The sequence below is a fragment of the Antechinus flavipes genome, chromosome 3 (assembly GCF_016432865.1).
Source record: "Antechinus flavipes isolate AdamAnt ecotype Samford, QLD, Australia chromosome 3, AdamAnt_v2, whole genome shotgun sequence".
Classification (NCBI taxonomy): domain Eukaryota; kingdom Metazoa; phylum Chordata; class Mammalia; order Dasyuromorphia; family Dasyuridae; genus Antechinus; species Antechinus flavipes.
The window spans coordinates 394,591,544-394,879,901 of record NC_067400.1 but is presented as its reverse complement, the minus strand read 5'-3'; the positions used below and the strand labels follow the sequence as shown (position 1 = coordinate 394,879,901).

Below are 288,358 nucleotides of genomic sequence, written 5' to 3'. Positions count from 1 at the left end.
AAAATATACAAGAAGTTTTAATATATCATATGTTGGCATAAGAGATCAAACAGGAATTTAGGAGGAGTTCTGTAGAAGCCACATAACACACAGAGGTCAGCAGAGGATGCAGAAAAGGTTCAGAAATTCAGAAATGCCTAAAACATGTGATATTAATTGAAATTTTGTAATAAGGTACTGGAAGCACTCCATAAAAGAAAACAAAATCAGACTTCTCTACTACCAAGAGAGGATCAAAAAACTTTACATGCATTTTCCAAATCATACATGTGTATGGAGTAGTGATCAGGGCATTCCCCTAACCCTTGAAATTTGATAATTGTATATATGCGTATTATATATGCATATATGTATTGATTTTAGTTTATTATATGAATATATGCACACATATATGTGTTTGTTTATATATATATATATGTGTGTGTGTGTGTGTGTGTGTGTGTGTATGTATGTGTATACTTTCTCTATCACATCCAATATTAGTTCAGCCTTATAGAATAGAAAGCACTATGTTGAATTATTTGAAGAACCCTGAAAACATCCCCAGTACAGGCTTTCTTCCCTTATCCATGTAAACCTCCCTTAGTAGACTCCCTGTTATTTCTGCTACATACTGAGCCCAATGCTGAAAATTCCTATATTACTTAACTCTTTGGGTTACAGTTCTGAAGCCAGTACTCCTTAAATTTAATTCCTTTCTTCTGATTCTATCTCTAATTTATTCTTTATGTCTTGATTTTACATAGCTGTTTGCATGCTATCTCCCCCATTAATCTGTGAGCATTTTGAGAGCAGGAATTATTTTGTGGGAGTTTTCTATGTATTTTCAGTACTTATACAAAACCTGATCATAATCAATGCTTAGTAAATGTTTGCTGACTGACTGACTAAAATTAGAATGTTGTTAGGAAGAGATAAAATATCTGACCTATATTCAGACATTTGTAGCCATTTCAAATTAGCTTGAGGCAACACCCACCTAGCAAGAAGATGGAACTGAAAATCATAAAGCTAATATGATTTGATGGCAATAGAAAGAAGATATAGAAAGGCATAAGTAATATGCTGCTTTCCCTGAAGAAGAAGAAGAAGAAGAAGAAGAAGAAGAAGAAGAAGAAGAAGAAGAAGAAGAATAGTGTGCGATATTGAATGTGGAAGGATTCTGCACTACCTATCCTAGGCAATTGGAATTTAGGGGATAGGGAAAGATGAAGGACATTAAAAACAAGTTTCCTCATGCCCCCACTTGTCTGTGACATTCATACTGTTGCTGTATAATAGTAAAAATAATGATGATGATCATAAGTGGCAAATATTTATCAACTTAAAGTGCTCAAAGCATTAAGAATATTGTCTCACATGTATACATATATTGTATTTAACTTATATTTTAACATATTTAACATGTATTGGTCAACGTGCCATCAGGGGAAGGGAATGGGGGGAAGGAGGGGGAAAAATTGGAACAAAAGGTTTGGCAATTGTCAATGCTGAAAAACTATCCATGCATATATCTTGTAACTAAAAAGCTATGCTTAAAAAAAAAAAAGAAAAACAAAGAATATTGTCTCATTCTATGCTTACAACAAACCTGGGAGGTACCTGATATTATTATGCTTATTAAACAGATGATCAGACTAAGGCAAACAGAAGTTAAGTGTCTATTAAGTATCTGAGGCAGATTTTGAATTCAGGTTTCACTGATTCCAAGTCTATTACTCTAGCCCCTTTTGAGTACAAACTCTGATGCACTTCTTTTCTTTTCTATTTAATGTTCAATCTGTATTCAGACACAATCAATTCTTTCTCTGGATATGGATATCATTTTTCATTATAAGTCTTTCACAATAGTCATGGGTCATTTTATTGCTAAGAATAGCAGTGATTCACAAATAATCATCCCAGAATATTGCTATTACTTTTACACAGTACATTTCATTTTGCTTGACTTCATGGAGAACTTTCCAGGTTTTTCTGAAAATATTCTGCTCATTATTTCCCATAGAACAATAATATCCCATCATAATCACATACCATAATTTATTCAGCCATTCTCCAATTGATGGGTATCTCCTTGGTTTCCAATTTTTTGCTCTGAGCAGAGAGCTACTATATTTATGTACATATAATTCCTTTTCCTTTTTAAAAAAATCTCTTTTGGGACTCATGCCTAGTAGTGGTATTGTTAGATTGAAGGATATGCCTGATTTTATAGTCCTTTGGGCATAGTTCATATCTCTTGATCATTTATCAATTGGTACACGGCTCTTATTTTTTATAAATTTGACTCAATCCTCCTTATGTTTGAGAAATGGAGACTTATCAGAAAAACTTTTGTTTTCAATGAGAACAGTCTGCACAGTTTTCTACCACTGTGTTACCTTAAAAATTAACATTCCACTAAAGTGATCAGAAAGACTTGGAGAACTTCAGACAACTGATGAATTTTTTTTTGTCATTTTGTCTGCTATCTGAAAGAAATACTGTATAATGTATTATTCCTAAGAATTTGTTTAGAAATTATCCTAATATTTTGACTCATGTTAATTGATGTCTAGAAATTCTATTTAACAAAAATGTTTACAAAAAAGCGAGAAAGAATTCTGGCATAAAATACATGACTGACATAGCACCATATGCCAAGATAAGCTCCAAATATGTATGACATATAAAGAGTTCTATAATTTAAAAAAGTATAAAAACAAGGAGAAGATTATCTTTCAGGGCAGCTACATGGCATGGTAAATAGAGCATTAGCCTGAAGTCAGGACCTTAGTTCAAATCCAACCTATGACACTTGTGTAACTCTGAGCAAGTCATCCCCACTTACCTAACCAAAAAAAAGAAAGAAAGAAAGAAAGAAATTACTGTTCAGATGTATGGGTAGGATAAGAGTTTATGATCAAAGGATAGAAAAGATTTTGGAAAACAAAATAGATAATGTCGATTACATACAATTCAAATATATATTTGAACTAATGCAGAAATAATTAGAAGAAAAGCAGGGAACAAAAGAAAAATCTTTGTAGCAAACTTTTTGAATAAAGATTTCATTTCTTTTTTTTAATAGCTTTTATTTTTCAACATAGTTTTCAATATTCATTTTTGTAAGATTTCGAGTTCCAAAATTTTTCCCCTCTTTTCCTTACCTCCCTTCTACCCAAGATATCAAACAATCTGATTTAGGGATTTTAAATATTTTAAATATATATCCACATTTTAAATATTTTAAATATATATCCACATTACTCATGTTGTAAAAGAAAATTTAGAGATTTTAAATATATATCCATATTACTCATGTTGTAAAAGAAAAATCATAACAAAAGGAAAAAAAGAGGAGAAAGAAAAGCAAACAACAACAAAAAAAGGTGAAAATAATATGTTTGATTCATATTCAGTCTCCCTAGTTTTCTTACAGATACAGATGCAGATGGCATTTTCTATCCCAAGTCTTTTGGAATTATCTGAGATCAATATGTTGTTGAGAAGAGCTAAGTCTATCATGGCTGATCATCACACAGTTTTTTTGTATTTATGTACAATGTTCTACAGGTTCTGCTCACTCTACTCAGCATTAGTTAATATAAGTCTTTCCAGGCTTTTCTGAAATTAGCCTGCTCATCATTTCTTATAGAACAATAATATTGCATTACATTCATATAACATAATTTTTCATTCATTTCCCAATTGAGTGATATCCACTTAATTTCCAATTCCTTGATCATAGAAAGAACTGCTATAAACATTTCTGCATATGTAGATCTTTCTCCTTCTTTTATGGTCTCTATGGAATATAGATTCACTGATGGATCAAAGGATTTGCAGAGTTTTATAATTCTTTGGGCATAATTCCAAATTGCTCTCCAGAATGGCTGGATCAGTTCACAACTCTATCAACAATGTATTAATGTTCCAGTATTCCCATATCCTCTCCCTCATTAATTGATCTCTTTTCCTGTCATCTTAGCCAATATGACAGATGTGAGGTGATATCTCAGAATTGTTTTAATTTTCATTTCTCTAATCAATGGTGATTTAGAGCATTTTTATATGATTATAGATGGCTTTAATTTTTTTAATTTGAAAATGGTCTGTTTATATCCTTTGACCATGTATCAATTGGGAAATGACTTGCATTCTCATAAATTTGATTCAATTTTCTATATAGTTTAGAAATTAGGTCTACACACTGGCTATAAAAATTGTTTTCTAGCTTTCTGCTTCCCTTTTAATTTAAGCTGCACTGGTTTTTATTCATGCAAAACCTTTTTAATTTGATGCAATCAAAATTATCCATTTTGAATTTTATAATATTCTCTAGTTCTTCTTTGGCCATAAAATCCTCCCTTCTCCAAACATCTGACAGGTAGATTATCCTTTGCTCTCCTAATTTGCTTATAGTATCACTCTTTATGTCTAAATCATGAACATATTTTGATCTTTTCTTGTTATAGGGTGTGAAATATTGGTCAAAGTCTAATTTCTACAATACTTTTCCATTGTTCCCAGAAATTTTTGTCAAATATTGAGTTCTTATTTCAGAAACTAGAATCTTTGGGTTTGCCAAACACTAGATTATTATAGTCATTGACTGTTGTGTCTTGTGTACCTAACTTACTCCACTGATCCTAAAGGTCTTATTTTTAAATATATTTTTATTATGACATTCTTTTATTAAAGCTTTTTATTTTTCAAAATATATACATGGACAATTCTTCAACATTAGTCCTTGCAAAACCTTGTGTTCCAATTTCTCCCCTTCCCCCACGCTCTCTTCTAGATGACAAGTAGTCCAATATATGTTAAACATGTAGAAATATATATTAAATCCAATATATGCATACATATTTATACAATTATTGTGCTGCACAAGAAAAATCAAATCAAACCAGTAAAAAAAAGAAAAAGTGAAGCAAAATAAAATGCAAGCAAACAGCAAAAAGAATGAGAATGCTATGTTGCATTCAGTTCCCACTGCCCTCTCTCTGGATATAGTTGGCTCTCTTCATCATTGAACAATTGGAACTGGTTTGAATCATCTCATTGTTGAAGAGAGCCATATTAAAAGTTTCATTTCTAAACTGTATTGGGAACTGATTCATATTTGTAAGAATAAGAGTCATTCCTCAAATGAGAGAGGGTCAAAGGATTTGAACACACTGTTTTTAGAAGAAAAATACCCAAGTTATCAGAACAATATGAAAAATATGCATCAAATCACTAAAAATTAGAGAATTATAAATTAATACAACTCTGAGATTCTACTTCAAACCCATCAGATTGACAAATTTGACTAAAACAGAAAATGACAAACTTTGGAAAGGACTGGGACTTAGTCTCACTATTCTGGAAAGCAATTTGAAACTCTTCCTAAAAAGTTAACTAAACTGTGCATAGCCTTTTGAGTCATTTAAATTGCTAATAGGTCTATACCTATAAAAAGCTCAAAGAAATGTATAAATATTCAATATAACATTATACTTATTCACATATCAGCTCTTTATGATAATGAACTATAAACTAAAAGATACTCATTCATTGGGCAATGGCTAAACAAATCATGGAATATGAATGTGATGAAATATTATTGTACTATAAGAGATGATGAAGGGAATGATTTCAGAGAATATTGGAAGACTTGCATGAACTAAGTAAAGAGGGCAGAAGCCAGAGAACATTTTTTTCTTTTTACTACAGAAACAACATTGTAAAAACAAAACTTGGAAAGATTTAAAAACACTTTTCTTCACTTAATAGTATTTTTTCTAATTACACATAAAGATAGTTTCAACTTTCATTTTTGTAAGATTTTGAGTTTCATTTTTTTTTTCTCCCTCTCTCCCTTAACTTCTTACTTCCCAAGACAGCAAGCAATCCAATATAGGCTATACATGTACAATCATGTTAAACATTAAAAGAATCAGAACAAAAGCAAAAAAAAAAAAAAAAAAAAAAAACATGAGAAAGAAAAGGTAAAAAACAAGTTTTTAAAAAGTGAAAATAATATGCTTCAATTTGCACTCATACTACATAGTTTTTCCTCTGGGTGGAGACAGCATTAAGGACTTAAAAACTCTGATCAACATAATGACCAACCCACAATTCCAGAAGACACAGGATCAAAATGCTACCCACCTCCTGACAGAGAGATGAGATAATGGACCTCTTAGATTGAAATGTATTCTTGAAGTCCTGGGCAATGTGAGAATTTGTTATGCTTGATGAATACTTTTTACAAGAGTTTTGTTTTTCTTCTTTTTTTTTTTTCTAGTGATGGGAGGTGAAAAGGAGATAAAAATATATCTATCTAATAAATAAAATAAAATAGCGAATAAAAAATTAGCTTTTGAAAAGTAAGTGCACGTGAAAATAGAGACTGAATGTTTTCTATCTTCATATCTTGTCATTGAGGGAAGATAATTATTTTTAATTGAATACATATAGATTAATTTGGATAATATATAGTTTCTAAATTACTGTTTCATTTTTGATTTAGTAGTCCCTGAGTATCCTGAAGCCTGCATTATTCCTTTAAAGACAAAATTACAAAAACGAGCTTGTTGCATTAGTAGCCCAGAATTTAGCTTGTGGTCTTCTATACTTTCTTGGTATTTTGCTCTTCATATTCACACCTAGCCAGGTATCCTCTTCTTTTCCCCTGGTTCATTCTCCAATCTCCTCCCCCTACCCCAGCACATTTACATTATTTTCCAAAAAGAATTTAAGTGCTCTTTAGAAGTTGGCCTCCCACACCATCACTCATGTTCAGGCCAGTGTTGGAAAGTCTCACTTATTGGGGTCATATTGCAAATTGAAACTAATTAAGAGTGAACATGCTTCTAGAGCTCTCCTTAAAATTAGAGGCAGAATTAGCAGTTGTGTTCAGACTAGAGGAATGAACTTTAAAAACTCAAAGTTGGCTCCCAAGTCCCCACCCACTGCCAGAGGTTGGTTGCTTCCTGACAGTCCCTGAGTTGACCTGGATGGGTAATTTGAGCATTGAACAGACAGATTTCTTGGGAAGGCAACCTCTCCAGCCAGGATGTCATTCATGCTATACAGATTAGAGTTGTAAACTGGTTTAACTAGCTGGATCAGAAACCAACCTTAGGGCAAGAGTTTCACAAATGCAAATGAGCAATTGCGCAAATCCAGGAGAGAATGTAGAAATTACCATCTTAACATAAACTACTTTTGGAGAGTTGACTGGTCTTAATGTCTCTTCTCCATTTATAATTGGGCAATTCATGATCTATAGTCTACAAATAAAATTATGAGGGGTTTTGTTCTAATTTGAACTCAGCCAAATTGCTTGACAGATGAGATATCTGACAGACAAGGAAACTGAGTCATTGAAAGATTAAAAATCTCTACCTGATTAATTCTGCAGTCATTTATTGAGCAAGATCAATGCTTCTGATGAAATTTCTTGAGTTTGGGTCAATAATCCTAAACTATGACAGTCACCTAATGAGCAGGATGATTTAGCAAAATCTTGGTTAATTTAGAGCAGATGTCTCCAACTTTTATGTAAGAAGGTAGACCCATTTTTATATCCCTTACACCCTGACATCATGATCATAGAAGAAAAGGCAAAGGGAAAGGAGAAAGGGAGTGGGGTGGGGAGAAGGGGTTTTTGAGGGCAGAGGAAGTTTTCCTTAACTTGGTCCATGGAGTAATGAAAAGATACTGATGACTAACTGTGATTTCAGTGAATTGACAGTAAACTACATCTCCTCCTCTTAGCAGGAAAATGGTGGACTATAAGTGTGGAATCCAGCATATGCTGTCAGACATGACTAATGTGATGATTTACTAGCTATACTTTCTTTGTTTCAAGGGAGGGTTGGTTTGAGGCATGAGAATCATTGAAAAGTAAGAATTGTGATGAATAGTAAGACATTTAAAAATATATACTCATGTTTAGAATCAAAGGAACCTTGGTTTAAATTTTAGTTATTCTACTGTTTATCTTAGAAAAGTCATTTCAATTCTAAAGCCTCAGTTTTCTCATATGCAAAATGAAGAGTTTTTGTTTTGTTTTACACTATCTGAAGTGAATTGGGCTACCTGGGATTTGCTCTAATAGCAGGATCAAAGGTTGGATGACCACTTGTGAGGTCTGTTGCAGAGAGCATTCTGTTTCAGGTATGAGAAGGTCCCTTCCTCTTCTGGAAATCTGTGATTCTATGATAGGGTGGCCAGATTACTTCTAAGATCCCTCTTTCCTCTTGGATCAAATATAAACTCCTTTGGTCTTTCAGTATCTGACTTCAGTCTACCTTTTCAAATTCATTACATCTTATTCCCCTGTAATAATCATGGTTGACATTTTAAGATTTACAAAGCATTTTGCACTTTACTGCCCTATTGCTCATCTATGATTCAGTCAAATTTGCTAGCTTTTGCTGTTTGCGTAAAACATTCCACTGCCCATCACTGTGCTTTTGTATAGATTGTACCCTATCCCTATAATGCCCTCGTCTCCATCTCTTAGAATTCTGGCTTCCTTCAAACTGAAGCACTTCACTTTATTTCTCCCATCTGTGAGTGCTTCCTCTACTATCCCTCCAAAAAATTACCTTTTATTTACATTGGATATATTTTACATCTAATTATATGCTTCCATATTCTTTCCTCTGAGAGAGGACAGAGACTGTTTTTATCTTTGCTTCATCTCTAGCACTTAACATAATGCCTGGCATGTAGTCAGTGCTTAGTAAATGTTAATTGATTGTTTTGATTTAAGATGCCATGGATAAGCTCTCTGTCCATTCAAATTTTCATTTAAAATGCATTGGTCCCACTGGCTTTGTGACTCTGGGTTCTTTGGACAAGAAGCTTTCCTTTTCTGTAGTAGCTTCTTGTTTTTAAGTAATTCTTTTCCATTTAACAAAGATTGATTAAGTCCTTATTATGTCCAAGAATTTTTCTCTTTTAGCTTCATATGAATGAACCTTTCTACCCTGGACTGCTGTCCTCACTGCAGAGAGACATGGATTAGAGAGGGGAGATTTTTGTTTCCTGATGATCACTGGTGGGCCGGAAGGTAACCAGGACACAGAAGAGCTTCCTAAAACAATATGATCAGAATCCTGCCAGAACGCCTTTAATGATTCATACGGAATAGAATGTTATTTTGTAAGTTGTGCTCTATTAACGGAATGGAAGAATAATGTCAGAAATAATTATACCATTTTGATTCTGTACATAAGCTAGACACTAGCTCCTCCAACATGTCAGGCAGGACTAACTCATGGAGGCAGCTGAGCCTATACAAACCATAATGTTACTGTTGGCTTAATCAGTCATTGTTATCATCAAGCTATTTGGTCCCAATATACATTCAAAGTGAGTCCAAAATTTCATTTTCTCTCTAGCTGTAATTTTCTGTGGCATCAAAGAATAGGACTCAGCAGAAGAATACAGTTATTGATGATCATATCTGGTGTACTTTACTTTAGCAATGATTTTACAACCTAGAGATATCACTAATAGATCTTTAGTCCAAAGAGATCAAAGAAAGAGGAAAAGGTCCCACGTACATAAAAACATTTATAGCAGCTCTTTTGTTCATGGCAAAGAACTGGAAATGAGAAGGATGCCCAATAATTGGAGAGAAGCCAAATAAATTAGGGCATAAGAATGTGATAGATCAGTATTTATAGGAAACAATAAAGGAGATAGTGTAGAGACACCTGGGAGGATTTGTATAAACCAATGCAGGTTGAAGTGAGAACTAGGAGAATAAAATAATAAGTATAATATTATTTTGTAGTTTTTCTGTTGTTTTCAGTCATGTTTGACCCTATGACCCTGTTTGGGGTTTTCTTGGAAAATGTATTAGCGTGGTTTGCCATTTCCTTCTCCAACTCATTTTATAGCCAAGGAACTTGGGGCAAACAGAATTAAGTACCCAGAGTTGAACAGCTAGTAAGTATATGAGACCAGATTTGAACTCTGGAAGATGAGTCTTCTGATTCCAGGCCCAGCACTTTATCCACTGTGCCCATCTAGCTGCTGAAAAGCAATATTATAGAGACAAACAATTTGAAAGACTTAGGAACTTTTTTCAGACAATGACTAACCACAACCCCATATAACAATGGAATCCCAATCATAAAATTCCTATAAGTAGGCAACATGCCTCCTATTATAGCACTCTATTGAGGGAAAACCCACCATTGGGCACAGCCTCTCATTCTACTTTTGGACAAGTGCCACTAGTTACAATTTTTCTGGACATCAGTCTAAATGTTCCTCTTTGCATTTTTTTTTTACACATTGCTTCTGATTCAGCCCTCTGGGATAAAATAGAATAGGTCCTTTTTCCACAGGATAATCCTTAAATATTTGATATTTTTTTGTACCCACATGTAAGAATTTACATTTTTCCCTTTTGAAGTTCATTTTTATTGGATTCATTCTCATGCTCCAGGTTGTTTTGGATCTTATCAACCATTGTGTTATTTATTCCTACCAAATTTGGGCCATCTGTAAATTCCATGAATATACCATTTATGTTGTTAGTGGCACAGTGGATGGAGAGCTGGGTCTACAATCTGGAATATCTGAGTTCAAATCTGGCCTCAGTCACCTTCTAGTAGCTCATGTGACTCTGGGCAATCATGTAATCTCTGTTTGCCTCAATTTGTAAAATGAATATAATAATTATATTCCTTGGAAGAATTGTTATGAAGATCAAATGAGCTATTTCTAAAAAATGCTTAACACAGTACCTGACATAACTCTGTCTTTAAACAAGACATTCATAAAAAAGATAAATAGCACAATCCAACTCCATATCTTTAAGATTGTCATCGAACTACTAACAGTTACTCTTTGACTCTGGCTCCAGCTAATTCTGAATCCATCAGATTATATTATCATTTAATCCATATCTCTCAAATCTTCTCCATAATAACAGTATGAAATAACTTTAAGTTCTGTTAAAATATGGCAAACTATATCTTCCACATTCCCCTTATCAACCAGTTTAGCTATCCTGTCAAAAAAGGAAATGAGATTAGCCTGATTTGACCTATTTTGATGAAGCCATGAAAGCTTTTTGCAATTACTTATTCCCTTTCTAGATATTTGGCAGTCATCTCTTTAATGATCTGTTCTATTATTTTTCCCAGAATCAAGCCAAGTCCACTACGATATAAGATGAAGACTCTGTTCTCTTTCCTTTTTGAAAATTGGGACATTTTCCTTTCTCTAATTTTGCATTTTCTCCATATCCCTGGATTAATGACTGATCTTTAATAAACCATACTTATAATTATTTTGGAGCCTAAGCACATAGTTCCTATGAGCTAGGTAACTTGAATTCATCAATGTTCTGCCTTTTTTTTTTTATTTTTTATTCATTTTGAACTTAAATACAAAAAGAAAAAAATATTCTCATGTATACAGTACAACACACAAAAAAAGATTATCATGAATTTCTGTTTCACATTATCTAATTTTTTTTTAATTTAAAAACTATGTAATAAATATTACACATCATCTTTAAAGCTAACTTGCTTTTCTGGGCTTCCTTCTGGGTTTTTTTCCTTTTCTCCTGTGCATTTAAAATTTTTTTTTCTCCCCCATACTCCTTCTCACAACACAGTACCCATATGTTTATACCCACATGTATATGTGTGTGTGTGTGTACTATACATATAAGTGTATATATGTGTATCACAATATCCTACTATACATATTTCTATTCACATGTTCTTTGAAAGTGAATAGCATCTTTCTTCATAGATCCTTTGTAGTTGATTTGAATATTTATAACACTTAAAATAACTTAATCATACCTTCTGTCTTACTATCTTATTACTTATCCATAATATCAGTTGCCCATTAGTAATTTTTATTCTGTCATTTCTAGTATTAAGTTCATTCTTCTTTAAAGTAACAACAAATAGGTGAAGAATTAGCTCTTCCTCCCTTTTGTTATTAGTTAGTATCATCTCATCCATCATAAACAGAAGACTCATTTCTTCTTTGTTCATCCTTTTTCTCTCAATAAAGCCTAAAAACCCCTCTTTTTTTGTCCTTAATTTCCCTTACCAGAGTCAGTTCATTCTGAGTTTTAGTATTCTAGTATGCTCTTATATACATTCATCTTCTGTGACCTGTCCTTGCTTCCAAATTTTTGTACATTTCTTTTAAAAACATAAGTTGGGAGGCAGCTAGGTAGTGCAGTAGATAGAACACCAGCCCTGAAGTTCGGAGGATCTGAATTCAAATGTGACCTCAGACATTAAACGTCCTAGCTGTGTGACCCTGGGCAAGTCACTTAACCCCAATTGCCCCGGGGGGTGGGGGGTGGGGAGACATAAGTTGGTTGGTGAGTTCCTTATGAATCCATTTTGGTCTTCTTCAGTTAAATTACATTTTATTTCCCCAATGGAATTGTTTCCCTTTAAAGGTTTCAGAATTTCATTCCTAAGCATCTCCTCCTGTTCCTCTTAAACTAACTAACCCTACGGTATTTTAGTCCATGGGACCTACTAATCTTTGAGAGATGAAAGAGGAAAGTTAAAGGAATTCCAGCTTATGTTTTTGATCTTCTCTTTGAAGTAAAAGGTTAGCATTCCATTAAAATATCATTATACAATTTTAGAAGCAGGTTCACCAAGCTTCTACTCAGGTTGCCAATAGATGAAGCAAATTGTACATGCTCTAAGGAAAGCTACAAACTATACATTCTTATTTTTGCTACATGATAGGACCACCTCATTTTCCCATTATATCAGTCATTAATTATATTTTTTAAAATTTTATATCTGATGTGCAAATCATAGTACTTTGTTTCTATCTATTTTTATCCACAACACATCTTTCCATTGTCTTTTGGAAAAGTTGATTCTTGATGGATTGTTATGTTCCAGAATTTAAATCAGCACCTTTTAATATAGCATCTTTTGGAGAATACTAAGGTTAAAAACATGGGTTTCAATAACACAGAAACCTGTGGCACTGTTAAAAGCACTTTTCTAAATATCCAGCTAAATATGTCCTCTTATTCAACTATAGTTCCAAGTCATCCTTTGTCTACTGTGCCTATGCAGAAAATATCTATATGAATATATTTATATAGCGAGAATTAGAGATAGATAGATGTAGATATATAATGAATCAACCAATCAACAAACATTTATTAAGTGCCTTCTATTTGCCAAGTACTATACCAAATGCTGGAGATGCAAAAAGAGGAAAAATACAAACAAACCTTACTCTCAAGGACCTGACATTCTAATGAGGAGAAAGAATGCAAACAAATACACACAAAACAAACTATATATAGGATTAACAGAGGGAAGGCTTATCAGAAGGGTTGGGAAAAGCTTCCTGCAGAAGATGAGGTTTTATATAGATATAGATATTCATTTTTTCCTCCCTGATACAGTCAGGAAGCCAGTGTCATTGCATCAAAGATTACATTATGGGAGTAAAATGTGGGAAAATTAGAAAGGTTAGAGCAGGGTAGGTTATAAAGGGCTTTGAATACCAAATAGAACATTTTACATTTTATCCTGGAAGTCAGAGAATCACTGTCATTTACTGAAGAGGGAGTAAGGTGACATGATCAAACCTATGCTATAAGAAAATCAATTTAATGACTAAATGGAGGATGGATTGGAGTGGAGAGAGATTTGAGGCAGGCAGAGCTGCCAGCAACTATTGTAATAGTCCAAGTGTAATGTGATAAGGGCCTGCACTAAAGTTAGTGGCCGTGGGAGAGGCAAGAAAGGGGGATATTTGAAATATTTTGCCAGCATGAAATCAATAGGCCTTGCCAACAAATCAGATACGGAGGATGAGAGACAGTGAGTCAGGATGATTCCTAGGTTTCACTCCTGAGGGTCTTGGAGGATCATGTTGGCCTCTAAAACAAAAAAGAAGGTGGAAGTAGGGAAGGCTTGGGGAAAAAATAATGACTTCTGTTTTGGAAAATGTCTTCTGAATATTCAATTTGAGTAGTCTGAAAGGCAGTGATGCAAGATTGGGGCTGGCAGAAAGTTTTTAATTACCATAGAAATGGTAATAAAATCCTAAGAGCCAAGGAGATTACTAAGTAAAGTAATAGAGAAGTCGGCTCTAGACTAAATACTGAGAGACAACCATAGTCTGGAAGAGGACATAGCAAAGGAAACAGAGAAGGAGTGGTCATATAGGTAGGAGAAGAACCTGGAGAGAATGGAGCCCTGAAAACCTAAAAGGAAAAGAGTATCAGGGAGGAAAAAGTGAATATCTATATCTATATAAATATAAACAAATGCTTTTATGTAAAGATATCTATTGATATATTTATAGATATATATCTATATCTATCTGTCTCTATGTCTATAAAGAGATATATAGTTAGATAAATGACTATATATGTAGATTTAGATACTGGTAGAGTAACTCAATAGCCATGCCTTCAATTATATATCCTAATCTGAGACAACATGAATTTTTAATCTCTTCAGTTTTTCTTATGTGGATTGCTAGGCCAATTTTCCTTTCTGTATATCTCATTCTGCAGTATTTCCAGGTTTAATGTCATCTCCAAAAGAAACATTTGGAGGTTATTAACTTTGTTTAAATGGATCCCTTTGGCAGTGTGATGAATCCTATGAATCCCCTTTTAAAGACTAATGTTTCAAATGTAAAAGAAAATATAGTGGATTATAAAATAAAAATAATACAGCTATCAAAATGTTTCAGAAAACAAGTTCATGGACCTCAGTTAGTTAAGCACTTCTGTCCCTTAGAGAACGGATTTTCTGTGAATAATTCTGCATGACACTTCTGGTGAGCTTAAAGTCATCCCATTTTATGCCTAGCTTTATATTTAGTTAGTGATAAAGAGGTTACTCCCTCTTAAGTTGCTACTTTATTAAGAAATATTGGATGCTCTTTTTAAAAATTCCAAATTTCAATTATAAAAAATTTTAATATTTAATATTAATAATTTAATACTAAAATATAAATTTACAATTTTCTAGATGGAATAGAGGAAAGAGGAAAAAGCAGACCAATAATAAAGAACTTCCAGTGAGCAAAACTTTAACAATAATGTAGAATCATCAGCTGCTCTGAAATAAACAGTCTTAGAAGAGCTTTGAGAACAGTTCTCTACTCACTAACCCATGAAGGGTATTAGGTATATCAATGTGGGAAAGGTGTCTTCCATGTTAGCATAGGAAATCATTATTTGGTGTCTAACATCATAACTTTTTTTTATTAAACACTCGGATATAGATGGTTGATTAATACAAAAATTAATTTATGAAAGATTCAGGAAGTCACATAGAATCTATCCACTGGGTGGCACTGTACACTCTGAGGGAGGGACATCCATCCAAAGCCACTGCACTGATGGTGTTTGCAACAAGATCATTGTCAATCCATGGTTTTCTAGGCCTTTTCAGTTACTGTTCCCAGAAAGGCACATTCCCGGGTGTTAGAGAGCCACTGAGAATTATGAAAAGGTAAGGAAATAGCTCTTCAACTGTCCTAGTGTTGATGAATATGTCCTTCCAAAAGATACTTGTCATTCACATGAGATTCTTGCTTTTTAGATATAGAACAGGAAGAAAAAACTTGGAGCAGATGTTGTAATGCAGAAAAATCTCTTATTTTTCAGAACTACTCTTTGCCAAGCAAATTGTTATTCCCCTGCCACACCCTTTCTTTCTTTTTCTATATCCCTTTCTCTTTTACAGAAGCCCCTTCACAGACTTGGAACTTGCCAAACCAGAAATGTCCAGGCTACTAGTTAACTTGTGTCAGAGGTGGAAAATCAATTGGAATTACCTAAGTGGAACTGTGCCCCTTCCTGGAAAAGACACGGCCTTTCTCTACTTCCTGGAACTGTGAAAATACTTGTAGTATACAGGAGTAGCAAGATCTTGATTTGCCATTCTAGAGATAGCATTGTCCATCGTGGTCTTTCTCTCCTTCCTTCTTTGGCTTTCGATGATCGTGACTGAGGCTGTTTGGCAAAATCTCTGGATCTCCTCCCTGTCTTCCTTTCTATGTCCCAGATGCTGGCTCCTGCTTGAATTTGGAGATAAGGGCAGTCTAAGTAGTGTGAGCAACCAGGGAAGTATGAAGGATGAATTTTAATCTATGTTGTTAACATTTTCTCCATTCCTTTCTTAAGTCTAGACAATCAAAAACAATAAATTAGTCAATAAATTATTGACTTCCTAAGTGTTAATGCTCTCATTGAAAACTTAATAATTGGCTTTCCCAATTTTGAGCTGGGTTCAACACACCCCAATTTTGCCCTCATTTTGGAGCCATAAGCTGTTCCTCCACTTTAGGGGTGGAGGTGAATGCTGCCTCAGGATCCTTCAGTGGGTGCTCTTGCCTCTCTGTGCTTTGGATTTAAATCAAGTGGTCAACCTAGAAAGATATCAAACAAGAGGGCCTATTCCTGTCAGCAGTAACATGCTTGACTATCTCTTTGTTACAAGGAAAAATTAGTGGGGAATGTGCAGGAACAAAGCAGGAAATGATCTTTTTTAAAAAATTAATTTTTTAAAAGAATTCATGTAAACTAAAGGTCTTCTTATCTTTCTTGTAATGGCAATTATAAAAGTAGATATGGGACATTTATGATAAATGGCTTATGAATCTAAGAGAAAGAGAGACACAGTTCATATTCACAAGAAACTTAACTAATTATAATTTACTGCTAATAAAATAACAAATAGCAAGAATATTATAACAATTTTTAAATTTTGAGGTTTATTATGTAAAAAAGGGATTTAATTTGTCCTTTTTGGTGTCAGAAATCAGAGTGAGGAGCAATGATTGGGAGCAAAAAAATATAAATTTAGGTTTAACGTAAGGGGAAAAAACTCCTTAACAATGAAAGAGAATCAAAAGTGGAAAGGTATGCATTGGGAAATAAAGGGCTCCCACTCTCTGGAGATCTGTCAGCAAAGACTGGATGACAATGAGTCTATCATGTTGTAAGTCAGATTCCTGTTCTCCTGTGATTTGAACTATAGGAGATGACTTTTTAGGCTCCTTCCTTCTCTGAGATTCTGTATCTCAACAACATGCCAGTTTATGATATAAGCACTTGGATTCCTCTTTTCCTGAGTGAGGGCCTGGCATATAGTAGCCCTGACTTTTATCTTGCCACTGGACTCTGATAATTCCGGAGGAAAAAATAAGGCTAATGACTTTGTACAGGTTCTGACCCATTTAAATCTAATTCACATGCAAGTCAAAACATCATATCCTGTAATGTTTTGATGTCTCTGTGAACAAACAATAACAACATAAGATTCTGCATAAGGCTTCTACAAAGAAAGAAAAGGACTTCCAAAGCTGATGTTGTAAATTAAACCTTTGTTGGAGATGATCCTTACAAGTGTATCTCTCTACTATTGTTTCCTCTCATGGATGCTGTGTATATTTATAGGAAGGATGAAACCCCATATTTAGAAGAATATTTTGTATTAACTGTCTTTATATGTTATCTGTGAGTAGTAGTAGCTGCCTCTGGGGACCCAATGTGCTGATTTGAGTTGAGGAATGCTGCTATTTCTCCTCCTCTCTCCCCCTTCAAGACATCACCCTCATGATATCACCTCTTTGACCACAAAAAAATGAACTACCACAATAGAATATACCACAGCAATCCGGCCCAATCAAGAACTGGTCATCTCTGGCATTACTATAGACAGAGCTGAGTATTTTATACCGAGGAATAAACCAAAGGGCTTACAAATGCAACTACACAGAATAATCTGACCTCTGACTCCTTGGAATATAATCATGAATGATTTTGATAAAGAGGCACACAAAGCTTAAATGTCTTTGCTGCTCTGTGGTAATGTTTCTATAATTATCAATAAGGCTCTTTTTTTGCTGATATGTTCCACTTTCCCTTATGGGAAAAAAAGATCTATTCTAATGAAACCATCTTATAGTTCCAGGCCAAATGTTTCTTTCCAGGAGCAGTACACAATTGTATTTTCCATTGGAAGTGCAGCAATACTCTAGCTATGATGGTCACCTTTTCTTCAGGAAGCTGTGTGTTTCTTCTCAGGTAATTAGGGTATAAAAAGATCCAGAGATTTCTGATATGTTGCCAGGATTACTCTAGTCAGTGGTTTTCAAACTTTTGTTCTCAGTATCTTCATGTTGTTAAAAAAACTATCGTGGATCTGTTCAAAGAGTTTTTGTTCACATGGGTTATATTTATAGCTATTTACTATATTATAAATAAAAAATATTTTTGAATTTGTAGACCCTCGGAAAGGATTTCAGATTCCCCAACAATTCTTTGGACTACACTTTGAGGACCACTGCCTAAATCAATCTAGTCACTTTCTGCAAAATTTTAGAAAAATCCTATAACTCTACTATTTCTTAATTGCAATTATTTGTTGGAGGTCAGGGTAGTAGATGGTACTGGAGCATATTTTTCTCCTTTCAGTAAAATGCTGTGTGTGTCATTTAGCAGTTAATCTCTTTTCTTTGTTCTGGAAAAAAATTTACCCAATTCATGATTTCATTCTTCTTGGAGGCACCAGATGAGTGCTAGGCTTGGATTTCTCCCCTGTAGACTGCTATTAAAGAAAGGTCATACAACAAACACACTGCTGAGAAATAGGAAATGCCCCAGCAAGCTATTATATTTATAAAGAAAAGATAAGACTGTCTTTCAAATAGTTTTCAAAAGCTATCTAGCCCACAAGAATTATTTTTGCCCTGCTAAAACTATTCAAATCAAATATGAAATAATAAACCTCTGGAGTTCTTAATAAAGTAAACAATGAATTACTTTGAAATAGTTATCAATATATATTTTTATATTCATGGATCCTCTGAAATGTATCCACAATATCCTTAATGAATCTATTAATACCTGGTCTATAGACTAAGTAGGATGGGGACTTAAGAACGTTAAGAAAAGATTCTGTTATCAAGGGAAACATAATGTTTATTTTTAAAAATATACATGTCCTAAATAATACAAATTATCTGTTAGCTGAATTGGCTTAATGATTTTTTAATTCTCCCTTTCACTTTGCCTGAGTTAGTGAAAAGTAGATTTAAAGAAGACAGAACTCTTTAAGAAAGCTACTTGGAATTTTTCCAGATTTCACATTTGTGAAATCATAATGAATAGAACAGAAGCTTTCTTACTTGGGAAAATATTTTTTCTATTTCCCACCCCTCCTCTCTTTTAAAAAAATTCCAACAAAGACCTGTATTAGAGTGGGAAATATTTTCCCAGTCCCAAAGGAGCCTTCCATTCTTCCTGAAAGATAGCTGAACTGAATTGTTGTTAGGGCCATTCAAGAAAATAAAGACTCTAACTGAGATTAACTTTTAAAAGCACTTTAAGCATATTTTCTTCATTCATAAGAACATTTGTCATATGACTTAGTACAAATGCAACACTAGAAACTTTTATTACTCTGTTTTGTTTGTACACCTCCTCTTACATTACTAGCCACTTCTCTAAAAAGATAGGTCATGCAGGATGACCTTTGGATTTGATCCTGTAGTCCATTTAGTCTTTGGGAGGTTTCTTTCTAATTCTTATTATGGAGTTTTTCTCTAAATAGACAAAGCAGTGGAGATAGTTAAAGTAGGAAGCTAGATGTCACAGTGGATAGAAGAGCACTGGGCTTGGAATCAGGAAGACCCATTTTCCTGAGTTCAAATCTGGCCTTAGACACTTTTGTTCTTATGACCCTGGACAAGTCACATAACCCTGCTTGCCTCAGTTTTCTCATCTATAAAATGAGCTGGAGAAGGAACTGGCAAACTACTCTGGCATCTTTGCCAAGAAAATCCCAAATAGGGTCATGTTGGAAACTAGTCAGCAGCAAAAGTAGAAGTAAGGTCTAGGAGGAGAATTCTGAGAAGATGGAGGAGTAGGTCAATAAATTTCAAACTTTCCAAATTGTCCCCCACAAATAGAACAAATTTGTATCTCAGAGCAAAACACAGATTGATGAAAGATCAAGAAAATTCGAGAACAGGTTCTCCTGGCACAGCTAAAGACCTAAAGTAAGCCCCCAGGCCAGGGATTAACTTGTGTGACAATCAATCACTTCTCTGCCCAAACAGCAAATAGGTGCCCTGGGGCAAGCTGGATTTGGCTGGAGCCTAGGCAGGAACCAAAGAGACTTTCACTTTGAGGACTGGGGAGGAGTCAGAAGAGTCTGATTCCCCCAGGGAAGACTAAGGGAACTTTGGCTGATTAGGAATGCCAGCCAGGCCCAGTTGTGCTGCTGAGATGTGGTCCTGAGTGGTTAAGAAGCAGTACATCTTGTGAGTGCAGAAGTAGTGGTTAAGGACACTGCAGGCTACTCACACTTGCAGGACTGGGGAGCTTTTGATTTAGGGTTCCAGATTAGAGGGGAGTATTGAAGTGAAGCTAGAGGCACTGTCCCCCCCCCTCACCCCATCATTGGAGGTTCTTACACTAACACTTCTCACTAATCTCACTAAATAAATAAATAAAAAATTTAAAAATCATGAACTGGCAGGGAAGAGGGGGCCCAGCCACAGAAACTTGCTGTGGGAATGGGGAAGACCGAGTTTCATCTTCTAAGGAGGAACACTGAAGTAAGGGGAACTTAAATGGCTCTCTGCCTAAAGAAAATTTATAGAAGAGCTCAAAAGAAATTAAAAAAAAAAAAATCAAATGACAGACATTGAAAAAAAAATAAAAACCAAAAACTATCCGAGAAAAACAAATTTATGAAAAAAAAAGTTAACCAACTAGAAAAAGAGATATAGAATCTTCGAATAACTCTTTAAAATTAGAATCGGGCAAGGGGAATTCAGTGAAGCTATAAGAGACTAAGAAATAACAAAACAGAATATAAAGAATGAAAAAACATAATAGAATGTGAAACTTTTTATAAGAATAATCACAGTAGAACAGATTAAGAAGAGAAAATATAAAAATAATTGGACAACTTAAATGCTATCACTGATATGGGGTTGCAGATTCAAACCCACCCTTGCTTACCTATATTGTGATACTCTTGTCCATATTTTCTATAAATTTCCACTGGACATCTATCTGACATGCTGAGGGCTTTTTAAACTTTTTCTCATATCATAATAATACCAATGAAGAACATGGGCTGTCCATCAATTATCTTTTGCTTTCATCACGTATTCAACACATATTCTTTTCACCCTTGCAATATTTTGATGACATCTTTTATTCATATTTGCCTTTGTATTTCTTTCTCTCCCCCCCCTCACCCAATTATTTCACAGCCTGCATGCACTACCATGCACATACTTCATTGCTCTTTGGTTGATCCTCATTTTCAATTCTTTTACCTTACACAGACAAAATAATTTTCATACAGCTCTATTAAATCCAATATTACTACTGAGTTTGTGACACATGAGCTAAAAATAAGAGTTTCCTCTTTAGACTTGTGGAGATATTTTCAGAGTAGGGACCATGAAAATGTACATATAAAATGAAAATAAGAGTTGGGATTATCAACAGAGTATATCGCTTCCAGTGAATGCTACCATCTTGGCCAACAGAGAGAACTTGCCTTGTTCCAGTGAGCAGAAATAAGAGAGAATGGACAAATATGTGAAGAGATGACTACTGCTGAGAAGTACAAAGTGGTGTATACCCATTGTTTCTGCTATCAAAAATAAACCATTTCATACAATTGAATGTTGTGTAATTGAGTATGAATAGATACACATAATGAATTTAACATTTGGATAAGATTGATAAAATATAATTATGAATTTTTTTTTTTAGGAGTAGGGAAGGACAACCAGTTGTTTTTTATTCTCATTAAATGAATTAGATGACCAAAATATTCTTCATCTGATAACCAAACTTCTGGTGAATGTCTATTCCTGAAGGGCAACAACTGGTTTTCATCATTGTCTTTGTATCTCCAGTACCATAATATATTGCATAAAGGAAGTAGACTTTTAATAAAATTTTATTGAATTATTATTGAATAATAGCTTTAAAGTTGGAAAGGATTTTAGAGATCACTTAGCTCAACTCCCTATTTTATAACTAAAAGAGCTGAGATCCAGAGAGGTTATACACCTTGCTTAAGAATACACAGGTATTACATGACAGAGATAAAACTCAAATCCAGTTATTTTTAGATCCAATGTAAACAAAGAGATAGGCTCACTCTGATGTGACAACCAGGATAGCATGAAATTATTAATCTGCTAATGAGGAAATATAACTTAGGACAAGGTTGCCATCACTAACATGGGGGAAGGAAAAGATATCACTTGGGGGTTGGCAATGCCCTCCAAATTCTCTACCATGAAACAAAATTCCAGTAACTCCTTCTTAGTTATACTCTGATTTGGCAAAACTGTAGAATCATGGGAAGCAATAATAATAGCAAAATTATCTATCAAAAGTGGAACAGCTATTTTCAGATATCTTCTGAATAAAAAAGGCAATGCCTCTGTAATGGCACTGAAAAATAGCAGTCATGTTACAAATATGTACAGTAAGGGAAAAATAACTCACTGAACTGAAACCATTGAGTGGTTCAAGGGATTGTGTTAAAAATTCTTTAGTGATATCTTAAGCAGTAAATAATTGTTCAATTATATCACAAATATGTTTTTCCTCTGTGATAACAAGCATTTGCATGTTTCAAGTATTGAAAGTCTGTTTCTGAAATGTTTTTAAATCATTATAATTTAAACCATTGCACAACTGTTTTGGTATTTGTGTAGTTATTACATCAAACACTGATCACTTTTGATCCAAGCACAAAGTGATCTTGTAGTTTTTCAATTTGTCATCAAATTGTTTCCAAATGGTGACAAGGGTTTGACATTTGAGCATAAACTTATTCTTGACAGATGGTCAGATGTATGTGAATACCTTTATTTGTGTTCTATACTTTCTACAGAATAACTTCTTTATTCCCTTTTGTTACCAGTAGTTGTATTTCATCATTTCGTGTGATCAAGATATCATTAACATTTTCATTCTTGAAATACAAATATTAAGCTATTTGAAAACCATGACTGCTCAGCTTGTACATCATAATACATCTTAAAAACTTAGGGATCATCACAAATATTCTGCAGAAACAAACCTTACACTGTCACACATTGTAGAATTAAGGCTGTTTTCTAATTTACATTTAATCTCTGTTATCTTATCTTCCATCTGGCAAATTTTCAAATGATTTGACTGGCAATACTAGTCATTATTAGTAGAGTTTTTATGTGCTAATGGTAGAATGAGAGGAAAAATCATGTCTGAAGAGATTATTTCCTTACAAAGGTTAGTTTATATATAAATATTGTCTTAAAAAGAAAGCAACATGTACTTAAGCAATAAGTACATTAATCATTTAACGCAGTGCTTGTCATTAGTCAGTAGAAAAATAAAGATTTTTATATCCTAAGTACTGTTCCTTTTCATTAAGTGACTAAGAAAAATTAGTTTCCATCTCTCAGTAAGAAAGATTGTAAAAGTCTCCTACCATTTTTCAACATATATTTGTGTAAGTGAGCATTTTTATTTTATTCTTTCTTCAAATCAAAATATAGGAATACATTTGCTGTAGAATCAGATTTAAGTGTTTGATTTGAAATCAAAAATACAAACCTTAAAATTTTGCTGATGTGATTATTGAATTATATTTAACATCTTCCAAGTAATAACTTATTTTATTAAAATATTTATCTTCAAAAATTTGTAAAATGAATAAATTTAACATGAATTCTTGCAGTTAATATTATGCATATAGGGTCTATTTAATTTATATAGATTATTCCAAATAAAATATCTGTAATTATTTTATCATTTGAATTTTTTAAAATTTACATTTTGAGTTCTCATAATTATAGGCAGAATAAAATTTTATAATTATAATTGTATAATATAAATTTTAATTTGAGGCAATCATATTTGCAGTTATTTTAATTATTTAATGAATACATGAAAAATATGAATCAAATATTGAATTACACATTTCATAACACATTTAATTTTATTGAAAGAGGTTCATGAAACAAAAAAACACTGGGAACTACTGGAATGAGAGTCAGAAACTAATCCTAATTTATTCACTTATTTTTGTAACCTCCAAAAAAATCACTTACCCTTCTTGAGCCTCAATTTCCTCATCTGTAAAATGAAGGACTCAAAAAACACAAATTCGAGGGTCCATTCCAGTTCTCACATTATGTGATTCTCTGATTCTAAAGGACAGTCTCTCTCTTCTGTGTGTGTGTATATGTGTGTGTGTGTGTGTGAGATGTATGTATGTATACATATGTGTGTATGATGTATGTATACATATGTATATACACACACACATGCACTGTGGAAATAATTCAGTTGTGTCAAATCTTGGTATATTTTTATCACAATTATTCTTATATTCTCCTCTTAAATTCCAAGATTATATGTTAATCATCTGGAGTTGTTAACTTGTTAAGATCTTGTTAAGATCTATCCTTTTCTAAGAAAATAAGGAGTGGTAAATGGTTGTTAATTTTTTCTAGTTCTCAAGTTTGTTGAGAAGAACTATGCCCATGATAATTTTAAAGCCCTGAAATACAGCAGGATGTTACACATATTAAACAGTGAATGAATGTTTGTTAAAAAATGAAGATGATAGGGAGAAGGGGAAGTATACAAAAAGAGGATGAAAAATAAAATCTCAACAAAGGCACAGTGTTGCTGGCTAACAAGCCAGGATAATTAATAGAGCTGTATTCTTGGCATAGAACACATAAAAGAGAACTTTTAAACAAAGGGAAATTTTTAGTATACTGAGAGGTGGGACCAAAATGCTTATAAAAGAATTTCCTTGGTGGAAAATAGCTAGTCTTGATCAAGGTTGAAACTTGTATCTGGCTTTCATGGATGTCCAGGGCTTAGGTTTCTGTGAATGAATGATTTTAGTGGTCCATGTGACAAGACTAAGGATTAAATGGACCTTCCCAGAACCAAAGTTTTGTTTTGAGATTCAAAAAACGATTCTTGACCAATTCATCCTCTCTGGCCAATTTTGGCTGAAAACATCTTCCCTGCTTTCATCTAATTTAAATTCAGTCTATTGACAGCAGACAGCTGTCAGTCAGTCACGAAGAGTTTGCATAATTGTACTAGCCAAGCTGAAGGGGTCTCTAAAGGCTGAAGCTCCAATTATCCAGCTGCAGTGCCTCTACTTTACGCTAAACAGCTGTCTCTGATCAAAAAGCACTTCAGCTATGATTCAACAGACCATCCTCTGCTGAGTTTTAACTCAGACTTATTGTTCAGCCAAGTCAATTTTGTTCCACAGACATAACCCATGGTTGGTACATGACCTCATGGAAAAAAGAGTAAAATGGTAGTATGAAAGCCATAGTTGGAGTTCATTGAATAATGTCGAAAAAGTTAATGCAGCTTCTCAAATTGCTCAAGCTGACTCTCATAAAGGGATGCACTGAAGCAAGCTTGATTCTTAAATTTTCATTGTCAACATTCATACAAATCAGAGGAGTAGCTAGGTACTGCAATGGACAGAGTGCTGGGTCTGGAGTCAGAAAGATTCATCTTATTGAATTCAAATCTGGCCTCAGATACTAACTAGTTTTTGTCTCATTTTCCTCATTTTAAAAATTCACTGGAGAAGCAAATGACAAATCATTCATTCCAGTATCTTTGTAGGAAAAAAACCTAAATAGGATTACAGAGAATTGGACTTGACTAAACAACAAAAATACAAATCAGGTTTAGTTTACTGTCTTGTTGATTGTCTAGATTTAATAAAGTGATAAAGAAAATGTTAATTCAGATTAAACTTAAAGGGTGTTTAGAGAATTTTTTTTTTGGACAGTCAATTATTAAAACATTTAACTGTATACCTCTGCTCTTATAGTTCCAAAAGATTTGTCTTGTCAAGTCATAGTGAAAGAAACTGAGTTCAAAACTCTGGGTAAATCCTTTAACCTCCCAGACCCCAGTTTCTTTCTCTGGGAAAATGGAAATAATAATAGCTTCCATCTCAAACAGTTGTTGTTAAAGATAAAATGAAATAATGTGTACACACACACACACACACACACACACACACACACACACAAGCACTTTGCAAATATTAAAACTCCTAATACAGGAATTTGTTTTGATTGACCACACATGTTTAGAACAAGGCTTTTGTTTTTCTGGCTTTCTCAGTGGGGAGGGAGAGAAGGTAGGAGGGAAAAAGGGCAAAATCTTCTTTTGAAAATAAAATAAAATTTCATTAAAAAACCTTAAAAGGCTACATAAATGTTGGTTGTTATAATTACTATAATTGAACCTCTTGAGCCTTAGTTTCCTCATCTGTAAAATGAGAGAATTGGATTAGATCATCTCTAATGTTTCTTTCAGCTCTAAATCTGTAGGTGTCTAAGTACCTAAATAACTTGGTGTATGGGGGAGACAGGAACAAAGTATTTATTTATTTAACTGCTTTGATAAATAGGGAATATCCACTCCTGCGTTAGGCTTTGGTTTCTCTTCACAGACACATTTATACTATAAAAAATAAACATGTCTGGGAGAAGTATGTATAGAAACTTTTTTTTTTAATTAAAATTTAATTTTTTTGCCCTTAACAACAGGAGGTGGTGTGCTCTTGCCATAATTTCTTTCTCAAGGAATGCTTTTCTTTATCCCTCAGTCCAAAATTAGTTCTCTAATTTGAAGCAGTTATGAACACAGTACAAAAATTATCCCTTGGGTTTTATTCTTTCATCCTATCCCCATCCCACCCCACTCCCATACTTACTGTTTATTCTGAATTGTTTTTTTCTCTAGACTTCATACACAAGGAGCTAGAGTAACTGGGCTTTCCCAAATCCCTTTGTTACTCTCTTCAAAGATACCTAAATTCCATCTTGAAAGAATGGAATGAAATCTGCATTAATTTCAATCAACTCCAAGTTAAATTCAAACATCAAATTCTCTCATGTTTGGTGAGATCTTAGGACCCTGTTGATTTTGAAAATTCTTCTAGGTTGAAAATTCTGTGATTCTGTGTTTCTATATACAGTGAGTAAGAGTGTAAGAATTATTGGAATAAGTAGGACAAAGAAGCAGGGAAAGGTCAGAGGTAGGGGGCTGGGGATTGTGAGAGCAGTTAAAAGAGCACGTGAACCTCCCTTTCCTCTCTCCATAGGTACATGCTACAACACAACAGTATGATACTTTGTGTATATCCTAACAGCCTCATAGCCATGGAAAGGGGAGAAGCCAATAGCTCACATGAGCATTTCTTTTATAACTTGCATATCTAGCAGTCAATTTGAATGAAAAATCTAGGAACAAAAAAGAGACTTTTCTCCTCTTTGTGGCTAAGAAGACTGGAGAATGAAGGAGAAGGTTGTATTATCTCACTTGGACCAGAATAGATATTAGAACCAAAAAAAAAAACCTGAGTTTTATTGAGTTTTAAATTTATGCCAATTTTCTTGCATCTTCCATCTGTTACGCGCCATTAAAGCACTGATAAAGCAGATCCATAACTTAAGTGGGGCAGTAAAGGATTTAATCCAGAATACCTGCTATGTAGGAAATGTGTTTCTTTCCCTGACAATACCCCAGTCCTTGTGAAGATTAGCCCTATTTCTGCCTCCCATATCCACAAGTAGATCATTTTTTGTTCCTTAATATAGCTCCAGGTCACAACTCCTCACCATTATATCCTTCTTCCGAGGCCCTGAAATTCACTTATCACTCAGTGGATTAATATTAAGTGGCTATTAAGTGCCAGGCACAGTATTAAGCACTTGAGATGCAAAGAAAGGAAAGAATTGTTCCTCTCTCAGAGCTCACCCTCAATGAAAGGGACAACATTGTTAACCTATTATTAACATAATGACTATGTACAAACAAGTTACACATGAGATACATTGGGAAATAGTCACAGAGGAAAGTGTCTAGAATTCAGAGGAATCAGGAAAAGCTTCCTATAGAATGTGGAGTTATAGCTGGAACTTGAAGGAAGCTACAGAAGCCAGCAGATGGAGATGAGGAAGGAATGTGTTCCTGGTACAGGGGATAAACCAGTCAAAATACTTAGAATGGGGATATGGAATGTCCTGTATGTGTGTAACAGCAAAGTGGTTCCTGTGTAATCGGCTCAGACTTCTTACACTGAAAATACATTTTTGCCATATCCCAGGGAAGCAATCTCTGCAGCCTTCTCCCATATTCATAGATTTCCTTGATTCCATCTTCTTAGTTTTCAGAGGTCAGGGATCAAAGCACTATGTTTTAGGGAAGGACGATAGTCTCTGGAGGACGTCATACTCACTTTGGTTTGACTGCATCAAAATTTAGATGAATGACTCTCATGAAAGCTATCAGTAGGATAAAGAATGGGAAGGCTAGAGGATTTTGGTTAAGTTGGAATCTCTTGTCCTTTCTGCATAACAAATGATGTTCTTCTAACTACACCTTCCCCTATTCCCATCCCCAACAATGTTTTGGGCTATGTTGGAATTTTCCTTTTGAAGATCCCCACCCACAAGCCTTGTCCATGGATATCTCCTCCTTTCCTAGACCTTTGTGCTCAAGTTTCTCCTTAAGATCTTCTTTTTCTCCACTCCACCCCTTATTTGTCCCAGGAGCTCATCTTAGCTTTGTAGTGAATCAGGAGTTCTAAACATGTAGATGATCCACTAGCAAATCAATTTTTTTAAAATTTTATAATAACTTTTTATTGACAGAATCCATGCCAGGGTAATTTTTTTTACAACATTATCCCTTGCACTCACTTCTGTTCCGATTTTCCCCTTCCCTCCCTCCACCTCTTCCCCTAGATGGCAAGCAGTCCTATATATGTTAAATATGTTGCAGTATATCCTAGATACAATATATGTTTGCATAACTGAACAGTTCTCTTGTTAGCAAATCAATTTCACACAGTCCTCATGAAGAAATATTTGCTGCTAAGTCTTTTCTCATTTTTTATTGAGCTTTCTGTTTCTGGGTGGTGAGTCATTATGTTATTAGCAAAATCTTTATAAATTATTCCCTATGCTTGCATTGGTCAGACTGATTTTTCAAATTAAGACAGCCAGATCTTATTTGGAGTAAATCTTTGTTATTTTGGACTTAAGAATATCAGTAATCATAGATTTAGAACTGGAAGGGATCTTAAAATAGAACCTCTTTCTTTTACAGACAAGGAAACTGAGTCTTAAAGAAAAACGTAAATAATTTTGAACGAGATAAAATGAGATCTTTCAAGACAGTTGTGAAAATCGAGTAAGGCTTCATCTATTTCAAAGTTTGAGTAGGCCTGAAGGACTTTAAGGTCAAGGGCATACTTAGTGTCCCCTCCCTGCAAAGTGTCTCCTTCCTGCTATCTTAAGGACATACTTAAAGTCTTCTTGCTATCCCCTCCCTGTTAGCCCCCTAAGGGCATAGTTAAGTCCCCTTCTTATCCTCCCTATTTCAGCCAAATATGGGCAACTATGTACTTGTTGGCCAAGTTCAATTTCTTGGGTAGTTCCCGCGTTTAGAATGTAAGATCCTCAGCCAATAAGGATGAGGGTCAGTGGTGGGAGGGGGAATTTGCGTTAGGGATAAAAGCGCTGACCCTACTCCCTACGGTGCCTCCTCCCTTCGATTGTCTGCTCGAATGTTGGGATGCCCGTTCTCGAGAACGTAAATAAACTTTGCTTTGCTTCTAGAGATCTATCCAGTTGTTTTATTAATGGTTTCTGACCCACACAATTTGACCAGGATCATGTAGCTGGGTAAGTGTCTAAGGCAAAATTCAACCATAGGACTTTCAGATCCAGGGCCTGCTTCTATCCAATATGTCATAGTGTCTCTCAATGTCTTATTCTTTTGACAAACAACTTTTATTTACATCATGAGTTTAGACAAGTCATAACTACAGGTGATTCAAAGAGCAATGGAAAGCCCCTTGATAGACATAAGAAAGTTGCTGCATAATGTCAATTATGACATAAATGAAAGATAGCATAGGAACTTCAAACAAAAGTTACTGAAAAAGGAATTGCGCTGATCATATGGTAAGAATGATGTATAACATCCTAACAACATGAATTTTGACTGATATCCTTGAAGATTAAAAGACCTAGAATAGGAGTTTTTAATCTTTTTTTTGGTCATGGATTCCTTTGGCAGTCTAATGAAACCTACAGGTCCCTTCTCAAAATAATATTTGTGATCTACATTCATGATTGAAGGAAAGATAAAGTTTAGAAGAGGTTAGTTAAAATTAAGATGTAATTATTTTCCCCTCCAAGATCGCAGAAGCCCTAAAATCTATCCATAGACTTTTGGAATTCTTAACTCCAGCTTAAGAACCGTTAGCCTAATATGAATGTAAAGAAATACTATTATTCTATAGGAAAAGCTGCTATGGTCTATAAATGTTATGACACATTATTGTTCTATAAAACAATCAGCAGGATCACTTCAGAATAGCCTACAGAGACTTATATGAACTGATGTTAAGTGAAGTGAGTAGAACCAAGAAAACATTATACACAGCAATAACAAGATTATGTGATGATCAGTTCTGATGGAAGTGGCTCTTTTCAACAATGAGGTGATTTCAGGTCAATTCCAATAGACTTGTGATGCAGAGAGCCATCTGCATCCAGAAAGAGGACTATGGGAATTGAATGTAGATCACAACATAGTCTTTTCACCTTTTTGTTGTGGTTTGCTTGTGTTTTTTTTCTTTCTCATTTTTTTCCCTTTTTGATCTGGTTTTTCCTATGCAGTATGATAAATGTGGAAATATGGATAAAAGAATTACACATATTTAACATATGTTAGATCATTTGCTATCTAGGGGAAAAGGTAGGAGGAAGGAAGGGAGGAAAATTTGGAACACAAGGTTTTGCAAGAGTAAATATCGAAAACTATCTTTGCATATATTTTCAAAATAAAAAGCTTATTATTTAAAAGAAAAGAAAAGAAAAGCTGAGCGAGGTGATTTCAGAAAAGCCTGGAAAGACTTACATGAATTGACGCTAAATGATATGAGCAAAACCAATAAAGCATTGTACATAGCAACAACAAGATACTGTGATAATCAACTGTGATGGACTTGGCTCTTTTCAACCATGAGGTGATTCAAGGCAATTTCAATTGACTTTTGATGGAAAGTGCCATCTGTATCCAGAGAGAGAGAGAGAGAGAGAGAGAAAGCACATGCGAGCGCACTATGGAGACTAAATGTAGATCAAAGCACAGTATTTTCACCTTTTTGTGTTCGTTTGTTTCCCTTTCCTGTATTGTTTTCTCTTTTGATCTAATTTTTCTTGTGCAGCATGAGGAATAGAGCATTAGAAGAATTGTACATGTTTAACCTAAATTAAATTGCTCGTTATCTTGGGAAAAGAGGAGGGGGGAAGACAGGGAGAAAAATTTGGAACACAAGGTTTTGCAAAGGTGAATGTTGAAAACTATCTTTGTATATATTTGGGAAAATGCTATAACAATAAAATTAAAAAGTTCACCCATGAGTTGAATAAATCTACATGGTCTAGGTTACTGATCTCTCTTGAGTTTCAGGCTCCTAATTTATAAAATGTAAATGAGAACACAGCAGTTCTTAATTCATGGAATTGTTGTAAAGCTCAAATGATGCAATATAGATAAAACACTTTGCAAACCTTAAAGTACCATATAGTAATCAATTATTTTTATTAGTCAAAATTGCTAGACTTAGGAGAAACCTGGGCTCAGACCTAGACTCCGATACCTTATAATCCTAACTAAATCACATAACTTCTTTCCATCTCATTTTCTCATCCATAACATAGGGAAAATAGTACATGTAGAACCTGCTTCAAAAAGTTGTGATGAAGAATGAAGAAAATAATGTGGTGAAAAAATGCTTTGTAAACTCTAAACTGCTGTACAACTCTCTTCTAAGTGATGTGGACAGTTAAAATTCTACTTCAGACATTTAATAGTAATGTGATTTCTGACAAGTCATTTAACTTGTTTTCAGCCTTAGTTTCCTCATCTATAAAATGAGAATCATAATATAATCTAGAGCTCATTAGATTATTGTAAGGATCAAGTGAGGTTTTTGTAAAGCACTTTGCAAATGTTAAATTGCTATGTAAATATAGTTATATAAGGCTATAAATTACAGCGATCAAAGACCAATTTTCTAGGATTTCAAATTAAGGATTGGTCTGAGGTATTTATAAAAGGTATGCAATAGTCAGTCATGTTGCAGCTGTTGATCTCAGTACCAGGATGGATCTTTTTTTGCTCATTCTTGCTTGGTCTTGCCAAGGCTTGTCAGTGACTAGATTCGTGGTCATATTTCTTGGAATCGCCCAGCTGAGAAAGAAGTATTAAAGAACATTATGCATTATGTGTCACTGTGATCTTTCAATTCTAGGCATACAGGAAATAGGTGTTTAAAGTGAACCAATAAATTCCCTTTTCTAGATTCAAAATGATATATTGGCTTGTTCATGAAGATTAAGGAAGGAAATGCTTTATTTGGACTCAATAAGAGAAATCACAACTATTACTACTAAGTTTTGTGTGTGTATATATATATATATGTACATATCTATATACATACATACATATGTACGCATACATACATATATATTTAGTAGCTGGAAATTAAGTTGGTGTTTATGTTGGAGGTATAAAAGGGTCTAGTTAGAGAATTGAGGAAATTGGACCAAATGCTTTCCAGAAAACAAACATACAAAAATTATCTTTACTCCTGAGTGTTTATGGATGTTAACTATAGTCTGGCATATTAGGGAACAATAAGCATTTCACAAATTTCCTGAGAACTTTGATAGCAAATAGTGAGTTGAGGCAATTTTTCCAAATATGAGACAGGAAATATATAATGGGAACCAATAAGAGTGGAATGAAAGCCTTGTCCTTCTGCCCCATCATATGAAATTCTAACTCACCCACTATGAAATATAGCATAGGGTAGTGAAAAATGTTGGCATGGAAGAGCTATGGGTTAGGATGTTACCACTACATTAAATTAGGTATGTGACTTTAATGTTTCTCCTTGAGTAAAATGATAAAAATAGTTAAGTACCTAACTTAGAGTGCGTTGTAAAAATCAAGGGAGTAATGTTATTATGTAAAGAGTTTTGAAATCTTGAAATGGTTTTAAAAAAGTTCAGCTATGAATATAACATGTTACCCCACTTCTTTCCCATTACAGAGAGAAAAATTTGAACTGGTGATGGTGGTGGTGGTAGATAGGTGATACAATGGATTAAGTGCCAGATTTGGAAGTCATCTTCCTGATTTCAAATCTGGCCTCACCAATAGCTGTGTGATTCCTGGAACTTCAAAGAGGAATTTGGACTAGAAGATATAATTAAAGGGATGAGTATAAAAATCAGTAGTCTCATAAAGATTAAAGATCCCAAGTCAGGGAAAGAATATAGACACTGCTGCTAAAGCCATGAGACTAAGAAAGCAACTGGTGGGGAATTTAAAGATGTTCTACATAGTGTTTACATATGTAGCCAGAGCAAATAGCCACAGACATAGTTGGATGGAAGGGATATAAGAAATATCTTCTCAAACAGCATTGCTTGAAATTTTCACATTACCCTTACTTTGGATTAAGATATGGCTCCCCAACTGACCAAGGGCTTCCACGACTTCTCTTTTCCCAAAGTTAAAAAAGAGTCATTGTTCCCAATTCCTCTTTTGGTGACCTATATTTCTGTCTGCCTACCACTGATGAGCCTCTTTTATTAGTATTTACTTCCCTACTTTATATCAGCTAACCTGACAGATAATCATAAATTCTGAGGAAATTAAAATTAGATCCCCCTCTGAAAAAATGCTTATAGCCCTCTCTTTAAATTACTAAATTGCTATATCTTCAAATTTTATGTGATACATTCTCATCATCAGTTATTAACAATTTAGACCAATTAATTTATTGTATTGTTGAGCCTGTTTGGGGAAGTAGGTCCTGAATTAATAGGTCAAAGGTCTGGTAAATTTTGGTGGGCAGAGTGAAGAGCATTCAGGAAAAATGAGTCACTTATAGGAAATATACAGTATTGGATAGAATACAGTAGCAAGAAAGCATTGGATGCCTTAGGGTGGGGAGTGGGAAAGAGATGAGGAATCACTCAGAAAAAGATGTGGGAGGACACTGAAGGTAAACTTTACTTTATAATTTTACCCTAGTCTGTCCTTGCCTTAAATATATGGGCTCTAGGCTTTTGTTACCTTTATATAAAGTTTCTTTGGCACCTATTACAGATGCCATCAGGTATAAAAGTAAACAGACTACTGAGTAGTACCAAGTTCTAAAGTCACAGCTCAAGATGTGCTGAGAAGAAGCACATAAGACAAAAGAAATGAAAACAGGAAGAAATCAGGCTGACTAATACACCAAGGAGGTCTGTGCTCCCGTTGACACAATTCTGAGGGCATTCATGGATCAGTTCTTAATATAGCTGACAGAGGGAAAGATCAAATAACTGGAAAAAAATTATGGATGTGATCACTACTGAAAATAGACATTCAAGGAGGTATCAAAGAAAACTGTATTTAGCCTTTGACCCAATGATACACCTACTGAATCTGTATCTAAAAGATACTAAAGAAAAAGAAGAAAAAAAAACCCTATATGGATAAAAAATACCCAGAGCAATTCTTTTTCTTGTGACAAAGAATTGGAAGCTGAGGGGAGGCCCATTGGTTGGAGAAATGACTGAGCAATTAATGGTATATGCATGTTATAGAATGCTATGATAGTGTAAGAAATGTAAAGGGGATGGTTTCAGAAAAACTTGGGAAGAATTATATGAACTAAAGTTGACTAAAGGAGTATCACTAGGAACAAACTTTATACAATGATAACAATATTTTTTAAAAAAAACAAACTATTTTGAGAGGCTGAGGAATTCTGAAAATTCCAAAGGACTCATGATGAAAAATGCTTCCCAACTCCAGATAGAGAGGTAATGGACTCAAAGTGCGAATAAGGACTTTTAAAAAAGACCAATTCTAGAGTTTGTCTTGTTTTACTATACATTCTTGTAACAGGAGTTTTAATTTTCTTGCTTTCTCATTGGGGATAAGGGGCAGAAGAAAGAAAAGTTTGGTCTTCATGAATATAAAATAAAATTTAATTTAAAAATATCAATAGCTACCAATTCTTTTATCTACTTTTCAATTTTTATAAAATCTTCTGGCAATAATTTATAGATATATTAGGGTATCTTTTGTGAAAACATAAAAAGGGAACAGATAAGATTTTACAAATAATATTCTGTAGTATTCCATATTCTTTATAGTCATACAACTGAGAAAAGGTTGTGTTTTTAATTCTAAACAAAATTGACACAATAGAGCAAAATGCCACTTTAAATGTTCTCCTCTAATCTGATGTCTTTCAAAAATATATAACAGGACAATCGCTAATGGGGTCTCAATCCTGAGAGCATATGTATTTAATGAACCTTCTTTGGAAGGTTCCTAATGATATAGAACTAGTTATCTACTTCAGAGTAAGCCCAATTCTATGGCTTTCCTATTCAGTTACTGCATAGTAAAGAAAAACTTTTCCATTGTTTTCTGAGCTGGAAATAAATATGTTTATAATAGATCCTCAAAATTTGTGCATATAATGACTCAACCTACCCTGTCTTCTCTTTACCTACCTTTTAGGTGATAAAGATGGACTATGGTGGTCCTCCAGGGAGGGGAGGAAGGGCCTCCATATGGTGATGCTCCATTTTTATGTGAAATTGAAGGAGATTTGCCACCAATATTTTAAGTTTGAGGCTACTCTCCCCAGGGATCAATATAAGGGATAGTGTATCTCCTGTTTATAAAATGTTTATGTTTCTGTTCTTGCTGTCTCTTCAGCAAATATTCAGTTAAATGTCAAGAAAGTTTATAGCATTCATTTGTCCGTGGTTGATCACCATACAATGTTGCTGATACTGTGTACAGTGTTTTCATGGTTCTGCTCATTTCACTTTGCATCAGTTTGTACAAGTAAAAGTATGTGTATATTAACTGGTTAAATGCTTCTGAACAACTAATCACTGCATGTATTGATCAACCAAGGGAAATTTTAGCTCTAACTGCTGATTGATATTTGGGAGAATACATTGAAATGGAAACTTGGGCTGACAGTACTAAAAAGACTGATTTTTCTCTGATTGTTAATATCAATAAAACAGGGAGAGATTTGTACACCAAAGTTGCTGATCACCATGGTAGAGAATGCTCAATGTTGAGTCAAAGTGGAAGAGAGATTCCCCATAGATGGTAATAAACACTAATAGCTCCCATTTATGTATGACATTGTGCTTATTATATCAAATCTTATAATATTGAACTACCTCTTGAACGAGATTCAGAAAAACTAAAAAGAATTTGGTCTAACTACTCACATAAGAGAAACCAAGTGGGTGAAGAATACCTGTAATACAGACTATTGACATGCAGTTGAATGGATAGTCCATAGAGTAAGTCCATCAGTGTATGTATCTTGAATTTATATTGCAGATGGAAAAAAATGCTGCATCCAAAATTGACTAAGAAGGAGACAGTGGTTCATATGAAAAAACAAAAGGTCAAGAATTTCAAAGGAATTAATGAAAAAAAAAATCAAATGAAGGTGGTCTAGCTATACCAGATCTAAAATTATATTATAAATCAGCAATTACCAAAACCATTTGGTATTGGCTAAGAAATAGATTAGTTGATCAGTGGAATAGGTTAGGTTCAAAGGACAAAACAGTCAATAACTTTGATACTCTAGTGTTTGGCAAACCCAAAGACCCCAGCTTTTGGGATAAGAATTCACTGTTTGACAAAAATTGCTGGGAAAATTGGAAACTAGTTTGGCAGAAACTAAGCATTGACCCACACTTACCACCGCACACCAAGATAAGATCAAAATGGGATCATGACCTAGGCATAGAGAATGAGATTATAAATAAATTAGAGGAACATAGGATAGTTTACCTCTCAGATCTGTGGAAGAGGAAGGGATTTATGACCAAAGAAGAACTAGAGATCATTACTGATCACAAAATAGAAAATTTTGATTATATCAAATTGAAAAGTTTTTGTACAAACAAAATTAATGCAGACAAGATTAGAAGGAAAGCAATAAATTGGGAAAACATTTTTACAGTCAGAGATTGTGATAAAGACCTCATTTCCAAAATATATAGAGATTTGACTCTAATTTATAAGAAATCAAGCTATCCTCCAATTGAAAAATGGTCGAAAGATATGAACAGACAATTCTCAGATGAAGAAATTGAAACTCTTTCTAACCATATGAAAAGATGCTCCAAGTCATTATTAATCAGAGAAATGCAAATTAAGACATCTCTGAGATACCACTACACACCTGTCAGATTGGCTAGAATGACAGGGAAAGATAATGCATAATGTTGGAGGGGATGTGGGAAAACACAGACACTGATACATTGCTGGTGGAATTGTGAATACATCCAGCCATTCTGGAGAGCAATTTGGAACTATGCTCAAAAAGTTATTAAACTGTGCATACCCTTTGATCCAGCAGTATTACTACTGGGCTTATATCCCAAAGAGATTTAAAGCTGGGAAAAAGATCTGTATGTGCCAAAATGTTTGTGGCAATCCTCTTTGTAGTGGCCAGAAACTGAAACTGAGTGGGTGCCCATCAATTGGAGAATGGCTGAATAAATTGTGGCATATGAATATTATGGAATATTATTGTTCAGTAAGAAATGACCAACAGGATGATTTCAGAAAGGCCTGGAGAGACTTACATAAACTGATGCTGAGTGAAATGAGCAGGACCAGGAGATCATTATATACTTCATCAACAATACTATATGATGATCAATTCTTATGGACCTGGACATCTTCAGCAATGAGATGAACCAAATCAGTTCCAATGGAGCAGTAATGAATTGAATCAGCTACACCCAGCGAAAGAACTTTGGGAGATACTATGAACCACTATATAGAATTCCTAATCCCTCTATTTTTGTCCACCTGCATTTTTGATTTCCTTCATAGGCTAATTTTACACTATTTCAGAGTCCAGTTCTTTTTGTACAGCAAAATAACTGTTTGGATATGTATATTTATTTTGTATTTAATTTATACTTTAACATATTTAACATGTATTGGTCAACCTGCCATCTGGGGGAGGGGGTAGGGAGAAGGAGGGGAAAAATTGGAACAAAAGGTTTTGCAATTGTCAATGCTGTAAAATTACCCATGCATATATCTTATAAATAAAAAGCTATAATAAAAAAAAAGGAGACAGTGGGCTTTGAAAAATAGGAAAGTGCTTTTAAGATCTAAAATTACTCCTATCTTTTTAATACTAATATTCTTCTGGTGATATTTTATGGCTCCAAATCATAGAGTACCACAATTTTGGGGAAATCAAAATTGCAGATCATTCAAAGAGCACTGAAAAGATTCCTGATAGACATAAATATATGTAGTATGTTAAGAAAAATGAATTACATGCAAAAAACTGAGTTAAAATAAATTAAATGATTCAGACTTCCCAAGATCCAAACATGGGAAGACAGGGTTCCTTCTGGCAAGGGACTTCGAGAGAAACTCGTCAATGCTTTCAATGTGGTAAAGTAGGGCATCTGAAAGCTCAATGTTGGCATAGAGAAAGAGTGACAAAACAGAGTGGGAGAACAAGACCCAATACCCCATGTCCAAAATGCAACAGAGGCTTCCATTGGGCATCAGAATGTAGACTGATTCAGGGAAACGGGATGAGGGGCCCAGCCCCAGGGCCCAAGGCAAAAAACACGTGGGGCATGATAGCAGCCAATGCTACACTCAGAGAGTGCCTAGAAGTTCAGTACCCAGATATGACCAATCAGCCAGGAAGCCATCAGATGGAAGAAGAGGATTACAATTGGGGAGAATAGAGCTGTATGCAGCTGGGACAACTGAGATACCCCCTGGAGAGGTGAAATCTGTTCCTCTCCAGCCTATGGATCCCTTGCCTCTAGGCACAATAGGCTTGACCATTTCACCTCCTAAGAGTATGTACAAAACAGTGTCCATCCATACACTGATGTGGGAAACTGGGGAATGTGTAGATAATATCCCAGTCACTGATACAGGTAGACAATATGTGACTTATCAAAGTAGTAGCATCAAGTTTACTCATACAGATTCCTAATAAGCCATCTGGTGATAGTCGCCCAGATTCTGACTCCAAGCCACAAAATCCAGGAATGTACTGGACAGCAGCTGTGACAGCTGACTGACCCATGCTCACTATCTATATAAATGGCCTACCATTAGAAGGATTGGTAAACACTGGTGCAGATTGTAGTCATTAGAGCTGCCAACTGGCCCACTCACTGGCCAAAGATTAAGGCAGACACCTACATGTCTGGCATAGGAGAATCAATAGCAGCTGAAGTTAGTGCTGCCCCTATGACTTTTGAAGGTGAAAAAGGAGTTTTTACTCCTTTTATAGTTGAAAAACCCCCATCAACCTGTGGGGAAGAGACATTTTATAACAATTAGGATTAAAAATAAGTACTTTGGTTTTTTTAGACAGGGCTGCTATTGAAGGCCTGCCAGCACTTTCACCTGTTCCTATTCAATAGAAAACTGATACACCAGTGTGGATAGAACAGTGGCCCTTAGGTAGCGATGAAATTCAGGCCTTATTAGATATAGTACAGGAGCAACTTGACCAAGGACACTTACAACCTTCTCTAAGTCCTTGGAATTCCCCAGTATTTGTTGTAAGAAAGAAATCTGGAAAATGGAGTATGTTGACTGATTTAAGAAAGGTAAATGAACAGATGGAAACTATGCGAACTCTTCAGCCTGGACTTCTATCTCCTATTCAATTGCCTAGAGAATGGCCTCTTTGGATTATAGACATTAAACCAAATTGCTTCTATTCTATCCCTCTAGATAAGGAGGATATGAAAAGATTTGCCTTTTCAGTGCCCAGTGTTAACTTAGCTAAACCCTATAAAAGATATGAATGGACAGTTTTGCCACAGGGAATGAAAAACAGTCCTACTATGTGTCAAATGTATGTTGCTGCTGCTCTTACTCCAGTAAGAAAAGTATTTCCAAAAGTTATGTTATTACATTACATGGATGATATATTGGGATGTGCACCTGAGGAACAAATGTTAGAAGCATGTCTACAAAAGAGCATAGAAACACTAAGGAACTACCAATTGCACATAGCTTCAGAAAAAATTCAAAGACATCCTCCTTTTCAATATTTAGAATATGAAGTATACTCTAAGGTGTGTATAGTACAAAAACTTTCCTTAAGAACAGAGAAGCTAAACACCTTAAATGACTTTCAGAAATTGATAGGAGATATCCAATGGATGTGTCCAGTGTTAGGCTTGACTACCTATCAATTGCAACCATTATATGACATTTTAAAGGGAGACAGTGCTTTAAACTCACCATGTCAGCTTACAAAAAAAGCTCAAGAGATTTTGAGAGAAGTTGAACTGGCTTTATCCAATGTGGTTGAAAGAGTCACTCAAAAACTCTTGGAAATATCAGTTTTTGCTACACAAGAGGCATCCACAGCGGTCCTTCATCAAGGAGACTATGTGATAGAGTAGGTAAACCTCCTAGCACAACCAGACCAAAGCCTTACTCCTTACTCAGTGCTTGTGGCTAGATTAAGTGAGTAGTACAATTATCTGGCATAAGACCTGACAAGATATATACTTTTTATACCAATGCACAAATTAATGTGTGCTGTGAAACCATCCCAGAGTGGCAAATTTTATTGGCCACAGCTCCAAATTTTATACACAGGTCTCCATTAAAAATAACCTGGCTATTACATAATTGGCAATGGATTCTTGAAGAAAAAGTTTCTAAAGTTCCTCTTAAAAGACCAACTGTCTTTACAGATTCATCAAAACATAATATTTGTGTTGTATACTCTTGTGATTTAACTATAAAGAGAGTAGTCAGAACTCCTTTTCAGTCTACTCAGCAGAATGAATTGTATGTAATCATTCTAGCTCTTACTTATTACCCAGGAAACATAAATATAATATCTGATTTGGCCTATTCAGTAGGTGTGGTACAAAGAATTGCCACAGCCCAAATAAAATTTGTAGCCTCTAATATATATCAGCTCTTTAAGGAACTTCAAGAGCAAGTGAGGAAGCATCCAGGTAAGATTTATATCTTGCTTGTCCATTCTCATAGTGGACTTCCAGGTCCTATTTTTGATGGTAATTCAAAGGCAGATATCCTTCTAACTATGCTGGCCAATATTCCTTTATTTCAAGGAGCCCAAGAATCTCATTCTAAATATCATCAGGCTTCTCAAGCTTTACATTTACAATTTGGAATAACAAGAGAGGAAGCTAGGAGCATAGTAAAAGCCTGTGCAGCTTGCCTTCCTTTCCACACACGTACACTGCGTCCAGGGAAGAATCCTCGTGGTTTGAGACCCAATGAAATTTGGCAAATGGATGTGACCCATTATAAATCTTTTAGTTGTCTGTCTTTTATCTATGTTGTGGTAGACACCTTTTCAGGATTCACTTTTGCAATACCAGCAGCAAAAGAGACAGCCCGAGTGGTCACTGAATTCCTTATACAAGCATTTGCAATTATGAGTGTGCCACAAGCAATAAAAACAGATAATGGACCTGCATATACTTCTAAACATTTTGCCCACTTTTGTGTACCATACAAGATTTTACACACCACTGGCATACCCTTTAATCCTCAAAGACAATCAATAGTAGAGAGGAGAAACAGAGACATTAAGAGGCTCCTCCAAAAACAAAAGAAAGGGGGTAACCCTAGAGAACTTCTAAATCTAGCTCTTTATACTATTAACTTCTTGATTTTTGACAAAGATGCACTGGCTCTGACAGACAGGTTTTATAACCCACTGGAAGGGCAATGTCCAATGCGAGCAGCTCCACTATCTTTAGATAATTGCCAGGTGATGTGGAGAGACTGAGAAAGTGGTGAATGGAAGGGACCAGCTAGGTTAACTGCTTGAGGGAGAGGACTTGCTTGTAACTCTACAGATGGAGAAGGAATCAGATGGGTGCCAACAAGACATATTTACCTTGTCCATCAGAGAGAAACAGAGCAGATACTTGAAACAAAGGAGAAGACCCCAGAAATATCGGGTGGTTCCATCACTGACTGTGCCCACCACTGAAAGAGCATGGCAGTTATGGAGTTTGACTCATGGACATCAAAAGTTGTTGGACTTGAAAACCCGCGGAATCATTGGAATCCCTGAGACATAAAAAGATTGTTGTAGGACTTCAAAACCCTCAGGAATCTTTGGATTCTCTGAGATATGTTAAGATTATTGTAGGACTTGAAAACCCTCAGGAATCATTGGATTCTCTGAGATATGATAAGACTGTTGTAGGACTTGAAAACCCTCAGGAATCTTTGGGTTTTCTGAGAAATGATGAGACTGTTGCAGAAATTCAAAATGCAGGAATCATTAGATTCCTGACATGTGAAGCAATGGACAATAGGTTGGTTTTGGACTATCTCTTGCCTGCTGAAGAAGGTGTATGTGTGACTGTTGTTTACATACTTTCCTCCTAGGACTTCTGGAAATCTTTTACAATACCATCTTGATTTATATTGTTTGTTATACCACTACTTGCAAGTGCAATTCATGTTTGTTACACCACATAGAGCCTGCACTGACTGTGGGGAGAGTCACCACTAATAGCCTCTGCATTATTGGTATGTGCTTGTGTAATACCTCCCATGATGGGTTTGTGCATACCTGTTTCTAATAAGACCCTTCAGCCCAGAAACCCACTAGCAATCCCCACTTTCCTTTGGTGCTTTTCATCTCCCTTTCTGAGATGTTGGGGAGGGTGTGATCATATCCTTTTTAGTGCTTTCACCTCCCTTCCTGAGAAGTCAGGGGGGGCGTGATCACCTCCTTTTTGGGGTTCTCACCTCCCTGAGAAGTCAGGGAGGGTGTGAGCATCTGTGTTCTAAAACAAAAGAAAGTGGGAAATGTAAAGGGCTAAAATTCTGAATATGTGGTCAAACAACCAAACACTTAAGGCTAACTAACAATTGGACAATACTCTATTAGCATATGCTTGGAAAATGGCCCTTCCAACCATTCTGTGCTGGTTCAATCTTTTGGTGTATACAGAGAATTGTGGGAAGGATTAGGGGGTTCAGTAAGACTAGCCACAGTCACTTGAGCGGTGGAGGTGGAAAAGGAAGGTCACAGAGATCCTGTGTCCATTCCCTTCACTTCCCCTAAAGACCAAGAATAAAGACCAAGGACTTTTGCTTATCCTGATTCTGGCTGATTCTAAGGTATCCAGGGTGCTAACTCGGTCTTCATAGATGGATAGTATATAAATTATCTTATTCATATTTGGAGCAGCTAATGAATGGTACAGTAGATAGAGTGCCAAGCCTGGAACTAATCTTCCTGAGTTCAAATTGATCTTAAGACACTTATTAGCCCTGAGATGTTGTTCAAGTCACTTAACCCTGTTTGCCTCAGTTTCCTCATCTTAAAATCAACTGGAGAAGGAAATAGTAAACCATTGGGGTCACCAAAAGTGAAATGACTGAAAGTAACTGAACAATACATAAGCACAGTGCCTAGCACACGATAAGCATTTAATAAATATTTATTATTTGATTGATTTCTTAAATTCCAATGCTAACTAATGCTGGTTAAAGCTCATAGCAAAGAAACCAATTAACGACTGTATTTTTTCTCTTCTGTTTATACTCCAAACAAACACACACTCATTTATTTGTTTAACAAACAGATCTAGAATCTTTCCTGGGGGCCTAATAGCCTTAAAGAATTAAAATCCCTTTTTATTTTACTTCTGGAAAGTTGCTCGGTATGTTTGGATTCCATGAAAGATCTAAACTACTTCAACATTGCTAACATCTACAATTAAGGAATAAAATATGCCAAAAATGTAATATCTATAACTTAGAATCAAATTATATACTAAAGAATAATTTGTGTAACCAGTAGTTCTTTATTGTATTAATTGGCTTTATCTTCAGTGATAACTAGTCTCTCTCTTTTATATTTCTCTTTAGGTCTGGGGGGGAGGGGAAGCTCCTACATAAGAAACTGAATTAGAAAAAAATAAGATTACTCCAAACAACAGCAGCAACTCCAGTAAAACAACTTGGTTGATTTATGGTTTAATGGTAAAAATTTTGCCATAAGGGAAACAACTTGTTACTGCTGCTAAAATGGAATTTTAAAAAATAAAATAATTATTTTACTAGTGGAAATAACAAAAAACCTAAATTACCAGATATCACAGGGGGAAAACATTCTGGGCAATTGAATTTCACTGACAATCATTCTATAATTGTTTGAGATGCCCACAAGCATTTAAATTGCAAATAAATGGCATTTCTATAAGGACAAAAATGTTATACTTGAGACTTCTATTATATAATTTTAATGTTTTATTTTATTATAATATTTTAAAAGCAACATTGGTTTTGATCTCTAAATTATAGTGCTTATAAATGATAATGAATAACTTACATATAAAAAAAACTCTGTTATTCTTTCTTCAAATCCTTCTATCCTCAAAAATTCTAATTTTGCAGTCTTTGGGAATTTTAGTAATTTTTATTTTGCCTTCTGTAACTTAGATACAAGATTCTTGTAGCAAAAGAATGCTAAAATGTTTACAATTTTTATAATACTTTATGATTTTATAAATATAAAAAATTTATAATATTTCATCTGAGTTTCTAGGGACATAAAAAAAGTATTTATTTTGCAAATAGTTTTCAAAAGAATAGTTGCAAACTAAAAATACTCTATATGACTAATGACAAAAATAAATGCAAATTAAAATAACTGCAGTTTCACTTCACACCTTGAAATTTAGCAAAGATGACAAATAAAGGGAATGAGTCAATGCTGGAAAAACAGGCATACTACAGAGAACAGTGTGGTGTAATAAGAAAGAATATGGGGTCTAGAGGCAGAGGATTGGTTTCAAATCTTTTCCTACATGTGTGACTTTGGGTAAATAATCTGGCTGAACCTTAGTTATTCATCTGCCAAACAAGTGAATTGGACTAGATTGTCTCTATAATCCCTTTCAACTCATATATATTTTTTAATATGTTGGTAGAATTGTGACTTGATCAAATTCTTCTAGATGTCAGTTTGGAATTATAAAAGAAAAATAACTAAACTGTATTGGGTATCTATCCTAATGATGTTAAAGCCACCTACCTCTGTCTTTTTTCTAGGGGTGGTTTACTCTCTAATGCCAACTCTTTCCTTGGTACCAGCTTTTTCTGCTGAATTCCTTGCCTGTCATTGGACTCTAAGTGCCTGATGTAGGTGCTTTTCCTTGCCATCAGCCACTGCTGATCCAGGGGACACCATGGCATCCACTGACTAAAGGTTCTGACCCCAAAAAAGGAGACATAAGATGGAGGTGGCCCCATCCAAGATACCAGCTTATTTAGGCAGGAAATGTGTGGTGGAGCCCCTGCCACAAGACTTTTCAGACACTTTAGAGTCGAACTGCTCACTGTTAAGAAGCCAGGCTTAGTTGGAAGAAGCACCCTCCTACTTCCAGTCTTCTTTCACTTAGGTAGTGCAATGGATAGAGTGCCAGGCTTGGAGTCAAGATTCTCCTCTTTCTGAGTTCAAAGCCAATATCAGACACTAACTAGTTGCATGACTCTGGAGTCATTTTAATCTCATTTGCCTCAGTTTCCTTATTTGGAAAATGAGCTTCAGAAGGAAATGGCCAATCACCCCAGTATCTTTGCCAAAAAAAAAAAAAAATACAAAACTCCAAAGGTGGTTACAGAGATTGAACATAACTGAAAAACAACTAAACAATAACAAACACCATTGCTCTGTCTACATACAGAGGAAATAAGTCATGAATCCAGCCTTTGAGAGTGTTCCTGCAGGATGATGGGACAGAAAACATGCATACAGAAGACTAATGATCAACCTTCATTTTAATAATTGCAAAATGATGGACCAGAGATTGAATTCTTGAATGTTAAGGGAATGGAAAGATATGATCAGAAGGCATTTTAGTTAATCATTGATGGATGTATTCAGGAAAAGCTTGCTTAGAATCTGGTCTCCAAAGAAGAAAATTCACACAAATTGGTAGTAAGGATGTGGAGAGGATTTTTCAGGTGAGTGGAATAGTACCAGCAGAGAACAAATCCTTAGAATAGGAAGGAATCTTGTTATTCATTGTTTTAGTCATGTTCCCTTTTAGGGTTTTTTTTGGGGGGGGAGGGCAAAGATATTGGAGTGGTTAGCATTTCCTTTTCCAGCTCATTTTGTAAATAAGTTAAGAGTCTTGCTTAGTCACACAGCCAAGAAGTATCTGAGGCTGAATTTGAATTCAGGTCTTTTTGACTCCCATGCCTGACATTAGGCGTCTCCTAGCTGCTCAAAAGAGACTTTAAAAATTCCAAAATACAACATCTATATTTTATGAACTAGAATGGTGGAGTCTTGACCTCTTATTCAGTGTCCTTTCTTCTATCTCAGCTTAAAACAAGATGAAATCTTTGTTCCATTTCAAGGCCTTCTTTGCCTCTATTTCTCATGCTAAGCTATTTTAGAAGTTACACTGTATAACAGAAAGAGTAGGAGTCAGGAAGTTCAGGTTGTTGGGAAATGAGAGAAAATCTGTGTACATTATCGAGCATACAGTAGGTGCTTAATTCCTTCCTCCTCTTCTTCTAATACTTACTTTGTGATCATGGACAAGGCATTTAATATCTCTGGCCTGCCATGACAATTTTGATAATAACCATCACCTAATAATCATAAGCATATTCACATCCATAAGATTAGAAGATATTTATACCTCTACTACCTCTACGGATTAGACTTGTAGTTAGAAGGGTCACTGAGGTAGACCATGATTATAGTAATTATTATACGTTTGATTTTTAACCACTTGCCTCTGAGGTATGAGATCTTTCCTTTTTTAGATCTGGTGGCTTAGCAAAAAAAAAAAAAAAACACAAAAAAACCAAACAAACAATATTTTCTTCCCTAAATCTTTATCACTCATCTCCTCCATTGCCTTCAAAATGACTGTAAGATTTCAATCTTCTGTTGAATCAGCCTATTCAACTATGACTTAGTTTCCTCAGATTTTCATCTTACCTTCATTAACCTATACCTTGTTTTTTGAGTGATTGTTAATTGAACTGCAAAATGGGAATGATAATTCCTGTAAGACCTATTCATAGGGTTTGTAGGATCTTAGATTAATAGTCAGCATAGGTGTTGGAAGTCATGTAGTTCAGCTCTTTTATTTAGAAAAAACTGAAGTCTCGGGAGTATGTGACTTGTCCCCTCAGAAAGACCTAAGTCATAAAAGTTAGTGGCAGGATATGAACCCCGATCCTTCAACTGCAATGACCTTTGCACTGTACAGTGCTTTAAAGAACAAATATGATAACTTAACTAAAGTAGTATTTAAGTGTTTACCATTTTGGGAGATTATTATAGATGCATAGATGTAAGAATCCTCCTTCTGTAAAAGACTGGCAAAGTTTCACTTGTTTTAATCTAAATTATTTCATATTTCCAACCTAGGGAGTAAGACTCCTACTTATCTTTCACTCAGGTTTTTAGATAGATACTTTATATTTCTCACCCCCAGATCTTAATAATAACCTTTCTGCGTCAAGGTGTATATGAGTAATTCTTTTTCAGAAGACTGACTCAGTGAAAAGTGATCCATTCTAAGTGATGACTTTATTGTCATCAGCCATTCTTGACAATACTAGAAAACATTTTATCTTCTTCTTTGTCATCAGAGTATCATGGATGGAGGATTGTAGAGGACCTCAGAGATAATCTTCTCTAATTTTTTCTTCATAAATGAAACTGATTGAAGGAAGCTAAGTGATTAACCATTCATTCAGTGTCAGAGTTAGAAGTAAATCCAAGTCCTTAGGCTTCAATTAGCCTCTTCCTGAAGTACCTCAGAGGAAAGTTGACCCTATTCAACCTTTTGAAATGCAAAGGAAGGATGGTTTTGTTTGTTCTGTGTTTTTTTTTTTTTTTTCAGTCTGTCTCACTGCTTGTGGGCTTTTCTTGGGAAAGATTCTGTAGTGTTTTGCCATTTCTTTCTTCTGCTCATTTTACAGATAAGGAAATTTAGGCCAACAAGTTTAAGTGCCTTTATCTGGGTCACATATCTAGTAAGTATCTTAGATCAGATTTGAACTCAGGAAGGCCAGCATTCTATCCACTGTACCATCTAATAAAAGGAGCTTAAAATATGCTAAATCGGTGATAGAGTGAATTCTAGAATCAAGATCTTGATATCATTACTTTGGGTCATGAGATTTATGAAAAATGGTCAGTTTCCTTATCTGTAATGATGATAATGACTTTTATTTATATGCCACATTTGCGTTTATGAAACAGATTGGATTACATAATCTCCATCTAGGGTCCCTTCCAGCTCTAACAATCTATGAATCTATTTCATATTAGTGACACTTTCTAAAAGAAAATTACTGGTTGTTTTTTGTTCTTAGTAGTTTGTTAATACATAACCAGGTATTTTATCTTTGAAGTGCAATGTTCTTTGATTTTTCTTTTTCAGAGGAAGGAGAAGAGGAAGAAGGAGAAGAAGAAGGAGAAGAAGGAGAAGAGAGAAAAAGAAAGAAGAAGAAGAACCAGAATTAGGGATGTAGGAAAGGGAGGGAGGTTAGGAATAATATGCCCAAAGGACCTGGAGTCAGGATGATCCATCTTGCTGAGTTCAATTCCTGTCTCAGGCACTTATTACTTGTGTAACCCTAGGCAAATCACTTAACCCTGTTTGTCTCAGTTTCCTCATCTGTAATAACAGCTGAAGAAGGAAACGGCAAACCCTTCCAGTAACTCTGCCAAGAAAATCCCAAATGGGGTCACAGAGAGTAGGAAATGACTGAACAATACATAGAGTTGGAAAAGGAATGAACATGATACATATGGAGCATATGTAAACTGGTTTGTTCGGTTTACAATGCAGTTGTTGGAGCACAAGGAATAAATTGGAGGTGGGGCCAAATTATGGAAGACCTTGATTTCTAGAAGAAGCTCACTCTATCTATCTATCTATCATTTATCATTTTTATACTTGATTCAGGATGCCCAGTGGGAGCCAATATAGGGTCTGAAAATACCCTATTTATTACCCTATAAATACCCTATCAATATTTTATTTTTTTGCTGAGGCAATTGGGGTTAAGTGACTTGCCCAGGGTCACATAGCTAAAAGTATTAAGTGCCTGAGGTCAAATTTGAACTCAGGTCCTTCAGACTTCAGGGCAGGTATTCTATCCACTGCGCCCCTAGTTGCCCCACCTATCAATATTTTTTAATCAAATTTTAAATCAAATTTTATCAATCTATCAATATTTTGAGCAGGAAAATAGCATAATAAGAGATCAGCTAGAATGATCTGGATATGAAGTACCTGACTCAGGAGGTCACAATAGAAATAAGAGAATAGCATATCTTAGAGAAATTTTGGACATTTATTGACAAATTTGATTTTGGGAATAAGGAGATGGAAGAGGAGTAAATTTTATCTAGTCCCTGGGGATAAAGTTGGGACCAACAGAACTTGCAGAATTGTAGATTTTGGGCTTGATATGAAAATAGAAATGCTTGCCTTAAAAGGATAGTGAGTTCTCACTTGTTTGAAGTATTCAAGTAGAGGATGTATCACCACATGTTGGGGAATTTTAGAGATTTCTGCTCAAGTAAAGAGCAGTACCAGATGGCTTCAGGTCCCTTCTAACTTTGTACTATATAGCAACTTCCTTTGTGGCCATTCTTTCTATGCCAGCTAACACCTTGCCAACTTTTTGCATCCACTCAAGGAAGGCTGAGAGCCTCATTAAACTCAATTCCTGCTCTAAAATGCCTTCTTCTGTGTCTTAAGTCATTCACAAGCAGCAGCATTCAGTTTCCTTCCTGTTCAGTTCAGTTCTGCTCTGTCTTTCATGACTTCTGCTAAAAGAGCAGTCTTAATATTGTCTTATCTTTTAGGCTGTCATCCCAGAAATGATCCAGCTTGATACAGTTTTCCATCCTCCTCTCAGGGAAGAAATTTCCTAAAGCTCACTCCTAAGAGTTCTCTCAATATCTTTCTCCCACTGAACAAACAGACCCAAATCTGTCTTTTACTAAAACTTGGCCCATTTCCAAGATCAAAAGGTTATAGAATTTTCCCATTCTTCAGACCATTTGTTTATATTTTGGTATTTGTGAACCTGCCATGTGAATTTGTGCTATTTAGAAAGGTTGAACAGCGAGGTCAAGGCTTAATACAGGTCAGAGACCTAAAATCAGATGGACAGGAAAGTGAGTCTGAAAAGTTTTATCATTAGATGGAAGTCTAATTGTCCATTAAAAAGGTTAAGTCTTCATTAAAATTCTAGTTGAATGTCTCTTCATGGTCTAGACGTGATCCTGAATTCATAGAATCATAGATGTAGAGCAAAAGGGGTCTCAAAGGTATCCTAGCTCAACTTCTTCATTTTACAGATGAAACTGAGGTCCAGAGAAATAGAAAGTAGCAGGATCTGATTTGTATCCTGGATACACTGATTCTAAATGCTTGATTATGTCACTGAATCAAAACCTCTGACAAGCTTCTTCCAAGTACAAACTATAGAGTTAAAGGAATGGGCTACTTACATTTAGGGAGATTCATCATCAGGTTGGTTACCAGAAGATGATGTTTTTTGGTCATAACCACCATGAAATGTAGTGAAATATAGAAGTTATGATCCATGGATCTGTGTCAGTGAAAGGAATCACAAAAGAGAAAGAAATCTTAGCTTTTTATGTGTGCAGAAGACTGAACTCTCTAGGGATGTCATAATGCCTCCCACAAATATTAATTGAAGATAATGGTGATTAGAACTGTGATTACCTATTCAGCAGATACCCTTTGGGGTAGGTGTTGGCTTTCAAAACTCCTCAGAAGTCAGGACTCTCCTTTAAGGGTTTTGAGAAATGACTGTGCTTCTTATTCCTCAGAGAGACAACACATATTGCTATACAAGATTTGAAAGTTTCTAGTTAACCTCATTTTGACAATTTCTAAATCTAGGGCAGCCCATTTAAGCCCGTCCCCATAAATGGGGACGACAATTTATATTATTAAAGGATAAAATAGATAGTATCATGAGTAACACCTATTATTACTACAAAGCTTTTCTTTTTAACACCTTAGTTAAGTAATTCTCACCTCACCCCGATGGATTAAGTCAGCATCCTCACCTTTTGCATTGATGAGGAAACTGGGGCACAGGTTATATGACTTATTAAAATGAGTCAATAGCAGAACAAAAATAAAAATCTGGAAATCCTGATTCTCAGCATGGGGCAACGGAGGCTGAGCCCATATTGTAGCTAGGAAGATCTAAGTTCCAGACAATAGATATAACGTGTTTGTACCTGTATGCACGTGTGTGTATAAATGTGTGTCTATATACATATATATGTGTGTGTGTATAATACATTTATCCATATGTATTTATATATCTACACTTAAATCTATATACCAACATTTACTTTATTGACTAGTATATGACGTCAATTACATGAAGATTTTTAAAGTGTTAAATGGTTAAAGAATGTAGTTGTCTATATTCAGGTAGTATAGCCATTTGTAGAATCTACTTTTATTTAAAAAAAAAATCTGTAAAAAGATATACTACTTATCTGTTTCTTTCTGCCATATTATACAAAATAAAACAAAACCTTTAGGATTGAAAATTGTGTAAGTGTACAATTTAGTATGGTATCCTTTGGTAGCCCAATCAATAGGACTAAATAATCATTTTCTATTTTCCTATTCTTGAAACTTGGTCCTTCCAGTAAAAGAGAGAAAAGTATTGCCTGTAATGCTCACTTTCTTACTCTGCATACTTTAAAGGGTCCTGGAATCAGTTGTACATCAGTAGTACATATCTGCCTCTGAACCATAATCCCAAGATCCCATCTATATCACAGTCTATCCTCCACTTATCTGTCAAAGTGATCTTAATACAAGCCAGTTCACATCTTCTCTCCCTCTCAATAAACTTCAGTGACTCCCTGACCACCAGGATCAAATATAAATCTTGTTTGGCATTTAGAATCCTTCATAACTTGATTCTTTCCTACTTTTACAGTCTATTTACACCTGACTCACCCTTAGGTTCTGTTTGACCAGGTGATACTAATCTCCTTGATATTCCGGGAAGAAGATATCCCATTTCCCATGTTTGGGCTTTTTCATGGATTTTCTTCCATGACTGAGATGCTCTACCTTTTCATCTCTACTTCTTCTCTCTGATTCTTTCAGTTTCAGCTAAAATCCCACCTTCTAGAAGTCTTTCCTGGAGCCCTTTCATACTATTGTCTTCTTCCGGTTGATTATCTCCAATTTATCATATACATTACATATCACATATAAACACTTATGTGCATATATATGCACGGATATTTGTATATACACATATATAATTTTCATTATTAAATTTGAAACAGGGACTGTTTCTTGCCTTTCTTTTAATATGAATACATTGTCAACACATAATAAATGTTTATTGATTAAACAAACTGACTGACTAGGCCAGTGCCTTTGGCAAGGAGTGGGATCCAAAAGGCATGCTGGAGCCAGCCCACCTTGCTAGCTCATTAATTTTTCAGCTCATCAAATTTTCAGTGTGAACATTCACATCTTGAAAACAAGCAAACTATTTTTGTTGTTCAGTTGATTCATATCTGACCAATTCTTCATGACCCTTTTGTGGGTTTTCTTGGCAAATATAATTGGAGAGATTTGCCATTTCCTTCTCTAGCTCATTTTATCATGAGGAAACTGAGGCAATAGATTACACAGCTAGTAAAAATCTGAGAACAGATTTGAATTTAGAGAGAGGAATGTTCCTCAATCTAAGCCTCCACTCTATTCACTTTAACACTATATGCCCTATATTCTTATGTACACATATTCCTTTAGTAGAATATAGGTATTCTGAGAAAAGAAATGCTTTCATAATTGTCTTCATATGTGCAACAGCTAGCATAACACAACACAAAACTAGGCACACATTCTATTGAATTTGATTGGAATAATATGGAAACTGATTTTGTACCTTACAATGGTACCTATTTTACCATTTAGAGGTTAGTTTTCAGTGACATATTGGAAGTACTATTATTGATTTGTTAAATATACATATATAATTGACATATATATTATATATATTTTTATAGTTTACATCTATTTAAAATGTCACTTATTTTATTTACTTGTTCAAATCAATAATATGGAATTACCATACTGCATGTTTGTCCATAAATGATTACATCCATGGTGGATACATTCAGAAAACTACTATTTACGAAATCTAAATATGTATTTCATATATGACATTAATAACTAATTTAGTCTCCCAAGTTATTAAATAGGTTCATTATAGGGGTCCTCAAACTACCGCCCGTGGGCCAGATGCAGCAGCTGAGGACGTTTATCCCCCTCACCCAGGGCTATGAAGTTTCTTTATTTAAAGGCCCACAAAACAAAGTTTTTGTTTTTACTATAGTCCGGCCCTCCAACAGTCTGAGGGACAGTGAACTGGCCCCATATTTAAAAAGTTTGAGGACCTTATGTGCTAGGCACTGTGCTAAGTGCTGAGGATACAAAAAGAGGCAAAAAACTGTCCCTGCCTTCAAGGAGCTTACAATCCAATGGGATCAGGGAAACAACATGCAAACAAATATATACAAAGTAAGCTATATAGTATACATAGCATAAATACACTATGTAGGGCGTAAAATATAAATAGGAAGTAATTAACAGAGGGAAGGCAGTAAAATTGAAATGATTGGGAGAGGCTTTCTATAGGATCTCACTTGTCTTGCTCATTTTTTAAAAGAACTGTCCTGGAAAGTCCTAGAGCTTATACTCTAGGATAAGGAGTAGGATGCGGGCTCTATCGATCCCGTTGTGCTTGGTACACAAAAAGCACTAAATAAATGCTTGTCTACCCCGAATGCTTCAGGGTTAGTTTGAATGGGGAGGATGGGCGTGGGAGCAGAATTTGGATGGGAGGTTCTTGAGGGAGTGAGTATCTTTTTTCCTCCCTCAGCGCTTAGCACGATGCTCGGCACAGAGCAGGCGCTTAATAAGTGTTGAACGTATGACTGGCTGGCTGGCCAGTTGCAGAACCACTGCATGCGGTGGAGCCCGTCTGCGCTCCGCGTTCACCTGGGGGCGCTGTGAAGCCGAGCCGCGCCTCGGCAGATGCGAGCGAGGGAGGCTAGCTGCCTCCGCCTCCTCCGCCTCCTTCTCCACCTCTTCCACCGCGGCTCTCTCCGCAGCTCTCCTCCCAGCGGAGGGGCGACTCTCGGGGAGCGAGGTCGCCGCCCCCGCCTCCGCCTCCGCCCCTACCGACTCCCCTTTCTGCAGCCGGCGAGGGGAGTGGCCGCTGGCGCTGAATGACTGCCTCCTGAGAGCTCGGGAGAGCCTGCCTGCGTTCCCTTTGCGCACGGGGCAGACGGACGGACTGAGCGCTCGCTCCTCGGCTCGCGCTCGCGCTCGGCTCGGTTTGCCGGGGACTTGGGCTTCGGAACCGCTGGCGGCGGCGGCTGCGGGAGCGACAGCAGCAGCAGTGTGTGCCCGCGTCTTGCGGGGAGAGCGGAGGTGTGTGTCGCGGAGAGGTAGGCAGCCCGTCCTTTCTCCCCAGTCCTTCCTCTGCGCTTCCCGCTGCGCCCCGGAGCTGGAGCCGGGAATGGAGACCCGGGCTCCTGGGAGCGCCAGGGAGACAACCTTCGCCGCCTGCTGCTGCTGGGGATCCCTTTGAGGGCAAGAACGAGAGCCAGAGATTGGGAAGAAGGAGGACTCTAAATATGTTTTGGATTGCTCTTTTTGGGAGGGGGGAGGAGGGAGAGTGTCGTGGAAAGAACAGAGAGATGGAAGAATTAAGTTATGCTTAGTTTGTACGTGTCTCCTTGTCCACTGGGAAATAGAAGTCCGAATCCTCACTCTCTCCTTGTGGACCCTCCCACCCGCTGGGATCCCCCAAACAAAACCTGATTGCTTTTAGTTGTCCCTGTTTTATGAACATAAACGTGTTTCATTCAGTGTGGGAATTAAATTGAAGAATAAAGCCGGGTGCTGGTGGTGGGTGAGTGGGGGGCGTGTTCGGGGCAAGGGCATTAGGGGTCCAGGTGAAGTGGCGTTGGGTGGGAGGGTAAGAGAGCAAGATGGGGTTTCCTTTGCATGCAGCTGCTCCTTCCTCCTTTGTTCCAGGCACTGTGGCGGGGGTTGCCCTGGGTCCTGTTTCCTTGCTGGGATGGGATTGATTCATTATGGGGATGGGGGTGGGGGCGGCGGTGGGGGGAGGGAGACCGATTGAAACCAGATTAGGAAGTGGAGAAAATTTACATTTGAGCCACTTGTGGGGGAGGGCTGGAGATTGATGGTGTATGTATGCCTTACGGGGGACAGAGGGATTGGGGAGGGCTGATGAGAGGATGGAAAGGGATGTGTGTGGGGGGGTGTTTGCACCATCCGGCAAACATTTTATTTAAGGGGCTGTGGGTCTTTAGAGCTGGCTTAAAAAAAAATGCTTTGTTGAGGAGGTTTTAACCATATGTTTATTGCTGCAACAAGTTGTGTGCTTGTGGTACCTCTGAGAGTTTCTTCAGTAGTTTGTTAAAATCTAAGCTTGCCAGGTATCTTGGAAAGAGGGGTGCCTTTGGTGTGAACTCAGAGGTTTCTTTTGTATTCTTGGAACTAGAAAAGACCAAGGTACATTATCCAAAATACATTACGGAAAGCAAATGTAATGCAGACAGATTCGCATATGGTTAATTTAATACATCATGACAGAAGATGGTATAAAAAAATATCTCTCAGGAATGTCTAGGGGAAAACCACCAAAGAAAGGGACAGACATTGCTAAATGTTTGAATCAGATTACCCAATTCAAGGACTTTCCCAGAAAATAATAAATATTATTTATTAAAAATCATTCAAAAATAGTTGAGAGGAAGTTTAGTTTTCATTAGAGAATAATTTTTTTTCTTGAATTCCTCACTTGTGTTTTCTACTGTAAGAATAATGAAAGTCTGGATAAATGAAGAAATATAGCATATCAATTATTAGTTAAATTAGCCTTATTCAGGTTGAAAGCATTGACACAAGGGAAACTGATGAAGAAACAACGATGTTTTGGAGGAAAAGAAGTGATTGAATGATCAGTATTTTTAAATGGAGTGTTTCAAGCAAAACTGTGTCTGGTAGGAGCCTGAAATTTCCAGGCATTTTCATGATCTGGGCCCATGGGACACTGGTGGAAGAGGCCCAAAATTTTACTGAATATGTGAGAACTGTTGTAGTGATAGATAGAGACACAGTAATACTCTGATTACAGTATTCCTGGATAGACTATTTACAGAAAATTAAATTGATGTTTGGCCTGGGACAGCCCTTAACTGGAAGGGGGCATTATGTGTTCTTTGAGAGAGAGAGTGGTACCCTGTTTTTTACGTCAGTCCAACTCTTTAAGATGAACCAAGTTTAATAGTTGACTTTAGAAGGGGAATTGGGAGCTTGCTCTGGAAAAATGTTTTCTACCCACTAACTGGTAATGGAAAAGCATTGTACATACTGCTGAGTGTGTGCCTTTTTACGTGGGGATGTGGTCAGCTTTTCAGGGCCTGCCTGCTAAGCAATGGGACATGTCCTCAGAAGCTATTGTGAGTTTTAAATTGAAGTGGGAATTTTTCCAACCAGGCAAGCTGTTTGTTATTATAACACAAAGCTGGGCAAAACATTCTGCCTTCTACAGTTAACAAAGAGTAACTTTTTCAAAAAGTTTCATCATTTTTAACTTATACAGAATAATTCACATCATTAACGGGAAAACCACATTTGATTATCTGACTTCCCAAATAACAATTGAAATATTCTTTAATGAAATATACACCACAATAGAAAATGTTGCTACAAAGGAAACACATGGGGGGATGGAGGGTAGTTTGCTGAGGGAGAAGTTGATTTTCCAGCATCCGGCTATCCTATTGTGTGATTGTGTACAGTATTAAGGCCTGCAACAAGCTTTACCCATTCTCAATGAATCATCATTTTGCTAGTATCTAAGACAAGCTTTCCCCAGCTGTGAAGTGGGACCTCTGAAAGGGAAATGGGATGGGAAAATTGGGCCAGAGAGGGGGATCTTAGAAGAGACTTCTGTTAATTATTTCCTATTAATCTTGTACATAGCTTGCTCTGTGTATATTTGATTCCTTGTTGTCTTAGTCATTAGATTGTAACCTCTTTGAGGGAAGTGGCTCTATTTTGCTTCCTTTTTTGTACCCTTAGGGCTTAACACAGTACCTGGAATTGATGTTAATAATTTATAAATTGACATTAATATTGGTTATTGATTTGTTGAGTCTATCAAAATGAAGACTTATGATTTAGCATCACTTCTCTTTGATTTCTACTCTTCTCTACTACTTATAACAAGAGGTGTGAATTTTAATTTCTCACAATCTGTCTGGTCTTCAGGAAGACATTAGTGAAATTTGGAAGTCCTGATTTGAGATTATTTATGTTTAGAATCATGGTTCTATGATATATAGGAACCCCAAACAATTCTTTTTTCCCCTGGGGCAATTGGGATTAAATGACTTGCCCAGGGTCACACAGCTAGGAAGTGTTGTGTGTGAGGCAGGATTTGAACTCAGATCCTCCTGGCTTCAGGGCTGGTGCTCTATCCACTGTGCCATCTAGCTTCCACCCTCCCAAACAATTCTTAAGGCTACAAGTGAGTTATCTACATTGATCAAAAAGACTAGCTCTGGAGTCAGGTTGACCTGAATTCAAATTAGTCCTCAGATATTTGACACTTACTGGCTGTATGAACCCCAGACAAATCACTTAATTCCTATTACTTCACAAACCCCTAAAAAACCCACAAAAAAAGTGACAACTTACTACTATTACTATAACTTCTACTACATGTTTTCAGTACTTACTTTTCTATGAAGCCTTTCGTGATCCTTCCAGTTGTTCATGTTCACCTTCTTGAACTACCTTATATTTAACTACAAATTATATTTAATTTGTGCATATATGAGCATAAATGCATATTATGTATGTGTATATATTTGTATGTAGAAAATAGATACATATCCAACACTTCCCACCTACTAGAATGTCGTTTTTTTGTGAGTAGGCATTGTCTGATTTGTTTTATTTCCCCACTGTCTAGCATAATGCACAGCATGTAGTAGGTATCTAATAAATCTTTATTAATTGAATAATATGACTAAGATGAAAGAAAAATAAACTTTTATTAAAAAGAGTCTGTTAGGTTGCCAGTATTGAAAAATACACCATTCCCTTTCAGTAAGCATATATAAGAAAGGAGAGGTGTATAAAAACAACAGAAAAAAAGCATTTACTTATATAAAATTTTTTTTTAAAAATTTCAATTAGCAAAAATAATTTTTCTCTCTCTTACTCCCTCATCTCATTGGGGAAAAATGAAATAAAAGCAAAAACCTTGGAACATTTATGCAAAGTCAAGAAAAACCAATTTCTGACTTGGCCATCTCCTTGCCCCCCCAAAATATGTTATACACACAACACACACACACACACACACACACACACACACACACACACATACACACACACCCCCCATTTGCCGATGCAGTAAAACTATTTACCAGAGAATCCCTATGTTCCCTAACCTCCTCCATTTCAATATTCATCCTTGTCCCTATATATATATATATATATATATATATATATATATATATGTTCAGTTTGCCCTGAGTCCTTCACCTCCCTGGAATGCTTTATCATTCCTCTGAACATATATATATATATATATATATATATATATATATATATATATATATATATATATATATATATATATATATATTGCTGTTGATCATTGCATCTGTCACAGCTCTTAAGCTTTAAGATTTGCTTGTTTGTTACAGTAAAAGCATCTGTTTTCAGGTTTCTCTGCAAAGATGAAAGACAGCAAGTAACTCTTGGATGGCATTTCCTAGACATCGAAATTTGCTCCTTGATGGGGGGAAATTTCTGTCTTGAGTTTTTTCTTAGTACACAGATATTTTTAAAAAGAAGGAACAGCAAAGGAGAGAAGGCAAGCAGTTAATAAAAGGAGGAAGTGGTTCAGTGGAATTGGAAACATATGAAGTGGTAGTCCTTAGTTTTTTTTTCCCAGCACATGCTTTTTAAAAGTCCTGGCAGCAGCTCTTTTTTTTTTTTTTTAGAAGACATTTTTCCTTTGGAAAGTGTCAAGGGTCTCTCTTTACAAGATCCTCTGAGATCATAACATTTCTGGGCTCTGTGGGAACGAAATCCCACAGGATGATTTCTGTACTCATCTTTCCCCTACAGAGGAAATGAGCCCACTTAGGAAGCGGCAAGAAGGAAGAACAGAAGTGGAATTGTTAGAATTCACATGGGGGTAGATTGGAGAGTTAAGGATAGGTAGTAGACACTTCAACTAGCTTTGGGAAAACTGTTCTGAGAATAGACACCGATGCAAACACAGAAAAGATTTTAACATTGGACACCCTGAATTGTTTGTCTTTATCCGAGGGATGGGTTCAAGAGAAAACAATCAATATTGTTTGTTAATGCACCCAAGATAAAGCTTCAAGTCCAGAAAGTTTGTCTTTATTTTATTATTATTATTTATTCCGTTCTTTATTTATTATTCCATGTTAGAAAAAGTTCATTCAGTGTCCCTGAGTTCTTTGTAGGTGGCATAAGTCAGTATCTTATATTTTTCAGCATCAGAAAATCCTCTTTTGTTTACTTTAAAATTCAGCTTGTTGGGGGGAAGGCAGATATGAGGTTTCACAAACAGTTATGAATAGGTCAGGATTTTCTTTATTCAACTAGGTATGAAACAATGAAGACTGAAAAGGTGATTTGAAGGTATTGTGGGCAGAAGTTAATGAAGGGAACTAACTGCTGCTTTACAATTCTTATCTCAGTTAATCTTCACAACAACTTTGGGATGTAGGTGCTATTATCATTTTATATATGAGGAAACTTTAGGTAGACATCATTTAAGTGCCCAGGGTGAGTGAGTGTCTGAGGCTGGATTTGAATTCTTCCTGACTCCAGATCCAGACCAGTATCCATAGCATCACTTAGCTGCTTTCTAAGAGACAGAGATGGAGAGAGAGAGCATTCCCTGTATGGGAGACGAGAGATAGAATGTCTTTTTTGGAGAAACAGAAGTAGGCTTGCATAGGTAGTTTGTAGAATTTGTGGAGGGGTGACTGAAGTGTAAGAAATTTGGAAAGGTAGGGAGAGAGCAGGCCATTGTTCTCTAAGCTGCACTATGAACTTCTTCATCCAGAAGCCTCAGACTAAGCTGGAAATTCACTCTTTGGAAGTACTCTCCAATCCTCTGGCCTTTTCTGATTGGATGGCTCCTCCTCCCAGAAATTCCCTTTAAACGGGGCCCAGGCCAGCCATGTCTCATTGTTTGATTCCTCTCCAGGCTGTACTCTCAACTTCTTCTGAAACTTAGTTTTTCATTCCTGGGGCTCCCCCCATCCCATCTTGGACCAGCCGTGTAAAAAAAAAGACAACCAGTAGTGGAAATTCCCCTCCACCAATGCAGATCTGCAACTCATCAGGAACTAATACTCTCTTACTATTCTAGATAGTGTTTTAAGACTGACTTGGTCATGGTCATTCATATAGCTAGTATATGCCAGAAGCAAGATCTTAAAAGCTCATCAGTGTTCTAATGTTTCCCCTCTATCTACTCTGCTTCTCACTGAACTTCTTATATATTGTTTTTTTCACCTGTCAGTATATCGTTCCTCTTTGTCAATTCATAATCTCATGAAACATAAAATTTAGTGCAGGACCCTGGCCTAGGTATGAAGCAGTCTGGAAAAAAATGGAAGCAATGAAAGAAGTCTGCTGTCCCTGAAAAGGCACAAGTGTAGGTACCTGCTGAGTGGATGATGGTGAATTCAGCACATGAGGCTTTGGTGAAATGGATTTTATTTCAAGGCATCATATGCCACAAAGAAAGTAACAACAACAGAACAGCATCAGATCTGGAATTAGGGATTTTTTCCAGTTTTAATAGGTTCACTAGCAAAAGATGAACAAGATAGTTGCATACAAGTGTTTTGAGAAAAAGGAATACTTGTTTTAATACAAAATTTTCATTATTGTGTAACTTTGGGAAAGTCCTTTTACCTCTATATTGCATTAACTCATTTTTAAAATTGGAAATGATTGGAAATGGCTTTAAGTCTGTGTTCTGTGTTTCTAAATTATGTAAAGGAACAACTGTTTTTTCTTTATCACAAAGGTCAGTTTTGTTCATCTTTCTTATTTTCTCATCCCCTCACTAATCTTTGGTAAGTACCCTTTCCTCCCCAGGAGTGACTTAGATCTTGGAAAGGTGTTAACCAATAATATAATAAATATATATTATAGTTCAGTCCTGTCCAACTCTTTTCATGGACTGTAATGCACCACTCCCTCCTATTTCACTTTATCTCTTGAAATCTGTTTATACTCATATTTGTTGTTTCCATGACATTATCTATCCATCTCCTCTTCTGTTCCTCCCATCTCCTTTTGTCTTCAATCTTTCCCAAAGTTAAGGTCTTTTCCATTGAATACTGTCTTTTCATTATGTAGTCAAAGTATTTAATTTGTTCATCGCCATTTGTTTGGAAAGACAAATGAATATATTAGTGATAACCAACTCTGGCCCTTTTCACCAGGATATTTGAATTTTAAAAGAATATTCTGGAAGACGTAAAAAATCTTCCAAACTTAAGGTGAGAAATTAGGTGAGAAGGGAAGGGATGAAGCTGTTATAGTTGGATAATAAACAGTAAGGTTGGTGTTTGCATTTAGTGGGCTGCCCAGTTTTAAGACCATCTCTAGAAATCATACACAGTAGTAATTCAATGTTTCTGCCTGGGGAGAGAAGTCAGTCAATCATCTCTAATTATTTGTCTTGATTGCTGAAAATTCAAGACTTGGAAACCCTGCCACCAAGATAGTGGCTAGGTGACATAGTAGATAGCCCTCTAATTGAAGGTGTCCCTCAAGGCTCTGTCCTGGGATCCCTTCTTTTCTTCCTATACTATTTCACTTGGTGATCACATCAGCTCCTGTGGATTGTCTATGCTGATGATTCTCAAATCTACCTATACTGCTTCAATAATTTTGTTGAGCTCTGATTTTGAATTTCCAATTGTCTTTCAGATATTTCAAGCTGGATGTTCAGTAGACATCTTAAGGTTAACATGTCCATACTTTCCCCTTAGCTCTTTCTCCACCCCTTCTCTTTCCTATTACTGTAGAGAACACTATCATTCTCTCAGTCCCCCTCTTACTCCATTCCTCCACCCTCCTACACCCAAGCTGTTGTGAAGGCCTGCTTTGATCTTGGATCAAATATAAACCCCTCATTTTGGCCTTCAGAATTCTTCATAACCTATTCCCTTCTAACTTTCTAGTCTTCTTATTCCTTATTCATCAACACATACTTTTTGACCCACTGACCATGAAGAAGACATTCCATTTATGGGCTGTGGACATTTTCTCTGGCAGCCCCCATGCCTAGAATGCTCCTTCTTCTGCTCTGACTGTTGCCTTTTCTAGTTTTAAGTCCCAATTAAAATCCCAACTTCTACATTAAGCCTTTCTAAACTCTCTTAATCTTGCTTCCATTTCTCTGTTAATTATTTTCTATTTATTCCGTGCATAGGTTGGTTTATATATGTTTGATTGCATGTTTCTTGAAGTCAGTCTGTCTTGTGATTTTTTTTTTTTTTGTATTCCCAGAATTTACCATTGTGCCTGGCATATGGTAGACACTTAATAAATGTTGATTCATGGAAAGATTGATAAAATGCTTGACTAGATTCCAGAAGACCTGACCTCAAATCCTCAGTAATTTGGTTGTTTTACTTTGGGCAAATCAGCCTCAGTTTTCTGATCTGTAAAATGAAAAATTTGGGCTCCACAGTTTCTAAGGATCCTACTAGTCTTAAAGTTTTGATCCAATGGCCTCACTATAATATTGGCAGAGTTGATTGGGCCAGTTTTTCATGGCATGTCCTTCAAGAGGCTGGCACATTCCCCTACACACGTCACACACTCTTCCTTTTTCAAATAAAGGAGAGCTTCCAGGGACTAGAAAGACTGACTGCTAACTCTGCCAGGTTGCTGACCATTGCCATATGGTATTTATTGTTCTCCTATGGTGGTATGTTTCAAATATACCTCTCAGCAGGAATCAGATTGCCTTCAAGTAGTTTTCAGAGAGTGTGGGCTGGTCTCTCTTTCAAAGCCAACATATGAGTGTCTTGACATTCTTCCAATGGGCCCCAAAATATTTGACTGGGATAAATGAAATTAATAAATGAGGGTGCTGTCCCTGCTCTTTGGTCATGGGAATAAAGATCCTAGAACAGAGGTAGAGAAGTGATCCTGGAAAGTCTGAATAAGGGATAAATGAGAGGAGATGTATCAGAGAAAAAGCATAATTATGTGTCAAGTCCTAGTTTTCATACTTATTAGCTATGTGACCCTGGGGAAGACCCTTGACCTCTGAACTTCATTTTCCTTATCCAAAAAAGATGATTGCACTACTGCATTAAAACAATACTTTGTTTTGATCTTCCTGGATAATCCATACCCTTTATCCCTTCCTGATTGGTGTGGTCCTTAATAGAGCACCAAAATGATTGCTATTTGGAGTCAGTGTACCTTATTTCTGACCATGGTTGATCAGACCAATATGAGGTTTGAAGGTTCTACTACAGGTTGGTCACAAATAGTTCGTATAAATATTTGGAATGGAAATGTCTCTAGTCAGTATAGTAAAGCTATGTTAGCCAGTAGAAAGGGATAGTAAAAAGGAATAATATAGCAAAGGGGAACCTAGAAGTCATCTATAAACTGTTCCAGCGATCAAAGGATCATCAGTTATAAATTGTATCATATATTAACCAAAATTCACATCCTGGTAGCATGCTGAATCAGCTGAAGCCGTCCCTGTGCTGCTCTCAGAGTCTTTTGACAATATGACATGTAAATCTCAGACAAATCTGCTACAAAAACCAGCAGGTCACCAAATGATATTGATAACATTGAGATTATATTAACATGTTAACTCAAGTTTTACTTGAGATGATCTGATATGTAATGAACCAATCCCAAGGTGACACAGATAAGAATTAGTCTGACCCTCCCCAATCCTATAAAATGAAACTTCGAACTCCTGCCCCACTAATACTCTTCTGCCTCCTCAGGGTCTCTAGAGCTCCCAACTCCAATCCGGGCTTATATGCACTCTGCCTCTCCTTTCCCAGCCACCTGCCGCCTTTCACCATTCCAACACCGCATCCCAAGCCATCTGCTTCTGTCCCCTTTGATGCACTTATCTCTACCCTCTGTGCCTTATTAAAGTGTGATCGAAGCCCCACTGTGGGCTTTAACCAGAGACTAACCGAAGAATTGAACATAAGTCCATAAATTAATTATCAGTTCAGTCATTTGTCTCAAAGCCTGTTGCAGGGAAAATGCTTTGTAGGTTTGAGAAATGTTATAGAAACTGGAATGGTTACTCTTAATAGAGTGATAGTGACTGGTATGGTGGTAGTGATTTAGTAGTAATTGGCATAATGCCCTTGCCCAGTGTGTACAGGAACCTCCCTCTACCAGCTCAGCTCCCTTGCAAGTTTTCTGTGGTTTATAGTCCGTTGCCCTGGGGCTCCCTCAGAAGTTCATTGCCTTCATCAAGGTCACAAAGTCACTACCCCTGGAGTGGAACTTCCACTCAAGTTTTTTCCCCCCCTGGTTCTTTGTACTGCCATGCTGACATTATTACACGTGTAGAAATCAAATAGCAGTTTTGGAGGTGCAAAAATTGGAGGTTCCAGTGAGAATGCTCATTAAATACCAATTAGAAACTGGTTATTTGAAAAAACAAACAAAGAAACAACTCCCATCCCTCAAGAACCTGGCCATTGGGCAAAGACTATCTTTTGCCTCTTTTTGGATCCCTGGGGCTTCGTATAGTGCTTGGCAAATAGTAGGCTCTCAAAAAATGTTTGTTGGCTGTCTGGCTGTAAGTTACTGACTGAGTGATGATAATGAATAGTGTGTTTAGAAAATCACTTAATTTATCTATATTTTTGATAAACCAGGTGAATTTCTTTTAGATGCAAAAATTTGTGGGCAGCATTTTGACTGGCTCTAGCCTTTATTTCCAGAAACTCACCCTTTCTGCCATTCTTGGATTTTTCCCCCACTCATAATATTAGGTGGTGAAAATTTCATGTGGCTGATAGTCATAGTTCCCTAATCGGTCATGTGAAAATTTAACAAAAGGAGATTAGTAATTTCTTCCTTTTATACTAGTGATTGTAGGTTGTATTAGGAAAATGCATAGTAGTGAGGAAGAAGGAGATACTGATCCCCTTGGTCTGATTGTTCTTGTAATATGGTGTTCAGTTTTGAGCATTACATTTTAGGAAGGATCTTTATAAGCTGGAGAGCATCCAAAGAAGGGCAAAAAGGATGTGAAGGACCTTGAGGACATAGCATTTGAAGGCAGCTCAAAGAACTAGGGATATATAGGCTGAATGAAAGAGGGAAGAACATAAAAAAGGGATTTGACTTCTCATCCCAACTCTCTTATTTTTTGCAGATGGGAAACTGAGGCTCAGAGAAATGATTTATAGGAAGTCACACAGTTACTGAGTAGCAGAGAGAGAATCTGAACCGAGATTTTCCTATTCCAAATCTAGCACTCTATATTATAGAATGCTTCTTCCTTTCCTCTTGCCAAATTCTTATTCTTTAGTGACAAAGTCTTGGAGTAAATTGGCCTTGCAAATTCATGTGTCTGTTTAATTTTGCAATCTTATTTAATATATGGAGGTAAATCAGTTTTCGTGAATGACGGCTTAAATCTAGGCAGAAGTTACCACTGGAGTCAGTGTATATAAATTGATACTGATCTATTTGCTTAGGAATATGGTCTGTTTAGTACATGGCATTGAGTTATGTCCCAATCTTGGCTTTGTCACTAATTTTCTGTGTGAATTTGGGTAAGTCTTCATTTCATTTGGGGTTCAATTTCCCTATCTGTAAAGATGTTTGACTACATTAGCACTTCTTATACTTTTTCCACTTATCCCTTTTTGCTCAAGAACTTTTCCATAATCTTGGGTATATAGGAATGTAAAATAAGCATACAAATCAAACATTTAAATGATAATAAATTTCTTGATCCCCACATTCAGTTGTGAGACTCCCATGTAGGGTATCAAATTTAAGAGGTTAGGAAATCATAGGCATGTATTTTTAGAGCTGGAGACAGAACTTAGAGGTCAAGCTAGTTTGCCTCCTTCCTATTTCAGATGAATAAACTGAAGTTCAGAGATTTAAGAGAACGTAAGGGATTTATCCAGGTTCATGCAGCTAGTAAGTGGCAAAGTCACTACTTGGACTTAGATTGTCCTATTAAAATCTACATTCTTTCCATGATACCATGCTGAAAATATCTTAAATATCTTACCTTGATATATTATGAGTTTTCTATCCATGAATCCGCTTAAACTTCATAATCTGGGGAGGAGGGGACGGTATGTAAACTTGTTTTTTTGGTATATTTCATATGTTTCAGTAATTTCATTATAATCGTATTCCCTTGATAATACTATATATTTTATTTTAGGTATTTAAAAACATTAGTTTAAGAAGAGGTCCGCCCATAATTACCTCAGACTGCCAAAAGGTTCTATGACATAAAAATCTTAAGAAGACTTGATCTAAACTTTCTTTGAAACTTTCTATTTGGTGACTTACTGAAGATAACTGCTGCTTTCTGGGTTGTATTCCTATTATATTTACTTGGTTTTCTATTTGGATATTCCACCATAATTTAAGTCTAGTTTGCTTAAAGCCAAAATGAACATTATCTTCAGCTTTACTTCTCTTCTTTATTTCTCCATTTACATTGATAGTATATTAATTTTCCCAGTTTCCCCAAGTTGAATGCCTTGGAATCTTTGATTATTCATTTTCCACAGTCAGTCACTTAATTCTCCTTTCTCACTACCAGATCTTCCATTGAAGGCTTAAAGTAACATCTGATTCTTAGACTACAGGAAAGACTAACATCTTTCCTGACCCATTTTTCCAGAATTCTATCCTGTTCTTCAGTGTCAATCCTATGCTACATTCAAGTTTTCCTCCTCACATCCCATAAACACATTTTGTGCTTCTTTTTTTTTCTTTTGGCCTCAGAATGCCCTTCTCTCTCCCCTATCCATGGATATCCTGTCCATCCTTCAACATTTAGTTCCCAACCCACAAACTTGCAAAGCTTTCCCAAACCATTTGAGCCCATGGTGATCTCACTATCTTCTGAGTTCATGGGGCTTATTATCTATGTTGCTTATTTAGCAATCAATCATTTGTTGGAGTAGGATGTTCAGGAACCACACACAGAGGCCCCTAATAAAATATCTGTTGATTGATTAGATTCTTCTGTTGACCCACGTTTGGTATTTAGAACTGGAGGCCCTACTGTTTCCTAATAAAGGATGATGTTATCATTGTTATGAAAGAAGTGGACTCTGGATAAAAGAGGCTTCACCCAGTTTCTCTTGAGATTGGTGAGGTAAATGGAACTGGTTGTCATTATTTAGCCTCTTTGTCTCTTATTTAGAAACCACTTTATAGTGTTTTGCTTATTAGATCAGTGATTTACAACCTTGTTTTCTCAGAATCCTCTAGGATATCTTCCATGTTATCAACAGAGGTTGTAAAATTCTTAAATTAAATTTTAAGTCAACTTAATAAAAGAAATTCCATATAGACATTCTAGAGAAAACTGGGGGAAATTACTTCCACTCAAGTAAAAATAAACATTTGAAAATGCATAAAAAGACATTGATAATTGAGATTCACTTAAAATATGGAATCAGGAAGTAGAAGCTTCTTCATCTAGGACTGTTTAGTTTTTGTCCGTTTATCTCCAATACTTGGCATAATTCCTGCAGCACCTAATGCATACATTTTGATTGGTTAGAGATCATCTAAAGGATAATGTGATCTATTTCCTTCATTTGATAAATGTGAAAATTGAGGCCCAGAGAGATGGGGAAAAAAGTGGCAGCTAAAGTCACGGGGAGGAGAGAGAGGGAGGAAGTGATGGGTTTGTTTTTGGGACATGTTCAGTTTGACTATCAGGTGAAGTTATCAGGTTATCAGGTAGGCAGATGGAAATGCTTGTCTTCTCTCTACTTCGTAGTTTTGCCTGGGGCTGGGCATGTGGCTGCAAATTTGAAGTGATAACATTTCTTTCTTTAAAAAAAAAAAAAATGATTTTCTCCCCTAAAGTAGAACTATTATATGAAAGAAAATATTCTGGAAAATTACCAGGTTTTTTTTTTTTTTTTTTAAAGGCACAGCAGACTTGGCAAATTTCCCATTGATAAGGAGCCCCATATTAAGCACTCGACTTCATGGGTTTTTATAAAAGTTCCGTGTGGTTTCATGCTTCCTTTTCTTACAAATGTTACTAGAGTCATTAAAGGAGGTTTGACGCTTTGTGTAAAGATGTAATTCATTTTCTATAGAAATCTTTTCTGGCACAGTAGAACTCTATACATATCATTATTGTATAATTATAACATTGTATCTAAGTAATGATGTATAAGGTTGTATATTACAATGCAAGTTACACCATGTGAGCTATATATTTCATTTTGCACGTGAGGAAATAGAGACCGAGGGGACAAATGATTCTCTCCCCCCTTCCCCAAGATCACATAGCTAGTTAATGACAAAAGTTGGAACTAGAACCTGTATGTCTTTACTTCTGGTTTAGGGCCCTTCCCACCATCCTCAGCCAGCTCCCCGATATTGTTGGCTTTGATTTTTAGCATGATAATAGCTGTTGGCAACTGCTGAACAGGGATTTGAGGGGCCATTATCACAGGTTCCAGGAGCAGACTTAATCATGGTGTGGCCCCGGCTTAAACCCTTTGCCAAGGCTTATTTGTTTGTCTTTGGTATTATGTTATTGAAGTGGTGGTATTCTTTCTCATTCTTTGTTTTCAAGGTGACCTGTTAAGATATTTTATAGCAGCTAGACTTAAGAAATGCCCTCTGCCTCTCCTTAATCAATTAGATGATGACCTACTCAGCAATAGTTGAATATTTATTAATTTAATTTATTTATTAATACATTCAGTAATCCTAGCAGATGTTGAGATTCCAGTTGTATATCCATGCAGCTATTTATATGTCCAGTTGGATTTATTAAAAGAAGTAATCTGCGGTATACAGTTTCATTTGTGGGTTACACTTATGTTCTTTTTAGAGGGTAGAATTATTTTTTAGGATTTGGTATTTGCCCATTTTAGGACAGATAGAATGTAAAATGAATTACAGGTAGAAGAAAAAGGAATATGCTACAGGAAATTTGCATTTGTCTCAAAGTCAAGCAGTTAAAAAAGTCACATGATTAGAACTCCTTCACCCCAAGTTTTCCACTTCATATTAGAACACAGGTCTTATACCCTCAGTACTACCTCACTCAATAAATTGTAGTGACTTCCTGTTGCCTCTAGGATCTACTAGAAAATTCTCTGTTTGGTGTTTATGTCCCTTCCAAATATGTTTCCTTCCTATTTTTATAGTATTCTTAGATTTTTGCTCCCTTCGTCCCATTCTGCCATCTAGCCATATTGACATGTGGTGCTTCTTATAGCTTCTATCTCTTTTCATTTGTTTTCCTCCCTTTTTGGAATGTTCTCTCTCTTCACCTCCTCCTAACTTCCCCAGTTTCCTTCAAGAAGAGCTGAAATTCTGCCATTTTGCAGGAGGCCTTTCCCAATCCCTTCTCCTCCACTCCAGCTGCTATTGTCTTCTCTCTGAGATTACCTCCCACTTAAATGGAACATATCTTAAATATACATTTTTTGGCATGTTGTTTTTACCCATTAGATTGTGCTTCATGGAGCTCCATGAGGGTGAAGGGTCATTTAAAAAATTATGGACATCCATTCATACACATTAGAATTATAGATTTTAAGAGTTTGGAGAGACTAGAAAACTTTCATCCTTGCTGTCAATGAAGGAATCCTTTTTGCATCATTCTAGGATGGTAATTATCTCAACCAACTGTGCAAGAATATTTCCAGTGATGGGATGCTTACTATTTAACAAAGAAGCATGTTCCCTTGTTGAATGGCTTTATTTTCTGGAAAATTCTCTTCTGCTTTTAAGTTGTTGTGTTATACTACTGGTTCATGTTGATCTTGGGTGTGAGAGGAAGCTCCCAGGCCTTTTTCAAATGAAAAGCAAAGGATTAAGAGATTGAAAAAATGGGAAAATTATTTAGAGTGGTTGACCCCCTACTGTTTTAATTATCACATACTTTAAAACTTGGTAAATTCAGTGCTTAAAATCTCCATAGAGTTATAATGAAAATCCAATTTAGGATCAAGAAATGAAAGTGGCAGATTACAAATAAGTCTCTTGCCTCTGTAATATGAATATTGATTCAAGAAGAGAGTTGGGAGGTAGAGTACCTGAACAAAAAGAATGTGAAACTGATCAAATTCATATGATGCCAGGAAATGATTGGTTGCTGATTTGAAAATTAATTCTTAATCTATCATCTGTAGTCAGACCATTCCATCCAATAGGAAAAACATTTATTAAGTGTGAGGCATTGCATTAGGCAGTAGAATATGAAATAAGTGGAATATGAGTCTTGCCCTCAGGGAGCTTCTATCATACTATTAGTGCAAAGATCAAAGTTAACACCAAATTAAAATAATGAAAATGAGAAGACATAGTCTGCTATTAAGATTTATTTAATTTGACTTAAGTAGGGAAAATTAATGTGACAGATATAAATATGGAGTGTAGTACTTTTTGCAAAGTAAGTTTAGCCGTTGATGACTTTGTGTAACTGTGCCTCACTTAAATCCTTCTCACAAGAAATATTAAATCTACTTCAGAAGGAAGTCAAGATTTATTTGTGGTGGCATCGATCCTCTTTGAAAACAAAAGATGAACAAAAACAATAGTTACTCCAAGGAAGCCAAAGAAGCTCAGAAATTGCCAAGCCAGTGCACATGTTTTTTTTGTTCATTAGAACCATTTAGCAAAGAGTAACATCAGGTTAGAATTATTATTGCATATGTGATATTTTATGGGGGAATGGTGAAATGTAATGAGTAATTGTAAAACATAAAGAAGTGGTGAAATAATAAATGAAAGTTTAGTGTCAGACCCAATTCAGATCATCCTTAGAGTACTTAAAGATGAAGTTGGAAGGATGACAAAAGGACCAAAAAATAGAAAAGATCTGCCAGTATTTTTATTGCATACTATTTCCCCCCATCAGTAATAGAACAATCAGAGTTGGACTCTTAAAATCACAGTCCTTAAGGATACTGCATAATAAAGTGTAAATGGTACTTCAGAAAACAGAATAGATCAGATAAGTATACTCAGAAGTCTATTTAGGAGGTCCTGCAGGATTGATTTTCAAGATATCGGAAAAGGGAAGAAAATAAATAGTTGGGGAAAAGTCATGCACGTTATTACTACAAAAAAGTGATTATGATATCAACCACAAATATTTGTTGTATTATAAACTCTAAAAAAATTCAGATTTTTTTTTTCTAAAAGAACAACCTTGGCATTTTAAAATTGATTTTCAGTAGCAGACCACACATCTTTATAGTCACACAGCCAACTGGAAAGTACAGAGAGCACAAGCTCCCATCATACTTATTTATTAACTATAAAAAAGCATTTAACTGGATAGAGCAAAATTCTGATGTTCTGCTCTACAAGATATCTTTCGTGCATTTATTGAAATCATACAAGATTCCTTGGTAGCATATTTGTAGATAGCTAACATAGGAAATGGTAAAAGTGGAAGGGAGTTTGAGGTTTGGAGTAGGTGAAATGAGGATGTATTATTTTTCTCTGCTAGTGACTGGTATATCAATAATGCTTTTAGCTTTACATGTGCTTTCTGAACTTTATAACTATCCTGGGTAGTGGGTACTACAAGTTTCATTGTCCGCCCTTTTATAGAGAAAAAACTGAAGTTCCGAGCAAGTTAGTGATTAAATGTTTGGTCACACAGCTAGCAAGATTTATAAGTGGGATTTGAATGCTATTTTCCTGAAAGTCTAGCCATTATGCCATAGGACTTTCTCATAGGTCCTTCAATATGCATGTTCTACATCAGATAGGTTACAAGGAGACCACTGTTAATAGGATTTTTATCTTTTTCCATAAGGTTAGTATTTATGGGTTTCACTTTCCTTTCAGTCTAGCTCATTTCAAGAGGATTTGATTCAGTAGGGTAAGAGTAGTACTGTTTGTAGCCATTCCATGAATTTCTTGCTTATCTCTAATTAATATACAGCAAAACAAAGTTTAGAGGTCAAAAAATAATGTGGCAGATAAATTTTATTGTAACATTTTAAACTGTTTCTGCTAAGTTCCAGTTTGTGGTTTTAATGGGAATGATTTACCATACTTGAGATTTAGTAGCATATTTTAAAAAATTTGGCTGCAGTTTATGGTTTAGCCAATTTAGTCTGATTTTGGCTCATGGTTTAGGATTGTTCAAACCTTAAGCCTTGGTTAAAAATAACTCTTTAAGAAATCATCAGTCTCTGTAGAGCGTAGGGCTAGAGTTATATTGTAGAAAATTTTTGTTTCTCCTCCAAAATGTAATTCCATATAGAATTGAAGTGGTGAGGGAGCTGATCTCTTTAAAGAATCATTGGAGGCTTTAAAGCAAAGTGGGTAGAGTCTGGACTTGGAATTCCCTGGGATTCCCTGATCTTAATGAAGTCAACTTAATCTTTCTAAACTCGGAATTTCCTAATCTATAAAATGAAGAGATTTGACTCAGTGACCTCTAAGTTCCCGTCCAACTTTAAATCAAGGATTCTGTGACTTTATTGACAATTAAGTAGCACAGTGGTTAGAGTGGGAGTAGTGAGTGATTCCTATAGTCAGGAAAATGTGAGTTCAAATCCAGTTTTGGACTTTTAATAATTTAATAGCGTTGTTTGCTTTACTTTCCTCAGCTGTAAAATGAGTTGGAGAAGGAAATGGTAAACCACTCCCCTATCTTTGCCAAGAAAATCCCAAATGGAATCATGAAGTATTAGATATAACTGAAAATAACTGAACAACCACATCACCATATTGAGTATTACTGAGGAGATTCTTGTTCAAGAATTAATTTATGCTAAATGTTTTCATATATCTCTTGTAGTTCTGAAATTTTATGATTCTATGACTTGGATATTATTAATGGTTTTGGAAAGTTATAGGTTGTTAGATGGGAATTTATGTTAAGATATTTTCATATATTGCTGTTCCTGGATCTCTAAATTTTTTGTGTCCATATCGTCCTGTATAATGATCTATGTATACCATAAAGTCTTTATGTATATCATTTATTGTCATCAGCATATTCAATGAGTCAGTGACCTCTGGCAGTGACACTGCCTTCCATGGGGTATACCTTACATCTCATCTGTAGGTTCCCTCATTTTTCCATTCTTGCTCATGTCCTCCTCCCATAAATCTTCCACTATATCTTTGCAAAGCACTGCAATGTTAATTTATGTAAACATTTTAAAAACCTTGATGTGCTTTATAAGTAATGAATTATTCTGTCCATATGTCATACTTTGTTTTTGCTACATAACTGCTTCACCTTCTATTTAAAGGATTGCATGTTTTCTGGATAAATCAGAAATTACCAACTCATATACCTATTTTTTCATTGCAGTAACATTTTTTAATGAGACTCAGGTAAACATGTATTAGAGCATCATTGAGGAAGATATTAGGAGGGAACAGGTATGCTTTCACAAATGATACTGTACAGCTGACCACTTCTTTATAGTCATAAAATTGACTAAAAGGTACAGAGAATGAAAGATTTTCCTTATGCTTATTTTTGTTGACTTTCAAATAAAAGACATTGATTTTGTAGGGCAAAGTACTTGCTTTAAAGGGTAGGTTCTTCACATCCAGCCAATCTGGAGAGCAATTTGGAACTATGCTCAAAAAGTTATCAAACTCTGCATACCCTTTGATCCAGCAGTGTTACTACTGGGCTTATACCCCACAGAGATACTAAAGAAGGGAAAGGAACCTGTATGTGCCAAAATGTTTGTGGCAGCCCTGTTTGTAGTGGCTAGAAGCTGGAAATGAATGGATGTCCATCAATTGGAGAATGGTTGAGTAAATTGTGGTATATGAACTTTATGGAATGTTATTGTTCTGTAAGAAATGACCAGCAGGATGAATACAGAGAGGACTGGCGAGACTTAACATGAACTGATGCTAAGTGAAATGAGCAGAACCAGGAGATCATTATATACCTCAACAATGATACTGTTTGAGGATGTATTCTGATGGAAGTGGATCTCTTCGATAAAGAGAGCTAATTCAGTTTCAGTTGATCAAGGATGGACAAAAGCAGCTACACCCAAAGAAAGAACACTAGGAAATAAATATAAACTATTTGCATTTTTGTTTTTCTTCCCGGGTTATTTTTACCTTCTGAATCAATCCTCCCTGTGCAACAAGAGAACAAGAGAAGTGAGTGCAAGGGATAATGTAGTAAAAAATTACCCTGGCATGCGTTCTGTCAATAAAAGGTTATTTTAAAAAAAAGATAGGTTCTTAATCTTTTTTGGATCTTAGATCTCTTTAGAAGTAGGTAAACCCTTTTTATCAGAGTGTTTTTGAATAATTTAAGGAAAATTCAGTCAGAGATTTAAGAAAATCAGGATGTATTTTTTTCCTATCCAAGTTCACAGACTCTCTGAAATCTGTCCCAGGGATTTGTCCAAGGATCCAAGATAAAAATCCCTGGCTTTTCTTTCAGCAAGGCAAAAATAAGTCACGTAACAACAGAGATAACTTATTTGAACTTCTAATAAAATCTTCTGAGTTTTAGAGCAGGAAGATGTAAACTATCACTGTCAAGAGAAAATATCTGGCACAGAGTATAGATGGATAAGTAATTCCTTATAGTTGAGAAATTCCTTTATATCTCGTGGGCTAGGTACTGTCTTAGAAAACCACATATCAACATTATCTATGTTTAATTGTATTTTTGTTTAACTTCTAAATTATTTCTTATTATTTTGCTATGATTTCAGGTTGCACTCAGGAGTTTTACTGGCCTTAAGTTTGACACGCTACTATAGATAATGGATAGGATCTAGAATATAATAGAAAAGTAGACTAGACTGCATTTAGAAAATTGAACACTTCTTTTAATGAATTCTGATGCTTTCCTGAAATAAGTGCCCACTTTTTTTAGAATCAGTAGATTTCTTGTGATCTATACTTCCCAGTTATAGAAAATAATAGTTTCTGAATAATCAAAGTAAATAACACAAAAGGACAGTGGCAATGCAGCTATAGGCAGGTGTAGGCTACATGCTTATTATTAATAAAAAAAAATTGTTGCACAAGGGCATTGTAAAAGATATGATCAGAGGAAGACATGTCCAATAAAAAGAGGCTGGCTGTCATGTAGTGAGAATTTACAATGAACCTCCAGTATCCATGCAGTAGCTAGAGATCTAGAAATAAACCCAAACACAATGAATTAGGTCTATATCCACTCCTTTATGATGAAAAGTCTTCTCTTTCTGGAAGCCTGGGTTAGACACACATAGGATGAGAAGGTGTAAATGAATCTCTCCTTCTGGAGGGAGTTATCTCTGTCATTAAGACTGTATATTCATCAGAATATCTTTTACAAAGACAATGACAAGGGGTTGTGATAAAATTGGGACACTAATGAATGCTTTGTTGGTGAAGTTGTGAATTGATCTAATCATTCAGGAAAGTAACTTGGAACTACACATAAAAGGCAATAAAACTATGCATTCTCTTTGACTTAGCATATACCACTACTGGGTCTGTATTCCAAAGAAATCAAAGGAAAAAGAAGGGATATTATTTGTACAAAAATATTCATAGCAATTCTCTGTGTGGTGGCAAAGAATTGGAAATTGAAGGGCTGCCTATTAGTTAGGGAATAGTTGAGTTAATTGTGGTATATGATTGGGATAGAAATCTGTTTTAAGAAATGACCAGTAGGATGGTTTCAGAAAAGCCTGGAAAAGTTCTATGAACTCATTCAGAGTGAAATGAGCAGAATTAGGAAAATATTGTACATAGTAACAGCAATATTGTAAGGATGATCAATTGTTTTTAAAAAATGTCTAGCTACTCTTTTCTATACAGTGATCTAGGACAATTCTGAACAACTCATGATGAAAAATTCTATCCCCTCCAAAGAGAATTTATGAACTCTGAATGAAGACTGAAGCATTTTTTTTTTACTTTCTTGTGTATGTGTGTATGTTTATGTATGTGTGTGTGTGTTTTCTTTTGCAACATGGCTAAAATGGAAATGTGTTTTGCATGATTTCACTTATATCTTATTGCCTGTCTTCTCAAAGGATGGGGAGGGTTAGAAAGAGAGGGAGAAAGAGAATTTGCAACTCGAAATAAAAAAAAAATTAAAAGTTTTAAAATATGTAATTGAGAATTATTTAACAAGATAAATAAAAAACACATATCTTAAAAAATGCCTCATTTTCCCTTTGTTCTTTGCATAGTATGTTGTTTCTTAAGTTTTTAATGCACTTATCTTGTAATATTATGTGTTATGAGTCTATGTAATATTATAGTTCTCTATTAGGTTGTAAATGCCTAGGTCCAATTCCTTAGAAACTTATTATCTAAGTTTTGTATATCTTTCAAGGTGTAGCTCAGTGCCTTTTATCATGTAGCAGCTGACTAAATTAAAAATAAATCTTAAAAATGTATTTACATATCAGCATGGGTTAACTTCATGTATATTTAAGTTGATTTTTTAATTTAAATTTTTTTTAAATTTAAAAATTTAATTTTAATTTTTAAAATTATTAATTTAATTAAGTTAATTTAAATTAAAAAATAAAATTTAAATTTAAATTTTAAAATATTAAATTTAATATTTAAGCATTAAGCTATTGTTCCAACTCTTCAGGAAAGCAATTTTAAATTATGCAAATGAAGTGACTAAGATAGTCTTTTACTTTAAGACTGTTCTACTCTTGGTAGGCATATGCTTCTAGGAAATAAAAATAAAAAGACAGTTCTCATGTTCATCTAATATTTTTAGCAGCATTTTTTTTGTGTAATTAAGAACTATAAACCAAATATAAACAAAAAATGTCTTCTAGTGACTGGGTAAACAAATTCTGGTATATTAATGTACTAGAATATTAACATTTTCTAAGAAATGGTGATTATGAAGAATGAGAAACCTAAGAGTTCTATGAAGTGATAGAAAGAGAAGTAGAACCAGAAAAAATATATAACCAATGAATAAAAAGGAAGGACTAAAACAAAACGCAATTTGGCGAAATTTTAATTAATTAGCTTTGTCCCAAGGAAAAGATATCAGAATGTACCCCTTTTCTTTGCAGGGGAAGGAGACAGCATCAGGTGTTCAAGAGTATCACATATAATGGAGTTGGCAAACTGTGCTTTATTTTTTTTGGCAGTAGTAGTGGGGGCTCTCTTTTTATATCCTTTGTTATAAAGAGTAGAAGTTTCTAGTTATCTGCATATATGTTGTCTTTCATATTATTCCTTCCTCCTTAGAATATAAGCTGAAAATCAAGAAATTTGTCATTCATTATCTGTTTCCAGTCATTCAGTCAAGAAGCATTTATTAATTGCTTAGTATGTGTGAAGCATTGTGTTAAATACTGAACACTCTCTTTCTAAAATGTTTATCTAATTGAATCCATTGCTTTTCAGCAACATCTTTGTTTTTCTAAGAAATGTGAGATTGCTTTTCAAGGAAAGTTTATTTCCTGTTACTGTTTTAGAAAAACAAGTAATTTTAAAGTGTGAAATTTAAATATAGCTTTAATAGTTACTTCTTTGTTTTTCCTTCTTTTTTAAGAGCCAGGTTATACAGCAACAAGCATTCTTGACTTTAGTTGTGGTTTAAAGTGTATTGTGGTTCATTCTTAAATACTTTGGGCATCTATTGCTATGCACTTAAGAGTAGTATAAATATAGTTTGAGGACAGCGAGGTGGCACAGTGGATAGGGTTGCTGGCACTGGAATCAGGAGGACCTCTTCAAATCCCATTTCAGACATTTGCTCCCTTTGTGATCTTGGGCAAGACAGTTACTCATGTTTGCCTCAGTTCCTTGAGAAGGAAATGGTAAACCATTTCAGAATCCTACTTAAGAAAACAGAATAAGACAAGATTGAAACATCTCAACAACGACAAATAGAGTTTGGAAAGACCAACTAGATTAATAATTTTTGTTAACTTGACAGTCATATTACCACCTCTCCCCCTTATCTCACAGCCTCTAAACCTTGGCTCTTTGACATTTCTTTTCTATATCTGGTCAGTCACCAAGTTCTGAAAATTATAGCATTTCTGATGGTCATTCTTTCCTTTATTATTGTTCTAGTTCAAATCCTTATCCTGAGCCTTTATTATTAGAATATAGTTTCCTTCACTTGTCTCCTCCACAATCAGTTTTCCTTTTCTCCATTCATCTTTCACATTGCTCTTAGACTAATCTTGAAATCCTGATACTCAGTGCTCCTTTCTAACTCACAAGGAGGAGGTCTGATAGGAAGAGCTGTCACATGGGGATATTTTCTTTTGCCTCTTCAAACCTCACCTTTCTACGTATATGGATTGCCAAATTGGCACTTTAACCGTATGACCTGGTGAAGTTAAAATCTCCCTGGATCTCAATTTTTCATCTGTAAAATGAGGGGACTTGGATGGATTTAGAAGTAACTTCCAATTCCAGATCTATGAAACATGATACTAAAATTGGTGTAAAATATTTTGCAAACCTTAAAGTACTATCTAAATGTAAGTTATTATTAGTAGTAAGGGGGTGGGAATTCCTGCCTCTCCTCCTAATAGTTCTGCCAGACCAAGTTCATCAAGGTTACCCTTCTTAAATTCATGGCATTTAGTGGCTTTATCACTTAAAAAATTTTTTTTTCTACAAATGAATGTTTTTTGATTTGTGATAATTTAGGATCATAAGAATCTAAATTAGAACTGAACCCTCCACATTTTACAGATGAGGAAATTTAGGCCCAGAAAGTTTTCATGACTTCCCTAAGGTCACACAGGAATAAAGTGGAAGAATTAGGATATTAATTCAAGCCCTTGGTGAGTCCAAATCCAGTGTTCTTTCCATTATACCACACAATCTCTCTCTAATTTGACTTTTATTGTTATAAAATTTTTGCATTGTTATTTTCCCAAATAATTTATAAGTTCAGAGTAGTTAGTTGGTGCAGTTTATAGAGTGTTGAAGCTAGAGTTTAAAAGACCTGAGTTCAGATACAGCCTTAGACACTAGCTGGATGAGTCGCTTAATCCTATTTGCCTCAGTTTCCTCATTTGTGAAGTAAGCTGGAGCAAGAAATGGCAAACCATTCCAGTGTCTTTACCAAAAAAAACCCAATGGGGTCACAGAGAGTTAAATATGACTAAGATGGCTGAACAACAACAATTTATAGGTTCAATGATTACAGGGAACATTCTTCTTTGTATTTCTTGTTCAATTTACTGTGTTTTATTACAGAAAATGATTTATCATTTTGGGAGATTGGTTAAGGAGTCAGAATGTTAACTATACTAAATAAATAAGAATTTTTAAAAGGCAAAAATCTATAAAAATCTAGTTCCATTGAAAATGTCATGCAATTTATTTTTTTCCAATGATTGCCCTCTTATCTGTTTGTAAAATATTTGTTGTTCTTTGTGGATTTTCCCTTTCGAAACCAGTGTTTTCCCCTCCCCTGTATGTGAATGATTAAATGCCAGCAGCATAACCAAAGTTCTAGAAAGAAACTATGGAGGAAAAAGCAGTTGGTAAGTGGTTTTGATTTCCAAAGTTAGAAGGAACTTATATTAGATTATTTTATGTATCTCTTAAATAAGTTTGTATGATTATAAAAAAAAAAAAAAGCTAGTGTAGAGTAAGCATTTGACTTTTTGGATACTGGGCTCAAAGAGAATAGATTTTGAACTCAGGGCTATAGGCCAAAGTTATTCAACTTATATATAATAATTTGTTTTTTTCATGTGACATAAAGCTTGAATATTTATATTTTCTAACTTGAAATCCCGGCTTCCAGTGGTTCCCTAAATGTCACTTTGTTAAAAGACATAAGTAATAAATTGTACATAGAGAGGGAAATAAAATTTTTAATCTTTTAAAATTCTATAAAGTTTGATATAACATGTTTTCTTCTCATTCTAGTGGGAGCTCCTCTTGGGAAAAGTGCTTTGACCCAGTATATGAATAGCCCAGACTAGTTTCTTCATTTGTCCTTGGGCAGTGAGCATGTAGCTGTTCAACTTGAAAGATTGAATTGTGCTGTGATCCTAGTTCTAAAGGGTTTGAGAATAGGGAAGTTGATGTGATTATTTTTATGAAGGGAAGGATCTCACTATCTCCCCTTACTCTCCCCTTTTTCTGTCTGTGTCTAGTAGTGAGGTGGGGCTGTTAGGGAAAATGTTGGCAAACTCCTGGGTTTTACACAAGTATTCTCTGATTGTGCCCAGAATATCACTTCAGATTGAAATAAACAGATAAATAAGTATGTGTATTTTTATATCTATATGTATCATACACACATATTCATGTGCATATATTCCTATATATGTTTGTGTGTATGTATGATATATAATATATGTATGTATTATATACACAAGAATTATATGTACATGTATACATATATAGGCATATACATATACACACAAACATTTATATATAGGAATATATGCACGTGAATATAGTTCATTGTATACATTTATATATAGATGTATATAGTATATAAATGCGGGTATATATATACATTTATTAATTGCTTACTATATGCCAAGTGCTGTGCTTAGGTGCTAGTCACACCAGTAGGAAAAAACCACACTCAAAACTAGACAGTCCCTTTTATCTATAGTCTTATATTGAAGAAAGATGACACATATAGTAAAATGCAGTTTAGAAAGAATTGTTCTGTTTCAAGCTAGACAAAAGCTATAATAAATACGCAGCCTGGGATGGCAATGACAGATTAGTAGAAAACATTCAGAAGAACTTTTTCCAGTAGGTAATTTTCTTCTAGTACCTTGAGAATTATACTGGATTACTTTGAATTGATTCAAGAAGAATCACCAGTTAAAACCAGAAGTAAGAGGACTTGGCCAGACCCTCTCATCCCCAAATTGAACGTAATTTTTTTTTTCATGAGTAGTGATTCATTAGCCCTCTCAAGTAAAAACTTTAATATTTGGGTTTCACTGAAATTCCCTTACATAGACAATTATGAAAACACACTATGATTCCTTCCTCCCTTAGAAGTCAGTTAATAAGCATTTATTAAATCACTACCATGTGCCAGGCACTATACTTAAAAGAAAAAAAGTCAAAAAGATGCTCTCAAAAAGGTCACAATTTTAATGGAAAAGATAACATAGAAACAACTTTATACAGATAAATCATACCATGTATAAAGTGGTGATAACCAATAGAGAGTTGCTTTAATTATCACTAAGTGGAATTGAGAAAAGTTTCTTGCAGGTGGATTTTTAGCTGAGATTTGAAGGAAGTCATGAAGAGATAAGGAGGAAGAGAATTCCTGGTCTAGGAGGACATGTTTTTGTTGACTGTGTTGTATAGGTAACTGTGTTACTAGAAAGTATATTTTCTGATCTCACAATGAAATTTATATTAAAGCCACAACAAATTACTTTTGAGCCTTTACAAACTGGCTCTGCAAACCCCAGTCCATGGTTAGCCTACAGCTAATAAACAAAATCCACACATTCATTTTTACTTTCTCCATGGATTTTGTTGCTTGCCTTTAGGTACTGAAAACTAAATAATTTATTTGATGGATGTTTTAAAGCACAGTGCTGAATTTTTTAAAAGTTAGTTGCATGGAGATAAGTTAATTAAATTCTTGAGTACTTTGCCAAGGGGATTCATGGGTACTTTGTTATGTAGATGTGTTAGTCTGATTTTAAAATTTCATATACTGCTAATATGTAGATCTCTTAGGGAATTGAAATGGTAGGACTAAGTCACTCACAGAATAACTAACCAAGCAAAGTGATTACATGTTCCTGCTGACCTAGATTCAAATCTTATTTTTGCCTGTTTAAGTTTGTGTATAAAGATAACAATAGTGAACCATATCAGTAACATATTCCTTTTTTCTTTCTTAGAAAGTTTTTTCTCAATTACACATAAAAACTATTTTAACACTGTGCAGTCATGCAAAATATTTCCATATTAGCTATACTGAAGAAAAGAATACAGATCAAAAGAAAAGGAAAAAGAACAAGAAAATAAAGTTTAAAAAGGGTACGCTTTGACCTACATTTAGACTTTTTCAGTTTTTCTCAGGGGACAGATAGCATTTTTCATCATAAGCATTTTTGGAATTGTCTTGGATCCTTATATTGCTGAGAATAGCTAAGTCTTTTACAGTTGGTCATTGTTAAAATACTATTGTTACTGTGTATAGTTTTCTCCTGTTCTGCTCACTTCACTCTGCATCAGTTCATTTAAGTCTTCCCAGGTTTTTCTGAAAACAACCCCCTTTGTCATTTCTCATAGCTCAGTAATATTCCATACGATTTGTTTATCCATTCCCTAACTGATGGCTAGCACTTCAGTTTCTTCTTATTAAATTTAATTTTAATTTGTGTAATAAAACAAGCATTTCTATATCATATACTATATGAGAGATACTTTGTTAATCATTGCAGGGGGTGACAAGTATATATGAAATATATATGATATCACTGTTTACAAAAGATTCCTCATGAAACTATAAATCTACTATGCATAACTTATTATTCTTTTCAAGTATATAACACAGTTATCATATAGATTTCTTTTTTTTTCTTCCTTCTTTTCACCCTTCTTCCATCCTAATAATGGCCACCATTAGACACAAATATATACATGTAAAATTATTCTATACATAGTTTTTTTATTAGTTCTTTCTCTGAATGCAGATAGAATCTTCATTTGTTCTTTATAATTGTTGGGATATTTATAATAGTCAAAATAATTTATTTGTTCAAAGTCATTCAATTTCCTTCAATTTTCAATTCCTTGCCACTATAAAAAAAATCTTTTTGTACAAAATTGGTTTCTTTACTTTTTCTTTGATCTCTTTGGGATATGGACCTAGTACTGGTATTAGTGGATCAAAGAGTATAAAATGGTTTTAATAGCTTTCTGGGCATAATTCCAAATTGCTCCCAAATGGTTGGAGATCAGTTCACAATTCCACCAACAGTACATTATGTCCCAATTTTCCCACACTTTGTCTAACACTTGCCTTTTGCTTTTCTGTCGTATTAGGCCAATGCAGATAAGAGGTGGTATCTCAGAATTGTTTTAATTTATAGTTCTCTAATTAGATTTTGAACATTTTATCCTATAATGATAGATAGCTTTGATTTCTTTTCTGAAAACTACCTTTTCATATTCTCTGACAATTTATCAATTGGGACATGACTTGTATTCTTATAAATTTGGCTCAGTTCTCTATATATTTGTGAAATAAGGATTTTATCAGAAAAATTTGCTGTAAAACTTTCTTTCTTCCTCAATTTCCTGCTTTCCTTCTAATCTTTGCTGCATTGGTTTTGTTCTCGCCAACCCTTATTAATTTGATGTAATCAAAATTATCCATTTTGTATACTGTATTGGTTTCTTGTGTGATCATAAATTCTTCCTTACCCAGAAAGCTGCCAGATAAAGTATTCCATGCTTTTCTAATTTGCTTAAATACTACCTTTATTCCTAAATCACTTGTCCATTTCAATCTTATCTTGGTATACAGTGTGAGATTTGGTTTATATCATTTTTCTGCTTTTAACTTTTAACTTTCCCCAGAAGTTTTTGCTAAATAGTAAATTCTTTCTCCAAAAGTTTGGATCTTTGGGTTTATCAACTACTAGATTTCTGTAATCACTTACTACTCTATTGTGTACCTAATCAGTTCCACTAATCTACCATTGTATTTCTTAGCCAGAACCAGATTGTTTTGATGATTACCATTTTGTAATACAGTTTGAGGTCTGGTACCAGTAGGTCACCTTTCTTTGCAATTTTTTCCCATTGATTTCTTTATAGATATTTTTGATGTTTTGTTCTTTCAGATGAATTTTGTTATTTTTTTTCTTGTCCTATAAAATAATTTTGTTTCTTTGAATCATATGGTTCTGAATAAGTAAATTAATTTAGGTAGAATTGTCATTTTTATTATATTGGCTCATGAGAAATTAATACTTAAGATGTTCCTTTGATATATTTTTAGTACTTATGACAGAGTTTTTATGGGTCATTTGAAATCATTATATTGTTCCTCATAAGAATTTCTGAGAGAGCTGGATGGAATGAGGACATAAATTTCAGTATAAAACTACCTGGCCAGTACTAGAATTAAAATTACATTGTATTTACTTTGTATATATATGACTCTTCTCTCTCTCCTTCCCACCCTTTTTTTGACATTTTTATAGCTCCAGGACTTTATATGGGAATAGTGGCTTAAAAATGCTGATTGAATGAATGAAATAATGAATCAATAATGTAAGTCTCATTATAATCAAACAAGCAAATGAACATTTATATAGCACTTTGCATTATCATTTTAACACTATGAGTTGGTGCTGTCATTAACCCTATGGGAAACTGAGACTGAGAGAGATTGGTGACTTGTCAAATAGATATTAAATATCTAAGATGAGTCAGATCTTCCTCACTCCAATGTCAGTGTTCCTTAGCATAATACCAGATACTTAGGATGATACCTTTTTTAGAAGTATTGAATTGCAGAGCATGAAGTAAAAGTTAGAGATGGTTAGAATGGCCAATACTTGTTCTATATCCTCATACATTACAGGTAAACCTGAACACCCTTCAAATGTCTTAGGGAAGGTTCTAGGTCTTATGGTGAATTTATTTTAGTTAATTTGTAAACTCATGTCCTCTGCTGTTGCTTTATCATGGCATGGAGTAAACTTGGGGTTCTTAAAGACAACAACAAATTAAGTAGTTAATAAGTGTTATCGAGACTTTTAAAAAAGACTTTCAAGGATGAATTGAAGGGTAAATAGTTGACTTGAGCCAACTTAGTTAAGTTCAGACATACTTATCATCTAGAAGAGGGCCAACTGGTGACTTTTTGATTGGATGTGGGAGTGGGGAACCCCTTAATTCAGGAATTGATGTACTGATCTGCAGAAGTATCATACTCCATATTGGTGGTCAAGAGTTTCCAAGATCATTGAAATCACAGATTTTTAATGTTTTAAACAGAAAGTATTAATTATAATGATGAAATTCTAATGATGAGAAGGGAATGAATAACTAGTTGTCTAGAGGAGTGAAAGTAGAATATATCAGTGGATTAAGAGAAGTAAAGGTGTTCTACAAACTCTTTGAGGGCAGAGACTCACTTTTGCCTCTTTTCAGATTCTCAGCATTTATTATTGTATCTTGTACATAATAGATACTTAACAAATATTTGATAATTGAGGAAAATTGGAGAATGTAATAGCAAGTGGCATTTAAGGCAAGACTGAATAGAGTCCTGGTCTGGATTCTAGAAAACCTGAGGTAAAATCATGCCTCAGAATCTTAATAATTTTGTGACCCTGGGCAAATCATATAACCTTTGTCACAAACTCCTCACCTGTTAAATAGGTTTAATAATACTTCTTGCTTTCCAGAGTTACTGTGAATTTAGAATAAGTTATTATTTGTAAAATGCTTTGCATAACTGAAAGTACCATATAGGGTGTTCCCAAAAGTGTAATATTAAACTACCCAAACTTTTAGACTGTTAAAACTTAACACTGCACAAGAATTTTGAGATAGGCTTTTGGGACATCCTATAAATAATGCTAAACATTTATTAGTCAATTATTTAATTTATTATTATTATAATTATTGAATTAACATTCATTAAGCACCTATTATATGCCAGGCACTATGCTAAGCACTGGGGATATATTTATTATTATTATTATTATAAACTATTAGGATAGCTAGATAGCATGATAGAGAACTAAGCTTGGTGTCAGAAAGACTATCATGAATTCAGATCTGGACTCACATTAGTGGACAAATCCATTTGCCTCAGTTTCCTCATCTGTAAAATGAGCTGGAGAAGGAAATGGCAAATCACCCTAATATCTTTGCTGAAAACACCAAATGAAGTCATGAAGAATCAAGATGTGACCGTACATCAACAAATATATTATTATGCAGTTAAAGTTAACAGACATGTATAATTATTTCTTTTATTTCTGATTGTGAACCAGGAACTGAAGTTATTAAGACAAGGAGTTCTGCTCTTATGAATCTTTACATGATATTGGTGGTATAGGGAACCAAATGTAGGCAGAGGAACTATTAGAAAATATATACATATATACCAATAGCTTGACCAGGATGGGGGGAATCAGAAAATAGATGCCTGAGCTGAACAAGGCAAGGAACTTGGCATCCTCTTTTGCAAAAGGCATGGGTGGGACAGTCTGTGCAAAAGCATGCAAGGGAGGAATTGAATGGGAACAGGGATCTTTAGCATTTACCAAGAAAGAAGGCATAAAACCCACAGCATTACTGGACTTATTAACTAATAGTCACATACTTACTTTCTCTTAGAAATATGCTTTGGCAATTCAATTAGTAATATGTCGGTGGAGGGGAGTCTCCAGTGTGCCATTTATATAGGAGGGGTTTTATACTCACTCAGGGCTCGTAGGGTCATGAGCTCCAATTCAAATAAATTCACTTTCTTAGAATTTTTTTAATTTGATGGGCAAATGTTATTATGTTTGTGTGAAATAGAATTATGGTGGCCTTTGTGTGACTGAGTTTGTGTTTTAGAAATAAGAACAGAGTTCTAGTACTAGGCTACCTTTACCTGAAGGAGCCCTGCTTTTCTCAGACATTATGTCATTAGTCATTGTAACATTCTGGTGAGTTAAAAAGGAATGAAATGTCTCTCTATATTAACCCCATTTATTAAAGTGAAATTGAAATTTGAGGTTAGCCCAGTGGGTTGATTGGCCAGACAGCCACTGAGGCAAGTTCAAAGGAAGTAGATCTTATGCTGGGAATGAGTCATACCCATATTCACCTGTGCTGACTTGCAACTCTGTTTTCTTCAAGGTGGTCCAAATCACATTGGACATTCTAGACTGGGTCATTGATAGGAACCTGGATTGCTGAGGATTTCAGAGATTCTGATCTGGGTCTGAGATTTAATAGACCAATTGCATGAACAACTTAGCAGATATAATCATCATCATGTCTCAATTTATATAACCCATAAAGCATTACAAAAACACTGTCTGCATGCTAACCCTGGTAAGTAGTGGGGCTATCATTATTCCTACTTGCCAGATAAGAAAGCAGGCTCAGTAAGGTTAAGCAGTTTGTTAGCAGCACATAGTTGCAGAAGTGGGGGAGTTGTAGGAGCATGGTATCTAGAGCCCCTGAAAGATCATTTAACATTTAGCCCATACCTTCCCATTTAACATAGTAGAGAACTGAGACCCAGAGAAATTATGCATCTTGCTTATGATTTTAAAGGTAACAAAGGATAATCATGATTTGATCGTAGGTCCCCTTAGACAGAGGCATCTAGAGGGTGGCTGTCAGTCCACCTGACTGGGACAGAGTCAGGAAAACAGCCTCAGATACTTATTAGCTGTATGACTTTGGATAAGTCACTTAACCCTATTTGCCTCAGTTACCACTCTGTAAAATGAACCAGAGAAGGAAATGTCAAAGAACCCTGGTATCTTTGCTAAGAAAACTCTAAAATGGGTCATGAAGACTCCTGAATCCAGATCTGGTATCATTTTTGCTCCTCTGTAGTCTCTGAAGAATTGTTTTTCACCTGTTTCTAATGTAACTTTTTGATAAATTATATCAGGTACATTTCCTCAAGGTTAGGCAATTCTTGCCTGTATGGTCACTATATATGTTAATGCAGCTATCCTTTACCCTTTGAGAAAGAAGAGAAAGAAGTTGCATTTATGTGTGTCTGTAAGTGAAAATATCCTACTGAGTAACCTGCTGTATTGGGTGTTCACAAGTCTATTACTCTAGCAAATAAAATTTGCTCAGATTTTGAGTTTAGTACAAACTTAAGTCAAGCATTAATTTCCTTCTTGGATTTCACACAAAACTCCTGGTTTTTCATATTTTTGTTCTTAGGAAGTATTGAATTTCAATTATTTTTGTGTGTGTGTGTGTTGTGTGTGTGTATGTATGTATTTATCTTATAATAGTATTCATATAGTACAAAACTTCTCAGAGACTCTTTCAGGGATCTGAGAAATCAATTTTCACAATATTATTAAGACATTTTAATGATTATTGTGGTAAATATTGATAGATATAACCCACAGAAATAAAAGTTCTTTTGGAGTTCTTGGTATTTTTTTAAAGAATGTGAAGGGGGTTTTCAGACCAAAAAGTTTGAGAACCACTGATACAGCTCTTCATGTTTTGCAAAATATTTCCTACATATTATCTCATTTAATTCTCCTAACAACGCTGAGAGATAAACGCTATTATTACCCTCATTTTTGTTGTTAGATTATGTCCAACACAAATCCATTTGGAGTTTTCTTTACAAAAATAGTGGGATGGTTTTCCATTTCCTTCTCCAATTCATTTTACTGATAAGGAGACTGAGGCAAAAAGGGATGTTGCCTAGGATCATTCAGTGGTAAATGTCTGAGGTATATATTGCTTATACATGATAAACTTTGTGAGGGAAGGAAATATGCCTTCTTCAATTTGGTATTTCCCCAAATGCCTCATGACATATTCTGCTAACAGTAAATGTTTCTGTGCTGCTGAATTGAAAGAAATTCCTCGTTTTTAGAAAAAAAGGAATGATTGTAAAAGGTCCTGATATGAATCCACTTTGTGAGCTTGTTTGAAGGCTTATTGTGAAATGGGTGGGAAACCTGAGTTCTAATTCCAGCCTTTATATTGGAAGTCTTTGATTTCAGTACAAAGAATGACTTTTTAAGTCTCAGACTTTTTCATCAGTTAAATGAAGGTATTTTCCTGGTTACATTTTTGGTCCAGACCCATAAATCTATTTGGGCAGGGAATTTGGTATAAAAATTTTCTCCATGGTTATGGATTGCCAAGAATTGGACATTGGTAGGTAAGTAATAGGGCCAAATTTGAACCCTGATCCTTTTATTCCAAGTTCTCTGACTTGAAGTCTTCAAGAATTAGCTCAGGCAGCAACAAGTTGTGACTTACCCATAATTCCCCACAAGTACTATAACTTTAGTCCTTAAACCTAGAATATCCTGCTTCCAAGACTGACTTGTTGTCTATTACACCATACTGCTTCCCACCTGGATGATAATGATACTTGGTATGGCACTTTATACTCCTTAAAGCATTTTCATAGCCTTTATTTCTCTGTGATTATTATTATAATCCTGTGAACCAATGTAGGGCATCTGTTATTATCTACATTTGACAAATGAAGAAACTGAGACTTAGAGAAACAATTGGCCACACAGCAAGAAAATGGTAGCTCTGGGACTGATTCCAAAGATGCTTTGCTCTTTCCACTATGCCATGCTGCTGCTGGCCCCTTTTTAGTCTGTGATTTTTAGGGTGGTGCCCAAGGGATCTGAAATGGCATTAATGGTTCCAAATGGTTATCTCCTTCTGTTATACAATCCAGAACCCTGCTGGTTATTATAAAAATAGCTATGTAGCTAACTCCTACAGCAGTCTTGTTTTATCATCAGAAAAATTCTCAAATTAGCTTATTTCTAATATGTTCACCATGTGAGCTTTTTATTTATTTAGAGAAATCCATGTTACCTGGCATGATGCCCACCAGAAAGTTTTTAGAAGCAGACATCCAAACCTTTTGTAATTCCTTAGAGCTGAGGGGATCCTAGCAGCTCCCAGGAAGAGATTGTGGAGTTTGGGATCAGCCTTTTTCTATATGTCAATCATTTCCTCTTGACTTCCCCTCCTTTTTGACAGTACTCCTTCCTCCCTTTTCCCCGTTTCCCTTTATGATTGTCTTCCCTCATAGGAATACGTTCTTTGAGGATGGGTGCTATTTTGTTTACTTTAGCACAATGCTTGGAATATTAAGCATTTAAAAAATGTTGTACATAGGAAGCACTTGTAAAAAATGATGTGGCATGCCCACATCAAAGAAGGCGCTGTACCATAGGAGCAAAGGAGAATTTCAGTAATTCAAAAGAAATGTGAGGTGCGCAAATTTAGACATTGCCACTTCAAATGTTCACATGGACTATTTGCGCCTGATTTGTGGTAGAGCTTTCTGAGCTTTGTATTGGTCTGATCAGCCACAGTGCAACCCACAGTACCCTGACCCTAACAGAGTGATGTCACACTGGTCCTCTCTGAGAATACAGGATACCCAACCAACCAGTGTATCGATCTGTTGAATTGTGACATTGAAAAAGCCTTTTGAGAGTCCCTTGGACAGCAAGAAGGTCAAATCACTCAGTATTAGTTCAGTCTATTCATGGGATGAACAAATACTATCGGAACTGAGCTTAAACCCTTTTGACCACATACTGAGAAGACAGGACTCATTGGAAAAGACCTTGGTGTGGGGAAAGATTGAAAGCAAAAGAAGAACAGGACAGAAGAGAATGAATTCATTGATAGTGATTTGGAAGCAACAAATATGAGTTTGGACAGACTTTGGGAGATTGTAGAGAACAGATGGCCCTGGATGGTTTATGGGATTACAGAGAGGCAGACATGACTAAATGACTGAACAACAATTACAAAGTTGTCTAGAGCTGAAATTATTTTTCTAATTTATGTATACTCATTGTTCCTTCAGATAATCTTCCTTATATTCCAATGTGCCCCAGCTTTATATTGAGGGTCTTAGGAGGAAGATCTACAGGAGAACAGATGTTGTGAATGAGCTCTAGGTTAATGGGAATTTTGATGAACAAGTATTCCTATTTCTTGGTGTGTCAAATAGCAACTCTGTAATGTGTTTGTTTTACCTTATTGGTGAACATATTTCTTCCCCCTATTTCTTTGTATTCCTTATTCAAATTTATAATGCTTTTCTCATCGCCAACTTTCTTTGTATCCACATGTATACTTTGAAGCTTCAACATTGTAATACATAGCAAAGCATCAGACTGTCAACAAGTCAGTGCTATTACCCCACAGAGCATTCACCGTAAAGTGCTTTAGAGGAAAAAGACCCTGACATTTTGGCACTTCTAATGTTTATCTAATCTAATAGATCTATATTCTTATTAGCATGTTTTTATTCCCTTCAATGATGTCAATCCCAGCCCATCCATGTTACTCATCTTGTTAAACTGTGGACCATGTTCTCCCATAAATTTATCACAGTGTCTTATTTTTTCTTTTTTTTTTCTTTTTTTTTTTTTTTTTTAAATTTGCTGAGGCAATTGGGGTTAAGTGACCTGCCCAGGGTCACACAGCTAGGAAGTGTTAAGTGTCTGAGACTAGATTTGAACTCAGGTCCTCCTGACTTCAAGGCTGGTGCTCTATCCACTGTACTATCTAGCTGCCCCAATGTCTTATTTTTTCTTGACATGGGGAAGATACCAGTGGAGTATATGGGCCATCCAATGATTATCTTTTGTATTTGTCATGTGACCATTCCATCTCTTTTTTTTTTTTATTCACACATTTTCCTGAATAATATTGTTCTCCCATATAATTTGCTATTTGTAGTATGTTGCAGCCCCTGTATACACTTCTCACACACACACATTTCTCCCTGGCTCTTTGTATGAAATTTCATTTCTTCTCTGCCACCATGACTTTGAAAACGCTATAGAATATATCATTCTGCTATTAATAGACCTATGAGCTCTTTGGTGGAGAGACTATCTAGAGAAGCAGGCTTTAACTCATCTTCAACAGCTCATTATGTGTAGTTCTTGTCCATATAAAAAACTGATACCAACAGTGTCAAATAGAAATGGTTTCCTGCTGCTGCTTAGAAAACCAGAAATTAACATTATTTTTATTGTACTGTATTTTTATTCATTTAGTCAAACATTTAAATTACATTTTAATTTTCTTCCCCTGTACTGAGGAGTTTTGTAGAGTTTGACATCTGAATTATGCTAAAAAAAAGAGCTGATTTCTAAATAACTGATTTTACAATATTGATCATAAAAATATAATATGGAAAGATTCTTGTTCTTTATTTAAAGTTACTAAAGTAGACTAAAGTGGACTGAATGAAAACTCATCTTTTTGATTCTCCCAAGTGGTTTGTTAACACACTTTGGTTTGTAATAAAGGCTTTTTTATATGATCACTTATATTTTCTTGCTCTTCTCTGTGACTTTTTCAGCAGATATTAAAATTATGGGAACCATACTGGTACAGAGGTAGGGAATTAGTTTCCTGTAGTGAGTTTTAAAGTATTCCCCAAAGCTACAAGAAATATTATTTCATGGAATATTTGATCATCACATAATGCAGTATAGTAAGTAAATGCAAGATGATCACCATGAAAATAATTTCAGCTTATGCACCAATATCTGTTATTGAGGAAATATTTAATCCTGACTGATTAAACAAACTATTGAAAATAAAATGGGAAATTGACAATAGGAACAATATTTACACCAACTATAATAATTTCATCTATAATTTAAATCAATGTATTGCTACAACAAGACCACAAGATCCTGGAAAGCTTCTTAGCAGACATTTGACTTACTTGTTGAACATAAAGAGATGGTTGTCATAGGCAATACTGTGTTAGAATATAAATTCCCTTGTAAAATATCGTGAAGAATGACAGACAGTTCTGAGCTGTATTGTTCCATAATGCATAGAGAAGCAGTGAAGAATAAAGCCAATCTAAATGAAGTTTGGCTGGACAGTTACCTGAGCAAAGTTATCCCAAGAATATTAAATGATGAAAATAGAAGACATGAAAAAAAAGGAAAATGGAAAATATTTGCAAAAGCTATTACAATGGTTTTTTCTTCAATAAGAACATTGGAACTAGTACAGAAATACATTTCACTCATTGAAGTACAAGGGAAAGGACAATTAAAGGTACGGTAGATCCTCCTTAAGTGGAATCAGTCCTAAGAAAAATAAACTCTAAGGATGTTCTGTATAAAAATATTTATAGCTCTTTTTAAGATGACAAAGAATTGGTAATGGAGGTGGGTTTCCATCATTTAGAGAATGCTGAACAAGTCATATATGAACAGTATATAAATATGAAGAAATACTATTGTTCTATAAGATAAATTCAGACAAATTAAATGTAAACTCATACCTATGTACAAAAAAAAAATCAATTCTATAAATATAAAGTGGGAGAGGCATGAATAGATAATTATTCTGGAAAATATTTGGAAGTTCTAGTAGGCTTCAAGTTTAATATGAGTCAATAATATGTAGCAGCTAAACCCCCAACATTTTGGGTTATACATTAAGAGGGAAATGTATTGTTAATTTGTTTTTCAGTAATGCCTGATTCTTTGGGACTCCATTTGGGATTTTCTTGGCAAACATTAGAAATGGCAAGTCATTTCCTTCTCCAGCTCATTTTTTGGATGAGGAAACTGAGGCAAATAGGATTAAGTAATTTGCCAAGTTCTATGCAACTAGTAAGTGTTTAGTGTCAGATTTGAATTCAGGAAGATAGGTCTCCCTTATTCCAGGGCAGGTACTTTATTTGTTATGCTATTTAGCTACCCAAGAGGGAAATAGCTTCCAGGAATAAGGAGGTGATAGTCCTTCTGTTCTCTACCCTTGTGAGAACTTATCTTGAGTATTGAATTCAGTTGTAGGAGCCAAAGTTTTAGAAGGATACTGATAAGCTTCTTGGAAATTTTAGAGGGGGCATCTAGGATAGTTAAAGGGCCTTAAATGTAAGATGTGAGTATTGAAGGAACTGGGCATATTTATCCTGGAGAAGAGAAGTTTGAGCTCTCTTCAAGCATTCGAGGGGCTGTCTTGTGGAGGAGGGACTAAGCTTGATTTGCTTAGCCCAAAGATCTGAATTAGGAGTAATGATGAAGTTGCAAAGAGGTAAATATTGATTTGATATCAGGGAGAACTTCATGACAAAAGAGCTCTCCAAAAGTTACTTTCAACTTTGTTGTAGTATTTCTTACATATATTAGGGTGAAATTAGCTAGCTCCTGAATTACCTGCCAATTTTGGAATTCTATTATTCTCTAAAACTGAGAAGGGAACAGAAAAATTCGTAATGATCAGAAATAAGCAGCAGCCTGCAAACTAATGAAGATCTCTAAGTAGGAACAGGAGTGAAGGATGTTACCAAGAAATTACATAGTAAAAAGAGAAGATAGTTGGTCACATTATCCCATAAAGAGTCATAATGAAGAATGATGAGAAGATAGGCAGAATATTCTCCACCAGGAACCTTATGATACTAGGAGAAAATGAGAAATGCCTCCATGACATTTAGAGGACTTGGGGTGAACTTTTGTGAAAACATGCATGAGAGTTGCATAGAATTGGTAGGTAGAGAGGGATTTTTGATCCAGATGATTGAAGAATAATCCCAAATTAATGAGATCACAGATCTAGTGGATTATTTAAGTAATATGTTCAAAGATGTGTGCCAGGTGCTAGGAAAGAAACAAGGATGAACAAAAATTCCTTTCTTTTAAAAAGTTTTATAGGGTAAATAGAAATATAAACAAAAATTGTAGTTATTAGAAGCAGGAAATATCAGAAGGGCAATATTATATAGTTAAAAGAAACTTGGTAGGATCATTCAGAATATCTGGGTTGAAATCCCAGTTTGGACATTTACTGAATTTGGGTAAATACTTAAATCACTGAGTATCCATTTCCTTATCTGCAAAATGGCATAATGCAGGAGATATGAATGTGAGCTATTATAAGAGCAGTGTGAGCACAGGTAGTGTTAGGCTACTTGTATTTTCAAAGTCAAAATTGAATATGAGTCTCTAATCCTGTGGCTATGTGAGCTTCAGTTTAATTGAATAGCTACTTACCTGTCTTGTGGCCTGCCACTTAATACTCAATACATTTTCATGTAACTATGACTCTCCCTCCTCCCTTTTAGACTAATTTCCCTTTAAATTAAACAATTTTGGTGACTTAATATTGGTTCCTATTGTTTGTCTAACATCAGCTTTGATTGGTATGACCCTAATTCAAATCCCATAATAGGCTGGATTCAAACTTAAAGTAACATTTATTTTAATCTACTCTGAAAACAGATTAAATGGGAACTATTTAGATGCATTATCCCAGTTCATGGTGCATTCTTTCTTGGTTATTATCAATTCTGAGTAGCATTGCTGGGTTTTCAATGCTACTCTGGTTTTGAATAATGGGTTGACTGTGCATTTCTCTTGGAAGTGCCATTTGGTCTAGCAATCTCTGAATGTGTGGGTTAATGGCTTGGCAGCTGATGGTCTGGAAATTCCAGAGCACTGATGACGCTAGCTTGGTAGGTGGCTTGTAATTTCAGGGTGGTAACTGAGAGATAGACAAGTTATATTTAAATATTATAGTACAGAAGACCATTTTAAAATGTTATACGATACTTGAACTGCACTTTTGGATGCTAAGAGATTTCTGAAATGGCATTTTTCATATTTGAAATGGTGTTCTTTAAAGACTAAAAAACAGATGTCTTATGGTGGGATGAAAAGGCATTTAAAGATCAGTAAAGATTACATCAAGGAAATAGTAAGAAGAACAAGCTGAAAAACTTTCTCAGAGTTAACGACATAAGTTTAGGTGTTATGAGTGCCCCTGATTCTTTAGTAAAAGATAAGTGTTTTTAATAGGAGGTTTAGGAACTTTAATTCAGGTTAGCATAATATTTAAAAAAAAAAACTTTTTAAAAATTTTGGCATAAATGGATTGAAAGTATATGAAATCTTTTCTTGCATTGTTAACATACAAAATTTTACCAGAATGACTTTAGATCTCTGCTAAGAGATGAAGTTTCTTATTTGAATATGAAATTATAAGGCCTAAGTTTTATCCTAGATGCTACAGCCTCTAGACAGGATTGAGATACTGAATAATATGCGGACTTGATAAGTGTATAGAATAATGAATGTAAAAATAATTTGACACATTGTATAAGCATTAAATGCTTAAATTTGCCAAAATAATAGAGCAGTGGGCTTAATCTGTGGGTAACATGGTGAAAACACATCTTCCCTGTATTAGAAAAGGAAAAAAAAAACATATCCTCAGGATTGGTGAATTGGCAGTCACCTTTGAAGTTTTTTTTGTATGACTTATAGACTGTAGAGATATAGGCAATCAGTCAATCAATCAGCTAGCATTTATGAGTTAAATCAGGGTGTTATTGGATGCTTAGAGATACAAACTTAAGAAATAAAACAGATCCTACTCTCAAGGAAAGAAGGGATTCTAAGAGGCAGAATTAAGGAGGGAGAACATTGCAGGCAATGCAAAGGCAAAAAGGTGGGAGATATATGTGTTTTTTTGTGTAGGGAACAGAAGGAAGGCACCATATGCCTTTGTGTATGACTGTATCATAAAGTGTGTAGAAGTGAGTAATAAGGCTGCAAAGGTAGGTTGGAGATAAATTTTGTTGCCTTCCCTCACTTTTGATATTAAGTAATCTTGGAGTTACTAAGGATCTGTAGGGCTTGTGACTGACATGGTCAGACCATAGAATCGAAATGTTAGAGTTGGAAGAAACCTCATTTGTTCCCTAATGTAGTCCCTTCATTTTACAGATGAAAAAACTGAGGCAGAGCAATAAAGTGTTTCCCCATGTATCCCACAATTGGTTTGTGTCTAATATCTACTTTTTCAGATTTGTCATTTGGTGTTTCTTAACTCAAAATATTATGTTGGCTCATTTTGACACCTGTCCCACTGGCTTGGATAGCATAAATGATCTCTGTACCTACAGGTGATGAAGATAATAAACTTTCCATCTCACTCTTCTACAACCTTTCTCCCTGCAAGTATGTAAACTCATAGGTTTCATTTGAGCTTACCAGCTCTCTAACTCATGGGTTTGAAAACAATTTCCACCCTTTTTTCCTCACTTATTTTACTACTAATTCCAGGGTGGAGTTCCATGGTTATGCAAGGATATTGTTTCTAAGCTCTGAACTCTAACAGCTGTATCCAAGCAACATTTTTCCTGCTATTGCTGTGACAATCAGAAACACAGCTACTTTGAGAGTAGAACCCCTGACCCTTGATGAAATCATCTATTTTTAGCCGATAGTATTTAGGCTATTTTTTGCTGACCTCAGTAGGTATGGAGACTATTGTTACTGATTAGGAGGAGGGAAGGGAGAAGAAAATGTACCACTTCCTCAAAATGCAGAAGAAATTTGTATATACTTTTTGGCTATTAATAATTTGTCTTTCAAATTTTCCCACCTCTGAGAATACACGTTAATAGATTTAGAACTATAAGTGACTTAAGTTGACCAGGCAGTCTTTTTCTTTTATGAATGATGGATTGAGGTCTAGACAAGTAAAATGTCTTTCCCAATGGCTCAGTATCTGAAATCTCAACAATTTTTCTCCTTCCTTTCTTTTACTTTGACTGACTTCTACAGAAACTTTCTGTTTTAAGTTCTTTCCCCTTGCTTCCTTTTTCTCTAAGGCCATAAAAAGACTCTTTTTCAGATTTCATTTGCCTTAACATTTGCCTTCATTTGTAAATCCAGACCGCTAATATTATTTGTTTTCCTTGTTTTGAAGGCTTCTGAGTACTGCTAAGGATCCTTCTTTATTCCTCACCATGCTAACTGGGTCTATTAGAAGTTCACAGGATCTACTCTCTATGTGGGTCTTCATTACTGCTGAGTTTTCTTTTAATTAATCTCTCATTAATTCCTTATTAGGTTTTCCATGGCAGTTGTTTCAAATCATCTCTATTGTCCTCAAGCTTTTAACATTGTTATCCCCTTTGTTAGATGTCTGATTTTATTTGTAAACTTATTTTTACAATACTTTAACATTATTTTTAAGGATTTTGAGTTCCAGACATTTCCCATCCAGTTCCTTCTCTAACCATTGAGAAATATACGAATATGATACTATACATATAAAGTTATAGACATGTTGCAAAAAAGAACGGTATCTCCAACCTACCTTCACTTTTCATCAAGTGAAAAAAATATGCTTCAGCCTATACATGGAGTTCATAACCTCTCTTTGGAGATCTTATGTCCTTTGGGATTGTCTTGGATCACTGTGTTCACCATAGTAGCTATGTCTTTTACAATTAATCCTTGTTAAAATATTGCTATGTACAGTGTTCTTCTGATTTTGTTCACTTTACCTTGTATCAGTTCATATTAGTATCTCCAGATTTTTCTGAAAACATCACCCTTGTCTTTCAGAATCATATATTACAACTTGTTCAACCATCCACCAGTTATGGACACCCTCTCGGTTTCCAGTTTTTTTGCCATTCCAATAAAATTTGTTTAAACATTTTTTGTACTTTAAGGGATGATTTTGTTTTTCACTTTGCCAAAGAAATCCAAACTATCCTTTTTGAACTAACTTAGTTTCTTTTTCCTTTATCTTAAAAAAAAAAAAAAAAAAAAAACTCTTAAAAAGGGCCCAACTTAATTAAACAAATACAATTTAAATAGTTTTCCCTACGACATCAAAACTCTTTCTTTCCCTTCATTACTTTCTTGAACCAGTTACCTGTTGTTTCTTAAATGTTAAGTTCTCTAAGACTTCCCTATTCATTCACTCATTATCTTCATGTAATCTGGCCTCTCAGTCAATTGTAACAGCATAATGACAGGTCACCAGTGACCTCCAAATCCTATTTCTTTTCTATTCTTAAATATTTTAAAAATTTTATTGTAGTATTTGACACTTAACTAAACCTGAATTTTTTTTTTCAAATTGGCTTGCAAAAGTGCTTCCACAATATAACACTGTCCTTTCTTTGATTATTCTTCCTCCCTTTCCTTCATTGATTCTTCTTTCTTAAGGAGTTTTCTTCCACGGGATACCTGTTGGGACATTATTCTGTATTAACTCTGTCTCTCCCTTAAATCTTCTGTTCTTGCCTCTCCACCCTTAACTATGCACAATAGACATCTCTTGTTCATCTCTTGTCTTTTGTAGTACCAGTTCTAAATCTCTGCTTGTCTTCTAAACATTTATGCGTCTTCTTTTCACCCCACATAAAATTAGCCAATAAATGTTATCATTTCTTCCTTCTAAAGTGTTATCTATGTCCCTCCTGTTCTCAAACATTCTCACCCTCTTCATTCAATTCCTCCTTAATTCAAAAGATAGCATGGAACTGAGTTATTGAGTCTAAACCCCTCATTTTACAGATAATAATAACTGACTTGTATGTAATATTTTGAAGTTTATAAAATGATTTATGTACAGTTTTTTTTTTTTTTTTTTACGCCCCAACAGCCCTGCAAAGTAGGTATTACAAGTTTTGTAAGTTTTTTACTTTCCCGATGAGAAAATCACGTCTTTGGGAAGGTTAAAGAAATCGCTCAAGGTTACATAGTAAATGTCTTATTATCATTCCCCACTTGACTGGTGAAAAAACTGTGGTTTGGAAAGCTAAGTAGATTGCTCATGGTCACATGGTACTTGAATCCTTGTCTTTTTGACTCCAGGTATAGCACCCTATCGGCTCCAGCATGATAGAACTAAAGAAGTAAAGAAAAGTTAAGTAATTTGCTAAGGGGCATATAACTAATTAGTAGTTGAGCCCAGACCAATATCAAGACTAGATTTTTGTCTAGTCTTGTTTGAATTATTGTAAATAGCCTTTGAACTCGTTTCACCTCTTAAATGCCATTTCCTTCTGGAAGTTTTACAAGATCCCTTGTCTTCTGAAGAAAAAAAACAGCAGTACTTCCTTTGTATAGTACTTATTATAATATATTGTATGTTGGGCATATAAGTGTTATGTAAAAGGTAGCTATTATTATTTTAAATAAAAATCCCCCAAGTTCATTGATCTCAGGTTAAGACCCTGTGTTTTAGCTGTGGAATGGCCATGGCCAAGTACAATGAGGAAATTATCTTCTGTGTACCAGACACTCCAGACATTTAAAGCAATGTCTAACATAATGCCTTGTACAGAATATTTGCTTCATCAAAATTTATTGAATTGAGTCACATATAGATTAAGCTTACATTAGTTTTTTTGGCTCATATATTTTGACTTATTGAGTTCATAGCCTGATAAAACTCCCAGATTTTCTGTTTCTGAAGTTGAAGTAAAAGTTGAAATTTCATACTTTTCATTAAAATGAGTGAGTTGGATTCAGTGAGCTTTCTAAGGTCCTTCTAAAACATATGATGAACTATTGATCAAGTGCCTCTTGGGACTTTGTCAATTTGTTTTGCTTCATGATTAGGTAGGCCTCAGACTTCAGAGGTTATCAGAGATAACTAAATTTTATTACCTGCTTTGGATTCAGCTGTTACTGTACTTCATGATTTTCCTTTTCTTTAGATTTAATGCAAAATTGTGTGAAAGTAGTATGAACATTAGAGCTCTTAGGAACATAAACTTTTTTGACATTTAGATGAGAAAAAAAGTGATGGGAAAGCCTTCCAATGAGACTGTTTGATTTGTGTTCCCCATAAGGATTAAAAACCTCAGTTTGCTTTTTTCTCAGCTGTGTCTATAAAAAAGACTTTCACACAGTAATCTACCAAGAGGCCAAAAAAAATCACAGTTCCTGAATCTAATTCACTTCCCTCCTTTTAAATGTTAGTGAAGTTGTATATATTTTAAATGCTTTTCCCAGATTCACTCCCCTCCTCTCCTCTCCCATATCCTCACATGTCACACTCTTCCAAAAACTTAATCCCTATATTCATCCCTTTTCATATCTGTTTAATTAGAAACAGTCCATTCAGTGTTGGGTTGTGGTACTTGATTTTTCAGTCCCTGACAATTTGGCTTGTGTTAATTTAGAACACTAAAAGTTAGTAGTGTTTCTCTTTTAGTTGAGCCCTAGGGCAAAGCCAACTAGGCCCATGTTCAGAGATAGGTCTGCCTCTTCCTATAGCACCAGAGAAAGACTATTTTCTTCCCCCCATCATTATCTATTTAGAGATGGAGTACAGTACCCCATTCACTTGAACTGCCTCTGTACTCTACTCTGTCTGGGGGCTGTCTCTTAATTGGCAGTTTGGTATGAAATCTTTAAAATGTCACCATTAAAAAAAGAAGCTTCTCCATTATCTTCTTTTAAATGTTAAACACTTTCTTATTTGTCATTTTCCCCCCTGCTCTCCCCACCTCCTCATCCCCCCTCCCAACGTATGAGGATGAATGTCTCGGATTAATCTTGGTTTTATTTCTGTAGTTGTTTCAGAGCAGAAATCTATGTGCCATTTCTCCTTAGAGCAACAATAATGATATGTGTTAGTCCTGATAATAGTTCAAGTTAATTACCAGAAGTAGCCATCCTTCTTGGCTTCTTTGAAGGAATCGCCAATTTAATGCAGTTTGACTGTCTTTAAGAGATATATTCTGCAGAATGTGAAAGCCAATAGTAATACAGAAGGCATCTTTTTATGCTAAAACACAGAGCAACAAAACTACTATTTGTAAGGTAGAATATGTTCCAGCGACTTATTCTTTAATGGAAAGACCCCCAAAGGCACTTTTCTTTTGTATTATGGCGCTAAGGGCACAAAAGCTGTTCAGAGCCATGTTGTTAGCAATTTAGGGAGCTTGAGGGCCCGACTTAATTTGGTTCTAGAGCCTTGTAGCATTTAAAATGTAATTGTGTTCTTATGATCAAGGGAAAATTTTTGTACTCTTGAGAGCACTCAGTTCCACAAACCCCACGGATGGCACAATTCATAGATGGGAAGCTAGCTTGTATATACTGTACATTGGCAAGATATACTGGCTTTTATATATACTTTTTATACAGTGGGAATAGTGATGATTGAGAATTCCTTCTTCATGTGCCTCTCTACTTAGAGAATCTCTAGCACTGAAAGGAAAAGTCCATATTTTTGGTGTGCTATTTTAGTGTTGTACAAATACTAAAATTTAACATAATAACATTGTGTGACATTTAATTTTACTAGTACCAAGAAGCACATGGTTATTTGAATGAAATTTGATACTACTGAGGCTGCTATTGGCATGTTCTATAATCCTTGTGAAAAGGGCGGCCTCCCAACTCTTGTGTGAATAGTTTTGGCTCTCAAAGTTGTTTAGAACTCAGAAAGCATTTTCCCTAAGAAACAATGAAATAAGAAGAGATTTATTTATCCAGGTTAATACACAAAAATCTATTACATTTGTAACACATTTGAATGGTAGAAGCAAACATTTTTCATTGGAATTTCTATGGAGAGAGTACATTGTTTTACTTTGATATCCCAAGAACACATTTGTTGTAGGGGTAGAGATTTTCCTTCATGGTACTTCCCCTGGGGATAGACAAAAGCTGGGATGGAGAGGGTGAAAACTCCTTCTTGCAGGAGAGAGAAGGCAGGACAAGAATCTCTGGTTATGAGACTGGAGCAGCGGTGGATCAAGGGGTGGATCAGAACAGGAGGGCTGGTTCTGGAAGGGCTGGGAGTGTTTATGACATTTGGGGGAATTGGAAAAAAGAATGAAGTCCAGGAGGACACAAAAGTATGGGATTTCATATTTGTTTGTAAGTTGGGCATTTGGGCAGTGTGGTTTTGGACCTGAATTAAGTCTCAACTGGGCCCAGGTTCTTTGTTATGTCAAACGATGGGTTGGATTAGATAACTTAAATCTATGATTCTATGAGTATTTGTAATTTGGATTCTGTCTCTATTATGTATCTGGAAGGCATTTAGTTACTTAAGAAATGATTTCACTCTTGGTTGACTTTTTAATTATTGCCTTGATCCTAGGAGGGAGAAATGGCCAAAATGGAGGTGAAGACGTCTCTTCTGGACAATATGATTGGAGTGGGAGATATGGTTCTTTTAGAGCCTCTCAATGAGGAATCATTCATTGATAACCTCAAGAAGCGGTTTGACCACAATGAAATATATGTGAGTACAATCCTTCAATTTGTTTGTTCAGTAGTACAGTGTATTATAGTATGGGTACATTGGGGGGTTTAGAGGATTCTTATCCATGTACAATCAGAAGAAAAAATAATGAAAAGTTAAAAATCTTTGGCTGCTACCTTCCAAAGGTAATTCCTTTTAGGATGTAGAATCTAATAGCTAAGCCACTAATAAAATGTGAGCCACTGACTTCTTTTTATAAGTGTGTTGATTTAGTTTATTCACTCTTCTTTAGATGTTGAAAACATGAGTATATATTAACTAGACACATGTGTTTGGTGTCTGGAAAGTTTGGGATATACAGTTATACCTTATATTAAGAAAATATGATATAATGAACAATTAAAGCACAAAGCAGCTAAATTAAGCAAATGGGACAATGAGATGGGGAGAGAGTGAGTTTTTGTTTATTTTATTTTACAAAAGGATTCTTCATTTTGTGAAAGTATTCATTCATCACAGTTCATTTAAGTTTTGTTTGGTACCTTTAAATACATTTAAATCCATTGAAATTAAGAATTTCTTGTAGCTTTCCAGGAATACATCAAATTTATAATTTATGTTGTCCCTATGCATTTTATAGGATCATAGAAAATCAGAGCTGGAAGAGACTTTAGAGATCTTCTTTTCTAGTCCCAAATTTTATAAATGAGAAAAATAAATAAAGAAGAGATTAAGACATTTGCCCAGGATTACATAGGTAGTGAAGAGAAATGCTAGAGTTCAAATAAATATATAGATTATAAATTCATCCATGAAATAGGCATTGGCATCTATACTGAGTTTAACTCAGAGCGGCCAAAACAAAGTTCATATATTTTCTTCTTTGGGTTTTATGAACGTTTGTTTTTAGGGGATAAAGTTGGGTGTCTTTGCTCTATATGTTTGTGGTTTCCTATCTGACTACAGGGGAATCAGTGAAAGGAAATATTGAAATAAAAGGAGGGGGAATTACACAAATCAGGGATATCTACTTGTGAAGATTCTGTTATACCTGCCTTTTCCTCCCAAACTGACACTTTTGGCCTTGACGTTAATTCTCAATGTAACTGGGTTCTATATTGTTTCTTTATAAAAATAATTGTATAATCTAAGAATTAACTATCTGATGTATTTTTCCCCTTGAGGCGCTGACAGTTAACATAGAATTGCTGAGGATTTTGACACCTGGCCTTGATACAAAGCCATATTTGTTCCATTTAAGAGATGGAGCTCTTCAAAGCCCTTATTTTACAGGAGAAGATAGAAAGCGCCTTTGCTGAGCAATTAGCTTCATTGTTTGGGTTGGCAATGACATATGGTGTCACCTTCCCTCAAAGTATAGAAAGCATTTAGTCTTCCAGGTGGGAAAACCCAGAAGTTATACAGCTTTGGTTGTAATGTCTGGTCTTTTGCCAAATAAAAGACCTTCAAATACAGATAGACTTTCAACACTAGTCTTTGTCACTGGGGTAGAAGGAATAAATTACATCTCAACCAACTTTACTGATCGCTTTTCCTTTTGGCTTCTAAAAAGTACAATTCACCATTACATGAATTGAAAATGGTCCTGAAGATTGAGAGTGGAACATTGAGTTCATTCAAATACCTGATCTATTGTGGCCAGTAAAAACAACTGCCTTTTCAGCCAAGTGCCAAGCCATAGATTTGTGGGTCTTCTGCAGACGGGATGTCTGGGTTCCATGGCTTCCTAATTTTATTTTTTAAGCCATCCCAGCAATGTCTTTTCTACTACTCTGCTTTCAAATAACTTTATCACTTAGTGAATTGAGCACTCAGTAAATTTTGGGCATCATGACAGTACTTTTCCATATTTTTGATATGCCAGTATCAAACAAACATTTGCAATAATTTTATTTGAATGTAGGGGATATGTATATTTTATTAAAAAGATTTTTTGGGGGCCATCACCAGCTGGGGCGATTTGAAAATAAGGAGGTAGCACATTGGATAGAAATGTTGGACTTGGAGTCAGGCGTCCCAAGTTGTATGACTTAAACATTTAACAATCTGCCTATTTTCATGTCCTCATCTATAAAATAAAAATAACAGTCATACCTACCTCCCAGGATTGTCAAAGGGATAAAATGAGATAGTATTTATAAAATGCTTTGCAAATTTCCAAGTGCCACATTGTTAGCTATTATCATTGAGTAATACTTTCAAGGGTCTCAGAAGATCTTTCTTTGATATTGAAATACTCTAGAAAATATTGCAAATGTGAAATTCAGTGATCTATCAGCTATTTATAATATATTAGCTACAAAGTTTCTAGCCTTTCAGAACTTCCAGGCTTTTAACATAGTGGCTTCAGATTCAGAAGAATCTAGAAAATAAGATAGACATCAAATATTGTGGAGCAGCTTTACAAGATGCCCATGGCTCCTTAACAAGCACTTGGACCATGCAATAGTTTTTTTCTTAAAGAAAAGTTATGAAGATTTTCTAGTCTCATTGTCAATAAAATGTCATTTGAAAAAATAACCAAGTGTTCTTGACTGAACCAAACAAGAATGGTAGTAGAAGAGTGTTGGGAAAACAGCATATCATGAGAGTTATAGAAGAATTTTGTTGCTTCCTTAGAGAGCTCATTTCTGAGCACCATCTGTCAGTTGAGTCTTTTAACAATATCAACAAAAACTGGTCCATCTTGATGATATTTGCCATGACCTACTTTACCATTTATCCAGGAAATCCATTGTAGCCCTCACCTTAGGGAAACATTAACCATTTATCTAGAAATTTTTAAAAATCATTTTCCTGCCATATAAATTCTTTAATTCTACCTAATGGTTTTATCCCGTATATGAGATATTATTGCATAGATTGTATTATAAAACTAAAGATTTCATTTTTAATGTTGTTTTTGCTAGAAATTTCTTTAAAATAAGCATTAAGGAGGAGTTTTATAGAAAATTGTGATCTTGGGTTTAGATGAAGATAGAGAAACTATAGACTTTGGGATTAAGTCCTCCTGTTTTTCCTTAAAGTATATACAAGTGAAATAGACAGATGAGTACAAGTTGACAAAAAGCAGTCTCTGTTCATTTGGCTTAGTGATGGAAGAGTTATAGATGATGTTTTGAATAGGGATAGGAAGACAATGATAACAATTCAGCAGGTACTTATTAAGTGCCTGTAATGAACAGGCATGATGATATGTCTTAGTGAAATATAACAAAAGAAGGAAATAATCCTAGTTCTTAAGAAGTTTGTGTTATCAATGGTATATTAATATGTACAGAATAAATATATATCAACTAAATATGTTAGTTGGGGAATTCAGACATTATGTAGAAGGTGGTGCTTGAGCAGCATGGTAAAGGAAGTAAGGAATTCTGAGGCAGAGGTGAGGCTGGAATGCATTCCAAGTATGGGGAACAACCCATGCTAAGGCACTTAGACAGTTGGAATGCTTGTGTGAGGGATGCAGAGAAAGCCAGTTTTGCTGTATTGTAATGTGGAAAGGGAACTCACACATGATGGGGTTGGAAAGATGAGTTAGGACCAAGGAGTGAAGTTTATCTTAGACGCAATAAAGCTGAATTTTATTGAGTAAGAAGACTCTAAAAAAGTTTCTGGATAAAGAAAAAATAACTGGGAAAAACCATCTTTAGTTCTTGATTCTCTCATTCAACTTCCAGAGTGCCAACTATATCTAATTGTCTAGGAGGCCATGCAGCTGTGTGCTTCATTTATATAAAAGAGACAAATGACCCAAGTCAAATTTATGTCAAGAGTCTTTTTAAGAAAGTAAGTTCCAGGACTGACTAGTCATTATTCATTCAGTCTGTGCCCTTGACCATCTATCTATATTTGCATGTCTGTCTGCATCTTCACCCTAATTATACCATATTGATAATCCCAATAATTAATCATGTAGTCATCAAGTTAGAGTTAATCTGCATTTCATAAATATCTGAAAGAAATCAGGAAAATGTATTTCAGAAAATATGATAAGGAAAAAAAAAACAGCTAAATTTTCCAGGTCACACAATTAAGATGGAGAAATAGACATTTTCTCCAATTCTTAAGAAGTCAAGCCTCTTCATTCTTGTGCAGAAATTCTGCGCAAGAGATAAAATGGTTTCAGATGTCTCTAAATGGTAGAACTAAGAACCTTAAAATGAGGTGAGAAAATCTGTTGAATTAACAGCATTAACAGATTTACTTAGTACTCTCTCCTACCACTTATCATATTCAGTTTGGTCTTAACAAACCAATCCATGGACTTGTAACAAAACTCTACTACTATACCTGACCATTGTCATGGAAGTTTATTTAAGCTGGGACTGAAGTGTCCTGTGTTGTTAAATAGTATTCAGCTAGAAAACTAAGGAAGAGAAACAGCAGAGACTTAAAAACCAGAGTATATGTGGATCTCCCAGGGCTTCCTGAAGGAAATGACCCAGGGTGTACCTGGGGCTAGTTCTGTTCTCTCTAGCTATCTCTTAGGGCAGAGACTGAGGACCCATAAAATGGACAAAGTTTAAGGGATTTAAAAACTAGTTCTTTGGAAAATTGCATTCAAAGAGGAAGAGATAAAAAAAAAAGTGAACAATAGAAGACTATAAAGAAAAAAAAGACTAGAATTAGTAAAGATCTCAGGAAGAAGAAATTCAATTAAAGATCTCAAACATAACCAGAAAAACCAAGAAGAAAGATATTTAATAGATCTAGTAAAATAATTCTGGTATCTATTAAGTATTTCAAGACAAAGGAAAATGAATCAACATCTGATGTGACAAAGAACTCTGTGGATTTCAAAAGAGCATACAACCACAAGCAGATTGTTCATGAATAATTTAAAAGAGAAAAAAAATAAGAGAAGGTAACTTAATTGAGAATGTCAATATTCAGAAGTAAAGTACAATCTGAAAGAAGAAGAGCAAAAAACCCCAATAATATTAAGAAAAGCATGATTTTCATACATGCAAAAAATGTATGTATGTATGTATATATTATATATTGATCTCAAAGACAAAATTTGTAAAGATAACTTAATAACTCTAGGTCTGCCAGAAGAACATGGACCAAAGAAATCTGAACACTCTAGTGCAAGAAATAATAAAACAATGAATGGAACGACTGAACACAGAAAATAAATGCAGTTTAAAAACTAAGCAGATTTTTCCTAGTGGAAAAACCCCCTATGCTTTAAATTCTAATACATATAGTGATTAAATTTAACAATTCTAGTGATAAACATCAAATTCTGCACTTGCAAATAGAATCTGAGAAGTTGAAAGTAACCATTAGTTTGGGTGGTCCTTTCTCTCTAATACCCCTTCCTCCAAGCCCCCTGTTTTTACTTATAATGTGCACAGTGCATAATTACTCCAAATGTGTTTTTTTTTCAGAAAGGAGTGTGTGTGTGTGTGTGTGTGTACATATAATGCACACATTTATGTACATAGTGAGTTATATTTATTAAAAACTATAAAGACCAATAAAACCCCCCAAACCCCTTCAAAATAACTCCCCAACTAACTCCCTTATTGACCGTAGCATTGTAATTTGCAGACATGCTGTTCTGCACATTTTTGAGCTGTTTGTCTAAAAAAGCAGCTCAAGGGATGGATAAAATCCAAAAACCCTCCTCAAGGAACTTTGGGAAGTCTGCTAACTGTCTAATAAAAACAATGTGGTACCTAGCATCTTGTGACCAAATTCCCAGCATTTCAAGCCCAAGGGAATAGAGTCCTTGTTTTGATAGTGACTGTCTATATTGTCATTTTTGAAGGTTCTCACAGGTCCACCTCATGCTGTTATTCGTTTCATGCCCTAGAACATCCATCCATCCGTGTTTTATTAGTCTCATTGAAATGTTCACAATGCATTCACTTGATAACTGAAAGTACTCTGTTTACAAAGGCCTTTTGTCAGTCTTTTATGATTCGGTATCATTTCTGTTTACCTCATTGAGTTAGAGAAAATACCCATGGTGATAAGTCTTGGATTAAGTGAATTGAAGAATACTGAGGAGAGAATCTTTAGGACTTTGAAAAGACACCTTTCCCCTCATATATAGTGTTTTAAAATATTTAGGGAATCTTTTAAGATTATCAAGTCATAACTTTGGAAAAATAATATAATACAGTGTATAAAAATATCAAAGAAACTTTGTATACTTCAACCTAACACATACTGCCTCTGTGACCCTAGGCAGGTCATTTAATCACTCTTGTGTTCCTCAAGTAGTTCTTCAAGGCAGTAAATTGAAAGCCAGGTGCTGATCTTCCCTGGCATGGAGAATTTCTCTTATTAGTAGAACTTTTCAGTATCAGTCACAGGTCTGGTAAGAAGGCAAAATGAAAAAGAAAAATGGATCGGCAATTATAGATTGCTTACAGTCAAACTCCTATATGTAAGACCTTTAAATTCTTTTGTGGTTGAGATTTTTAATGAGTTATTGAGGATGCACACGGGGAACAAGTGACCCCAGAAATTAATCAAAGTTTTTCTTTGTTTCTAAACTTATAATCTTGACTTGGATTGATCTACTGAGAGGCAATCTGGTCTTCATAGGCCTTTATGAAGGTGTTGTTTTTTGTTCAATTTTTCCCCTTTAGATCACAAAATGAGCCTTTTTTGAACTGGGAAGTGCTGCTATTTCAGCTTTCATAAGTTTAAATGACCTTGCTGCTCTATTTCCTTTAGTTAATATTTTATTTTCTAAATATCTTTATTTTAATATTCTTTAATATTAATATTAATTTTCTTGTTCCTACTAGAATTCTGATTCTAGATGCTGCTACTACTTACTCATTACTCACTTTCTACTTAGCTGGCGTCAGTATGACTTCAGTTTCTTCCTTTCTATCGGAACTATACTTTCAAAGGTCATTGATAACATACCAACCACCAAATTCAGTGGTCTTTTCTCAGTTCATGTTCTCCTTGATTTGCTTATAATATTTTAAACCGTGAATCAGCTTTTCCTCCTTAACACTTTCCTTCCATGGTATGATGTTAGACCATCTCTTTCTCTTCTTCTTAATCGTCTCCATGCTAGCTCTAAATTGTGTGGGGTTATTTTGATAATTTAATCCTTAGTTTTCTGTTTTCTGTGATATACTTTCTCTTTTGGAGATGTCAAATACACCCACATCATTAATTTATCTTTTTTTTTGGTAACTCTCCAATTTATATCTTTCCTTGAATGCCAGAGTCCAGTTGTTCAGCCATGTAACTGAATATTGCTACTTGGATATCTTGCTAAAGTATATAGTAGGCATCATGTAGCAGAAATATTGTTGAATTTGGAGTTGGATAACAGAAAGTATGATGGGAAATGATGGTGTGATAGGAAAATTTGGCAGAGTGGTGGTTTTGAGGGGACATGTGATTAGTTCTCTTATGGTTAGAAGTGATTGAGATGTGTAGATCACCCAATATAAAATGTTGAGTGGACTGGGGTTGCTTAAACTTTATCTACTTGTCAACCCTTTTCTCCCTCAAAATTTTATATGACCCTAGATATATAGGTATATAAAAACAGGTACATAAATAAAACATTTACTGATAATAAATCATAATTTTGAGAAATCCACATTCAGTTATCAGACCTTATATAGAGTTATACACCACAGTTTAAGAAATTGAACCATAAACAATTTGTGATATGGGATTAGAACTGGAGAGAAAGGTTGACTGTATAGGATCTGAGAATCATCTACATAAAGATAGTAATTGAACCTATGGGAAAAGGTTCATTTTACATTTTACAGGTGTAGAAACTGATGTGGTAGTTTAAATAACTTGCTCAAAAGTTATCTAACTAGGAGAATTTGAACCCATATTTTGTTTTCAAATCTAATGCTCAAATTTTTGGTCAAAACAGACCCACCAAAATGTCATTAATAATATTTCCTTCTCTCTAGTTTAAAAAAATTATAACTATAAATAAACAAAATGTTTTCTCCATTTCTTAACATACAAATTATGTAGAAAATGGAGTCCCTTGCACCCTTTACAAGTTTTATATATAATTTCATCTGTCTTCATACTTGAGGCACAACTTTTAGTCTAATGAAAAAAAAAAAGGGTTCTTTACCTATGTCAGGGATTTGACTGAAGCAGGGGGAAGGAAGGCATAAATAACAAAAAAGGAAGTTATTCCCTGAAATTGATTTCACATAACAAATAAGAATCATAGAAGAGAGGAATCAAAGTTGACTCTGAGGTTTTAAGTCTAAATTACTGGGGAAATGATAGTATTTGAGGGAAATGATAAGAAGTCAATTGAGGCATTATTTTTGTTCTTAGTCATTATAAAATTTAAATCTTTGGCTTAGCTTAATTAATAATTTAATAAATTATTGCTATCAATATTTAAATATTTCTAAAGATTAGTGATTTCACTGCTAGTAATAACCTACTTATATCTTAGTTTCACACTTTGCTTTATAATAGTAGTCCATATTTATGTAGTGCCTACCAATTTATTAAGCACCTTTTGCACAAAGACTCTATGAGGTAGACCACAGAAGTATATGTTATCTCAGTTTTAGTGATTAAGAAATCATGGCTCATTAGATTAATACATTTTTCCGGATAGGCAACACAATGTATTTAGTGTCACACTTGGGAGTCAAGAAGATCTGAGTTTGAATCCTTTCTCAGACACTCACTAGCTGTCTGGTGCAAGTCATTAAAAAAAAAAATGACCTTTGTTTGCCTTGCTCTGTTTGCTCAAGGAGCTTATTCTTACTTTATAACTAATAACTATAGTAAAAAATATATATACATATATATGTCTTAGCATATGTGTAGTAAATAAATAAAAAGCGTAGTAAAATATAAATTGCTCTATTTGCTCAAGGAGGTTATTCTTACTTTGTAAGTAATAATTATAATAATAATATATATATATACATATGTATCTTAGCATATGTGTAGTAAATAAATAATACATAGAGTAAAATTTAAGTTCTCTAATGCTTACAGGTTTGTACCCATTTGTATATATTATTATATCCCCATTATAATGGAAGCATCTTGAGGACAGAGATTCTTTTGACTTTTTCTTCGTATTCTCAATGCGTAGTCCTGCTTTGGCTTCTCTTTTGTACTTGGATGAACCACTTGCTGTAGCCACAGTCCTTTGAACTTATCTTCTTGCCTCCAGCCTTTCTCTTCCTACAGTCAATTTTTTCCATATCAGTGCTAAATTAATCTTTATAAAAATTTTAATTTTGATAATTTTTCTCCCAATCTGGACCTGTGATTTCAAGGTTATGGGAGTTGGGGTTTGGGGGACTCCTACTATGGAGACTCTTTCCACCAATGTAGATCCATCAACCAATCTACATAAGAAGTTAATTTTAGGAAGTTTAGTTAGAAATTAAATGTATGGCTACCATGGGAACACTTGAATTTAATACTTATGGTTCATGTTTTTCCTCTTAAAACAAATCTTTGATGGCAATGCACCTTACGGCAGTATGCAATTCTGATATAATACTTTGGTTTTGAAGGTTTGTTCCCAACCTGTTTTTGCACGGTTGTATCTTTTAATTACTTTCCATAAACTTTACTCTCTATTCTCTTCTCCTCAATTGCAGGGTTCCTCCTCCTTTTCTGTTTATTCAGTTTTCTCATTCTAAAAATATTAGTTCAAGTCCCTTTTGTCCATGAAATCTTTCTAAGTCATTTTAATTTGTGGTAATCGCTGCTTTATAAACTCATTGTGTTTATTTACTTTATCACAGATTTTACAATTATATCATGGTGTTGTGGGTAGATGGATAGAGCACTGGATTTGGAGTCAGGGAAATCAGAGTTCAAATCTGGATTCAGACATTTAATACCTTTTTGACTCCAGGCCAAACTTCTCAGTCTTTCTCAATCTACTTTTTTTATCTTTAAAATGAAGAAATTGGAATTGAAGGGCTCTGTAGTTTTGTCTGTAATCTTGTGATCTGCTGTCTTCGTTTACATTTATTTATTTAATTAATGATGTCTTTTTGTCTTCAAGAATGGAGATAGCAGCCAAGGAATTTGCAAGCTTTTTGAGGACAGGGATCATGACTTATATACAACATACACATCCATATATAACACAATATATACATGGAATATATATAATATTCATATATGCACACCTGTGGAATATATGGAACATATATAACATATATGTACATATATATTTGATGTGTGTATTGTACAAGTACATTGTGTATTGTAGGCTCTGCACAAAGATAGTAATCATTTATTGAATAGAGATTAGTGGTAATACTACTATACAACAACTTTATTCCATAAAAATTATACAGCCACATGAATTGATCGATTTTCTTGGACTGCAAGCTGAAACTAGATTTCAGAATCACATTTTTAGGTGAAAGACTCCATTTATCAGTAACATAATCAAAATCTTTTCCTTACTGGCTCAGGCTTTTGACGGCAAAGGTAATACTTGGGGATCTCTATGGGATTATTGTCATATCCCCTTGATACTAGTTGAGACTCAGTAGTTGGTATTTGATATCTATTCATATGGGATAGGAGCTGGTCCTAACCACAGAGTTAGGAGCTGATCATGCTAGAGCGACTTCCATACATCTTTCACCAATGTAGGTTGGCAGTTCCTTTCACCCTTACAGTCTTAAAATTCTGAGCCACCTCCAGAGAATAAAATTGAAACATGCTTTTTAAACTTTGTTTTTCTTACTTATATTTTATTTTGCTGCATGGCTGATATAGAAATATGGTTTGTATGATATCACATTTATAATTGATATATTGCTTGCTTTCTCAATGGGTAGGGAGAGGACTGGAGAGAATTTGGAACTCAAATTGAAAAATAAAAACTTTTAAATAATGATAAAAAAGAAAAGGAATAGTATTAGAGAGTTCCCTAAAGCAATGAGAGATTAAATGACTTTCCTAGAATCACAGTCATCATGTGTCAGAGGCAGGACTTGAATCCAAGTATCATAGGCTTCTAGCCTAATGTTTTATCTACTGTACCAGATTCTTTCTCCATAATTTCATTAACATACTTAAATATCTCTATTTTATATTGTTTTATAAAATTGCTCAGTTTTATTTTTATTAACCAGAGCAAATGAAAACTAGTAAAGTACTGTTCAACACTGGTTTATTTTTTAACTTTGGGTCTTGGGGGAAAAAAATTAAAAAAAATTCTTCACTTCTATTTTCTAATCTTTCACTCTATTTTCTAATTCTTTATCATTTGTGAATGTTGTCATTGTAGATTACAACCTAGCAGGCGGAAGACTCCTCACTACAAAAATCTTGGCAATTCTCATTGACATCAGGCTGGTTTCCTGTGATGAGGAAAACATCCTGGCAGGTGTTTTCCCTCCTTACCGAAAACATTTTGGACACAGCTGTGGCAGTGAAGTGTGTGTGTGTGTGTGTGTGTGTGTGTGTGTGTGTGTGTGTGTGTGTTGGGGAGGTATATTTTTAAAAAAATCTAGATCAGGAAAGAGACTCGGGATTCTTCCAATTTTGGTTCTCTCATTCACTGTATGATTCAAATCACTTATCTTCTGTATTATTGTTAAGCACATGAAGATAGGTGAAATAATCCCTGTTTAGCCCTAACTCACAAGGACAGGAATCTCCTCAGTTATGGTCAGACTATTAATATATATGCCTACTTTTCTCAGTATACCCACTTTTAGAGGCAATTAAGTGGTGCAGTGGATAGGCAGCTGGACCTGGAATCTTGACTTCAAATCTAGATTCAGATACTTAATAGGTTTGTGATGCTGGCAAGTCAATTAACCTTTGTTAGCTCAGTTTTTTTAGTTGTTAAATGGGAACAATAATGATACCTATTTCACAAGATTGTTGTGAAGATCAAGTGAGCTAATATTGTTTAAAATGCCTGTCACATGCTAGGTTCCCATTCTTCCTTTCCCTTCCTCTCTCCTCACCTTCCCTCTTTCCTTCTTCCTTCCCTCTCCTCTTCCTTTTTTCCCTTCTTTTCTCTCTTCCTTCTTCCCTCCTTCTTTTCCTCTCTTTCTTCCTCTTTCCCTTTGTAGATTTTTGTCTTAAATTGCAGTGGCTGTATAAGTTCTTTATGCACTTTCTTACAGTTATACATATGTAATTTGTACCAGTTGACATTACAGTGCAAAGACTGAATACTTTGGGGTTCTTGGTTGTGTTTTAGGTAGGTGATGTTGACAGTTACACAAGTTCTACCTGGGAAGGTATTGTTCATTTGCAGTAAGTAAGCAACCAGAGCATGAATATTATTGTTGCAGATCTGATGACCAGTCTCCAGAAAAACTTTGAATGTCAGGCAGGATATTATTATTTTTTTGGTTTAGGTTTATTCTTATGTTCTCTTGATTTGATGACATTTGATCTTTAGAGGTAAAAAATTAAATTGTTAGCCCAACATACTGCCTTTTTTGAACAGAGAAGCATAAAATCAAATAATAAGAGCATGAAGAGAGAATAAGGCTTGAGTCTCTGTGACAACAACATATTTTGTGGAAAAAGTAAAAGTGGAATAAATCATCTAAAGACCTGTCTAAACTATGGTAAATCTAGGGATACCGTGTATATTGTCTGAGCTCAGGCAATTACATAGTTTCTCTGAGGCCTGAGTTTTATCTTCTGTGAAATGGAGGTTTGAACGAAAATCGTTGTTCCTAGGGTCTGTGGGACTCCTATGGGTCCATGGAATTTTTAGAAGTTTGTGAATACCAGTATACTCCAAGAATGATCATTTTGAGCTTTATTTAGCTCCTACAAAATATGTAGTGTGATTTGGTATAATAAATATGTAAAAAATGCTTTTTGTAGACCAAATACATATTTCATACACATATACACACATATATATTGATGCTTTGGGGATTGATAGAGTACAGATTCAGTTAAAATTATTACTCAATAGAGTAGCTTTTTTCTTGTGCTTTTATTTAATTAGTTTAATTTGATAATACTACATACTCATGCGAGAGGCACACCATGGTAAACTGGATTGAACCTTGGATCTGAATCAGAAAGACTTGGCTCCTGGTCTCATCTCAGCATTTATAGCTACATGGACCCTTACAGGTCACATAAACTCAATTTCTTATTATGGGCCTCAGTATTTCATCTGTTGAAAGAGAATTTTGGAGTAGTTGATTGGACCTGATTTTTTAGAATGTTGGGCATTTTGTAGAAAGATATTTTTTCCTCAAAATTTTGTTACCTGGCTAGGTCAATAAACTCTTAGCTGAGTATATTATGGGTTGCTACTTTATGCCTAGAGTTTCCTTTAACACAGGGTAAGTTGACAAAATACATTAGTTCAGCCACACTATAGTACCCTATATCCTTGTATAGGTATTAGGAACTTTTCATATGTCCTGGATCCTTATTACAACACAAATGCCCTAACGGGAAGCTTTATTTTTCCCTTTTCCACTCATTCACATAAGCATCACTTACTTAAGTGCTGCTGGAACCTTTCTTCAATCTCATGGTTTTTTTTTCTTAGTACATTTGTTCCTAAAATGGGCATGTGACACATTCAGCTCTTTTAGATGTGGGACTCTGTCTTTCAGAAGAATCGCTTGCTTTCTGTTAGTGTGTTTTTTGGTTGGATTCACGTGTCACAGTTGAGTGTTTTGTATTTTTGAAGCTTGGCACAGTTTGACAGTGACTTTGGATTGTGTTCTGAAATGATATGTTTTAGAGGGAAAAAAAAGCCTGTGTCCAGTTGTTTTTTGCCAGTGTTTCTTCCACAAAATCAATGATAGGAGAAATTGCTTTGGTTTGTGCCAAAATGGTTAGTTTCTTCAAGAGCTCTGAGGTTTAACCAAGCAGAAATGACTTAAATGGAACCCTTCCCTGACAGTTTTTGGGATCTGTTTAGTGGCCTAAATCCCATACAGCTTCCCCAAATCCCACCCTGTCAGCTGCTTTCTGGTATGCCTTTTATCAGGGGTTCTCAGTGACTCAGTTTTAGTGAGGATTGTCACCATCAACAGTCAAGTTTCTCCCAAGGTACACATGGGATTACTTAAAGCCTTGGCTAGCACACATAGATTTTTTATTTTTTTTCCTAGGAAAAAGCTCTTTAAATGAGGAGTCCGGGAATCATAGCAGATGATAGACCTATTATCTGGAGGAGAGGCTGTTGAATAAAAAACCTGTATTTCCTACTATTCTTTACTGTAATGATTCAGTTTTTGACACTCTTGTTTTCTATGAATTGAGAATCTTAGCCCTGGCTGGCCAGTTTCCCAGCTATTAAATTATGAAGGGCAAGGGAAAATGAGGGAAATAATGTAGTTTAGGGATCCATGCAGTGCTAACAGATGGAGAACAGGTTTACTGAAAAACCATCAGCATTACACATAGTTTACTTAGTATTCAGTTTCAACCCAGGGATACTTATGATAACTTGTCAGCAATGTTTTGTACAATTCATTTTCTTGGCACTAGGTAAATTGTCTGTAAACCTCAGTTTGGGTTATGAGACATGGAGCTGTATATGGTTTCTTTTCCTTGCAATAATGCCACCAAAGCAGATTTTATCAAGGTTTAGTAAATATTAAATATTAAAGAGAATGTAAAATGTCTAAACTTAAACTTCATGCCTGACAGATTCTTTTTTTTAATTTAAATACTGTATTCAAGAAATTACCAAAAAGAATTAAGAAAGTTTTTCGCATCTTGTTTTCTCTCTGTAGACCTCAAGCTTATTTCCCTCTTACCCTGGCTTTCACTATTTCTTCCCATTTACCATGGTTGTGTTTCTAATTGGCAAGTAGTGGATTTTCTTGACTCTTATTTAGAAATCATTCTGTTAAAATCTGTTGTAGAAATAGACATATATCATTTTGCCTAATAGGGAAGGAGGGAAGAAGCCTTTGTACAATATTGTACAATTTGTACAATATAGGAAAAATAAAATAGTAGCTACTGCTATTGGTAACATAGTAAGGTAATATGATCAGATAACTGATCATATCCATTGATTTAATGATTTCTTTCCTGAAAAGTTATTAAAAGGAATGTGAAAAATTGATTTACATAAGATAGGTAAACAGGTTTTGTTTGTATATCCAATGAAAACTATAAAGTTTTTACCTAAGACCAGGCCTAAGGCCCACTTCTAAAGTTCACTTTTGGTCTTGGGTTGGATTAAATCCCTTGCAGTCCATCTGATATTCACAAAGAAATTTGTTTAATAACACTTAAAGGATATTTAGCAAGAAATATAGCGCTGTTTAATTTGGGCACAGCTTCTCTGTGGCTTTTTTATTTCTTGCCATTTTGGTATGCAGAAGCATGTGCCCAATCCAAGGAGTCAGTGCTTCTTTCACCGAACTTTTGTAATTAGATGACTGGGAATTGCCTGAGCCTTAGTACTCTGGACTAATTATGTCTCAAAATTTATTTCATTATTTTTTTGAAAATAAAGTTTTTTTAAAATATCTTTTTTTTCATTGCCTTTAATTGCCTTATGCACTCTTCTTTCTTTCCTAGTGAGCTATGTGCTTATTACAAAACTATAAGCTTTTTTTTTTAAAGAAAAAGAAAAAAAGAAATTTCAAAACCAATGCATTGAAAGAAATCTGACAGTATATACATGTAGTATTTTACCCTCCAAGTTCTCCTACACCTTCAAAGGAGGTTGGGGGACCGAAGAAATATTTTGTTGTATCTCCTCTTTGTGCTTTGTAATTTTGCAGCACTCATTTTGATTACTTTGTGGTGACTATCCATTATAGTTATATCACTATATAATTGTGTCTGTTGTTTTCTTGCCTTGCTCACTTTCTTTTGTTCCAGTTCGAGTTGTTCTTAGTTTCTCTATATTTGCTATTTCTTAGAGCATGTTAATATTCTATATACATTAAGTTATCACTGTATTACCTTTTAAGGAAAAAGTAGCCTCAATGACATGGGGATAAATATTGTTCTTTTTAATGTCTAACTATTGGGAAGTGTTAAAGTAAACTGGGTATATGCTATATACTGGGAATGCTATAAAAATATAAAATGTGAAAAATACAAAGAAATATGGAAGAAATTATATCACGTGAAAAATAAGAGAAGGTTGGAGTAAGTGGTGTATGATACTATGAATGTAAGTGAAGCAGATTGAAGAAAGAAGAATCAAAGTGTTATGGATAATATCTATAGTACCTAAAAAAAGCAGTGAAATCTCATAAGCACACAAACAGTACAGAGATTAGAAATAAAATGTTATTTTTATTCTTTTGTTTAAACAGGCTATTTTTCCTTTTACTAAAATGTAAATAGTGGGAAAGTTGTGGTTTTAAGATATTCATATTTTTATTGATCATTGTTGTTGAAATTCTTAAATAGATGATAAATTTATTTCAAAACAATAGCATATCACTTTCCCCTTTCCTTCCCCTACCCTATTTATACATAAAAAGAGTTCCTTTTTGGGGAGAAGATATTCTTGTAAAATTGTATGTGGACTAAGAAACTTTTGTGTAGCTGCTTATAAATCTGACAACTGTTTCTTGTGTATTAATCTCATGTTCTAAAATTACAGTCATGGCTAAATGTGAAGTTGGTATAGAAGCTATGACCTCTTTGGACTATATGTATCCTATGTGAATTAAGCCATTTTTGCATGGAAAGACTATGATAAAAGTATGAAATGTTAAGTTTTCTGGCTTGAGAGAATTATCTGATTATGACATTCTTTTTTAAACTTATTTATTTAATATTTTTCTTAAGTTATATTCATTTTTTTTTACATTTGTTGTTAGATTTTTTTGAATTGTAGGTTCTCTCCCTTATCCCCACCTACAATTAAGAAACCACTTGTGAAGTTATGCAAAATATTTCCATAAAGTCAAATTGTAAAAAAAAAAAAAAAATCACCATAGATCTCCAATCCCAATGAAAATAAAACCCCTAAGAAAATTCAGTTTAAAAGAAGGAGAGAGAGAAAGAGAGAATGCTTCAATCTGTATTTGGATGCAATCAGTTCCTTCTCTGGGTATGGGTAGGATTTTTCAACATAAGTCCTTCAGAGTAATCATGGATGATTGCACTACTGAAATAGTAGTCATTCACATCTGATCATCCCAGAACATTGTTATTACTTTGTATACAATACATTTCACTTTGCTTGAGTTCATGGAGGACTTTCCAGGTTTTTTTCCACAAGAGCATCATGCTCATCATTCCCCATAAGGCAATAATACTCCATTATAAGCATGCACTATAGTTTATTGAGCCATTCCCCAATTGGTGGGTATCCCCTCAATTTACAAATTTTTTGTTATGGCAGATTCTTAAATTATCTTGTAAAAAAAAACAAATATAGGATTTGTAATTCCTCACTTTCCATTCTGTGAGAGACATGGTAATGCTTCATTAATAGAATTGTTAACTAGTTAAACCATTCTGGAAAGCAACTTGGAATTATGCAAATAAAGTGACCAAAATATCCACATACTTAGACTCAAAGACTACAATACTGGCATGCATTGCATGGAGGGCACCGACATAAAGAAAGCCTTCATATGCACAAATATCTTTATAATAGCATTTCGGGGGGTTTGAGTAGCAGATGATTAGAAAAAAAGTGTGTTTGGGAGAACAACTAAACAAAACATGGTATGTTAATGTAGTGGATTTACTCTTTAAAAACAATATGATATAGAGAAACATGGAAAGATTTAAACAATCTGATACAATGGGAAGAAAGGAGAACCAAGAAAACAACATACACATTAGTCACCAAATTGTAAATATAAACATCAACTTACACAAAATATTAAAAATGAATATTACTAAATTACAAAGAATAAGCTTGACTCTCAAAAGATGTGAGAAAAAACTTCCCCCAACTCCTTTGCTAAAGTGCAGGGGTCTGTGGATGTAAAACATTATCTGTTACCTTCAATGTTTTTGTTATATTAGTTGATTTTGTTAAATTTGTTTTTTCCCTAACTTTTTATTTTAAAAAGGTTTTATTTTTTTAGGGCTGGCTCTCTGAGATTGGGGAGGGGAGGGGAAACAGCCTGTGCAAAGGTATGAAAGTGAACAGTGATTGATTGCTAGTTTTTGACTTGGCAAAGGAGTGATTGTAAAGACCAAGGGCTAACTACATTGTTAACTGAGGCTGGAGGTGGACTAGTGGGGACAGCATACATGTTGGAGAAAATAGGATCATCTTTGATGTGTGGCATTCAACATTTATTTGAATGCCATGTTTTATATTTTTTATAGAATATTTTTATTCCACATATATATTTTTAATTTGTGGAATAAAACAAGTATGATAATATAGTATAATAGTATAATAAAAATATAGTATTATGATAATATAGTATAATAAAGTATAATAGTATATTAATAGTATAGTATAATAAAAAGATAATTGCACATGAAACTGCAAATCTGTTATGTACAACTTGCTATTCCTTTTAAATATATTATAAAATTTTTATGTAAATGGCTTATTTTTTTTCCTTTACTCCTGCTCAACCTAGGTAATTGTAGCTTTTAAAGTTCTTTAAGAGAATAGATCTCTGCTTCTTATTCATCATCAAATGGAACAAACAAGACAGGTCATCTGTTAGGAGACTCTTAAACTTTCCTGAAGAACATACAAATAATAGTCAAATGTTAGAAATGCTACTGTTTTGTGAAGGATTTAAAAAATGCTAAAAATCTAACCCAAATAGATATTAATCTAGACTAACAGATCATGTTTTTCTTTTGTCATTTCAGACATACATTGGAAGTGTGGTTATATCAGTGAACCCATACCGATCATTGCCCATTTATTCACCAGAGAAAGTGGAAGATTACAGGAATAGAAATTTTTATGAGCTGAGTCCTCACATGTAAGTATGACATTAAAGCTTTAAGATTCTCTGTCATTGAAGAGCTGGATTGTTGACAGATGTATCCAGCTGTTTTCTGTGAGTCATAGGAAAGTATGTTTTTATCAGTTGTGGTTTTCAAGATAAAATAATGCAGAGTTCATTTGGTGACATTGCCTTATTTTTAAGGGAAAAGTCAAGCATTTTCATTTAGTGGTCCTCTATTCTGTTTGAGTTCTGAAATGTTTAGTTCCCTTTGTGCAAAAGTTTTCTGGTATTGTAACAGATGTTTCTATATCTCTATAGAAAGTAAAACTAGAATTCATTTATTTCTTTATTTAAAAGAGCACACACAATGTTTCCAAAGACTAGTTGGCCTGAGAAAGTCTAGATAGTTGCGCAGTGATCGTTGAGTGAATGGACTCAGTGCTACCTTCAGTTTATATGGTGCATTTTTGAGAGACATTATCTGGTTCTTTAATGCTGTAGAAACATTATCCAATTCTTGGAATTTTTCTGTTACATAGAGATATTAACAAATTTGTCAATGGTAGAGCCCCAGGTACGTGTTGCTTCTATGTGATACTGCAGTCTCTGCAGTCACTTAAGTGATTGTTCTTAAGACAGAAGAGAGTTATTTCACAGAGTAAATAATTCCTGTAAAAGGAATGCTGCTAGATAACTCTTATAATTACTAACATTTATGTAACACTTAAAAGTTTGCAAAGTGCTTTATGTTCACTTAATTTGTTTGAGTCTGAAGACAGTCTGGTATAGTAGGTATTATCCCCACTTGACAGATGGGGGTAAATGACTTCAGATATTCCTTATTCCAGTACCAGCAATTTATCCACTACATTACCCTTTCTGTTTCATTTTCTCTGTTGTAGTCTCAGAGTAAACTCATAAATGGCTTAAAAAATGTCCAACCTCTTCCAAAAGAGTGATAGTTTTGTTTTCATTTCTGATTAATTAATGATTTTGATTTAATTAAAGTAATACTACCATAGTGTTTCTGGATACCATAAATTTCTCGCGGGATCAGTAATTGGATCTGTCTATTTTCTAATTTCTGAATTAAAAATAATAAAGATAAAAAAATCTTTGCAAAAAAAAGGACTTAAAGAATAATAGTGATCTTATTACTTTTGGTTTTTCCTTTGACAAAGTGGTGATGTCTTCTTAGCTGTTTTTTAGGACAGATATTTCTGTCTTTATTTTTTTTTCACATTTGCAAGATAGCCATAAGGAAAAACAAAACACATGGATGAGATTTTTCCCAAGATACCTAAGGAATTTTTAGCTACTGTTTTATAGTGCTACTTGGATTTTACCCAGAATTAATGTTTTAACTCATCAGTCCCTGAAAATGAGAAGTCTCTTGAAGATGGGAATTTCAGTGATTAATTATGTATGATAATTTGTTTGACTTGAAGATATACTAAATTGGTACGGTGAATAGACTTGGGAAGAGTTGGGGTCAAATATTATCTGAGGCACTTATAAACTCCGCAATCTGAGGAAGGCACTTAATTTCTGAACCCAGTTTCTTCATCTATAAAATGGGGATAATAAATTATACACACACACACACACACACACACACACACACATGTGTGTGTGTGTGTGTATAGAGTTTTGGAATCCTTAAAGTGCCATATTAAAGTTATTATTTAGAATGTTTCCCAGTAAGTCTTGGGATAGAGTTATGGGTAATGGAGGTGAGAAGTGTACCTATCAATGGAATCAGCCTCCTTGAAAACCCAAACCCTCTCTAATTTTAATGGCCCATCTGTTGTAATGGAATTGAAAACATCAATGGGCAGCTGTTTAGCAAATGTGATATACTGTGAGAAGAAAGAATTGGCCAGGGACATATGTTGAGGAATATTTGAAAGTTATCAGGCTGATAAACAGTGCATTCGTTTTCTGGAATTCAGATATATGTCTGGCACTCATTAGCAACTAACTAAATAAAAGGCCCTGGTAGAGTCATAGATGGTGTCATAGAAGAAGATTTACTTTGTGAGATTGAAGACTCACTCAGTTGGTGTTAATAGATGTAAAAGTATAATTCTTTTATAGCAGATGTTCCATTCCCAGGTTTTTATTTACTTGCCTTGATATGTCCCAAAATGACATTACTGTTGTGTATGAAAATAGACATTAAAAGAAAAGAAGCTACAGGGGAATAATTGTCATTGAATTGTCCTCCAGGTGTATAGGCAAGATTAGACAAAATTTCGTTTAGCTTTACATTTAAAGTATATCAGGGGAAAAAAGCATCTGAAAATTTCTATAGAATCTTCAGTTTGTTCAGTCCTCTATTATTAAATAAATCTATTGCTTTTTACTTGAATTTTTATGCTAATGAAGTCTAATCTTAAGGAGAGGTTCATAATAGCTATTTACCTATTCTGTTGCCCTGATCCTAACCCAGGCCCATTAGCAACTACATCTGGCAATAGCCTTGGGCTTCCAGTGTGATCATGCTTTTGCTGCAGAGGCAGCGAGGGGATATAGATAGGATCAGGCTTGGAATCAAGTAGCCTTAAGTTCAGATTTGATCTTAGATGTGTGAGCTGAGAAATCACATAAATATCTTTTTGACTTGGTTTTCTTTTCTATAAATGGGGGGATAATAATAGCCACTTCTTCCCAGCGTTGTTGTGAATATCAAAGGAGATATTACTTGTAAAGTGCTTAGCTCAATAGCTGATACATAGTAGGCACTACATATTAATTTTAGCAGCTAGGTGACATTATGGATGGAATGCCAGGCCTGGAATCAGGAAGACCTCAATTCAAATCTGGCCTCAGACAGTTACTAACTGTGTGACCCTAAGCAAATCCCTTTACCCTATCTGCCTCAGTTTCCTCATCTGTAAAATGATCTGGAAAGAAAATGGCAAACTATTTCAATATGTTTGCCAAGAAAATCCCAAATGGGATTGCAAAGAGTTGGACAGGACTTAACAACAGCAATTATTATTGATGCTTTTCCTTTTTAGAGATAGTTATTAACATGCTTGTGCTCCATGGCATCTAACTGCCTGAGCACCTAACTGCTTATCCTCCACATGCGCTTTCTTATATGTGGATTATCACATTTCATTCCCCAGTTTTTTATCTTTATTTCATTCTGCATTCCATTTTCCACCCTTACTTCATTTCTCTTTCTACTGAATACATCAAGTTTTGAATATAAGAATAAAAACTCTAGAACAAAGTTTTATTCCTCTCTGCCCTGAGGGTACCTGCTCTTGGAAGGTCCATGTGGGAACCATCACAGACATTGTACTCTTTCTATGCATCTTCTCCCTTTCTCCATTCTTGGGATAAATTTTCAGTCATTGAGGATATTTGCAAGATAAATTATTTTTTAAATGTGATAGCCTTACCTTTTTTTTTATAGTATCTGAAAATAGAAGAGATGAAATTGCCATGTTTACTTAAGTAAAAACTTAGGCTGACTCTTACACAGACGAGTTTTAGGTTTATGAGACAAAAAGTTAATTTCTAACTTTTTGGGAAACTCACTAGACCATAAACATCTATACATGGGGGGAAAAAAAACCAAAAAACTTGGGCCTTGGTTTCAGTTTAAATCAAGACCAGCTTAAATGTAATACTGCCAGGCTCTGAAAATTGGCTAATTATTTCTTCAACCCAGACTTTATTGGAATTGAATTAGAACCATGGTTCACTTAGTGCATAGAATCATCCACACATGTAACTTTACGTGAAAGCTATGTTCTTTTTGGAGAAAACCTGGAATTTGGCTTTTCCTTTTAGATAAGCCTTTGCTTTTAGACCTAAATTCTTTTAAAGCCCTTAATTTTCAAATAGTGGAAATAATGCATGTGATGGGTGAGGGAAGGGAGTAGAAACAACCAACTGGAAATAATGAAGTGGTTGGGGAGGGCTCTTATTCTCAAAAATAGGTTTCAAAATGTTATTCATGTTGGATTTATTCAGAAAACTACCTTGTTTCAGTTTTACTTATCTGGCAATTATAGATACATTGTTCTCTCCCTTTTCTGAACTCATAATTGTTCATTGTGTTTTTTCAACCATGTCCAATTCTTTGTGATCCCATGTGGGTTTTCTTGGTAAAGATACTGGAGTGGTTTGCCATTTCTTTCTCCTTTTATAGATGAGAAACTAATGCAAATAGGCTTAAGTAATTTGTCCAGGGTCACATGGCTAGTAGGTGTCTGAGATTATACTTGAACTCAGGATTCCAGGCTCAGCAATCTATTTATTGAACCACCTAGGTGCTCCTTACTCATAATAGTTTGCTTAGTCACATTTTATTGATTGTGATATTTGGAAACTTAATGTAACTAACAAAAATTATAGAGAAGTCCTGATTTGGGCTATTGAATTATATTTGGTTTCCCAATACTCTTGTATACATACGTCATCATTGACCTTTAATCCCATCATCCACTGACCTTTTGTCACTGACCTCACTACTCAGATTTAGAGCTGGAAGATTCACCCTTAGAGCAGAGATTCTGAACTTGAGGTCCCTGAATGTGTGTTTTTTTTTTAAAGTTTTTAATCGTATCCATTATGTAAAATAATTTCTTTTGCAATCCTCATGTCTTTTGGGGAAAGTAGAATGTAGAGCCTTGTCTTCTTTGTGAAATGATTTTTGCATTATGATCTTTAGTCTACCATTGCTTAGCTAACTGTTATCAGTCATACCTCTTAGCTTCCTAAAAGTCTGCAGGTATCTCTTTTTGTTAAGAGAGAGGAGAACATTGAATTAGATCAGGTATCCTTCACTTTTTTTGTCACACACCCCTTTTGCAATCTGGTGAAACTTGTGGACCCTTTTTTAGAATAATCTTTTAGAGTACAAAGCAACATAAAAAGGAAACCAAAGATTAGTGAAACTAAAGATATAGTTTTTTTCCCCTTACCAACTTTTTGTATCTCCTGAAGTCTCCAAGAGTCTGTGTAACTTTTCCTTAATAACTCCTGAATTAGAAGGATATTTAAGTTCTTAAAATTATGTAAGTTAATTGTAAAAATAAACAATATGACACCAGCTTATTTATTTATTTATCTGTTTATTTTGTTTTTAGATAGGATGTCATAGTGCTGGATTTGGAATCAGGAAGACCTGCATGACCTTGATCAGGTCATGTAACCACTTTCAACGTCAGATTCCTAATCTGTAAAATGATATAACAGGAACTATTCAACTATCTCTGAATAGTTGTGTATCTCTAGTCAGATAATATATATAACTTTTAAAGAAATATGTATGTCAGTTATTAGTATCGCCAGTTTAATGAACAAATTTGTGCAGGAGACTCACTTGTTTCTCACATTAGAGAGAGATTTTGTAACTAACAGTAGAACAGATTGGCACATATATCATCTTGATTTTTTTAACATGATAATGAAATTGTCAATAAAACACTCATATAAAATCTCTTTCCAGTCTTAAAATCTTCAACTGATCTGCAAATTCACATGTATTCCTGAAAAGCTGCCTTTAAAGAGAAGTACATTTGTCCATTGTGTATGTATTTTAAACTCTTATTTAACATGGAGATGGAGAGTGACTAGAGAATGATTGAGAAAAATCTTATTGGTAGACATTGACAGTAGTCTGTTGAACAACAAGAAGAAATTAATTATATATAAGAGAATATGGTTTGATATCCTGGCTACCTATAATGGCATTTTGGTGATGATTATTTCAGACTACAATATGTAGTCAGACCACTGACTGGACAGTATTCTCCTTGAGACTAAGACCTGACTGCTCCTTATTATTAAGCCTTATATTATAAGATGTTACTTTATCTCTTAGAATTTCATCTGGAAAATAAGGGTATTAAGTTCTTACCACCTTCCTACCCTCATCACACTCCACCACGCCAACTCAATCCATTATTCTGTGGATGTGAAGCTCTTGTTCAGTCATTTCAGTCATATTCAATTCTTCATTATCTTATTTGAGATTTTTTACTGGAGTGGCTTGCCATTTCCTTCTCCAGCTCATTGTATAGGTGAGAAAACTGAGGCAAACAGAATTAAATGATTTGCCCAGAGCCACAAAGCTGGTATCTGAGACCAGATTTGATGCTAGATTTTTCTGATTCCAGCCTGTGCTCTATCTGCTGTGCTGCTATGAGGCTGGGTTGTTAATGTGACCTAGAATATAAAGTGGCCATATCATTTGAATTTACATTGCATAATTTCATTGGGATGAAACCAAATACAAAATAATAACAAAATAAATAATAATTCACATATACTTGCAACCACTTCATGGGATTCATTAGTTGCACTAATCAAGAATGAAGAACTGGAGAGGTATGATCAACAGTTATGTTGAACAAGCAACTATGGGTAGAAATAATACCTTCTGATAACAAACATCTATCAAATTGCTCGGATTATTTGGAAATTGGAAGGTCTACTGTGGCCATCTCCTTTCTTCAGTAAAATGTGTGAATATTTGGGTTGAGGGCAATGCTCCTAATCAGTATGGGTGGAGTAGATTTTCAATTCCCTTAGGTGTGAATTTTCAAGTTTAAATTTATCCCAAAAATACATTTCTCTGTGTATATAGAATAGTATAAATTTATGCTAAGAATTTACAAATCATCTTAAAAATGTGATAATTTAACATTGAATGATTAAAAAGGAACTGATGTTAGTAATGTCATGAGGTTAGATAAACTATAATGTTAGATAAATTTTGTTTGAATTGAATGAAATATCTGTTAAACAAAATAAGAAATTCAAAATGGCAGGATCCATATGGTCTTAGACAAGTACATATATATTAAGTGTTACCAAAAGATGGAAAATGTTACTGAGGGGCAGAGTCACTGAAATTTGAATTTAAAACTGATAATTTATAACTATAATGTGATAAATTTGAGGCAAGGATAATCTATTGGAGAAGAGATAGGGCCAAGAAAAGTAGAAACTTGTATTCCTCAGCTGGTAGCTCAGTTATTCTGGTCCTTGAAGTCAGGAAGACCTCAGGATTATAAGGCACAAAAGTCATATGACATATGTAAAATATTACCACATGCATATTAGCTATTATTATTGTGGTATCCGTTAAGATCATAGTTGTATAATTGGAAGAACCTTCAGAATGCAATCCCTCCCTTTTACGTGTAAAGAAAATTAATCCCATGGATGTTAAATACCTAGAAAGTGCCAGAGGTGAGTGAGTTTTAATTGTTGCACACATGCAAATTTTGCCTCCTTGCCAAACAAAGTAAACTTTCTGGAAACACCGGCAAATTTTGGTCTAATTAAAAAAAAAAAATGCCCTACAATGTCTAGCACAAACCCAGCCAGGGCTAGGTACTCATTTAAATACTTTTGAGCCCCGCCAAAAGTCATTCTTTGCCAATGCCACATTTCTTTGTGATTCTCACCCACTGGGAAGATCAGAGTGAGGTTTAAGTCCAAGTGAGCCCTGGCAGGGATTTGCCTCCTCAAAGGAGAAGAGAAGGCGAATAAAATCTTCAGAGAATACACATTTCTGTAGAGTTATTATAACGTGGAATTGATTTCTTTTGACACTTGAGCACCACATGAAATAACCTATGCACAATTTTCTGTTTAGAGAACCTCAGGTTATAACTTGGGATGAAATTTAACTCCTCTTAAAATATTTTCAAATACTTAACTTTTAATGACTGTGATCACCTCTCCTTTTCATTTCATATTCTTATGTCTGGAGGAAATTATAACCAAAATTTTTTTCTTCCATTTCAGATGTTTCCATTCTTTTTTATTTCTTTTACCACACCATTCAGCGCATATCCCTGGCTCAGCCTTAACTGTTGATTTATTGTGGGCAAGTGGCATGTCAGTGAGAGTTCATAGCATCCCTTATTCCTGAAGTAATTTGCTTTGTAATTATTTGAAGATGCTCTTATGGTCCAACCTGAGATCCAAGTTTTTGCTGCTTTCTGTTGCATTGATTTTCCTGACACCAACATATCTGGCTGTAGTTCAAAAAATCTATGAGAATTTTTCAGAAATTAGATGCTCACCTATTCTGTATCAACTCATATGTCCACTCATCATGAATTGTGGTGATGTGTTCTGATCATCCTGGAAACTTTAAGAAATGAATGTTAACTCCTTTCTCCAATGGGTGATGAAATTTAGAAAATTGGGGGAGTTGATGCTGTGATTAATGACAAGTGTAGTTTTTTTTCAAAATTCTTATGGGTTAGCTTTTCTTGATCAATTAATGATGCTAACTGAGTGTTCCATTATTATATTTGTTGTTTTTCAGTTGAGGCCTGCCTACTCCATTTGGGGTTTTCTTGTCAAAGATTCAGAGCAGTTTTTCGCTTTCTTCTTCAGTTCATTTTACAGATGAAGCAAACAGGGATAAATGATTTGCTCAGAGTCATGTAGCTAGTAAATGTCTGAGACTGGATTTGAACTCAGGAAGATGAATCTTTCTGACTCGAGGCTTGATATCACTACCCCATCTCGCTGCTCATTACTGCTACACAATGTTAGGTAAAAACAATGTTTCATAGGAGTTGAACTCAGATGAATCATTATCTTCCCCAAAGGCAAGAATAGCTGGAATTTACTAAGTCTTCCCATTGAATTAGGGTTATAGGTACGGAATGTAGAGAGGGATTGAAATTGATTTGTCTCAGTTTTTTGATAATTTGTTGGGTTGGTGACGTTGTGGTAAATTATTGTCTATTATTTCATGGTAGCATTGGCTAAAACAATATTATATATGACACATATATAACTACTTATGAGTCCAGATTAAAAATAGAATTACTAACCATGATTTTCATTAAGACCTAAATTCTAAATTTTATCTGCTAAAAAAGTTTTATAGTATTTTGGGGACAATATTTTAAAACCCAGAAAGTGTATTTTGACAGCAAAGAACAGCCAACTTGGTAAAGTGGCTTAAACCCAAGACTTAATGATAGCCAACCCTGATGATAACTTGAAATTTATGTGTTGATAGATTATTGTGCCATAAAATGAAACTTGTTATCATACTGAATCACAATGGCAGTTAAAAATGCTTATAGTTCTGGAAGAGAGTTTTGAATAGGACACATTTTATTGACTTGGCAAGTTGAAAAATACACATTTGAAAACGCATTGGTTTTCCTGGTTTCTATGCAATAGTCCTGAAATATTGAGTAAATGCTGACATGTAATAGGAAATGGAATCATCTCAGATTTTTCAGTATGAAATGTCTGGTTTATAATGTGTTGTAATCATGTTTGCTGTGGAATGATTACTTTCTCTATTGGTAATCTCACTATTTTATGAGTGTTGAAGAATGGCAGTTTTGTTTATTCTAATAGTGTTTCAGTGAATTCTCATTTGACTTTGAACACAATGGCCTTTTTTCCACTCCTTGGGCATGTTGAACTTTCTGTTGATTTTGTCACTGTTTCCTGCCTTCTCTTCCTTGATAATCTTTCCTCCTTTGACTTTTATCCATATTCTATAGGGTTTTCTTGAATGATTCCTTATTTCCTCCATTTAAGCTTTTCTCTTCTCATATCCCATAGTCTTCCTATTGTTTTTGTCTCTTTCTATCTTTTTGTGTATGTTTTTTCCTTTGTCAATTTTACTTAATTCCCCATGGCTTGGGTTTTTATCTCTGTTTTGATGATTCTCATATTTGTTGCTCCCTTGAGCCTCTAGTCTAACATTTCTAATAGCCCTTTGGAAAGTTTAATTTGGAAGTTCTGCCTTAACCTAAAACTTGGTATGTCCAAAATGGAATCCATAGTATCGTCATCTTTTCTTCAATTCACTTCTAATTCCTTTATCACTGCTTATATTACCATGATTTTCCCAGTCTTCCAGGTTGGAAATCTTGGGGTTCTTTTTGCCCCTCTCCTCTTTTATCTCACATGACTACTCAGCTGCCAGTCTCTGTCTGTTTTTATCTCTTCAGTACTTTGGGCATCCATGACCCTTGTTCTACTTTGAATATTTTTTTCTCCTTGCCATTGCTTCTCAGATGTATTATTTTGAACTGAAAAAGCTTGAAAGAAGGCTTAGGGAAAGAGAAAATGTGGAAATAAAAACCTGTGAATTATCTGAATAAACAAGAGACTCAGCAGTAAAATACAAGTGTTCCCAGAGTAAATAATTTTCCATTTTCACAACCAGAGGTCAGGCAGTGGACCAGATGACCTTAAGTAGCTATTTTCAGCCCATCAGTACTATAGTTAAAAAATTATAGCCTATTTTGCATACTTATCTTGATGCTCTGATCTTAGTCCTGTTAACATATTTGAATATGTCAGTAAGAAGTGAATAAATGGAAATTTTTTAAGTTGTTTTTCTTACTTATGCTTTTAACATAGATGGCTCCTTATGATGTCAAGACCTATATGAATCTAGGTCCTTCTTCCTAGTCCAGCATTCTTGCCATTACATTATCCTGTTTCTCATAAATTCCATTGAAAACTCTCTTAATAAGAAGAAAGTTACAGGAGAGAAGTTGATTACATTGATTCATATGTCTAGATTTGGAAGGGGATCTCATGGTTTAGCTAACTGTCTTATTTTATAGAAGAGGAAACTGAAATCCAGAGAGGAGAAATATTTTGCCCCAAATCACAAGGGAGTGAATATCAGAAGTGAGATTGTCATTCAGGGCCTCTGGCCTGTGCGAGAACATTTCCAAATGTACCATAGATTCTGACCAGTGATTAAGCATACAGATTACCATCAGTAAAGTTTGTGGCATAAGACAATGCCCCATAGGCAGCCTAAATGAAATGGGAAAAGTATGTGAACAGGGAATGCTTTTTAGGGAAGCACAGCTTTTAGAAGATTTTCCTGTTCCTAGTAAATTAGAATATGAAGAATTAACCTGTGAAGGTATAGCTAGAATTCTGTGCCCCTGACAAGTATCACAAATCACATCTAAAATATAAATTGCTCACTTTAATCTCACATCTGGTGACTTCTTACTTTAACTTGGTAAACTAAGTTTTTTTGTTGTTTCTATACTGAAGAACTGCAAATACTGTTAGCACCCTCGAAATTGTGTCTCCTAAATTTGACATTTTTGTCTAAGCTCTTATCATCTTGCCTTAGTTACACCTTTATCATAAATATATGTTGGAAACTTTGTTGAATTTGTTGAGCCAGGATTTATGAAAAACCTATCCTTAGAACCCATTCTCTTGCTCTTAAAATTTCTTCAAAAAACAGGTCTGCTAGAAGTGGGGCAAGATAGGTATGATTCTGGCCTCTTCGAGAAACCTTGATCCAGAATGTAACTATGATTATTAAAGAATGGTAAAAAAAAGTATTTTAACCAGTAAGGAGGAAGTCAGGTTGGGGCAATGGGATGGTTTGATATATGAAAAAGCTTAAAGAAGACAGACACATAGACACACAAGAATGGATCAAGAAATTAAAAAGGACATTTTTTTGAGGAAGTACTAAAAGGATTTTATATTCAGAGGTCTTCAAGAAAGAATAGAATTGTCATTGACAAATCCCCTTGAATACTAATAAAAGAAATTCTGTGTTTTTTAAGCCTTAAGGATGTCTTAAAATGCATATCTGTTCAATAAGTAACACGAATAAAGAATTTTAAATATAAGGTGTGAAATAGATTTCCAAAAGAGCTTTGTATTGTATTTTCTTTTTAAACTTAGAACTCTATATTTTTAAATATATGTATTACATAAATAAATATATGTAAATATATGTACACATACATATATACTTTTTTTGTAATCCTTTCATTTTCTCACTCAGCTTTGGAAAGCATGTTTTGTCCTTGACAATTTGATGACCATAATCTGTTTGGTTAACACAAATACTCAAAGAAAGACTTGTAGAGCTATTGTAGTATTTTAACTTTGAATTAAATGTCCTTGGCCCCAGTGTTCTTCCAATATTAAGGGTTTTAAAAATCAGATGGTATGTTTTTTCAGAACATAAGTTGTAGGTCAATGCATTCTCTTGTTCACAAAAGGCTAGGAATATATATATATATATATATATATATATATATATATATATATATATATATATATATATATATATATATATACACACACACACACACACACACATACACACCTACATACATATGTATATATATATAGTAAAAATTTGCATCATTTTTCTCTATATAATGAATTCCCATGTGTGATTCTTTTCAAATGTTTCATTAGCATATAGAAAAGATTAACTTAGCTATTGAATGAGAATATTTCTGTATTTCTCTTTGCTTGTCTTACTTCCTGTATAAATTCCACTTTGGTATTCAAAAGTATGGAATATATTTTCAATTTGATTCCAAACAAAAATGACTTTTTAAAAAGTATCTCACGTCCCAAATTATGTATCTTCATGCTTCAAGTCAAATGTGCAGTCTGAGTCCAACCTGTCTTTATTTCTTGCAGGTGAATCTTATTCTTCAGCCAATTGTCTGATTCCCATGCATGAATTCCCTTTTCCCCCCTTTGGACATTTGATTTTTACTATTTTCAACGCCTAAATGCCTTTCCTTTTCTATCTCCTTTTTTAAAAAACTATACACTTCTCCAAGGTCAGTTCAAATGCCATTTAAAAAACAACTATTTTACTGATCCTTTTCAAATAAACCATTATTGTTACTTCCTATTGATTCCCATTGCATAGCCAGAACACCTTCCCTTATAACAACAAAGTACAGTTATTCAAAGTAGAATAACATTTTGATCATCCCTCACAATACATGCCCCATTCTATACTTTTAATGGATCTCTTCCCTCTGGAGAGAATGGAGCCATAGATCAGTCATTTATTAGAGTCATTGAATACCAGGATTGAGAGTTGGGAGGGATCTCTGTGACACTCTAGTCTACCCATTTATCTGAGGAACTGAAGGCTCTGGGATATTAAATGATTTGCATAGGATCATATAGGTGCTAGGCAGGGGAGCCAGAGGCAGCATTTGATTTGGGTCCTTTTGACGCTAGAGCCCTTGATCTTTCATTGTTGTGTTCTTTTACGTTATTGTGTCAATTAATCTGTTGGTTCTGTTCAATTCATCCTGAATCAGTTTTTAAAAACCTCCCAAGTTGTTCCATATCCATTATTTCCATATCAATCTTCCAGATCACCCAGAACAGAAGTAATCACCTTTTCCTTCTGTATTATTAAAGCCCTCAGTTTGTGGCACTATTTTATTTTTCTTATGCACTACCTTTTACAGTGATTATTTTGTGTAGTTATCTTGTGTAGTCTATTAGGTAGTGAACTCTTTGTGGGAATAGTTTAGCAATCACTCAATAAACTTTTATTAAGCACCTAATACCTGCCAGGAACTAGACATATAAATTTTTCTTTTAAAAAGAAAAACATAATAAGAAATGATGATCAGATGCTTTCAGGAAAAGAAAATCTGGAAAGACAGAAGAACATTGTGCGTGGTAACAGCAATATTTATGATGACCAACTGTGAATAATTTAGCTATTCTCAGCAATGCAGTAATCCAGGACAATTTTGAAGGATCTATGATGAAAAATGCTCTCCATTTCTAGAGAAAGAACTGATTGAATCTGAGTGCATATTAAAGTCTTGTGGTTTTTTGTTTTGTTTTACCTTATTTTTAATTTTTTTTGTCAGTTTTTGTTTACAACATGACTGATATGGAAATATCTTCTTGTATGACTGTACAGTGTATAACCTTTATGAAATTGCTTGCCTTCTCAATGAGGGGAAAAGGGAAGAGGGTAGGAGAGAATTAAAAAGACACACACAATACTTGCCCTCAAGGTACTTAACTTTCTACTGTAGTAATATAATGGTTATTCATGATAGATGCTCAACAGAAATTTAGTGAATGATTTATTTTGCCCATCACATTTTAAATTGGAATGGTGTTGAACACTTAGGTCATAATAAATCAAATAGTACCACAGTCTGCTATTTGAAGGCTCAAATGTTTTATTAATGATTGTTTATTAGCTAACCTTATGTCTTTTGTGAGCAATCAAATAATCATTTATGAATTGCTATGTATTGGGGTTGTAAAGAAGATAAAAATACAATTACTGACCTCAAGGAGTTCCTATTCTAATGGGAAAGACAACATATAAACAACTATGACCAGGGTGTGTGTATGTGTTTATGTGTGAAATCAGTAGAGGATGTTGTTGTATGAATTATAAGGGTTGAGTGGAAAAAAGTTTTATTAGAATCTTTCTAAAGTAAATGGATCTAGACTTCACATTAAAAGCCCAAGGACAAAATAAAAAGGTCAGTGAAGCTATACCTGGAATGAGGCTGCCAATAATAACCATGAAAACCAAGGTATTAAAAGTATTTGAAATAATCCACATTTGTGACAAAAAAAACTTTTGAAGTACTTTTGTGGTTTCTGTTTGAATTGTGTTTACCTTGGACTTGTAAGCCTGTTCTGTATAAAAATTGAAATTTATTCAACTGTTTTGGCTAAAATTCTGATATTGTGGAAAATGTGACTTAGTGTGGAATACATGCATTTTAAAAGATGGGGAAAATTGCTTGAGGGCTTGTTTAAAAAAATCTGTTTTGACATTTTTGGTATATCTTCTCCTCCTTACCACCTGCCGTCCCCCTAAATAAAGTCAGGTACTCCAAATAATATTGTTTTGTCCAACTTTATGTCATTATTATGTTTGGCCTTTCATGGGTTTGTGATCTCATTGATGTCTCTGTTCTTTTGGGAGTCTCTCCAGCAATGCATGCCCAATGTGTGACTCTTGCCCTAAACAATTAGAGTGCTGGACCTCAACACAGGAAGAAATGAATTCTAAACCAGTTTTAGATACTAAATATATGACCTGGGTACTTTTGCCTCAGTTTCCTCATCTGTAAAATAGAAATAATAATAATCCTATCTGCTTCCCAGGTTTGTTATGAGGCATATATTTTTACCTCAAATAAGATAAAAATTGTAAAGTACTTTTCATAGGGCTTGACATTGTTAAATGCTTTGGTGGTAGTGGTGGTGATGATGATGATGATGGTTGTACAAGTGCTTATCACAGTGCTTGGTACATAGTAGGTGCTTAATAAATGCTTTCTTCTTTCCCCTTCCTTTTTTCCTATAGGTCCTTCATATGAGGTCTACTGAGTGTACTGGGAGCCTTTCACTAGAACTCTTAACCTATACACAATTGACATTAATATATTAGAAGCAAACTCTATGTCAGTAGCGCATGAGGCAGGATGTATAGTGGAAAGAGCCACTGATCCTCTGAAGCACAAATGAGGTCTGTGATTTCAGCCAGTGTCTTTTGCCTGTGGTATCCTTAGCCCCACCTTGGTCACATTGTGCATGTGCCAACTGAACCCTATTATGTTTTCTCTACAGCTATATTTTCAAAGTCCTAATTGATCAGGGCTTATGCCTGTTGAATTTTAGCCACATGTGTTAGAAACAAAAATCTGGCTACATTCATTACTCCTTAATGTCAATGTCTACATAAGATCCTGACTTTTCATTTTTGTCTTTCTTTGTGTTTTTAGCCTTTGGCATGGTGTATAACCATTGTAGACACTAAGGAGACAGTAGCTGGCATTTATGCTATACTTTAAATTTTACGAAGTGCTTTACAAATAATATTTAATTTTATCCTCAGTGTCCTTATTTATAAAAATAGGGATAATAATAGCATCTGTCTTCTAGGGTTGTTATGAGGACCAGATGAAATAATATTTGTAAAGTGCTTAGCACAGTGCTTGGCCCATAGTAAACATTATAAAAATAAAAGCTATTTTCACTATTATTATCCTCCATTGCTAATAAGTTCCTAGAGCCAGATTTGAATTAGGTCTTTCTATCTCCTTTTTCATGCTCTATCCATGCACCTTTTAGCTCCTTCTATTTAATAGATACTACTAAACAAACATTGTTGAGTATAATTGAAGTAGCTATGGCATGTCTTAGGCCTGTGGTCTCCTGTGGTCTTCCTCATTTCTTTGTGCAAAAATTTCCTGGAGAAGTGGAGCAAAAAGAATACTTCCTTGAAAAAAGAATTGGGTTTAGAATCCCTGCATCTCAGTTTCTTCATGTGTAAAATTGAGGGGGTTAGATTAGATGAACTTGGAGGTTCATTTGAGTTCTAGATCTAAGTTTTTATGACTTAACTCTTTGCAAAGCTCAGCTAGGACAGAAGTTTAAGAAAAGTATGTGGTGTTTAAATTAGGTTACTCTATCCATTTGTGATCTTACACTTTGAGGGGGAAGTATAGTATCAAACAATGGATTAAAAATAACAACTTTTAAGTCTCCATTATCCTGTTTCCTCCTTAATTATTTTCCTCTCTTTGTTTCTTATCATTTGCTTTCCTATCTTATCAAGTCAAATTCCTTCCTGTAGTAATTTCTTCTAATCTATTTCTTAGTGATAATCTCTAACACCTGATTTTTTTTTTCACTTTATCTTTGAAAATAACTCATCATTTTGACTCAGGACTTATTCTGATCTGTCTCTTCATAGGAAAAAGGTGCTACTATTGTCTGTAGGAGGAACAAGGAGGAGACAACCTTGGACCTCACCGGGGAGTTATCCTTTCAGTTCTGAAATGTAGGGAAATTCCGAGGGTTGAAGGGGTTGTGAAATAACAACTTCAGATAATAGATTGATCACTTTAGAGAATATTGACAGGGAAACTAATGTTCTGAAAAGCAACTCTTAGCTTTAAATTATTTTACATTACCCAGTTATCAATTTTGTTTCTATAAATGCTATAGGCCTGCTCTATCACATAACAGCCGATTTAAAAATTTTCACGGTGATGGTTTATACCTTGGAAGTTAGCAAAAGCAGTAGTATTAATCTGGATTTGATTAATTATTTATTTATTGTTTAGAGTTAAGAAAAAATATTTGGACTTAAGGAAGGAAAAAATGTTAATACAGATTAAAGTTAAAAGTGTATCATGGGCTAATATGAAAATATGTTTTGCATGATTGCTTGTCTTCTCAATAAGGGTGGAGGGGAAGAAGAGAGGGAGAGAATTTGAAACTCAATTTAAAAAAGTTTTAAACTCAATTAAAAAAATGTTAAATAATTTTTATATGTAATTTGAAAAATGAAATATTTTTTTAAAGTGTCATGGGCACATTTTATTTTCCTGGTTTTTCCAGCATATTCCTAAGCCTGTCCTTCCCATTTCCAAACTGTAGAATATATACAGTCCAAAATTAGATTGTAACATATGCAAAGCATTGTATGTGTTGCTTTCTCAGAAACCATTGTTATATTCTTTTAGTGGTTACATGGGATTTTCTTGATTAGGGTATGTTTATGAGTGCATCCCTCAGTAAGACATCAGTCCTATTTAAATGGCCTAGTCTACATGACATCATATCAGATTTTCAACTCAGTTTGTTTAAAGATGGTCGTCTACTTTCCAAAGACCTTTGTAATCATTTTAAACAGGGCAGATGCTTTTCTCTGAATATTTGTCATGTTCTATTTTAGAGCCTAGCTTTGATGGTTTTTATTAGTGGCATTCTAAAACAGATGTCATCTCAAAGTGAATCATCACTGAGATATTATTTTTGTGTTTTGTAGCTATTAAGGAAGAGTCTTTTTCAGTAAGTTAAGAGAAAGCTACAGACCTGCCTTGAATGCAAGGATCTCATAATAGATAAAATAGGACTCAATGGAATGTGGGATAGGGAGGGACCTTAGAAATCATCATATTTAATCCCCTTTTATTGAACAGATGAAGAAAGATCATTTAGGTATTAATTATCAAGGCCAGTATTCAAATCTATCTCACTTTCTACTGTACCAAGTATTTATTTTGCATCCATGTATATCAGATTCAGTGCTGGGTGCTGAAGAAAGGAAAACAAAGCATTCCTACCCTCAAGAATCATCTGTTCTGATTGATTGCAGTTCTACTAGTAAAACAAACTTAATAGGTTAATTATGGGTAAATCATAGTGCTTCAACTGGTTCTTTTTTTTAAAGAGCATTTTATTTTTCCCCAATTACATATCAAGGCAATTTTTAGTATTCATTTTTATAAAATTTTGAATTCCATATTCTTCTCCCTCTCTTCCTCTTCTACTTTCTCTTCTCTCCCATATTCCTAAAATGGTAGATAATTTCATCTAGATTATATATGTGCTGTCATGTGGAATATATTTCTTTATTAGTCACAGTTATAAAAGAAGAAATAGGTCAAAAGGAAAAAACACATGAAAAAGAATAAAGTAAGCAAAATATAATTCAGTCTGCATTCAGAGTTTATCAGTTTTTTATCTGAATAATGATAGCATTCTTTCCTTGATTTCTTTGTACTTGCCTTGCTGAGAAGAGCAGAGTCATTTATAGTTGATCATCACACAGTGTTGCTGATGTACAATATTGTCCTGGTTCTGCTCATTTCACTTCGCATCAATTTGTACAAGCCTTTGCATGTTTATCTGAAATCTGCCTAGTCATCATTTCCTATTGCACAATAGTATTCCATTACATGCATATACTACAGCTTAGTTAGCTACTCCCCAATTGATGGGTATCCCTTCAATTTTCAATATTTTACCACCACGAAAAGGGCTGCTATAAATATTTTTGCACATGTAGGTCTTTTTCCCTTTTTTCTTTTGATCTCTTTGGGATATAGATTTAGTAGTGATGTTGCTGAATCAAAGGTGATGCAAAGTTGTTGTTCTTTGGGTATAGTTCCAAAATGTTCTCCAAAATGGTTAGATCAATTCACAATTCACCAATGGTGCATTAGTATCTCACTTTTCCCACATCCTCTCCAACATTTATCATTTTTCTTTTTTGTCATATCAGCCAATCTGATAGGTGTGAGGTGCTATCTCAGAATTGTTTTAGTTTGCATTTCTCTGATCAAAAGTGATTTAGAGCACTTCTTCATTTGCCTATAGATGGCTTTGATTTCTTTTTCTGAAAACTGCCTTATCAATGATCAATTAGTGAATGGCTTATAGTCTTATAAATTCAGTTCTCTATATATTTGAGAAACGAGGCCTTTATCAGAGACACTTGCTGTAAAGATTGTTTTTCAACTTTCTGCTTTCTTTCTAATCTTGGTTGCATTAGTTTTGTTTGTGCAAAAGCCTTTTAATTTAATATAATTAAAATGATCAATTTTACATTTTGTAATGTTCTCTATCTCTTGTTTGGTCATGAACCTGTAATCCACTTAACTTCTCTTTTAAGAATTTGGATGCTATCCCACTTGGTATATACATGATTAGTAGTGATATTATTACATTTTTCTATATAAGGACTTCTTAAATTTTTCCTACTTTTAACTCCTTTAAACCCAAGAAATTTGTATGTCACCCTTGGTATATAGGTATGTAAAATAGGTATACAAACCAAACATTTACTGATAATAAACCATAATTTGCAACTTCCCTGAATTCATTTATAAGACCCTATATAGGATTAAGAACCACAGTTCAAGAAGCGGACATTCTATATGGTACCTTTTATAGGATGTACTTTCTTTTCTTCTCTCTTTTGATAAGCTGTGCTTTTGTTTTTGCTTTATTTGAGATCAGGATTGCTTCCTCCTCCTTCTCTTCCTTTCTTCTTCCTTCTCTTCTTTTTTCCTCCTCTTCCTTCTATTGTTGTTGTCCTCATCCCCCTTCTCCTCCACCTTCTCCTCCACTTCCTTGTCCCCCCATCCTGTTCTTCCTCCTTAACCTTCTCCTCTTCCTACCTCTCCTCCCCTCCTTCTCCTCTTCCATTTCCTTCTCCTCCTCGTACTTACAGAGGTATAAGGTAAATTTGAGGGAATGATATTTTAAAGAAATAAATAAGGAACAAGAAAAGAGTACACTTGGTGAAGAAGGAAAGAAGAGGTAGGATGGGGTAAATTATTTCACAGGAAGAGGCATGAAAAATATATTACAGTACAGAAGAAAATGGGTGGATGGGTGATAGACCAACAAGTTTCATCTTCCCATATAAACAGTTCAGCTCCATTGAATCCCTTATGTATTCTTTTCCTCCCCCTTCCCCCTCCCCCATTTTAGGCTTCTCTTGGGGCTTGATGTTAGAGATTGATTTTTGTTGTTGTTGTTCAATTCTGGTCTTCTCCTTATGAAAGCTTAAAATCTTTTTATTTCATGGAATGATCTGCTTTCCTCTTAAAATATTATGATTAATTTCATCAGTCAGATAATTCTTGATTGTAGTTCTAACTTCTTTGCCTTTCAGAATATTACGTTCCATGCCCTCTGATTTTACCCACCATCCTGGCTCCTGAAAGTAGAACTATCCCAAAGTTCATCAAGACTATGTAAATTGGGGGGGGTGGTAGGAGAATGAGGGGATTTCCATACTGGGAGTTCCCTACATTAAGGAAATTATAGGTCAACTCTTTTCCCTTCTACTCAGAAAAAAAGTATGTTGAAAAAGTTCAAAAAGTTTTATTTTTTAAAAATTGTATTTTAATTCCAGATAGATATGATCTTAGTCCTTGCTATTACCACATTTTGAAAAGGAAGTAGTGATGGGATTCTTTTCTTTTTTACTAATATGTGGCCATATTCTTCTACTTAATAAATCCTTAATAATTTCACAATAATGCAAGTTAAAGGAAAACTCAAGTTTCATAGAAATAATGCTACTATTTCAGTGTGGAATCAACTAGTGTTAGAACCATATTTTGTAACTTTATGGGTAAGATTTACTTGTAATGTATTTATGTTATTGTAAAGCCAAATTGTTTGCTAATGAACAAGGGATATGAAGAGACCTCACAAATCATTTTATTCAGCCTCTTCCTGAAGAGAAATCTCAAATCAATTTCCACTTATAGACATTTAGATATGAGAGAAGCCACTAACTCTTAAAGCAAACATGTAACTTTTGGACAATGCTAATTGTTAGGAAGTTTTCCATTATACTGACCTAAAATCTGCTTCTCTGCAACTTTGTGTTTTATGACTGTCTTAAATGTTTTCATTACAGAAAAAAGCCAAAAGCCTTAAAAAAAAAATAACAACTATTTAAACAAACTCCTCAGCATTTCTTGCTGTAAACATGAAGAACCTCATAGACTCATGCCCCTAAAGGTAGATAAATGGCTTTTTTATAAAAATCTCATAGCATACATTTTTCCAGTTGCTATTTATTCTGAAAGAATGGACTAATTTTGTTCCATATCTTTTTTCACCCCGACATTTGGATTGTTAGGAATGTTCTCCAGTAAGTACTCTAAGCTATAAGTGGATGACGGTATAATGGGAAAAACATGAATATAATGTGTTTGTATTAACATGTTATGAGAAGATAGTAAAGCTTTGTAGCACAGAAATAATAGGCAACATTCCCAAGTTTTAACTAAAATTGTGACAGGGTGAGGAAGTAAGAACACAGGCAAAAGTAGGCAACAAATTTAAAAGGGTTCAGGGCTTGGAGTCAGGAGTTCTGAGTTCAACTCTATTCTCAGACACTAGCTTTGTGACCCTGGGCAAGTCATTTATCCTGTTTGCATCAGTTTGCTCATATGTGAAATTAGGATAATAATAGTATCTACTTTCCAGAATAATTGAAATGATTTCAAATGAAATAATAATTGTAAAATATTTAGCACAGTGCTTGGCACATACTAAGCATTATATAAAAGTTAGCAATTATTATTGTTATTATTCCAGTTTAACTATGATGGTGTACATCAGGTAGGCAAAAATTTGCTAAACTAAGAATATAAGGCAGATAAAAATGTAGTTGTTTATCAACTTTTTTTGAAGTTTGAGTCACTGTTCCTTTACCACCTAGGAAACAGAACAAGGTTAATTGAGTGAGGTTATTATCTAGAACAGTAGAACTTGGAGAGTTTGAGTCCTAGCCCTGGTTTACTGGGCCAGATGTTGTCCCCCTGAAGAACTAGTATACTAATCCTCAATCATAATAATTAAGATTTTCTCTCTCCTTCCCTCTTCCTCTACTTCCTTCCCTCCCCCTCTCCCTCTGTCCCTCTCCTCTCCCTCTCTTCTTTTTCCTCTCTCTCTTCTTTTTCCTCTCTCTTTCCTCCCTCTCTCTCTCTCTCTCTCTCTCTCTCTCTCTATTTTGTTTGTTTTTGTCTCTTTTTTCTGTCTCTGTCTCTCTGTCTGTCTGTGTTTCTGTCTATCTGTCTGTTTCTCTCTCTTTCTCTCTCCATCTCTCCCTTTCTCCCTCCCTCCTTTCCTTCTTTCTTCTCTCCCTTCCTCTCCCTCTTTCTTTCCCTCCCTCTCTTTTTTCCTCCTTCCTCTTCTCTTCTTTCTCTCTCTCTCTCTCTCTCTCTCTCACACACACACACACACACACACATATATAATATTCATTATACAATCATACACACACACACACACACACACACACACATACACACGAGAGTAAATTTGACCAGGGCTTTCTTGATCTTCAGGTGCTAAGAAGGCCTGCCACTGTAATACATCATCTCAGTATTTGGATAGGGCTTATTCTTAAATTTCAATTTAGAAAGGATTTTTCCATTTTTTCTTCTTTTCATTTTGGGAATAATTGGATCTTTAGAATGTGAATTACAACAATACCTGAAAGGTGAAGGTTCAAATTAACAGAAGGCCTCCTTGAGAATGAGTTTTTTGTAAAAACTGATTTTGAAAAGATACTTTACAATTAGCAGATCTTTAGTTCTGCTGTATAAGTTCAAATGCTCTTTTTGGGACGCTGCAGTTGAGAATTTTAAAATTAGTTGTTTCTTTCTTTAAAAAGAAGAAACAAGGGATTGAAAGAGAATCCCATGGTAAGCAAATCTTTCATGAGTATTTGTGAGCAAAGAGATATTAGATAAAAATTGTGCTGATGGCTTTCTAAGTTTGGGAAAGGATTCCTGAGATTGATTCTTGTCAGTAGTAATGAAGTTACGTTCCTGGAGATGGCAAGTGAATCAGAAGAGTAGGGGTTCTTCAAAATTTGTTCAAGATTGTGATTCCTCACTATGTGACACAGTAGATAGAGCACTTGACTTGAAACCAGGAATATATGAGTTTGAATATTGTCTCAAAACATTTACTAGCTGTGTAATACAACCAAGTCAGTTAACCTTCCTCTGCTTCAATTGCCTCACTGTAATCTGGAGGTAATAGTACCTCTCTAAAAGTTGTGTGCACTGAAATAACATGTAAAGTGATATATAAATGCTGTTCTCCATCATCATCATCATCATCTCCATCAATCATCAGTGCATCAAGAGAAAGATTAAGGAACTCAAGTGTTTGGAAGAAATAAAATAAAGTTAGGCAGGGATGTAACATAATAGATAAAGCATTGGACTTAAGGTCAAGAAGATTTGAGGTTAAATGCTGTCTCCGATACTTAGCATCTATATGATCCTGGGCAAGTTATATAACATCTGTCAGCCTCAGTTTCCTCATCTGTGAAGTGGGGAGAGTAATTGTGCCTGTGTCACAGGACCTTGGGGAGGATCAAATGAGATGACATAAGTAAAGTTTGTGCTTTATATTATGAATAAATTTAGATAAATACAAACATTTGCTGCATAATAAATGTACATGTTAAGCATTATACATTATACATTGAAGAGGGTGATTATTTACATGGGTTCTACTAGATTTGAGCTACCTGAAAATCATTTATGTTTTGGAGTTGAGAGAAGGTGAAGTCAGTCCGAAAAGCTGAGACAGAACATGAAGTTTAGTTTTGGAAGAGGAGAAAGACAGTGAGCTTCTCCTTTGTTCATGAGTAACCCAAGTCTTTGTAGACATTAACATTCTAAACAAAAATAAAAGAGAGGAACATAAATACCTGCAAGACAACTTTGAACATGCAACCCAGCATTCTGGTATGTTAAAAAGTAACAGATGAGCCCCAAACCCAACTCCCGAGACCTAGAAATGATAGCTACAGCTGTCTAAAAGCATATGGCCAACTCGCTTGTGCTACAGAAAGTCTTCCTCCAAATGAGTAGCTTTCTGAGCATCTCTGGGCCTGAAGGCAAGCTGATGAAAAGGCAGCACTTTAACTCAAGGCCATTCCCTATACTTAGAGCCCAACTAGAGGACACAGCAGGACATTTTGTGTGCCTTTATGTGGTCGGAGAGAAGGCGCATTCGCCCTTCACGTTATCTTCATTACTGTAAACCCCTCATTTTTGTGTGTGGTAAATAGCAATGCTGACACACTCATAAAATAATAGGAAGCATATGGCTCGCAACTGTTTTTAACTTAAGAACTTCTCAAAAGACTTATTTAGATGCAGTGATTATATAGTGGTTTGGAAGAGTGGCATGTGGTCCCCGTTTGTAGTGTTGGCCGTCGTGATGGATAATGTGCTAATCTTTCCAAGGAGCGAGAGGACAATGGATTGGGAGGGTTCTCTGTGTTCCCTCATGCTTTGCCACATTAGAAAAAATTTAAATAATTAAAAACTCTACTAGGATCCCCCTTTTTTGCTTCATTGTGGTAGACAGGGTGTGACCCTTGTGTAATTAAGATAAGACCCCAGGAACTCTGCCAGCTCCTACCAAGGCATGTAGTGCTTTTGGAGTTTAGATAGTGTCTGATTTTTGTTGTCTGAAGGTTAGATTCTCAAATGTGGAAAGACTCATCACTATAGGATAATGGTATATAATATATGATACGGAGCAGAGATTCTTAAGTTTTTCCTTTTCACTCATGTTTCCTTTTTATCTGAGAAATTTTTATGTGACCCTAAGTATGTAGGCATATAAAATAGATATGCAAATAAAAAATTTACTTATAATAAATCATAATTTATTTTAAAACAATTCTTTGTTTTGCATGTAATTTTACCGTTTATTAAAGATCAAAGCAAACTTGTATTTAAATGAGATGTCTATGTTTGTTTATTTTTACATAAAAAATTAAATCTTGATGGAATATTTGATACCTTTTACTACAGCAAAATTTTTTGGTAACCTCACATTCAGCTATGCAGTATTATGTAGGGTTGCAGCACACAGTTTAAGAAGCTTTGGTATATACATGACAAAGTAAATACAAAATAAGTAAATATTAGCTATTATTATTATTACTTTTGTTTTTGAAAGAGATACCTTTGCAACCTCTTATTTCATTTTCCTGGAATTCCCATTCAGTCTTGAGTACCACTGATTTCTTGGACCTTTTATTCTTATGATCCATTACTCTATTATTGGTTTTTTTTTTTTTTTTCTATTTTCATTGCCACTTTTTCAAAGACCCTTCAGATGAACATCTTTTGGTGCCATTTTTGAGGTCAGTCATGACATCCTATCCTTTTTGCTGTTGATACTTTTCTTAGAAAGACATTAAGGGGAAAAAAGAGATCTTCCAATAAGCAACCTTAGAAATAATTGAGAGATGTTTTTATATTATACCTATTCATGCAAGATTATTCTGAATTAAAAGAGTGGAGGAAGAAAGGAACTTCATTAAAAGATGCATTTTGTTGAGAACTCATTTCTAAAGTGTTGGGGGGAAAACAATGATACTTATTTAACTTTTATCTTTCCTGCTGCTCTAAGATGAGTATGGTGAAATATATTCATAATTTTACAAGCATAAAAATAGTAATAAAGGGATTTAAGTATAGTTCTTTGGGGGAGAACTAGTCTTCTTTTTAATATTTTAGGCTTCTTTATGACTATCTGTTGAATAATGAAAACCTAATGATGTGTACCATAATATCATATCGAATTTGCCTGAGTTAGGAATTGACCTTGGTCCTTTGTAGTTATGGTAGATTTGAGTAGACTGTTTTATCCTAGCAACTGACAAGAGGCACAGTATGTGCTGAATTCCTGTTTTTTTAAAATAGAAGGCAGTGTATATATTATGACTGACTTTATTTTTTAGTCCTTAAGTTAAAACAGGGAACTGACTACCATTTTGTGTGCATTTTAGTTCTTTTTAGGTGAATTAAAATATCCTAGCATTTGAGTATACAAAATATTCATATGCAATAGCCTCATGGTATAACTTATATTGTATTAAAGGAATATTATTATATTAAATAATTTTATAAATGCCACTAAGCCCAAAATATAAAACTCAAATACATAAGTGTTTTCTCTTTAGCTTTTAGTATCTAATGTTATAGAATGGGGAAAAAGCAACCACTTGTGTGTGACTTGTGTTTTGTGTAAGTTTTTTTCTTAAAAGATTAATATTTTAAAAAATTATTTCCTCTCTTGGACATCTGAATTCTATGTAAATATTTTCTTCACCAGTTTAATTTCCTTGCTAATCAATTAAGACAAGTACCAAATTCTCAGTCTCCATTTTAGGTTGGTGGATGCCTTAGATTGTAATACTCAGATGTCACTAATACAATCTGTGGTAGACTTAAGAGCAGTATTGGTGGGGAAAATTTAGCTAGCGGGAATGAAAAATTTGGTTAAGTTTTGATTGGGATATAGAGAATGGGGCAAGAACCAGGATGGGATGACATTGGGACTCTGGCTTCCTGTTTCACCAGCTCTACATTTTGTAAGGGAAGGGGTTGAACCAGTTTCAGGGTAAAAAAAACTACAAAAGGATAAGCACTCTATTTTCCAGTCTGTGCTTGTGTCTCCACATAAAGATATGCTTTTGGGTTAATTGCCTTTCTCTCTCACATCCCTTCAGGTTATACTCCTCTTGACTGTCTGTGTAGAGCTCTGGACAGAGCCAGTGACCATCAGTTCTGATACTTTCTCTGACAACTAGCTTGCTAACCTTTTAGAGCCTCAATATGTTCACCTGTGAAATGGGAATTCATAATACTTTTAGTAACTACTTCACAAGGTTTATGTGGGATTCAAATGAGATCAAATATGTATATTAAGCTTTTAAAGTGCTTAATTAAGATCGATTATTGTTGGTAATCCTCCAGAGCTGTTAGATATTTTATAGTCTTCAGATAAAAATGAAAACCAAAAAATTAAAATACTTTTGGACCTTAAATTTAATGTGCTAGGACAATTAGCAATGATACCAGATACTTATGTCATGCAAAAAAATGTTCTTTTTTGAGGATAAAAAGACCAATAACTTGATTAGAAATTCTCAAAAAAAATGAAGCACAATAATAATTTGTACCTCTAATATTTGAAGAATAATTCAAAATGGGAATGTAATAGATATAATCCATTAACTGACAAGACCCAAGGATATTTTGCTGTTATTAGGAAAATCCAAATGCTAGGTGATATTCTGCTTACTACATCACTGACACTGGATCAGCCCACTGTGTGGGTGGAACAGTCAGTGCCTGTGTCTTGTGATTGCAGGGATTCTGAAAAAATTCTTTCTCCCTCTAGAGTTGGTCCCCACCAACTGTCAATGTATGAAGTTCCTGACATCAGAAACAACTGCTTTAGGTTGAATAATTTCTTTGAAAATGTACCAGGAGATAACATGTACATAGATAGGTTCAAATCAAACTCTTTAGAGGAGAGATGGTTAGGCTGTGGCTAATCTGAAATTCTGAGTATTTTAGTAGGCTTCATATTCAAAGTGAATCACCAGTGTCATATGAGAGCCAAAAAGTTCATGTCATATTGGGCTTAATTAAGAAAGAAATAAATAACTTTGGGGAATAAGGAAGTGATGGTCCCACTGTCTTCCACCCTGGGAAGTTCCAAGTCTGGAGTGTTGTATTGAATTTTGTGCATCATAGTTTTTTTTTTTTTTTTTTTTTGATTTGTGGTTGGAGAGAAAGGTTTTTAGTGAAATAAAACAATTGCTAGTAGCACAAAGGCTCTCACCTGTTAGTAAAATTATATCTCCAGGAAATACTATTAGCATGCCAAAGGCAGCATCACACCACAGTACAACCTTCTTAATTTCTGATTGCTCAGTTACTGTAATAGTAGCTGAAGGAACTTAAAGCCAGAATGTGGTTCTGATTTTGCTTGTATTTCCTTCACATGGCAAAGATGTAAGGTCATAGCCAAGTAATTATATCTCTGGCTTTTGCAAACACAATTTTTAGTAGAGATATTTTAAGAACTTGCCAAATCTAGATACTTTTTTTTCAAGAGTTGCTCTGGAAGAGATTGATGGGTATCTGAAGAAAAAAGTGACTTAACCTTCTTGGGTTCCTGGAGGGACTCTGATACAGTGCTCATAAGGACCTGACTAATCTTTTGATGTTTGATTTCATGGAAACTTTATGGAAAGTATTTTGTTGGGAACAAATTTTTCTTGTGCTAAATGAGTCGATAGAAAAATCATCTGTGAGCTGTTCTTTAGGAGTTTTGAAAAGTTGAGTTGCTGTATTTTCTTTGATTCCTTTGCTGTAGTTTAAGTCAATGAGGCTGCTTGTTGTCTCAGAATAATTAGAACTAAAAAGTTCAAGGGAGTTTTCCTGATTTGGTCCATCCACAAAATTATTGGAATTTCCTACTTGTATTTCCCTACAACTTTCCTTTAGTTCTAACTTCATGCTTGAAGTTCCTTTATTTAGAAAACTCTGTTCTTTATACAGGCTTTGGGCTAGAAAGATTATCTTGTGTGATGTTATAATAGTAAGAAATCCAATGTCTGCTGCTGTATTGAAACATGAGATCTTCTTTATTATTCCTTTAGCCTTCAGCTCATCTGTTAATTGTAGAGAAAAGAATCCCATATAATGGTCTCATGATTTTTTTGATGGCACAGGAACATTTCCCACAGCTTCTGTCTCTATATTAATCTGCTTAATACTGCCGACCAAAAACCAGATATCAGAATAATTTTGATTCATTGGCTTTTAAAATTTCATAAGAGATTTTGCAAACAGAAATTGGATTCAAATTTCTCCTGTTGGTCCATGACTTTATTATTATAATTTACAGGATAATGACATTTTCCTTCATTTAAATGCTGTTGTCCTCTACTCTCAAATTCAGATAATTTGCTCATGATAGTTATCTATATCAATTTGAAGGCTCATTATTCTGGGACTCAATACACTGTGTTTCTAGAATACATTTTAAATAGTCTTCATCTGGACAAGATCCAGTCTTCCCAGAATTCACCAGGATATGTTTTAAGAGGAAGTAGAAGACTTACATGGTGGTTTTCAAGGGGACCGCACTTGCATACTTGAGGACTGACATTTAAGGAATGGTGATCATATAAGAATGGAGTTATTTTCCATGGATTGGCATTCATTGAACAAGTTTGTTCTTGTGATACTGCTCTATTTGATGGAATAATTGGTACTCCAAAGAAAATGTGGATTTGAAGGGCTTTTTGACTCATGAGTTCAAGAACTCCACTGACTCACTAATGAATGCAAGAAAGATTTATTTTACATTCTTGTAAGAATGGGTTGTTAGGTTAGTAGATACCTCTGTATCATAATTTAGGAAGGACATTTATAAGCTGGAGATGTCCAGAGAAGGTATAGTTAGAATAGTGAAGACCTGTTTGTTCATGGATCAGTAGAAAAAAATCAGGAACATTAGCCTAGAAAAGAGAAAAGTGAGTAAGGATGTTCAAAATTCTTCTTGTTTTTGAAAGCTTATCATGTAGAAGAAGGATTAAATTTGTTTTATTTGACCATATAGAACTATAAATAGTGGGTGGAAATTGCAGAGGCACATTGAGGTTCGATAGCAGGAAAAGTTCCTAAGATCAGAGCCAAAAATGGAGTGAGTTGCTTCAGGAGGCAATGGATCAAGTAAAGATGACTAGGTTTTTTTTTTTTTTTTTTTTTTTTTTAGGGACAAGGGTTCTTTTTCATTATAATAGAGGTCTGCCTAGTCCCTCTTTCAAATTTGAAATTTATTAGAATGCATTAGTTTCTCAGATTAGCTAACAAAAGACCCAAAGGTCCTTTGATAATACTTCACATAGGCTAGGACTTGAAAGCTAACGGAATACTTTCTCCCATCTCCTTCGCTTTTCTCCACCATTACCACAACTTTGTGAAATAGTGAAGTGAAATAGTGAAATCTGTATAGGGATCAGCTGGGTAAGGATAAGGAAAGCAATTTCTTTGCATTGTAGAATGCTTATTCTCAAGTACAGAATCCATACAGGAATGGCATCTGGGGAAGTTGGATCAGATTTGGGTAGAAGGGCAGGGACAACAGTGAGGGCCACTGAATTTTTAGCTCCTATGATGAACTTTCCCTGCATTTCAGCAGTTTTACTTCAGGTGAATCATCAAGTGTCTACCATGTATTTAGAAAGTGGGCAGTTCTATCATTAGCTCCTTGATGTTACTACCTGCCATTTGGCTAATGTTAATATTAGCTTGGGTAAGGCTGAGAACAAATCTTTTCTTCTTTATGACAGAATATCCCTGTTCATTTCTCTGATTGACATTAGCTGGAAAGTATTGGTATTATATAGTTCTTAGTTTAGATTGTTACTCATTTCTTTGTTTTTCAGAGTTTCTTGAACTTTAATAACAGGTATAATAAATATGGCATGTCAGACTGATGTATTATATGTCATTAAAGTACGGTCACATTTTTCATCATGAATAAATCTTTTTTTTAAGTAAATTCAATCCATAGAAAATGTTTAGAGTGAAAATACCAATTAGTTATAGACAATATAGCTATTTAGAACTTGGAAAAATATTTGGGTTTCTTTTCTTGGTTTGTGAAGCACTTGAAATATCCCTAGGCCTGTGTGACCTTAGGCAAGTCATTTAACCCCAATTGCCTCACCAAAAAGGAAAAAAAAAAAGCCCCAGACGCATTATCCATTGAACTCTGCAAATAATGTTGGTTGACTATCAGTAAGTATTTAATCATTATCTCACTGTGAATTAGCTACTACCCTCAGTGATTGGATTGGATTAAATGAATTCTAAGAATTATTTCTTCATGCTTTTACAGCTTTGCTCTGTCAGATGAAGCATACAGATCCTTGAGGGACCAAGATAAAGACCAGTGTATTCTTATTACTGGAGAAAGTGGAGCTGGGAAAACAGGTAAGATTATTTTGAATCTTTTTTTTTTTTCTTTTTGGTCCCCTTTCATTCTTGAAGAGTAAACAGAATGGCTGTGATAAAGGAAAAAGATAAGGGAGAAGTTATGGTTGTATTCTGTTGATGGAGGAACATCAAACATTGCTGTCCTATTGTGAAGATATTTTTTGTTAGCTGAGCAAATAGTCATTGGATTTTGGAATTGAATAGGACCTCAGAGGTCATCTGGTTATACAGATGGAAAAATTCTAGTCCAAAGAGTGATACTTGTCTAAGTCACATGAGTAGTATTTGACGAAACTAGACTTGACTTTAAACATTGTTCTTCTGCCTCTAGGACAGGTGCTCTTTTCACTACCCTAGATTCTGTGTTTGCTTCTATGATAAATTGGGAGCTACAATTAACCTTTCTCCAGAATGAACAAATTCACGAGTAACTGAATAACTAAAAAAGTCATTTCTTAAATGTTAAGCACTGAAAATACATATAGAAATGGAGACCTTTTCTCAAGGTGCTTATATTCTAATTGGTGAAGATGACATTTAAAACAAATTTCAGCTGCAGAGAAAATGAGAAGGCCCAGAAGTTTCAAGGGGGCAGCGGTGGGATAGATGACATGGCCCAGAGGTCATTCAGGTATATAGGTAATTAAGACAGGTAGGGACTGTTGGGGCAGGGCAGATGATAAGAAGGATCTTAAGCGACATTGACAGGGCAGAACCTGGTAACTCTCCATCTCATCAGAAGGAACAGAGCTCAAATCATCCAAGCTTAGTAAGAAGTCAAGAAGCCGAGGTAAAGGAGTCAGCCAAGGAGAGGGAGTGGGAAGAGCACTTAGTGCAGTAGTTGTTCTTCCTACTTCCTGGTCATCTAAGATGGGTTGTGAAATGGTTAAAGGTGTCGCCATCGTGTTGGCTCTTTCTCCCACTAGACTGTACTTTTCAGGGTGAATATAGATAACTAGGAAGATTACAGTTGATCTGGACTATAAGGCAAATTGTTCAAAGGATGAGAACCACCCAGTATTTAGGAGACAGCCTGGTATATTGGAAAGAGCATTTCCTAGAATTGGAGAGGTCCCAAGCTTAAATCCTGTGCAGACATTCAGTTCCTGTGTGACTGTGGACAAATCACATACAACTCTCTGAGATTCGTTTTCTTCAGCTATAAACGTGAAAAACCTGGATTAAATGGCCCTTCTAGCTCTTGATCTTTGACTTCATTATTCCATTTATTTTAGTTAATGTTGAGATTTACCAAGTAATCCCAAAATTATGCAATTCTATTTGGCTTACATATTTTCTCAGTTTATTTTCTAGTTTCCTGGATGCTAGTAACATATATATTAACTCCTTCTCTCTAGGAAAAAAAAAAACTCTTTAAGGTAAATGTGTGATTTCCCTTTGTGATAATTCTTCTGTTTCCTAGGGATTGAGATTTTATCCTGCATGGTTTTTGCTGAGCATGTAATCTACCTTAAAAGAAACTGCAAATGTTGGGGGCTTCTCTTGTGCTCTCTATTCAGAGCATCTCATGTGTTTGATCTTGAATGTAAAACAGTCTACACATGGTGCCCAGCTATCCAGGAAAAGACTCAAAACAATTGTTTTCTTAAAAACTGTCAATAGTCATTGTCAGTGAACTTCCTTGATTGGAATGGTGTGGTGGTGGAGATGAGGAGGGGAAAAAAGTAGGATGCTGGGGAGAAAATGGCATTTTCAAAACTTAAAATATGTAAATTCTTATTTTTCGAAAAAGAATCTGAGTAATCATGAGACTTTTTTGCAGCCTTAAATGAAAAGTATGCATAAAATTAAATGTTTTAAAACAGATCAGTCATGGGCAACATACTTTTTAATTTGTCTCTATTTCTTTGGCGAGGCTGCTTAGTTAACTATAGCATTTTCCATTTCCACTGACCCAAAGAACAGTTATCACTGGTATTTCATTCAGTTTTTTGAGCCCAGATAAGATAGTTTTTAAGGTTTGTGCTTTCCTTCCTACGCATGATTTTCTTTTCTAGGACTTTTTATGGCCAGTTCACCTTTCTGGTGATACCCAACAGAGTGCAAAATTTTTTTCTAATTCCATTCCCTCCTTACAACTAGCCAACAAACATATTAATCACCTACTATGTACCAGTTACTGTGTGAAGCATGAGGAATACAGTGAAAGGCAAAAGACAGTACCTACCTTTGAGGAGCTCACACTGAAAATAACTATGAATAATTTATATATAGGATAAATAGGAAGTTATAATTAGGGAAGGCACTATAATGAAGAAGGATCAGGAGAGGAACTGTGAAAGCATTAAACTATGAGTAGTTGGTCTTTCTTTTCTCTTCTGTTCCCTGAATAGTAGAGGAACAGAGATTGACTGACAGGGATTTTTAAAATAACTAAAACATTGAGAATCATAGATTCTAAATATGAAGGAACCTTACTGGTCATCTGCCTCAATGTGTTGCCCAGGGCAGCATCAAGTTCTATAATTTTCAACAAATGGTTATTTTCTTCTGCTTCACTTCTTAATAAAAAAAAAAAACACATTTGATTGTTGAGTAGCTAATTGTTAGAATTTTTTCATATGGCCAACTCAGTTAAGGCAAACTCAGTCCCTTTGAAACTTCTAGGCTAGTGACCTTAAACTGGCCATGGAGGCAGGAAAGGAAAAAAAGGAAAAAGGAAGAAAAAAAAAAGGAAGGAAGAAATTAAGTATTTACTGTGTGCCAAAGGCTGGGACTACAAATTCAAAAGCCAACATAGTCTGTGCCCTCAGAGAGCTTAGGACCCAACACTCACAGAAAAGTGGTGACCACTTTAGTCTGAAAGTATTGAATATAAGAATGGTACCCTATGAATTAAGTCAGCATAGGAACAATGTTAGAATTCATTTGATCATAGTTCCAGAACTGGAGATTGGTGGGAAGTAAAGGGCAGTAAGGAACTATAGATAACAATAGGAAGTAAAGTAAAGGATGGCAGGTTTTGGCCTGAAGTAGTGAGATAGATGAAATAGTTACCCATCAAGGTAATAGAAGCCTCAAGTCAGAATTTTGAGAGATGAAAGTTTGAAAACCACTAGGCCCTGGTTCAGAAACATGGGCCTTAATGTAGTTGTCAAGATGGCCCTACCACAGGGAGTGCTAAGTAGAGTTGGTTAGTTTACTCTTCTGGCATATGACATTATTTCACCTACTTGAAGGTGGCTGCTGTGGTCCCCTGGAGTCTCCGTTTCTTCCGGCTAGGAAGAAAATGACCCTCTTAGTTCCTTCAACTACTCTATGTATGATATTCTTTCTAGACCTTTTTAATAACCTCATTATCTGCTTTGAAATGTGTTGTAACTTTTCAGTGTTCTTCATATTATCTGGCCCCTAGAACTGAGCATAATGCAGATTGGGGTGGAACACTGAAATCTGGATACCACTCATCTACTAATGCATTCACAAATCAGTTTTTTTTTTTTTTTTTTTAAAACAGTTGCACCATGCTTCTCCCAATGAGTTTAGGTCCAGATGTTCTGAACTTGGACAGAAAAGATAGGTGGTTAGTTTTGGGTCAGCCTCTCATTAGCTGTATAATTTGGGACAAATCACTTAAATCTTTTAATTCCTATTTTTCTTTTCTGTAATAGAAAAGAATTGGGATTATATCATTTCTAAAGATAATGAAGTTACTTTTTTTTTTTTACCTTGCTCACTTAAAAAGAAAAAAACAATAACAAAACATGTTTTCTTCTAGCAATTACACATCTATTTTTCTAAGGTGTCAAATGATTTAACAATCTGTTCTAGAATTTTACTGAGAATCAACAGTAAACTCCCCAGTCTATTATACCAGTAATGTCCCTTTTCTCCCTTTTTGATAGTTAAATTTTTCCCAGCGGAAACCTGGATTTGAATGACATTCCTGTTAGCAGTAATAACTGAATATTAATGGAGTACTCAGATGCTCTGGGGCAGCCAGGTGATTAGAATGACGACTTTAGAGTCAGGATGACCTGAGTTCAAATTCTGTCTCAAACATGTATTAGCTTTGTAGCCTTGAATAGATCACTTAGCCTTACTCAGCTTCATTTTCCTAATCTGAAAAATGGGAATTATAATAATAACACTTACTTTACAGGAATATCAAATGAGATAATAAATATTTGTAAAATGCTTTTCATGCCTTAAGATATTAGATAAATGCTAGTTATTTTTATTGTGTCTAGATGTTTTGGATATTTTTTTTTCAGATTTTATCAATTAAAAACTTTCAAAATAATAAAAACAGTATGACAGAGTTAGAAACAGAAAGATAAGGATTCAAATCCTACTTTTCACATATACTAATATTGTGACCATGAGTTATTTATGTGGATAACAACAATTAATCCCTTTCACACTGCAACTTTTCCCATTATGGTTCTGATTTATTTGCAATTCAGCACAAGAAATTAAATGTAAATTTTGGGGAGTTTTGTGTATAAACTCAGAAATGCATAAAATATATGTATAGTATTGTATAATATCAATCCAAATTTTACAATAAGATATTGTAAACAATCCCATAAAAGAAAAAAATTCAGACTTTTTGTTTGCTATGAAGATAGGGTAAAAAAATTTTATGTGCATTTTCCAGATTGCTGGGATGCTGTGTCCCCAATCCCTATGATGTGGAAGGGATAATTGTTTAAATATGGTGATGCTTTGAACAGAAATTTGGAAGGAGCCACAGATTTAGGGGGTGAAAACTTTTGAATTTCTTTTTGGATATACTGAATAATTCTGCTTTTTCTCATCTGTTATTTACTAACATTATATTATATGTTGTGTGGAACCATCTCTTCCTATGTTTAACTAAATTTTACATATCTTGTTGCCCAGAACCTACAGCTAAAAAGTACCTTTATTTTTCCTTTGGGCTTTGGCATTTTTTGCGAGTTCATCTTCTTGGTGATTTTATCTATTATATTATTTTTAAAAGTGGACTGTGCCAATTTTAAAAAAAATCACCAGAGAGCTTCCTCTATAACTGTATTATTTTTTCCTAATTTCTTTCCTTCTTTCTTCCTTTTGGGGATGACTCACAGTAGTAGAAAGAGAATTTCAACTTTTAGCCCCTCTCATCCTTCTTGAACCTTTTTTGTCTACACTCAAATCATGGGCTTTTATGTGTCTTTCCTTTGGTTTTTCTTTTTCTTTTTTAGGGATGGTGATTATGGTGGTGATGGTGGTGGTGGAATCTTACTTTTATAATGTCTGGGTGTACCCTGGATTCCTTTTCTTCTTGTACATCAACTCCAAGATAACATGGCCACTTTAATATAATGGGTTACTTCTATATCACATGCTTATTCTTCCTTATTCGTTATATGTAGTTTTAGTTAAATAAAATGATAAAAAAAAATCATACCTCTCTTTCCTGCCTGCCCCCAACCCCCCATCCCAGGGTTTCGGCTTCTGCCATGAATTATTTCTAACAATTGGCCAGGCAAACATAATTTATTATCTCTAATGTATGAGGGAAACCAGCTTGTCTAATAACCTCCAGCAAGAAAACGAATATAAACATATATTCATCATGTCATAGAAATAGTTTCCTTAGTGTCTTGTCTTTGTCTTTAGTGGAACCCTTTGTGCTTGCCTCTAGACTCTAGGTTAAACTCACCTTTTATACACTGATCCTAGGTCAAAGCTTTTTATCCTTTTTATTTTAAATTAGTCATACTCACCTTAGTCTCTAGCTAATCTTCCTTTCTTTCTTTGGAATGTTAGCAAATTGGGCAATACTTTGAGGGTTGATTGGTTCACAGAACCCCTCTGTCTGCTTATCCTTTCCTACCTCTTTTTTCATATTTCTTCACTTTGAAGAAATAAAGTAGGGATTTCCCTAGAATGTCTTATCAAGCTTTCTTTAATTAGCTTTGTTAGATTCTAAAGCTGAAGATAATCTAAAATTTGTGTCCTGTTGAAATAGAAACACATAGACACGTACACCCCTCCCAAAAATATGGGATTAAATTTTGGTGAATAAAAACATGAAAGAAATAAAGAAATTATATAAGGGAAAGTATAGTAAGTATTTTTAAAGAGGAAATCTACTCTTTTTCTAAGACGTTAAATTCCAGATAAAAATGGTCCATACACATTTTGCTTCCCTCTGGAAATGGAGTCTCACTTTACTCTGGTACTTAGGTTCTTTTGAATGAGTTTCAATACTAAAAATGTTCATATCATGTAATTGGTGCCAAACAATGCAATATCTTCCAACAAATTCTTTATCCAGAATGATGTACTTTTATAGCTGAAATCGACTTAAGAGGTCAGCTTAGCATGGGAGAATAGTTTAATATGTGTTTGTTGATTGAGTGACTTCCACTTCCTCTTCTGTAACCTGGACTCTGCTCCTGAGTCCCTTGGCTCTGAAACACCAGCTTTTGCCTTATCTTGCTGGGGCCCAAGCCTCCACACCATAGCAATATTTTTCAACTCTATCAGACTCCTCCTGTAGGCATGTTGGATAAGTAATAATTTATTCAGATGTGAAAACAGATGGAAAATTACCTTTCAGGGTTAGCTCTGTGAGACATATGTATTATATATGTGTTTATTTGCATATTATATCATTCTAGTACTCAGGATAAAACTCTATGAGGACAGGGACTTTTTGTTTTGTCTTTGTATCTTCTTCTAGGAAAAACAAATCTATTTTCCTAGGGTGTCAAATGATTTAATAATCTTGTTCTAGAATTTTACTGTGGGGCAGCAAAGTAGCACAGTGCATAGTGCTGGACTCATGTCTTCTTGAATTCAAATCTGGCCTTAGACACTTGGGGCTAAAAGTTGAAATTCTCTTTCTACTATTATGAATCATCCCCAAGAGGAAGAAAGAAGGAAAAAAACTAGAAAAAATAATATGGTTACGGAGGAAACTCTCAGGTGATTTTTAAAAATCACTTCACCCTATTTGTCTCTGTTTTCTTTTCTATAAAATGAGCTAGATAAGGAAATGGCAAATCACTCCAGTATCTTTGCCAAGAAAACCCCCATTGGGGTCATGAAGAGTTGGACATGATTGAAACAATTTTGTTTTTCTAGTGTCTTAACACAGTGATATCTGATTAATGAGTGCTTATTAGGTTAAGCTACAGATGTTTTAAAACATGGAGCATTGCCTTCATCCTTGTACTTGGGGTACTTTCTTTTTGATGATCCAAGGTATTTGGGAAGGCCTTCTAGGCCACAACAGTTTTGCTTGGTGCTATGCTGCTGCTGTAATAAAAGCAAATCATATCTCAGAGAAAAGGCCAAGTGCCCAGCCCAAGTGCAAATAGTGTGTAAAAAGTCAGTTAGGTAGAAAGAGAAGGAGAGGGGGAGAAATGGGGCAAGGTGGAGGGGAGGGAGGAGAAGAAAGGGAAGGGAGAAAAGTTCAAGCAGCTGCTGGACTCATCAAGATGTTTTGGCTGCAAACCCTCATAACTTTGTGCTGTTCTTCTTACATGGTCCCCTTGCACTCTTGGAATAAAAAGATGGTGCCTTGAATTTATTGAAGTCCAAATTGAACAAAGAGTGGCCCAGGAAAAGGCAAGAAGAAAATGGGCAGCTTCATTTTCTGAAAAGTCAAGTCAGAGAGGCAGGCTGTTGACCAGGAGCAGAGGACCTTTGTTCAAATCCTATCTCCGACATTTCTTAGCTGTGTGATCATGATGAAAATGGGGATGATAATACTTGTAGCTATGACCTTTCGTGGTTGCTGTGAGGTTCAGATGAAAGGAAATTCTTTTCAAACATGAAAGTGTAGTAAAAGGGTCAGATGTTATTATTTCACCCCAGAATGACCATGAGAAGACCTTCAGCACATGATTTTTTTTTGCCTGTCTTTATATCCTCAGATACTTAGAATCTGGCCTAACATGCATTTTAATAATTTATGTTCAAACAAAGGTCAGAAAAAGTCAGAACTTCCTATCTGCAACATATTTATTATGCTTTTGAACCTCTTAGGATCTACTTAATTAAAACTTTGTCTGTTTTGATGTCTTAACAACTGAGATTCTCATCTTCACTCATCCATCCCCAGTGTATTTTGTTGGTATATGTGCATTTGCTCTCTTTCATGTGACTCCTGTTTTTAATAACCATAATTTTAACCCATTAAGTAAATTGAACATTTTGCTAAAACTTAGATGGGGGGAATCCTGTTTCAAATGTTAATACAATATTTCATCACAGAATGATATATTCATCAGATAAAATAAATCTCTTATGTCCCGAAGAATGTGAAGGGATATATTATATCACTCTTTCCATACTCTTCTAGGAAGTATATATAGAGAGTGGAGATGAAAACAGTTTTCCTGATGCAGTATGAAATTGTCTTTTGCATCATCATGTTCAGATTTATTTTTTGGGTTATAAAAAAAGTGTATACCTTGTAGATGTTTTTCCATTGGTGTTAAAGGAAACTGCCTCTACCAATGCAGATTGGCAACTTACAATTTAGGGAGTTCTGAGAATCAGTGTGTTTCAGGCCAGAAATGGGCTCTTGAAATCTTATTATCATAGCTCTGAGGATCAACATGAACATTGGAAAGGAGTGCAATAACTCATTATATAGATGAGGAAACTAAGGATTAAGCAGCTGTATGACTTGCCTAAAGTTTATATAGCTAATAATTATCAGGGTTATTAGAGGCTTTAAGAGGCTTGATTTTACAGACGAGGGCACTGAGGCACAAGAGGTCCAAGGTTAACACAAGCTTGTAAATTTCTGAGGATGGGTTTTGAATGAATTCCAGAGTCTTCCCTAAGTCCAGTACTTTCTCCTGAAGACTATGTGATTATGGATAGTGAAATCTCTTTGAGCCTCAGACAGTTCCCTAAGACTTTTCTACCAAGTCATAAGTGGTTGTGATCTGACTTGATGAAGAGAGTTTCCACCCTGACACAGAGATCCTTGACATTGCTGTATTGCATCTTATAGGCACATAAATATGCCTGATTTTTTTTTGGGGGGAGGGGATATGTTGAAGAAGAGAATCCTTTCAAATCTTGTTGAATTAAGAAATAATCCTTTTAAAATCCATTTAGTTAGCATATTTTAAAAAACACTGATATTCCTTCTCAAATGGGTGAAAGATTATTAGATTATGATTATTAGCAAGAAAAATTCTCCTTATGCCCTTAAAACAAGAGTCTTTTCTTGTTATTACAAAATATATATGTATGTGTTTGGGCATGAGATAGGGCAGAGATCTGTGTCATCAATGTGGAGAGAATTGCAAATGGGAATCATGTTGTTGTTGTTGTTGGTTGCTGTATGTCCTTTGTACTTGAAGAGTTCCAAAAGAACATCATGATGTCAAATTGGAGGGAACAAATCTAGAGCTAAAAGGAACTTCAGATACCATCTAGTCCATTCCCCTTATTTTATAGGTGAAGAATTAGAGGTTAAGGGGCTTGTAAAGGTTTGTATAGTCTTCGTTGTTGTTTGGTCATTTTTCAGTCTTATCTAACTTTTCATGACCATGAAATCCATTTGAGTTTTTCTTAGCAAAGATACTGGAGTGATTGGCTGTTTCCTTCTCCAGCTCATTTTATAGATGAGAAAACTGAGGCAAATAAGGTTAAATGCTTGTCTATAATTACACAGCTAGTAAGTGTATGAGGCCAGTTTTGGACTCAAAAGAAGACTGACCCCAAGCCTGGTATTATATCCACTAGATCCCAGCTTTTTAAATTGGGTTTCACAACCCCATATAGAATCTCACAACTGAATGTGTGTGTGTGGGGGTCACGATATTATGATTTGTTATCAGAAAAGTTATCAGGTGGAAAAGGGTCATAAGTAGAAAAAAGTTTTAAGACCTGCATAACTCCATTTTGCTGCCCCATTTCACAGCTAGGAAGTGTTAGAGACATCTTTTAACTGAGGTCTTCCTAAGTTAAAGCTCAGTATTTTGGTACTACTCCATACATCCTTCTATTACTATAAAATATTTAAGTATTTGTTGAGGATTCTTTAATGATCCTAATAATATATTGGACTTTACAAATAACAATACCCTACCTAGTTATAGGTATACAAGATCATGTGTTTGACTGCTGCTTAACAACAATTAGAATTATCTGAGAAGTTGGTTTTCAATAAAGAATTGATAGCCATGTTCAATTCTTGTGCTAAGTTCATAGGATCATAGATTGAGAACCCAAAAGGGAACTCATCCAGCCTTCTCACTTTACCGATGAGAAATCTTAAGGCCTAGAATATTAAAATCATTTGTTACAAGAGTATACAGAGTAGATGACAGAGCAGAAATTGAAACCCTTGTCTTCTAACTCCATAGTCAGTGCTTTTTCAACTCTTTGGTCATTAATAGAAATAATTATGTAAAGATTTGATTTGGATAAAGTCTTAAGTATTTGGATACCAATCCAAATTTATCTGAACTTTGGCGCAAATAGACAAAAAGGAAATTGAGCAGAAAATCTCTTGAGATTACTATTATTTCCTGTTTTCAGAAGGCCTCAACACTGAGAACAGACTGTGAAAAATTATATTCACCAAACATTCTTGGATCTTAAAATGCTGCCTTACTGGTTTGTTCATCTTTCTAAATTAGTGATTGTCTCTTGGATTTGAATTTTGAAGATCAGGTATCATATTGAAAAAAATTAGTTGCACAAGTTGACATTTTTGGTCAACAAAGCCTTATTTGGAGAAATTACCCCTAAGCTCTGCTTCCAAAAACAGATTGCTAAAAACAACTCCAGACTCTTTGCCTGAAGATATATACCAACCTGAACCTAAGAACTTGTGAACTGAAACTTTAAAATGAATGCTTCAGAAAATTATCTTGTCATTGGATTATATAAATAGGTTGAATGGAAAATGATGATCATGTTTTCTAGCATTTGAACTAGCCTTTCTTAACTAATGTTTGCCTAAGTGCTTCCATATGATCGGGATTGTAAGATATTGTTTCTTCAAAGGCCACTTTATATTCTGTAAAATTGTATGTCATTGAACCTACAGGTTAGCTTTGGAATGACGAGAAACCTTTAGCATAGTGATTAGTTGTTGTGCATAGGTAGCAGACCACTTCTTGGCTAGTGGAAGGTGGAAGCTATAGTTGCCCATGAAAGCTACTATTGGGTATAATGAGCCAAGATCCTCTGTTCTGTGTCACAACTCTAGTGCGCGTATCCATCTCCTCACATCCGAATTATTGCATTCGAATGTTGGTAGGTCAGCCTATCTCAAGTCTCTTCACTCCAATCCATCTTCCATTTAGCTACTAAATGATTTTCCTAAAATAAAGCCTAGCTGTGACCATGTTACTTACAGACCCTGTCATCTCCAGGATCAAACACAAATCTACTGTTTGTCGTTAAGGGCTTTCCTAACTTAGATGCCTTCTACCTTTTTTCTTACATTTTATTCCCAGACATTTACTCTTTGATCCAGTAACATTGCCCTCTTGGTGCTTCCACAAACAAGACACTCTGTCTCTCATCTTTGGGCATTTTTTCCTCTGGCTGCCCCCTCCATGTCTGCAAGGCTCTTCAGTTTTCTTGTTGTTGTTCAGTCATTTCAGTCATATAGATAAAACCAAAAAAATGCACTCAAACCAAACTGCTTCCTTCATGGTTTTTCTTGGGTCCACCTCTGGATATAACTTTGCCAATTATCCACTAGAGTCTATTGTAGATTGTTTTAGATGCATGCACTATATAAAGGTCTCTGGGACGATTGTGTATCAGAGAATGTGTGTTCTCAGTAATTAAAGCCATGTTGCCATGAGGCTTTGGGAAATATGACATATTATTAAGCATCTGTTATGCTTAATAACATAACAGGGAAAAAAGGTTTTTTTTATTTTTTGTTTGTTTTTAAATGACACATTATCCGCACATGGGTATAATTTATAGCAAAGTATAATGAGAACAAAGGTGGGATCCAGACAAAATCCCAAGGAAAATTTGAACAGATTGAGAAATTTAATTCTCATTTAGAATTGAGAGCCTGAATTTAGAGCTTAAGCAACTTACATGTGATATGTTTATATATTTTTTGCCCATAATTCGTATAGTAAGATTAGAAAAATCTTGACTTGATCTATAATAAAATTTATGGAACATTTTGTAGTTTGTATAGTACTCTATTCCATCCAATTCATTCTTATATGTCAGTTGGATCTAGAATGTTAATATAAAGTATAATTGATGCTGACTGGCAGCTATAATCACTATATTTTAACATTTAGGCATGTAGCATTTGCTGAATTGTAGCCTGATTTGTTACCTGTTCCATTGCCCAGCTTAGGTATAAATCATAGAAAATGAGTGTTTAGGTCACTTTTTACTTTAAAGATTGAATATTTGCTTCTGGCAGGACTGTACAACCATGAATAATCAGTAACATTTCACTAATTCAAGTTGATTTGAGGAGTTCTAGTGAGTATGGCTAAGAGACTAATTTTGGCAAAATGATATTTTAGATTTTTAAGTACATATAATAGCAAGAACAAGGTTTACTAAACTATGGCAGATAACCTGATGAATGTGAGTGAATAGTGAAAGGTATTTTAAGGACAATTTTAATCAGACTAGTGATTAAATCTAACAATGAAATCTTTAAATTCTTTTTCTTAAATATTCCCTCCAGTACATCTTCCCTTTTTTCTTTGCAGAAGTGGAATCCATGGGTGCATGTAACATCAGATTTTTTTTTTTAAATACGTGGATTAGTTTTGCTACCTCCCCCCATTCCTCATTTTAAAAATATATTATTCTCTGTCATTAAAGATGGACTCTGGGAGGGGATAGAGGAGCAAATGTAGGTTATGTAAAAACAAAAGATAACAATAAAATTTTGTTGGAAAAAGTATTTCTTAGATTTTTATGCTAGCAATGTTCATAACATACAAATCTTAGGAGAAACATTTTCTTCGCAACCATTTTTTCAGAGTTTAACTTAGTCCAGCCGAATTTATAAAAATTCAATGTTTGAAAATTTTAATTTTTAAAACTTTTTTGAAAATACAACTATGAATGAATATGCTGCATTTGAAAATGAATATGCTTGTTTCCTCTCCCCCTTATCCTCCAAAACATTTTATTATTAACAGTACTATTCTTTAAATAATTTTAAGATTTTTGTTTAACTCATTATGGTGGCTTGATTTTTATTTACAGAAGCCAGCAAACTTGTGATGTCCTATGTTGCTGCAGTTTGTGGAAAAGGAGCTGAAGTAAACCAGGTCAAAGAACAGCTTTTACAATCAAATCCAGTACTAGAAGGTATGTTTTTTTCTATATATGGGTATATTAGGTCTGTTTCTTTCAGTTATCAGTGTGGTCCTTACGGTGGAGTTCATTTTAAGAACACTTCAAACACCTGGCATTCTGGGAGCAAAAAGGAATGAAGTAAGATAATTTGGACCAAATCCTGCAAAGTAAATAAGGCTTACCCTGGCTACTTTGGACTCTACACTTGTGGAGTGCAGGGAACAGTTTTTTTTTTTTTTTTTAAGTGAGAGAAACTTGCCCACTCTTAAGTGATTATTTATCTTTCATTTTCAAGGTTAACCATGTAATTTAAGTTTTTTTCCAAACACACAAAAATCCAAACCCCCAAATGTAGCTGACATTTGTGGCTTCGATTTGCTAGCTAAGAAGAATCCAACAGGGAAGAATAACATTGCTACAATTTAATTACACATCCATTAAGAACCAGACCCTTGATAAATGAAGTCAAAATTGAAGTAGCACTTTCCCTCAAGGAATTTACATATTACAAGGCAAATGCCCCAGAATTAAGGTGGGAACTTGTTAGCTGGCTAGCTGAATTGTAAATGAGTTCTAAATTTTGGATACGAACATTCCAAAGCAGAAATTGAAACCCTTGTCTTCTAACTCCATAGTCAGTGCTTTTTCAACTCTTTGGTCATTAATAGAAATAATTATGTAAAGATTTGATTTGGATAAAGTCTTAAGTATTTGGATACCAATCCAAATTTATCTGAACTTTGGCGCAAATAGACAAAAAGGAAATTGAGCAGAAAATCTCTTGAGATTACTATTATTTCCTGTTTTCAGAAGGCCTCAACACTGAGAACAGACTGTGAAAAATTATATTCACCAAACATTCTTGGATCTTAAAATGCTGCCTTACTGGTTTGTTCATCTTTCTAAATTAGTGATTGTCTCTTGGATTTGAATTTTGAAGATCAGGTATCATATTGAAAAAAATTAGTTGCACAAGTTGACATTTTTGGTCAACAAAGCCTTATTTGGAGAAATTACCCCTAAGCTCTGCTTCCAAAAACAGATTGCTAAAAACAACTCCAGACTCTTTGCCTGAAGATATATACCAACCTGAACCTAAGAACTTGTGAACTGAAACTTTAAAATGAGTGCTTCAGAAAATTATCTTGTCATTGGATTATATAAATAGGTTGAATGGAAAATGATGATCATGTTTTCTAGCATTTAAACTAGCCTTTCTTAACTAATGTTTGCCTAAGTGCTTCCATATGATCGGGATTGTAAGATATTGTTTCTTCAAAGGCCACTTTATATTCTGTAAAATTGTATGCCATTGAACCTACAGGTTAGCTTTGGAATGACGAGAAACCTTTAGCATAGTGATTAGTTGTTGTGCATAGGTAGCAGACCACTTCTTGGCTAGTGGAAGGTGGAAGCTATAGTTGCCCATGAAAGCTACTATTGGGTATAATGAGCCAAGATCCTCTGTTCTGTGTCACAACTCTAGTGCGCGTATCCATCTCCTCACATCTGAATTATTGCATTCGAATGTTGGTGGGTCAGCCTATCTCAAGTCTCTTCACTCCAATCCATCTTCCATTTAGCTACTAAAAGATTTTCCTAAAATAAAGCCTAGCTGTGACCATGTTACTTACAGACCCTGTCATCTCCAGGATCAAACACAAATCTACTGTTTGTCGTTAAGGGCTTTCCTAACTTAGATGCCTTCTACCTTTTTTCTTACATTTTATTCCCAGACATTTACTCTTTGATCCAATAACATTGCCCTCCTGGTGCTTCCACAAACAAGACACTCTGTCTCTCATCTTTGGGCATTTTTTCCTCTGGCTGCCCCCTCCATGTCTGCAAGGCTCTTCAGTTTTCTTGTTGTTGTTCAGTCATTTCAGTCATATAGATAAAACCAAAAAAATGCACTCAAACCAAACTGCTTCCTTCATGGTTTTTCTTGGGTCCACCTCTGGATATAACTTTGCCAATTATCCACTAGAGTCTATTGTAGATTGTTTTAGATGCATGCACTATATAAAGGTCTCTGGGACGATTGTGTATCAGAGAATGTGTGTTCTCAGTAATTAAAGCCATGTTGCCATGAGGCTTTGGGAAATATGACATATTATTAAGCATCTGTTACGCTTAATAACATAACAGGGAAAAAAGGTTTTTTTTATTTTTTGTTTGTTTTTAAATGACACATTATCCGCACATGGGTATAATTTATAGCAAAGTATAATGAGAACAAAGGTGGGATCCAGACAAAATCCCAAGGAAAATTTGAACAGATCGAGAAATTTAATTCTCATTTAGAATTGAGAGCCTGAATTTAGAGCTTAAGCAACTTACATGTGATATGTTTATATATATTTTTGCCCATAATTCATATAGTAAGATTAGAAAAATCTTGACTTGATCTATAATAAAATTTATGGAACATTTTACAGTTTGTATAGTACTCTATTCCATCCAATTCATTCAGATATGTCAGTTGGATCTAGAATGTTAATATAAAGTATAATTGATGCTGACTGGCAGCTATAATCACTATATTTTAACATTTAGGCATGTAGCATTTGCTGAATTGTAGCCTGATTTGTTACCTGTTCCATTGCCCAGCTTAGGTATAAATCATAGAAAATGAGTGTTTAGGTCACTTTTTACTTTAAAGATTGAATATTTGCTTCTGGCAGAACTGTACAACCATGAATAATCAGTAACATTTCACTAATTCAAGTTGATTTGGGGAGTTCTAGTGAGTATGGCTAAGAGACTAATTTTGGCAAAATGATATTTTAGATTTTTAAGTACATATAATAGCAAGAACAAGGTTTACTAAACTATGGCAGATAACCTGATGAATGTGAGTGAATAGTGAAAGGTATTTTAAGGACAATTTTAATCAGACTAGTGATTAAATCTAACAATGAAATCTTTAAATTCTTATTCTTAAATATTCCCTCCAGTACATCTTCCCTTTTTTCTTTGCAGAAGTGGAATCCATGGGTGCATGTAACATCAGGTTTTTTTTTTTTTTTAAATACGTGGATTAGTTTTGCTACCTCCCCCCATTCCTCATTTTAAAAATATATTATTCTCTGTCATTAAAGATGGACTCTGGGAGGGGATAGAGGAGCAAATGTGGGTTATGTAAAAACAAAAGATAACAATAAAATTTTATTGGAAAAAGTATTTCTTAGATTTTTATGCTAGCAATGTTCATAACATACAAATCTTAGGAGAAACATTTTCTTCGCAACCATTTTTTCAGAGTTTAACTTAGTCCAGCCGAATTTATAAAAATTCACTGTTTGAAAATTTTAATTTTTAAAACTTTTTTGAAAATACAACTATGAATGAATATGCTGCATTTGAAAATGAATATGCTTATTTCCTCTCCCCCTTATCCTCCAAAACATTTTATTATTAACAGTACTATTCTTTAAATAATTTTAAGATTTTTATTTAACTCATTATGGTGGCTTGATTTTTATTTACAGAAGCTAGCAAACTTGTGATGTCCTATGTTGCTGCAGTTTGTGGAAAAGGAGCTGAAGTAAACCAGGTCAAAGAACAGCTTTTACAATCAAATCCAGTACTAGAAGGTATGTTTTTTTCTATATATGGGTATATTAGGTCTGTTTCTTTCAGTTATCAGTGTGGTCCTTACGGTGGAGTTCATTTTAAGAACACTTCAAACACCTGGCATTCTGGGAGCAAAAAGGAATGAAGTAAGATAATTTGGACCAAATCCTGCAAAGTAAATAAGGCTTACCCTGGCTACTTTGGACTCTACACTTGTGGAGTGCAGGGAACAGTTTTTTTTTTTTTTTTAAGTGAGAGAAACTTGCCCACTCTTAAGTGATTATTTATCTTTCATTTTCAAGGTTAACCATGTAATTTAAATTTTTTTCCAAACACACAAAAATCCAAACCTCCAAATGTAGCTGACATTTGTGGCTTCGATTTGCTAGCTAAGAAGAATCCAACAGGGAAGAATAACATTGCTACAATTTAATTACACATCCATTAAGAACCAGACCCTTGATAAATGAAGTCAAAATTGAAGTAGCACTTTCCCTCAAGGAATTTATATATTACAAGGCAAATGCCCCAGAATTAAGGTGAGAACTTGTTAGCTGGCTAGCTGAATTGTAAATGAGTTCTAAATTTTGGATACGAACATTCCAAAGGTTAATTTAATTTGTTCTTCTTGGCCACAAATGTCATCCCTAAACCTGAATATCCATCTTGCATGTGCTTGTACATGCAAAGTTCCAGAATGAGTACCCATAATTTGATAGGAGACCAAGCAAGAGTTAGGTCAGTATAAATCAATTATTATTGTTGGAAAAACATCTCAGAGCATATGACATGGGTCAGTACTCTCACCTTCTGTTGTTGAGGACAGGGAAGGTAATCTATATTGTCACTGAAGGCAATCAGCAGACTTGGAAAGTGAACAATCTTAATACCATTACTAACTCACTGTGTGGATAGGATGGCTTCTCTGTGTTTGAGAAAAGGAGATAACTCTTTCCCCCCAATTTTCAGAGAGAGAGAAATAATAAGCATAGAAATATTGCTGAAGAGTCGAAGATGCTATTACTGCTCTTCTTTCCTCCTCTTTGGCAGCTTCTCTTACTTACCACATCTGAAGCCCATGTAGAGAACTCTTGGTGTAGAAATTCCCTTCACTCACATAGATTAGTGACTCATAAACTCATAGAAAAAGGCTAGGTGAGATTTAGGGGCTATATTGTCCAATTCCTTCACATTGCAGATGCAGAGATGGAGGTTAAGGGAGGTAAATACAAGGTCACATAGATAGAAAACTCAGACATAAGATTTGAAACCAGGCTTTAGGAATGAACCATACTCCTTCTTTATCTGCAAGATAACCTTAAAAACTTGCCTGTGGACAGAATGACTAATATGGAAATGTTTTACATGATTGCACACGTATAATCTGAATCAGGTTGCTTACCTTCTCAGGGAAAGGAGGGAAGGAGGGGTAGAACTTGGAACTTAAAAAAAAAATTAAAAGAATGTCAAAAATGGTTTTTACATGTAATTGGGGAGAAATAAAATGTTATTTAAAAATATATATTGACTTTTTAAAAAAAGTTGCTTATGGGCATTGAGAGGTTAAGTTTTTTGTCCATTATCACATAATGTATCACATGGACCACTTGAACCCAAGCCTTCCTGCCTTCAAGACTGTTGCTATGGATGGAATGCCAGATCTTTTATGGTTTATCATTCCATTCTTTGGATTTTTCAATTATTGACTTTTCTGTTCCTGCTGAATCATAGGCTGTTGTCTTAATATTTTGTGCAAGGTATGTGCTGTATATCTTCCCATGCTTATTTTAAGAATGCCATGCCTTAAAGTAGGAGCACTGTATGGTCTTGTGGTCTTCCTTTGTGTTTAGAATCCATTCCTTTATTTGGTGTTATTTGAAACTAGACTTGAACCCAGGAAATGGGAGAAATGCATGAAAGTGGGCATGTGTTATCTTTTAAGAGAATGCTCTTTGCTTTCTAACTAGACCAGCTACTGTAAATGAAATGGAGAACAATGAACTTAGAAAAACAATTGAGGAATGTGTCTCAAGCATTTTCGAATAAGAGTACTTGTGTTTGAGTCAGTGTTCCATAATGAAAAGCTTCAGTGTTTAGATCTGTGCTTAATAATATGTAACTCAGATTTACTAGATGAAAAGATGATTTATGGCTCACAAATGGTACCCTGAATAAAGTTTTTTTTGAATTGATTCTTTCACTCACTCCTGACCTTCTCTTTGACAAATTGCCTGTGTGTCTGTGTGTGTGAGAGAGAGTTCTTTAAGTTAGATCTAAAACTCTGCTGATCTCTTGACTGGGGAGCTATGTATATTCCCACCCACTGAAGTTTGAGTCTTATGAGAAATACCAAAAATGTTAGGTTTTTCTTATCAAGTAAGTCAAAGTTCACTATTATCAGCTCTGCATTTATGAATATCATTAGCCTGCTTGGTAAGTGCTGGGACTCCTATCCTCCTCATCAAGCATGGTTTTTAAATAGGATTTCTTCTCTTTCTTCTACACTAAGAAGTATATTACAGTTGATTTTTAGTTCACATATAGAATTGTTTTGTGGGAGCTGTTATTCTAATATCTAAACTGAATTTTGTCCTCCAAAAACTTTGTCTCAGCCTGCATTGTTCATTTTGCTTAGTTCAGATAAAACTGAAACATTTTTTATGCAAAACAAAGAAGCCAAAGTAAAACAGAATGAGCCTTGCCTTATTGGTTTTTATATTGAAGTATGAAGTTCACTCTTCTCTCCTAATATACCCTTTGGGCCTTTGGTTGTTTGATTACAAAATGGTAGCTAACTTTTTGTAGCTTTTAGTTAGGCTCCAAATCCTCAACTTTGAGTGTGAAGTCTTTTGCTATCTTTGTAAATAAAGAAAGAAGTAGCATTCATTATGTTGTGAGAGGTGTTTTTGGTGTCCAAAAGATCTGAGTTCAAGTGCTAGCTCTGACTATGTGACTGGCTATGTGACACGGGGAAAATCACTTAACCAGCGCCCCTGCAGAGAACTTTCTTAAGATTATGAGTTACAAATAAGTTGTTGACCTGAATTGGTTAGAAGGAGTTTCTTTTTTTTAATAGTATTTTTTCCCCTAATATATGCAAAATTAGTTTTCAACATTCACTTTTGCAAAATCTTGTGTTCCAAATTTTTCTCCCTCTCCTCTACCTTATCCAAGACAGCAAACAAACATATGCAATTCTTCTAAATATATGTCCATATCTGTCATGCTGTGCAAGAAAAATCGTATCAAAATGGAAAAAAAAAAACATCAAACAAACAATAACGAAAAAAGGTGAAAATACTGTGCTTTGATCCACATTCAGTCTTTTTAGTTCTCTCTCTGGATGCAGCTGGCACTTTTTAGCACAGGTCTATTTGAATTGCCTTGAATCACCTTATCGTTAAAAAGAGACAAGTCCATCACAGTCAAAAATCACATAATCTTGTTACTGTGTACAATGTTCTCTTGGTTCTGCTTACTCTATTCAGCATCAGTTCATGTAAGTCTCTCCAGGCTTTTCTGAAATCAGCTTGCTTGTCATTTCTTATAGAATACTAATTCCATTACATTCACATAGCATTATTTACTCAGCCATTCCCCAACTGATGGGCCTTCACGTAATTTCCAGTTCCTTGCTACTATAGAAAGGACTGCTACAAACATTTTTGCACATGTGGGACCTTTTTGTAGAGGGAGTTTCTTCAGTGGATGTCCCCTACATTCGTGAAGTCTCAGGTCCACTACAAATAAAATAACAGCAAAACCAACCAAATGTGAAACTGTTAAATTGGTTTGATGTTTAAATTACTTGTCTTTTGCAAGTAGGAATTGTTTCCTTATTTTTATTTGTATCTCTGCTATCTAGCTTGCAAGCATTTGATTATTAAGTACTTTTAAGATTAAACAATAGCTTTAATAACTTAAACCTGCCCTAAGACATCTGTGACACCCTGTATTTAGAATTTGTTTATTAATAGTATGTAGTTTCTCGCATCTTTATGTTCACATTTTTTTCTTTCCTAGAACATAACACTAGGACACTATATGACTTGGTGATCTCCTTAACATTTCATCACCCATCTGATATTTCCAGGGCTGTACTAGAGGGGAAGTTTGGAAATTGCTTTATCCTCTTCTTGAAACTATTAGAATGAGCTCAAGTTCAGATGAATCAGTTGTCTCTCAAAGGAGTTTCATACAGACTCCAGAAATTTTTACATATTCCATAGGAATAGAAAATAACATAATTTGTGGAATGATCTATATGTCTATTGTAAACTGGTTATCAGTCAACTAGCATTTATTAAGCTACTACTCTATGCCAGACAATGTACTAAATGATAGCAGAGAGTTTTGTCTCTCACTCTGTCCTTGGAGGACCTTACTGAGTTATCTTCAGTTAAATACATGCTCATCTTTTCCATTTAAAATACATGAATTTTTGGTCTTTTCTGTGATCTTATAGCCTCTACCCAGTGCTATTTCTTATTTATATTCATTAATGATGAGAAAGGCATTGTTACTGAGCTTTGACATTACTAAATTGACTAATATCAGACCTTAGAATCACTGAAATAAGTGACATCTTATGAAATTCAATGAACCCTACTCTGCTTCCTAACCTGGAAATTTAAATTAATAAAAAGATTTGCAAATTTTAGACACTTTATTTAAAATTTTCCAAACTGGACATTTCCAAGTTAATTTCATGGGGAGTTTTAAATCATTAAAAAAAAAAAATGTCATTGCTCAAACTCCTCAGAATATGGCTGAGTTTTTAAATAAGATGTTTATATTTTGATTTTCCTATTACAGCTTTTATTATAGTTTGGCAACATCTTTTAATCATGACAAATTATATCTTTTTTTTCCTACAGCATTTGGAAATGCCAAAACTGTGCGGAATGACAACTCCTCTAGATTTGTAAGTATTCTGATATACAGAAGAATTAATGTTGTTGAATATGAATGACATGTTTGATATTGTATATATGTGTGTGTGTGTGTGTGTGTGTGTGTGTGTGTGTGTGTGTGTGCGTGCATGTTTGTGTATCTTTAAAATATAAAGAAAGAACTCTGTTGAAACACTGATTAGGATGGGGATATCTTTGATCCCTCTCATTTTTTACCCTGTAATTCTTTTTTAGAAAGATAGCAAACCAGGTTTGGCTTTGGAGATTAGAGGTCTTGAACTTTCTCTCATTGACTTTTCCAGGGACCCTGCTTCTCCTCCTCTTCTTCTTCAACTTCTTACTTCACTCTTCTAATTTCTCCCTTCTCCTCTTCTTCCATCTATTTCTTCCTCTTCTTTCTGCCTTTCTTCTCTTCAGTCTTCTCCTCCTCTCTACTCCCTCTTCTTTTTGCTCTTCCTTTTCTATCTTCCCTCTTCTTCTACCTTTTTTCTCATTTTCCTCTTCTTTATCCTCATCCTCTTCCTCTATCACCTCCTCCTCTTCTTTCTTTCCTCTTCCTCTCTCCTTATCTTATGGATGAGAAAGCAGGACCCAGATAGATGAAATATTGGCACTAAGTTAAGACAGTATAGTGATAAAGGAGACTCTAAAACTCAGCTCTTATCAAAATAGTTGTTCTTAGACTTAGTTCTTGTGTCATTTATTCAGAAAGGTGGTTTGATTACCTTTTACTCTTAGATAGAGTTCACAGGTCTTAACCTGACATAAAAAAAAAACCCTCCAAAATATGGTAACCATCTTACTTTGAATCCTTCTCATGTTACTTTTCAGTCTTTTTTTAAACTTTCTTCCATGCCCTTTAGGATATGGCACCATTGGCCTTCATGTAGTTTCTCACACACAGTTCTCCATCTCCCAACTCTGCTACCTTTTCATTGACTACCCCATGCTTTTCCTCCTTACCCCTATTTCCCAGCTTCCCTGGTTTTCATTAAGACTCAGTTTAAATTCTGCCTCTTCAGAAGGTCTCTCTTGAACTCCATCCTAGTTAGTGCCTCCTCTGTATTTCTTGTATGTACATAGTTGTATGGTTCTCTCTTTCTAGGGTAAGAAGGGAGAGTACTTTACTTGCAGTCACACAAGCCATAAGGAACAGAGCCAGGACTCAAAAGCTATGTACATAGTTCTAGAGGGACTCCAATGGAGCCCCAGTAGAATGTGAGCTCTTTGAGGATGGGGGAACCATGGTTTTTACTTTGATATTTATCGTCATGGCTTTAATCAGTGTTTGTTGGCTGACTGACTGGCTGTTACTTCTTTCTGTGCATTTTAACTTTCAACCAAATGGACCCCACTCGTCCTCTTCTCTCTCCCTCCAAATATACCCCTGTACTTAAACTGTTCTAATTCTTTGTTCACCCTGTCCCCCATCCCCAGAATGCCTGATCTTTCCATCTCTTACTGATGAATTGAGCTTTAAAGAGGGGGATAGCAAATAAAATCCTGCTTCTTCCATAAATCTTTTTCCCTGATCTTTCATCCTTGAACCTTATATAGTATTTTGTTTTGCATTCTCTGGTGCACCTCTTATATAGTTATTTCATTATCTGTGGATGATGTATTCTACTATGGTATTTTAAGTTTTTATGCCTTCATTAAATACTGCAGTTATCCCTAATGGCTAGCAAAATTCTCTGCTCACAAGTATTTAACATGTTTGTATTGAATTGAAATGAGGTATCCATGATTGCAGGAAATAGCTAGAGTTCCATTTTCCAGTCTTACAGGAGAACTCATTAGGAAGTGGGGTTGGCCTTGAATTATTTGAGAATCCATAGTTCCATGAAGAACTTGTCTTCTTTGTTCCTGCTAAGCTAGAGAAGGGGAACTGGAAGCTAGATATAATTTGGGCAAGAGTATCCATGACTGGGGATAATAGTGTGTAAAGGAGATATTTCCAGAAGAGTAACCTTAAAAAAGTATCTTCTCATGTCTATTAGTTTGTGCTATACTTAATTTTCTTTCATATAAATAAGAGAAGACACTTCATGTTTCCTTCATAAGGCGTTTCCAAAAGCATAAGCATTGTCAGGCAGAATGGGACAAAAGCTTGTGGTTTGTGTGAGGTGTTGACTGAAAGCAGCCAATACGTGATCTGGATTCAGGTGAATGAATGAGCCAAGCAAAAGGATAAACTGTATCTGAAACTAGACTTTCTTGCTTACTGGGGAAGATATTTGTTGCTTAGACCCCCATTTCCAAGAGTCTCAGGGGGTTTTTCTAACCAAAAGGCTGTTACTGGCTTTTACCTGATCGTTTTACTTCTATTTTAATGAATTGGTGAACAGGTTTTGAGTATTCCTTTCATCAGTGCCAATCATAGCCCACCAACATCTCATCATGTGCCATTATTGTTCATTTTCCCCTGTAGATCATCGTTAAGCTTTCATGGATCCCAGGTTAAAAACCTTTGCTGTAGATGCATATGTGTATACGTTCCCCTCATTTTGTGTGATGGTATAGCACGCAGGCTGTCTGTCTGTATGTTATTCCTGACTCTTTCCAAGATGATTGTCTCAATTCCTTTCTGAAAATGCCTCTTCTGAATGATAGATATCCTTTTCTTACCAGAATCCTGAATCCTTATCCTATGAGAATAAAATATTCTTATATATAGATTGTCATAGGAAAACATGTTGAAGCCTATTGACGTCTAACATGTACCTTTCCTTTGTACTTCACTCAACTGCAGTTCTTAAGAAGAAAATGTGGTCCAGGATTTACAGCCATGTAACATCACCAGGAAAATATTGGTGTTTAAATACCCTTCTCATACATTTTGTAGTACCTCATATCTGTTTGCTTTAGATCAACCATGAAAGATAGAATAAAATAAAAAAAATAGAGGTCAGGTAGAAATGTGCTTTTGCCCTTATTATTCCTTCTCTCCACCATCCTTTCTTCCAAGTGATCCTCTTTCCCCCAGACTTAATGATTACTTTTCATTTTAATAGGTCATGACTTCTTAGTCCCATGTATTATATATAATAATGGGATTCTAGAGTTTACAAGATCCCTCTAGGGCAGAGCCCCGGCCGTGTTTGGGACAATAGTTTTTGAAATCTATTTACTTTTGCTAGTTGTTTAATAAGCATAAGTTCATATCAACTTATTTATTGAGCAGATACTATGTGAATGCATGGAGCAGTGAGATAGTGCAGTAAGTTCAAATCCAGCCTCAGCTATTTACTGTGTAACTGTGTAACTCTGAGCAAATCACTTAAGCCCTATATGCCTCAGTTCCTCATCTGTAAAATGGAGAGACATTGGAGAAGGACAGAGCAAACCACTTCAATATCTTTGCTGAGAAAACCTCATGCACAAGTTCACAGGATCAGGAAGAATTGAACGTGTCTGAACAACAACAATGTGCTACAATGGCAAAAATAATAGATTCTACCCTTCAAGTAGTTACAGTAACAATAGTGGTTTGAAGAAGCATCTTTTAAAATTATGATCAAATTTTCTTTCTTCCTTATTCTCCTCTCATCCCTCTAATTATTTTGAGAATTAAAGTTAACAATGTTAAGATTCTTAGCATTTAACCAGTCCCATTAAAAGTTAGTACTCAGTTAATTCTTGTAAATTGAATTTAATAATTAGGTTAGAAATATGTTTCTGATAGGTTAGAATGTTTCTGAAAAAGAAAGTAAAATGTAACCAGATTGTTACCATCCCTTCTCACAAGTGTGCTATGATGTTGCATCATGGTTAAATGTAATTTAAATATTAAATATTAAGTTTTAAAATGTAATTTTATTATTAATATCAAAAGCAGAGTAAAAATATGCCATCAGCCAGTGATTGATAAACAATCGATAATTATTTATACCCTGCATCCATTGGTTTTGCTATAGGATGAATAGGTGAATAAGTAAAAACCTGGAGATTGTTTCAGGGGTTTGCAAAATATTTTACTCATAAGATGCTGGTATAGGGGGAGAATAAAAGCTATGTTTATCATTTTTCTTCAACTTATAAATAAGAGTTGTTATTTATTTTCAGCCATTATTATTATTAAACCAGATTTACTTATGAGTTTGAAACAATACTTTGACCTGGAGTCAAATGAGAGAACAGTTTTTTTGTTAACAAAATGATATATTTAGTTCTGAACTAATGCTGTACTTTTCCCCTGAAGTATCCTATAAGAAATTAAAAGATAGCATAAATGCTTCAAATTGAACTAGGCTATATCTCTTGATCCTTCAGCCTTTCCTCATTATATTTAAATTAACATGTAAAATGTATTTATGTTTTTAGCAGATGTCATTGTTTAAGAAAAATACAGCTTGGAAATATATATAGATATAGATAGATATCAAGATCTACATATTTGTATCTCAAAGCTAAATACACACAAAATGTTGTGTTTTTTCTTTTACAGGGCAAGTATATGGATATTGAATTTGACTTCAAAGGAGATCCACTGGGAGGAGTGATAAGTAACTGTGAGTATTGTTCATGGTTTCATTTAGAAAATTTCTAAGAAGTTCTATAAAAATATAATAGTAAAAGTTTAGCTTGGAGTTTTGATTTCAAAATATAAAGGTTATGTGTTATAAGAACAGTGGCCTTTGCCTATTATTCTGTTTTTTGAATTCATACATCATAGGAAATATATATATAGGCATTTGAATTGTATTTGTGTTAAAAACATTATGACTAAGTTAGTAAACATATGAATTCCAAAATCACTTACTATTTTTCTTTGATCGTTCTTTATAAATTGATTTAAAAAAAAAATATGACATGCTATTTTTTGCAAGGCATACTCTAGAAATGAAACAGCAAAGAGAAAATATATTCACAGTCAGAGTACACATTGCAGTTTTCAATTTATTTTATAATAAGATTTATGTTTAGAGGATTTCAAATGGTAAGCTCTCTTAACATATTTAGAATATTATTACATTTACACAAATTATAATTGTCAAACTATTCAGCAAAATATCCATTGTACAAAATGGAAAACAGATTTGAACTTGAAACTTTACTACGAGAGACCTTTTGACACCATTATGTCTAGGTGAATTAAATTTCATAATGCATTAGATGGAATCTCAAATTCGTTCTCTTTGTTTCTGCTTCTCTGCTCACTGCTGATCTGACAGTTGTCTCTCCATATAACTCATCTACCTCTGTAGACTTATATGTATCATTACTTTAGAATCAGCCATTTGTTAAAAAGATGACTTTGGGTAATGTGTTACTCTTATAAAGTAGTACCATAATGAACTTAACATGAATCATTTTGCTCACCATATCTGGGAAATGAGTGTTCATGCAAACAATTCATGATGTAGCAAAAAGAATATAATTGTTACATTTGACAGACTAGCTTGGCTGGCTCCATATACACCTTATGATTTACTTTTGTTGTTCAGTTATTTCAGTTCTCTCTGACTTTTCATGATCCCAAAGATGCTGGAGTGGTTTGCCATTTCCATCTTCAGTTCATTTTACAGATGACAATGAGAACAAACTTTTATTCTAGGTAACCCTATCAGGAAGAGTTCAGGGAAATGGTAACAATTGAGCTTGGGCTTTACCCTTTATATATAAAGATAATTGAAAATACTATAACAATAATTTTAGTTGATAATTGTGGAGGTGGTGGTGATTTGTTCTGGGTCATGTCTTCCAATTCTTCATTGCCTCATTTGGAATTTTCTTGAAAAAGATACTAGTTTGCTATTTCCTTTTCTAGTTCATTATACAGATGAGGAAACTGAGGCAGATAGAGTAAATAACTTGCACAAGGCCATACAGCTAGTAAATGGGGCTGCATTTGAATTCAGGTCTTTGGGACTCCAGGCCGAATGTTCTATCTACTGTACCACATGATTTCTCTTGCATAATAATATGGTGTTATGTTTTTATGAAACAGTTAACACACTATATACAGTAATGATATGGTGTAAGAATATGAATATCACTATGTTTTAGACTCTTCCCAACTTGGCAAAATCACTTAATCTCTGTTTGCCTCAGTTTCCTCAACTCTAAAATGGGGATAATATTATAGCACCTACTTCTCAGGATCATTGTGAAGATCAAATAAGATAATATTTATGAAAGTTCTAAGTTGAGTCCTAAGATAAAATATAAACTTCTTTGTCTAGACAACTTGATTTTTCCATCCTAATGGAATATCACCTCCCTACTCTGCCTTTTCATTCTAAATAAACTGTTTTCTCTTTAGTCTTTCCATATTACGCTCCATCTACAGACTATTTTGGACTCAAAAGTCCTCTCTTCCTTTTAGATGGAATTCAAGCACTGTATTCTTCATGAAGTCTCTCCTAATTCTCTGCAACTAGTACTGATCTCTTTCCCAAATCACCTTGTATTTAGCCACTCTCCTATATGTATTTATTTACTTTATATTGTATGTGTTTTATACATAATTATTGTATCAGAATGTCATCTGAATGGGGAGAAGAACTGGCTTCATCCCCTTTACTTGAATCCACAGAATCTAACACAGGGTCTGGAATACAATAGGCATTCAATAAATATGGATTAATCAAGAAGTTAAATTGGCCTTTGCTTTCTCTTTTTTTTTCTGGAAGAAGCATATGGAGATGAAGAAGCAACTCATTATGGATTCTATCTTCAGGGAATGGATTTCATATGTTTGTATTTCCTAGCATTTGTTTCCATAATGAAATTACTTTGATATTTGTGGTAATGGGAAACACCCCATCATTTCTAAATATCCTTTCCTTTTTCTTGGGAAGAAAAGGAATGAATTAGTGATTAAGCAGGAAATATCTTGCTTATAGGCATCACTGCCTCCTAGGAAGCTCATAAGTATAGCAATCATCCCTGTTTCTGTAAACAAAGGGACAAATTATCTAAGGGAATATAAAACTATGGAGAGATCTGCTTTCCTTCTCCAAAATGTGTGGCACATCCCTGAAATATAAGCATGAGTATTGGGTTGAGCCCTCCTCCCAGACTCCAACATACTCTATGTATTCTGAAAGATAGATAAAATCCCTGGGACTGGCTGTAACGCCTGGACAGAGGGAATGCAAAGGATTCTTCTAAGCTTTACTTAATCCTCTTTCTGACTGGCCATTTGGGTCCTATTTAGGGGAGTTGGAGAGAGCGTGAAGTCAAATTTCAACTTATCTTTTTTTTTTTTTTTTTTTTTAAACTGTTAAAACAGCCTCACTGGAAGATCTCATCCACCTTCATATCTTCAGTTATCTTTGGACACATGACTCCCAAGCCTTCTATTGCTCCAGAGCTTCAGTTCTGTCCAAAAGCCTGTTTGAAAACTCTAAACCTGGCTTTGCTTCCTTTCTCAAACTTAAATTGAATTTTTCTCCCCCAAACCTATCCCAGCTCCCTGCTTCCCATTTTCTGTAATTATCACCACCATTCTCCTCTACAGTGTGCCTATTATGGGGGGTGGACAGAGAACAGGGATGTACTGGTAAATATTTAACAACTGTCTCTGTAAAAAACTCACCCCCCCCCAAAATGTGCACATAATACACATTTAAAATTTAATGCACGTTATTAACACTTAAAAAGAAAGTCTGGACCAGACTATCAATGGCACCAGCAGAGCACCAAAGTTTAGATAAAACTCATCTCCTGTCTTCTGGGAGATTGTATATATAGCCTAGTGGGAGGGTGGGGGCAGATAAGAGACTGAGAAAACAAAGTAGTTTGTGAGGTCTGAGGAGGAAGGTTTTTTTAAAATCTTTACAGATTCCCCTGGATTTTAAAATCCTTTCACATCCTGACTCCTCTCTCCCTTCTTCACAGCCTTATTATTACTTCCTTTCACACACAATTCAGATTGGTCTTCTGATATTGCCTGGCGCACAAGTCCTTCCATTTCTGTGCCTTTGCCCCGACTATCCCTTCCCCAGTCCTCATTTCCATATCTGTGATGAACGCCCTCCTGGTCTCTGCTTCTTGGTATCAGCTGTTTTCCATCAGAACTTGTCTTAAGTGCTTCTTTTTACATGAAACTTTTCCATTTTGCCTTCCTCCCAACCCCTTTTTACCCCCTATACCAGCAGGTAGTTCTTCCCCTCCTTGATTACCCTGTACAAACTTATAAATATACATGTTTGTCTCTCTTAATAGCTCCTGTCTGATATAATGGTAGCCCTTAATAAATGCTTGTCAATTGACTTATCAAGGATTTATCAGGATCAGGGAACCCTTCCTGGAGGTGGGAACTATTTTCTTAGGTTTTAATTAGAGGTTGAGTTCATGAGACAAAAGTTGTGGGGGGTAAGGGAGGAAGCTGGCTTTCTGAGTAAAGGGCCTAAAACTTGTGACTTTTTACTCTCCTAGTTGCCAGGTCCTTGTTCTTCTTGACTTTGTTGTTCAATTGTCAGACTTTTTGCAATCCTGTGGACTGTATTGTCCATGGGGTTTTCTTGGCAAAGGTATTGGAAGTTTTTCATTTCCTTCTCCAGTGGATTAATACAAATGATGATACAGTGATATGTCTGGGGTCACATGTATCTGAGAATAGATTTTGAACTCAGATCTTCCTGACTGCAAACTCAATTGCTCCCTCCATTACCTCTGCTTCTTGATTAGGACTTTGATAATGAAAAGGTATCTTTGCCTCTAGGGTCAACTTGTTCAAGTCCATTATTTATGGTGTTACTAACCGTTTTCCTATCTCATTATTCTGAACCTCTCATTTTCCTACTTAAAACATTCCATGATAATAAATCACATCTCCCTTTTCTTGTTCCCCCAACTATTGCCTTCTACATAATATATAAATTTATTAACTTGGCATTCAAGGCTCTCTAGTATAGTGTTTTGCACATAACAGATGAAAAATCAATTTTTACTGAATTTAATTAGATAGAAGATAACTTAAAACCACATTGTTTCTCAAGATAATAAAAGTGGCATTATTCTATAAAACAAAGTCTGAATTATAGGTTTGGGGTGTGGAAGTTAAGATCACTTTTAGAATCATTTCTTTAGATCCAGGGCTTCTTAAACTTTTTCCAATGGTAATTCCTTTTTGCCTGAGAAATTTTTATATGACTCCAACTACATAAATATATAAAATAAGTATACACACATATATTGGATCTCACATGTATTTTTTAACATTGTTTAATATATATTGAATTATTTGCCATCTAGGGGGAAAGGTGGAGGGAAAGGAGGAAAAAATTTGAAACACAAGCTTTTGCAAGGATCAGTGTTGAAAAATTATCCATGCATATGCTTTGAAAATAAAAAGCTAATAAAAATAGTAAAATGATCGAATTAAATTGGTATACAAATGAAATATTTGCTGAAAATAGGTCATAAAGAAATTTATTTTAAAACCATTCTTTGGTATACATATAATTTTGCCTTTTTTAAAGATGAAAGTCAAATTGCACACTAATGAGATGAATGTACTAGTTTATTTTTACATAAAGAATTAAACTTGGTGAAATATTTAATACTTTTTACTGTTACCCAATTTTTTATGACTCCCACATTCAGTTATGTGACCCACAATTTAAAAAGCTTTGCTTTAGGCAATATGATACCAGAAGAAAGAACTCTGGATCTATCATTAAAAGACTTGAATCCAACTTTCACCCCTGCTGCTTAGGTGGTGCAGAGGGTAGAGTGCTGGGCTAGAAGTAAGAGAGTCTCCAGTTCAAATCAAACCTCATACATGCTCTAGCTGTGTGATTCCTGGGCTTAACCTATACCTTAGTTTTTTCATCTGTAAAATGGGGATAATAATAATAGCACTTAGTTTCTGGCATTGTTTTGATGATTAAATGAGATAATAATTGTAAGTGCTTATCAGAGTGACTGATATAAAGTAAGCACTATATAAATGTTGGCTGTTATTATTAGCTAACTTTATTATTAGTAGTAACTTTGAGCTACTTACTGAACCTGTCTCCTTCTCTGGAGATCTGTGTAATCCAGTGCCAGTAAATTCCCTCTATGAGGGAATTTAAAATATTCAGAGTTTTTTTTTAAACATTTAAAAATATTTCATGGCAGTTAAAAGTTGATTCAGCTAATTGGAAAATTAAAATGAGCCTGGAATTCTTGAGCTTCGATTTGATTTGATTTGATTTTTTTTTTTTAGATTCAATGCAGTTTAACTTGTTAAATTTTTTAAAAGCTTTTTATCTTCAAAATATATGCATAGTTTTCAACATTCACCCTTGTAAAATCTTATGTTCCCAAATTTTTTTCTCCCTCCTTACCCCTGCCTCCTCCTCTAGATGGCAAGTAATCCAATATCTGTTAAACATATGCAATTCTTCTATACATATTTCCACAATTATCTTGCTGCACAAGAAAAATTTTACTTTATTTTTAATTAGCTTGAATCTCATTACGAATTTTTTTAACTATAATTTCTCATTCTAAGTAACAGTGCTTGTAGGCTTTTTTCTTGGCTATATCCAGACAAAGTTATCAAGTTTGCATCTGTAAGTAAATTATAGCTTTTGATCTTGAGGCTAAAAGGGAGAGGAGAAATACACCTGTCTCAACAAGTTCAAATATACATTCTCCTTTCATTGACCTTCTTACAAAATAATTTTCTAACTTCTGCCTTCCTTTCATCAGTAAGTAGATAGTCAGGTCAGTTCAATCATTTAACTAATGTACTGCATGTTTAAGATTTAATTCACTTTCATATTTTGCTCCTTTCTATCTAAAAATAACATATTCTGGTTATTGTTGGTTTTTAAAATAATACAAAATAACTGAAATGTTTTGTAAATTAGATATGTGGAGGGCAGTCATCATTATCCATTACTTGACTCCTGTGATTGATAATAAGCTTAGAATACTACACTTGAGAATAAGCTTAGAAAGGAAAGGTTCTGAAGTGTTATCACATAACAAAAATATGATAGATGAACTCATCCTAAGAAAAGCACTGACAGATGAATACTAATATGTACTCAACCAGATTAACACTTGTATTCCATTCCTCAGTTCAGTTGTCTCAATCCTTTCTCTTTCAAGTGTCACACACATGCATAGTCAGGATGCTATCTCTAAACTTACAGCTTTTTTTAAGCACCATGTCATTGGGACTTTTTAACAATGAAGTGTTACTCTTAAGCTGTTATTATAACTGTTACTTATTGTTTCTTGGAACAGCCAGGTGGCTCAGTGGATAAAGTGTCCTTCCTGAGGTTGAAAAGACTCACTTCTCAAGTTCAAATCCAGCCTCGGACACATACTATCTGTGTGATCCTGGGCAAGTCCCTGTTTGTTTCAGTCAAGAAAACCCCAAATAGGATTAAAAAAAGTTGGGCAGGATTGAAAACAACTCAATAAAATAGGTAAATATTAAGTTATCAAATGATCAGCACCATGTTATAGTACATAGATAGAGAACCTGCCTCAGAGATAGGAAGTCCTTGGTTTAAGTCCTGACTTTGACACTTAACTCCTTGACAGTCTTCTAGGACCATAAATAGCAGAGGAGTTTTTCTGCATCAATAGTGAGAATTTTTAGCACTATTGAAATTACAGATCTTATAAAAAAAGAAAATTATTTTCTTGGTAATGTCTTATATCTGGTTATATTAATTAATGGGATTTTTTTAAATTACTAAGGGAAAACACAATGGGTTGCTATTTCTGGATATTGGAAAAAAAAAGTATACACTGAGCTTTATAGAGATGAATCACCAGGCTGTTTATCTATTGGCTTACCTTCTTTACAGTGTTTTAACGAGCTTATATTCATAGAGAGTGACATTGATAGGCATGTCATTTTTATTTCTTGGGACATTTATAATATAATGTAAGAATTTTTTGTTCCCTGAGGCAATTGGGCTTAAGTGACTTGCCTAGGGTCACACAACCAGAAAGTGTTAAGTGTCTGAGGTCACATTTGAACTCCTCCTGACTTCAGGGCTGGTTGGTACTCTATCTACTGCGCCATCTAGCTACCCCAGGAATTTTTTTTTTTTTAGATCAAAGAAAGTATCATTATCAGGTAGCATTTATTTTTCTTAAGTTCACTGGTAGAAGAAATGAGACATAGTAATAATATAGCCTAATTGTACGAAAAAGGATATAAATGCGTAATGGATCATTGTAATGTGTTATACTCTAGATCAGCTAAAATACAGCAGAACAGCTGTATTTTGTGTCAGTAATAAAGCAGTAAAGGTGTTTTATTTAAGGTGATGTTTATACTTTAAATGTTAATTTATGACCATACGTGGTTGTTCATAGTGGTGTGTGTGTGTGTGTGTGTGTGTGTGTAAGCCCCAACTCACATTTATTTGGTAGGTAAATTCTGAACCTTCCAAAGAGTACTCACTATATGCCAATTTAAAATATTGAGAGATTTGTATCTTTGTTGCTGAGGATAGATTTGGGGGAGGAAAAGGTCTTAAGGGGAAACCATGAGAGAACACCTTTAGTATTCAAGATTTTTTACATGTCCTCAGAAAATGAAGTTTTACTTACTGATCCTTCCTGATGCCTTCCCTCAGTATGAGGTTTGACTAAGAAGGGGAATAAAAATGTGAAAAGTGTGAACTCCTCTTTCTTTTCTCCCCAGGAGACTTATATAGAAAAGGTGTGTGTGTGTGTGTGTGTGTGTGTGTGTGTGTGTGTGTTGTGTGTGTGTGTTCTTTTCTTTTCCTCTTCCTTTTTTTCTCTTCTCCCATCTCCTGTGTGTTAGTGAAGTATGTCTATTTTAATGTTTCTTTTCTTTATGTTAATTTTGTCCTGTGAACCCTAAACTTTTAAGTTTCTGGAGGTTAGGAGGTGTGACTTGATTCTTTTATTAGCAACTTGGGTGCCAAGCACAGTACTTTGTATATATACAGTGGGCGGTCATGGAGTCTTTTGATTTACACGAGACAAGTTACAGAGTTGTTTTCTGAGGCTTAAATGTATAATAAAAAAGTATTGTATTAGACTGTCTCTCTACACATTTGAGTTTTGTGAGTCAATTAAATGAAAAAATAAATAACATTAAGTCAGTATACCAAATCAAGTCTATCATTGGCTTTGTTTAAATAGGTCTGTGCCTTGTGTAGGCACAGTACTGCTACTGGCTTTGCTTAGCAGGTGAGGGGGAGAGAAGGAATTTTTACAGTACTAAAGGTCAGCTTTATCAAGGAGAATGAAGTCCCACAAAGCAGCAAGAATTGTTGAAGGAGAAAGCTGGTTAAAAAAAAAAAAAGTAGGTTTATTCAGCACATACATACTCACATAATCAAATAAGTTGGGCAGGAGAAGAGATGCCCACCACCATGAATTAAACTCCAGTGAAAAATGACACCAGAGATTTTTCCATGGATGCAGCAGGGGAGTGGATGTGGGACTTTTCATAGGTTACTAACACAGTTGGTGCCAGTTTCCTTTTTTCTTGTCCATCCTTAGTTAATGGTGTTAGGTGTGGCCAGGCTCTGATACCAAAGTAGCCTTACTGAGACAGCAGTGAAAAGGCTATTAATCATTGGTTGACAGTGGGTTATAAGGCTTGAGTTCTACCATGCTAATTAGGCAATCCATAAAGGGACTTGGGGTGTTCCAGGTGGGCTGAAGATCACAATACATAGAGGAGATGTTTAGTAAATATTCGTTGAATTAAATTGACAGGATCTCAGAGTTCAAAGATAGCTCTGAAACAGTAATGTTGAACTGAAATATAAAGGGAGTGTTCACAAATCCAATCTCTGGAGGGTTCATTGTATTTTCATTTATTTTGTAAATATTTCCCAATTACATTTTAGTCAAAGTCATATTTTTGACAGCTGCAATCTAGATTAATTTGAGGAAACAAATCCATTTATTAGGTGTCATCAGGAAGTCTTGTGGTACAGTTGGCACTGTAGGTAGTATAGTAGGTATTAGCTCTGCTCTCAAATAACATTCATGGCTATGCTCCTTATAGGACTTTTGACAAATCACATAACTTCTCTGAAACCCAGTTGCCTCATCAGTAAATTGACAGATTTGGATTAGATGTAGATGCCCTTTGAAATCCCTTCTGCTTCGATTCATTGTACCTCCAACTCAAATTGAAGATGGTCAGTGATAGAGAATTCACCAATTCTCAAGGTCCCCAGTTCTCTTTTGAACAACTTTATTAAAATGAAATTTAAATTAAAAATTTATAAGACTATCACATTTGGAACTTGTCACAGCCTTTCAAATATCAGAAAAAAAAATTAGCTTAAGAAACCTAAGTAACATATCGCAACAAAATAATATATTGTTACTCATGAAATGGGAAAAACTATAGTGAAAAGTCCATGGGGAAGGTCTTTTATGGCTGTTTCCTGGGGAAATATGAACAAGAATAGCTTAGGCTTAGGAACAAGGGTTTACAATCTGCACCAGTACAAAGATTGTCTGCTTTCATGAGTTCACAAATTCAATGTAGATAGAAGACTTTCAGTTTTTCCTCATTACAAAATGTTAAACAGTTGAAAGCAAGAATTAATTAAAAACCTTAAGTAATTCTCTATCTAGTTCAATTCACTTTGAACTAAAAGAAAAAATCATTTAGATACACAGAGGACATTCCTTTATGATTAATTTATATATATTTAATTCGGCACATCTGCCAATAGGGCTTTCTGCAAATTTTAAAAAATGATTTGTGCTTTTTCTTGTAATTGCATTTTTGCTATTAGTCCCAAGAAAATCTAAATCAAGTACATGATAAATTCTTAGAGATTAAAAATTAATTAGCTTGCACAGACACTGTGCCAACTTTTCACCATATTTACTTAAACCCCACGTTAATTTTTCATAAGCACAAAATAGAATACCTTTGAAACTTTGCTACTCAGCATACCCAGCTGTCTGGGGGTTAAATTGGATAACTTTGTCATGGTGACTTAGTTAAGACTTAGTTGATTTGTGAAAATTTTGAGAGAGGGGAAGAGGAAAAATGGTTCTTTTGTTATTTTATGCCAGATGTTTTAGATCCGTATTGTCAGTTTGATTTTAAGTTGCAAATACACAATTAAAGTGCAAAAGTTGGATTCAATACAGAATTGGCAAGGCTGAACCTTTGTTACATCTAAGACCTATTTTGCTTTTAACAAATGCATATTTTGCATAGCATGTTATTATCTTGTGCACACTAAGAAGACTTTGCAAGTAATTTTCTGCCTTTGAATTTCGGATTATTTGTCAAGTATCCTTACTTTCAATTCTGAATGTACTACTTTTTTACTTCCTCCTCCTTCCCTCTCTACTGAGGACACAGAAAATTAAATTTAAATGGGACTAGAAAACTAGAAAATGGGGCTAGATGATTGACCAAAACATCCTGAGTGTTATAGTTCATGTAGAAGTTAGTTTTTTGTAATATAACATAGAGCAGTGGTTCTCACACTTTGTTTTCAGTATCTTTATCCTATTCAAAATTATTGAGGATCTCTCCAAACAGTTTTTTGTTTATCTAGATTATATTTATAGACATTTACCATATTGGAAATAAAAACTATTTTTGAATTTGTAGACCCTCTAAAAGGGTTTCAGAGATCCCCAGGATTCTCTAGACCATACTTTGAGAACCACTGATATAGAGCATTGTTAATATACCCACTGAGTGTTGAAAAAATGTTCATCTATTTTAAATACATATAGAAGGATAGGAAGAAAATGGAGAGAATATAGTCATTTGGCATCAGAAATCATATGATTAAAATGAAAGAGAGAGAAGAGATTGCTGAGAATCCTTTCATTCAGTCCCCTTTGCTTTCAGAGAAGGAAACAGGCTTATAGAATTGGGTATATTTCATCCTTTCAGGTTTGAAAGGCAAAAAGAACTAAGATACTTAGGCTAATTTTTATGCCTTACAATCCTAATAACAAGCTTATCTATTAAATCCTACCTAGCTTTGTAACAAGGAAAAGGTTTTACCATGGAACCTGAGCAGTAGTTTGGTAGGCCTCAGGTCAAAGGGTTTCTTCTTGGGCAATAACCATGTCCCATTAGGCTAGTTACCATTTTAAAAACGTTTTCCTTCCATAAGATGTAGAAGAGAAGTTTTATTTCTTTCACTGTTCTGTATATATAATGTGCAAAAGAGAAGTATTGGGGCAAAGTGGTGGGGATTCAGTGGTGATAAAAGTAGAACCCCACTTATGTCATTTATTCTCTTTGTCATCACAAAGAATTGATTTGACTTCTCTGAGCTTTAGTTTTCTCACTTGACAAATCAATATTGCCTACAGAAACAACCGCAGGGAAGTAGTTGTTTTAAGAATCAGTTGAACCCAAAGAAAAAATACTGGGAAATGAATTTAACTGCTTGCATTTTTGTTTTTCTTCCCGGGTTATTTATACCTTCTGAATCCAATATTCCCTGTGCAACAAGAGAACTGTTGCACACATATATTGTATCTAGAATATACTGTAACCTATTTAACATGTATAGGACTGCTTGCCATCTGGGGGAGGGGGTGGAGGGAGGGAGGGGAAAAATCAGAACAGAAATGAGTGCAAGGGATAATGCTATAAAAAATTACCCTGGCATGGGTTCTGTCAATAAAAAGTTATTTAAAAAAAAAAAAAGAATCAATTGAGAGAATGTATATAATAGATTTTGAAAACTTTAAGGCAGTATAAAAATGTCCAATGATGCTGATGATGCTGATGGTGTTCAGCTATTTTTCAGTCATGTCTGACTCTTTAGGACTCCATGTGAGGTTTTCTCGACAAAGATGATAGAGTGGCTTGACATTGCCTTCTCCAGCTTATTTTACAGCTGAGGAAATTGAGGCAAACATAATTAGGTGAATTGCCCAGGGTCAGCTAATAAATGTATGATTTGAATTTTGAAATTATTAAGAAACTCTTTCTTACTTCAGGGTCTATATTCTATCAGTTGTACCAGTTAGGTCATGATGATGATAATTAATAACTTGCATAACCTACCTCGGAAGAATGGTTGTTGTAAGGGTCAGTTGAAAGAATATATATGAATCATTTTGCAGACTTCAGAAAGCTATAAAAATGTCAGGTGATGATAAGGATAATATTAGCATGGGATGTGGACACTAATAAATGGTCAAAATTGAAAATAAGCACCAACTGATTGTGTGGTATCTCTACACATTGCTTGTTATATAGTAAACACTAAATAAATATCTGAAGAATGACTGAATGGAGTCATTGCTGATGCCCAAGTTGTAGTGAGAACATTCTAGTATTAGAATTTTTCTCCTTCCCCCATAATTGACGATTAAGTCCATACCCTGGTAACTTAAAAGCATGATAACATGAAAGGGGATTTAGCTATGTGAAATGCTTACAAATTCTTTCCTGTATTGAATTTCATTGTTAGTGAAGGCAAAAAGAGCCTGAGGCAAAAAAAGTGCTGTGCCAATTTTCTATTTAGACATAAGGCAGGGAGGCTTTCAAATAGATGAAAATGATCAGGTGGTGGTTATTTGTAAATAATGAGCTGAATTTATGTGCAGTACCTAAAGTAATCACCTGCTGTGACTTCATGCAGTTCTATTGTGGGTAGGCACACATGCCTGTGGAAAATACCATAGAAGGCTTTTAAACATTTGAGTCGGTTTTGGACAAGCTATTTATTAAATGAATTACTTCTTTAATAGCTCATAACTTCTTTTTTTTTTTTTTTTTTTTTTTTTTTTTTTTTTTTTTTTTTTTATAATAAATTTTATTTTATTTAATAATAACTTCGCATTGACAGAATCCATGCCAGGATAATTTCTACACGACATTATCCCTTGCAATCACTTATGTTTCGTTTTTTCCCCTCCCTCCCTCCTCCCCCCCCCCCCCCCCCAGGATGGCAAGCAGTCCTATATATGCTAAACATGTTGCAGTATATCCTAGATACAATACATATTTGCAGAACCAAACAGTTCTCTTGTTGCACAGGGAGAATTGGATTCAGAAGGTAAAAATAACTCGGGAAGAAAATCAAAATTGCAAATAGTTCACATTCATTTCCCAGTATTCCTTCTTTGGGTGTAGCTGTTTCTGTCCATCATTTCTCCAATGAAACTCAGTTAAGTCTCTTTGTCAGAGAAATCCACTTCCATCAGAATACATCCTCATACAATATCGTTGTCGAAGTGTATAATGATCTCCTGGTTCTGCTCATCTCACTTAGCATCAGTCCATGTAGGTCTCTCCAAGCCTCTCTGTATTCATCCTGCTGGTCATTCCTTACAGAGCAATAATATTCCATAACGTTCATATACCACAATTTACCCAGCCATTCTCCAATTGATGGGCATCCATTCATTTTCCAGTTTCTAGCCACTACAAACAGGGCTGCTACAAACATTTTGGCACATACAGGTCCCCTTCCCTTTTTTAGTATCTCTTTGGGGTATAAGCCCAATAGAAACACTGTTGGATCAAAGGGTATGCACAGTTTGATAACTTTTTGGGCATAATTCCAGATCGCTCTCCAGAATGGCTGGATTCGTTCACAACTCCACCAACAATGCATCAATGTCCCCGTTTTCCCGCATCCCCTCCAACATTCATCATTGTTTTTTCCTGTCATCTTAGCCAATCTGACAGGAGTGTAGTGATATCTCAGAGTTGTCTTAATTTGCATTTCTCTGATCAATAGTGATTTGGAACACTCTTTCATGTGAGTGGTAATAGTTTCAATTTCTTCATCTGAAAATTGTCTGTTCATATCCTTTGACCATTTATCAATTGGAGAATGGCTTGATTTTTTATAAATTTGAGTCAGTTCTCTATATATTTTGGAAATGAGGCCTTTATCAGAACCTTTAATTGTAAAGATGTTTTCCCAGTTAGTTACTTCCCTACTAATCTTGTTTGCATTCGTTCTGTTTGTACAAAGGCTTTTTAATTTGATATAATCAAAATTTTCTATTTTGTGATTGGTAATGGTCTCTAGTTCATCTTTGGTCACAAATTTCTTTCTCCTCCACAAGTCTGAGAGATAAACTATCCTATGTTCTTCTAATTTATTTATAATCTCGTTCTTTATGCCTAGGTCATGGACCCATTTTGATCTTATCTTGGTATGTGGTGTTAAGTGTGGGTCCTTGCCTAATTTCTGCCATACTAATTTCCAGTTATCCCAGCAGTTTTTATCAAATAATGAAATCTTATCCCAAAATTTAGAATCTTTGGGTTTGTCAAACACTAGATTGCTATAGTTGACTATTCTGTCTTGTGAACCTAACCTTTTCCACTGATCAACTAATCTATTTCTAAGCCAATACCAGATGGTTTTGGTGACTGCTGCTTTATAATATAATTTTAGATCAGGTACAGCTAGACCACCTTCATTTGATTTTTTTTTCATTAATTCCCTTGAGATTCTCGACTTTTTATTGTTCCATATGAATTTTGTTGTTATTTTTTCTAAATCATTAAAATATTTTCTTGGAAGTCTGATTGGTATAGCACTAAATAAATAGATTAGTTTAGGGAGTATTGTCATCTTTATTATATTTGCTCGGCCTATCCAAGAGCACTTAATATTTTTCCAATTATTTAAGTCTGACTTTATTTGTGTGAAAACTTTTTTGTAATTTTGCTCATATAATTCCTGACTTTCCTTTGGTAGGTAGATTCCCAAATATTTTATGCTATCAACAGTTATTTTGAATGGAATTTCTCTTTGTATCTCTTGCTCTTGGATTTTGTTGGTGGTGTATAAGAATGCTGAGGATTTATGGGGATTTATTTTGTATCCTGCTACTTTGCTAAAATTATGAATTATTTCTAATAGCTTTTTAGTAGAATCTCTGGGGTTTTCTAGGTATACCATCATATCATCTGCAAAGAGTGATAGTTTGGTTTCCTCATTGCCTACTCTAATTCCTTTAATCTCTTTCTCGACTCTTATTGCAGAGGCCAGTGTTTCTAATACAATATTGAATAATAATGGTGATAGTGGGCAACCTTGCTTCACTCCAGATCTTACCGGGAAAGGTTCCAGTTTTTCCCCATTGCATATGATGCTTACTGAAGGTTTAAAATATATGCTCCTAACTATTTTAAGGAAAAGTCCTTTTATTCCTATGCTCTCAAGTGTTTTTATTAGGAATGGCTGTTGGATTTTATCAAATGCTTTTTCTGCATCTATTGAAATGATCATATGGTTTTTGTTTGGTTGGTTGTTGATATAGTCAATTATGTTAATAGTTTTCCTAATATTGAACCAGCCCTGCATTCCTGGTATAAATCCTACTTGGTCATAGTGTATTATCCTGGGGATGATTTTCTGTAATCTTTTTGCTAATATTTTATTTAAGATTTTAGCATCAATATTCATTAGGGAGATTGGTCTATAATTTTCTTTCTCTGTTTTCAGCCTACCTGGTTTAGGTATCAGTACCATATCTGTGTCATAAAAGGAGTTTGGTAGGACTCCTTCAATCCCTACTTCTTCAAATAGTTTATTTAGCATTGGAGTTAATTGATCTTTAAATGTTTGATAGAATTCAGATGTAAATCCATCTGGTCCTGGGGTTTTTTTCTTAGGGAGTTGATTGATAGTTTGTTCTATTTCTTTTTCTGAGATAGGAGTGTTTAGGATATTTACTTCTTCCTCTGTTAGTTTAGGTAAGCTATATTTTTGGAGGTATTCTTCTATTTCATTTAAGTTGTCGAATTTATTGGCGTAAAGTTGGGCAAAGTAACTCCTAATTATTGCTCTAATTTCCTCTTCGTTAGTGGTGAGTTCTCCCTTTTCATTTTTAAGACTAACAATTTGATTTTCCTCTTTCCTTTTTTTAATCAGATTTACTAAGGGTTTGTCTATTTTGTTGGTTTTTTCATAGAACCAACTCTTAGTTTTATTAATCAATTCAATAGTTTTTTTACTTTCAATTTTATTGATCTCTCCTTTTATTTTTTGAATTTCAAGTTTAGTGTTTGATTGGGGGTTTTTAATTTGTTCCTTTTCTAGCATTTTTAGTTGCAAGCCCAATTCATTGACCTTCTCTTTCTCTATTTTATACAAATAGGCCTCTAGAGATATGAGATTTCCCCTTATTACCGCTTTGGCTGTATCCCATACATTTTGGTATGATGTCTCATTATTATCATTTTCTTGGATGAAGTTATTAATTATGTCTATAATTTGCTGTTTCACCCAATCATTCTTTAGTATGAGATTATTTAGTTTCCAATTATTTTTTGGTCTACTTTCCTGTGGCTTTTTATTGAATGTAATTTTCAATGCATCATGGTCTGAAAAGGATGCATTCACTATTTCTGCCTTACTGCATTTGAGTTTGAGGTTTTTATGTCCTAATATATGATCAATTTTTGTATAAGTTCCATGAACTGCTGAAAAGAAGGTGTACTCCTTTCTGTCCCCATTACATTTTCTCCAGAGATCTATCATATCTAATTTTTCTAGTATTCTATTTATCTCTTTGACTTCTTTCTTATTTATTTTGTGGTTTGATTTATCTAATTCTGAGAGTGCAAGGTTGAGATCTCCCACTATTATAGTTTTACTGTCTATTTCTTCTTGCAGCTCTCTTAATTTCTCTTTTAGGAATTTAGATGCTACACTACTTGGTGCATATATATTTAATATAGATACTTCTTCATTATTCATTCTACCCTTTAGCAAGATATAGTGCCCTTCCTTATCTCTTTTGATTAGATCAATTTTTGCTTTAGCTTGATCTGAGATCAGGATGGCTACCCCTGCTTTTTTGGCTTCACCTGAAGCATAGTAGATTTTGCTCCAACCTTTTACCTTTAACCTGCATGTATCACCCCGCTTCAGGTGTGTTTCCTGTATACAACATATTGTGGGATTCTGGCTTTTAATCCATTCTGCTAACCGCTTCCTCTTTATAGAGGAGTTTACCCCGTTCACATTTATGGTTAAAATGACCAATTCTGTATTACTTGCCATCTTGTTGACCCCGGTTTATGCTTTTCTCCCTTCTTACTCCCTTACCCCCTCCCTTACCCCCCTTCCCAGTATTAAGCTTGTGAGCTCCCCTTGCTTCTCACAGCCCTCCCTTTTTCAGTATCCCTCCCCTCCCCTTAGAGTTCCCCCCCCCCCCACTTACCCCTTTCCCTCCCAGTTACCGTATTCCCTTCCACTTAGCTTATTCCTTCCTTTTTCACTTTTCCCTTCTCACTTTTCAATGAGGTGGGAGAAGTTTCACCATAGATTGAATATGTCTAAAATTCTTCTCTTACTGCCAATTCTGAAAGCAGTAAAATACTCACTATTTTCATTCCTCTCCATTCTTTCTCTCAGATATACTAGGTTTTCTTTGCCTCTTCATGAAATGTAGTACCCCCACTTTCCCTTTTTTCTAGTACAATGTCCTTTCCTCAACTAGTTTCTAGAACAAGGTATACATGTATTTTTTATACATCTTTACTGCCGAAATATAGTTCCCAAGATTAATCTTTACCTTTTTAGATTTCTCTTGAGTTCTGTGCTTGTAGATCAAATTTTTTGTTAAGTTCTGGCTTTTTCATCAGAAATAGATGAAATTCGCTTATTTCGTTGAATGTCCATCTTCTTCCCTGGAAAAAGATGCTCAATCTCGCTGGGTAAGTTATTTTTGGTTGCATACCAAGTTCCTTAGCCTTTCGGAATATCATATTCCAGGCCCTTCGATCTTTTAATGTGGATGCTGCCAGATCCTGGGTGATCCTTATTGTGGCTCCTTGATACTTGAATTGGGTTTTTCTAGCCGCTTGCAGTATTTTTTCCTTTGCCTGAGGGTTCTGGCATTTGGCCACTATATTCCTTGGTGTTTTGATTTTAGGATCCCTTTCAGTAGGGGATCGATGAATTCTTTCAATGTCTATTTTACCTTCTGTTTCTATGACTTCTGGGCAGTTCTCTTTGATAATTTCCTGGAAGATAGTGTTCAGGCTTTTTTTTTCATCATACTTTTCTGGAAGTCCGATGATTCTCAGGTTGTCTCTCCTGGATCTGTTTTCCAGGTCTGTTGTCTTCCCAGAAGGTATTTCACATCCTTTTCCATTGTTTGATTTTTTTGGATTTGCTTGACTGATTCTTCTTGTCTCCTCGAGTCATTCAATTCCAATTGTTCGACCCTGATTTTCAGTGAGGTATTTTCTTCACTCACTTTTTTAAGATCTTTTTCTAATTGTCCAATTGAGTTCTTTTGTTCTGTGGAATTTTTTTCCATTTCGCCAATTTTGTTTTTTAGAGAGCTGTTTTCTGTTTCCAGTTCACTAATCCTATTTTTCAAGGATTTGGTTTCTTTATCCACTCTCTCTTTAACTGACTTCTCCAGGCTCTTTTGCCAAGCCTCCCTCTCCTTTTGCAGAGCCTCCCTCTCCTTTTCCCATTTTTCTTCTAGCTCCCTTGTGAGAGCCTTTTTAATTTCCTCCATGAGATTCATCTGTGCTGAGGGACATAAGGTCTCCTCCTTCGGGGATTCACCTGGGGACTGTTTGTTTTTAGTCTCCTCAGGGTTTGGAGTCTGCTCTTTATCTGTATAAAAGCTGTCCAGGGTTAAATTCTTTTTCAGTTTCTTGCTCATTCTGTCTATTTATCAAAGACAAACTATCAAAGAAACAGAAGGAAAAAAAACCCCTTGAATGGAGGCTGCTTTCTTTGGGGGAGGGGCAGGGTATTCGTGAGGCACAGGTCCTACTGTGCTATGGCGCCTGCGCGCTGAGATCCGAGCGCTCTGAGATCCGAGCGGGCTAAGACACTGTGGGGGAGGGGTGGCCAGGTCCCTAGAAACTCCAGCTGTTTGGGATTGTATTCTTCACCCCCGGTGTTTTTAGCTTCTCTGCTGGGCTGCTGACTTGCTCCTATAGCAAAGCTCTCACCGCAGAGACGGCTGCGGTCCTACCCCCTCTCCGCTCCACCCGGTTCTGAGCTGCTATCTGTGCTCTGGTTGCAGCTGCTGCTACCCGCAGACTGCTTCCAAATACCGTCCCCGCCCTCGCGCAAAAACAGACCTTTCTTGACGAGTCTCAAGGATGGTTTCTCTTGGTAAGTAATTGTATGGTTTTTTTTTTCAGTCGAGCATTAATTCAGAGGCATGAAATGAAATGAATAGTGAGAGAAAAACACGGAGGTTACACAGAAGTGTATTTCCTCTCCGCCATCTTGGCCGGAAGTCCAATAGCTCATAACTTCTAAAAGAGAGGGTTTTGAAACAGCAGTCTCTGGGAATATCGTTATTTGGTTTGATTCAGAAAAAGTGTTCCTAAGTCTCTCCAAGGTATTAGGCTTTGTGCTAGGTACTAAGGATATAAAGATGAAAATCATTATTGTCCCTACTTACTGAAAACCTACAACCTAGCAGAAGTATGACATATACATGCAAATATAATGCATATTAGAAAATTATAAGATGAATGAAACAGGTCTAAAAGATAAAAGCAGGAAAGTATCAGTTTTAGCTGGGATAAGGAAAAAAAATGCCAGCAGAACTGGGTTTTGAATGAAAATGACAATTCAGTTCATTAGACATTTACTGGAAGAGTGTCAACTAGTGGGCATTCAAAAGAAGGCACATTGTGATCATGAAAGAAAGAATACAACAAAATGAAATTAGGGAATAATTATAGTACAACCAGTCAGCAAACATTTATTGATCACTTATTCTGTCCTAGGCTTTGTGCTAAGCACTGGGGATGCAAAGGACGTAAAAAAACAACTCTTTCCCTCAAATACTTCACATTCTAATGGGGGAGACAACATGTAAATACCTTTGTATATATAGTTTATAAAATGTGCAGATGTATAAAATATTCAAATCATCATGGCATGAGTCTTGGAAGATGGCACCAGATTGTGAAGAGTCCTGGAAACTAGGCCACCAAGTTCATCTTTGAAGGCCGCGCGCCGTGGGTGGCCCTGAAGGTTTTTACAAAGGGGGATGATGTGATTGGTCAGACTCTTGCATTATTTATTCTGGCAGTGGTGAGGAAAAAAAAGACTTTGGAAAAAAAAACTAGAAGCAGGGAGGAGAATTAGAAAACCATTATAATAATCTAAAAGAAGGTTGACATAAGGCCAAACTCAGGTAGTAACAGTGAGAGTAGAAAGGATCAGAAAAATGGAGAAGATGTTTTAGAGGAAGGAATCTATTTTGTCTCACCCAGGCTTTTCAAATTCCTTTTGTTTAACCCCTTTTCTCCAACTGAGTTTTACTTTTATCAGTTTTTTAAATCTTTTAATAACATTTGATAACATTATTAGAAAGGGGAAAATTCAAAGATAACTAAAGTTTCTATCCTCAGACATTGGAGAAATGTTGATATCTTCAACAGAAACAGGAAGATTATCAAGACAGAGCATGTTTTGCATGGAAGATTTGTTTAGTTTTTGATGTGTCAAGGCTGAAATATTAGCCAGATATTTAAGTAGAGCTATACTGCAGGGAGGAGGAGATGAGTGATTAGGGTTCAGGGTAGAGGTCAGGACTTGACATACAGATTTGAAAATCTTCTCCAGAAAAGTGACAAACCTTTGTAGGAGATAAAATTTCAGTGGAAAGAGAATAAAGAGAAAACTTTGGTAGATACCCTCATTAAGGTGATAAGAGGGAGAAAAGAAACTAGCCATTGGTCACATTGTTCAAGAGATAGGAGGAATGAGAAAAAAATTGTCATGAAAACCAAGATCGTATCAGGTAGTACAAATGATCCCCAGAATTAAACTAGTTAAAAGAACTGAGTGCTAGAAATACAACCCCCCAAAAAACTACCTACCCTCAAGGAACCCTGAGTCTAATTTAAAATACAACATGTAGAAAACAAGATAGATACAAAATAGATGGGACAGTATCTGGAGTAACCAGGAAATTCCTATTGCAGAGGAAGGGATTTGGGCTGAGAAGGAAGCAATAGAGAGGTCAAGGAGAATGAAATTTGAAATGAGGCTGTATTTTAGACTTGGCAATTAAGTCACTGGTTCACTGGTTCACTTAGGGGGAAAAAAAAAACAGTTTTTAATAGAATGTTGAGATTGGAAAACTTTATATAGATGGTAAGAAAATTGGAGGCATTAAGTGGAGACTATCCATCTTAGAATGCTTAGTAGCAAATTGGCCAAGATACAGAGCAAGAATTATAGCTTAAATAATGTTACCTGGGTCATCAGAAAGTTTTTTATTTGTTAGGATAGGGATGAGTTGACTATATTTGTGCGGAAATATTGTAGATTGGGGATGAAGCTAGAAGAACATGACTAATGGAGTGATTATTTAGGGGGCATAATAAGTAGTATATTGAACTTGGAGCCAGGAAGACTTGAATTCAAATCCTGCCTCAGAGGCATAATAATTCTGTGATCCTGTGCAAGCCACTTAATCTCTCCAAGACTCAGTGTCCTCATCTGTAAAATATGGATAATACTGTTTACTTCCTGGAGTTGTTATAAGGATCAGATAATTTATGTAAAGTACTTGGGAAATCTTAAAATGCTATATAAATGCTAGTTATTATTATTATTATTAGGTCCTAGAAAACATGGGAAGAGGTAGAAAAGATCACAGATGGGGATACCCACCTTATCCTTGGAGACATGAATATAGGAAGTAGGTACAGGGAAGTTTTGACGTATAGGAGTAGAAAGCTAAAGACACTAATGAGAATCTCTCCAGTTATATGTTGAAGTCAAACTTAAGGTCATCTATTAAAAGACAGAAAGCAGATGTTGGGGTTGAACATCTTGAGCTTTAGAACAGCTGCTATGGGAATATGACAAGGAGTTAATAAAGTACTTGTAATGTACTATGTCAGCATTGTTTGGGAACATCCTATAGCACTGATGGATCCTCTCTGGAGTAGAAGTGAAGAAAATAGAAAAGGGAGATGATTTAAAGTTGGTTTTGTAAGTGTATGGATCATTAATTCCTTAGAAAGTTAAGGATTCAAGGATGGAATAAAGATCTGTCATTGAAATGTCTCTATGTAGGTTCAAAACTGTCAATGGTTCATAGGAGGGAGGATCCAGGAAAACACTGAGAACCAAGTTTAGGAGATGTACAAGAGTGGGAAGATTGCAGGTTGTGATCAGAGAAGAAAAAAAGAAAAAAAATCAAGATTTGGAGATTGTGTGCCTTTTTTGGTGGTGAGCTCAGTCCAGGATATCATAATTCTAGTAGAGGCTAAAGGATGGAAATGGAATGGAAGTCCATAGTTGCTGAGAAGATTCAGGTATTGGAAAAACTAAGGGATATTGGGAAGGTCATTGGTTTGAATGTTGTTATCAAGAATGACAACAGGATATAAGGGAGAGAAGAATGTAAGCTGAGTCCTGAAACCACTGAGGAAAGTAAGAGAGCATTGTGAAGATGCTCAGTAAGCATCTGGAGAAAAATGATGTAGTGAACTTCAAAGGAGCAGTATTTGTTGAGTAATCATCCTCATCTGCTGTACAGTAACAGATGTGTAGTATCGTGGTTAAAATGTGGTTTAGATGTAACACTCAGCAGGCAAAGGAGACCTTCTTTATCCAGTGAATTGAGTCTTGTGTGTTTAATGTGTGTTTCTCTCTTTCTCTCGCTCTCAATAGGCACACACACACACACACACACACACACACACACACACACACACACTCCCTCCCAAGTATTAACTAGACAGCTGAATAGACTATGACCAGCAGCCCTTTCCATGCCTGCACACATGTGAATACAATTCTTTAATTTGCAGCCACAGCTGCTGTTTGCAGAGATCCTTGCTTTTGGCACCTCTCACTTTTTAACTCTCCCTTGGCTGAAATTCAGTCTTTGTTCTAAAAGAGCCAGCCAGTTACTGATTGTGGATGGTGAGGCTGGTCTTTGTGTCACTGCTACCATCCGTAATTATACTGCCTCACTGAGAGTACTGATGTAGTAAGTCTCAAAGTGTTGCTCATACCTACTCTAACTCGAGCTCATTCATTCTGCCACTCTTCATGCCAGGAGTTGAATATGTGGTATAAAAGATGACTTTTTGGTGGTAGGTTGGGTTGGCATTGGAGATTCCTAAAAAAACCTTTTTTTTCTAAAGCTCTTTTATTCTTGGGGCTCTTGCTTCTGTTATATCTACACGACAAACAACCCAAAACATACTATTTCTATTTCTTACTTAGGCTTGTCTGATAAGTACAGATTTTTTTTTTTAAAAAGCATTGATAGGGAGCATGATATTTATGCTTGTAAATTCTTGTTTAGAACTGGTCCTCTGTCAAAGTGTGTCTGGTCCACCAAACCTGAAAGTAGGAGCCAATCCTGGCCATCAGCATCTTTGCTTATAGAGTCAGAGGGAGACAAAATAGAAAGTGAGGGACAAAGAAGAAAATGCATGATTTTTGAGAGACAGGTGACTGATACGCTATCACTTGCCTCTTTTTTTTCCTCAGATCTCTTAGAAAAATCACGTGTTGTTAAGCAGCCAAGGGGTGAAAGGAACTTCCACATTTTCTATCAGCTTCTGTCAGGAGCCTCCGAAGATCTGCTTCGTAAGTACTTGTCTTCTTAGTGAAGCTGCCACAATCATCTTGAGAGTGTCCATGATTTCCACCCACTTTGTTATTTCCCTTGAATTTTCCTATGCAGGAGAGGCCTGCAGCATGTCACGTGGTCTCATTTTGTTGTACTATAAGGCAGAAGAGGCGATAAAATTAGTTAGGGAGACACCATGGAAGTGAGTTGAACCCATTGAACCCAGGAACCATAGTGATGTCTTGTATGTTTGTGTTTTTGACGCCTTAGATAAACTCAGATTGGAGCGGGATTTCAGCAGATATAACTACTTGAGCCTGGACTCTGCCAAGGTGAATGGAGTGGACGATGCAGCAAATTTCAGAACAGTTAGGGTAAGTACCTTCTTTCTATAATAACAGACATCCCAACGCTGCATCTCTGAAACTGACTTTGGTAATGTCTATGGAAAACTCAGATTGTTTCTTAAGGTGCACACTTCTAGGGTGGTAAGTTATTATAAGAATGCTTCAATTTAAAAAAATAGTTATTTTTGTCTAGATTGATGATTCCTCACCAATGTTGATGAAATTGGTGAATCCCTGCCCCCATACAAGTTAGCAACTCTTCTATAACTTATACTTTTAGAAAGCTGCTAGAGAACTGAGAAGTTAAGGAATTTGTTACAGTCACTTTCAGAATTTGTGAGAGGTTATATTCAAACCCGGGACTTCTTAATTTCGTGTCTTTCTATTCACTGACATACTGCCCCCTGCCCTTGTTTTATTAGCTCAAATTAATTCCATGACATAAGGGTGACATTTCAATAGCATTCTTACTATAAAAAAAGGAGTAAGACAATTTCCTTCTTAAATTGCCCTGAGGTTATACTCTTTGACATCTATTGAGCATGAATCATAGGCTTAGTTATTGGGTTAGGACTGAAAAAGACCTTTAATGCCAAAGAATTCAACCCCCTCATCTTATAGATGAAGTTAAGGCAGAAAAAGATTAACTGAATTACTTAGGTCTCTGGGAAAGAAATTGAATCTCAGATTTGTTGTAGTTAAAAGTCCCAAACTCTCTCTACTAACTTTATAATTCCAAATGTTTTCACAGTGAAAATTGAATGATTTATTTCCAAGGAAGAGTATATAAGGTATATTTTATGAAGGTAGAAATGACAGGAATTGGCAACAGATTGGATATGGAATGGAGTGGGTAAGAGTATGCAATGGAGGATGATACCTATATTGTATGTGACTGAGAGGACGATGGTGCTTTCCACAGGCAAAGGGAAATTTGGAAAACACATTTTTCCATTGATTTTGCCCCTAATGTCTATTTCTTTTCTGAAATGACTTTTTTTTTTAATTCTTTTTAGTTAACAAAAATCACATGCTTCCTTTTTTCCCAGAATGCCATGCAGATTGTGGGCTTTATGGATCATGAAGCCCAGTCTGTCTTGGAAGTAATAGCAGCAGTGTTAAAACTGGGGAACATTGAGTTCAAGCCTGAATCTCGAGTGAATGGCTTAGATGAAAGCAAAATCAAAGATAAGAATGGTAAGTCGGTGAACTTTTGTGTAGCAGGTTTGCTTTGAACTTCTGCCCAGTTCGAAGTCTCAAAACATACAATTTACCTATATTTTTCAGTAACTCCATTTGAGCTTTACTTCACCTGGTATTTAAGCTACATCTAAATGTAATTCAAAATAAATTCTGAGTATATGCTTGGGAGGATAGGGAGGGAGGAGTCAGTTGGAATGAATTGGTAGTAGAAGCTGATGGGGAAAGCAGTTAAAATTCTTTTAATTAATTCTTAGGGTGGTTTTGCAACACACAGAATCACATTCTAGGTTTTTTGTTTGTTTAATTTTCTTTTTTCTCCACAGAGCTGAAGGAAATTTGTGAATTGACAGGCATCGATCAGTCAGTCCTAGAAAGGGCATTCAGCTTTCGAACAGTTGAAGCCAAACAGGAGAAAGTTTCGACAACACTAAATGTGGCTCAGGTAATATTCCAATCCCAGCTGGATTTCTTTGTTGTCTGTGTAAAAATAATGGTTTCACTGCCCTTTTTTACTTTAATTTTCATGAACATGGTGGACACGTGTCTCCAGAAACATAGACAATCCAATAAAGTAGTCTCCATAGCCTTTATAATATGGTATCAATTTTGTATTTGTTTAAACAAAATCTTATTTAAATCAGTTTTGCATTTCATTTTTTTCTGACTTATTAAAACCAAGAACTGTAAACATGACTTTAGTTTTCTCTTACAAAAAGACTGTTAAAGTTAATGATTCCTTTCTGTAGTACTAAGCTATTCTTTCTCACAGATAGATTGGCAATATTAACTGGATATTTAAATTTGTTTTTTCTTTCTAATAATGGTAGTAAAAGTAATGATATTGATATTCTGTGCTTGTAGAACACTTTTTGCTTTTTAAAATGCATTCACATGAATGACATAATTTGATTTTCATTGTGTTCAAAATAAGGAGTGTAGGTATTCTTCTTTCCATTGTAAAACTGAAGGAAATTAAGCTATAGATTATATTTCTTGCCCAGTTTCTCACTTGTCATCAATATAAGGGCAAAACCCAAAGTTTCCTGTCTCTCCATTACTACACACTTTATTTGCTTAATTCTTGTATATTCTTTAGTCTCATCTGTTTCATACTAGTGGAATGCAGGGTGGGGTTCAGCTGCTTATCTCCTTTGGTCAGAGCCCTCTGCATTCTTTCCTGTTATGCACCTGGAGTAAAGGTAGATTCAGACCACAAGCTTCATATGATTCTATTTTCCTAACAAAGATAAATGCTCCTTTTTAGGTTAAAAAAATTACATGCTGAGTTTTTGTACTTTGTATAAATTAGAGGAGAGTCTTGTCTAACAACCCCCAAAAATGTCAACAATATATTTTCCATTTTAAAAAAAGAGTTGTCTCTTCCTCATTTTTAAAGTTTCCTTTTTTTTTGTAGTTTGTTCTGTGTTTATTAATAGATAATTTTAGCTTGTAGTCACCTTTTTCTTATTGAATAGTGAAGTTAAGTGTTTGAAGGGACAGTTCATAGAATGATACTCTTAGAATTGGAAAGTAGCTCAGTATTCAGCCAGACCAAACTTCTTTCCAAAGAAGATTGTGTCTATAGCATCTCTAGCTTTTTTTTTTTTTTAAATCAAGTTAAATGTATAATGAGCATTTTATATTTATGTGTGTGTGTTCATGTTCACACATACATACATATCCATATTATTCGTACAAACATATATAGACATGCTCATATATTTCTACCAATCCTTTCATGTCAAATGGAGAGTTTCCCCCTCCCCCAATGACTAAGGAGTTGAATTTATTAACTTTTCCTCATAGCTTAAATTCTTCCAAACAAGTATCATTTTAATGGCCCATGGCTTTCATTCCCTGAAGTATTCAGATCTTTTCTTTGATATGGTGACTCATACAGAATTAAATTTTCAAACATTGTATGAGACTGAGCAATAGTCCACTTTTCTCTGACCAACTCTCAAGGTTGGAACCTTGAGACTCTCCAAGATAATTGCCCACCATTTCCCAATAAGAGTCTAGTCATATCAGTCATTTCACTGGCCTTCACATGTGCCTTACTAATTATTTTCCTTGAATATCAGGAATACCTCCACTTGGAAAGTGGGGCTAATATCTACCCTGCCTGTTTTTCACTATTGTTGTGAGGATCAGTTGTGAAAAGAGATGGAAAAGTACATTTAAAAGCATCAAGCCTGATTATTCAATCAAGGCCAAATAGAATGGGCCTCGTAGGACAAAGCTGTCAGAGTTAGAACTGGGTCTTCACAAGAAAAAGTTCAGAGCTTTGGAATCTAAGACCTAAGATGATATATTTTGCAGACACCTAACTATATAAGAGGAATAGAAGGAATTACATAAAAATAAAGGGTAAAAATATTTTAAGAAAGTGAAAACTAGGAGAAAAGAGAATTGGGGCAGTATATTTAGAGAGAGATCTGCAGGAATGTTTCCAAAAGTGTCTGAGACATAATTTGAACTCAGATCTTCTTGATAACAAGACTTTTAACAAAGAAACAAACCAACGGGACTGCTAGGTGGAACAATGAATAGAACAGTGGCTCTGGAATTAAGAGGATCTGAGTGCACATCCAGATTTTGACATTTGACATGTACTAGCTGTGTGACCTTAGGCAAGTCATTTAATCCTGATTGTCTTGCCAAGAAGGAATGAAGGAAGGAATTTAGGATGTGGTCTTCAGGTAGAAGTAGAAAACTGTCTTTTAAGAATTTGTGGTTGTGTCCTGAAAAGTTAGGAAAGAAAAATACAATGGGAGTTTCTTTAAAACATTTATGTATACACAAATGTATATATAAATATATTGCTTACTTATTGTTTATTCATTATTTCTCATTGCAGTTAAAGAATTTTCATCTCCTTTCTTTTTTCTTTTGATTTTTGTTCTCTGTTGATAGAATCTGAACCTGTGAAGAAAATTTTGTCTCACAATTATATACTAGACCTTTGGATTCATCTGTTCCTTTCTGAAAGGCTGTATATGATTAATATGTAGTGTATTGCATAGTAACATATGTAAAAGTTAGCCATTTTTATTATTTCAACATTTAAAAATGTTTAAGACCTAGAGATGTGACTTAGTTTAAGGTCAGGTCCAGGCAGTCTACTTTCTCTTGTTATAGCAGCTACTAAACAATTTATTCATTCACCAAGCATTTATTAAGTGCCTACTGTGTTCTAGTCACTGTGGTAAGCATTGGAAATACAAAGTGAAATAAAGGCTAGAACTCCTGCCTTCAAGGAGCTTACTTTCTATCTGGGGAAAACAACATGAGCACAGATGAGTAAAATCGAACTTCAATTTAAAATTTAACAAACACAATTTAAAATTATTTCCTTGGAAAGGCACTGATGACTGGAGAATTGAAGGGAGTTCAGGATAAGTTTTCTATGGGTATCATCACTTCAGCTGAGCTTTGGAGGAAGCTGGGGATTCTTTGAGGTAGGGATGTGGAGGAATGGAATACATTCCAGGATTGGAGGATAGCCTGAGCAGAGACTTGGGAATGGGATTTGAAATGACCTCTCCCGAGAATATAACACAGACTGGATTGACTAGAATGTATAAAGTACATGAAAGAAAATAATGTGTAATCAGCCTAGAAATATAGAATGGAAATAGTGAATGAATTTTTAAAATCAAATGGAAAAGCCTTTCTATTTTGTTCTAAAGCAGGAGGCTCTTAATCTTTTATGTGACAAATTCCTTTGTTAGTCTGGTGAAGCCTTCGGGCTTCTTCTCATAATTATGTTTTAAAATACTTGATGGAATTGTGTGTGTGTGTGTGTGTGTGTGTGTGTGTGTGTGTGTGTATGTTCCATCCAGGTATGTGGTGTGGATTTCCTGAAATTTATTCATGTACCGCAGATAAAGAGGCAAGAAATCTATCCTAGAAGCAAAAAAAATTTTGAGCAAAGGATGACATGGTCACACTTGTGCTTTAGGAATATCACTTTGGTACTTTTTTAAAGAATCATTAGAGAGGGGAGACTGGAGATAAAAAAAAATCAGTTAGGAGGCTGGTGGAATAGTCCAGGCTAGAGATAATGAGGGCCTGAAGTGGGGCAGTTTTGCGAGAGAGAGAGAATGAGAGAGACATGAAAGACACTGTGGAAGTAGAAGAGGCAGTAGGGTAGCTTAGTGGTTAGAATGTAAGACATGGGAAGTCCTGAGATTAAATATTTTCTCAAATACTGGAGCAACTGGGCAAGTCACTTAACTTTTCCCAGACTCAATTTCCTCATTTGTAAAATAGTAATAATAATAATAATAATAATAGCATAGGGTTCTTTAGATAAATAAATGATATTATATATGTACAATGCTTTTCTAACTTTAAGGTGTTAAATAAAGGTTTGTTGCTGTTGTTGTTGCTACTACCACTGTTATTGCTGCTGCTGCTGCTAAAGACATGACATTTGATTAGGTTTAGGCAGGGAAGGAAAATAAATAGTAGTCTCTTATATTAGAGTCACAGCAATCGAACTATTTCAGGAATTCATAACTAAAAAAATTATATATGTTTACTTATTGTTTTGTAAAATAAAAAACCTCTAAAAATTTAACCAACATAAATTAATCAAGTTCATTTCCTACTTAATAACTATGAGAAGTACATGTACTCCCAAAACATGTTATAGAAATAAAAACTTCCAAGGACAAATTTTATATTTTTTTACTAATATAAACTCTGATTAGCCTTCTATTTATACATGTGTACATTAGCATCTGACCTTTCCTCCAAGCTCTATTCTGAAAGATCTTGCTGTTCTAATGGATCCAGTTTGTTGGGTATTAATTGCTGGGGTGTTTTAGAATCTACTTAGTTTAACTTTGCATATATTTAGTTCCTAATTAGAATACAGGTATTAAATTCCTGGTGAGCTCCTTTCTGTTCATCATAATGAGCATTAAAGTAAAACAAAGTCTAGTTTCTCCTGGCATTGGTTTAACCAAAGTTCTAAGATGAAGGACTTGGTTTGATGGTTATTGCTTGTTTGCTTCCTATCTTCCACTTAGATCTGAATTTTGTACTAAAGATGAGGCCCATGATATTTTTGTGTTTGCCTGAACTATTCCTAACTCCCTCACTAAGGATCTTTTCATGCATCTGGAAGGAAATAAATTTTTTTTAATAATACAGATTCTTTCTGCCTAGTTTTAAACAGTTAAACATATTTTCTCAGAGTGACTATGAAAATAGTGATTGTTATAATCGTGTATCTGTATTTTTAATAGGCTTATTATGCCCGAGATGCTCTGGCTAAGAACCTTTATAGCAGATTGTTTTCCTGGCTGGTGAATCGAATCAATGAAAGCATCAAGGTAACAACTGTTTTTGAACATTAAAAAAATATATATATTGTTGTAGTGATGAAAACTTTAAGTTACCAATGGACTAAATATTGTTAATTAGAATTTAATAAATTAAACCTAATATTTTATTAAATGATCAGTAGCATTTAAAAATAATTTTGTAGAGATTAGTTTTGGACATATGAATGAAAGCGTTTAGTAAACACTTGCTATGCACTAATCAGAGTTTCAGTAAATAGCTGAATACTTCTGTTTTCCTTTGCTTTTAATTTGTATTTCAAAATCAAAACATTTAAAAATTGCTGTTTGTATTAAAATATCTCAGTTGAAATAAAAAAAATTAGTCAAAGAAGCAATGGACTGAATGGATTTTAGAAAACTTGGATTCTGAGTCTTCTACTGATCAGCTATGCGACCTTTAACAAATCAGTTAGTTTATTTGTCTTTTTATCAGTAAAATAAGGAGAGGAGGGAGTATTAGTCAGAACCAAGAGTAGAAAAAAAGCAAGAAGAGAGGTAACTAGCAGGTAGAAAGGGATGTGATGAAGTACACATTTTATTATAATATAATGCATGGGTTTTTTTTTTTAAAACACTAGAAAGTTTTTTCTATAGCAGAAAGGAAGAATTTATCTTAAGAGTCTTAAATTGTGGTGAAAGCTTAAAGTCTATAGTCTGTATCTATGTATCTTACATATACATACATATATGTCAAGGTATAAATGTGCATACATGCATAAATGTATGTGTATATGTGTAGAGTAACACGAAACATAATTTAAAAACCTTTAATTGATTTTGAACATATTGTGCATCTCTTGTTTGGAGCCTGAAATCTAAGAGACCACACATTCTAGCTCTAAATGCTATAAATCTTTTTTTTTTTTAATTAAATCAAGGACCTTTATGTCACATGGACTAACTTACTGACTAATAAAATTTCTGAAAAAGTCATTGCTGATTTATAATCTTTTTTTATATATACTAACAAACTAAAAGAAAACTATGGTACAATGAATTCATATGATTTGTTATTAGACCTCACTTTGCTTTGTTAACTTTATGGCAACGATTTATATCATGTTGAAATTACAACTCTTGTTTCTTATTTAAGGCACAAACAAAAGTCAGAAAGAAGGTTATGGGAGTTTTGGACATTTATGGCTTTGAGATTTTTGAGGTAAGTTAGCTGAAAATTAATTTAAATTATTTGGGGATTTTATTAGATTATCATTTAGAATCCATTAGCCCCAGATCTAAGTATACTATGAACTTTATGTAGATTTAGTGTAGGATATTCCTAAAAAATTGAGCACTGAATGCAATGATGTTCTTAAACATGGTGAATCAAATCAAAAATGATATTTAATTCTTAGAATAACAAGTAAATTTTTAAACCACAGATTCAAATTTTGTACTGTGATCATGAACCAACAGATTACCTAGGTGTTTATAGCATGCTAACTTGTGTGTTCATTTCCATAATCATGGGAGAAGAAGGCACTATGGTACTATGGAAAGAGCAGCTTGAAGTAGACCTATATTTTAGTCCCGATCCTCCCATTAATAAGTTATGTGATCAAGGAAACATCATCTCTCTCCAAGCCTCCATTGCTTCATCTATTTAAAAAACATTGTTGTGTCATCTCTAAAATCCTTTCTTAAGTCTATTTTGTGCAATAGACATAATTCTATAACTTGAGTTATGCTATGAAGGCTGAAGTGATTTCTACTGCATGTATTCATCACTGACTAAATAGACCAATATATGTGGAAAATATGATAGTGCTTAAGTGGTATCTCCTACTTGTTTATGCACAACTCAACAGCAATAATGCATTTCTTATAGAATGTTTGACAAGAATTCTTTAGTGTTATGTGATAACGTAAATATTAGTAATTTGCATGTGGATATGGGAGAGTTAATGAAAATTTGAGAATCTGTATGTTCCTTGTTTAAAAAGAAGTGAGGTAAATTGGAGTTTTTTGTCTCCCTTAACTTCTCTTGTAACTTGGAAAAACAGTTTTTTTATGGATTTGCCAATGTCTACAATTATTTAAATTGCATAGCATCAGCAAAAGACCTTTCAAGGAGTAGATATTCTATATGTATTCATTGCTAGAATCATATAAAAATAGAACAGTTTGAAAATCATAGAACAGACTTGAAATCTCAGGGCATATTAGCCAATACATGATTGAATGATTTACTTGAATGAAATGGACTTGGTTCATGACAAGGATCTATCTGGAATGATATTGCAACCCTTATACCAAGTTTCTGCCTCTCTCTGTCTCTTTCTCTCTCTCTCTCTCTCTCTCTTTCTTTCAACTCACACACACATGTACTCACACTTTAATTGTCAGGAGTTAAAACGAATATTAATCCTTCACTTCTCTCCCTTCACGTTCTATTCCCCTAAATAAAGTTGGAAAGTGCAGATGCTATCCTGTGATGCTAGGTACTCCCCAAGAATAAGAAAGCAAGCTCCTACACTGGTACTTAGAACCTGCCTACTGGCAATGCTGTGGGTTATGATCCTGGCTTGGTTCCAGCCACCACGGATCACTCTTGTATTGCTTGCTATCTTGGTCCTGGGTCAGTCGGTTTGTCTAGACTTCCCTTTCCTTATTTGTCAAATGAGTAGGTTGAACTAAATGATCTTTATGGTTTCTTTAAGCTCTGGAATTATTGATTCTGTAAGGATGGAAGAGGACCAGGTATATGCTAGAATCGACTCATCCTAGCAGTCACTTATTACATTTTCTTTTGCTTTTCTCCCTTCTTTCCTCCTTACCCCCCTTCCCAGTATTAAGCTTGTGAGCACCACTTGCTTCTCACAGCCTTCCCTTTTTAGTATCCCTCCCCCGGCCTTAGAGTTCCTCCCCCTATCTTACCCCTTTCCCTCCCAGTCCGTATTCCCTTCCACTTAGTTTATTCCTACTTATTAAATTTTCAGTGTGAGCATTTACACCTCAAAAATCAGCAAATAATACAAATCAGGGCATAATTTGTTGTTTTGTTGGTTGTCTAGACCTAAGAAAGTAATGGAGCAATTGCTCATCATGGGGGATTAAATTTAAAAGTGTGCTGTGCATATATATTTTACTCTCATGAGCTGGTAGATTTTTTTTTTTTAACCAACCAGCTCCTAAATGGCATATAGAAGATGAAGCACTTCAGAATAATCCTTCCTTAGGTTGAAGATCTGTCATCCATTAGCAGACTTTTGCTTTGAAAAGCATAGCACAATTAAGTCAATTTAAGAAACAATTATTCTCATTCACATAGTATGAGTAAAGAATTATAGACATAGAGTTTAGTTGTTGCATCAATCTCCCCAGCAGCCTTTTACCAGACTTGACCCTTTTATAGCAAGACTTTACCTCACTCCCATTAAGTGGGAAAAAATGAGAGGGCATTATGTTTCATAGTTGGCAGAAATAGAGTTTCTCTGCCTAACATAACAGCTTTTCTGAAGTTTGGCATTTTTGATAACAGGGCAGATGGTGAGCAGAATTCTCACTTGAAGGAACTTAAAAGGACGTGCTTCCTGATGCTTTGAAAAACAAGGAAACTGGAAGAGATTTTCTTTGTCTCCACACAGTATCTCTGAGTTGATTTCTAAAATCCCTTCCAACTCTGGATTCTGTGACCTGTATTCTAAACTAGCCCAAATTTAATTGGAATTAATTGGAGAGAATTTTATTGGAATACTCTAGCATATATCTTCATAATGGACATATAAAGGACAATTATAGTCCTTTCCTTAAATTTTGGTTTAACTGACTTTGTGTCTACATATAATAAAATAGATCTAAGTAGGGAAAATATAGGAGCTTCAACCCAGTCATGGCTGGGTTCTCGGCTCCTTCATTTGGCCTGACACAATCTGGGCACTAAATGAATGTTTTTGAATGATTGACTTGAGGTTCAAGAGAACTCTTTTAACTGAAAATATGATAGTTTCATTCCTTTCGACTCAACTTTACCTTGTTATTTACATTGTTGGAGATGACTGACTTTGGGGAAAAAACAATAGTAAGGAAGAAGCCTGCTCATTTTGCTATTTGGGAAGAAGGGAAGATACCTTTTTTTTGCCAAGGAGAGAATGGTCTGGGGCTCAATTTGTGACAGAATTAGTGCTCCAAATACTATTATAATAAGAGGACGATGGAATGAGAAAAGTTTAAGCTGTACTCTTAACAGATTTAACTATTTTAGAAGAGACTGCTTTTTATATCTTGAGGCCAGTATATTTGTTTTTGATAGGAGACAAATATCTAGTACAGTATTCTAGGAGTTTATTGATTTTGTAATATGGCTGTTCCTTCTAGGAATACAGCTTTGACATTGAGGGATACCAGTGAAACAGGCAATCATCCAAGCAGGATAGATTTGGAGTCAGGATGATTGGAGTTTAAATCCTGCTTCAGACATTTGCTAGCTATGTAACTACTGGGCAAATTTGTTGAGCTCTGCCTGAGTTTCCTCATCTGTAAAATGAGGATAATTATATCACTTCCCACCTAGGATTATTCTGAGTATAAAATTTGTAAAAGTCTATATAAATGCTAGCTATTCTTATTTTTATTATCATCCCTTTTACTCTTTTTTTTTCCTGGTCATATATTTCTTTGATGATATCCTTCATATCATGACATACATCTGTAATTCCGTGTTTATAATATGTTCTAACCTAATTGTAGTCTTCCTTGGTATGTTTTGAGTGACTCTTAATTTCCCTTCTTTGGGGACCGTGGTATTATGTAATTGGCAGCCATCCAGTACATGGGCATTTATTAAATACCTACTGTTTGCCAAGCATTGGGATGATCTTTGGGAAGATACACATTTTAGATAAAAACACAATCTAATCTTTAAAAATTTGTAGTCTGGGAAGGGATATTCACATGCACAGTTAACTATTACATGATAAATGCATTAGAGAAATGTTATATAAGGTCTTAGAAGGAGGTTATTACCAGCTGGAGAGATCATATAAACTTTTCTGAATAAAAATTGATTCAACTCCCTATATTAGGTGGGTGGTCCACATAGGGGCCTTCCTTATCTGTTTACCTCATTGAAGCAGCTGAGATTAGATATCCTTTAGGCATATTCTCAACCAGTTAGCCAGTGATATTCTCTTTCTCTGCTTCAGGGACATTTCTGTCCTGAGAACCCTGGTATAGAGGAAGAAATATATTTGGACCTGGGTTCAGCTCCTGATGATGCTATCCATCATCTATCCAAGTGACTGGATCTATGGATCTCACTTCCTCTTCTGTGAAATGGGGTGAGGGAGGCTTGGACTAGATAGTATTTAGGGAGTCTTCTTAACTATGTGATCCTGGGAAACAGTCTTCTGATTATATGTAGAAACGTGGTTTTTTTTGTGTTTTTTTTTTTTTTAAACTTGGGGCCCTCATTTTTCAGGATGTAAACTGCCATCTTAGACTTGATGATGTCACCCTTTTCTCAGGCCTCTCAGTGTTGTTGACTGTTGGTAAATGGGCCTGGGGTGCGCCAGACACATGAGTCTCCTTTTATTACAGCAAAATTACCTCAGGCAAAATCCCAGCCCAGAAAACACTGCAGCACAGAGATATGTGAACTTAGGAGGAAAACACAAACTGGGTGTGCATATGGGATTCTTTACAATGACAAACTCTTAGTTTACTTACACAGCATTTCTAAAGGCTTTGCTCATCCTTCTCTGGGAAGACCTCCCTTCCACACTAATCTATCTTCAGTGAGTGTGAATTCTTTCCATTTTAAACCAAAAAACATACCCTTTCCCAACATTCATAGGTTCTGTGTGTGTATATGTGTGTACACACTCACACACACACACACACACACACACACACACACACAGATTCTTCTGAATCAGAATTATGAGCTAATTTTTTATATATATTTTTTATATTTTTTATATAAAGCTCTTTAATGACCATAAAGTCAATAAAAATTGTCATTTGAATTGACTTCTCTACCAGCCTTTTCCTTTTGTTCTTTGAGACAAATAAAAATGTAAGTTTTTATAGTTGATTGTTCTGTGACTTGCCCTTTGTGTGCCTCCTCACATTAATCTTTCAGATATCCTGGTGCTCAGTAATGGGGGTAGGGGTTGTCTGATTTCCTTTCAGGAAATCCCAGGACTGAGTTGGCCTGTTTCTTTCTTTGAAATAAAAGTAGAAATTTTTTCATCTGTTCCCTGTTTGTCATGAGCCCCTCAGCATCTTGGGCTTTTATAAAACAAGTGAAAACTAGGAAACTTAGAAAATTGAATGAAGTAATTGAAAATCAGGAGGGGAAAGGAAAAGGGATAAGTATCTATTAAGCACCCATTATGTGCTCTTACCATAAGCACTATGCTAAATGTTTTATAAATACTCTCTCATTTAATCCTAAGCCCTTCAAAAATATTGTGTTCAAGAATAAGATAGATTGTAGACTCCAGCCTCTCATTTAAGAGCCTCTTATGTATGCTTTATGTATCCTGATCTCTTACCACCCAAAAAAATACTCCCTCATCATAAAGGAGAGAGAGCACTGGGCCCAGGGACAGGAAAAGCTCAGTTCAAAATCGCCTTCAGAGACTTACTAGTTGTTTGATTTCGGGTAAATACATCTGCCTCAGTTTCTTCAAAAGTATGTGTGTGAAAGCAAACAGGGGAGGATCTTCCTCTTTGTTTTTCTGTGTAGATTTTATTATTCTGCCTAAATTTTAAGTACTCCATTGGTGCTTTCGAATATTATGAAATCTTTAAATTAGCTTTGGAATTATTGACATTTTTTTTTAATAAATTGGCTTTGAATAGCCATATGCATGGGGTACCCCTGCAATTATTTATTTCCTATTCCTTCTGTCAATGATTGTTTTTATGCCTGTTTTGTTTTGGTAAATTAACACTTAGATATTTAATACATTTTTTATTGCATGCATTTCCCTACCAATTTCTCCTTATTTTTATAATATGTAAAGATGTTATCTCTTTTTTTTGTTGTTACCTCCATGTCTATCAAATTCAGTGTCTTTGCTATGTTGATCTGCTCTATAATTTATTTTTGATCAATTATTGACATTGATTACATTCTATTAGTGGGGAATTTTAAAGAATTTTACTATTATTAATTTTCTGTCTCTTATAAGAGTGCTAACTTTGCCTTTATAAATTTAACTGCTCCTTGGAACAAAAATATTCAAAACTGATATGCTTTTGTTATCAAAGGCATATTCAGGCATGATATACTTTAGTTTTCTTCCTAAATGGTTTGAATTGAGCTTTGTCAGCTATCATTACTAAAGCTAGCTGTAGCCTGTGAAATTTTAATTCAGCCTCTCAATTTATATCTACTTATATCTTTTGACATTAAATTATAATGATATCAGTAATCATGTCTCTTTCATGGAAAAACATTCTAAAAAATTAAAGGCTGACCCATCAAGCCCCTTTCTTGTCTCTCCCATTTATTCTAAAATGAATTGAGTTGAAAAAGAATTGTTACTATTTAGTTTCAGATCAACTCATAGCCATAAAGAATTTCCTGCTCTCACTCATGTCATTCATTTTTTGCAATAGCCAATTCTGCCAAAATGGTTCTCACTCTCTCTGTTTGACATGTCCAAAGGAGCTTTCAGAAGATTGCTATGTGTTTTATGTAGAAAATGTACATTGTGTAGGTATATCCAGGAGATATTTTTCCCTCCCCAACCTACTGTTCACCATTAAAAAAAAAAAAAAACCTAGAACATCATACAACCCCTGCTGCAATGTAAGATTCTCAAAGATAGGGAATGAGTGTAAAGTCAATTTTGACTGGAATTTCAAGGACTTCAAGAGGTGGAATAATATGAAACAACACAGGAAAGGTGACTCAGATTGTACTGAGTCTTTAATATCAGGACTAAGAGTTCATATATCATTAGCTAGGCAATAGGCAATGACTGATAGTAGAGGCAGTCCCCAAAAATAGTTTTAAACATGTAGGTGCTAAATATTGGAACTTTGCACAAAAGATTAAAATAAAAATAAAAATGAGTCTCTTTTCTGCCCAGTATGAACCTCACAGGAACTAGGTCAGAGTTTAACTTAGTGTGACCAAGGAAGGATGTCTGGGGTTTTAGAACTCATCTAGGGATACTGTGGAGAGCAGAGCTGAAACCAGAGGACCAGAATTAAGACAGAAGGGTGGAAGGGGAAAGAGCTCCAGGAAACAGCTATCAGAAGAGGAAAATTCTAAGCCTCACAGTTGAGTCAAGAATATCTCTGGTCATTGGCCATATATGAGACTTTAGGTAGTTAAGAATAATCCTGAATAGTAAACTGGAGCTTTGCTATGACATCATTTAAAATTTAAAAGTAAATTAAAATGTTTTATCTTAGGTTCTGTTTAAGAGAGTTTAATTACTTACCTACTGGAAAGACCTCACAATCCCATTACACAATATCCCAAGGCTAGAGTTAGTTATATAGCTGGGTTCTAGTGTATAACCTATGATAGACTAAATCTAGTGGGAGGTAAGGTAGATGAATAGAGTACGGCTCAGTTCTTCCTAAAGATTCCATTTCCTTTTTCTGTTCAACCTTAAGTGATACATGCAGAAATGACTAGCACTTCCAGATATACAACTGAAGTGGAAATAGTGGGAAGGTAGTAAAGAATAAAAAAGAAATTAGTGGAACCAGCTGTTACCCTAGTTTCCCCTGTGAGGCTTTGGACCATCAGACAGAAAGGCTGGAAAGAAGTACCTTGCTCGTGAATAACTTGGTCCTTTCATATTCTGGATCTTTATTATTTACAAAATTGATTTATAGCGGGTGATTAGAATTCATAGCTTTTCTAAAACTAAGAAGAGACACTGAATGAAAACCTGACATTATTTAATGTTGTACCAATGAAAAGAAATTGTCACATTCTAGACAGAACTGAAGATACTGTAGTTATATCATTTAGTATAGTCTATTTTACATCGAAAAGCATAAAGTTTTAGAATAAAAATCTGCCAGAATTCTCCAGATCAAAATTGTTTAAATATTGGATTGATAAAATTTTGTATCATATTTTTAGTGATGTGTGTGTGTGTGTGTTTGGTGTGTGTGTGTGTGTGTGAAAGAGAGAAAAGGAGACAGAGATAGATAGATAGACAGATAGACAGACCCCACTGGGTATCTCTATAATCCTAAAAGGGGATAATACTCAATTATATTTTACACTGAGTTCTTCAGTTTCTTTAGGCCCAAAGAATACAATTGATTATAATTTCTCTTCTTAGAAGGTATCCTGGGGGAAAATTCATTTTTGTTTAATTTTTAATTTATTCTGAGGTGAAAAAGAAAACCTTTATTCCTGGATCTCATTGCATCTCACCTTCTTTGGTGGTGTCTCTTCACCTCTTCCCCAGGCTGTTATTGCAGGTGGACGTAGGTTGTGTTGTGGGCCTGTGTCACGTGGATTTCATTTATCCTTAGAATAGAGGAACATTAATCCTCCTGTATTAACCTTCCTGTGCTTCAGAGTGCCAGGACAGTCACTCAAAACTATTTCAGTCAAACCCTTTTAAAAAAATTGAAAAGACCTGTCACAATAGTGTCTTAGTGAATAGCACCCAGTGGGAAGTAGGACTCAGTCTTAAATGGTTGGTTGATCTGACATATATTCACGTATTTTGGGTAATATGGACTAAGTTTGAGATGTGTGTATTTGCCACCATGAATAACTTAACAACGACTTTTATTTCTGAAGTTCCTTATTCTTAAGAACTGACAGCATCTTATATAATTTGTCTTTTTTGCATCAGAATGCAGTAAGTATGAAATGTTTGCAGTGCTGCTTTGTTGCATGTGCCTTGTTAATCTCTTCAACTGTGTGAATTTTGCAGCAAATAAACTTTAGTCAAGCACATGGCCGATAGGGCACGTTAAACCCAATAGGAATAAGTGTATGTGTATGTGTGTGTGTACATACATGTGTATATATATGTTTGTATGTATGTACATACACATATTTGAGTTTGAAGAGCAAATTCAGTTTGCCTTTATCTTAATTATGTAATTGTTGTAGGTAATTTGTGCAGCTTTGGTTCTTGTTTCTAATCTGTGTGTGCATATTTCATATTTCTTGTTTTGTAGCTTAGCAACCAGAGAAAGTTATATCCTCATGTCTAAGAAAACTCATAGTCCTTCCCACCTCATTTAAAACATGTCAACATAATAAGAGTATTGTAAATAGCATCATGACTACTTCATGGAGACTTCCTGAATAACCTCAAGGACTTTATGTTCATTGTAATAGATCCTGTGAATATATTTTAAAAATTAACCAAATAGCTATCTTTCCTGTTAACCTTTCAGGGAATCCTTTTGTTCTTAGGGCCACCTTTTTTACAACTTGAAAACTAAATGATCTCTTATCAGAGAAGTAAATAGTGCTATTAGTATAGTGTTGATTATGGTAATAAATTCTCTAGGCATATAATTGAGTTGTTCCAAAGCAAAACTTTTAAATACCCTGGAATTAGAAACACTTTAAAATTTTGTATAAAAAGTATGTATGGCATAGTAGAAAAGACTGCTGGATTTGGTTCTGAAAGGCCTTGGTTCAAATATTGCCTTTGTCCATGAACCTCAGTCTCTTTATCTGTAAAATTGGGGAGTTTGTATTAGATGGTTTCCAGGATCCTGCTTTAAATCTTCTTATCCTATAAACCTGTGATTGTATCCATTTAAAATATTTTTAAAAAGTAACCTATTTTCATCTGTTTGGTTGAGTATTTCAATTAGTATGCAGGAATATTTAGGAATTTTCTATCTTTCCTTTTTTTTTTTTTTTTTTTTGTTCCTTAACAAAATCTATATGGAAATCATATTGTATCATATCACATTCACATCATTTGTGACTTAGAGATGAATATTTTCTAGTCATTGGTAACTAGAAATCCTGGACTGGCTTCTAGAAGAAAAATTAGGTCAGGTGCTTCTTCCCAGGCACCAGATTCTAATTTTTTCCAGCATCTGCCCCAATTCCTTCCCTAGATGCTTCTGCAGTGTTTAAATTTTTTTTTTTTCTCTATCCCTTCTTGAAATGAGGGAACCAGAGGAGTTTCTATTGTCAAGAAATTGAATGGAAGTTTTGAAATAAGCTCCCATTGTCACAGAGTAAGAATAGACCAATAAATGGATGCCAAGAAACCTGGATTGGAGAAGATAAACTTAATATAAGGGTTATGTGGAGTAGGAGTACCTTCCTGCCTTCTTTATTCCCATACCACCACCATTCCATATATTCTAATCATCACGTAGAAAAAGGGAAGCAAGTAATGATACCTAAGGTAAGGTAGTGTTAACTGTCTCTAGTGGAAGACTTTGGACTCATTTAAGATGCTTAATAGAATCTCAATTCACCTATCTACTGGTTCTACATTATTCAGAAGGCATATATATGCCTATGGAGTGAGAACTTTAGGTCACATAATTATGAATCCCATTTTCTCTTTTCTGATCTTTAAATAGAAAAAAACACCTACAAACAAAACAAAACAAAACGTTCATATTTTTCCACCTCAATGCAAAACCAAAAGCTAACCTACAAACCTGCAAATGGCATCATTTGTGTACCATTTTTTTCCAGTTTATTCAACCAGTATTTACTCCATGCTTGTCAGGCCTAAGTCTCTGTCCTTTATTCCACTGTATTAAATCTAAAAAGTTTGTTTTTCATTAGCTGAACTGTCAGATGTGGGTGCTATAAATGCATTGAACTGTGCTTCGTGAAAAAAAAAAAATGACTTGCTTTTTTTCTTCTACAGGACAACAGCTTTGAGCAGTTCATTATTAATTACTGCAATGAAAAACTGCAGCAGATCTTTATTGAACTTACCCTCAAAGAAGAGCAGGAAGAGTACATCCGAGAAGTATGTCTAAAGTTTTTTTTTTTTTTTTTTTGCCAGCACTAATAAATGATTGGCATTTAAAATTCTAGATATCAGCTACAATTTGTTTACTTGTACTATGTTTAAGACTACTGGATTTGGATGATCAGACACTAGCATGCCATTCATGTTACTACACTTACTGAATTTCAATTTAAAACTAATGCTTGTGCTGCCATCTGCCTTAGAGGATTATGAGGAAAGCATATATAAAGTAAGTTATTGTTAATTTATTATGTAGTGCAACAGGAAGATTTCAAGAATAAAACTGTGAAATAATAGAGTATTTGGAAAAGTGTCCTGAGAACCTGCTTGCCTTATTTCCTGAAGAAAAAAAAATTTGTTTTCTAAAAATATTCATTTTAGATCACTAATAGGTAACATCTGTTAGATGCTTTCATCTTTAGTTGAAAAAGAGAAATATTTTTATTCCCTTCTCCCCCCCATCCCCTTCAATGTTCATGTATTTTCAAAATATGAATATAATCTTAGTTTGAAGAAGCTTTGAAGTCTCCAGGACACCATTTTAAAAAAATTTTCCGCCATTTATTTACCTTATGTTTATTAAATAATACCATTATTGTAAGAGCAATGTAGCTTAATGGTCTCAAAATCAAATATATACTGACTGTGTGACCCAATATCCTAAGCAACTAAGATGCAAAATTATATAGTAGTTGCCATCTGTATTGGTGGAGAGAATCACAAGATCAAAAACAATCACCAGAAAAACTGCTCCATTATTATTTCTTCAGGTCCGATAAAAGTTGGTTATTTGTTCTCTTCAGCCTTCTTTGGTGTTCAACTCCCTTGTGGACATGGATTTTACCCTGACCCTGACACCCCCCTCCATGTTGATTTTTCCAATGTGGTAGTTTTCTTCTAGTGAACTCCTAAAGCAAAACATCTACTTTTTGCTTTGAGGATAAATTATAAATATTTTGTCTTTGTATTACAGGGAAGTCATTACACTTTAGTAGTATGTTTTAAGTGTCTGGCACCTTCTGGCAGCATAAACATTTTATAAGCTGAGTCAATTCCCTTCCTGTCTTCTTGTCATAAAGAAAATGATGGAACTTTGATCTATAACTTAAAAGTTGTTTGTAGAGTTTGACTAGGACACTTCTACAAGTATATAGAAAGAATTGTAGTGTGGTGTATGAATTAAATTTCATGTCCTTAGAAGAAAAATAAATATTTATTCATGTGAAGCTTGAATATACAAAGTGGAAATGGACTCAAAATGCATCTTGCATTTAAGTTTTGGTTATACTGATCGGATTGTTAGAAAAAGACTCATAGTTACATGCCTTTCAAAAAACAAACTAATGTATACTGTGAACTAGCATTGGGTCATTTCACACTTGAAGTAGTTAATTATTATGTTATTAGTATTCTAAAATATGTGACAAATCTTGATTTTTAAAAGTATATACTCAAGATTGTGTCTATATTTAATTTTTCTCATGTTTGAAAAATCAGGACAAAAAAAGAGAAAAATTTAGGATCTCAGATATTTGGCTTTTAATTCTGACTTATTTCCTTATAAACATTGTAAGTATACACAAAGTATTATTGACCCAAGGATTCTCAGTATAAATATTTGGCCCCTTGCCAATGAAGTGCATGGGAAATTGACACAGATTGGAGAATGGAATGAAAAGCAAGCCTGGAAACAGTTCAAGGGCATTCATTTTGGTTAGATAATGTCAGTGGTGGACCACTTGATTCAGATAAACATTTGGGGACCAAAACCATGTTTATAAAACTGATTCTTTAAAGGTAACATAATGAGGGGAATTTAAATACACTGAGATGAATAAGATCCGCATTATTGATGGCATTCTACATGAAATGTCTTTCTTTTTTTTTTTTTTAAGGATATAGAATGGACTCATATCGACTATTTCAATAATGCTGTAATTTGTGACCTCATAGAAAATGTGAGTACCTTCTGAAAATTCCTTTGGTACAATAATAATCTTTAATTATAAAAGAAAAGATATTATTGCATGGGTTTTACAGTGACTAATTGATTCTAGGGAATTAGTGAATATGTTTGTTTAATACCAAGTAGAACGGTATCTGGATCCAAATATGTGCTGGAAAATTCTTGAGGCTCCATAACAGACACTTAAAACAAGGTGAATTGTTGGGTATAATTTTCTTTGGCAAACACTTCATTCCAGCACATTGAGTCTTGGAATACTCCTTAACTGCCTGAGCCTGTGTCAAATTCAAGAATCCTGAGATTGAGGGTTCAGACTGCAGTGAGTTCCTGTTGTTTGCTACATCATTAAGTCTCCTCTGTTTTATGGTAGTTGCAGCACATCTTTGCAAAAGACAGGTTGCTTCCAAGGTTCCCTTTAGAGCAAGGGGTCCTCAAACTACAGCCTGTGGGCCTGATGCAGCAACTGAGGACATTTATCCCCCTCACCCAGGGTTATGAACTTTCTTTATTTAAAGGCCCACAAAACAAAGTTTTTGTTTTTACTATAGTCCAGCCCTCCAACAGTCTGAGGGACAGTGAACTGGCCCCCTATTTAAAAAGTTTGAGGACCCCTGCTTAGAGCTTCTGCTCAGGAAATGGTGAAGGTCTAGGAAGAGGATGGAAAGTAGTATCAGTAGATAACTTCTCCTCTGTCAGCCCTCCTTAGGCATCTGCTTAATTCACTCCTTCTGGGTATGGACCCAAAGCCAACCCAGAATCAGAATGGCCTTCTCAAGAAGGCTGTAACCTAATGGAACATCCTCATTGTAGACCCAGCTGGGTATCTGGTGGCCATGAAACATGTCAGTTTGCTCAGTCACTTTTTACATCATTAAAAGAACAATTACTGGATGTTTTATTTTCTTCTTGTTGCTACCTGAAAGCCATCCCTGGAGACATCAGTTCTAGACCACCTCTTCCCACAAAACTCATACTGCATAAATACACATTAGTGTATAAAAATAGACTAGCATATACATATCATTGTTTACCCTGTCAGGTTTTCTAGAGTAAATAAAAATTAACAAGATAGGGTAGAACAGACTGGATCAAGCCAGAGGACTTGGGTTCTTAACCCAGTCACACTAGCCTCAGAAGCCTTTCAGTACCTTCTCTCTGCAGCTTATTTGTAAAATGGTGGGGCTGAATCATATGATATGCAACATTCCTACCAGTTCTAAAATTCTCAGAACTTGAAGGTACAGTGATGCTGTGAAGTATTAAGCACATTAACATGTTTATTTGAAAAGGTAATCTATTTTCTAGGATACAAAAATCACCATATGTTTTAGGAAGCTTTCTGTCTCCATCTTGGGCTACAGGAGTCCCAGAGTCTGGTTTCTTTTGATGTTTTGTTTTGTTTTTTGCCTTACTAGAAAGGATGTCCTAAAATGGAATGGGCTGTTTTAGAAGTTAGAAGGTTTCCCCTTTCCTACAGGTTTTCAGGTAGAAGTTGGATGGCCATTTTAAAAAAGGATTTCTTTATGAGTTGGACCACATGACTTCTGAAATCTCTTCCAACACTGAGAATTTATAGAAGATTCATCTGTTTATGGAAATTAGGACACTGATAAATACCAGCATAATATTCTGTATGCTAGTTAGAATAATAGCTCCTATTAGCATGAGTTTTTCCCTGTGTATATTGATTTCTTGACAGTGATGACAATTAAAATGATGAGCTATTCTCTTTGCCGTTATTCTGTGATGCCCTTCCCTTCCCTTTTCTTCTCATTTAGTGTTGCTATATCTCAAATTCAGTGAGTAAGGGTTCCCAAACTTGTGGGTACTTGAATTTTTCAAGTACTGTTTACAATAAACAATAACTCATCCATTTTGTGACTGAATTAATTTGCTCCAACAATCATAACTTGTGAAATTCCTGGCTATCACATTTCCTTTCTTAAATGTAACATTACACTTAATTACTTCCCTTTATGTTTTGGAGGGGAAAGCCCTGTGGTAATATGCTTATTCAATCAAATTATCTTAGCCCAGACTACCTGCCTTGTACATCTGATGGAAGAAATGCATGTTCACCTAAGAAAGAACCTTGATACCTACAGGAAGTATTTCCTTCCAGCATTAAGTCCAGAAATCCTGTTTATTCTTGTTGCTATTGTAATTACATTGTATTTCAAGAGAGTCTGTACTTCCCCTTGGTTCCATCTGCAATGAATACATACTGTTGAAAGGATGTCCTGACTCCTGTGGGGAAGGTTAGATGAGAGAAGGGAACTTTGCACTGATGGAAGTAGGTGGGTTTTTTTAAGTATCATAGGGCAGTAGCTTTGGCAGTTGAGGATGGCTATCAGCATCTCTTTGGGAATGGAATGACACACGAACATGTTCATGAAGTATACAATTGGAGTTTTCCCATTAAATTTAGTTATGAGTTCCATGTCTCAGTTTTGGTGCTTGGGATTAATGAAAAAGTGGAGATTCTGAAGGCACACAAAAGTTGTCTTTTCAAATCCAAAAAAAGGAAATAATTTTACATTTATCTTAAGGAGAATAAGATTGTGAGCTATTTAAGCTTTAAAAATGCACTAAGACTTTTGGGACACCATATATACAAATACATGTGTGTATATGACTGTGAGTAAACATATATCCATATCTCTATATTTGTATATACATGTCTCATTCGATGGAAAACCTCCAGGGCAAGAAATTTTATTTCTGTCTTTGTATCTGAAGTTCTTGATACATAATTGTTTAATTATATATATATATATATATAATGTATGTACATATATATATATATATATATATAATTCATATAATTAACATAATACATAATAGTTTAATAAATATTTGTTGATTGATAAGTGTTGTTATTGGTTGGATTGAGCCTTTAGGGCTCAGTCTTTTATAGCGCTCACTCTGAACAGATATAAATACATACATTTGTGCATTTTTTTTTTAAGTGAGTATTTTATTCCATATTATCTGTTTGGGAAGTTTAATAAAAATCTGAAAAAAATTTCTCAAGTTTCCTTCCCAAAGTGAAAAATCAAATGATGACTTGAAAAGTGTCTTTCATAGACTAACTCTCATTGAACTCTGCTGTGATTTGCTATCTTATAATATAAAAATAGAGCAATTAACATTGATTTCCATTTTCTAGATTAATTGCTATCTCACTATAAAAAAAAAAGAAGCTTTAAATGAGGCTTTTTTTTTTTAACCAGCTAAATGATTAATCTCTACAAGATATTAAGAAACTCATTCCTCTCCCCTGAAATGAATTTGGGTTAAGATCCCAAAATCCTATGACTCACATCCTTCTAATCTTGAAAAAAAAAAATTGGCCTCTGTGTTTTTGGATTTAAACACTTCTGAATAGCATGATTTTGTTTTTAAGTTAAATGTGTTTTAATGTACTCATTACAAATAATTATTAAAACAATTGACTGAGGAAGGAAGGAAACCTTTTTTTTTAAACAATCACAGAATACGAATGGAATCTTGGCTATGCTGGATGAAGAATGTCTCAGGCCAGGCACAGTGACTGATGACACCTTTTTAGAAAAGCTGAACCAAGTCTGTGCTACCCATCAACATTTTGAGAGCAGAATGAGCAAATGTTCACGGTTCCTAAATGATACTTCTTTGCCTCACAGCTGTTTCAGAATTCAACATTATGCAGGCAAGGTATTGTATGAACCCCTGACTGGTGGGCCTCCCTTATTTTTATCTATGACAAGATTAGGTAGTCTTACTGCTCTTGATGGATTTCAAGGTTTTGAGGGCAAGAGTCCAAAAGTAAGAAAATGAATGAATAGTGAGTGTTTTCAGATCACTGAAAGTTCAGCAAAAATCAGAACCCCCAAACCCTATAGAGTACATGCCTTTAACATAATCCATGAGCTGGAAGACAGGCCAGTTTGCCTTAATACTAATAGCTAACATTTACATAACCTTCCTCATATATCCAGAACGCTGCTAAGTGCTTTTAATAAAAATGTCCTGATTTTTTAAAGGAATTCAACTTCATTATTCTCAGATGCAACCATGTATCCCAAGCTATATTTTAGATTAAATTTTTATTAATTATTTTAGTAATAAGCATTATTAGATGCTTATAAATATTTAGTAAATAAAACATGTTGCTGATAAACTAAGTATGCAAATTTAAAAATTGAAAGCCATGATAGATAAACAATACATAATAAACTCAAAAAGAAGTTGAAGTAATGTTGTAAGAATTCATAATTCATTATCAATCATTAGGAAGGATTTAATGTTACTCATTACATAAGGAAGACAGTAAAAACTGATTTTGGCACCCTTTTATTAGCTTCTAAAGCCTTTGATTCAGGGAAGTTACTAATTTTAACCAGTTTTTCTTTATTTACAATTATAAGCCTAAAAATTTTAGGGGAGAAATTATTTGTAACTTTTTCCTCAGTAAGAAACATGTATTAACATATATTCATTCATAACATGAACTAGCATGCACTGCAAATTAGTGCAATTAAACATTGAGATATTATTACATTTGTTCTACCTCTGATTTCTGACAAAAGTGTGTTTCTTGATATCAGATATATTTTTGTGGTGCAAAATATCTAATTAAGAAAATACAAATAATATCTGAACCTTTTCCTTCCTTTGCCCAATTTCTGGTGTGATTCAGACTTATAACACATAGGACTTAAGTAAAATAGAACCTCATAAGGTGTTTTTAGTCAGTAATAGAGTTAAGCTTGGAAAATGTTAAGATAACATATTTAGAATTCTTGCAAATCTTGGAGGGTAAAAAAATATATTTTGAGAGCTATCTAGTTAGGCAAATGAAAGATAAACTTAGAGATTTTCTTCAAGGTTTGGAGCTAATTTGGTATTACTGTGTGACTAATGCATTGGGTAGTTTTATGGAGAGGTTTGTATCCGAAAAACAGTGATTATCTTGAAATCTTTCATTAAAGAATTTAATATTGTTGGGTGTATTATACTTGCCAACAACTTCAATGTATTTCTTTTTTTTTCAATGTATTTCTTACAGGTTATGTATCAAGTAGAAGGATTTGTTGACAAGAACAATGATCTACTCTACCGTGATCTGTCTCAAGCCATGTGGAAGGCCAGTCACTCTCTGATAAAAGCATTGTTCCCTGAAGGAAACCCTGCCAAAATCAACCTGAAGAGGCCACCAACTGCAGGATCCCAGTTCAAAGCTTCAGTAGCCACATTGATGAAGAATTTACAGACCAAAAATCCAAACTACATTAGGTATTTCAGGCTTATCAAAAACTCTAAAAAGTCATTTGTAAAAGCAACTCTCGAATAGTGATATCAAAAATCAAATAGAAACAAAACCCTGGAGACATATATTGACTTAGAAAACCTCATATTAACATTATCTATATTGTATAATACTTTTACATATTTTGTTAAACATTTCTCAATTACATTTTAATCTGGTTAGGTTGCTTTTGACCTTTCTGCTCTAGAGGGTAGAATATTTTTGTGTCATTTTTGTCTGCCCATAGTCCAATATATCTAATATATTTTTAAACTTGTTCCTGAATGGAGTTTTATGGAATATCACTATTGCAATGATAGTAACTCCTCATTTGTAATCATTAATAGTTTTATCCTTGTTTCCAGCAGAAATTGTTCATTCTTCGTACTTGTATCTCCAGGACTCAGCACATATTAGACATTTAAAAAATACTTGTTAATTGAAATGAATGCAAAACTAGATGCAATTATAGATGCAGAGTTTGTTAGGGGGAAAGTATTTTGAGTTTTCCTTTGGGAGTTGTAAACCAAGAAGACAGAAAAAATGATTTTATATTTTGTTGAAGAATTCTCATCATAGGAATAAAAGCTGCCCCTAGGCAACATAAGACTATTACAGATTCACTACTGCTTATGGATTTGGTAAAGACTCAGTCTTAGTATAGTAGGCTGTACATTTGGTGAGCTTTGTGCCAAAAGGAATATTTCTAGTGGAGCAGACAAAATAATAAATATCCAACCTCTTGAATTATTTTTGGTGGAGATTATTTTAGCAAGGCTACTGTACTAATAGGACCAATAAACAAAGTATCTTGTAGCCTAATTCATTATAGTTAAGGGTCTATTGTAGACTACCTATATGTATAAATAATGTTGATGACAAGAAAATATGATCTTTTAAAAAAACTAAATAAACACCGTTGGCATTTTAAGTTGACAGTGTGATACTTTTAAACATGTAAAGAGAAAGTGAAAATGGCAGATCAAACTGAATGAAATGAGCTATAATTGTATAGATATTTATCAATGATGTATACTTGTGTGTGGAGGCGTGGTGTGAGAGATCTGATAATCTCATTCTGGCCATAAATAATGGTAGATGTTTTTACAGTACCCATTCCCATGGATTTATTAATTTCTTTTAAATGAATTTCAAGTAAATTAGGAAAGCATAATTCATACTTGCATGTTTTTATTTTGTAATATATGGAAAAAATAGATTTGTAAAAAAATATAATTTGCCATTATTTTTAAGAAATACTGCATGACTTAAAATCAAAATGCTCTTCATTTTTCAGGTGTATCAAGCCTAATGACAAAAAAGCTGCCCACATCTTCAATGATGCTCTAGTGTGTCACCAGATCAGATACCTTGGTCTCTTGGAAAATGTCCGTGTAAGAAGGGCAGGCTATGCTTTCAGGCAGGCTTATGAGCCTTGCCTAGAAAGGTACAAGATGCTTTGTAAACAGACATGGCCTCATTGGAAGGGGCCTGCCAGGTAAGAAATTGGCATCTTTCACCATGAACTTTTAGGAGAAAAGCATGTCTTTCCCTTTGTGCTGTACACCAAAATGTTAAAGTGAAATTTTGACTCTGGTAATCATCATAATTGACATTTATACATACTTTACCATAGTGAAGATAGAGTTTGATCCTCAGAGCAGCTGTGAAGGATCCATAGCTAATGATTTTTATGCTAAGGCTCAGCAAGTTGAATTGAAACAGCTTCTTAGTGGTAGAGCAGAAACTCAAAGAAGGAATGCAGACATCTAGGTGCGAGGGTCTACCTCCCCCCCAAACTGGTTAAGTTCAACTTTGTCTATTTTTTCTTGATGCTTTTCATTTAATTTTGGAAACCAGAGAATTCTTCGATTCTATTTTGTTGGATTATATTATCAAAGAAAATTTTAAAATAGGCATATGACAGATGAAGAAACAACTGATCTTCTAAATGAACTTTACAAAGCATCTCATTTGAACATGTCCATTTTATAGGTGAAGCTATTGCAATCCAGAAAGGTGGAATCAATTAGTTATTGTCAGAGATGGGCAATGATAAACCTTTGAGGTTATTAGGGAAAAAATTATTCTTTTTGTTATATAGTACTACCTCCAGTTTAGTTCAAGTTCTTTTTAACCATCTTTTATGCAAGGAGATATATACTGTTTTTGGTGCCAAGGATGGTAAGAAGAAACAAAAACCACAAAGCAGATAGTGACTTCCTCTCAATGAGCTTACCATTAACATTTACCTCATTTTCCAACTAAAAGTCCACCAGCAGTTTTGAATGAACTTGCGCCAATTGGTTACTTCACAGTTAGTTATAGAAAACCTTAGAAAGATGGTATGGGCTAATGGACAGTTCACCTTGGAGCCATATCAGACTGTTAATTTTCAAAGTATTATGCTATAAAATTCCTGTCTAGGAAAATAGATAATTTTGATTATATTAAGTTAAAAAGTTTTTGTACAAACAAAACTAATATGGAGAAGATTAGAAGGAAAGCAGTAAACTGGGAAAATATTTTTACATTCAAAGTTTGGATAAAGGCCTCATTTCCAAAATAAATAGAGAATTAACTCAAATTTATAAGAAATCAAGCCATTCTCCAATTGATAAATAGTCAAGGATATGAACAATTTTCAGATGAAGAAATTGAAACTATTTCTAGTCATATGAAAAGATGCTTCAAATCACTATTGATCAAAGAAATGCAAATTAAGACAACTCTGAGATATCATCACTACACACTTGTTAGATTGGCTAAGATGACAGGAAAAGATAATGACAAATGTTGGAGGGGATGTGAGAAAACTGGGACAGTGATACATTATTGGTGTAACTGTGAATGGAGATGGTGGGAGTGTGAATGGATCCAGCCATTCTGGAGAACAATTTGGAACTATGTTCAAAAAGTTATCAAACTATGAATCCCCTTTGATCCAGCAGTGTTTTTACTGGGATTATATCCCCAAGAGATCTTAAAGGAGATAAAGGGGATCTGTATGTGCAAAAATGTTTGCTTTGTATGTGGCAAAAAACTGGAAACTGAGTGGATGCCCATCAATTGAAGAATGGCTGAATAAATTGTGATATATGAATATTATGGAATATTATTGTTCTATAAGAAACAATCAGCAGGATGAATACAGAGAGGCTTGGAGAAACTTACATGAACTGATGCTAAGTGAAATGAGTAGAACCAGGAGATTTTATACATGGCAACAACAAGACTATACGATGATCAATTTTGATGGGCATGGCTCTCTTCAACAGTGAGATGATTCAAAGTAGTTCCAATTGATCAATAATGAAGAGAATCAGCTACACCCAGAGAGAGGACCCTGGGAACTGAGTGTGGACCACAAGATAGCATTTCTATTCTACTCTTTCTGTTATTGTTTGCTTGCATTTTTGTTTTCCTTCTCAGGTTTTTTTCTAGATCCGATTTTTCTTGTGCAGCAAGATAACTATATAAATATGTGTATATATATATACTGGATTTAACATATAATTTAATATTTAACAAGTATTGGACTACCTGCAACCTAAGGGAGGAGGTGGGTGGAAGGAGAGGAAAATTCGGAATAGAAGGTTGTGCAAGGGTCAGTGTTGAAAAACTTACCCATGCATATGTTTTGAAAATAAAACGATATAATTTTAAAAATTCCTGTGTAGGATGAGGGTGAATAGGATCAGGTCAGTATTATTCTAATGCTATCCTTCTCTGAATCCAGGTGATTTTGTATCTTTGTGTTTCATTTTTTTCCCATCTGTGAAACAAAGGCAGAGTGGATAGAGAGCTTGGAATCAGGAAGACCTGGATTTAAGTCCTGTCTCTAATTTAGTTTGTGAAACTTGGGCAAGACATGGCATCTCTTGGTGCCCCCAAGCAAACACATGGTAATATATTATAAAGAGCAGGTGCTGGGTGAAGGGAACTTCCTTATAAAGAGTTGCCTTTTACTAGTGAAACTATAGGCCTAGTTTAGCATAAACATAAATGGAGGAGGAAGAAGAGGAAACTCCAAGGAGAAGAAGGAGAAGAAACAGGGAGAGGAGGAAGGGGAGAGGAAGAAGAAGAGGAGAAGAAGGAAGGAAGAAAGAAGAAGAGAAAGAAGTGGAAGAAGAAGAGGGAAGAAGTAGAAAAAGAGGAAGAAGCAGAAGAAGGAGGAAGAGGAGAAAGAAACAAATAAAAGATTGCAAACATTATGCAGATAGTCTTTGTCATGCTTAGGAATTCTGTATCCTGAGTTTCCTACCACCTGGCACTTTTTCTCTAGCCTTGTTTCCCCACTCATCCCCCTAGGGGATGGGAATGTTCTAAAAATATTTTCAGTGGGTTAACTGAGGGGGCTCAGAATAAATCCTTGTACACATTTGACAATCCTCTTCCCTGCATTGCATAATCCCTTCTGTGCAAACCCACCTCTGGATGGTACATAAATACTGAAACATGTATGCAGGGTATTGCTATTATTGGCCAAATGCAAGAAGCAATTGGCTGCAACTCCAGGGTTTCGTTTAAAAATCAATGATAAACCTAAATAGACTAGTATATACAAGGGATTACGAGGATTTGGTTTAATCTATGATAGTAAGACTCTGATAGTCATTCTCCTTGAAAATTGGGGGAGGGGAGTATGGGAGGAATGAAATAAAATAAATGAAAAGGCTAAAAGAAGCCTTTTTAAAACAAGCCTAAAAAAATAAAGTTGACACAGAGATTTTTTCCCTTAGCACTTAGTCAATAATGTAAATGCATAGTCACATGAACAGTGGTTTAAATACTGTTTTTTGTTTGCTTGCCCTATTTTCTACTATATTTCATTGCTTCTTGTTTGTAGAGTTGAATCCTTATAAACAGAAAGGTGGTTCGGTATGGTGGATACAGGGTTGGCCTTGGAATTTAGACAGTATAGGTTCAAGTGTCATCTATGTGGCTGTGGGCACCTTGGTGCCCAGGTGGTGTTTGAGATTGGCATAATATCTGTATTGGTAGGAAGAGGTGCTGCTTAGACTGATGAAATCTTAGATCTGAACCCATCAAAAATGCCATTACACGTTATTTAAAAATAGAATTATTTTTAGAAATTTCTTGCATTAAAGATTTTTTTTTAAAAGAACAGTGACGTTTTAAACATGAATTTTTTTTTTCTGTACTAGAATGATACAAGACAGAATAATTTGTTTAGAAGGAAACTAGCTATCTCCTAGATAAAAAGTAGGGAAAAAAACCCAAAAACCTTATTCCTTTTTTTTTTTTTTTTTTTTTTTTTTTAATTTCCTTAGAGCTGGTGTGGAAGTTCTGTTTAATGAACTAGAATTCCCTGTGGAAGAATACTCCTTTGGTAGATCAAAGATATTTATCCGGAATCCAAGAACGGTATGTGACCCAAACCATCTTTTTGGAGGTTTTGTAGATTTATGTCAGCAGGTTCATAAAGAAAAACTAACAGTACCTGGAGGGGCAGTGGATAGAACACAGGCCCTGAAGTTAGGAGAACCTGAGTTCAAATGTGACCTCAGCACACTTGAAACTTATTAGCTATGTGATCCTGGGTTCTCACTTAACCCCAATTGCCTTGGGCTCCCCCCCCCCAAAAAAAAAAATCCACAAACCATTACCTGGAACATTACTAATATACTGATTGGGGGGAAATATTTCCTTTTTTTTTAATACCTACATAGACCTATTACTGTTCTGGGCAGAAATTTTCACACAACTTGTAGACTACAAAATGTTTTTAAAGTTTGGGGTATTTTTTAATAATATATAAAATGAGTATTTTTAATGAAAATGGAAAAATCTGCATATCTTTGATTTGATTTATTAATGTTAGTATAGAAAAATTTAGTATAATTTTATCAGAATGTTCACATCCATCAGGCACTGTGTAAAAAAACTATTTTTCCTTTCCTGATGATGCTGTCGCCTTCACCTTCATAATATGAAGCTTTTAGTTTCTCACATAGATATGAGTTTCTGCTGCTATATTATTTTGATAAAGCAGTCACCCCAGTTATTACTGCTTTCCATTCCATTAGAAAAGATGAAAGCTGCCTATTTAATTTCTGAGAAGGCCCCGTGGCTAGTCAGGATTACGTAGGCCAGTCCAAAAGTAGTTGATAAATCAGTTAGAATATGTAGAGCATAAGGAAATGAAAACAAAAAATAACTATTTTAAAAACTGACATACAACAGCAGTGTTTTTATTTTTTACTTTAATTTTTTTCTGGTTACACGTGTACATTTTTTTCCCCTAAAACACATTTTCTTATGAATCATGTTAGGAGAGAAAAATCGGAACAAAATGGAAAAACCATGAGAGAAAGAAAAAAAAAGTGAACATAGCATGTATTGATTTACATTCAATCTCCATTGTTCTCTCTCTGGTTGTGGATGGCATTTCCTATCCACAGTTTATTGGAATTGCCTTAGATCACTGAACCATTGGGAAAAACTCACTCTTTCATAGTTGATCAGTGGATAGTCTTGCTGTTATTTTATGATTGCATAAAATTGTATTCCTGTATGATTGTATTCCTGATTCTGCTTGTTTTGCTCACAATTAGTTTGTGTAAATCTTTTCAGGCCTTTTTAAAATCAGCTTGTTCATTATTTTTTATCGAATAATAATATTTCATTATCCTTCATATACCACTTGTTCAGCCCTTCCCAATTGATGGGCATCTACTCATTTTCCAATTCTTTGCTACCATAAAAAGAGCTACTACAGCTCTTTGAATAATAGAATACTTTGCAGTAGAGTTTTATTATCTAAAAGTCATCTAGAAACTGGAATGAAGCTAACAAAGGAGTGCCTCTTCTGGACTCTTAATGGGCCTACCTTTAATGGTTTGATCAGAAAAACATAATTAGCTCAGCAATGATTGGGGACTTTTATGCAGTGCTTTGAGGTATATAAAGTACTTGCTTCACAATAGTACTATTATCTTGATTTTTCAGGTAAGGACACTGAGGCATAAAAAACGACCAAGGGACTTGTCTCTGGTTTTAAATAAACTATAAATGACAGAACTGAGATTCTTTTTAAACTTCCTATTTTCCCCAACATTTATAAACAGTAGGTCTTTAATAAATATTCATAGGATCATAATATTTCACTCTGGAAAGCAACTTAAAGAGAACTCAGCCCTACTCCCTCAAGTTTAAAGATGAAGCCCAGAGAGAGGAAGCTTTTTTAGGCACACAAAGTAGCAAAGTTGAGATTTGAACCCAGGTCCTCTGCCTCTAAATTACTGTACAATGCATTTCATTTAATACATTTTACAAATAAAAATTTCAGATTATCCCTAGTGAATTGCCACAGAACAAAATATATTTTACTTTTTTCAGTATTTACTAGTATAATTTTTGCATAAGCTAGTCCCCAGTTTATTATAAAACTAAAGTATTTAAATGTTCGTGTGACTCAACATTGTATCATTATCTTAAAAATTATCATTTTATGTGATGTTCTGGGTTTAAATAGTCTTTTGAAAAAATACATGCATACTTTACTCAACAGTTATTCAAGTTAGAAGACCTGAGAAAACGACGCCTTGAGGACCTGGCCACTCTCATTCAAAAAATTTTTCGAGGTTGGAAGTGCCGGACACATTTCTTGTTAATGAAAAAAAGTCAGATTATTATTGCTGCCTGGTACAGAAGATATTCGGTAAGCTAGCACTCTTTAAACATGTGGTCTTCCTTACTGTATGATAAATTGTTTTGACTTTAACCTGTGTTCATTTTTCTTATCTGTAAAAAGGGGAAGTTTTCCTAGATATTACCTGATGTCTTCCCATCTCATAAATCTATGAAACCATGACCTGGGAAATCAACATCAGGATTTTAGTCACCAAAAAATGGAATCTAATATCGCTGATCTGGCATTGAGTCATTTAAACTTTAGTAAATGGTGAATAAATGATTCCAGTTTTAAATCTCTTTTGCAAACACTCCATTTTCATGCATTGGAAAGAATAAAAATAGTGTTTTATGATCGACTACTGCACATATTATCTCAGGTTGCAAACCTGGGGTGAAAGGTTTTTTCCCCCCTTTGGAGTCTTGAGAAAATTCATCTGTGTTGATAATATGTACAAAGGAATGCTTATCTGATTGATAAAGGATTGTATTAATGAATTAGAGATTCATCATTACAAATAATCAGATTTCAGGTACCTGTTCCTCCTTTTTTTTTTTTTTAAACACCTTAGCAAGTGATTTGTAAAATGGAAATTTGAACGTATATATCTCCTTTGAAACACTGTACCTATCAACACTAAGACCATATTAAATCAATGACAAATTTTGTTTATATACTCTCATAGTGCCTTTTAGTACAATACAAATGATCTTGAAGTTTTGGGGATTAATGAAGTATTTAACTACTTATTGATTTACCCCAGGCAGCAAAAGAAAATCTGCTTGATGTTCAGCCCTCTGAAGACATAGTATTTGTTTGATTTAATATAGTGCAGTCATACACAGCAGAACTTCAAATATGAATGTGTGTAGACAAGTTAATGCTTATTTCATTCACAGCATTTTCTTAAAAGATGGATGTTTGGCTTCATTATTACTAGATGATCCTGCTTTAATGCATTTCCCACTGGGGAGAACTGTAGTTCCACTTGACTGGATTAAAAATTATAATGCTGTGCTTTGTATTTATTTGAGGTAATAATAGTGTACAGTCGGATCTTTGTAGGCCTATGGTATTATTTCCTAGTTGAAATCATAACTAGAGATGAAAATTAGAACATACAATAATATTATGGCTATTGTATTATTAATTGGGGTGGTAGTTGGATGTCTAAGTAAGAGTAATCTTTTAGGATTTTAAGTGCTAAGAATGGCCCATTTTCCAAGGAGAAACTAAATTTTTCTATGGACCCATGATCCCATTTCATTACTAAACATAAAATTATTCATATAATCTAGTTACTGTACTATATATTTTCCTTCTATTATGGCTATTGTTTTTATTGGGGATAATATTCTGAAATAATTTTCATTTATTTAATAAATCAGATTTATGGGATTAAGTTTTAATTCATTTTACAAAATGGGTGAGAGAGATCCTGAAGGTATAGAATCTTGAAAACTAATTAGCTATAGTACTGGTGAGGGACAGGAAAAAAATCAAAAGATTATTCTGAGGTGACAAATCTGAATATTTTCTTTAGAAAACAGACAGGTTTAGGGCAAAGAATTCTGCTTTGAGATGTCCATGAGGTAAAACTATCCAGTAGGTAGATAGATGGTGATGCAGGACTGGAGTGGAAGAGAGATTAGAGTTGAATATTAACTGTGGAAGTCATGTATAGATGATAATTCATGCTGTAGGAACTAATTATATCACTAAGAGAAGGTGTATAAAATGAGAAGGAAAAAAAGATCTTTAGGGGACATCTGTGCCTGGTGAAAGGGAGATAGTTGATGCTTACTTAATATGGTAGATTCAGAAGGAGCAGAAAGACAGGTAGAAGGAGAACTGGGAAAAGTGTCTTCCACTCACTGAAACCAAAGGAGAGAGCATCCAGGAGAGACAGGTGAGCAATAGTATCAGATACTGCAAAGAAGAGAAGTCAGAGAGGATGTGAAGATAAAGAAAAGGCCGTTGGGTGTAGCATCATTGGTACCCTTTACTGATAGTTCCATCATTACTGCTGCACATAGAAGAAGAAGTGTAAAGGGAAGAGAAGACAGCAAGTAATCTGAAGGCAGAGAAGATAGAGGAACTCATTTTCTTTCATCTTCTTCTCCATCCCAAGAATCAGTATTTGTTTTTGTTTAGCCCTAAAGCTAGTATATTTCATGGATCTGTAAGTAGAACTAATATCCTTATTTTTTTTTTTCTTTTTTACCTGCAGCAACAAAAGAAATATCAACAGATAAAGAGTTCTGCCATTGTGATACAGTCTTTCATTCGAGGATGGAAGGTGAATTTGACTGGAATGTAATTTCCTTGTTTGGAATCTTTACACTCTTTATGATGGATCCCTAGAGATGGTTGAGGAGGAGGAAGTCTCCTTATTCTCAACTCTACTGCCTGAATCAAGCTGGTGACCTTTATGCCAAATTCACTCTGTTTTCTGAGAAAGATTTGGGTAGAGTCAGTGATAGAAAAAAATTACTCTGCCAAAAATACCCTGTATTTGGGAAGCAAATTTCTCAGCAGTAGGGCTACATTGTCTTAATTTTTAAAATTGTTGTTGTTTTATTATATTTTTATTTATTTTGTTAAATATTTCTCAATTACATTTTAACCTGATTCTGGCCATGCTGGAGCATATTTGACACCTCTAGTTGAGAAGGCCTCATTCCCATGCCCTTAAATCCTGCTAGGTTGTGGGGCACCTCCATTTTTTCCTTCTGTCTTTACTCTCCAATCAAGGATGCCTGAATTATCATAGAGTGATTATGTTCTGAGTCCAGATCAGTTCTAGAGGAATCATTGGTCAGTTGCTTGCTTTTACTTCTTTCCTACCAAGTTCCAGGGCTGTTCTGATGTCCTTGTTCCGAGGTACCTCAGGCTGTTATTTGTCTATTGTTCTGTCCCAAAATACCCTGGCTCAGGTATGGATAAAACTTTTTGATAATGGCTCAAAGCTCTGAGGCCATCTTCAAAGTTGTAGAATTTCTGTAGGCCTTGGGAATGACTGACCTATGTAAGGGACTGCTAAGGCTGATTATCCTGAAAGCAAAGCATCCTTCATTGTAGCAAATGCCATAGTGGAACTCTTTGAGTCCAAATAATAATATAATATTGTTCCTCCCTGCCATCATTCGTAAATCTGGATCCTACCACCATTGATTGACCCCAGTATTCATCCAGTTTGGTCTGATGTTATTCATTCCAATGATAACTTCTGTTCCCACTTGATAACCACATCTATTACCTACCTTTTTTTCCTTAGCCTACTCCCCAAGATTCCAGCTCCCTTTTTTGTGTATATCAGCCCAGCCTTGGCTTTGAGCAATTTTCTGGATGAACGTCATGCTTTTATCCAACTCCTGCCAAATTCTTTGTTCTTTGTGCTATACAAGCAAATTTTTTGTTTGTTTTACTAGAGGGACATCAGACAAAGGAGACATCCCTTTCATGCAAACTGGTGGTTATTCTTCCCTTTTTTTTTTTTTTTTTTTTTTTACATGATCTGTCTAAAAGTTGCAGTGGTTTGCCCAAGTTTGTCTGATGTGTAAGGACAGAGCTAGTCAAAACTTCCTTTCCCTACTCAAGTGATTGTCATAGTTCAGTCCTTCGATCGGAACATTTATAGCTGGGACAGATGTTGCTCTTAGTTACCATCAGCCAGGATAAAGACACCCCAGATCTGTCAGGAGGAAACGCATTGTTTTTTCTAAGACACTGATGAGTCGTTAATGTTGTTTCTGGTCTGCATAAAATACTCTTTAGTTGGTCATGCCAGAAATGGTGATACAAACACATAATATTTCACACAGTACTGCTAAATGGGATCACACTGCCAACATCCTATAGGACAACGAGTGTCCCATTGGCCCTCATTCTGAGAACCACTGTCTCAGCATAGAGTAGATGCAGATCCTTCTCTTAAGTGTTGGTTTTGCCATTTACGAATGTCAGGTTCTTCTGGTCTGCCCTGGAGTAGAAACAATGAGATAGAGAAAGAAGACTGGACACAAAGATATCTTGGTGTGGAATTACTGGTTGAATGATCAGAGAGAAATCAATTCATTTCTGGTTAATCATTTGTAAAATAGAATTGGAATACTTGGGACTTCTTTCCTCACAGGGTTGTTGTGAAGACTTGGCTCTCATAAAATATAATGGTGGTGAAATAACATTAGTTCTTCTAAAAATAAGCTTTTGAAAAATAGAATTAATTTTTAAAAGTGTTTTTATTGGTATCTTTCATTTTCCCATCATCTAATTTTCTCATCATAGTCCTTTTTCTCACATCCCACCCAGAAAGTCATCCTTTTTAACAAAAAATAAAAAGGAAGGAAACTGTTTAGATTAAAACTGAGAAACACATCAATAGAATCTTGATAGTATATGTGATGTTTCTGAATTCATCATCCCCTTCCTATCTCTACAAGGAGGTGGGGTTTTTTCCCATCTCATCTTTGTGGTTGTTAAAGGAGAAGGAATGAATGGTCATGGTGATGTCTTGAAATTTTTTAAAATTATCTTCATTTAAAAAATAACTATATTGCACTTCCTAGGTGCCAGATACTTCACTGAGCACTTTTTTACAAATATTATCTCATTTGATCTTCACAACAGCCTTGGGAGATATGGGTACTGTTTTTATCCTCACTTTTCAGTTGAGTAAAACCAAGGCAAACAGTTTAAGTTTTAAATGGGATGGGAGACAATCTATTTTACTTTTTAATTTTTTTTTTCTTTTGATTCACATTAGGCTCGAAAGATTCTGCGTGAATTAAAACATGAAAAGCGCTGTCAGGAAGCTGTTACCACCATTGCTGCTTTTTGGCATGGTACACAGGTAGGCAGAGCCAGCAATTTGGGGAGAGACACGGGAGCAGAATTGTGGTCCCTCCCTAATAAAGAACGGATAAATACATCACTGGCTCACACTCCCCAAAACTTGCATTTATTTCCCTTTTTGCTGCTTGCTTGTTTTTCAACAGTTTGGGCGTGAAACAGCAGCACATGCTTTCAAGTTAACTGTTTTATACTGACTCGTTTCTCTCTTTCTTTTTTTTCTTTCTCCATTGGGAACCAGCAGTAACCATTTCTGCCTTAAACTTTTCTATAACTCCTTTTCAAATACACCACAGGCGCGAAGGGAACTGAGACGACTGAAGGAGGAGGCTAGGAATAAACATGCTATTGCTGTTATTTGGGCTTACTGGCTTGGACTTAAGGTACTTCATGCACACATCCCATCACTTCCTTCTGTGACCTGATGGTCCCCAAGCTTATTCAGTAGCATATAGAGAGGATTAATGACTAATATTGAAGTTGGCTAATATTGGTGCATGCATTTGATGCCACAAAAAGATTTTTAATGTCATTAGTGTTTGTAGTAAATTCAAGCATGTCCAGGCATAGTACTAATGGCTTACTAATGAGTTGCTAGTGTAGAATTAAAAACATGTTATAAATTTAAAAGAGTAGGTTTTTAAATTGTTTGAACTAAAATGGAGCATGCATGTTTCCCTTGGCTATTTGCCATTATGTGTAACTTTCTATGGTAATTTGCTTTTTAAATGTGGATTGTATTTCATGCAATCTCTTTACACTGGAAATGCTTAAAAAAAAAACTTTAAAAAGCACATATGTTTAAGAGAAGTTTAAAAATGAAATTTAAAAATCAGGCCTATGATATCGGGTAGGAAACATTACGAATATAAAATATTATCATCTGAGTTTAAACAGAATGCTGTTTCCATGCAAAACTAGGCTTATGGCCCCCAAGGAATCCCCGGAATTTCAGCATCAGCTGTTTGTTTTCAGAAACAAAGTCCTCCTGAAATACTCTTGCTAATCCCCAGGCTAGAGTTGTAGGCTGTGTGAACACTGAAAATACTCCAGGGAGCAATATTTTAGATATTTCTATTACTTTAAACAACTAAAGATCTCTCTTTGCTCAAAATTTGGATTTCTTTTTAAAGTTAAAACTGTTGCTGTGGCCCTTCTGAGGTAGTCTGATCTGATGAATAAAGCATTGGACATAGGAAGACTCTGATTCAAAGCCTACATCTAACACAGACTTTCAAATGCTCTACAATATCAATTATTATTACTATCATCACTGCAATTTTAATGAGAAAAGTTATACAAAGAGCACAGTTATCTAAAGTAGATTTACACACACCCTATTATATTATAGATGCATCAGTAGGGCATTTATTAAAAGTATACTATGTACCAGGCTTCATGTAATCACTTGGGATACAAATAAAAGTAAGACAGCCCTCTACATTCATGGACTTTTCATTCAAATAATTACAGACAACACATAAGTGGAAGTTAGAGTGGGAACAGGGCACAGCAGAACTCCACACATCAAGATAATGTCTTAGCCCAGTTGGCACAATTTACTTAGTTTGGTTTTAGAATTTCATGACATGACATGAAGTATTTCTTCATGTAAATCAAAGTTATTTTCATCTATTTTTGAGTCTAAGAAATGTTTCTCAAAATTCCATCTGTAATTGGAACTGTAGTTATTTGAGATCTATAGTCGAGAGTGAACTACATGATTCTATACTTGAATCACACATATCTACTTCCTTTTTTTTCTTTTATATGGTATATTTTTTCCCCAAATACGTACAGATAGTTTTCAAGATTCACCTTTGCAGAACCTTGTGTTCCAAATTTTTCTCCCTCTGTCTCCCTTCTTCACCCAAGATAGAAAGCAATCTGATTATATCTATCTCTTTTGAGATGTACACATAGTCAGAAACACGCCAACCATTCATTTTATGTGAAAATTATTAATAGTGTAAGTACATGGCTATAGCCATATTATTGAAAAAAAAATCATTGTTTCTATTGAAGGTTTAACATAAATAAATCTAAAAGTTGAACCTTTCCCAAACAACTAAAACAGAAATCTTATGAACTTTTAAAAAAGAGTCAAATTCACAATTTTGTGTACAATTTCAATGAAGTACCGGAATTAAAGGTAGAAAAATTTCCAATATTGTCTTCCATGCAGTCATTAAAACATCATTTTCTTTTCTGGTATAATAAATACTTAAAATTAATTTAAAATTGACTGTTTATAATTAACCTTAAAACTGGGCAATTTCTTCATTTTTTTCCTTTTTCCAAACTCACTGAGGTTTGAAGTTCATTTCATTATATTTCCTTTTATACTTAGCTATAATAGCAACTGAATTCTCATAAAGAATATTCAGATTATTATTCTTAATTAATACAATAAAATTTTTTAATATAAAGGTCAGTCTTCAGGGAAACCACCTTTATTTGTACTTTCCCCTTTTGTAGTCACTGTTAAGAGTGCTTCCTTTTAAAAATCTTACTTTTTAATTAATAAAACCAAAGGCATATGGCTTCTTTTGTCCTTTGTCTCCCTAATGTTTTAAGGAGTAATTGTGTAAGGAATGCAAAAGAATAAAAAAGAAAGGAAAAAAGAGGGAAGGCACAAGACAGAAAAAGGGAAGAGTGGTAGGATGTGGCCTCATATACCCCAAGTGGACTTGTGAAGACTCTTGTTCCATTGAAAATACTAGTGATCTTTGCACCATTTTCACATTCATTCTTTGGGTTTAAATGGTCATATCCTGTTCTTTCATCATTCTGTAACCTTTATTCATAAATCAGCTATTCTATTTGGGAGTGCTTTTTTCTGGACATTGTGCTATCTGCATTGGGCTGTCTCTTTTATTCACTATCTAAACCTTTTAGGCTCGAAGGGAATTGAAACGCTTGAAGGAGGAGGCTAGGCGTAAGCATGCAGTTGCTGTCATTTGGGCTTACTGGCTTGGACTGAAGGTACTTTCTCAAACACTCCTTCTCAACAATCAACTCAGTAAAGCGTGGCACCTACTAACATCATCAACTGGTTTTTTTTGTCAATTTTTTTTTTGTGCTTGCTATTGATCTGCATTATCTTTTAAACTCCAGTCTTAATTTTTTTTTCTTTTGGGGGCATAAGCCATGTAAACAATTTTCCAGTTTTAATAAATGTTTTGATAATCTCTTTAAATGACATATTTTAGAATGCTCTTTAGAGACATTTTTATTTCATCGAACTTCTAACATTGATTCACTTCAATTAAATAAGTCAACATCTTTTAATAGTATTTCCTCTGTTCCTTTTATCAGTCTTAATTTTAATGCCTTAAGATTTATAGAAAGAGAAACCCCCACAGCACAGCTTTCCCTCAAACACCCATCAGAGAGCAAGTTCAATATGTAATTCAAATTATGCTTCATTACATTTCTACATTTAGATGAAAGAAAGGCAATCTGTGTTCGCCCTGGAGGCTTGGCTAATGGACCACTCATGTTAAATCAGGACCCTAAATTCAGAAAATGTGTTTGCTTTAAAGCAAGTGTTACGGCATTAGAATCATGGTGTATAAACTAAATATCGCTTTAGACTTCAGAAAACTTTCCAAATGATCCACTCTGGGGCATTTTAAAGATTTTTTCCTTTCTTAAGATGTGTGTCAAAATTGTTCAAGCTCTGTTGAAATTTGTAACTACCAAAATAACTTTGTTCCTCTAATTTTGAATGCCAAATAAAGCTTAAAACAGGGAGATAATGTTATCCTCCTCAGAATTGTTTACCAGTCTCCTGGCAGAGTTTCATCATCAAGTATCAATAAAAGAGTATCAAAAAAAAATATTTCCTATAGAATGCAGAGATATTCCAAATGGCTATTTTTTGCATAGGTGGGGATGCCAATGGAGTTAAGCCCTGGAACATTGCTGACCCTCTTCAAGGAGATACATCATCACTCTAAAGAGTTTAATCTAACTTTCTCTCCAGGATAAAAGCAAGTAGATTAGGAATGCCTGTGGTCAATATGTATGTTTTAGGCTTTAAGCCAGACCCAAAATTTGAGAAGAAGAGAAAAATTAGCCTTAGGAAATCGTACTAGTTTTTTAAATGACCTCAAACATTTCCTAGAACCAATAGCCCTTTTTTTTATCCACAGTATTCTTCTAGTAATTCTGCATGAACATAAATCATGAAACAACATAGTATTTAATAATTTAAAATGAAAAATTACCCATCAGTATACACACATACATGGCAGGTGTGATTATGTCATGTTAAAATATTAGCAAAAAAGTTTATGTTAAAAAAATGCCAGAAGTAGCTTTATAAGAAAAGTTTATGAATGAAAAAAAGGAGCTAGTTGTGTAACAGACAGCCAGGTGATAGATGACCCAGAATCAGGAAGTCTCTAGTTCAAATTTTGATCTCAGATGCTTCCTTGTTGTGTGTCTTGTCCAAATCACCTAACTTTTCTGCCTTGGTTTCCCCATTTGGAAAATGGGGAAGATAATAGCACCCACCTCCCAGAATTCTTGGGAGCATCAAAAAAAAGTAATATTTCTAGCGCCCTTTAGAAACCTTAAAATGCTATGTATATAAACACTAGCTCTTATTATAGAGCAAGGTTGAGTATATTCCACATAGTGTGAAAAAGATTTAGAGGAAAATCTCTTAACACACTGGAGAGACGCCACTTGGGAGAAGCAAATAGAAGCCACACAAGATAAGTAGTATGAATGGATTTCATTCTGTACCATTGGAGAGAATTCCCACATTGATGAGGCCCCGGATACATTGAAGAGAACTGGGTATACACAGTTATTGACCATAACAACGTATTTTTGCCTTCTCTGATATAGCTTGTTTTTTATTCTTATCTTTCTATCAATATTCTGACAGCTACATCATGTCAGCAAAATGAATTATGGTGCAATTTGCTTTTTTATTCATTTTCAAGAAAGAGGATATTATTTATGAAAACAGATTTAAGTATTCTCTCTTAGATAAGCACATGTTTTTGAATTTGAATAATCATAGGAAATCTAAATCATAACTATGAAGAATCTAATTCTGATCACTAGTTCCATTTATAAGATTTTAGCAGATTACCATTTTAATTAATGTATCTGAAATTGAAAAAATAAGGGATTTAGCTAAGGAGAATTGATAAAATATCTTCTTATTGTAGATACACTGTGTGCTTAAGCCAACAATTTTTAAAGAAAGAAAAGAAAAACTTTAACAAATGTCACCTTTGTTCTCAAGAAATGTACCATGTGATCATTTTGTTTTTCAGTAATTTACTAAACCTTTTATTTGTTTTTTCATCTTATCTATATGTGGTAATTTGTTTATTTTTGTTGAGGAATAAGTATTTTTAAAATAAGTAAATCATCGGTGTAATCATTCCTAATTATCATTATGTGATTCACCGCTTTGTCTGAATAGTTTAATTCACTTTTTACCTAGCATTGTGGAAATATTAAAAATAGCAGCTAAAAAATAAATCAGGTTTCCCATTTTAAAATAGCTGTTGCTTAAATAATATGAGCTAAATGTTTCAAGTTCAAGAATTTTATACAGAGTAAGTTACAAAGAACTTATGAGTAGTATTTTTATGCTATGGGTTGATTTGCTACTTTAATTAGTATCACTTGGAAATAATTTCAAAGTACATTAGAAGCCCTTATAAGGGTCAAGTCAGTATTTACTGAATTTCTCAAATTGGATCCAATTTTAGAGTTATGCCATTTTGTAGGCTTAACAGATTCCAGTAGGCCTTAAGGGCTTTTTTTTCTTTAAAGGATAATGATTTTGCATATGCTATTATCTAACATGAGGTACCAATGATCTGTGTTATGATGGGATTCTCCTTTTCCTAAATCAAACATATGTGCCTTGTCCATTTATACAAAATGTATTCTAGTGAAAATAGTTTAAGTAGTGTTTGGATTTGAAAATTTGTCAGCTTTATTCTTTTTTTTCCTTGTAGCCAGAAATGATTGTAGAATGTAAGTTAAAATATTCTATTAATCTGTTACCCAGGAGAAATAATGATCATTAATCACTTAGAGTCTAAAGAAAAAGAAGAGGTAATTTTAAAATGTAAAGGAAATATATTTGGCTCTTGGTTAGAGCTTGAAACTTTGGACTTGTACTGTGTTTTATTTTTTAAAAATGCAAAGGGAACTATCTCTTTAGTTATTTTTTTGAATAAGCCAAAGTTTTGATAGCTAAATATTGATTCTTGAATTTATTTCAATATGATGATGAACATCGAAGGAAAAGTTTTTCCTTTTGGTTAGATAATTTAACTTCTTTCATAGCAGATAATAATAGTATAGCTATAAGAGTTTTATATATATATATATATATATATATATATATATATATATATATATATACACACACACATATGTTTAAATATTTATATTCACTTTTATTAAAATTTAATTCTAGGTAGGAGCATATATTCTGATTATCTTGTCACTTGTATATCTTTTAGAATTTAAATATTATTTATTCTAAGTAGTTTTTCAATATTCATTTTTCTTTTGGAGAATAGATACATTAAAACATCATTATGTGGTTTTTAAAAAATATATACATTTAATTTTAAGAATTTATTTTTTAAAATGCTCTATTCTTAAAAAGTTAATCAGGATCTTTTAAAAAAAAAACCTCCAACTCCAGAACTCTTGAAAAAAAATCAAGTATTACTTCTTGGCATCTTTTCTAACTCTTTCCCCTCCCCCTCACCTTTTTTCTTACCTAATTATCACTTTTTTTTTGTATGCTTGAATTATTTTGGTTATTTCTGGAAAGCATGTTTGTAAATTCATTTTTCTAACATTTTTTTCTTAAGTAGAAAAATACTACCTTTTATAAAGAAATACCAGAACTCAATCTACTTAATCATCCTAATCTTTTCTTTTAAGGTACGTAGAGAATACCGGAAATTCTTCCGAGCCAATGCTGGCAAGAAAATTTATGAGTTTACACTTCAGAGAATCGTAAGTTCAAACCATTTATACTTTGTCTATGTCTTATTAAGACTATCATATAAATGTTAAATAATATGAATAGAAAAATAAAGTTTGTTTGGGGGAACAGATAGCATATAGTAGCCAGTCCCAATTTGAGTTATAATAGTTTTTGATAATACTCTTCAGGCCAGACTACAGTATAGTTAGATTCAGGAATGATTAAATGAGAAGTCATTAATAATTTCATGTTATCCAAGAAGGAGGTTTCTAGTGGAATGCCTCACAGATATGTTATTGCCTTGTTTAAGACTTTCAATAGTAACATGGTTTTATTTGCTTATTAAATTTGTAAGTAACTAACATTGGATGTCAGAATCCAGAAGATCTTAGGCTAAAATGTTAGTTCAAACTTGGTCTAGTGAAATTAAATTCCTTAACTGTAAAATAGGAATAATAATATACCACAGGATTGATATAAAATTCAAATGAGATAATTGCAAGTTTTTAACATAAGAGCCTGACAAATTCTACTGATGCTATCTAAAAAAAATTTATTCCTTTTTTTTTTTTTAACTGTTTGTGCAGGTTGATATGGTGGTGATGGGGGGAGTTGATCAGACTTGGAGTTTATTAAGAGATTTCATAAGTTTGTAAGACTGGGAGGTGGTGGGTTCTATGCTTATCAGATAGTCATTTAGGACAGTCCTTGATTAACCTGACAATATCCAGAAAAGGACAGGTAGAATGGCAAAAGGTCTTAAAATCATGGCCCTTGAGAATCAGTTGAAGGAATTGGGGAGATTGGGCCCAAGAACAAGGGACTTGGCATGGGATAGGGGGATATCATAGCTACCTTTAGGTGTTTGAAAGACTATTCACATGGAAGACCCATTATGTTTTTTCACCTTGGTCCTAGATATCAGAACTGTGAGAAATGGAAGAGAATAGCAGAGAGATAGTCTTGATTACGTAAGGATAAATTTCCAAAGAATTATAACTATTCAAAAGTGGAATGAGGTTGGGTGTTTTTTTTTTGTTTTTTGTTTTTTGTTTTTTTTTATAATTTAGTAGATTCTCTCATAATTTTAGGAGATTTGTAAGCTAAGGCTAGATGACCACTTGGTGGAGTCTGTTGTAGAGGACACTTTTTTTCCCTCAGATAGATTGGACTAGATGGTCCATCTCTTCAAGCTCTGAGAGTGCTTTTTGCTCTGAAGAAGCACAGAGACATTTGTGTTAATGCTCAGCTTGCAAATCTGTAAAAGAAATTTCTAGTTTTAGAACGTTAGGACATTATTTGCTGACTTAAAATCTTACAAGGACTTTTGTCTGTGGTCTAAATACCAGCCTACCAAGATTATGGAGAGATTTACCACCAGAAGATCAGCCACTCCATGATGAATTCTTTGGACATGATCACCCACTTCAGTCACACAGCTGACTAAAAGATGCAGATAATGAACTTCAGCTGTGTTTATCACTGTAGATTCCAAAAAGGCATTTGACTGGATAAGAGAAAAGCATCATCTTAAAGGCTTTGTTCCAATATGTAAATGTTAAGATCTTGTAAATATTCACTAGTAGATGCAGAAACAGAAATAACATTGTTCAGCCATCCTCTTATCGTCAATATAAAAAAAAGGCATGAAACAAAGACAAATATTCACCCAAAGTATACACCACTGTTATGGAAAACTCCGACAGAGTGCAAATGGAACAGATATTCCCTTGTGTCCTAAAGCCCCATGGCAGCCCAATGTCCATGTATCCCTTCTCAGAATAGTGTCTTGAAAAGTATAAAATAAAATATATCAACTTCATGGACTCTAGATTAAAGTATCTCCGCTATATAGAGAGTAATCTTGCCTTACTAATACAGATTTCCACCCATGTATATTTTCACTTTCTAAAGCATAAAAATAAAATATATGTGAAAATGTATTTTTTAAAAAACATAGCATTTCCAGTTTTCTTACACTTTATTCCTCATCCTCCACTCTACAATTGACTTACTTTCAGTTCCTCACACAGAACACTCCGTCTCTTGTCTGGGAACCTTTGTCTTGACCGTGCCCAGACCAATCTCCCACCACACCTTTGAATTCTGGCTTTCTTACAGACTCCTCCCAAATCCTATCACCTATTGCAAGATTTCTCCAGGGCCTCCAGTAGCTGGTGCCTTTTCCTCTGAATTTATCTTACTTCTACTCTATATATATTTTGTATTTCCCTAGTTATTTTCAGGGTTTTTTCCCCTGTTGGACTCCCCACTCTGATGCAGGGACATATTTTTGCTTTTCTTTATATTGCAACTCCAAAGTATGAAATACCTGGAACGTAGTAAGAATGTTGACTGACCAACTGACTAGACTCTGGTGATACAAAGATAAAAAGTGAGATAATCTCTATTCCCTATGTTATATCAGGAGACATGCATATGTATAAAAATTTACAGAATAACAAACTAGCTCTAATAGAATTTAATGAGCTAAAAGGTAGAGGGTTGAAACAAATGAAAGGAGAGGGTCTGTGTGGTTATACAGAAGGTGCAGGAGGAAGGCAAGAAAATAAGTCTTTTATGTATAATCATATTCTATGTGCCAGACAATATGCTAATTGAGCACTTTGTACAACAGTTCTGCAGGATACATGCTGTTATTATCCTACTTTACAGTTGAGGAAACTAAGGCAAATAGTGAAGTGAAGTACTTTGTACAAGGTCATACAACCAGTAAGTGTCCAAGGCTGGATTTGCACTATAGTTTTAGTTCTTCCATCACTCTTTATCACCAAGAAATAGCCAAAAGCTCCATTTCTTTCCTTAATAATCCTTAACAGTTGGTAAAGGATGCTTAAAATGCTTATTCAGAAAAGCTTAAAGGCGGGCTCAAAGAATTTCAGCCAAAAGTAAGCAAACAAAATCTAAAATACTATATATAGATTTGGCAGTGTTTTATATATGAAACTATGCATTTCTTCAGTTAATGCAAATGATCTAATCTCTCATCTTAAATTCAACACAGGTGCAGAAATACTTCTTGGAAATGAAAAATAAGATGCCTTCTTTATCCCCGATAGACAAAAATTGGCCAGCAAGACCTTACCTCTTCTTGGATTCTACTCACAAAGAACTTAAAAGGATTTTCCATTTGTGGAGGGTAGGGTACCATATGCTGTCACTTTCAGAGAATTTGACTTTCTGTTGAGTTTATAATAAAATTATGTTTTTAAGAAATATTCTTTCCATGATGGCAGAGAACAGTCCCAGGATTGATAACTTACTCCTTAACTAATAATCCTAGTGTCTTCTCCCTGAGAATTTCTCTCATTTACCCTGTATTTGTCTTGTATATACATACTTATTTTCATGTTGTCTTTCCTTGTTAAATGGTTGAGGGTAAGGAACTTTTCTTGTATTCCAAGTATAATACCTGTTATATGAAAGTATTTATTAGATGCTTATTCACTGCCTACCTCACAGCAGTAATCTAGGAGCTCCTGGAGTAATATATTCTAGCTAATGGCAGGAAAAAGGTATTGTAGGAAAAGTATTGTCCTTCCATACCCTCTGCTGGTCATGATGGTGGGGATGGCTTCTGTTTAATTATCTTCAAAAGCTGTATGAAGCATCATCTATTTGAACTAAGTCATGTACAGCTTGTTTTAAATATCATGGAGATGGCAAAAATCTACTCAGTGTTGACATGAGTTACTTTTTTTTCCTGATTCTGCCTTTTAAAGCTTCCTATGCAGCCCTCAGAACTGAAAGTTATTCTTAAAATTTATTTCTGTAAAGAATTAGAGTTCTTATAAATAGAGTATCTTGGAGTCAAGAAAACAGGTTCTATTTCTGCCTCTAACATAGGATGTCTGTGATGGTGGTCTACTACTGGCCAGGGACTTCTTTCAGGAGATAGATTACAGATAATGATGACAAATACCGATAATTTCTGTAAAGGGACAGATAAGCATCTTCCACAGTAGTGAAGTCATCCCAGTGAGATTATAGGTACTGAACTTCTTCTCCTCACCCCTCACTCATTCCTTAAACACAACACATAACCTAGAAACTGAGGTTTTGTCCACACTCCTATGAAATGAGGGAATGCATGCATTAGACATTTTAAAAAATACATTCACTGTAACCTGCCCCTTTTTATTTTTAGCTGAGAAATTGGATTCTACATTATAGATGGAGCTTCTCTGTTCTACTTGCTTTTGTTTCAAAGAATATGCCTGGAGGAAGAAATGATATAGACTTCAAAACCAGCGAATCAAAGCCTTTTCAGACCACTAAGAGCCATTGGCGTGAAAGGCACATTTCAGATTTTCAGATTGTATAAATCACATCATAGTATTTATAAACCTCTGCTATAGAAAGGCAACAAGACTTTGAAGTCCCTGACATTTATGTAAATTTTCTCCCAAGTGGAGAAAGTTAATCCAGAAAGCCTATTTTTATATAATCTGGTGCTTGGGAGGTAAAAGTAGAGCTGGCAGAGACCTCAGAGGCTGTATGGTCTCTCCCCCTCATTCTTTAGACAAGGAAACTGGCACTTTCCCAAGTTGGTCACACAGATCAGAAGTAATAGTCTAAGATTTTACCTTATACCTGCTGAGTCCACACTACTTTTTTTCAAGTCTGCATCTTATGTGACAACATAATATATTTCTTATAAGAAAGGTCCACTAATGGGTAGTGAATAAGAAGGAATCTGAAATGTATGTTTGAAGAAGCCTTTAGGCAGTAAGTGAAATACATAACCTACTGCATTTTATACAAGAATGTTGTCTTTGAGACATTTCATTTGTGTCTGACTCTTTGTGATCTCATTTGGGGTTTCTTAGCAAAGATACGGAACTGGTTTGCTATTTTCTTCTCCAGCCCATTTTAAAAATGAGGAAACTGAGGCAACAGAGTTAAATGAGTTGTCCAAGGTGACACAAGTAGTGTCTGAGATCTGACTTGAATTTAGGAAGACTAGTCTTCCAGATTCTAAGCTCAGTGCTCTATCCACTGAGGAATACACTTTTTGTGTAACTGTTAAATTTCCAGTGTGTGCACTTAAACCTCTGAAATTGGCAAAGGCTACAAATTAGGGCTATGATGTTTTTGTTTTGTTGAACATCTAGACTTAAGGAAATGATGGAGAAAGTGTTAATAATGCAAATTAACCTTAAAACTTATTCAAACTTTTTTTTTCAAAGAGCTAGTTGTTAAACATTTACCAGTGTATCCCTGCCTTGGGTAAATCCATTAAATTATATGTAAAAGTGGGGTTACACTGGTTAATCTTGATGATCTTTTCATATTCTGTACTTTGTCACTTCCCACTGGGATCATAAGCTTAGAAATCATCAGGTTCAACGCCTCTCATTTTACAGATTAGGAAGCAGCATCACTGAAGCTTAAGGATCTTGGTTGAGATCACACATCTGGTACACATTTTATTTGACACTGGATCCTAGGATTCCTAGCTTGTTAGGACCTAGGTTGTGAATTGTAAATCCCTATATGTGGATTATGATTATTAGTGCACTGATAGTAACTGAATAGATAGAATTAGAATATCATGTTTAAAAAAATCAGACTTTCTGATTTCTCTTCCCAGCTCTATCCTTAGTTCCATATGTGAACTTAACAAGAGCCATCAAGCTAATGTTAGTTTGTTTCTTTCTGAACTACATGATGGCATCTGTGCACAGGTATACCTTAAAATGTAATTAGTCTTCCATATGCATTGCCATAGCTCTAGGTCCCTGGGATTCCTAGCAGCTCCTAACCACATAATGCAGAATCTGCATGCAGCATCCATTCTACATAATTAGTGAAAGATGAGAGAATGCTGATGACTAGAGTGATCTGAGCCTAAGAGTGGGAAAATGGTGCTCCTAGAATGGTACATGCCTAAAGAGAGGACTTTGTCGAGCGTATAGAAAAAAACTGTATTATATTGATGGGGGGAAATAATTATATTTTATTAGTTTTTTTTCCCCTAAAAGACTAAGAATTTTTGGAGAGGAGAGGAGAAGGAAATATTTCTGATTTTTTCTACATAGGGAATTCCCTGTAGCAGCTAGATGGAGATAGTAGTCACTGGGTCTGGAGAAATTTTGCCTCAAACACTCTGTGACCCTGGGTAAGTAACTTAACTCTGCCTCAGTTTCATCATCCGTCAAACAAACTGGAAGGAAAAAATGGCAAACTATCCCAGTATCTTTGCTAAGAAAACCCCAAATGAGATCACAAAGAGTCAGACATGATTGAAATGACTGAACTTCAACAAAAGGAACTCTCAGTGATACAACTCCCTCCACCGATGCAAATTTGCAGCTGCTGGGCAACTTAAAACTTTAGAAGATCTTCAATAAGGCACTGTGTCTGTCTTCATTGCTGTATTGGTCTTAAAAGTAAATTTTCATTATATTGTTTATCTCTATGGTTGTTGTTGTTCAAATGACCTTACCACGCTATTTAAATGTGATTGATAATATAGCAAGAAAACATGTCTGGTTTTCTCTTTCATGTGATACCTTTCAGTGTAAAAAATACAGAGACCAATTCACAGATCAGAGGAAGCTTATCTATGAAGAGAAATTGGAAGCCAGTGAACTCTTCAAAGACAAGAAAGCCTTATACCCATCCAGGTATATAAATAAATATATTATATATTTATAAATACAAATATAAATAAACTAAAAATAGTTTCTATTTTACTCGCAAAAATAATTTAAAAGGTTTAACAAATAGGCATGGAGGCAGTAGTTTCAGGTGTATTTTAGTTTAGTAGCAAATAATTATTTCCTTGTGTCATAAGTTATTTGTTAACTGTACAAATAAAAATATTTATTATGTACATATTGTATGTTACTACATTAGTGAAATGGTACTAAATGTTTTTGTCTAAATCATTGGCAAGATGCGCAACACTTTATAGATTAATTAGGTAAGACATCTTTTAAAAGTCCTAATTTTTATGAGCTATTCAGCATCAAGATTGAGTATTTTATGTTGGATTATGAGGCACTCTCCATAATTCCCAGAGAATAAATAAAATTTCTTTTGGCTGTTTTACAGTAATTATTGTCCAAATTATTTTGCCTTTAAAATATCCGTGAAATTGGTCAGAATTACACTTGCATGATGAAATTAGGAGAGTGAATCAATTTGGAGCTTTTTGAGGATTTCTTAGATCCCATAAATGGTGCCCTTTAGCTTTACTAACTCAGTGTGCATTAGTTAATTGACATGCAGCTAGCTGATTCCCTATGAAATAGGCCCATAGCTCTCATAAATAAGGAACAAATTGCTAATTGCAGGTGCAGAAAGAAAGGCCATCTGTAGTATTGGATGCCTTGCCCTACTTTTCTAACCATGTCTTCTAATGTTCATTTTTTCTTTTGCATGGTATATTTTTTTCACTTGATGATTATGAAAAAAAGTATCTTTATAAAGTCCTAAGTTTTATGGCAGTTTTATAATTTTCTCCAAAAAGAACATCTGAAAATGAAAGTATATTGCTCTATATTTTGTGAAGGTTCATATGGAATTAACACAGATCAGTTTGTTTGAAATAATATTCCTTTTCCATCACTTTCCCTAAATTGTCAGACACACTCTTTTAGAGCAATAAAGATGGCAAAAATAATAATAATAAGGAATAGCTGATTTGTAACTTAAATCAAGGCTTAAGTTAGAAATCAAATATTTGTCTTTTTTTGGAAACTAACTTTTTTTATTAATGTAACATGCTTTGAAAATTGATAATGATTTTTGATGAAGATTTCCTAAAGATGGTGGTTATTTAGAAACAATACTAAGGATGCTAATTAGCAGAATTTGTGTAGCATTTTGATTAATTTAAACAGTTTGGGGTTTAACTTTTGAATTGCCACTTAAGAAATTTTTTAAATGGCTGCAAGACCCTAAGCCATTTTTACTTGGTCACTTGTATTTTTATGTTTGTTGGTCTGTAGCAGGATTTCATAAACTTTTTCCCACTCATTTTTACACAACCCTAGGTATATAGATATTTAAATAGATATATGAACCAAAAATTTACTGATGATCATAATTTTATGATCCCAACATTCAATTATGAGACCTCATATGGGATTACAACCCATGGTTTAAGAAGCTTTAATAATAAAATGACTGTGCTGTCTTCCAAAACTTTTTATGACATTGCAGCTTTTGGAAAACAGAGTGTTTCATGATCATCTATAGAGAATTTTCTTCCTTAAGTCTCCTATCCAGTTCTCAAGCATGGAGAATTTTGTTTGCAATTATAAGGACTCTTCAGCTCAGATCAAAACTTCCAATTCCCTGCTAGCAGCTGTAGGCCTTTGGATTTTATAAAGATGCTCCTTCCTCCAGGTCATCTGTGGAACACTGGAAAGAGTGTGGAAAGGCTCAAAGACCTGTCTCCAGTTAAAGTTCAAACTCTACCTTTGGGCCTTACTACCTGTCACGTTGTACAAGTTATTTGACCTCTCTGTACCTCAGTTTCCTTCTTTGCAGAATGAGAGGGGTTGGCCTAGGCATTCTCTGAGTGTCCCTTCCAATTCTAGATCTGTATTTTTATCAATATAAATGATTTCACTGTGTTAGATTTTTTAAGAGTTATATGTTGTTAGATTTAATGTGTTAGATGTATTGGATTACTTGCCGTCTAAGGGAGAATATGGGAGGAAGAGAGGGAAAAAATTTGGAACACAAGGTTTTGCAAGGATGAATATTGAAAATTATCCATGCATATATTTTGAAAATAAAAAGCTTTAATTTAAAAAAAATTAATGTGTTAGGTAAACACACTGAAATTTTTCTTTTGGCAGCTAGTGTCACTTTCTGTCTTGTTCGATGAAAGTGGCTTAATGTGTCCCAGAAGGCTAGAATTGAAGTTTTTCATGTATTTCCTATTGAGAGCTTTATTTAAAAGATCTAGGATGGGGAAAGGCATGCCATTTCCTTCTGTATTAGTTGTTCTGTGTGTAGTCACTCTAACATGTATTTTACTCCTATGCCCAAAAACATCTATTGATTTCCTTTCCTCTTGGAGACAAAATTAAATTTTTCATTGTGTCAGGTGGTAGCAATTATCTGTACTCTTTTTCCCATCGCCACACATTGTGAAAAAGCTGCTAATAAATGCTTTGGGGACAGCTGCAGTTAAAGATTTCATTTGAGTAGATGACAAGGAGTGATCTTTTATTTCATGTAGTATCATGCACCTACTTTGTAATGTTCCTCAGTTGAGTGCCTTATGAAGTATAGGGAAAAGAAACTGATATCTTTAGCAAATGCTATGGTAACCTGAAAAAAAGAGATGTGAATAAAATTAATAAGTATTTCTAGTTGGGGTTGAGGACCAGGTGCAAATAATAAAATACTGTAATATATGAAAATTTGAATGTCTGCATTTTTAAGAAGGTAGCATATTCTTATAGGAGAATTAGGTTTTAATTTTTTATTGAACCTGAGCATTCTGTAACATTGTGATATACATTTAAAACTATTTGTAAAATATTTTTGTTTCCTTTTATATTGCTATAGTGTTGGCCAGCCATTCCAAGGGGCTTACCTGGAGATCAGCAAAGACCCCAAGTATAAGAAACTCAAAGATGCTATTGAAGAAAAAATCATCATTGCTGAAGTTGTGAACAAAATTAATCGAGCTAATGGAAAGGTAAAAATGCCAACAGTAAAGACTTACCCACAAATGTGAATTAAGTAGAATGCTTTTACCTAGTTTCCCAAATATTAATGATTAAATTTCTGCTTGGGCTTTCATTAAGGTCATTATGAAAGATGCTGCAGTGTGGTGTAGGGGAAAGAACTATGGGATTTGAAACCAGTATAATTTGGAGCAAGCCCCTTCCATCTCTACCCTCTTTCTCTTTATCCGAGTTTTAGTAGAATGGTTGGAACTCAGATTTTTTTTAAATTCACAGCATAGTATTATTCTTTGTCAGAAGGAATTATGGCCCAATTCAGAGGAGGCGGGAGACTCGTGTGTAACATATCTAAGCAAAACTTAATGGCCTTCTGGTTTACACTGGCATACTATCCTTTGAGAGCCACAGAGATCATGGTCTTTAAAGTCTCTTCTAGCTCTGAATTCTATGCCCCTGTTTTTTCCTGGTGCATTAGTTTGGATGATGTCATAGAGCCAAGAACATTTTGACATAGAATTTTGAAGGAATTTAGGAGGAAACCTTAGAGTTCATTTGGTACAGTACTTTCTTTTTCTGCAGGTGAAAAAATGGAGTTCTAGGGAATGGAAGTCAGTTGCCCAAGGTAGTCTACCATCCAGTTCTCTGATTCTACATTCGTAGGTTTTTCCAATCTATCATGTTGCCTCTCATGAAATGTAGCATATTCAGTAGATTTATGTATTATCTATTTGCAAAGTTATATATTATGAAATCAAATTATGTTCTGGAAGTAATTGTTGCTTATGATTTTTAACGTGTGGATGGTTGTTGCCAATCCATTATTATTACAAATCCTAAGTTATTTACATCTTGGTCTTTCATCTTGCCTTTTTTTCCTTCAGTGTGCCTCCAGGATTTTCCTTCTAACGAATAATAATCTGCTGCTTGCTGATCAAAAGTCTGGACATATTAAATCTGAAGTCCCTCTGGGCGATGTTACCAAAGTATCCATGAGCTCACAAAATGATGGTTTCTTTGCTGTCCACCTAAAAGAGGTAAATTTGAAAGAGATTTTCTGCTATAAAGCTGATTGTTTAAAAGTAGAAAGGTCTGACTTTATTATATATAAAGTTCACTTTATAACCTGAGATTTATGCTGAATTTAGCCATTCTCAAGTTACTCATTTTGGGTGAATGGAAACCAGCTTGTACAACTCAGGCATTTTCCAGTCATTAAGTGACTACTCAACTTTAATCATGTTTGATGATATGTTCACTTAACTTTTGCTTTATTGGATAACTTTTTCTCATATGTGTATGTCCAGTTAATGGGTAGTAGTACACACACACACACACACACACACACACACACATCCTTTTCTTCATTGTATAACATATAATCAGCAGGTGTTGAACATGTGAAGAATGGGTCGTTGACAGGAGAAAATTTTACCATGATCACAGTTTTTCAGGTATGCTGTGTTTTAAGCCACAACTAATATTTCCTCTCCTTGACCTTTGAAAACATGAATTCAGGATCTAGGAAGACCATTGAAGCTTACCCCGTGCAATCTTATCCCATGGTTCTTTTCTGTCCCAGCCTTCCCTTTTTGCAAATGTAATGATTACTTCTGTTCTTTGAAGGCAATTAGAAAAATGCCAGGCTAATTCCCTCTAGGACTTTGAACAACTTAGAAGAAACACTGCTTTTGTAAATATTGTGTCTGAGGCTCAAGTCTACTCCTGAAAAAAATAACAGTTCCTAAGAACCTGTGTTTCAGTCATGTCTAACTCTTCATGACTCCATTTTGGGGTTTTCTTGGCAAAGATACTGGAGTCATTTTCTGTTTCCTTCTGCAATTCATTGGATATATAAGGAAATGGAGGCAAACTGAGTTAAATGACTTGTCTAGGGTCATATATCTGAAATCATATTTGAATGCAGGTCTTCCTAACTTCAGACCCAGAGCTCTATCCACAATTACTAACCAAGCACATATTATCAAATTACTGTTTTTCCTCTAGGTACCTGAATTCTATGTTTTTTACCTTTTAAGTCAAGGATTCTTAATCTGGGCTGCTACACTCTTTTTGTGGTGGCTGAATAAATTATGTTATATGAAAGTAATGGAATGTTATTGTTCTATAAAAATGAACAGGCTGATTTTAGAAAGGCTTGGAAAATTCATATGATATTTTTCTTTATCTTGTGTGCAGCTCTGAAGTGAACCCAGAAATCTTCTCATATCTCTTTGTCAGCTTCTCCTCTAATTATGCCTTTAAATTTTTTTTTCTTTTTAATGGCATTTTATTTTTCCAAATACATGCAAAGATAGTTTTCAACATTCATCTTTGTGAAACCTTGAAGTCCACATTTTTCTCCCTCTTTATCTCTTTCCCATTCCCAAGGTGGCAAACAATCTAATATAGGTTAAACATATGCAATTCTTCTAAATATATTTCCATACTTATCATGCATAGGAAAAAAGATCAGATCAAAAGAAAAAAAAAAAAACACAAGAAGGGGAAAAAACCAAACAAACCAACAACACAAAATGTTATGCTTTGATCTCCATTCAGTCTCCATAGTTTTCTCTCTGGATGTGAATGGCATTTTCCATCACACATCTATTGGAATTGCCTTAAATACCTCATTGTTGGAAAAAAACCAGATCTATCACAGTTGAATATAACTTAATCTTCTTGCTCTGTACAATATTTTCTTGGTTCTGCTCACTTCACTCAGCATCAGTTCATGTAAGTCTTTCCAGACTTTTCTGAAATCAGCCTGCTCATCATTTCTTATAGAACAATAATATCCCATTACATCCATATACCACAACTTATTCGGCCATTCCTCAAACTTATGGGCATCTACTCAATTTCCAGTTCCATGTCACTATAAGAAGGACTGCTAAGGTCTGAATAAGTTATGGTATATTAAAGTAATGGAATGTTGTTGCTCTCTAAAAGATGAACAATCTGATTATAGAAAGGCCTGGAAAACTTTCATGAATTGATGCTGAGTGAAACAAGCAGAACCAAGTATACATTGTACACAATAACAGCAAGAATGTGTAGTGATAAACTATGAAACACTTAGTTTTTCTCAGTGGCTCAGTGAGCCAAGGAAATCCCAAAAACTTTGAATGAAAAATGCCATCTACATCCAGAGAGAGAACTATGAAGACTGAATGTAAATTAACACATACTATTTTACTTTTTTCCTCTTCCTTTTGTTTATTTTCCTCTTGTGATTTTTCCATATTGATCTGATTTTTCTCTCTCAACAGGATTCATAAGGAAATAATGTTTTTAAAAAATGAATGTACATGTATAACCTTCCCCCCAAAAAAGTTGTTTTATGTATAATTGGGAAAATAAAAATTTTAATTTTTTAAAAAAGGATAAAAAATAGTAAACAGTAAAACTATGATGCTAGAAAGCATGCAAAATATGAACAAGGTTGTAGAAGGAAAGCTATTAGGTTCCAAATAAAATTCCATTTTCTAAAAGCAAAAAGGAAAAAAAAAGTTTTACCACAATCAAAAACAAAAATAAAAGGTTGCTGAAAAAAAAAAAAAACATTTTTGCACACATGGATCCTTTTCCCTTTTTCATAATTTCTTTGGGATACAGATTCAGTAGAGACACTGCTGAAATCAAAGGGTATGCAAAGTTTTATAGCCCTTTGGGCACAGTTCCAAATTGGTCTCTAGAATAATTGAAACAGTTTGTAACTCCACAACTCATTACACCTTTTAAAAAAACTCTCATTTACTTTCTTTCTCAGGGATCAGGAGCAGCTAGTAAAGGGGATTTTCTCTTTAGCAGTGACCACCTGATTGAAATGGCCACCAAGCTCTATCGAACCACTCTAAGCCAAACCAAGCAGAAACTCAACATTGAAATTTCAGATGAGTATGTTTTTTTTTTCTTTTGGTAAATGATTTTCCTTTGTTTATTCTTAATTTATTCTTCTAAACTATATCCTTTTTTCCAAAATGCTTTTTTTGGTGTCGCTAATGGTTACATTAAAACTAATCATTAACCCTTAATATCCTCAGGGTTATTCTCTAAGACTATTAGTTGTAGAAGCAATGCCAATTTGTCTTGGTAGGGAAATTTTCCTCATAGAATTCCTCATGCTAATGAAATAACAGGTGCCAATCCTTATTTTAATTTTTATTTCATTCAGCAACTGGTTTATTGTCTATGGACACTACATGGTGGACTGCAATACTCTTCCCAGCAGCATTTAAATCTAAATTAACCACAGGGCTAATGTTTTAATAAATTCTGATTAATTAATTTTTTCAGCTCAGCTAAGGGCTGACCAGAGAACTCTTTGTGTTTCAGCTTTTGCTGAAAATATTTCTAAAATAGGGCCCTTCTCTTTTCTGCCCTAGGACATAAAGCATAGAATGCTTGATTTAAACTTTTTTCATTAAAAATCTCTATTTTTAATGGTTGCTCAGTGCATTCTAGGAAGGAAGTGAATATGTAGGTTAGTTTGCCTTATTTGCCTCCCCTCCTTACTCTGGCTACTTCAATAATATCCAAGTGATCTTTCTGCATAGATTCTAGGTATAATTAGAATAAGGTACAAGTGTTGGAGTTAGGAGTCAGGCACACAAAATTTTTCAGTGGTCATTCATTGCCTATAGTATAAAATATAAGCCCTTTCCTGGGCCATTTAAGACCTCCATAGTCTAGCTCTAAGCTATTCTTTCCATGCTTTTTTTCCTAAAAAGATATTATTCCCTTTCACATATTCTTTTCCATCCAGTTCAATTATTAATTGTTCCTCAATCATAGCCGATCACCTCCTGCCTTTGTGCAGTCCTATAGGCTAGTCCCTTCTTATGTTTGTATACTGAAATCTTCCTCATCCTTTAAGACCCAGATCAATCTTGCTTCTTCCATGAAGGCTTCATCAGTTTCTCCTTCCCCACATCTCCAGTTGAAAATACCCTCTTCTTCCTCAGACTGCTTATAACACTTTGTTTATGTTTCACCTTTGTCCTTATCCTTCCTATCATAATTATCATGTGAACCTATTAAGGTTCTTTCCCTTCTCCCCATTCAAATGGAAGTTACTTGAAAGTAGGGACTGTATCATTTTTATTCTTATACATTTGTACATAGGATCAAATGCAACAATAAAGGAAAAGCTTGCAAATTTTAAAACACTTTTAAATTTTTTTTATTATTTGTTTTGTCCTTACAAATAATTTTTGAATTGGTTCTTCCTTGAGGAAATATTTCTTAAAAAGGAAAGAAACATGAAAACCCTCATGTTTATTCTGAGCCTCTCTGAAGGCCGCTAATTTCTATGATCCTTTGCTACAGACTGAGCAGATCTGTCTAGAAGATTTCAGATTTAAACAAAAGTTTTCCAAAAAGCCACTGGTAAGACAGACATTCCAGAACAGCACTGTGTTTTTTAGCCTCAAGTGGATTCATGTCCACTTTTTCATTTGTCTTGTAGACAGATACTCTTAGAGTTTGGACTCATTATCTTTTTTGGAAGTAGAAGCAGTTATTTCCAACACTACTAATTTCTGTAACCATCATTGAGCATTGGTTTTGGCAAATTATAGGGAGAATGGCAAAAGGCGAGTCTACCTCCTATTACAATGTTGTCGTCTCTATAAGTAGACATGAAATGAGACAGGAAGGCTACAGATAGTTACAACAGGCAAATAAATACCCAACTGCCACAGTTACCTGGGTTTCTTTTGAGCTTCAAAATGTATATATACATATATACATACACACAATGCCATACACACACACAAACACATATATATATACTTGTGTGTGTGTGTGTGTGTGTGTGTGTGTGTGTGTATGGCATTTCTGTTCTATCTAATCTGTGAAATATATCATGGTACTTGAATTGAGTTTATTGTAAGCCCCACATATGAGTGATTTTTAAGGATTTATAATTTATTTTGCATCAAAATCTATATTTTTTTAAATGTTACTAATTCAAATAATGGGTATATTTTACTGTTGTTTAGTTATTTCAACTATGTCCAATTCTCTGTGACCCCATTGAATACAGATCTGGAGTAGTTTGCCATTTTCTTCTTTAGTTCATTTTTACAGATTAGGAAACTGAGGCAAACAGTTAAGTGGCTTGTCTAGGATCAACCAATTAGGAAATGTCTGAGATTGGATTTGAACTCAAGAATATGAGTTTTTCTGATTCCCAGCCAATACTCTACTGTACCATCCAGCTGCTCTATGTATTTTACTAAAGTATACAGTTCACAGCATTAATCTGCTGATGGAACTTTTTGGAGTGGTACCTAGAGGATGCCATAAGTTGGTGCTATGTACTGATATATACTTAAAAGTCCTGCTGGAATTAATACACTCTTCTTAAGAGGTATTGTATTAAAAATACATTGGGAAAAAGTAGTGATTATCTATATATTTAATAGAACTTTAGAGCTAGAAAGATCTTGAGCTTCATTTCAGTCCAACTCATGAAGACTTTAAGCAAAAATTTCCCTGAAAGTATTCCTTAAAAGTGAAGATGTATTGATGTCTGTGATATCGATATTTTAGGTGAATTTTAAAAGTTTTTTTAAAAAGTTTAAAACTTTAAACTCATCGCCCATCCTACAGGATGAATAGTACAGAATTGTGTATGAGAATAAAACGCTTCCTTCTTACGCTCTTGGCTTAAAAAGAGCCAACCCGTTCAAAGCCACAGGAAATGGTGTATTTTTAAAATAAGTCTGAGCCAGAGCTTGGTATATCAAATTTCATCCTAGTATGTAATGTCTAAAAGAATTGAGTCGTCCAGCCTTTGAAATTGAGACTTAACTTTAAAATATCAGGAACTGTTTATATCTTCTCTGTTGCTATGGATTTCTCAGTGGATGTGTCAATTTACTTTCTACATACTTATACTAATAACATTTATACAACTGCTCCATAAGAAACATGTAGAAGGTACTTTCCAATTTAATTCTGTCCTGTGCCTATAGAGACTGTCTAGCATAGTGTACATCTTGGAGTCAGAAAGCTCAGTTGGGGCTCATTGTGATACAGTGATAAGAATATATGATTTGGAACAAGAGGAACTGGGTTCAAATCCCAGCTTTGCCATTTACTGGTTTCAGATGGCCTAAAGCTGTAGTTATTTTATCTTTTATTTGCCTTAGTGTTTTTGTCAATAAAATGAAAAATCACAACAAGTGACTCTATTGCTTTCTAGCTCTAAATTGATGATCCAGTGAACCTGCCTCTGATACTGCAAGTTATTCAATTTTTAATGTTCCTCCAGAAGCTTGCTAATAATTTCATACTAAACAAAATAAGAGTTGTTCAGTCAGTTAAGCCAGGTCTAACTCTTTGGAACTCCATTTGGGTTTTCTTGACAAAGAAACTGGACTGGTTTTTCTTTTCTTCTCCAGATCATTTGATAGATGAGAACACTGAAGGAAATGGAGTTAAGTGAATAGCATCACACAACTAATTAAGTGTCTGAGGCCAGATTTGAACTCAGTTCTTCCTCACACCAGAACTGGCACTCTATCCATTAGCTGCCTCTTTATGTATTTGTGTATCATGCCTGTGAATCAGCACTAGATATTTATTAAGTTCCAGCCTTCCCAATTTTGGGTTAATTAAATACCCCTAGTTAACATTAAAAAAAAAAAATCACAGAGGAAACACATTTTGTAGGTTTAGCTTTCCCACATCCGCAAGCAAGAGTGAGTAATCACTCCTAGACCTTCTGATCTCAGAAGGGCATCATAAATAAGAAATAACTAAACATGCATCATTTTCATTAAAGATAAAATTGATGAAAGTCATATCGGTAATACTAGTGGAAGATGGAATGCTAATGACAAAAGAGAGAAAACTCACTTTATCCAGGATTGTGACCAGAGTATTTCTTTTTACATCCTTGTTTAGCATAATTGGTGTTTTCTGCTTGTATTAACCAATTTTCTCATCTCTCCTAGGTTCCTGGTTCAATTCAGACAGGACAAAGTGTGCGTGAAGTTTATACAAGGCAACCAAAAAAATGGTAGTGTTCCAACCTGCAAGCGAAAAAACAACCGTCTCCTCGAAGTGGCTGTACCCTAACTGCAGTCCCACTCTTGGTCTCTCATGAACTCATTTCTTTGTCATAGTGCAATTTTAGGGTTTTACTAGGGGGTGGAGGGTGGGGAGAGGCAGAGCTGTCCACTTGGGGATTGCCAGTGGCTAATAGTATTAGAGACCCTTGGCAAAATATTTTGACTAATCAACCTTTAAATCTTTTCTTACTGGAGTAGTTTTAATCCCTGAAATACAAAGTCTGTCCATTGACAGGATTTTAGAAACTAACAATGCTTGTATTCTTATTTTATTCATTTACCAGATAGTACTACATTCTGTAAATTGACATGTGACTGATAAAATATTAATGTGTTAGCTTAGAGACCCAATTTGAAAGATAAATCAAGGTCCTACCCTCTAAGGATAATGAAACCCACTTGGACTTTTTCTCTCCTCCCACCCCGACACATTGCCTTCAACTTCACTAGTGCTAAGAGTTGGCTAACTGTTAGACTGGGAATGTTAAAAAACAAAATGGTAACTCTGTTCATAGTAAACAGCATTATTAAGAGCTTTGTAATCTGATCATTAATAGAACATAGTGCAAGAAGGACTATTTTCATGAGGCAGAAGGAATGTAAGACTGCAAAGAAAGCCCATGCATATGGTTTCTATTTGAAGAAGAAAAATCTAGTGTTAAGAAAGGACTTTTGAATTTTATTCAGATTATTTGTAATGGCTTTAAGTGGTAGAAAGCATCATATTCTTATTTTAAAAGAAGTGACATTAGATTTCCTCTCATTTTTCAAAGCAGTGCAGTGAAAATATATTTTTCTCTGATACATATTCTTTTGTTTTCAGTTAACATTAGATGAGTCTACATAATGCCTAATGCCTGCAGAGTGCTATTATCACCAAATTTCAGGTAGCTATTTAAACAGCTAGTTAAGTGAAGGGTGAGAGCCTTTTCAGCTATTGGCATATGTCCTTACAATGTGCAATAAAGCATTCAAGACCTTTTTTTTTTTTTTTTGAAAGTTATTTATAATATACTTTTGTGTAGAAGAGAGGTGATTGGTACAGATTGCATACTTTATGCAGGAATTAAAGTGGGTTTGTGTTATGAACTTGTAGTACTTTTTTTCAAATTTACACTAAAATTCTCAATTTGGAAACTATACTTGGAATTAAAGAGTTTCTTAATTTGGGGAGATGATGTATATAAATTGGTATGTTAAATAATAAAATTGTTCTAATTCGGTGCTTTTTAGTATTCCTATGTTGTAATCATGCTTTGTATTTCAAACTGTTTTCTCTATGTTTTGTGCCTGATGTAATGTGTGCGCACAAAAAAAAAATCTTCACAAAAGTTTTTATGATTTGAGTGTAATTGATTTTTCACTTATCTTTATAAACCAGAAATATTCATCAAAAACATTAGTTTTCTTTTTTGTTTTACATGAAGAGAGTCTTGAAGTCATTTTTAATTTGTTGATGTATAGAGAGGCATTTTTTCAGTCTGATACATCAGAATGCTTTCTTGATAGGTTAAATGATGATCTCTGAATTATGACGTAGATATATAGGCATAAATGTACATAAGCCAAATATGACAAGAGTATTCAGATTTTTCATTGGTTTACTTAAATTTAGAACAACTTAATACCTCATTATTTTCAAGCCATTTGTTATACTATCAAAAAATAAGACTATTGTTGCCTTATGTGTGATATGCACACATATACATGTGTGCGTGTATACACACACACTTATTTAAACACACATATTCTAAGATAGTATAATTGAAACTTTATAAACCATACTGTATTCATCTCCTATAAATCAAATATTTAATCTCAAACTCCTTGTGGAATGTTTGTATATGACATTTTCTTACTAACTAGAAAAGTTTTCAATAATGATTTACTTCAAATGTGGTAGAATGAAATCTCATCAATAAAAATTCATGTAGTTTTGGATCACTTTTTTAAAACCATAGAATTCTCAGGATGGTGATTTTTTTATTTTACTGGATGAAAAGAGGCATTCAGCTTTTCCAGGAAAGCCTTTCCCTTGGTCTAGCATCACTGTGTGTCCTTAGAGTTCTTCAGTCCAAGCTTGCGAGAGATAAGATATCTTTATCATTGAGTGGGAGTTAAGCTTGTCTTCTGAGGATTCTGATTCAAGAAATCACAAATTTAACTAAGAAGTTGGATACAAATTTTGTTGGATTTTTAAAATAAGTGATAAACGTCTGAGTCCACTTTGAAATTCTTTTGAATCAATCATTTTATAATTTTTAGCATATAAAAAAATAAGAATCTTAAATTGAGGTTTACTTACTTCTTAAATTAGCCAGATCATCCCCTTTCTAGAAGCGATCCCTGTGCTAGGATTATTAGATTGGAGAAGAAGTAGAGCTAGTCTATCAGAACTGGGAATAAAGTAGGAACCCAGAGTCCAATTGGCCAACCCAGAAAGCATTTAAAAACAAAAAACAAAAAAACCTGAAACTACTCTTTCTATTATTAGACCCAACTTGTATAAGATAAGACCCTAAAAATAGTTCACAGTTCTTGTGTTTATGATGGCCAAATATAGAGACTTATATATCTATCTTTAGCCAGAACCTGAGAGATATTTTGAAATGAGCTTGATCCACAATTTCTGTGGAAGCTGCTGACCACGATGGGGATCTCCCTATGAGATCCTGGGTTCTTGACTCATTTCTTTGCTCAATATCTGTTTTAAAAGAGGTTTCCATTCCTGTGGGGGAAGCTAAGAGTTAACAAGAGTTAATTACCAGCAGCTAACTTCTGGGATTAACTGCCACTGACTATTTCCCTCCATGTTTTACAAGCCTGAGAGAAACAAAGATCCAGAAGGGTGGAATCATAGGAATTTTGCTCTATGATTGTTAGAGCAGCATCCTGGAAAGTAGAGACTTCGACTCATGTGCCCAGGGGTATAAATTAACTCTAGGTTGAATTCTATGCACGTGTGTGGAAGTTGGACTATGTTTGTCACCGTGGCTAGACATGTAATTGAAATATCTGCTTGTGGTGAAAGTAGATATTTAAAATTCTTACCATGAAATGCATAAGTTAAGTTACCATGAGATTCATACCATATACAGTCATTTTTTTTCCACACTATATAACATTCATACAATCTTTTTATTATGTTTTTAACATAATGTGAGGTTATTTATAATAGAAAGCTTTTTAAAATATTTAATTAGGGAATATAGTACAGGGAATATAAATATATTTATTCTTTTTTTACCAGACTTAAAGATGATTTCATTTTAATTAGCAGGCTCATTACTAGAACTAGGGATTAAAAAGATGGAAAGTAGGATAAAAAGAACAGTAATTTTCCTGGAAATTTTCCTTATTCAAAGACTTACAGTAAAATAGAAGAAAGACGGGGAAAATTAACTTGGCATTTCTCCAGTTTTTTGGTTCTTATGCTCCTCTTGCTAAGGAATTCAAAACTAGGCTATTTGAGGTGACAGCTGATCTCTTTGGGGAGTTTAATATCATTACATCTGCTGTGTGTTTGAGGGTCTGATATTGACCCATTATCATGATTGTCTCATTCATCAGAGAATGTAGCCAGATTTTAACTGAGGTCTGGTTCATATACTTAGGATTTGGGGAATTTTTTTTTTTTTTTTTGCCTGGGGGGGAGGAGGGGAGGGAGAGAGATACTGCTAAATACCATAATCAACATTTTATTTGTCATGGAGAATATTTTCAGAATCTTATTTTTAAAAAAACACCTTTAGCCTTAAAGTTTTTTATCATTATTATTATTACTACAATGGTATCCACAGGAGCTTGAATTAAAAATCTTAATTTTGTAATCAAGGAAAAGTCCTCTCAGCTTCTAAATGAATTGAAGAGGATTATCTTTGATCATTATTTGGGAAATAGTTCTTCTATCTTGAATCTAATCCCATCATTTCTGTTTAGGAAATTGAAACCTGAAATAGTTATAAGACTTGGGTCATGTAACAAATGTCAGCACTTAAGATTTTCCAGATCCTCAAATTCCAGAACCAGTATTCTTTTCCCTCTACTATGTTATCTTTGCAAAAGAAAGAAAATGACATCCAAATATGAAATCCACTCATCCTTTGCTTTCCTATATTTACGGTTTTAGAGCCAGAAAGGCTCTAGTGGTTGTTTTAACACCTCACTGATAAGTCAAATCGATAATCTTTATTTTTCTATTTCAATCTTAAGGAAAAGCCCTATGTCAGTAGTAGTCAGGACATGTAGGTTCAAATCTTGCTTTCTTAATTATGGGTGTGTTTTGGTGCATCACAAAACTACCCCAAACTTCAATTTCTTCACTTATAGAGAAATGAAAAAATGAAAGGATTAAGTATTAAGGGACCAGACCTGACTTTCCACAATTCAAATGAATTTTAATATATTAATACAAAACTAGTTTTTAATAGTAATTTTATAACTATGAGGATAGAATCAGGTCTTTTCTTTAAAGTTAATACAAATCACATGTTTTGGATTGAGTTTTTTCCCTCAGGATGGGGGGAGGGGGGATTTTGGGATGGGGTGTTCTTAATGGGATCATGCAAGGAAAATATTAGAAGAGTTTCCTGGGGAGAGTGGAGTTCTATACTTGTTATATGGTATTATGGTTTTCCATGGTTTCCGTGGTTTCTAACCTCCCTATTACTAACAGTTCTTTTTTTCTTCTGTATTGGCTCCCTAAAGTTACTGCCTTGGAAGTGCACATGAAATTTTACCTTAGGCTGGGTGAAACTTCACAGACACTCAGATTAAATGCTCTTCCTTTTCCACCCCTTTTCTTAGGTCTGGTGCCTTTTTCCTGGGATATAATGAAAAATGGACATTTTGGAGAGGATCAGATATGATAGAGGAAAATGAAAAATTAACTCCTTGTTAAGAGAATGTATTAAATCATGGATCATAAGATCATAGATTTAGAATGGGGGCTTTAAAGAGCACCAATTACTCTTTACAAATAAGGAATTGAAGTGATTTTATTTTGTGCATTCACTGTCATTAGTCAGTAAAGCTAGATGGATGCTAAAAGTGAGATTCATGGCTACATTGGGTTAATTATATTCCTAGCAGCAGCTCATGGTACAGTACATAGATTACTGAGCCTGGAATGAAGAAGACCTGAGTTAAAATAAGACCTCAGGTATTTACTAGATGTGTGATACTGAGCAAATCACTTAGCTCTGTTTGTCTCCGTTTCCTCAATGTAAAATAAGGATAATAACATCTTCCTTCCAGAGTTATGAGGATCAAATGAGATATTTGTAAAAAGTGCTTAGAATGCTTATTCCCTTCCCTTCCCATCTATCCAACTACATTTTCTTGAAAAATGTTCATCTTTTCAAATGTTTTCTAAGAAATTCAACAATCAGTGCCTTACTGCTGAGTGTTACATCTAGGACTTAACTTTTTCTAAACCAATCTGCAAGCTCAGCTTTTCTGATGTTGGGATTTAAATTAGCTGCCCACTATACACAAAGCCAAGATTAACTTTACTTTAAAAAAAGTTGGCATAAAAGGCACATGCATCATTTTCCAGAAGTGGGGATTTTCAAATTGATGTGTGGGGGAGAGGATGGGATATTTTTTCATTCCGTTATTTTGGAGAAAACTTAAAACAGCATTTGCCTAAAAAAAAAAGTCGTGTTGTGATGCTAGTTAAATGAGAAATTCAGTTCAAAATTTTTCCTATATGTAAAACACTGTTATACATGCTAGGAATGATCTTTCAAAAAAGTTTAGGTAAGACATTCCTTATCTTTATTGAGTGTTTAGTCATTTTATAAAGTGATACACAAAAACAAATACAGATATTGATAACACATGAATAAATTTGAAAAAGACAAAATATTTTATATGAGGTGTGTGTGTGTGTGTGTGTGTGTGTGTGTGTGTGTGTAAAAGAAACAATCTTGCTATATAAATTTTAGCTATTACTACTTTTCTAGAATCAGGAAAAACATTAAAATGGAGAAGTAGAGAAATCTTCATGGAGGAAATAAAATTTGAGTAGAGCTTTAAAGGATGATTAGGGAATCAAACAAACAGGGAAGGAAGATATCACAATACTATAAAAGGGTAGAGGAAAAGTAGCTTATTTGAGGACAAGGTACTGTGGTTTGACTGCAACTGAAAGTGATGGAGGGGAAAGTAATGGCAGGACAATACTACAGAGAAGAATGCTAGAGTAGGGCCAGATTATGAAAGACATTGAATGCTAGGCAAGAGACTGAGCTTTATTCCACAAGTTACAGGGAGCTACTTAAGATTTGTGTTCAAACAACATTTAAAGAACAATTATTTCCAATTTATATAAACTTTTTTTGGAATAGAGGCAAAGAGTTTTATCAAATTCCTTTTGCTAAACAAACATAATGCTGATAACTAAATCAGGAAGGGCAAAAACTAAATCAGGAAGAGAAAGAAAACCATAGGTCAATTTCCCTAATTAATATGGATGTAAAAATTTTAAACAAAACTGTAGCAAGCATGTTGACAACACACAAAGATCATATGCTATGACAAAGTGGGATGTATGTCAAGAAGACAGAAAAAACATCAGCATAATGACTACATCAATACAAAAAGCCAAGAAACATTATAATTATCTCAATAGATGCAGAAAAGGCTTTGACAAAATGCAACACTTATTAATAACACTTCAGAAGCATAGGAATAAATGAAGCTTTTATGAAAATAATATCAATCTAAAACTATCAACCAACATCTGTAATGGAGATGAGCTAGAAGCCTTCCCAATAAGATCAGGAGTGAAATAAGATTGTCCATTATTACTATTATTATTTAATATTGTTTTAGAAATGCTCTCTGTAGCAATAAGATGAAAAAGAAATTGAAGGAATTAGAATAAGCATTGAAGAAGCAAAACTTAATATTGCAGATAGTGTGATGGTATATTTAGAAAATCAACTAAAAATTAATTCAAATAATTGACTTTCAAAATATAGCAGAAATCTGCATAAATAAGTCATCAGCATTCTTATTTATTGCCAACAGAATCACCAGAAAGATGTGGAAAGGGATAGTCTATTTAAGATAATTGCAGATAATATAAAATATTTGAGAATCTACCTGCCAAGACAAATCCAGGAATTATTGGAACAGAATTATGGAACACTTCATACAAAAAGTCAGATCTAAATATTAATTTTTCATGGGTAGACTAAGCAAATATAATAAAGATGATAATTTTACCTAATTTATTTAATGTCATTCCAATCAAATTACCAAAGAATAATTTTATAGAGCTAGAAAAAAATGATAAAATTAAACTAAAAAGAATGAAAGAGAATATCAAAATAATGGGGGAAAAAAAACTATGAAGGAAGGTAATAAACTATAGAACAAAGTGGTGTAATCACTAAAAGAATCTGGTAAGAAATAAAGCGGTGGATTGGTGGAATAGAATAGGTATATAATACATAGCAGTAAATGACTGTAGTAATCTAGTGCTTGGCAAACCCAAAGATCCAAGATTTGAGGACAAGAAATCATTATTTGACAAAAATTGCTGAGGAAAAAAACAAACAAACTAGAAAACAGTTTGGCAGAAACAATATCTTGAAACATATACTAAAATAGATCAAAATGAGTACATGATTTGGACATAAAAGATGATATCATAAGCAGATTTGGAAAGCATAAAATATTTTGCCTGTCAGATTTATGGATAAGGGAAGAATTTTTGGCTAAGCAAGAAATAAAGAGCACAAAGGATGAAAAATACTTATTTAATTATATCAAATTAAAAGTTAATTGCGGAAACAACTAGTGCAACCAAGATTAAAAGGAAAACTAGGAGAAAAGCTTCCTTTTTCAAATATATACAGAATGCAGTTAAATGTATAAGACTAAACTTCACAATTGGTAGGTGGTCAAAGGATATGAACAAATACTTTTCAGAAGAAATCAAAGCTATTTATTGTTTTTCTTGTTTTTTAGTTGTCCAGCTCTTCCAAATCTTTATGACCCCATGACCATAGCATGCCAAATGCTTCTGTCTTTCACACTCTCTCAAAGTCTGTCCAAGTTCATATTCATAACTCCCATGACAGTATCTATCCATCTCATCCTCTGCCATGCTCTGCTCTTTTTTTTGCCTCATCAGTAGAATTCTTGATTCTTCACTTTCTGTCCTCAGAATGGTATCATCTGCGTGTCTGAGACTGTTGATATTTCTTCCCGCAAACTTAATTCCAGCTTTTAGTTTGTTTAGCCTGATATTTCACGTGATGTACACTGCATATAAAAGACAATATACATGTCATATTCCTTTCCCAATCTTGAATCAATCAATTGTTCTATATTTAGTTCTGTTGCTTTTTGACCCACACACAAGTTCCTCAGGAGATAAGATTATCTGCTATTCCTGTCTCTGAGGTCTTGCCATAATTTGTTGTGATTCACATAGTTAAAGGCTTTAGTATAGTCAAAAAAGCAAAAGTAGATGTTTCCCTGGAATTCTCTTGCTTTCATCATTATCCAGAGAATCTATAGTCATATAAAATCACTTTTTAATCACTATAATCTAGAGAAATACTAATTAAAACAACTCTGAAGTACCTCCTCACACCTATCAGATTGGCTAATATGACAAAAAAGGAAAATGGGATATGGAACAATAGAGGCACTAATGCATTATTGGTGGAATTGTGGAGCAATCCAACCATTCTGGAGAGCAATTTGGAATTGTGCCAAAAGGTTCATAAAATTGTGCATACTCTTTAACCCAGTAATACTACTACTAGGTGTGTACACTAAAAAGATAAAAGAAAAAGAAAAAGCATCTATATATACAAAAATATTTATAGCAGCTTTTTTTGTGGTGACAAATAACTGGAAATTGAGAGGATGTCCATAAGTTGGGAAATGGCTAAACAAATGGTGATATATGATTGTGATGGAATATTATTATGCTATAAGTAGTGTGGAGAAGAATGCTTTTAGAAAAACCTGAGAAAATTTAGTCATGCTGGCACAAAGTCAAATGAGCAGAACCAGGTGAAATTGCACACAGTTAACAACAATATTGTACAATTGTCAACTTAATAGCTAAGTTAGCAATATAATGATCCAAGACAACTGTGAAAGACTTGTGATTAAAGATACTATACCTCTCCAAAGAAAGAACTGATGGAGTCAGTGCAGATTGAAGCATACATCTAAAACGTTTTTTAGATTTGATTTTGGGGGGTTTTTTTTGGGTCTGCTTTTTCTTTTGAAACATAATGATGTGGAAATGTTTTGGATGATTGCACATGTATAATCTACATTCAAATTGCTTGCCTTTTCAAGGAGAAAAAAGGAAAGGAGAGAGTTTAAAACAAAAAAAAATTTTTTGTTTACATGTAATTAAGAAAAATATAAAAATTAAATGTAAAAAAGATTTTTTTACTGGAAGAATCATACAATCATGTTATTCTGATGTTTGAGGCATTGGAAAGTGAGGAGTACATAGGCTATGGCAAAAATCTAGAACAAATAGTAGTGAGGGCCTCTGGTAGGGTGATGAGAGTGAAAATACAGAGGAACAACATTATGTGGTAGATGTTTAGGAGGACCGGTGAGGGAAGAATCAAAGATAAAACCAAAGTATTAAATATGATAGACTGAGTAAATGGTGGTGCCACATTGACACAAATAGTGATATTTGATCTAAAATATAATTGCTTGAAAGGGTTATGGAACAGATGGGGAGAGATTGGTATTAAATTCAATGTGACTTTTTAAATTGTTTTGTTTTAACAGTTCTGAATTTTGGTTATTCCTAAATTGTACCTTCCCAAAGAAGAGAGTCTCCTATTTAGATTTAATTAAGGTTTGGTTAAGACTTGATTATCCTTGAATTTTGCTAGAATTTGACCAATAAGATCATAGTAAAATCATCACTTGGGAGGATGGACTAGTTCTAGGAGAGCCTGGTCCAATGCACATAAAGGAAGTTCCATAATGAGTTGTTTGATATGGGGTTTTTCTTGTTCAATCTCTTGGTGGTGTGCAATTCTTCATGACTGTTTCTTGGAGGTTTCTTGGCAAAGATACTGGAGTGGTTTGCTGTTTCCTTCTCCAGCTCTTTTTGCAGATGAGAAAACTGAGGCAAACAGGGTTAATTGTTTTGTTCAGGGTCACATAGCTAATAAAAGTCTGAGTCCAGATTTGAAGTCAGGTCTTCCTAATTCCAGACCCAATGTTCTACCTATTGTACTACCAGATACCTGATTGATGTGAAGGTACAAACTAACTAAATTTACATTCATATTTAGAGTTGAACTGTTTCAGCAAAAATTTCAGAAGTTATAAAAGTGTACACCAGCCCCAAGTATTCTTATTTTGGTTGAAATTATCCTTCAGGATAAAGTCTTTTCCCAAACAAAGAAGTAGATTTGTTTAACTTCAGAATCAAGGTAGTTACCAGCTAGTAAAAATAATTATCATTAAAATTATTATTGCTACTATTATTATATAAGGATTATTCTCCTATGTCCTAAGTAGACACAGACATTTGGACCCTGATGCTGCTTTCTGTTGGAAACATCATCTTCCCCTTGCTGCATTTATAAATTGAAACACACAGGCATCTCCATGACAACAGAATCGTTAGAGGTCTAACCTCAGTTAGTCATCCAAATCCAGGAAGTGGGGAGAGATGTGGAGTCTAGTCTTGATTATTTCTAATTTGTTAAATAACCATTGTCCTTACTGGTTGGCACAAGTTGATTTGTATCTGAAAAATTAATGGAATCTGGTAACTTTAAATGAAAAACAGTTGGGAGTTAAGATGTTATAAAAAGGAAGGAAATGTATCAACCACTTTGTTCTTTCCAGTGGGAAAAACCACAAATGAAGATACCATATGTTTCATTTAACCTTCCAGCCCACGTCAGACATCAGTCAAGATTTACATTTAAACTTTTTTTTTTCAAGCATTACTAATGTTTTGTAGAAATGGAAATACATTCCCATTTGTGTACTAAGATGACTGCCATTTCCAAAGGATGTGTGATGATGGATCACTGAGGAATAGAATTCCCTGAATTCAGAATGGGAAGATCTGAGTTCAAATGCTCTCACAGAATTTAACCTCCCTTTTCCTCAGTTTCCTAATTAGTAAAATTAGTGAAGACTCAAGATGACTGCCATGTTGTAGAGGAAAGAATTTCCCCCCCTATCCAGTGCATATGATTCTCAGAAACAGCTTTCATTTGGTTTATTTTTTAGTCATATGGAGTGATTTTCTTTGATCTTGCTACATTTTTCTTGCCAGAAAATAACAATCTGGTGGATAATGCACTGTGGAGTAAAGACAATTTTAGTATCAACTTGGCTAAACATTTGCTTTTTTTTGCACTTATATCCCTAGAATTTAACATGGTGAATCCCTAGAATTTAACACAATGTTACATAAATGCTCTTTTGTTCTTTCATTCATTCAGACTTATAATTCCTTCTGACAGATAGTGAGATGGTCTGTGTTTTCTCACATGGAAAGCACTTGGCTAAATTCATTGTCTATATAGGGGTAGTAAGAATGGATGGGGAGAAAGTGGAGGGGGCAAAGATTTGATTTTCCATGAAGAAGCATAATTCCAACTTTTCACTAAGGAGCTCCCAGGATATCAGGAAGAATAGCAAGAGAGTCCCAAACCCCTAGATTTATATGCATGAAAATTTTGTCATTTATATAAAATTAGTGGACATCCTGCTCTCTCCAATATCATTCCAGCAATGTGATAAGAATGTGAGAAAGGCCTCTAGGACACTGTATGGAAATTTTATAAGGACATAGGTTGGTGTAGATAGGTTCTGAGGTATATCATTTATGGAAGAATATCCATATTGATAATACCATAGAGCCACTGGCATCTCATCATGATAGAAATTATTGGGGAAGCCCTTAGGATAGGTGTAGGTAGCATGGGCAGGACGGTATTCTTGAAAATTTTTTAAGTTCCTCCATGAAAAGAAATGAAGACACAAAAATGATTATGTATAAGACAACTCTAAATGACTTCCTCTGGAAGTCTTACCTTACTCCATTGCACTCCCTACATTTCTAAGCTTCTAAAGTCAATAAATACCCTTTATCAATTCACAACTTTGATAATTATGAAGAGATGCTGTTCAAAGAAAAGCAGTCTAGATATGGAAGACCTACGTTGAAATCCTATTTTATGTGCTTCCCACCCATGTGACCTTGGTTAACTCTCCTAGGATCTCTAATTCCTCATCTGTAAATAATAGAGTTGAACCTTATCATTTCTTAGGTCCCATTCATCTTTAAGGCCATGATTACATATAAGATATAGACTGTATACATGGGGGTAGAATTAATGCCAGAACTTGGATTGGGGGAAGTCTGCTACCAGAAAATGGTAGGAGATGATGTCCGAGAGGTTTTGAAGGAAGTTGCATGAGTTTAGAGATAGAAATGAAGAGAGAAAACATTCCACACAAAGCAGATAACCAGTACAGAAGCAGAGACTGGTGATGGAGATTAGATGAGGCTCTTTTTGTAGTGGCAAGAAACAGAAACCAAATGGATGTCCATCAGTTGGGGAATGGCTGAATAAGTTATGGGATATGAATGTTATGGAATATTATTATTCTCTAAGAAATGATCAGCAGGATGGAGAGACTTCTATGAACTGAGGTTAAGTGAAGTGAGTTGAACCAGGAAATCATTATACACAGCAACAAGATTATATGATCAATTCTAATAGATGTGGCTCTTTTCAACAGTGAAGTGATTCAGATCAATTCCAATAGTCTTATGATGGAGAGAGCCATCTGCATTCAGAGAGAGGATTGTAGGGGATTGAATATGAATCACAACATAGTATTTTTACCTTTTTCTGTTGCTTGTCTGCTTGCTTGGTTTTTTTTCTCATTTTTTCCCTTTTGAGATAGCTTATTATTTTTATGCAGCATAAAGGTGAGAATATGTTTAGAAGAACTGAAAATGTTTAACCTATATCAAATTACTTGCTGTCTAAGGGAGGAGAGGTGTGGGGAGGAAGGGGAAAAAAATAAGGTTTTGAAAGGGTGAATGTTGAAAATTATCTTTGCATGTATTTTGAAAAAAGCTACTATTATAAAAAAGAAAGAAAAAAAAGATTAAATATGAGGAGCAGCAGAGAGCCCAGACTATGGCTGGCTTGTAGAGTGGTTAGAAGAGAGAAAAGTGTAAGAAGATTGCAAAAATAAGATAGGGCTAGGTTATGAAGGTGTTTATATTTAAAATGATCAATAGAGAGATTGAATGAAGTTTATTGATTAGAAGAGGACTATGTTAGATCTATGGTTTATAAAAATTCCATTAACAACTGAGAAGAGGCTGGTTTGGAATGGGGAAATGAGGGAGGAAGTCCAATTAGAAGGTTCCCCCAGTAATTCAAGCAAGAAGTGATGGTCTGAACTAAAGATGTGACATGTAAGTGAAGTGTGAGATATATTTTTCAGGTAGAAACAAAAAAGATTTGACATGTGTGTCATATTTGACATATATTTTACATGTATATATATTTTTTCTCTCCAAAGCTCTTATTTCTCTTATTTCTTATTTCATTTCTGCCAAATACTGTAGTCCTTATGGCCAAGTCACTATTTCCCTGAATCTCTGCTTGCATTTGTTGTTGACTTCTCTTTTTCTGGATTTTCATTGAAGGCAATGCTTTAAACAGACCTATTGTATTTTCCCATAGTGTTTTTATCTTCTTTTATTTGTTGACATTTCCAGCCTCAATTCCTTATTTGGGTCTTTTTGTCAAGGTTAGACTCTACCCTCTCAGGCACTTTTGTGTAGGGTGTGGACAGGACCTATTTAATCTTTATCTTAAGTTCCCAGACTCCAAATATGTCTGCATACAGGTTCAGGGATCTAATCAGTGTACTGTTGTGGTTTTCCATCCTCCTGGGACTTCCCAATCAGGATGCTACCACCATCTTCCATCCCCCATAAGATATCAAGTGTCTACATTGTTATTGCAGGCTCCTGACCAGTTCACTCGAGCTCCCCCCGGCTTTCTGATGGGATCTTTTTTCCATCACTCACAACTCGTAAATCTTTTTTGTATAATCCTGCACTAGATGAAAAAGTTTAGTAATGTCTCCATTTGGATTTCTTTAACTTTTTCCTTTTTCATCTAGTATCTCTTTTTGGTTCATTGTCAGGACATAAGTATGAAAACTAGGATCCTTTATTCTTTTTTCACATTAGCATTTTAACCAGACCTCTCTCATTACAACTATACAATCCTTAATGAACACTTCATTTTTTGACTGGTCATCATATTGCTACTGAAGAGAATCAGATATCTGAAACCCTGAGCTCCAAAAAGATAATCAATTAAAACATGAATGGGGGATGGGAGAGGGAGTACCAGACCAATCTTTGAAAATACCATTTTATGGTACATTCTCCTGTTGGGTACCAGTGATGATAACTTTTTATGAATGACCTAACAGCTAGTTATATTTCCATCTAGAAGTTTTGATCCACTTTAAGAAAACCAGATATACACAAATCCTAACTTATAAAACCAGATATTTATAAATTATTTGCTTTACAAAGGAATTCACTATAACATTTCTCTACAATGAAGTCCCTTCCAACCATAGATTTTGCGTTCCTAGATGTTCCCTATTCATTTTAGGTGATTATTTTATAAATATCACGATATTTTATAATATCACGAATTACATGGGATGAGAGGAAAGGTTTTGAAATAGTTTAAACTGAATATTGGAAATCATTGCCAGTTATAATTTAAGTTGATTATTGGGAATCGTTGCCAGTTATCAAACTAAAATAAATGTGTATTTAATTTATGTTTTATTTATGCCTCATTTAAGATTTTAAAATACTGTTCCCATTAATAAGAGCAAAGCAATGATGCATAAGAAAATGAAGCTTATTTCTCCTTTCTCTGTTTCTGGTCCTTATGTTTAACAAAAGACAAAACTTTGGGGTTCTTATTTTTAACTAAAATTTCTTTTTGGCCCTGATTGCAGAAGTAGGGACAATGTATGAAAAAGGTAAATTTAGGCTTAGTTGGGAAGGGGATGAGGGATTATTACGTTTAGAACTATCTAAAAGTAAAATGGTTTAGCTTGGAAAGTAGTAGGTTCCCCCTTCCTGACAGATGTTTTTAAGCAAAATTCACATAACCACTTTGTCAGATATTATGAAGGAAAATGTTTGTCATGTGAAGTTAAACCAGTTAGTTGCTGAGGTCCCTTCCAAACTGGAAATTCTGTGATATTATAAAATGATCACTTAGCTTGTTGGAAAAGCAGATTTCCTAAAATTCAAAAATATGTCTACTTTTCCCCCACAGATATATCTAGGCAATGTGGCTTGGCAAAAAAAAAAAAAAAAAAAAAAAAAAAAAACCAATTTTGGAGTTGGAATTAAATGATTTGGATTTAAATCCTTGTTCTGATGCTTACTATTATCTCAGTATTGAGATTTTGTTTTTGTTTTTTGTTTGTTGTGTCTCACACTCAAGAACACAATGCTTGCCTCTGATCTTCAGGGTCCACATTGAAGAGCTTATCTCTTTCTGTTAAAAGAAGGGAATTTAAATAATCTGATCGGCCCTATTTTTCTTAAAAGACCAATGGCCATAAAGCACCCCACCTCCCCAAAAAAAATAAAGTCTCAGTAACTGGAGTTGCCAATGCTACTTTAGTGTCTTAGCTGTGTCCTTCAACGCGTCACAGAGATGACAGCTGATACCTATGAAATTAGCAAATGGCCACAGAAGGTAGCACTAGGTCTGGATCTTTAACAGCTGGTGCTTTGGGCTATAAAGGGAAATAATTCTATATCTGCTGGGTTTTATTTATAATTCACTTATGGTTCTTAAAGAGTACTTATGCAATGGCATAAGGAAACAAAAGCTTTTATCTTCTCTCTGTCTCTGTCTCTTTTTTTCTCTCTGTCTCTTCTCTCTCTGTTTCTCTGTCTCTGTCTCTCAGTTTGTCTGTCTCTCTCTGTCTATCTGTCTGTCTTTCTGTCTACTTTTCCCCCACAGATATATCTAGGCAATGTGGCTTGGGCAAAAAAAAAAAAAAAAAAAAAGCAATTCTGGAATTGGAATTAAATGATTTGGATTTAAATCCTTGTCTCTGTATCTCTCCCTTTCTGGAAAGTATTAGGACACCTATTCCATTTTAATTGATACTTAGAGATATTGATGTCCTTCTACTATTGCTAATTTTTTATGTGCTTGTAACTGACAAGAGGACCCCAAAGAATGTTTAAAAATAATTAAGTTTGTTCTTGCCATTTGGCAGTTTCACACAGTAGTAGCTCATCTAACTTAAATGATGTGTGAATTTCAAAAAAAAAAAATTAAAAAAACAAAAAACCACAACAAATGATAATAAAAAAAATCCAAAATAAAACATTTACTAGAATTATCAGTCCTAAACAGTATTATGAGTCAGCTGTGTATATAAGCATATGATTTTTTTTAAATGTGACCCAATATGGAGTTTCAAGGACTATGGCCTCCTCTTGTGAACATGTGGGACTACTGTTATGCAGCTAATTAGGAAGCAATGGGGCTATTTTTGAAACTATTTTGTAACATGATACTACATATTTCTGTTTTCCTTAGAAACAATATGTTCTGTTCTAAAAGAAGATCATAACCCTGGGGTTTAAAAGAAAAATAGAAGAATTCCATGGTTCAGTGTTGAACTAGACCCCAACTGGTCCTACTTCCCCACCCTGATAAAAATGCAGGCTTTCTCCTTACTCCTAGCAAAATATCCAGTTGCTTAATGGAGAAGATCTATTTCTCTCAATTCATTTAAACAATGTACATTCAAGTACTAAGCAGAATCTAGAAATGTGTAGAGAATAATACAAGATCTTGATTGTGTTTATTATTTGTTAATTTTTTTAAATGTTCATTAGGAATGAGGGAGAAAAAACAAAGTAAAAAGTACACAGAAGAGAACAAAAGAAAATCTAGAAGGAAGCAAAGTTAAATGAGCTTTGAAAATGTTCTTTCCCCCCCTTCTCTCATTTTATACTTACATTTAAAATGAATAAAAAATTACAAAGAAAAATTGTTCATTAGAGCAAAATACCATTCTAAAGACTTTTATTCCTCAAGGAGTTTCTCAGGTATATGTCAAAATCATAAAAAATTTCTTGAAAAACATAACTGGGATTCATTCTACTTCTCTCCATTATCTTTGGAAGTATGCTATATTTAAAAGCCACTTATTGGATGGCCTAGTGGATGACTTTAGAACCAAGAAGATTTGGGTCACATGTGTAAAAATGTTTGTAGTAGTACTTTTTGTAGTGGCAAGAAACTGGAAACTGAGTGGATGCCCATCAGTTAGAGAATGGCTGAATAAGTTATGGTAAGTGAATGTTATTGATTTTACAGTGGTTTTCAAAGTATGGTCTAGAGAATCTTGGGTATCTCTGAAACCCTTTTAGAGGATCTACAAATTCAAAAATGGTTTTTATTTCCAATATGGCAAATGTCTATAAATATAACCCAGATAAACAAAAACGCTTTGGAGAGATCCTCAATAATTTTTAATAGGATAAAGATACTGAAAACAAAAGTTTGAGTACCACTGGAGAATATTATTGTTCTGTAAGAAATGATTAGCAGGATGATTTCAGAGAGGGCTGGAGAGACTTACATGAATTGATGCTACGTGAAATGAATGAGCAGAACCAGGAGATCATTATACATGGCAACAGCAAGATTATGTGATGATTAACTGTAATGACCTTGGCTCTTTTCAACAACGAGGTGATTCAAAGCAATTCCAATAGATTTGTGACTGAAAGTACCATTCGCATTCAGAGAGAGAACTGAGACTAAATATCGATCAGAGCAAAATATTTTCACCTTTCTGCTATTGTTGTTCGTTGTTTGATGGTTTTTCTTTCTTTCTTTCTTATTTTTTTCCTCGTGATCTGATTTTTCTTGGGCAACGTGATGAATATAGAAATGTGTTTAGAAGAATTACATGTTTAACCTATTTTGGATTGCTTACTGTCTAGGGCAGAATGGAGAGAGGGAGCAAAATTTGGAACACAAGTTTTAAATTCGAAAACTATCTTTGTACGTATTTGGAAAAATAAAATACTATTAAAAAAAAAAAGACACGAAAGAAAAAAAAAAAAAAGATTTGGTTCAGGTCTGGTCTTTGGCACTAACTGTAATCCTGAGCTGTCACTCTCTCAGTACTCTGGCCATTGATATCAAGTCCAAGTAGAAATTAGGACCACTCAACAATAAAAAAGGGTCTCTGCAGGTCACTTAAGAAACCATATATTAGCATCATCTATTAATAGGCAATATGAGCTTCTAAGCTAAACCAGAGTTGGGGAGTTTAGGTTCAAATGCCAGCTTTTCCATTTCTAGAACCTTGGATGACTAATTTCATTCTCCATCTCTAATCTTTCCCCTATACCACTGCCAAAGGGATATTCCTTAAGCACAAGTCTGACTATGACTCAATAAACTTATGGCTGTCTAATATTTCTTAGGATTAAATACAATCCCTCTGTTTGCAGCATAGAGCTCTTTGCTATTTATCTCCAACTTACCTTTCAAAGCCTTACTGTACCATACTCTTTTTCATATCCTCTATCATGGTCCAGTCAAATTGGCTTGTATGTTTCTCATACTTGATGTTTTATTTGCCATCTCTTTGCTTTTGTACAGTATGCCTTTCATGCTTTTGAATGCACTCCCTCAACATTGACTCTTAAAATCAATCTTGAAAAATTTCTTTTCAAGTTCAGCTTAATGACTACACATGTAAAACCTATATCAAATTGCTTGCCTTCTCAATTAGGGGAATGAGTAGAAGGAGAAAATTTGGAAATCAAAGTTTAAAAGAGAATGTTAAAAATTATTTTATGTGTAATTGGAAAAAATATTAAAATGTTTAAATAATTTTAAAAATAAAGTTCAGCTCACATACTGTACTTATGGGGGAAGTGTTTCTTGTTTCAAACCTCTGATACTGCTAGTATGCCTCCCTCTCCCCCCCAGGACTTCCTCATGCCCACAATTGCCTCACATAAGTATACTTATATAGATTCATGTGGTTTTCCCCAATAAAACTTAAACTTCTCTAGGACAGGTACTTTTTCATTTTATCTTTGTAACCCTATCATCTAAAATGGTATCGTTATATAATTAATATTAATATTATTAATATTCATTGGTTGACTGATTTCTATCACAGAATTTTAGAAATCATGACTTTTAACCCCTTTATTTTAAGAATAGGTAGAAGCCTTGAGAAGTGTCTTGCTTGGGGCCCCAAAGCAAATTCAAAGCAGAGATCAAATAGAGCCCCAGTCTAATGCCTTTCCTTCCCAACTCCTTCACCCCCCCCAACCAGCCTCCATTTCCATCTTGGAATTTCCAATATGCCATAGTTCCTCTCTGCTCTTGAAGGAAGAAGCAAGCTCACTTAACTAATGAATATTAAAAGATTCACCACTGCGAAGTAATTATGCAGAGTAAGAATGTCTTAGGAACACAAACATTGTGACATTTAGATGGAGAACTGGAGTAGATGTCTAGTTATAGAGGCAATGATTTAAAATGTGATTTGCCATAGCTTACTCAGTGAAGCTTTCAGCTTTCTATCAACCTAGTTATTCCAAAGAATAACTTTAAAAATAATTAATAGTGTTCTAAAATAAAATGTAAAAAATAAGTATCTGAGTTTAGTGTTATGCTTCAGGTGGCTGAGAAATCTACATTTGTTCAAAGATTAGCTTAGATTTCAGTCTTGACATTGAAAAACTTTGTGATAAATTTTCTTGGTGGAAAACATGACTGTTGATCATTTTTATCCAGGCAGCTAGATGGCATAATGAATAGATTGCCAAGCCATGAATCAGGGCACGTCACTTAACCCTGTTTACTCAGTTTCCTCATTTGTAAAATGAACTGAAGAAGGAAATGGCAAACTACTCCTATGTCTTTGCTAAGAAAATTCTAAATGGAGTTATCAAGAGTCAGTACAACCAAAAAACACAAGCATTTTTATTCAATTTAATTGGATTCAACTTTAGATGGAGTCTAAAATAAGGATTCTTGACTTGGAGTTATTGAACTTAATTTAATTTTTTTTTTTTGATAAAAATAGCTAACATTTATCCAGTACCTACTGGTTCCAAGCATTGTAGTGAGCGCTTTACAAATATTATCTCATCTGATCCTCACAACCCTGGGAGTTAAGATGCTATTATTGCTCCTATTTTATAGATAAGAAAACCAGGCAAACAGAAATAATTGACTCTCCTAGGGTCATACAGCTAAGTATCTGAGCTAGGCCCAGCTATCTAATCACTGCACTTCCTAGCTACCTCCGCCACTGTATTACACTTCTCCCTGTATTCTGTAATCCAGTGATACTACCTTACTTCCTTGCTGTTTCTTGTACAAGACACTCCGGCTTCCAATTCCAGGCATTTTCTCTGACTGTCCCCCAAGCATGAAATGTCATTTCTTCTCCTCTCTACCTCCTGGCTTCCCAAGCTTCCTTCCGAGTCCCAGCCAAAATTCCATAGTCTTCAGGAAGTCCTTCCTATCTCTCTTAATTAATGCCTTTTCTCTGTTATTTGCATTTTATTCTATATATAGTTTATTTGTACATCATTTTTTGCATGTTGTTTCCTCCATTAGATTGTGACCTCCTTGTGGGCAAAACATAATATTTATTTACTAAATTTTATTGTTTGACAGTGTATTTCAATATAATTGATTTCTTTTGTGATCTTACTGAATTTATGTTGTGCATTAAACAATATTATTCTGTAAAATGCTTCACAGACTTCAATAGATGGCCATGGTATAAAAAAGATTATGACCCCCTAATCTAGGGAAATGTATTCTCTACTCCAGTGTTTCAGTTAGGATGAAGCATCCTTCCCCCTTTTCTGTGACCACAAATAATGTATTTAGCCCTGTTTGAAAACATTTTTTTAGACATATATAACCTATATCAGATTGCTTACCATCTCAGGGAGGGGAGAAGGAAGAAAGGATAAGAGCATTTGGAACTCAAAATTTAAAAAAAATCAAATGTTAAAAAATTTTCACATGTAATTAAGGAAAAATAAAATATTACTGAGAAAGATATATGTATATATAATATTCACAGAGATATAGTGAATATTGGGATATTATAGATTTATGAGCATTTAGGTGGTACAGTCGATAAGAGTGCCAGGCCTGGAGTCAGGAAGACTCATCTTCCTGAATTTAAATCTGGCTTCATACTTATTGTCTGTGTGACCCTAGGAAAGTCAGGATCTTGTTTGTCTCAGTTTCATTACCTATAAAATAAATTATTCCAGTATCTTAGCCAAGAAAAATCCCCAAATGGGGTCACAAAGAATTGGACATGATGGAAATGACTGAACAGAAACAAAAGTCTATAATGTATCTAACTACTGTATTGCTGAGATGGAGTGAGGAGGGAGACTGGAGAAGGGTGAGAAAACAAGTTACAAACACAGATGCTGCTATGAAAATTTCAGTGGCTTTCCATTCTACCTGCTAATTTTCTACACATACATTTCAATTTAAGAATGCCCAATGTAAATGTCTAAACTTCCAAAACTTAAAGTTCGTCCTCATTAGAAATATTCATACAAAAGACTAGATAATTGCTGGTATGTTGTAGAAGAAGTG

General features: G+C 34.6%; 1 protein-coding gene across 5 annotated transcripts; it reads left to right on the top strand.

Annotated features, from left to right (window-relative positions):
* Positions 1 to 54,365: 54,365 nt before the first annotated feature.
* Positions 54,366 to 268,015, top strand: MYO1B (myosin IB). 5 transcript variants are annotated; one of them, XM_051985985.1, is made up of 31 exons: positions 54,366 to 54,746; positions 103,201 to 103,344; positions 122,071 to 122,186; positions 152,979 to 153,073; positions 169,840 to 169,944; positions 174,802 to 174,848; positions 179,285 to 179,348; positions 203,217 to 203,315; positions 203,569 to 203,672; positions 204,695 to 204,842; positions 205,172 to 205,290; positions 210,107 to 210,193; positions 211,299 to 211,364; positions 222,001 to 222,105; positions 224,004 to 224,066; positions 227,570 to 227,770; positions 229,125 to 229,351; positions 230,662 to 230,862; positions 234,659 to 234,752; positions 236,899 to 237,048; positions 239,252 to 239,320; positions 241,787 to 241,873; positions 242,169 to 242,255; positions 244,771 to 244,857; positions 248,812 to 248,886; positions 251,883 to 252,017; positions 255,401 to 255,507; positions 258,413 to 258,545; positions 259,416 to 259,568; positions 262,307 to 262,434; positions 266,502 to 268,015. In XM_051985985.1, exons 2-31 carry the CDS (start codon positions 103,210 to 103,212, stop codon positions 266,623 to 266,625), a joined length of 3,411 nt encoding a protein of 1,136 aa, XP_051841945.1. In that variant the 5' UTR covers positions 54,366 to 54,746; positions 103,201 to 103,209; the 3' UTR covers positions 266,626 to 268,015. The 5 variants fall into 5 exon arrangements, with proteins under 5 accessions (XP_051841945.1, XP_051841942.1, XP_051841946.1 ...); XM_051985982.1 differs by lacking the exon at positions 169,840 to 169,944 and adding an exon at positions 166,256 to 166,360; XM_051985984.1 differs by lacking the exons at positions 54,366 to 54,746; positions 169,840 to 169,944 and adding exons at positions 80,095 to 80,102; positions 166,256 to 166,360.
* Positions 268,016 to 288,358: the final 20,343 nt, after the last annotated feature.

Coding starts and splice junctions, on each gene's coding strand:
- MYO1B (XM_051985985.1), top strand. CDS start 103,210: ATGGCCAAAATGGAGGTGAAGACGTCTCTTCTGGACAATATGATTGGA. Junction 103,345..122,070: donor TTGACCACAATGAAATATAT/GTGAGTACAATC, acceptor TTGTCATTTCAG/ACATACATTGGAAGTGTGGT. Junction 244,858..248,811: donor CTTACTGGCTTGGACTGAAG/GTACTTTCTCAA, acceptor TTTTCTTTTAAG/GTACGTAGAGAATACCGGAA.